This window comes from Lontra canadensis, unplaced genomic scaffold, assembly GCF_010015895.1.
Source record: "Lontra canadensis isolate GAN:19392208 unplaced genomic scaffold, GSC_riverotter_1.0 scaffold78, whole genome shotgun sequence".
Taxonomy (NCBI): domain Eukaryota; kingdom Metazoa; phylum Chordata; class Mammalia; order Carnivora; family Mustelidae; genus Lontra; species Lontra canadensis.
Window position 1 is genome coordinate 171557 of NW_022631072.1, and position 288358 is coordinate 459914.

The following is a 288358-nucleotide window of genomic DNA, read 5'->3' on the forward strand; positions in this document are numbered from 1 at the left end:
TTTAGAGGAGAGCACGGAGTGAAGACAAGGGGGAGATCAGGCTCAAGGGAAGGCTATTGCCTCTAAGGCAGAGAAGGAGAAAATAGGGCACTGTGCAGTGACTGGGGAAGGGCTAGCTGAAGGGACAGCATCAACTGAGGGTTGGAGGAGGCCCGAGGCACAGGCTAGGGGTCGGCCTCGAAGGAGGCTATGGCGGAGAGAAGCAGCTCATTCCACACGGCCTCAGAGTCCTGCATTCATGGACAAGAAAAGTTATTTTCAGTAAAGGGCAGGAAATGAACTGGGTGTGGGTGGCGTGAAGGGGTTCGGTCTCCTCCACGTGGGGACAGGCCCAGGGCATCTCCTCAAGTTGAAGGACAGGCCTGCTAGAAAGACTCCCTTGATCTTCCCCCTCCACGCGCTCGCCGGAGGAGAACACTTCTGGAACAGAGCTTGGTCTGTCCTTTGTCCCAGCCTCTGGTTGTCAGCTCACCTTGTCCCACCAAAGCACCCTGCAGAAAAGGATGGGGGCAGGGACTCTTCTCCCCTCCTTTTCTGGGGACGCTCAAAGGCCTGGCGGGAAGCCGTCTTCTAGCGGGTACGGGGTAGCACCTTGCACACAGCGCCCCTCCGCGACCCAGCTTGCCCTCCTGTCACAGAAGTCCCTTCACCCCGGCGCTGCGGCCGGCCCGGAGCGGGAGATGCCCTCAGCAGCTGGCACATCTCACAAGGCCACGCAGCGAGCCTCCTGCAGGGGAGCTCAGCGCTCTTGGCCACGCTGGACAGTGAGTTATTGCTGCCCGTTATCTCCAGCAGCAGGTGGAGGCGTCCTGGGCTGCTCCTTCCTGCCGAGCCAAGCCACACAATACTTACCGGCTCAGATGAATAAGGTAACCAGCCCTGTCACCGCACAGCCGAGGCATCTCTTGCCCAGGGTTTTGGTGGTGGTGGTTTGTTTTTTTGTTTTCCCCTCCTTTCTTTCTTCATTATGTTTGTAATTTTGTTTTATTATTTCCCATTGGAAAGCCGTGAAATGAAAATGATGCAATCTACTGCTGAGAAATAATGTCGTGCTCCAGTCCTTTTCCAATAAGCCCTGAGGTGTGCGCTGTGACGGCTTCATTAAATTAGTCGGCTCCATGGCAAATGGGAAAGCGCTCGGAGCTTCGGAGGGTGCTAATCCGAGTCGGGCTGCCCGAGACCTCGGACCACCAGGGAGCCTGTGAGGTTTGGCTCTGAGTGTTGGAGAGAAGAGGCTCCCGCCTGCCCCCTGCGAGGCCCCAGAGGCCTCCGCGTCCACGCAGCTGCTAGACTTGTCCTGGAACCCTCAAACCTTCACTGTCTCATCTGGGAGCCTGCCGCTGCCCAGGCTGTGGTCGCCTGCTGAGGGAACGGACAGGTTAGGGCACTGGGTCTCCAGGGGTGTGTGGTGGGCAGTGGCTCAGCGTGTGGAGTGGGGGAAGGAGGGGGCCTTAGATCTGTAGAGGTAAGCCACATGGACCAGAGATCAAGGGCGAGCCTGTCCGTGAAGGCCAGCCAGGACTCACGCTGCCAGCTGCCGGGGAAAATGCCCGAAATTCTTGCAGATGAAAGGCAGGCGCTGCCCGTCTACTCTTCTATCACCATCCCCCAGAGTTTATGAGAACAGTTTCTCTCTTGCTGGGCTCTATGGCAGTATTAAAGATTTCCATTACTGATAGTTCTTTCCAGTTAGCACTTTCAGTATTAAATTCTGTCATTACGAAGTAAAATATGCATGATCCCTAAATCTATGGGTATTATAACAAGATTTCATTGTTATAAATTTGTCTTCTTGGTCCTCCGTTTCTGTCTTTGCTGTCTTTTTAAAGCCCTAATGTCTGATAGCTATAGCCAGGAGGTAATTAGGAAGTGGTACTAAAGAATCAGAGGCTTATTCTCTCACTCATTCACAGAAATTTATTGAGTGTCTGCACTAAGATATGGTGTCCCACAGCCAGCAGGAAAGACAGTGGTGACAGCTAATTACAACACTAAGGAATTTTGGTCTGAGCGGATATAGGCAGCCCCCTCCCACACACATATGTAAATATTGTATAAAATACAATAAAACAATTTGAAATTGCAGCTGCACTTGAAAGGAATGGGAAATCCCAGATTTAAAAAATGAGTGCAAATTCAAAGCCAGGGTGGTGAGTGTGAGCTGAAGGGGAACTGAATCCAGATGGCTGGGGTTCCAACCCCAAGAAGAGGCAAGATGTGAAGGCCACGGACTCCTGGGTGGCTGGGACCAGAAACAAGACCCTACATACAGTTGGTGGCTTATAAGGGTAATAGTCCCCACTCACCAGCTGGGCGAATGGTGATGGGATGACAGCAGGACAATAACTGGGGTAGGGAAAAGATAATTTGCAAAATATCGGAAATCAAGCTGGTGCCAAGTGTAGATGTGGGGTCCAAATTCCCATTACTTTTATAGAGTGGAAGCCACAATCAGAGAAATCAATGTATAAACTAGTTTAAAGTCAATGAGAACCAACAGAGGCAGACTCAAACCTTCCCTGACAAATGCCTCCACAACCCAGCCACCTGGGATGCCCAGAGAAAATGATTCCTGTTGAAGATGAGCTCACACGAAGGAATTGCACGGCACATAAGGAAATAAACTGGCAAGAGAGCAAGGCTCAGATTCGATATGCCCACCAGCTTGATCACCTATGCTGCTTCCAGGATTATCCAAAAGCTCCCATTTCTGCCCGTCCACTCGATATCATCATCCTTCCATCTCTAATCCAGACACTTGAGCATGCCCAGAGCCCCTGCCTCTTTTCTTTCCAGTATATATAAAAAACAAATGTATAAAAATCCCTCCCATTTAATTTGCACAAACACCAGTAAGATAACTTAGCAGCCCCCCCCCTTTTTTTTAAAGATTTTATTTATCTGACAGAGAGTGAGAGTGCAAGCAGGGGGAGCAGCAGGCAGAGGGGGGAGGCGGAAACAGGTTCCCTGTGGATGCTGAGATCATGACCTGAGCTAGAAGCAGACATTTAACTGACTGAGCCACCCAGGTGCCCCCTAGCAGCCCTTATTGTTTGTATCTGAGTCCACTAGCCAGATGTGATCCAAGGTGACGGGGCTTCTGTCATACCTGGTCACCTCCTCACTGGGCAATGTGGTGAGGCTATTCCAGGGTAGTGATCCCAAGCTTGGGGTCTCAATTTTGTGAGCCTTTAGAATATGAAGAGTGTAGGTCCCTTCTGTTTTCATAGTCTGATGTCATTTGACAAACTTTTACTTTCACCTATGACTACTGGTGGCCTACTGAGCAAGCTATTCCAGATTGATGAAATTTGGCACCAAATTCAATGATCAAGTTGACTGAGGGCTCTGTTCAGCATCCACTGAAAGACTTGACCACAGGCAAAGCTTGACCACACTCAGTCAGCTATGCAACTGCAGGCCACGATAGAGCAGGTCACTGTCCCGTGAGGGCCTCGTCAGCATTGTCTTGTGCTGGGGGAGTTTTGGAACTACTGTTATTTCTGCTTTCAAATTGTAAATTACTCTTGCTTTGGCCTCACCACCAACAGCTTAGTGAACAGGTAACTCTACATGGTTGTCAGGATTCCTGTTTGTCTCATCAGAGTTGTCACCCCTACAATCGGCTAGAGGAGCCTTAAGACATATGCCCTATAGCTCACATGGGAACCGTCCACATCTCCATTAGTGGATTGTTGTCCACGTGCTGCATTATTATCCCAAGACCTTTCACTAGTAAGAGGGAGGTCGGAAGGATGGCTGAAGTCAATGGCATTGCTGAGGACTAGCTCGTTGGCCACATCAAAGCAGCCCAGATAAAAAATGTTTGTCTTCCTGGGATGTTTCCCCATTTCCTTGGGTGATCGAGAAGGGACTTAGAGCCTCCTACACTCTGTAACTTTTTAGGGGTAGTAAAATGTGAGTAAAGTTACTTCATTTTGGGCAAGGAAGAGTTTTTCCAATCATCCATTTAAGAAAGCTTTCACTGAGAGCTTAATGTGCCCAGCCCAGTGGTGGGAATAAGGCAAGCAACAGCCTTGCTGCCACCAGGGAACTCAAGGACAGGCAGAGACACAGACGGAGACTAAGAATGGGCGAGGGCATCGGGTCCTTGGGTTCTCTTAGTGCGGTGCCTGTTTCCCCTACTCAAGGGAGGGGTGCTGTTGAACCTATCTGGACTTTCCTTCTCTGCAAGGCCAGATAAACCCTGTGGACATAGCTCAAGGAACCATCCGACCTCTTCTTCAATAGATGTCTTTATCTATCCCATGGCCTCCTCTCCTTTCCATAGCGGGGAATGAAATAACCCCACAAAAGAGCCAAATCATAACTAAAGAAGATCATAAGAAGATAGTATAAACAAATACAACCTGTAGAGAAGATTCTGGGTGTGCACACTCGGCCTGTGACTTCCTACCCTGCAGTAGTCCTCAGTAATGATGAGCTTGAACATGGCCCTCACTGAAGGCTTTCTGGATGGAGAGGAGACAGACACCTGTGTAGGGCCTAGTAGTTACTGTGACAACCAGAATCCAAAATGGCTCCCAATGATTCCACCTCCTGGCATCAGCTCTCTTGTGTAATTCCCTCCCCTTAAGTGTGGACCGAGCCTAGTGGTTTGCTTATATCTCATAGAAGGTGGTAAAAGCAATGGACAGACTATTGTGAGATTAGGTTCTAGAAGACGGTAACTTCCATCTTGCTGGCATCCTCATCTCTTGCACCTGGACTTGCTTGCTCTGGTCAACTGAGTGGGTAGGCTGGAGAGGCCTGCATAGCACGGAGCTGAGGGCGGCTTCTGGTCAGCAGGCCGTGCGAACCAAATGCCGCCAACAAGTACGGAGTGAGCCTGGGATAGAGCCTCTTGGTTGAACCTTGAGATGACGAGGGCCCCTGACAACACCTTGACTGCAGTCTCTTCAGTCGCTCTGAAGCCGGGGATCCCACGAAGCTGTGCCTAGATTCTTGGCCCATTGAAACTGTTTGAGAACAAATATGTGTCGCTTTAAGTTGCTGTTTTGGGGGGTGTCATTTGTCACTCAGCAGCAGATAACTAAGACCATTCCCAAAGAGCTTGTGGCAAATGAACCTCGGCAAAGAATGTAGGGGCTTATTTTGGGAATTTTTCAACTATGTGGATTGGTTCTTTTTTCTTTTTTCTTTAAAGATTTGTATTTATTTATTTGAGAGAGAGAGAATGAGCATGGGCTGGGGGAGGGGCAGAGGGAGAAGCAGGCTCCCGGCTGAGCAGGAAGCCAGATGTGGGGCTCAATCCCAGGACCCTGAGATCATGAACTGAGCTGAAGGCAGAGGCTTAACCCACTGAGCCACCCAGGTACCCCTGGGTTGGTTCTTTTCTTAAACCCTAGCTAATAAGAGTGGACAAACACAGTACCCAATTCCCAGGACACAGTAGGGATTTATTAGAGTAAGAAACACCCTGCTAGTGGCCATAGACTATAAAGCCACGAGGGCCCACGGAGACATTTAGGGCAGTGGTTCCAACCAGAAAGTGGAACGGGGCATCAGAATCGGCTGAAGAGGGGCGCCTGGGTGGCTCAGTGGGTTAAGCCTCTGCCTTCGGCTCCGGTTGTGATCTCGGGGTCCTGGAATCGAGCCCCACATCTGGCTCTCTGCTCAGCGGGGAGCCTGCTTCCCCCACCCCCCGCTCCTGCCTCTCTGCCTACTTGTGATCTCTCTCTCTCTGTCAAATAAATAAATAAAATCTTAAAAAAAAACAACTATTAAAAAAAAAAAAAAAGAATCAGCGGAGGAGTCTGGACCCCGCTGGGATCTCCTGAAGCAGGAACCTGGAGCCCTGAACAGACATGATTTCTCCAGGTAAGAGACTGTAATCCTGGGTAAGAACCACGGATCTGCTCTTGTTCCCCAACGTAACGTACTGGGAGATGAAGGGCCAGAGAAGTTGTGCGTCTTTTTAAGCTCACACGGCCTGTCATGGCAGCCAGCGTCCCCTCTGAATGGAGAACTCAGCTCAGCGCGGTGCTAACAGTAGTGGAAACAAAGAGATGCACAGAGAAAACTTCTAAGGTTCCTTTATTTGTTTTGAAAACAACCTCTATTCTTTCTCTCTCAATTTAGTCCCGGCCTCGTCACAAAAAATGCTTTTCTCCTTGGCCTCCTCTGTAGGAAAGGGAACAACGTAACACTCCCCGTGTGAGCTCTCTCCCCAGATCTCAGGCAGGAGCCGACCAGGCCAGGACTGGAATAGAACAGCATGGAGAACACGGGTATCTGTCTCTGAGCCCCACTTGGCTTGCAATCCCTTCCTCCATCCTCCCTGAGACATCTGCTCCTGCCCGGGGGCTCTGCCTCCACCTCCCAGTTCAGATCATCTACGGAAGCTGTGGGCTGCTTGTAGCCTGATTTCCAGTCTGCTTGGCATCCGGGGAAACGGCACCCACAGCTCCACTGGTTCGGGCTCGGGTCCTCAAGAGCTCAGCAGGTCCCAGTGCTGGCTCAGAAGTGATGACTCGCACGGGTTGACCACGATTTCCCTGCTATTCTCAGAGCCATCACCAAACATGTCCGTGTCTAGGCAGAGATGGGACGCGATGTGTTCAATGCGGGAACCAGTCTTGGTCCATTGCTGAGGAGACGGAGAGGAGAGAGCATGAACCAGGATTCTCTGGCTAAGGGCCCAGGTTCTACCCATGATGTCAGAAGTTCTACAACAATTAGGCATGTTTACAGCCCATGGCTAGGGTCGCCCAGAGACTTGACTTTCATGGTCTCACGGAGGAATAAAATCGCAACTAATTGCTTTTCTAGGCATTGCTGTTGGTTTTTGGTTTGTTTTTTGTTTTTGGATAAAAAAGTAAAAGCAAAATCAGTATGTCTGGTAGGAAAACTCATTAGAAGGTAATAACTTTCCAAGCAACAGGCCAGAGAACAGGAAGCACGTGAGTCATGGGAACAACCAAAGAAACAATGTGCGGTCAGTGTCTGCACATCGGGAAGATGTGGGAGCGAGCGGGGGAGGGGCGCAGGAGGGCAGTGGGGCTTCTGGACAGCACCCGAGGCCAGCAGCCTGGACTCCTCCATAGCCGTTCGGCACACAAAGGACCCAAACAGAGAGAGGGGTCTTGTGCCGCTGCCCCCTGAGACTTTACCTCACGTGACAAAGAAGGAGGGGACAAACATGGTTTGGGGAGCTACCACGGCACAGGGACAAAGGCCCACTTCCGTTAATCTCTCTCAACAGCTGCTCCGTGTGGTGGGCTTCATCACCTCCATTTCAGAGAGGAAGGAAACCAAGTCCAGTCACACGGCCGGTGAGCCAGACAATGGCATCTGAATGTCTGTCTCTCTAATGCCAATGCCCAGTGAGCAGGTGACTGCATGGGGTCAACAGCTTAGGCCCGACAGGGCACAGGGCACACCCAGAGTGGACATCCTGCCAGGGCCCAAGGCCCCCCTTCATCCTGCGGTCCTGAAGGCTTTGCCCCTATGCCTTCCTGCTCAGGGATGCCAGGTTGCTGTCGGCACTGGACAGGCAAGTACAAGGTGCGCATGCCCACTGGGGCCCTGCCAGTCCACAGGCATCCAGGGCCAAGCTGACCGCTGCTGCTGGTGCCCCTGCCCTCATCCCCTAACCAGAAGGGCCTCTTTCTGATCAGCCCCTCCACCTCTAGAGTTTCTCTCTGGTCTTGCACACGAGACCTGGACCTACACGGGACTGCCTGTCACTGAAGGCGACCACGCCCTGTAGGCACCCGCCGATCTCTCACCTGCTTGTCATCTCCGTTCTTGCAGAGGACAAGAACCACCGGGGCGCCTGGGAACACAGTGAGGACGGACAGGCACAGCTCCTCCTGGAGGATCTGCTGCGTGTATGTGAAGGCCCATATCTGGAGGGGAAGAGGCCAGAAGTTTCACATTAGGATCCTTGGAAACCTCGTGAGACACATCTGGGATTATGTGAGAATTAGAGTAAAAAGCACTGGAGGTCCCAGCAGGAAGAGACTGTCAACAAGGTCGCCTTGGAAAATGGGACCACTAGCCAGAAACTCCCAAGTCATGTCCCCATTGAAGTCTCCATCCCCACACCTGGGAAGGGACCAGCCTGGGCACACAGGCCACCTCTGGGGGCTGCTGAACAATTCTGGGCTTGAGGCGGGGAAGCCTGAACAATGCTCCAGCCCAGCCGTGGGGTCTCTAGTTTCTCTGTTTGGATGTGTGTCCATTGCCCACCCTTGACAGTGCAAGCAGCTGCGCGGCAGGCCACCCCCAGCTGTCTTTAGAACGTTCCTTCTTTGAAAAGGAGTCCAATCAGTGGCTTGAGAACAGGAGTGTTATCGTAAGAGGCAGATGTGAGGACGGAGGTAACAGGGAGTGTGCCGAGGGAGGGAGTGGAAGAAGAGCAGAGGGAGAGCAGGTCACGGGACAGAACATGATCCCCACAGATGCGTGCACGCCAGCACTCCAGGAGAATAGAACATTGGGCCCCAGAGCCCCTGCAGGGAGGGAAGCTGAGAAAGTCCATGGACAAGGAGTGTGGGGAGAGGAAAGGGGCATTTCATCTGAGGGTCATTGCAAAGAATGTTTCTCCATTATTCCATGCAATGCCAGAGATCAGAGAGCGACAAGCTGCTAAGGCGCCCAAAGTATTTCGAGTTCTTAGGTCAGAAGGACAAAAATGGAAGCCTCCATAAGGTCTCTTCCAGGCTGTAAGTAGGAGCCTTACCATGGGGCAAAGAAGGTGACCGGTGAATTGGATACCCTGGGGAGAGCTGCAGAGGAACCGTCAAGTGCCGGACACCTTCTCCACTCCACGCCTGCTGGCCAGCTGACCCTCAGCCTCTGGACCAGGCCACTGGTCAGCTACTTCTCCTTGGCCCGAGAATGAAAAAAGGGCCCCTTAGCTGGGGCCCTTACTCTAGGCCCACGTGTTCCTTAAGCGGACTGTTGTCACGTGCTCCTCATTCTGCACATTCTCTAGCTCACGGCAGCCCCCCTCTGGCCCCTGCATCCCTCCTGACTTCCGCCATCTGGTGACATCTTCGATGTTCTTTCTGTGCCCTGGCCTGTCCCCCTCCTTGCCTCCAGGCTTGCATCCTTCTGCTGCCTCACCGGACCACCTGGAAGCAGAACCCTGCCTCTCCTGATCTGGGACCTTCTCTGTCCCTGACGCCTGGATGGTGCCACCAGCCCAGGGGGAGCCACTGTCCTGCATGTGTATTCTCATGTCCCTTTTCAAACTGCCAGTGTTGGAAGAAGACCTAGACCAGAAGGGACTCCCTGGGGGATGAGGGGATGGAAATATGGATGGATAAAACACCGGCTGTGAGCTGAGAATTCCTGAAGCCTAGGGATGGCTACAGGCTACTCTTCCATCTAGTTCTAGATCTATATCTATTTAAATTTTTTAATACTAAATGTAATGAAATGTGCTCCTTGGGACGTATCAAGAAGTTCTCCTCCGGACTTGAACAACACCATGCTATGCATGCCATTTCCTTCCCTCCAGGATTAGCTGAAAGGGAAAGTGTCTGTGTGCACAGAGGTGATGCAGTAATCACAAGCTTGTTACCGATGGCCAGCATTTCCTGAGCACTGACTATGTCTAGGCGCTGTACTGGGGGCTTAGCACAGATGACTTTAGTCTTCATAAGAATCTTGTCCTTCATAAGAATCCCAAATAGGTATTATTATTATCGTTCCCGTTCTGCATGACGAAAGGCTCACAGAAATTACACAATTCTCTCCGACAGACTCTCTCTGGCTCCTTTGCTGTTGCTGCTCCCAGAGTCCCAGCTCCTTCTATCCCAGTTTAATCACAGGTAATGCCTGTCCCTGAGCTCCCTCTTCTGGGTTGTAAACAAGAACACTATAGATCACCTCCACCTCCACAGCAGAGAGCCAGCCAGTTCCCACTGGCAGCCCCACAAGACCGGGAACAAAGGTCACACCTTGTGTGGGGGATGAGGGAAGGGGCAGCCAAGAGAGCAGGCCCCTCCCCAACATGGATGGGCACTGGGGAAGTGTATGAACGGAGGCCCGCATTCTACAGACTCCGCATCAGAGGGGCACACACAGCTGGCTTCCCGGGCCTGCTCCCCTCTTCTCCCCACCCTGGCTCCATGCCCCATCATCAGCTCCCCTATATGCTTACCCACGCTCGCTTGGCCACTCTCCTTTAAAAGCCCCCTTCGGGCCTAAGTGTGTGCTAGGGGCACAGTCTGCCCTCCGGAGATCCATGCAGGGCCTGATATCAGGCTAGGGCCATCTGGATGGGGGATTCTGGGGCTCTGGTCTTTAGGAGTGTGATCTAGAAGGTGGGAGCTGGTCTTGGGTGCGTGTCCAGAGAATTCCGTACAGGAAGGGGCGAGAGAGGCCTGAAGCCCAGGCCCGAGTCCAAGGGCAGGTCTGTCAGGGAGCCCGCTGCTGCCCGGGCCCACCATACAACCGGCCTCAGCTTTAGATTTCTGCCATTGTCGAGAAATGAGCCTAAACAGTCAGAGATGTGGCAAGAAGGTAAGGTCCATCTCTCTGACCCATTACCCCCCACAGCTGCTGTGAGCCATGAATTAGCATTTAAAAAATAAATCCTGTAATTATTTTGATTACTACAATATACTGGCTCTGCATATTTTATGTTAAAAGCATTAATTAAACATAAACACTTGAAATATACCACAATTTCTGAAAATCTCATCTTGGCATTTCTTCTTTTATAAAAACCCAGGGGCTTTAAACACTGGACGTGCTGGGGGTGCTGTGACGGTGGGAGGGGAGTGGTCCTTCTTTTGACATCTGAGACGCGCCACCCACTAATGCCTTTCGGGAAGGAGCGCAGATGGTACCCGGGTGGGGCCGGGCTCGGAAGAAATCACCTTAAGATCCCCAAGGGGAGAAGGCGCACAAGCAGAGAGGGGGGATGGAAGCCTTTACACCAAGTGGACTTTCCATTAGCTGGTGCTTTACTGGCAGTGAACTAATTCAGTCTCACAATTTCTCAGAGGAACACAGCTCTCTAGCCACATCTGCAAGACAGGAGCGAGGGAAGCAGAACACAGAAGCAGGTGGGGCAGGGAGCGATGAGAGGTTCTCCGATTCCCACTCTGCAGCCTGTCAGGCTTCCAGAATGGCCTGTGATGAATGGGTTTATTAAATGAATCCCAGAGTCAGAAATGGATTCAGGAAGGTAACAGGGGCTGCTCAGGGTGGCCCGGCAGAGATCAGTGTACACTGGGCCATGGGCTGACTGCTTCATTAGGGGGGTCTGGCCAACTCACAGCCCTCCCCGGCCCACAAGTGCACAGACACGGCCCTACCCACGGGAGGTAACCCAGAGGCGGCATGGGCAGCCTCACCCTCTCACGGATACGCCAGTAAGGGGCTGAGGAGAAGGTTCACTCCTAGTCCTCTAGCTCCTTTGCTCCTGCCCTGGAAGAGGGGAGCTGATGATGGGGCGGGGTGGTCCAGGCTGGACAGGTTAATGGCCTTCTGTGCTTAGCGGGAGTCTCTGAAGGACAGCCCCTGCGTGTAGAGGAGGGAGCAGCCTGGCAGGTGGGGGCGGGAGACTCCTCTGTGGGCAATGCCCAGCCAGCTGCGTCTTGAGGGCTGGGATGAAGCAGGCCGCAGCACCCATCCTGGCAACAAGCACCCAGCCTGGGGCGGCAGCTCTCGACTGGGCTGATCTTGCTTCTGTTTTCTATCCAACCATCCGTCCATCTGTCTGTCCACCCACTATGTGCCAATGTTTGGAGGCCTTTTTTTGATTTGGAGGCATGATTTTCTGATGGCTATGACTGGAGGGAGGGTTGTGTTACTGGTACCCAGTGGGTGGGGCCAGAGACGCTGGCAAACCCCTACAGTGCCCAGACAGTCCCCACAACACAGAATTATCTGGTATCAATGCCAACAGCGCTGGGGTTGAAACACCATTGCCTCGTGGGAAGGGCCTGGTCCCTGGAAGCGGAAGGCCCGCCATTCCTCCTGTCTGACCCAGGTAGCGCGGGTCCGCCTCTCTCAGCCTCGCTTACCGCATCTGTGAGACGGCGGGGCCAGCAGGACAGGGCTCGGAGGGCCTTGGGATAACTAACCCAGATGAGGCCTGTGGAACCCGCAGCCCAGTGGCTGGCTCCGGCACAGTCTCTGGGGACAGTGCTTTGGTGACACGTGGGAGGAGCTGTGGTTGGGTGAGGGGACAAACATTCACACGTGGGGAGAAGGCAGGGGCTGTGTTTTCATGAACACAGAAGCCTGAGTCAGTTACTGATGGTCGTGAGCAACCCGTCCACACGCTCTTCTATGTGGGGAACTACACTCGATGGGGAAATGACCCCAAATGCCAAGCAACACTGCTGGGTGTGTTGTGGTTAGATGGGCAAACTGGCTCACTTCTGAGGGCCTCCGGTTCTAGATGCTTCACATTCACCCTCACAGTGATCCTGCGAGGCGAGTGTCACTTCATGGAAGGGAACAGAGAGCGGGGGTCAGTCTGGGCAACGCCAGGAGCAGACCACGTGGCTGACTATGAACACGGGCCTCTCGGTGCGATTGGACCTGAGCTGAGAGCATCTGGGGCCACCACTGGCCTTGAAGAACTTAGGTCACACTGACAGGCCTTGAAGAATTTAGGCCACACATGTCCCCGCAGCCCTCTTCAGACACGGTGTCTGCAACAAACGAGAGGGAGCAAGCTACACTTTAGTCCAGCCAGGCTCTTGGTGCGCCCAGTTCCCAAAGGACCATACAAACACACCGACTGCTGTGCTGGGGACAGTGTCAGCTGCACAGACACAGAGTGCTGCCTCTCACCGCTGACCAGCAGCAGCAGGGAGACCCAGCGGGCTCAGAGACATGCTGCCTGCCTTTGACTGGGACCCTTGCTGGACTCACTGCTGGGGTCTTTTATTTCTGGTTCATCCTATCCCTTTGCCCCAAGCTGTCAGGATACACTTTATATGCATATGATTAAAACCCCACACCCAGTAATCTGTCGTTGGGTCCTCTGCCAAGCTGGGGAGTGGCTGCTGGGCCTGGAGAAGGAGGTCCACCTTCTCTCGCCCACCCAGATGTCCAGCTGCCCACATGCATCCTTCCCAAGCCAGGAGCCCAAACTGCCCGGAATGCAGGTAGATGAACACACTGTGAAGTTTTCCTCCCTGTCTTTAAATTGGGGATAGCAGTGAGACTGGTGCACCTGTCTTCCTTCCATCTTTCACACACATAAATTTTCCCAGAGAATCCAATAAAGTTAAGGGGAAACTCGTTAACCTGGAGGCTTCTTGGGCTTAGTGGGTTTGCAAACTGATGATGTATTTCTCTTGTACTCCACCCAAGGCAAGAGCCTGCCCTCGTCTTCCGTACATAGCAAGATTAAACATTTTGTTCCCAAGGTTGACAAGCTGGCCAAGGAAGAGAAGTAAGACTTCTCTTACTCTCAAGGAAGAGGGGTAGGGGTGGATGGGCTGGGGGTGGAGCAGGGGCGTGAACCTGCATCTGAGGCCGAGGTCTGATTGTCTCCTTTCAGCAATGAGGACACCGACGTGAGGTGGGGGGACACACTCCTGAGAGCACGTAGCCAGCGGGAAGCACAACTCTGAGCTGTTGGCTTAGAACCCCGTGATTTTCTTTTACTCCAGATATCTGGGAACCCTGGAATCCTCCACCCAAATGGCCTGAACTGGACTGCAGGATCCGTGTAGATCTTACCCTGCGTCAGTCCTCCCAAAGGCAGACTGAGTCCCTACAACACACAGCTGGGCCCAAAAGGGACTATTTAGAAGAGAGTGACCGAGGTGGATATGCAGGCTGGGAGTGGGGAGACAGGAAGTAGAGGGGAGCAGGCCCAGGTTGGAAGCCGGTGCTGTGTGTGCTCCCCACCCCACCCCCACCCTGCTCTGGTAAGGAGTCCAGAATGTGGGCCTCCACTCATATCTTCCCCAGTTCCCATCAATGCTGGGGAGGGGCTTGCTGTCTGGCCTGCCCCCTCCCCAGGCCTGACATGGGGTGTGACCCTCATTTCCCTTCTCATATGGACAGACGAGACCCCTTCTGGACAGGCCAAGAGGCTGTGCAAGAGGAGAAACGAATGTAGGAGGAGCCAAGAAGGCAGTGCAGGGTCAGAGAGAGAGAGAACTCCTGGAGCCCGACCGCGGTGGCAGAAAGGGCTGGCGAGCACAAAGACGGGACTGTCTTTCTTATGCCGGAAGGAGGGAAGCTACTGAAAGGACGAGAAAGGTAAACAGGTCAGCCCTACAAGGGTGTACGCTCACACGCATGTGTAGACGCACATGCACACACATGTACACTCGGGGATTACTCTAACAGAAATAGTTATGTAGATTCCTATCCGTCTAAAGCGGGTTTACACCTTCAAAAAACATGGATGTGCATCCCAGCCCCGCGGTTGGCCATGGGCCGCTTTAGAAGGGAGCTGAGTCTAATCCAGCCCGGCCCCTCCCTGTTCCCTGACACGCAGCCAGGGGCCAGGAGCACCGTGGGCCCTCGCTATCCTCTGTGCAAGCAGGCGGAACATCGATCTCAGAGTCTTCTTCCATTTTCCCAGAATTTACACTCCTGCTGCGCAAACCCAACTGTTCTCTCCAAAGCGAGAAGGAGTGATGGTTGGCCCTATCGTTTAGAAAGGACTCTTGGCTCACTCAAAGACTGTTACTAGGATCACCCTTAGTTTCCCACAGATGACTGCTTTTCCTCCCCTTTCTCGTGCCATTGGAAGATCAGGTGCAATGGGTACTATTACTCTCCAGTCAAATAAAGGCCTGGCATCTTTTGGAGACTGGAGAGCCCCTCCCTGATGCCCAGAGATCCTATGGCTCCCCTCCTTCCACTTCCTTGTGCAGCCAAAGGCATTAAGTACCAGGAAAGCCAATGCTTCGCTGAAGGCAGGTCGAGCAAGCTTCTGTCTCAGAGATCGGGGGGTGACAACATTCTGGCCATTGGGATCCCCTATGAACAGCGCCCACACATGGCTTCAGAAGATAGGGACATGCCTCAGCTCTTCACGATTTATAAAATGCCACTTGAGTAAACAGTGCCGTTCCCAGCCTGTGGCCATCCCTAAACCAGACCGAGGCCTCTGCTGGCTTCCCCTTTTCCTGTCCAGCTCAGGCAGCCCCTCCCAAGTCCTGCTGGAGCTGAGACGGGTCTGGGAAAAGTCAGTGTGAGTGGGAGGCCGGGGTTGCATGGCCTCGAACGCCAGGGGGTGTGTTTCTGAGGGAGGCCACAGGGCCCCCCCCACCCCGAAGGCTGTATTGAGGTGGAGAACAATGGTCTGATGGTGATGTGTCGGCGGGGGGACGAGGGGCAGGGACTAGAGGCTGGGGTTTGAACCTAACACAGTGGTTGCCAATCCGGGTGGTTTTTTTTTTGTTTTGTTTTGTTTTGTTTTTTAACATTTTATTTATTTATTTGACAGAGAGAGATAGTGAGAGCAGGAACATAAGCAGGGGGAGTGGGACAGGGAGAAGCAGGCTTTCCAATGAGCAGGGAGCTCGATGTGGGGCTCGATCCCAGGATCCTGGGAACATGACTGGAGCCAAAGGCAGACACTTAACGACTGAGCCACCCAGGCACCCCCCCAATCTGGGTGGTTTTATTGGCCCTGGGGTGTCTGGTGTAGCCTGGAGACGGCTCGCTAGTCAGGGCTGGCGTATGTGAGGTGCTCCTGGGGGGCAGAGGCCAGGGATGCTGCTAGGTGGGCCTTAGAGCAGGGACAGCCTCCCACACAAAGAACCATCGGGCCCAAAACATCACCAATACCACTGCTAAGGAAGGCCAACCAGGAGAAAACGGAGCCAGGGCAGACAGTGGGGATTGGAGCCATGGAGCTTGGACGAAGATAGTCACACAGAGAGGAGTGGGACGGGAGGTGGCTGTGGTGCCGGGCCGCTGCTCCTAGCCGTCCATCTACTAGAACCACAGACGATGCTGCGGTGGCCATGGGCTCGCGCCGGCCGCCCAGCCCAGCCCAGGTCTTCGCGCGTGCTCTGCTTCCTGGGCTGCTCCTTCTCCCCCTCCTCACAGGGCCTATTTCTACTCCTTTCTCAGGATGCAGCTCATTATCAAGTCCTCCAGGAGGACGTCCCTGACTCTTGTGCATATGGCGGAGACCGTCTCTCACTGCTTCTAGAGCAGCCTGGACTGAACTCCATCCAGGACAGAGTTTAACAGAACAGCTGCTTACTTGTTTGTTCCTGCGTTCGATCCCCCGAGGGCCCACAGAGACCTGCGACCTAGCCATTCATCTCCGTGTCTTCCCAGTTAGCAGAGAACTGAGATGGTTATGGAGTGAATGGATCAGTTTGTGGAGGGATGAAAACTAGGATTTGTGCATCGATGAAACAAAGAGAGGGTGGGGCCAAAGCTGGAAGCTTGGATAAAATCTCCAAGACACCGTTTCCAGAGAAAAGAATAATGACCTAAGAACCTTCTTGAGCACTCACCACAAACCCATCAAAGTGGGGCAGGGGAGCCAGCAAAGAAAGAGAGAAAAGAGGACTGCAGGAGAATCTCTGTCCTTCAGAGAAACTCGACACCTCTGGAAACCCAGTGGAGTGATGCGGGTCCCAGAGTGAAGAGAAGTCATACTTCTCCTGCTCTGTGGCTAGGTTCTGGGTATAACGGGACACCTGATGTCATATAAAAGCAGGTGGCGGAGGCGGAGTCCCTGCACACGTTCTGGCACCCCTAGCCTGTTACGTACCTGGGATTTTACATCCTTGCCTTTGTTCTTGACACAGGGGCTTAACCTGAGGTTGTAGGTCTCCGTGTTTTTCTGCCTTTGAGACTCTAGGCATTTCTGCCTCTGTCGGATGCTGCCCTTCTGGATGGAGGAATCACTGGGGATTCTGGAGGAAAGCCACAGAGATGTGAGAACCAACTGCCCTTTGGCTGAGTGACACTAGCCACTGGAGAGGTAGAAGCAGGGTTCTGAGGATGTCAGGGGCATTTTGCCCGGGGTGGCGCTGCCTCTGGGCACAAGGCAGCGAGGAGAGACCCAGGAGCCACCATGGCAGATGGAGCCTGGCGCAGAGACAGTGCTAGTGTCAGGTCGCACCTGGGACTCAAATCCCAGCAGCTGCGAAATGCTGCTAACCTCCAGCCCTCCCTCCCTCAGCAAACCTCCAGCCCTTAAGCTACCGATGAACTTAATTCCTCTTTCTGATTTCAGGAGTAAGGGGAGCCAACTGGTCTCCTCAGACCTCCCTATACTTAACACCCCGTAGCCGGCTGGCCACGGATGTCCCTTGTCCAGACCCAGTCAGCTGAGGGCCTCTCCTGACAAGTCAGAAGGCAGGGCGGGTACCTGAGTTCCGGATAGACGTTCTCCAGGTACCACTTGAAGCTCTGGCACTGGAGAGTCTTCCTCAGGTCCAGTCTGCTCTCAATGCTGGCAGGACGCAGGACGGGGCAGACACAGAGAGACGGGTCAGAGGCAGGGACGAGGCTGAGAGACAAATGCACATGCTGTGCCCAGCATGTCTCTCCCGAGGGTGATGGAGAAACTCACCCAGGGAGAGTTCCAGAGCTCCAGGCAGAGCTACGGTAGCTCACAGCAAGAGCTCACAATGGTGTGGTACTGACACTGTTTTTCCATTCAAAAACAGAATTCAGGAATGTTTTATTTGTGTTTCAAAACAAGGCTACAAGAACATGTAGTATGTCTGTCACTGATTCACCACTGGGGCCCTGAGTCTACTTACCCACAAATATCTCTTTGGTTTCTGCAGCCAAAAAATACCACTCCTGCCCACCCCACCCCGAAGAATCAGCTTCTGTGGCTGGTTCTGGGGCCCAGTCACACCTTCACTCATCAGACATTTATTGAGCACCTACTGTGTGCCGGGCATTGTGCTCAACGGTGGGCTTCTGAACAACAGACAACAGTGTTGCGTGAGGCTGAGCTGTATGCACACACGAACGTATGTATGTTCTGGGCTTAAGCAAAGCGTGACGTGGGGACATCTGAACTTTAAGAGCATCTCACAGGGGGCGATTGGGTCTGGAGGGCAAGGCTGGAGACAGGGAGAGCTGTGGGAGGGGGCTGCAGACAGCCAGCTGCTGGTCATGCTCTCAGGCAGGGAAGTGGGGGGCGGAATGGAGAAGGGACAGGTCAAGTCCCTCCATTTATCCCTGCGACCGCCACCACCTTCCTTACCCAATTTGCACCTTGTCCTTCCTGGGTGAGTCCATAGGACCGGCCCTGCTCGGCCAGCCTCACCTCTTCCAGCCCACACTGGGCTTCTTAGCGCTAACAACCTTTCCTCACCAGACTCAAAGCAACATGAGCCAAAGAATGATGTCAGTTTTTTTCTTTAGAGTTGAATGTTCAGTGTTTAGCAAAAACCTTGGCACTGCATGCATGAAGGAGGCCGCAGCACCAGGGCTCGGGGGCTGTTGGACCTGGGCAGGTGGGGGAGGGAAGAGTCAAGGTTGACACCCAGACCTGTGACTTGGGCCAGAGGACACAAGGAAGAGTGTTCCTGGAGATGGGGGAGACAGGCTGGGGAGCATGTTTCAAAGCACCATGGCTGAGTTCCCTTTAGGACTGGAGTTGGAGCAGCCTGGGAGGTGTCTAAGTGGAGATGTCCAGTTTGCAGTGGGATGGAAGGGGCTGCGGCTCAGAATGAGAGGCCAGGTCAGGGACAGAGACCCAAGAGTCAGTAGAAGCGGTGGTGAACGCCAGGGGGTAATGCGCAGTATAGAGACGGCGATGATGGACCCTTGGGGAGGACCACAAACATGGCAGGAAAGAGAAATGTGAGGCTGCAATAATACCAGACAGGCAGAGACTGTAGGCACGGTCATCGTGGTCAGGAAGGGGCTCTCAGGGACAGGGGAGGTTTCCAAGCACACTCCGGAGAGGCAGGGCATGAGCTCCCCAAAGTGCACACTTTCTTTTCTTCCCTCCTATTCCTTTTTAAATCATTTAAGTTTTAAGATGTGAGACCCTGAATCAGTTTAAATGCTGATGGGGACCGCGCATTAGCAAAGACAGATCAGGGATGAGGAAGCAGAGGGCAGGGTCTCCTAGAACACTGGTTCCCATACCGGCTGCACATCAGAGTCCTGAGGAGTGCGGGCAGGGGGCTGCCTTTCAACAATTCTCCAGCTCAGGCTGTAGCCCAGACCCGAGCAGTCCTCTGGGAGTGGTACCCATAGCTTCTGAAACCCCCTGGGTGACTGCAGTGTGCAGGCTAGTTTGGGAAGCACTGGCCTGGCCTGGAGTTCTGCTCAGGCCCTCAGACAGGCCCTCAGACCCGCAGCAGGACGCTACCTGGGAACTTCCTGGAAATGCCACCCTAGGGAATCAACAACCACATTTTAACAAAAGCCGCAGGAGATTTGTGTGTATTAAAGTTTAAGAAGCCCTGAGCCAGGAGGCAGGAGAGGAGGAATCCAAGAAGAGGGAGCTGGGCAAGTGTAGATTTACGAATGCAGATGAAGGGTGGTCCCCATTACAAGTGGAGGGCTGGTCCAACGCGGCAGGGGGCACACCTGTCTCAGGAGATGGAAGAAGAGTGGGGCGGAGAGAGCGAAGTTTCCGGGTCGGTTTGTCTCGGGAAGTCAATGCCATCTCTCTCAGCTATAAAACAGGTGTCATCTGCTGTGAGTGACAGGTGGACTTGGGGGGAGAGGTGGGGAGACAGGAGAGTTTTAAATGGGGACTGGGGACAATGATGGCCAGGAAAGGCAGCATGACTGACAAGTCTACCAAAGGCCTGCCTGAGCCTGATGGCCACCGTGTGTTAGCAGCACCTGCTGATACTTTCCAGAACCTTCAGCAGCCGGTGCACAGGAGAGGGAAAGGCACAAAGTCAGGTGCATCCAGGATTGAGAAAACTTTGCCTGAGGGGCTGACAGATGCACAACAGGGCCAAAGATCTGAGGATGATGTCTTTTAAGCCTTCTCTCTAAGCAAGAGAGCCAAAACCAAGCAGGGGAGGGAGGGATGGAGGGAGGTGAGGAAAGGGAGGTGCACAGCCATGGTCAGTGGGCCGGGAGTTTGATGAGGACTCAGGACAAATGCCTTGTGAGGTTCTGAGCGATTGACCTGGGGGGACAGCACGGGGTTATAATTTCAGAGACGCAAGCCATTTTGGCTGAGTCTGATTTAATCCTCTGGAGCAGGGACGGGCTCCTCCTACACGGTGTAGGCGGCAGAAACCCATCCACTCCCCAGCCTTAGTCTGGTGGAGGGACATCAGCATGACAAAAAGCCACTGGTTGTCCCTCCAAATAATCAGATGCTAACCAAAATTGAAGTTTCCATTTTTCTCTCATCAGTTCTGTGGTGGAGAATGCAACATATGGTTGGGGGATCAGACAGGTGTGGTTAGAGCCTCATGTCCCCAGTTCGGTGATGTGATCAGGGCAAGTAGCTTAACCTGCAGAAAACTCAGTCTCCTGTCCTGTGAAATGGAGGCAATGAAACTCACTTCTCAGAGTCTGGGGAGCACTCCCAGGAGAGCCTTCGTGGCCTCGGCACAGAATTCTTTCCCTGTTCTCGTCTATCTGGACGAAGCCGGAGCATGGCTCTTGGGGACACCTGTAGGATACTGCTCCATGGAGGAAGGAGGGTGCTTTGGCCTTGGGGGATTCAGAACCAGGAAGAGGAGCTCTGAGCTGGAGGGACTAAGGCCATCGTGTCCAGCATCCCACCTTTCTGGAAAAAGAAACATCCCTCCATGGTGCAAGGCAAAGCATACCTCCTGGGGCAGTGGCCCAGGTTGCCACTTGCTCTGTAAGAGCTGCTGAAAACCCTGCATCCCGAGGAGGGCAGGAGCAAGAAGGGACGAGAAAGAGAGTGGCCCCTGCCTGGGCGACCGGATACATTGGCTGTCAGGAGCCAGCGCTCCTCCTGACCCCCTGCGCAAAGCAGCCAGAAGGGACACTTACTTCCCAAAGGGCCTCTCCAGAGCGAATGGCCGGGCAGCGTAGTAGTACTGCTTGTACTCATCCATCCACACCTCAGCCGTCCGCTTGGTGTTCCTGGGGAGACAGGGGGTGTCCCAGAACAGTCAGTATGCACACACAGCAGCATCACCCAGCCGGGGCCCCCCCACGATCCAGTAAGAGCTCTCCTCCGTGGGGGCTGAGCGCGGCCACATCCCACCCAACCTCCCAAGGGGCCTTTACTCCAAGACACAGGACAAACTCTTCCTCAAAAAGTAACACCTGAAAAATTGTGCCAGAAATGGAACTTTTGCGGCTCAAAAAGAACAAGGAGGAGGAGGCTGGGAGAGGAGAGTCCACACACCACATACGCCTGTGTTGCCAGGAACCAAGAGGAGAGAGGCAGGGCGGGCAGTGGCCACCTCACCTCCCTCTGCACACAGGCTCCCACCCCAGGTGTTCCCCCTTTCTGCAGGGCAAGGGCTGGGGTCCCAACTCTGGGCAGGACAGCCGATCACATATAGCGTCCGAGAGCAAGGTACAGGTGTCAAGAATCAAGTAATTAACCCAACTGTCAGCTATCTGGCCAGCTCACTAGGCTTTTCCATCAGGTGTTTGCTCTGGGGCTGACCTCAAAGGTCACGGAAAACGAGAGAGAATGCCATGGAGGATGTGTGTCCCTGCGCAGTGGGCAGGGAGGCAGTGGTACCAGAAGAGCCCCAGGGCAAGAAAGAGGCCATCAGAAAACAGACACCAGGGGCAGTGGAGGAGCAGTCCCCGCTGGGGCCCACATTTGTGACCTTGGGGCCCAAGTCTGTGACCCTGGGGTCTCACTCAACAGGGCATGCCCCTGCAGATTTCCGGTTCTGTCTGGAGCAGAGGTCTTCCGTGGAGGTCTATGGCAAACCTGTCCCAGCCAGTGGACCCGAAATGACAGTCACACATCGGCAGCCTGCTCTTGGTGCAGGGAAGGCAGTTACCAGCGCTTTGCTGGTTCCTTGCCTGTGGCCTAACCATGAGCAAACTGCATGCCGCCTGACCCACTGGCCAGGGCCCAGACTCAAAGACAGAAAATGTTCTGGAGCCCAGGACTGTCCCCATCGCTCTCCTATACCAGGTGTCGCCTGCTCACGTTTTCCTCCTGGAAACCCAAGGCCCAAGGCAGCCCTGTCTTCAGCGCTGGATTTCTCACCGCCCCATCCTCGCCCAGAGGTTTCTGCAAAAGGTGTTAACTTTCCCCCTGGTCAGAGCCATACCAACCCCAGGATGCTCGTGTCAGGATGTAACCCATACCTGCCCATACATGTGAAAACTGAGGACAGAAGAACACAGATGAGGAAAATGATGCCCCAAATGAAGAAATGCTTAGCTCCTCCCTCCCCCAAATGGACAAGACAGAAAAGAAAAAAAAAGGAAAAGAGGGATAAATGGGTAAGTGAAGCCGTCAGATGATGAGCGACAAAGGAGATAAAGGGAAAAGGTGAGAAGCTGGAGGAGAGAGGGACATACGCGAAATGTTCCTAAAACAGAGGCAAAGCCCGAAGGAGAAGGAATCACAGAAGGTGTATGAAGGGACAGAGTAGGAATGAGCAAGTGGACACCACGGGCGTACTGAGACCCCGGGATCTTCATCTCGTCCCCTAGCAGGAGGTGCAGACACCCTAGGGAAGAAGCCCAAGGCCAAGCATGTGAGTAGTAGCTGCTTGTGGTCCCCCGTTCTCAAATCCTTCCAGTGAACTTTCCCTTGGTGACCCAGGCTGAAAGGGGGAGCCGCAGATCTTCTAGAACTTGGATGCAAAAATGGAATCTTCTCCCCAAAACCCAAACAACCCCAAACATCCAAAGCCCGACGGGACAGTGCTGCCCAGTGACTCACAGGCCTCAGCAAGCCACGGGGACGTCCATGGTGGAGAAGAGCTTCAGACCACCTCCTCCTGCTGGGTGGGCCAGTCTGACCTCCCTTGCTTAGGCAGAGTCCCAAGGAGCATGATTGTGGCTCCTGAGCGCCCAGAACACTCAGGCAACCTACCAGACAACTGGGGACAGCCCCAACCCTTCACCAGGCTTTCTGCTGCCCCTACAGAACCCCTGGGACTCGCACTTACTTTATATACGTGTTGGCGTTTCCATCTGGGAAAACATACGGGTGTTTCTTGCGGAAGACATGGCCCACTCGGCTGCAGGGGACGATCTCGAGGCTGCCGCCACACATCCATACTCTGAAGGAGATTTCTGCAAGATAGTCGTGCCCCATCAGCACGGCTCTGTGCTCTCCGGAGGGGTGGGGACACAGGATGGCAGCATTGGGGCACCAGGCCCAAGGAAGGGGTCAGGGCCTCCTGCTGCATCCAGCCTGGGACTGGGGGTCAAGAGCTGGCTCCACAGTCAGACTGTGTGCTCTGCTGGCTGGGTGACCTCAATTTCCCTTTCAGCAACCGGGGCTGATGATAACTCACAGCTGGGAGGGTGATGTGTGTGAATATGGAAACACACAGGGACTGGCCTGGAGGAGCACGTTCATGGGGGGAGGCCGTATTTGGGGACCAGCCTGGTGCAAGGCCCTGCTACAGCCTTTGGGTGACCCAGACTGCTGCTTCTGGACACATGGAAGATGGATTAGACATGCTTGGATGACCCTGGCGGGTAAGAACCAGGACCAAGGAGAAAGAATTTTCCGTTTAAGAATATAGGAGACTTTCCCGACAGTCCAGACCCAGATAAAAGAGACTGTCATGGAGGTGGTGAGGTTCACACTCTGACCGGCCAGCAATACCCATGGGCAGGATTCCCAGCAAGCTCCTGGACGAGGCATCCAGGAGAGCACCTCCCAACTCCCGGACCACAATTCTGCCCCTCCGTAAGGGTGCCTGAATTATAGCCTGGGGGAAGATGTCTTGGCAGTAGCCTAGAAAATGCTGGGAGCTTCTGAGCTGTTGCTGGGGTCGCTCCCCAGGGCGGGGATGTTGCACACATGCCCATTTCTTCCCGGTTGGCTGCTGCAGCTGCAGGACTGGAGAGGAGTCCCCAGAGGTAGCCGGGATTAGGCTGGGGTGTGCCTCTCTCCCCTGGGACCAAGGTCCTCGGCGGCTTGAGGCAGTGCCCCTGCCCTGGAAGGAAGCAGTGTCAGACCAAGGTGGTGGAGGGGAGTATCAGTGACTGCTCGGCAGTGTTGTGAGGGCTTTAACTTCTCTGCAGACAGTGCACCTCCTTACTGACTGCACCCCGTGCATCCCACAGGGTACGCAGCTGGTGGGAAATGTCAGTTTCCCATTTGGGAATTCCTGCCTGGTTTGTGCTTCTGCAGTCAAGCTCAAATAGGAGGGCAGGCTGGCTCAGGAGAAATCCATGCCCTGGGTGACTTCTCCTGCTGGTGGTGGGGAGGGGCACATGGAAGCAGGCTGGGATCCAGAAGTAGGAAAGGAGGATGTGAGTATTCTAGTGCCTTCTTACCATATACATGCACGGCACCCTCCAGCTCCTTGGGCACCACCTCCCTGGGTTCCTTCATCTGGGTCCTCTCTCTCTCTTTCCACTTCCTGCTCTGTGTCTCCTTCCTATCCAGCTCTCCAAGCAGGTGTCTGGACACAATGTCTTCATCGCGATCCTCACGGGCTCTCTCACTTACCTGTCCTCAGCCAGACTTTCCCTATCCCCTACTGCCTCCTGCCCTGTGTACCTGAGCTGCAGGCAAGGCTCTGTGGACACCAACCCTATTGCCGTCACCTTGACACCTGGCTTTCTGCGTGCCCAGGTGCTGTCCCAAATGGGCTACGGCTCATTCCCAGGAAGTTCGGGGATACGGTAGGGACAACGTGTGTGCGCTAGGATAAAGAAAGAACTCTTTCAGGATTGCTTCCAAATGACGGCAAGAACACGGAGGGAGGGAGACAGGAAGAGCTTGGCCTTGGGGTCCATAGCAGCCCCCAGGCCCGTGTCCATGAGGATACCTGCTTCACCTCACCGAGGGTCCATGCTGCAGGATGGCCATCCACGTCAAATGAAACACAATTTTGAGACTACGGGGAACACTTAAGTAGGATGGAAAGATGAGCCACAGCTACGATCAGACGTCCCTGAAGCCAGTCTCTGAAACACAGACCCTGTTAGCACTGGCCTCCTGTGCCTGCTTCCAGCTTTCTTCTTCTGCCACCAACACCACTTGAAATTTGTGGACATAACACTCCAGATTTTGACTTTCTATCAAGCCCCCAATATGTAGCAATGTGGTGTTTGGCTGGGGCACTGTGGAGCTCACATGTCCCAGACTGGTATTCATGGGGGTGGGGGTGGGACATGTAGCATAAGAGAGCTTAGCCGACCGCCACCCCCCACCACACCACCTTGCCGTGAGCACACTGCGGGGCTGGCTGCAGGGGTCAGCCCATGGGACTGTCAGTGCGTGTGTGACTTCAGTCTCAGGACATCTTCCTAAACAGTGTGCTCCAGAAGTCTGCTGTGCTCCAATCCCTTCCTCCCCAGGATCTCAAAATACAGTCTGCTCCAATTCCAAAAAAGGAAAACCATCTCATCTTTCAAAACTAGAGATGGAGATCTGGTTTACTAGATATAACCTACAAATTTGGTGCCAGCCCTCTTCCCAGAATACGCATACGTTTTGGCCATGGTCTCTTCCTTTCCATGTATTCAAATAAGACATATGTCCCTCCTCATTTACAAAGCGAATCCCTCCAAACGATGCTTCAGTTCCCTCCCCCACCCCCTCCTACCCCAGCAACCTGTTTCTCTCTCTGTGCTCCCCTTGCCTGCCATCTCGCTTCCCTCCGCATCCCTGAGTCCTGCCTTTTGCCACTGTAGACACAGGACCCACCTTGGAAAGTAGTCATCTGACCCTGGTCCCTCACCTTCTTTCCAGTCTGCTGGCAGTCTTCCACCCCAAGGCTCTGTCTTTACAGGGTCCCCCTGACCCTGTTTCCTCGGCTGACCTCATGGCTCACTTGATGCTGAGGGCTCCCCTTCATCCCTCCCCAGCCCCAGCTCTGTCCTGGCTCCAGCACTGGCTTCCAGGGGCCGTGTGATGCTCGACTGAGGGGTGCTGGACCCCAGCAGATAACGTGCACCTTCTGCCCCCGGCCGCCCGTCCACAGGCCACTGCTGCCTGCCTCCTCTCCCCCACCTGTCAAACCCGCCCTCCTCCTCCTCATTGTCTTGCGTCTGGTGCTTTAGCTGAAAACTGCCCCGTATCTCAACCCTGCAAACGCTGAGTCATGGGGGGAAATGACCTCTTTATCCACCCCTGGTGAGACGGGGCTGCACTGTTTGGTCTCTCTCCCTCTGGTGGTAGCTTGTTAGTCATCCTAACGACCGTGCTCATGGTTGTGGATGTCCTTATGTTATGATCAGCAGTGGTCCCACCTGACCCCTGCCGTCCAGTGCCTGGGGGCTGAAACACCGCTCCCCACTCCAGAACTCAGCCCTCTGTCAACCATTGCCGCTCTGGGTACAAAGACACTGCCTTCGAGGCTTTCAGAGGCCAACAAGAGAGGCTCCTCTATGACCAGCCACTACCAGCACCTCCATCCAGTCCTGACAAATGTCCGTCTTCGCGCCCCCTCAGTGCAGCCGATGCCTCCCAAATGTGCCTGCACCCCGAGAGGCAGGAACAGCTTCTAGGCTTCAGGGTCCTGCGTGTTAGAAAGGTGGTGACCGGAGACCCAGGGCCTGACTCGAGCAGTCTGGAGTGTGCAGCTGAGCGTGATGGTTCACAGGGATATTTAAAACCCAGAAGTGGAGCTGCCTGCCCTCGTCTACACCACTGACGTCAGGATGACTGTCCCCCCGGGGATGTGCTGACTCGGGAAAGTCTCATAATCCAGAGGCGCCAGGCAGGGGGGGGCTCATGCATCAGAAGGGCTGTGCGGGGAGGTGTGGGGCATTTCCCAGACCCTCTGCTTTCCACGTCTGCGGCTCCTGCCAAGTCATCACTTTCTTAAATGAGGGGGACGGGGCGAAAAGATGATGGAGGGATTCCATAGGGGGATTCTCGCTGAGTCAGCGCCGCCACAACCTCCCCGGTGATGAGCGTCACGCAGGCCCTAATCCACTTTGAATTGCAGACAGGGAGACGGGTAATTATTCTACCCTCATGGGGGGCACCGCTATCTTATTTTCTTTAGATGTCAGACTCCTATGTGAGGATGAATCTCCCCACCCTCCACCCTCACTTCTTTCCTCCTGTGACCTCGTCAACCCACTGGCTGTCTGACCAGGGCCCCGGGGCCCCCCGTCCCCACCCTCCACCAGCCTAGAGTCTATGCGCCAAGCCCATGACTGCTGGACGGGAAAGGGGATGCTTTCTCCCCGGAAGCCAAACTACAGCTATTCGTACACCATAGCTCGGCCAGACCCACCAAGGTTCCAATTCCATTTTCTAGTCTGGTTTCTGGAGGGAGCTTGAGACACAGGCTCCACTGAACGCGATGACTCCAGCTTGCACGGAGCCACACGTCCCGTGTACGAACACACACTTTATCCACAGCAGCAGGGACCCACTGTACCCTGGCCAGCTCAGGACAGGGGACATGGCGCGGGCAGCGGTGGGCGTTGAGGTGGCTACTGTTATCCCTAAGTCCACACATAGAAATGCACCAATAGAGACTCTTCCTTTTAATGATCTTTTAAGTCCTCAGCACTCCTGGGCCTGGAAGCTCTGGTATTATTTCGCAACGAACACATGGGACTTGAGCAGAGATCATCACATTGGTCCATAACACTGTACTTCATGTCATGTGGGACAATCACGTTGCATCCAGGTCTCCTGCCGAACAAGGACGAGCCACAGGCCCACCGTGGTCACCCAGGGCCGTAGACCGCAAAGGCCGAGGGGGTGTCCTTAACTTCCCATACTCCCTACGGAGCAGGACAAGCCGCAGCCGCCGGGAAGAGGGAGGGAAGGGGATTTCAGACTGCACTCTCTGGCCCAGTGGGAGGCTGGCTTTGAGGGCAACAGAACAGTCCTGGGGATGGAGAGAGAAGTGCACGTGAATGACACTGGGGCTCTCAGGATGTGGTGAGCTGGGAGGTGCAGAAGGCCCCCTGCCATCCCCTGGAGAAGAACTCTTTCCCTCAGTATCATCTCTCCTCTGAAGGTGAACCAGTGCTCCCCAGTCCCAGCAAACCCCCGATCGTCACTCCATCCTGACGGGCTCTTCCAAACGCCCACATTCATGCCCTCAGGTGCCTACCTATGCTCCCCGGCAGAGCTGGACTGCCCCACATGATCTACGTACTATCAGAAAAGCACTGCAACTTCTGACATACAAAATGCTAAAAAAAAAAAAAAAAAAAAAAAAAAAAAAAAAAAAAAGAGTCCAAAAATGGCTTTCAAAGCGCTGGGAGCAGGCTATAACATAACGGAATGTTGTGATGGGAGAAAAACAGCGTCTCCTGGGATAACCGTCTGCAATGCTTTTTTGTGGTTTAAAAAATTCTGTGATGGACTGTAAAATGCTTCTTCCACAGTTTCTCAGAAGCCCCTGCCTCCTTCCCCATTCAAATCGGTACTTGGGAGCGTCAGACGACTGGGAGCCAACAGCCGAGGTTGCCCCTAGACAGGCGCAGGTGTGCGTCCACACTGCCATCAACAGAAGGGACTGGCAGGCTGGACCAGAAAAATAACGTCATGAAAAATAACGTGCCGCCTGAATCCCAAAGTGACTGCCACGGGGAGGAAAGGTCACGCTCCCTCTGCAAGGCTGAGGGAGGCTGTGTCAGCCCTGCCAGACACAGGCTAGAGCGAGATGGGCTAGAAGCATTTTCTAACAATTCAACACACAAATTCGCAATGACTCAGTGTGCCGAACTGTGAAGCGGTGAACGCTATTGTCATAAATGGCACTGGAGCAGAAACGAGAGGACTGCTGTCTGTCAGACGGGCTGCAGGAAGAAGTCACTTGACGGCGGGAGGAAAGGCCAGAGCACATCGCTACGGATCACGAGAGGGAAGGACAAGGCCCTATCGGGCCCCAGGTTCTCCTGGGCCTGTGCAGGCAGCGTTGATCTTCAACCTGTAACCGATTTCCCTGTTATGTTCCAGGACTGGGTGCCAGACAGGGGAATCAGTTTGGTTTCAGGGGTTTGGGTTTTTTTTTTTTTTTTTTTTTTTTCCTGCTTGTTTGCTGAGCTTCTAATCTGGACCCCGAATGGTGCTTGTCTGATGGATTTCTCTACACTGCCCAGTTTGGGAGAAGAGATGCTGTGGGTCAGGCTGGCAGCCATAAATTTCTGGGAAATAACTCTTAGTGACTGAGGAAGAAAGCCATAAAGTACTCCTGAGGCAGGGACCGGAGAAAACAATGGCAGAGGACGATGCATGGGATTACTGCTGAACGCCAGACGGGCCCCACGGATCATCCGTTCTTGGGGCCGTGCCACCGCCTGGGGACCCGTGCTAAACAGTGGCCGGTGACACGCCTGCCTCTTGCTGTCCTCCTCAGTGCTTCATTCAACAAGTAGTTACGGAAGCCTCCTTCATGGGGGCACTGTTCGAAGCCCCGGAGACCGCTGGGAACAAAACAGAGCTGAATCCCGGCCCGAGGCAGGCTTGAGCTTGGAGCACTGAACTCGGGGATTTGGGGGTAGGCGCCTGCGGGTGAAGAGGATTGATGGCGACCCCTGTAACATTTGGTAAACATCTGTTGGCCGCCCCGTGCACACAGCACTCAGCAGCGGGTTAATGAAGAGGGTCTGGGGTAGTTGCTACGGAAGCCTGGGAGCGTCTGGCCCTTATCTCAGTGAAAGAGGAAGGTGTGAGAGTGGACGGGGGCACAGGTTCCCAAACCTCAGTGGTATAGAGCTCATCTGCAGCCCCAGGAGAGAGAGAAGTCTGGGACCTCCCCACCGCCGCAAGGAGCTCGTAACACTGAGCTACCTTACAGCCGCCTCGTGTGTTAAGAGTATGACGTGGGTCTGCTTCTTGGGGTTGTTGTGAAAATCTGTGGAGCTAGGTCTGTCAAACTCCCAGCCCCATCCTGGCATGACCAATGTTCGTTCCCTTTCCCTGCTCCCAGCTGGCCTGTTGTCAACTTGCCCCTGATGGTCTTCCTGGGGAGGCTTTCCCCCTGGAGAAATGCCCCGTTACCTCCAGCTTCCCAGCAACCACTCCTCTCATGCCCCACCTGGCCTTGCTCCCAAGGAGTGACCTACTGCCCCCCTCAGGCCCTTATCCCAGGTGCATGTGGGCCCAGGACACAGAGATGCTGCTGGTCCCTGGACGCAGAGACAGTGACTCACCAAAATTCTCTCCACCCCAGATGTCCATGTCCATGTCGTACTTCCCCAGGTAATCGAACCAGGATTTGTCCATTACGAAGAGCCCTCCAGCTATGATGGGAGTCCTGTGCATTCAGAAGGGAAAGAGAAAGTTATGGGAGAGCAGAGAGGGATCACCATCCCAGTCATCTGCCCTATCAGGCAGAACCCCACACGCTTCTCTCTCCACTGCTTTTCCACTTTACGAGGGTCAGTGTGTTACCTAAAACAAGAACAGACTCCAGGGTTTTTCCTTTTGATTTTAAAACTCCTGACCTCACAGACAGGCTCATTTTCTCATCAGCATGTCTTCTGTAGGGGGCCAGAACTTGCTCAGAAGCCCACTGTTCTGAGGGCCCGGGGATCCTCTGCCAGAATCTCCCATAGGCTCTGCCCAGCATGGCTCTTTTTGGGGGCTCCACTGTTGGGAGCCCAGGCAGAGGAGGAAGACTGAGGCAGCACCCATTAATGGCACACCCATGTTTTGAGATTGGGCTCTCTCCCTTTTCTTCCCCCCTTAACTCTTGGTGAGGGGTTATGTCACCCTAAAATAATATATTTGGATCCTAACCCCCAGTACCTCGGAATGTGGCCTTCTTTGGTGAGAAAGTCTCTGTAGAGGTAATCAAGTTAAAATGAGGTTATCAGGGTGGACCCCAACCCCACGTGCCTAGTGTCCTTACACAAAGGAAATGAGGAGCCAAAGAGATAGACGTGCACAGAGAGCACATAATGGGAAGAGACACAGAGAAGATGGCCATCTGAAAGTCAAGGAGGGGGCGGTTGGCTGGCTCAGTGGGTTAAACATCCAACTCTTGGTTTTGGCTCAGGTCATGATCTCAGGGTCCTGGGATCTAGTCCTGCATCAGGCTCACTGCTCATCAGGGAATCCACTTCTCCTCCCTCTCGCCCTTTGCCCTTCCCCCACGCTCCTGTAGTCTTTCTAAAATAAATAAACAATTCTTTAAAAAGAAAAAAAAGAAAAAAGAAAGCAAGCCAAAGAAAGAGGCCAGCATAACCCTCAGAAGGAAACAACCCCACCGACACCTTGATTCTGTGGTTCTAGCCTCTGGACCTGCAGGACGGTATGTTTCTGCCGATAAGCCGCTTCGTGGGTGATATGTTGCTACAGCCCCAACAAACTAGCACACCCTCACCTTCGTCTTCTTCCTTAGGGTCCTGCGCCCACTTCCCCTGCCTCTGGCCACTGAGAGAGAAGCCAGAGAAGCCAGAGTAGCCACTCGGAAAGCAAAGTCCTGCCGAGGAAGGCAGGCGAGCCCAGCAGAGTCTAACCAGATAACCCAGTGAGCACCAGGACTTGTATCTAGAAGGAACAACAGCGGGGAAAGGCAGATGAGCCCGCAGGGACCTTCACCAGAGAGAGAAGGGAGTTTTCTCCCATGTCAGGTAGTTGACGGATAGCAGGTCAAGAAACCCAGTCTCCCAGGGCCACGACCCCTGGGCATTCCCTGGACTGAGCCTGGGAAACACTTGCTCTCTGATGAGAGAGATATTCCCACCAGAACAGAAGCTGCCCTGAGACACCCACACACTGGGCCAGAGAAAGTAAGTTGCGCCAGCACAGCCGCCCTTGTCCTTGACTTGGCCGGCTGCCCCATCGGGGGCTGCCCACAGGGGGTAACTGAGAAGCTGCCCCACGTTGTAAAGAGGTTCAGAAGTAGAAGCCATTAGCCAGCATGCTGTCTGGCTCCAATCTCTCTCTTGGCACCGCTCCAGCTCATGAAGGCTGGGAAGGGGCCGGCAGGTGGGTGAGACATTGGTCCCTGGCAAAGTCCTCCTAGCCATACACATTTGTCGGAAGCGTCAGCATTCGGCTCTTCTTAGCTCCTTGCTTCCCATCTGACTTAAGCTGATTCATGACTTAAATGATCCAACATTTACCACACAGCAGGTCCGAAGATACAGAGATGCCCACAAAGAATCTGGGGCGCCCCTAAGTCACTGGCCAGAGAAAGTGCACCCTAGGGGCCTTTTGCATACTTCTCCAAGCACTTTGGACCCCCTACACCCCACCTGAGGCCCAAAAGGGTCAGTGTGGAGATCCGCGGTTCTGGGGCAGGTGCGCCCATCTTTGGTAGGAACATACAGATCATACGCCCTAGAAGCTGAGAACCCAGGCTCCCCCACGGGGTGGACATCATGCTCCCGTCTACCCTGGTCCTCTGAGAGGCCCCAAACCCATGTGCTGGGAGCCTCCTATGTGAAGGGAGAATGCAGACCAGGAGAAAGCATCCGCGGCTCTGCTGAGGAACCCAGAGTCAATGCGACATCCCGTCTTTGCATAGGGCTGAGCGCAGACGTGGGTGTTACTAAGCAGCACGAGCTGGAGGTAAGTGAACTGACCTTCTTCGGCTGAATCCTGATATCCAAGACCTAGCAGTCCTGCTCTGGCCTGAACAGATCATCTTTCCCTCTGTCAGAGGCTCAAGCAGGACCACCTGGGACCCTCCAGCATTTAATGGGAAGCATAAGTACATGGTAGCACATGTATGGGAGGACCACACTTAGTACAGGTCTTACCAGGCCTCTGTCCCCTTAGAAGTCTCCTTGAAGACAGAAACTCCTAAAGTAAGGGTAAAGGAGGGCTGGCCCGCCAAAGGTTCTTTTGGTCTCTTCTCAATCTTTTGAGCGTCTAATGTGAAATGCCTGCTGTACGATGTGGCAGAGAGAAGGACCCAGTGGTGACGCTACCCACCCCTGACCTGACTTACCTTATGGGCTCAGCAGGGTCCAGACGCCGAGCCTTCTGCTCTGGGGAGAGTTGCTCCCATTGGAAGTGGAGGCTCCAGTCAAACCCTAGAACAACACCGATTCAGCTGATGTGCACAACACATCCCTTTTCAAGAAGCTTGTGAACACATCCAGGGAAGGTGGGCTTGGAGACAGCAGGTCTCACCCAGGCTCATCAGCAAGGAGGCAGTTGGGTGTCCCTCTCACAGTTTCTTTCTACTTCTTATTGCCTCTCTGAGCCTTCCCTGCTGGGCACGGTGAGGGGATAAAAGGCAGATGATAGAGTCAGGTTCAACAGAACCTAAGGGGGACAGGATGGACAGTCATGGGTGTGGCCCTTGGTCAGGAGTCTTGGGAAGGTGCAAGCAGGTTTTTATGGGGCTGAGTCATCTCAAATCAGTCTTGGGGGACCAGCACTGCGTCCTGAGCACAACCATGGTGGGTCTCAGAGAGTGCGTGGTGCCCAAGACTGCGGTGCCGGAACAGGTCAGGAGGATGTCCTCGCCTTCCCTCCTCATCCCAGGGTGAGCCCACGTCGGAGCCAGAGCTCTGGGATCTGGATGAGTCCCATACAGGACCCTGGCCATTGCATTCATAGTCTCAGTGGTAAGGCTACCATTGGGCTACTGACATTACAGGACACAGGGCTGGACATTCCAGACAAACAACTAGAGACCTCTCCCCATTCTTCCCCTAGACAGATCTGAGCGGGGGAGTGGTGATTCCTTGCTGGGGAGAAGCCGTTGGTCCCACTCACCCCCTCTGAGCTCCGTGGCGGACTCGATGTAGTTGAAGTTGTCCAAGCTGATGATGTCAATCACAGGGCACACCACCCGCGTGTAGTCCTGGAAGACAGCAGACTCTGGGCTCAGTCCAGGGTGCCAAGGAGCCAGGCCAGGTGTCAGCGGGCATGGAAGCGCCCTGCCCTCATAATGCCAGGCTGGTTTTGTGGCCTTGACCACCTTCTATCTTTGGATCTCAATTTTCTCATCTATAAAATAGAGCACTGGAGACTGTGACTGCCCTGGTTCTAATGCCTAAAATGCTAAAAACCTTTCTCTGACTTCTGGTGGCTTCCTCAGCCCCAAAAGCCATCAGAGCATGGTAGGGAACCAGCACGGGCCAAAGAGTGAGGACACTGAGGAAGGGGAAGACAGGAAGAAGGGGCTTAGAAGTCCTCCACCACTGGTGGGCTCCAAGGAGGCAGACGCCACAGGCAGCCGGGAAGGTGACCTCAGTCTGTAGTCACATGAAGCAAAGCCACACCCGCACAGGAAGAACACCTTGGAATTTCCAAATATTTTAATCTGATGCATATGTTTCTAGGCAAGGTGAGATACAGCATCTCTGGAGACTCTGTCCTTCAGATGTCATCTGTGGTCCTCACAGATCTGTGCCTCTAGCCCTGACTTACACCCCCTTGCTCTTAGACTCAGAGCGACTAGGCCACTGGCCCCTTCCATGGGGATTTCACATGGACTTTCAGTGACAGCTTCCTTATCTTCTCTCCAAACGTGCTCCTTTCCCTTGGGTTGCCTGTTTCTGCTAACAGAACAATCACGCAGCCCTCTGCTTCCCAGCGCAAAGAAGCTTTGCCTCTGCCCATCACCCGGATTGGTCCTGCCAATTCAAACTCCGGAACTACTCTTCTGAGCGTGGCGTGCTTCTCCTTTTCTCTCACACCTGGTGGACCGTGGTGGACTCCTGACCTTAGCTCACCCTCTTCCCTTTGGTGGCAGGGGAAGTTGTCATTTGGATGGGAAAATCTCACTCTGCAGCTCAGTTGCTAAGACCCTGAATTGCCCAGAAGATAGGGCTCACGCTCCTTAGCCTGGCATGCGGGACCATCCACAAAGAGTCTCTATCTCACTCTCCATCCTCCTCACTTGCTGCATCCCACAGATTATCCTGTCCACAGGCATCAAAGCCACCCAGGAAATGTTTTCAAAATATGCAAGACATATTCACCAGTGCCTGGGGGCTGTCAGGGCATTGCATGGGTTTCTAAAGTCTTCCCCGCTCTGGGTGAACGGCTGGTACCTGGCTCGCAGGAGGATGGATGGGGAGCAGTGGGAAGGCCACTCCACAGCCAACCAGGAACCAGGCAGCCCAAGAGTACCCGCAGGTGTGGGCAAGTCGGGCAGGGCCTCTTTTGCAGTCTTCCGCACCCCCCACCACCCCCTGACCCCCTGCCCCCACTCCCACCCCTGGCACGGGTGCAAGCCTTTGCTTCTCCTTACAGCCATTTCATTTCCTGGTTCAATCTCTCTCCCGAATGAGGCTGTCCTCTTATTTTAAACTCAGACTCACCAGGTGCCTGCTTTTATGTTCACAGACTTCGTCTGGCCCTCGGCTTCCACGTGTGACTCATCCTGACAGTGACAAGGTACCTCGGAAGCCGAGTGGCCCGTGTGGAAAGAAATGCTCATTTTCAATGCATTGCTTCTACCTCAGGGACATGCACAGACTCTTCTTCTGCAGCCAGCATGACACCTGCCCAGCTGCCTCCGCTGTCCGGGCTCTCCTCGGGCAGTGTCACCCTGTGCCTGTGTGTGTACGTGTGTGTGTGTGTGTGTGTGCACGTGCACGTTCAGCGATCCACACCCATTCCCACCCATGGACATGACCCCAAAGACACTCCTGGGACTTGAATTCTGACACGTTCTCACAAGTTCAGAGACCGAACTTCTGTGAGTCGGACATAGTTCTCATTTTGCCTTTGCTTGTTGAGTTTCGGGGTCTCTGTAGCTTTACAAAGTCTTTATGGGGAGGCTCGTATGGTCAAGGATTCACCTTGAATCCTTGGTATGCTTGGCCCTTGCCCAGCTTCTGGGCAGTAACTTCTGAGCCCTCAGAACGTCCTGCCTCTGTTTACCTGTGTGCCTTAGGATATACCAGACAGTCTACACTAACAGTGTGACTTAGGCTAAGGGCCTTGGTCTGCGTGCGACCGGCTCACCCTGACTTCTGGAGGCGCATGGAGACCATGGGGGGCGGTCAGCCATATTTCTATGACTGATCCCCAAAACAAACACAAAGCCCAGACTCCAAGGCTTCGGTGGGCTTCCCTGTTTCTCAGTGACCTGTACGTGTTCTACACCATTGCTGGGAGAAGGAAGTGCTGTCTGTCCAACACCACCAGGGGCAGTCCGCCGGAAGCTCACGTCTGGAACTTTCTCTGTGTGCCTTTCCCCGCTGCGGAGTCTCACCTGCATCCGTTTTGCTATACTAAACAGCAATCATGACTAGAACAGCTTTGCTAAGTTCCAAGTCCTTCTAGTGAATTACTAAACCTGAGGGTGGTCTCAGGTTTAGTAACTGCAGTCCTTGTTTTTTAATTTCTCCTCAATATTTGGAAACTGAAATACGAAATAAAATGCCGGTTGCTTACCTCTGGCCACAACCTTTCCGGGAAGCCGCCCAGGGACTCAGCCTCTGGGGTGCACGGGCTTTGGTACCCTCTCCCTATAGGTTCTGAGGGCTTCTGCCCTTCTCTTATCCCTGCTACAGCTCATGTGTGGTGTCTGCTTGAGTCATGGAGACAAGATAGGTGATGAGGGACCTTTGGGGCTAAGAGCTGTGTGGAGACACGACCTTCAAAAGATGCTGTACGAGGCTGTATGCATGGGCCTTGAAGCCAAGATACAAAGCTCTCTGAGGGACCTAGGGGGTCATTCCTGCTCGGTGCGCCTGTGTAGCCCTCAGCACCAGCCCTCAGCCTGCTGGGCGCGGGTGATCCTCTGGCACTGGCTGAGGAGGGTGAAGAGGACACAGGTCAAAGGCCGGCAGCAGAGAGGGCAGGTCGGTTCCTGCTGAGAAAGACGGCCTCTCCTCCTACAGGTTCTGGGATAGAGGGACTCTCCATAAAGATGCCCAGACCCACCACAGGTCCCTGTTTGTGTGCTCCAGGAAGCTGGTTTCCAAGGCTAGGCCCACAGGTAGGTGTAATCAGGCAGCTGGACGAACCCCTGACAGACCCAGGACTGCACCCCTTCTTCCTCCCTCCCCAACACAAATCAGAGCCCAGGCCCCAACCCTGCCCCATGGACAGGAGCCCAGCAATGACAGAGACTGAAGGCACCACCCAATGGCCATCAGTGCTCCCTGCGGTACACCTCTCCTTCCCCCACCCGTTCAGATAATTAAAACCATATTGGGAGCAGGCCCTGAAAACATTCCGAGAGATGGCCACTTGGCGGGCTCAGCTGGTGAAGCGTCCAACTCTCGATTTTGGCTCAGGTCATAACCTCAGGGTCGTGAGATCGAGCCCCATGTCAGGCTCTGCACTGGGTGTGGAGCCTGCTTAAGATTCTCTCTCTCCCTCTCCCTCTGCCCCTTGCCACCCCTCTAAAAAAATAGTAAAAAAATAATAATAATAATTAAAAACAAAACTTGCTAGAGAGATAGATCATCACTCATTTGATCAACCAGCTTTACAGAGCACTTCTTACAGTTTAGGAATTGTGACAGGTACAAAGATAAATAAGGCCTCACAGTCTAGGGAAATGGGGAGTAGAGGACAGAGGATTACGATGGGGCCTCTAAGGCAGCCGGGAGGGATGGGTGCAGGAGAAGGAGGGGTCCTTGAGGAGGTGACAGGAGACCTGGGTTCTTGTCCTGACTCTGCCATTTAGAATCCATGTCACCTTAAACACACCAGCACACACTACAAAGCAAAGACAAATTATTATTTGAAAAACTATCTTGCCTTCCTCACAGGGCTTTTGGATGAAACAAGGGAGGGAGGCGTGTGAAAGACTTTGAAGCATATGTAAGCCATTATTTATACAAATTTACCAAATGTTACAGGGGCTGAAATTTCTCAAAATCATTTTTTCCAACTAAAGAAATATGGAGATAAGGAGTGGGGGGAAAAGAAGCCTCTGTTAAAAAAAATTAAAACCAACCTGGTGCTTGTTTCAAGTATCATCGAGTAACTGAAGGGAAGAAACAGGACGTCGAGAGGGTTCTGTACGGACAAGACCAGCTGAGGACAGCTTCTGACAGCCCAAACCCAGCACTTTCTTATCTCTTTCTATTTTTGAAAATCCCAAACTCCAATTACAGCTTAAAATTTCCACTTCCACTTACAAGACAAATCACGTTTTACTCTGAGACAAGACACAAAGACACGTGTTAACACGGGCTGACACACGCCCACATCCCTGTCCTGAAGAGGAAGTCTCAGCTGAATGTTCCATCAACAGGAGTCAGCGTCTGGTAAAAACCTCTGCAGCCCACAGAGGCTGCTGTGGCCCCTGCAAGGGGCAGGGTCCGACCACAGCCCCAAGTCTGTCCAACCAGTCCTCTGCTACCAAAGCTTTAGGTCAGACAGTGGTGGGGACTGGGGAGGGTGAGCCCTATTGTGGAGCCAAATTCCTCCCATAGGAGCACCAGACTGCAAGGAGCACTCACACGGAGGAAGGAGAAGATGCAAGCTTCATTAAGGCTGTCCGAGGAAAGAAAGTCCCCCTAACATATCCTGCAGGGCCACATCAGCCTGGGGGGTGGGGGGCAGGCATCCTAAAGGTCAAACCTTGAACTGCCATGTGACCCCACCATACTGCTCATTGGTATGGACCCCAAAGACCTGGGAGCAGGTACTTAAACTTACATACTAATGTTCACAGCAGTGCTATTCATAAGAGTAAAAAGGTGGAAACAACCCAAAATGTCTATTAGCAGAGGAATGCATAAACAAACTGTGGTATTCAGGCAGTAATTTCTGCGACATCGGACAACTTCTTTCTAGATACGTCTCCTGAGGCCAGGGAAACAAAAGCCAAAATAAACTGCTGGAACTACATCAAAATAAAAAACCTTCTGCACAGGGAAGGAAACAATCAACCAAACTAAAATACAAGCCACTGAAAGAGAATACATTTGCAAAAGACCTAATAGTCTCCAAAAACATAAAGAAATTACAAAACTCAACACCAAAAACAAAACAAAAAAACCCCATCAATTAAAAAATGGGCAGAGGACCCAAGCAGACATTTCTCCAAAGAAGGCATCTGAATGGCCAACAGACACGTGAAAAGATGCTCATCGTCACTCATCATCCGGCAAATGCAAATCAAAACCACAATGAGATACAATTCCACAGCTGTGAGAATGGCTACAATCAACAAGGCAAGGAGCAACTGTTGGAGAGGATGTGGAGGAGGAGGAAGACTAGTGCACTGTTGGTGGGAATGCAAGCTGGTACAGCCCCTCTGGGAAACAGTATGGAGGTTCCTCGAAAAGCTAAAAATGGAGCTGCCTTACAATCAGTCATCACACCACCATGTATTTACGCTCCCAAATACGGAAACACTAATTCAAAGGGATACATGCACCCCTATGTTTATTGCAGCATTATCTACAATAGCCAAACTGTGGAAGCAGCCCAAGGGGCCACCAACTGATGAATGGATAAAGAAGATGTTGGAGAGAGGGGGAGGGAGGGAGGGGGAGAGAGAGAGAGAGAGAGAGAGAGAGATCCAATGGAATAATACTCAGCCACAAAAAAAGATGAAACCTTGCCATTTGCAACATCACGGATGGATCCAGAGGCTATAACGCTAAGTGAAATAATCAGTCAGAGAAAGACAAATGCCATGTGATTTCACTCACATGTAGAATTTAAAAACTAAAACAAATGAGCAAAGGGAGGAGAAAGGAGAGAGAGAGAAACCAAGAGACAGAACTTTAGCTGCTGGGAACAAACTGATGGCCACCAGAGGGGAGGTGAGTGGGTGGGGATGGGTGGCACAGGTGAAGGGGATTTGGAGCACACCTGTTGGGATGAGCAGTGAGCAATAGATAAATTGTTGAGTCACCATATGGTACACCTGAAACTAATAGAACACTATGCTAACAATACTCGAATTAAAAAAAATTAACAATGTGGTATACACCATGATGTTGTGATACAAGACGAAATCTCCATGTGGTCTTTGTTTGTGGTTCATCAAGCAAGAGCTTCTGAAACCTTTGGGATTTCGTGAGTGGAGGGGTGACGGGGCATCTGTGTGATCCACGGCAATCCTCTCTCACTAGACCTGAGTTTATGCTAATGAGGCGACTGTTCTGGGGTGGGGGGCATGGACCAACCACGTGACAGAGGGCTGGCACTTTCCGTCCCACCCCCAGCGCCCCTCCCCTCTGGGACACAGAGAGGGGAAGATCTGGAAGGGGCTCCAGGCCCTTCAATTACATGGTCTGTTCCTAATCTATTTCTCAATGCAGACCTCTTCACCTGGATTGTGGCGGAAGGAGGGGAAGAGAGGATTTTCCTAAAGGGCACTAAGTGTCCCTCTCAATCTGAGGGCAGGTGATCCCATGTGATCACATCTGGGCCCCCGTGTGAGAGCTCTGCTCACACACCAAGGTTCTCTCACCAGAATGAACAGAGTCGGGAAGGATTTCCCACTTCTCTGAGTGGTTCACACACAGGGATTCTTTGGTCAATGCTGTCATTTTGAGGGGTGGGGAGGGCAGGGGAAGCAGGGTAGCTGCCGCAGAGAGCCAGGAGGAAATCACTATGCCTCAGGGGAGACGGTGTGGGGGCTCTGGTGTGCGTGGTGCCCGTCAGGAAAAATCAGCCCAAGTTACACCCCTCCCCTCACGCCATGTCCTCATTTGCGAAATGGGTACCTGAAAAATACCCAGCCTCGTACTTCACAGAGCAGCCGCGGGAGTCAGAAACGCAGGGAGGACAGCAACAGCCCAAATGTTAGGCTCCTGCAACACAGCGCCTTCTGTAGATCAGGACAGGGGTGGACAATCTTTGTGGAATATCGAACGAATGGGGAACATTAAGGTTTTTTTCACTTTCAAAAGTAGCGACTGAGAATGGAGAGAGGAAGCATGCAGAATTCCGGAGCGATTTAAGGGCAGGCAGAGGCCAGGAGCTCAGGTTTCTCAGCATCCCGTCCACTTGCCTCAGCCTCCAGGCAAGGGTGATGCATGGGTGGAGGGAAGACAAAAGCCTCAGGAACTGGGGGACAAGAATCAGTTAACTCCGCTGCCTCCTTGTCACAAAAGGCACTCATCAGGGCTCCCTTTCTGGAATATTCTATTGTCTGCACCCAAGAAGCTGCAGGCGTCACGGATCAGCAGCTGCCATTAGCCCCACTCACAGGCCTGCCGCGGGTGACAGCATGAAACGGAAACACGTCCCCAACTTTGCCCCACCACTGCCCACTGTGTGACCGTGGATCTCAGTGTCTTCATCTATATAACAGGGGGCCAGCGATGAGTCTCATGCCCCTCCCAGAGGGCCTGGGGGTGGGGCCATATGTGAAGTATGGGCTTGAGAGAGCCTAGGGAAGGTGGGGACACAGCCCTTGACCCTCAGTCTGCCCCACTCACCTCTTTGACTCTGTGCAGCAGCGGCTGGAGCCAGTCCCTGTTCACCTCACAGTGGCTGTCCAGAAAAGTCAGAGTGGTGCCCTTGGCCACATTAGCTCCCCGGATCCGGGACCGGACCAGACCTATGGTAGGGACAAACAGGCATGTGGATGCCCCATCCTTCTGTCTTCCAGAGAGTTCACGGAGGAGCTACAGGACAGCCCCCGCATGCTGAACACAGCTGGATGCACCCCCCAACCCCCCTCCCACTCATGCCCCTCTGCACAGACCCACCTTGTCGCTCGCTATTGCGTATGCACTTCACCTTGGGCAACTTGATGAGCTGTAAGCAGTCCTCAGCTGTGAAGACAGAAGGTTATGTGGCATGAGCGCCCCGGGACTTGCTGGAGCCATGTGAACCCGAAGATTAGGCAAGGCAGCCCAGCCTGCCGTCCCTGCTCCCAACCACAGAGCCCCGTCCCGACGCCAGCATGGTTGTGGGTTTTGGATGAGGCTGACCCAACACTTCTATCCATATGCAATGTGGCCCACTCTGTGCAAAGTGACCGCAAGGGGCCCTCTTTGGAGCAGGTCAGTCACACAGCAGCACCTGTGTGCTTACTAGGAAGCACTTTCTGATGGGGACACCTGGTATGGTATGGTCACCTGGAGAGCCTTTTCCTTTTCCATAGACCATTAAAAATGAGACCAGAGTCCTGCTCACTCTAGTGGGGTCTAGCAAAAACTGCTGGGAGACCACACAATGGATGAGATGAATGTTTGAGTTTCCTTTTTGATTATGCACTTCCGATACTGGAGACCTTATCTGTTGAGTGATCTGTCTACTGTGCCCCATCACACAGAGCTGGCCTAACTCTCCCCATTCAGGGGAATGTGTCAGGATGGGCAGGAGGAGACCCTATCTTAGGTATCACCCCAGATCTGTCTCTGCCTTGTCTCCTTACCCCATCCCTTGCTGGATTTATCAACCCTGGGATGCCACCATGTTGGTTTCACTTCACTGGTCTACCAGCCTTAGCCTCTCTCCCGTGGAGCCCACCCAGCACTTCATGGGAATGAAAGGAGAGGGTATTTCTGGCTGTGATCAGGCTAGCAGATGATCACAGATACAAGTCAAAAACTCTAGCGATAGAAATTGCTCTGGGTTCTGGGTCCTAGGGTCAATCCTCCAAAGGTGTCCATGTCCAGAAATGTAGGTTGGGTGACAATGACACATATACACACACACACACCAACCCAATCAAGGATCAACTATATCTACTGCATATGTCCTCAAAGACTTGCAACCGGGAATCCAAGACATTGTTTTTAAAATGTAAGGTTCGTCTCCCTCCTGAGCCCCTGATGGACACTCAAAGTCTTCCACACGTGCTGTAAACCCAGGCTTTCCTGCCTCCCCGGAGAACCAGTGGCCTGGCCTCTGCCTGTTAGGTAGGAACAGAAACCTTCATCTACAGAGCAAGGGGGCGAAGATATACTTACGGTCATTGCTGAAGTCATCTACTAATATGATCTCCTGGATCAGATTCATTGGTGTGCGGTTTAACACGCTGCGAGGTGGAAGGAGGGAGAGAATTATGACATCTAGCAGCAAACGCCTGTATTAACCAAGCTTTACCCAGACACCATTGTATTTGAGGAATGAAAACTCAGGGCAGCCCAAAGGGCTTGTGCAGTCACACGGCTCACCCGTGAGCCCCTGGGACACGACCCTGCTTCCTGCTAGTGAGTGCGGCCGCGGATGCCCCATGCCAAGGCAGGAACCCAGGAGTCATCCTCAGTGACTGCCCTCCCCCGCCACCACCCCAAACCCCGTACCGGGTCAGTGACCGAGACCTGCCCGTCTATGAGAGAAGGTCACTCAAACCACTTCCACCTCGTCCACCTTTGCCACGGTCAACTTCTGCCCCATTTTTTGCAGCAGCCTTGACCTGACTGGGCGGTCCTCGCAGAGCCTCTGGAGTGAGCCTTTGAAGGCTCGATCGGATGGCTCATTGTGAGACTTCCCTCACTAACGCAGACAGACCAGCTGACAGAGCCTGCACAGTGGCTCCCCAACACCCCTGCCCAAACCCTCAGCATGCTCGTTCTTCACCGTGTGGCCATGGTCCCCATTGGCATCCTCCTTATGCCCAGAACCCTCGTCTGGTGGCATCCTGCTTGTTCCTAATGGGGACCCCTGTCTCCCTCGATGCCGTGGTCTGCAATGCCCCTCCTGTGCCACAAGGACCCGTTCACTGCACCACTCCCCCACAGCCACCTGCTACTTAGTGAGCACTGACTCTTTCCTCTTCCCGAGGCCTTCATCATACCCGACTCTGAGGGCTGGTTTGCTGGCCCCACAGGACGGTCGTGTCCCTGGGGGCAGGGTCCCTGTCAGGACTCTCTGTGCTGCCAGAAGCCAGCCCAGAGCCGTGGCCCATCATTCCCTCCAGGGATGTGTAGTGCTCACCTCCTACGCGCTCAGCAGTGGGTCCACGAAGAACAAAGGGGATGTCCTCTCTGCCTGCCAGCAGCCCACTGTCTAGGAGCTCCTTCTTACAAGCTGTGTGATGGGGCTAGTTACTGTTCTGTGGAGCAAGAAGCCCCATCTGTAAAACGGGGATAAGAACATCCGTACCTACTTCACCGGGCTGTTGGGAGAATTGGAGAGAGACTGTTTCTAGAGGATTCAGCACCATGTCTGGCTCGAAGTGGCAATTACTGCTATTTTGGGGTGGTAGGAATGAATGATCTTGGGATTGACTTCATGCGCTGGCCTGGGCTGTGGATCTGGACTCCCAGGGCGAGGCTGGGTTTCCATGTTCCTTTGGGATCTCCCAAAGGGGGCTGTAACCCACTTCCAAAGACCCCCAGACTGTACGGTTCCTCAGACAACTTCCGGGGCCACACCACTTACGGTGGGGTGCCCATGGTCCTGCACGGGTCAGAGAGGGGTTCACAGGGCGCTGCTGGCGGAGGCGCTGTGAGTTCCCTCAGGAGGGCAGATCTGAGCCCTGTTTCTGGTGAGCCTCCCTGTCTAAGCAGGGTGCAGAGACTCTCTAGGAGGAGAACTTTGCCTGGAGCTACTTTTATTTATGAAGCCTTAATTCTCACCATGGCAACTAGTATAAGGTGGGAGAGGAACCCTGACTCCAAGCCCTGAGCTCTGCTGTTGGGAGGTGGGGACAGGGAGGGGCAGGCGGTGGTGGGGGGAGACCCTCACCACTTGGGATCAATTGAGAGTCCCAAAGAAAACACACACCGACCCAATAACCAGTCTTGTAATCAGACAGGGAAGGGGGATGGGGAGGGAGCCAGCAAGAGAGGGAAAACCTGCTTGAAGAATAGCCTCTAATGAGGTTTGATTAAGGCTGCAGCTTCTGCGTGCGATTCCCCCCCAAATCCCTGCCGGCTCTTTGAAATTCAAGAGTTCGCTTCTGTGAACATCAAAAGGTAAATCGTGTGCAGCTCCGTGCTGGTTGAACTGAGAGATGATTAGCGAATAAAAAATGTCCAGGGTTTAAAAAAGAAAACAATCCAGAAATCGTCAGCACTAAGTGCTAATTAGACCATTTCCTGGTAACACCTGGCTTGTTTTTGCTCCTCTAATCAGAGCAATTGGAGTGAGAGCGGGGGGCTCCAGGAACATGGGTCTGGACCAGGAGGGCCTGCGAAGGGCAGGTGTTCTGGGCTCCTGGGGTGGCTGGAGGAGGAAGGTCAAGTGTAGCCCAGGGGAGCTGACCTGGCCCCAGATGGTCCTCCCCAGGGCTCTCCTTCTGCACATCCACTGCCCCTCCCACCACCCCGCCCCTGGTTGCTCTGTGCTCCCCCTCCCAATGTTGCTGTCCCCAGTCTGTCCACCAGGACGCTTCACTAGCCCCTCTGCCACGGAGCCAAGACTCCCTTTCCTCCAGCTTTGGATAAGCCTCTCTCTCCCAGGACTGCTCCATGCCCTTTCTCGACAGCCTCAGCTGGGGAGTAAGTGCTCGCCTCACTGGCGTACCCGGGGCCCACTCTGCCTGGGAACTGTTCTAGAACGGGGCCTCCCTTGCCACAGCTCACTTCTCTGCCAAAGGGGGGCTGTGCAGCCAGCACCCACCTTCACCTTCCGCTTGGCTGCCGCCGTGCCCGTGTGGCAGGGCCCACGGGAGTGGGGGGGTGGTGGGCATGGCCGTGTGAGCAGCGTGGGAGGCCGGGCGGTCCGCCATCCCGAACAAGACGCCAGGCTGCTCCTAGCCTTCGTTTTCATCTGTAATTACATTTTCCTTGTAAAGGCAGGCGATATTAATACTTGACCTACTTCACAGGCTTTTGTGCATCTGGAATGAGGAAATGTATTTGAAATTGCTTTGTGAACTCCGAGGTGCTCTACGCGGGCTGGGTTTATCAACCGCTCCATAAATACCAGCAGAATGAAGACCTGGGGCTCGGCTGGCAGTTGAGTTTGGGTGCTCTGCAGCCCCGATGACTTGGGATCAAGTACTCTACCCACGCCGGGCTTGAGAGCATCAGTGCTAAAGTGCTTAGGTATTTAGCTACTGAACCTGCAACACCCAACTTCCTCAGCTTCGTGGAAGGTGCTGAGCACGGAGCTTGGCCCCGCAGCTGCTTTCAGAATCTGGGCATGGATAATAAGGAAGATTCTGGTTCTCAAAGGGTGATCCCAGGGCCAGCAGCCTCTACGTCACCTGGGGACTCAGAAAGGCAAGTGCTTGGGCCCCACTCTGGACTTACTTAGAATCCGGAGGATGGGATGCTCCAGGGCTTTCTGATGTGGGCTCCGGCTGGAGAGCCACACAAGGCGGCTGCCTACCCAGGCTGGAGGGCCATCATGACACCTGCTGTGACTTGCACAGGCTCCCTCTGTGCCACCTGCTGTGTCAAGGACTTTACCCACCTGAACTCGCTCTTCCCCATCACCATGTGAGGCAGTTATCAGTAGCTCTCGTCTTATAATAAAGGAAACTGGGCAGAGAGGTCAAGGAGCTTGTCCAGGGTCACATGGTGGGTAGCAGAGCAGGCAAATCTGGCTCCAGGGTCCCATTTCTTATCCACCTTAATCTAAGACATTGCTCCTTGAAATCCAGGGTAGTTTCACAAACCAGCAACAGTTAAGGAGATTTGGGATATAAAGAGATCAACTGCACAAGCTCTTGAGCCCCCCCGGGGGTGGGTAGGGGTGAAGGATGCCCGGAAAGGAAGGGGACAGCCCTGGGTCTCACATATACACAAGGAACCCCTGCAGTATCAGACAAGATAAACTGTTCCTCAGGGCTTATCTTCTCTCTGCTTAAGGAAAGAAGTACCCTCGTTGATCTGGGTTGTGACTCTTTCCCTCCCCGTCAGCATCCCCATCAGGCTTCTGCTGTCTCTGAGTGCCACCATGTGTGCCCTTCCAGCTCCCAGTCCCACAGCTAACTCAGGAGCTCAACAGGCAAGAGGGCTTGGGCAGGGATGAACAAAGTATGGAGGCTTGGCCAAGTGCTGGGGGAAGGGAGGGGAAGAGAGGGTACATTCAGTCCTACCCTTGAGCATCTTTTTGTGAGAGCCTGGCAGCAAAGCCATCAGAATTCTGGAACATGAATGATGGAGGATACCCTAGAGAAGATCCTTACACTGGGTACAACAGGAGAGGAAGTGATCCTCATTCAGTCCCATCTCAGGGCCACTGATTTATTTGTGCCTTGGGATAGGGAGTGTAAGAACGGTAGAGAATCCCAAGGAAATAATACCTGCCATGGAAATTTCTAGAAGTCATCTTCCTCGCTTCCCCCGCTAAAATTCCTCTTTACCCTGCTTAGGATAGAAAAGCCTGTCTGTTCACACACAGGTCCTCCCCTCATTCTGAGGTTTTCGTGTATCATGCTTGGATCGGAGCCCGGGCGCCTGGTTTATATCAGAAGTTCCTCAGAGGCGGGAAATAGATCCAAGGGCTCTCCTGGCAAAGCACCCAGCTTGGTGTATGGCCTGCGACTTCCTGGGGGCCTTCTGAAAAGTATGGTGTTGATGGGCCTCAAGCCCCCTTTCAGAACACAGTGCACCAGGCCTCAGGGAAGCCCCCATCAGGCCGGCGGACAGAGTCGCTGGGGCTGTGCCCTTAGCTGTCCCTCCCCCCACTCCCCAGGGAGTCCGAAACCCGAGTCTTGGCTCCCGTGCCTCCTAGCCCAGTGGCCTGGGGTCTCCATTCACCTCACGCACCCTGACTTCACAGATTCCAGATGGGACTGCAGTTGAAGTGAGAAGAAATGTGTTCTGGAGACCATAAAGCTCAGCATACATTTAAAATATTAATAACATTATTATAATACCTCATTATTACAATTATAAGGAGATGGAGGAGTAGCAGGAGAAGGGAAAGTATGTCATAGAGCTGGAGAGGATGAGTCTATGGACAGCAGCTGAAGTGACCCTGTATGGGAAATATGGGGGGGCTGGGAGCCCCATGGGGTCTTTGAACACCCTCAAATGTCCCAAGGTAATGTCTTCTTTTGGGAAATGTGATAGAACTGCAAACACTGGAAATGTGAAAGATATTTTTAGCCCTGCCCTTATGGATGGTGTCAGTCATCGACACAAGGTCACATGGCTAGGAGGTGGCAAAGGAAGGACCGAACCCCAGGGACCCACAGTCTCTTTTCTTTTGAAAGCCCAGTCGCTGTGCAGATACGGACATAGCTAATGTCTGCTAGCCACAGTGGTCAGTCCCTTAGCTGACTAAACCCAAAGCAACTCCGTGTGGTAGCTATGGTCATGATTCCCATTTCCCTGACCAGGCAACTGAGTCACAGGGAACTTAGAGATGAATAAGATGTAGTCCTTGCCCTAAAGGAGCTCCCTGAAGATGACATCTGGGAAAAGTGCCTTAAGTGTTAGAGTTGAGATGGGCAGTAAAGAGCCCAGAAGAAGGCCCTAAATGTGTGTGTATATGTGTGTGTGTTTGTGTTGAGGGGGTGGAGCTGTCTGGTGTCAGAGGACTCCTGCAAGGAAGAAGGGAGGCCAGCCCAGAAGGCAAGGAGCCTCTCTCTGATCCTATAGTGTCCTCATGGAAACATCTGGCATACATGCCCAGACATGACCTTGTGGAACAACCACCATGGTGGGAAAGGCAGAGGCTGCCCTAAGTCTGTTCTAGAAACTACCTCATGCCCAGGCAGACCATGACGGCAGTGGGGCTGTGGTCTGGCATTTTGTCAAAGCAATCAGCTCTGACAGTGCACCTGCTCACCCTGCCCAGCCCAGGAACCACGCTCTCCCCACACCAGAAAAGACCCAGGTAAATCGGAGGTCCCCAGACCCCTGCCCCTACACACACCCGCTCAGGCTTACAAATCCGAAAGGTACTTTATTCGTCTACCGCAAGGCTCATGGTGACTCCTGACAGTGACTCAGGACATCTTCTCGTTAAGATCTGAAGGCTTTTTGGGAAATCAGGTGCGGATCTGTGGACTGGTGGGGTGAATGCAGCAGGCAGGACAGACAGGGCAAGCAGCTGGCAGAAGGAATGAGCCAGCCAGCTGCCAGGGACATCTGGGCAGCAGAGAGAGCTGCCCCTGTGGACAGGGGGAAGCTGTGCATTCGGGCAGGTCCATCCCTGCATTTCCATGGGATGCATGGACACTGCATAGAGGACGTTCATTGTAAGTGACAGGTGGTCCCCAAGACTTGGTGCCCGCCATCAGGGTGAGCCTATTACTGACTCCCTCCCACCACCTGGAGCTTCCCTGTCTGCCCCCCACCAGGAACAGGAAAGTGTGGCTTCGTGATGGAAATGACGAGAGATTTTGCCATGCTTGACTGTACTCTCTAGGCCCTCCCTCCCTGTAGGATCAGTGACCCTGTGCTGTGCAGCTACCAGACAGGGATGGGCTCATGCAGGCCGTGTGTCCTAGGGGCATGGACGTATGCATGTGCTCTGTCCCAGGGTCAGCCCCAACACCAGGGCTGCTGAACACCACCCGGAGACCAGCCTGGCCCATGAAGAATGCTGAGAAGAACTGAGGTCAGAGAGCAAGGGTTTGAACCCAGCTTCGCCACCACTGCTGAGCAACAGGAGGCTTTGATTTAGTGTCTCTGAGCCTCAGTTTTCTCAGCTGTAGACTGGGTATAGCAGCAGCCTCACACCTCCCCAGCTGAGAGCATGAGCCCAGGCATGTCTACACACCAGGGGCCTCCCGACTAATGGTCACCATTGCCACCATCTGAGATGCCAATGCAGCCCAAGACCCAAAAGAGGAAGGGGGGACCAGATGGAGGGAGGGGAAGAGGGGTATGGGAGCTCCAGAGTTACAGAAGGACATGGTATGCAGAAGGGGAGCCGAAACAACCAGGGCCAAGCCCCCAGGGCCCCGACTGTGTTCTGAGGAGAGTTCTGCTGGGAGCTGGTGCTGGGACTTTTGCATGTCTCAGACTCATGCAGGCCATGGGCCAAAGGAAGGATGCACCTGTTAGAGCAAGAGTGGGGTCCAGACTCAGAACTGAGGGTGGGTGGAGAGATAGAGTGGGGCGGGGCTGGAACAGAGGGAGATGGCCAGGAAAGCAAAGGTCAGCCACTGCCCTCGGGCTGCTCTGATGTGGACCACGGCTCCTGGCCACGTGTGGTAAGGCGGGTGCTGGGAGAGGCGGTACTTGGCAGACGCAAGTTCTAATCCCAGCCTGATGCTGGGGTTGGGTACGGACTCCGCCTCGCCAGCCTCCACAACCTTGGCAGCTGTGGGTGTTAGAACTCATTCCAGAGGTAGTCTAGTACCACGGTCAAGGGCGAGAGCTCCAGGTTCTCTGTGGCTGCCAGTGACAGGCGAGCTGGGGAGCACCGTGGCCCTCTGTCTCTCCCCTATGAAAAAGGTTACGCTCTGCCCCCACAAGAGTGTGGGGAGTGACGGAATGGATGCATGAGTGTGTCAGACAATGCGGGCATGGAGTCAGAAATGCCCGATGTTTTTCCGGCAGGGCCATTCCCCCTCCTGAGGGAGGGGCCTGGTGGGGCCAAGGAAGAGGGTCGTCTTACCTGCGGATGGTTCTGAGCAAGGTGGAGCGGGCCTCGTTGTGGAAGGTGATGATGATGCTGGTGGGGGGGAGGTCAGCGCAGTAGACCAGCAGGGTGCATCTGGGGGAGGAAAGGCATGAGGACGCATAAGGCCTTGGGGGGCAAAGCAGATCTAAACGGCTGGAACCAAGAGCACTGCGTCCCCAGTACAGACAGAGGCCTGGCGTCTGGGGGGACCACCCCAGCTGCACAGCACGGGTGAAGACCCCAGGGCAGGGAGAGCCCAGAACGACTGAAGCTAAATTGCCCACCTCCACAGGGGAACCTGGGCTTGGATCCAAGTTAAGTTAGCATACAAAACATAAATGCGGGACGAGTTCATGCACAGGGGCTCCTAGTGGCCACACAAAGCCTCCCCCAAGTCTTGGGCTCTGCTCCCCGGTCTGTGTCCATCCAGGTCAACAGAGGCTTCACCGTGTCCTGGGCCAGCAGCTGCAGCCCATCCCCCCTATGCTGACTCCTGACCTCCTGCCACACAGGCGGAAATCTGGCAAGTTTAACCAGGCAGAGCCCTAACACCCTGGCACAGACAATAAAACTCCATCTTGAAAAAGCTTTCATTTCCACGTGTCCAGGATCATTTCGTGTGACAATTACATCTGGGGTAATTTCAATTTAATACCTCGCTGCAAGGGAAAATTGTAGCCCGCAGCCCGAAAATTACTATAATAATGAAAATAAACCCGCCAAGTGATGCTGGTGCCACCAGGGACTCTCCCTGGGTAAGTGCTTCCTCCTGTTTCCAGCTCTTCCAGGGGCTGTCCAATTACACGGAGTGGTATCAAACGAGGAAGTAAATAACAGACATTTGGGGAGTCAAATGTTTCTTCTCTTCATTTTCTAATTTTGTCCTCGGCTCAGGGCTTTGAGTTTGGGGGTCTGGAGATCCAAGGCTGGACTTCCAGGGCCCTGGGAGCCGGCTGATACCGTTGGCAAAGCAGTGTATGCAAATGTGTGGGTTGTTTGTGGTTTGGTTTTGTTTTTCTCTGGGAAGATGATTCATACTTTGTCTCAATCCTAGGCCAACGAGCCTGACGTTCCTTTGGCCTCCCTGAGACTTGAACACGTTCCTCCAAAAGCAAACACTGAACAGGAGAATTTGCGCAGAGAAAGCGGGGCCCTCGTGCTCAGGGCCTAAGCACAGCTGGGCTTGGGTCACCTACCAGGAGCCAAGAATTAGGAAAGGAAGGCCCCAGGGGAAAAGATAGTGGAAAGTTCAGTCATGACCTTCAGGCCTTCCCCGTCCCTGCTCTCCCAACCCGCCAAAGACAACGCCTCACCACATCATGTGAGCTCCGTCTACTAAGAAAACCCTCTAGAATCCTCTCCTGTTCTGTTGTTCCCATGGGCCCGGCTCCCAGAGTCCTCATTCCTCTCAGGGATCCCTGGGGCAACCTACTAACTGGTCTTCCTGCCTCCACCCTCTGCCCCTGCCACTCACTTGCTGTCCACCACACAGCTCTGTGCAGGCCCTCCTCAGGCCAGAAGCCTTCAGTGGCTCCTGATGCAGAAGGTCCAAACTCTCTATCACAGCCCCCTGAAACCTCCCTCAGTGGCAGCATCATTTGCTTCCAGAACTCTCTTTCACTGCTCATCTTAGGACTTCTGCACGGAGCAGCGTCCTTCCTCCTTTCTCCACCTAATGATCTCCTACTCATCCTTCAAGACCCAGAGCAAATGTGCCTCCTGCTGTGAAGGCCTTCCCCATTCCCCCAACATAAGCAACGACCTGTCCTTTGTGCTTCTGTAATTCTGAACAGATCTCTTTTCTAGAACTTTCGGAGATGGGACAGTCTTACGCACCTGACTATGAGTTCTAGGAACTAGTCCCCTATCTCTAGGGAAGGACGCTTGTCTCTCTCCATGTCCCCAAAACAAGAGTTCAGCATACTAGATGCCCATTCACGGGGAAAGGGAGAAAGAGATTTGGGAAATGCATTCCTAGCTCAGCTGCTGACTTAAGAACTAATGGTTTTTGAAGGTGTGGCCACCAGCAACCCCGAAGGTGTCCAACAAATCTCACCTACTGGTCCTCATGCCTTGCTTTGTTCTGTCCCTCATGGAATCGGGGCTAGCTCCCACGACCAACAGAATATGATGGAAGTGACCGTGGGTGACACCTCCAAGGCTAATTCATAGAAAAAGTGCAGGCTCTGCTTTGGCCACCTGGAGGGAAACCAGCTGCTGAGGACATGCAAGCAGACCCGTGGAGAGATGCTCATACGTGGGAGAACAGAGAGAGGCCTCTTGCCCTCCCCCCACCGCCACCAACTTGCCAGCCGCATGAATGAGCCACCCTAGGGGGGCATCCCCCAGCTCTAGCCCAGCCAGCAGATGACAGAAGTCCCAGTGGCCCCACGCTGGACCTCCCAGAACTCCGGACCCACAAATACTATGAAGATAAGCAACGATTCCTGCGGTTTTAAGTTACTAAGTTTGGGCAGTGATTTATATGCATTTGCTAACTATTATAAAATGGGAAGGAAAATGTTTGGACATGGCCCCCAGGGAGAAGAGGTCTTGAACTTGTCTATTTTCTTATAGAGACCTGAGTTTAAATTAGGATCAATGAGGGAGAAGGGTGGGAGGCTAGTTGAGATGGACTTGGTTGGTGGGATGGGGAGGGAGGCCCTCGGCTGCTGTGCTACAGGGTCCGTGAGGGTGTGGAGGGAGTTGGGAGACCCAGGCAGCAGGGGAGGCAGCAGTGAGCATGGTGAGTGCTGAAAGAAAGAAGGTGGATGTCAGGGAGACGAGGGGTGATCATCTCCTCCTCGTCTCTGTCAGAGAGGGGACAAAAAGAAAGACTGACCCGAGTGACTCCCAAGACCACGACTGGCAGGGTTGGGCCAAGGCTCAGGTGCTGGCACTACCTTGGGGATGGCCAAGGGACCCCAAACCCCAGCCTTGGTGATGGAAGTTCTTTAGGGCAAGTTGGTGCGGGAGGGTGGTAGTGGGAGCCGCTCAGAGAGCCTCCGGAGACAGAAGCTATTTCTCCTGCCTTGGCCAATGCAGCTGAGGGAGGCAGGCGTGTAAATGCACAAGGGCCCAGCAGCACGCACACATGGGCACCTGCAGACCAGAGAGGCAGACATGACGCCACCTGGGCTGCTGAAGTCTTCACGGACAAGGAGGTGCTGGATGAAGTAGGGATGGACAGAGAGAAATGGGGTAGTGTCCCAGCCCTGGCATGGTTCTGTACTCCCAGGTTGAGTGCCGCATGAGATGGTTCATAGAATATTTGCAGTGGGTTCATACCCCACCAACTGGCTGTAGGACTATGGGCTGGGCACCTCCTCTCCAGCTTGCTGTCTGCTCATCTGTAGGAAAGGGGTTGGGCTCTCCTGCTTAAGAGAGCACAGGAATCAGAAGCTCTAACTGTAGCTGACCCCAAATAAAGATGGTTGATGTGACAGAACCCCACAAAGACCATCTTGCAGCATGAGCTCGACTGTGTGGCTGGACATTGAATTGACCTTTCCGAGCCCCATTTTTCCTTCTGGAAAGTGGAGACAATTTTTAATTTGCATAGTTTTCCCCCTAGATTATTACTATGTTGTTAGGGAATAGTCCAAGCTTGACAAACCCGTCGGGGCCATTATCTTCAAGAGCGAGTTCAAATGTGCAGAGTACTGCTCCCATTGGGTGGTTCTGTCCTGTCTGACAGAGGGTGAGGGTCCCTGAGAGGCCCCGAGGGGTGCAAGGAGGCAGGGAGAGCAAAGCAGCCAGCATCGGTGTTAGAGAAAGGAAGCTGGACTGTGATGTCAGTCTGAACCCTGACTCTATTGAGAACTGTGCTGTGGGCCCTCGGGTACATCGTTTGCCTTCTCAGAACCTCGGTGTGTCACCTCTAAAATGCAGACAGATACCTCCCTTACAGGCTTGCGGCGAAGACCACAGACTGCAGACAACACGCAGGTGTTTAACAGCAATCGAGTAAATGGCCACAAGAATTCTTATTAGCACGGCTCCGGGCGCTGAACCAGCCTCCATGCCCTGTTCCGCGCTTAGGGACTAGAACCATGAACTCATGATTCCGAAAAGGAAGGGGCCTTGGAGACGACCCAGTTCAACCTCCTAAACTGTGCAGAACTTGGTGGTGTGACAGGCATTGGCGGGAGGCCGGGCAATCGTGCCCTGGGACCTCATTCCCCTCCCGTCCCCTGCAGGATAAAGGACGGGGGCGGTTCTTATCTGGGGGGTGGTGATCCTCCCAAGAGCTCCAGTGTACACAGGCCAAGGGAGAGTGGGCAGCAGGGCACTGCTCTGACCTCGATGGCGTAGGCAGCCTGGCTCCTGGGACTTCGCGGATTCTTCCCTCTGACCCTGGTCATAGAGTTTCCACTTTCTCATCAGACCCTCAAAACAGCTTCTGAGAACCTCCACTCCCCAGAAGAGAGGACCTGGGGGCTCCGAATCTCACTCAGGGTCACACACCTGGAGAGTGACTCAGGCGAGCTGAACCCAGGTCCCGTGACTTCTAACTGCCCCCCTGTCCCCAGCACCACACCGCCCTGCTTGGGGACATTGGCACTGGCAGCAACAAGGCCCAGAGGTGGAGAAAAATCCTTCGGACTGGACTCCGTGAGAAGTCGGCTCAGAGGCTGGGCTCTCTGGGAGAAGGTTCTAAAAGATTAATCAAATGGCAAGATCTATTAGGACTCTGGGGGAATGGCAAAAGCTGCCAATGCTGAGATTTGGCGCCCGCAGATGGACGGGAAAGCATGTTTATAATTTATTAAAGATTCAGGGGTTTTACTGGCGAGAAGAGCGAGTGAGCAGGAAAGATTGTGGTGGGGGCAGAGCCCGGAGGAAAGGCGGACCACACAGTGTGGGGAGACTGACGCCAGCCTGCCCGCGGGGGCTGCTGTCCCCACGACCCCACGACCGCCTGAATAACGTACGCTCCACTGAGCTCACTCCCCATGTGCAGTTTTTTTGTTCTGTGCTTCTCCTTTCTCTTTCTGAAAAATTCAACTGAGGCTCTCAATTTCCCCAAGTTCAGGTGTGTCTTCCTGAACCATCAACTTTTTGAGTGCTTAGTACCACTTACCGGCCGAGACACTTCCATGGAGCTCCTGAGACGCCAGCCCCAGGCACAGGAAGGAACTTCTTCCTCTTCCATCTCTTTCCATATCTCCATCATCAGTCCCTGCTCCCCTACCCATCCCTGCCCCGTCCCTACACTCCAACAGGTGCCAAGGCGGGTATGTCAGAAACATGCTAAGTGAAGGTCGCTGTCAGTTCCCATAGAAATGTAATGTGCACATGCTTTTTTAAAAAATTCATTATTTTATTTATTTATTTGAGAGAGGGGAAAAAGAGAGAGAGCGCGCACACAAGGAGGCAGGGAGGGGCAGAGGGAGAGGGAGAAGCAGACTCCCCACTGTTGAACTCAGAGCCTGACACAGGACCCTGGGATTACAACCTGAGCCGAAGGCAGATGCTTAACCAACTGAGTCACCCAGGTGCCCCATGCACCTGCCTTTTATTTTGTTGCCAAAACTGATGAAATGGACAGCTGCCTCTAAGCACTGTTATAATCTCATCACCATCCCCAATTTATCAGTGGGCAACAGAGGCTCCTGATGGTCCTATGTGGGCCTGCTGGGGCTGGTAACCAGGTCTTCTGACTCCTGGACACACACCTTCCTCCTATAGCATGCTACCCTTATGGAAGAAAAGACATGGCCATAAATTATAAACATCTGGTGTTTGACTCTGCAAAGTCAAAACAGGAGGGAGTGAAGGAGAGGAAGACCCAAGAACTCAGATAATAATAATAATTATTGTCACCAAAATGTTGATGGAAAGGAAGGCCCCTGGACTCCCCCACAATTGACAATGGCACCAAATGCGAGAAGAGAGGCTCCTGGAGGGGGGCTCCGACATCCCAGAGGGAAGACAGAGGGCACTTAGGAAAAGGGCAAAGGTCACACAGATATGCCCCAGAATTTAAAGGAGATCACACAGGCCTACGGTGGGACACCTGGGTGTGTTACCACTCAGGGGCTTGGCAGTGACCTCCCTTCTCTAAGCCTCAGCTCCTGGTCTACAGTGATGAAAATTCCACCTCATCGTGTTTTTAAACCACTACTTCAGGGGTGCCTGGGTAGCTCAGTCGGTAAGCATCCGGCTCTTGGTTTCCACTCAGGTCATGATCTCGGGGTAGGGAGATCAAGCCCTGTGTCGGGCTCTGTGCTGTGCGTGGAGCTGGCCAGGGATTCTGTCTCTCCCTCTCTCCCCTGGCATACAACCCCCACTTGTGGGTGCATGTACTCACTCTCTCTCCCCACACCAAATAAATAAATAAATAAAAAACAACAACAACAACAAAACCCTACTACTTAGTGACGCCTGCTACCGGGCACTGTGCAGGGCTCCTGGTGTATTTAAATGCTCACCACAACCTTATGAGGGGCCACTGCTTGATGGACTCACTCAGGAGGAGACTGAGGCATAGGGAGGTTAAGTAACTTGTAGCCAGTGCAGAGATTTGAACCTAGGCCTGCTAGCTGTCCTCGTCACCATGCCACAACTGTCACCATGCCACTACCTTTCCACGCCAGTACCATTCCAAGCACTAGGATATCCAAAAGCCACCAGCTGCTGCTAAGTCCCATCTGTGTGCCCTATGCCCTGAGGACCCATATGTCCCCACTCAAGTTACCAACCCAAGAAGCAGTTTCTACAGAGCTCTGGAACCTAGCTATTGCAGCCACCTGCTCAAAGGGGAGAGACGGGATGCTGCTCCTGGGCAGTTAGAGGAGGACAGGGAAATGGCTGACTGAGCCGCCACTGGGGGATCCTGACAGGGACTCCCACTTTCTGCCTGGATGCAGCCAGCAGAGGTGTGATTTCAATGAGGCCCTGGGCGGGGGAGGGACAAACCATGCACACCTATTTCTAAATAGCTAGTGACCGTGACTCTTACAGTCCTGCCCACGTGGCAGAGGGCAGACTCAGGCAGAGAGAACAAATGGGCTTTCTTCTCTGTGTGTTCCATTTCCCAAGCTCTATGGACACGAGGGCCAAGAGAAAAACAGGCATAGCGTGGGGGTGGGACCTGTTTCCTGGGATAACACTGTCCCCGAGGGAGTGACAATTTGAGTATTTCCAGGTGCAGGGGCATGAGGGCACATCCTCTGTTCCTCCCACACTTTTGTCTCATCTCTCCATGTCATGGCTCCAGCCTTGATGAGACAAGCATCTCCTCCCCTCAGTCCCCAGGACACGAACACCCACCCCAAAGCTGATGGGTGTGCAGAAGGATGAGGGGAGCAAAGCTCAAGGCCCAGGGACCTTTCCAGAATGTCAGCTGCCGTGGGACAGGGACAGTGAACATGCTATCTGCATTGAGAAACACAGGTTCTGTATTTAGAGCTGAGAGCTAATACATTTAGAGCTAATACATTCCCGAATCAGTTCTCTGTAAGGAAGCCGGCTCCCAGCCAAGTGGAGAAGGAAGATGCCCAAAAGGTACAAAATGCCAAACCTGCACCTGGCCTCTGGGTTCAAACTCAAGTCTTTAGAAGAGAAAAATGCAAGCAGTATAAAAAGTATGACAATGGTAGAATCAGAAATACCTTTTAATCTCATTTCATGGGCAACACGGATACACTGTAAGGCATGAAATTTTTATTTCATGTCAATTTCACTGGGATTTCACATGCAGATTAATTTGTTCATCCACATAAACATAGAATGCTCCTAGGTCTTGCCTCAACAGCTGTCCTCATTTAGGATTACAGAAATCCTGCATCTCATAAATGATACTAAGAATAACAGTGAGATCTGTTACTCCATTGTGCTGCCACATTTTAATTGCTGAATGCATTATTAAATTCCTTTATGCTGGGAAGAGGGTTCATGGGCCAGGGCTGGGGAATGAGCTGCCTTAAAGCCTGGTCGGGTACCGTGGTGAGCAGCAGATGACCTCCAACTCCCAAGTCCTTGTGTCATCCCCTCCCCCCGAGCATGGGCTGACCCCGGTGAGTGGCTTCTCAGGAACAGAACACAGCTAAAATGTTGGGATGCCACGTCTGTGATCAGGTTAGGAAAGACCGGGACGTCCATCCTTGTGGCTTGTACATGCTGGTGAAGCAAGCTGCCACGCTGGGCTGTCCCACATGGCTAGGAACTGAGTGAGCATGGCCTCGGGTCAATAGCTCGTGAGGACTGGAATCCTGCCCAGAACCACACAAGGGAGATGGGATGAGGGTCCAGCCTGGTTTTACCCTCAGATGCCAGCAGCTCCAGCTGACCCCTGGATTCCGGCCTGGGAGAGCCTACAGTCGAGGACACACCTGAGCCATGCCCGAATGCCTGATCCCCAGAAACTGAGATGATAAATGTCCTATTAAGCTACTAAATTATGGGTAATTTGTTATGCAACAAGAGACAATGAATATAGGCCCCCTTAGCTACCTGAAGAAACAAGGTCAGCAGCATTTCTCACTCCCCGGGGGTCAATGATAAATCCTCTTGGGCAGTTGGTAGCTGACCCCACAAGGTCCTTCCAGAGCCCCTACAGGCCTCCATCCCCCAAGATGATGCTAGATATGGATGCCTGAGGGCCCTACACACACAGAAAAGTTCTCCAGTAGTACCTTTTGGGCTTGTCCCAATCTTTATAGATTCAACTCCCTTAATATGAACCATACAATACATAAGAAATTGTCTCTTTGCTCACTTTTCCCATGGATGGGAGTTGACGCTGTCAGTCCAGCTCAGGACCTGCAGTTCATTTCTTCCTCCTCAGGGTATCTCCCTGGATTTCTCAGCCACCAACTCCCTGTGGCATCACATTTCTAAGACAATCTACATGTTTACCATGCGAGGGCACTTCCACCAACAGATTAACGGCAGCCCATAGATCAGAATGGTGTTTCCAGAAAATAGCTCTACAAGCCCATTTTCCTGGCAATGTAAGAAGTCCCCCAGGCATCTCTGCTGACAGACTGGATGCTAACTGGGGAAAGAGGGCACTATGATCTAAAGGCCATGATACTGAACACCTGTTTAGCTCTTCGTTTTGGGTCAGGTCATTCAGGCTCTGCACTCAGCGTGGAGTCTGCTTCGGATTCTCCCTTCCTCTCCCTCCTGCTCCTTCTCTCTCTCTAACTCTCTCAAGAAAAAAAAAAAGAGGCCATGATATCTGGACTCCCCTAAAGGCCCAGTCTCCGCTTCTACTTTGTTTTGCAGCCCTTGGCAGCTGAAAGACCTTTCTCTCCTGGACTCCAGACGAACCCCGGAGTTGCTACAACACTAGAAAGTACCACAGAGAGCATCTGGCTGGGCGCCCCCCTACACTGGCAGCTGGTGGACAGTGTCTCCAAGAGAAGCCTATGCGTGTTCTGTGAACACAATTGGCACAAATCAAGTCAGTTGGGCAAATGAGAAATACTGGAAAACTGCTAGATCACCTTTCTTGTGATCGCCAATACACATGAACGTGTTACAGGTTCTGAGACCTGCTAGCCTACTGTTTACCCAGCTTTGACCTCAAAACCTACCTCTCCCACCCGTGCATTTTTTTCTTTTCTTCTAGCACACAATGCCTTATACATAATGGGAACATGCGCATTTACCGGATATACAGGGAGGACTGTGTGGGACACAGGTTTAGAACACATTGCTTCCGGCTCCCTCTATATTCACCGATGGTGAAACTGAGGCCCTGAACTGACCTGCCCCAGGCCACCCTGTTAGTTAGTGGTTTGGCGAGGGTCTTCTGGGCCTTACCACTGAACCTGCTGTTTCCTTCAAGGAACCAAGCTTGGGACCCCTGTCAGATGACTCAGAGAGGCCCCAGGCTCCAGTCCACATAGTGTTTCCGTTCACGTCTGCCTTCCAGTGCCCTCTCACCCCCCTCCCTACCAAATCCTACTACCAACATCCCTACTGCTCCTCCATGTCGCTAAACTAATGGAAACTTTTCAGTCTTTGCTTTACTTGTTATCTCTGTAAAATGTGACATGGAAGGTCACACATTTTATTAAATACTTGGTTCTTTGCCCTTGGCTTTGGTGAAATCACCTTAGTGTGTCTATCCTCTCCTTAGGCTGTCTTTTCTGGGTTTTCCTCTTCTTTCCCTCATCTGAAATTCTAGTGTCCCCTGCAAATTCTAGTAAACCATCTTCTTCTCAGTCTAACTTCTCTTTGGATTATTCAACTTTTTTCCAAGGCTTCAATTTCCTATCTATTTGATAATGAGACCAACCTTATTCCTAATCCTGAAGAGCACCTTCTCTTGGAGGTCCCCATGAGGTGACCTCTTCACCTATGCTCTGCCTTCAGCACCTTGGCCAAGCCTGCTGTGCCTTTTGCGTTCCCCAACCCACCATCTATGATGTGCCCAAACCCAAGAGATATTCTCAAATCCTGCCTCTCCCCAGCCCCCTAACCTAACTAAAGGCCTAGGCCTGTCAATCCCTCTTACTTATCTCATGACCTGGTTGTTTCTTCACATTCCCATCATGTCTTGTCTGCATTACCGCAGCAACTTCCCAGCCAGCTTTATCCCCTTACAATCTATCCAGCATGCTGCAGCTAAAACAATCTTTCCAAACTGCAAATTTTTAACATGTTTCAACGCTACCTAACTGCTCGCAAAATGAAGGTTTCAGCTTCCTAATCACAGCTTCCTATCCTAGTGACCCAGCCCCACTTCTGACTCCTCCCCTGCACGCTCCAAGTTTCGGCCAGGTTCTGCCAGACCCACTCTTCTCTCTACGGACCTCTGCAGGCATGGCCTCCCTCCCCGTGTCTGAAATGCACTCTCCTCTCTTTCAAGGTCAGGCAATTTTCTATTCTTCTAATCTTGGCTTGGAAGTTACTTTCCCTGGAAAGCATTTCTTGATCTCCCCAGGCTTTTCCAAAGTGCTCTCCTAGGACATCTTCATAATTGATTACCAAACATTGTGAACTTACTTATCTGTCCCCTCTACTATTGGCTGCACCGAAGGCAAGGACTCATTTGTAGTTGGGACCTCAGAACCTAGCACAGAAGACATACAACACAGGTCTGAAGAATGAGTGGATGCATCCGTGAGGGAGGAAGCAGGTGGGCACCCACTGGGGAGAAGTCAGAGGGGACAGTGTCCCTTGACAAGTTATGAGTTACATCAGCTCGAGGGAACTCCTGAGCTCTAAGCTCAGCAAGGTCCCAAGGTCAATCATACAGAGAAGAGAGACCAAACAAGTCACTAAGATTGAAGTTGGAATATGGAGCCCCAGTGGCACAAACAGGGAGCCTTGCATGAAGGTGTCCTGGGAGACACCGGGGACAGTCTGTTGCCTGACAGTCTGATGCCTGTGGAGAGCTCTGACATGTTGGAATTGGAAATATCCATCTGTATTTAAAGGGCCGAGATGTTCTCCTTGTTTACCAAAGTCCCAGGGAAGATGAACACTGTTCATGGAGGTGAACACACTGTTCATCGAGGTGTCCATTGAACACTGTTCAAGGATGATGAACACTTGCTCTCTCAAATGAGGGGAGACAGACTGAATCCTACCTGGACGGGGTTGCCAGACATGGCTCGGGCACCCTCTTCGTCCAGACCCGCAGTGTCCAATGTGGTAGCCACTGGGCATTGGAGTGTGAAATATGTGCAAGATTGCAAAGACTTTGTATGAAAAAGAATGTAAAATAGCTCATCACACCCACTGTATGTCAAAATGGTCATATTTGGGTGTACTGAGTTAAAATGTATTATTAAAATTAATTTCACTTGTTTCTTTTGCTTTTTAAAACATGACTACTAGAAGATTTCACGTTACCTATGTGGCTTAGGTCTATTTCTAATGCACATCGTTGTCCTATATATTCCTCAAGCTTAGCTTGTATACAATCCGATTTCAAATTTCACCCTTAGTGCCAGACAATGGTTTCTAGATGCTGGGTTCTTTCGTATGAGTAAAATAAAACTTTAAAAAATTTATAAAGACTGTTATTAGGTTTGCAACATTTTATTTTGTGGGAGAGAACATATTTTAAAAATCCCATCATCTAATATCATCCTTTCATAAAAGGCTGTTTAAACACTAGAAAAGGCTGCAATTTCAGAACCATTAAAAACCCTTTAAATTGTAGAATTAAGCTTTAAGAACATCTCACTCACGGTATTCCCTCTTGCCCCAACACCAAGGATCAGATTTGTACTAATTCACACGTGAAAGTACAGCTCAGAGGTCTGCCCACTAAATTATGATGTGCCTGGGTTTGACACCCTCTCCCCCCCACCGCCCCATGTGCCATGCACACTGAACACGGAAGACAGGAAGCCTCTACTCTTTGCTCCAGAGCCAACAGCCCCAGGTCTGTTCTTGGGGCTGCCGAGCCTCACAGCTCGCGATGGTTTTTATGATCTCGGGTCCCCACTTATCTCCTCAAGTACTTTTCCTGCCTGTGCAACTGGCTCAGAACTTGCATCCGACTGGGGATACAGATACGTCAGGCTGAACTTAGGCCTCCTGGAAACCGCCACTTCTCCCCTCTAGAGAGGACCCCCTTGTTGCCCCAGACAACTGATTTTGCTCCGTTATGTGGACTAGCTCCTTTGAAACGAGTGGGAGCCCGGAGTTTGGGGGAAGCCACAGGGAGGCGGCAGGACCGTCCCTCCAGGAAGCGTGACGGCTCTCGGGACACAGCCAAGAGGCTTCTCTTGGGACATTGCCAGGATCTGCATTCGCCGGTACCGAGCACCCCCCAGATGGCAGCCGTGTGCGGCTGTGCTCGTGTGCTTAACGTGTGCGTGCACACACGCGCGGGGGGGGGGGGGATGTTCTCAAAAGACAAAGGCAGAGTGTAGCTGGGACCAGGAAGTGTGGAGCTGGGCCAAGCCTATTTTTGCAATGTTTCTGAAAAAGATTTCCTCAGTGTCTGGGACAAGGGTTCCTTCAAATCTTATTTTAGCCCTGCCGGAATCACATTACACAATAGTAGTAACACACAACACCTAGTGACCCCTGGTTCTGCCTCAGGTCTTCTCCCAAGAGCTTGAGATCTGCACAGTGATTCTCTGAAGTCCTCTCTCTCATCGCAGAGGGAACTGTGAGGGCAGGTCAGTGAGCAGCAGAGCCTCGAGATAAAACCAGATGGGCCGGCTCCCGGCTCTGTGCTCTCACACGCTCGTCTTGGGGACCCCTGGATGGTCATCTGACTCAGTGGCTCCTGGCCTTTCTTTCACCTTTCTCCCTGCCTTTGGTCTTGAAGGTCACATGCTAGAAGGTTCTGGAAAGATGGAAAAAATCACAAGTCTGGGCTGTCCCTCACCTGCTAAAGAACAGCGGTTCCCTTTGATGCTCCCTGAGCAATTGCCTGATATTTCTCAGACTCTCCAGCTCAAGGATCAGAGAATAGTCAGTCCTTCTTTTTACCGTTTGCCTTCAATCCTCAGACTGAAGCAGCTGAGATAAAACCTATAGCCCTAGTGAATCCAGGGATGCGGCCACTGAGCTCAGGGACTGTCTGCTTGAGGGCCAAGTGTTCCCCACTTCTTCTCCTGCGGACTCACAACAGTGTGCCCTTCTGGAAGGTCTGAAGGGGAAGGTAAAAAGCAAAGGCTTCTCACACCTCCCTGAGCTCTCCTCCTAGCCAGTTCATCCATCTATCCATCCTGAGTCGGTCCTGCCCCCCATTCTGCCCCTTTTATTCTCACTTCTGCCTGTCCAAGCTGGGTCTGCACCTTTGCAAAGCCCCCTGACTGTTCTTGCCTGCAGAGCCACCCCACCATCTCCTTCGTCCCTGCTCTCCCTAGCCTCACTTGGTTCCTTGAAGCCAAGCCCTGACCGCATCCCAAGGCCCCCCAATCACACTAACCCCCAGCCCTGCCCCATAGTTCCCCTGCTTGAGCCTTCCAGTCCTACTAACCTGGTCCATTCATTTCTCCCTTGAGCACGACCTCCACACGACTCCCCATCCCACACACCCCATCTTCTTGTCCAGGGCTGCCTAAATGCCAGCCTTATGCCACCCACGTCAGCGTCCCCTACCACATTTCTCATGGGAGTTACTCTCTTGTCTGCAAAGCTGTGCTGTCTTCTCCATGGGCAGAGCCCACTTTCCTAATTCTTTACATTTCTTAAGGGCAACTTAGTCAACTGACTGGAGTCGATGTCCTCATCTCTAAACCAGAATCACAGCAAGGTTGCTGGGCTGGGAGAACATATACAAGGTGCCTGCCACATGCCAGGGGGATACTTTGATCAATAAACATTGGCTGATTATGGTCCCGGATTTATGGGCTAACACAGAGAATCCTTTGTTGAGTGAAGGTGGGTTTAAATTTCCCAGGATTTGATTTTCTCCCTCTGTTTCGAGGATTCTTTCCCATACCTGTGCTCCCAAACCCTCATGTTTTCAGGAGACAGGGTGACAGGGAAGCCAGCGAGATACGCTTTGGGTCTACAGTCCCTCAACCTGTACCGATGAGAGGCTGTGTGTCAGGCACACTGCTGGCACACCTTCCCCGGGCCACTCTAGGTCACGGTGGGGGCGGGGAGATGGATGTGTGCCCCTGGGGTAATGAGTGCTCACAGCACAGGAGTGAGGGGGAGCCACTGAACTCAGCGGAAGGGGATGAGATGTCTTCCTGGAAAAGACCCTCTTCACCCCACCCCAGGTTCCTGAAAGATGAAGGAGTGCCCTGCGCAGACAGAGCAGCACAGATGAAAAGCCATGATGCCTTGAGTACCATCAGGGAGCCACAGCCCCTGACTAGCTGGGGTGGACCAGCCTTCCGGAGGAAGCGAGCCAACGACATTTGAAAGATTTTAGATGGGAAGCCAAGTGTCTGCATTTGGAAAGATCTCCATGGAGGAAAAGCGGAGGACAGACTGGTAGGGGGCCAGATGCATGTTGGAGGGCGGTGGGGGCTGCTGCAGGAGTCATCCTGGTGAGATGGGACAGCCGCTGAGGATCAAGTAAGGCCAAGGTCCAAGGGCTATGTAGGAGGCACACTCAACGGAATGAGGGTGGGCCAAGTCAGACTCCAAAGGTGTGGGCTTGGGTCCAAGGTCAACAGTGGGACCTGTCCTGAGATGGAACGGGTGAGAGCAAAGTGGATGCCTGCTGTCTCAAGAGGTGGTACAAGCAGGCTCGGTGAGGCGTGGGGTAAGGAATAAATGATGTGTCCAGGGGTGCTGGGTGGCTCAGTAGGTGAACGCCCAACTCCTGATTTCAGCTCAGGTCATGAGCTTGGGGTTGTGGGATGGAGCCCCATATCAGGCTCCACGCTCAGCTCAGAATCTGCTAGAGATTCTCCCTCTCCCTGTGCCCCTCCCTCTGCTCTAACAAATTAATAAAATCTTAAAAAAAAAAAGATGTGTCCATATGATGCATCAAGGGGAGACGTGGCAGAGCAGGGAAGGAGAGCAGAGGAACGATGCCAGCTCTGGCCGGTGTCAGGGTTATGGTGAGGGTCAGGTGGGGGCAGAAGGTGAGAGCTGTCCAGACACCCCTGCTTCAGTCAAATATCAGGGTTCCCCTGCTGCACCAGGGACACCAAGGACAGCCACAGGGACATTAGCTGACCGTGCCCTTGCTAGCCCAGACAGAACCCTGCTGCTACGTGACTCCACAGGGCCCCCTTCTTCTGTCACATTGTGCCTTACTTCAGCTGCTTTTCCAGCCGCCCCCAGGCCCACCGCTCGCGTCACTCCATCCCACTGTCTGTCACCCTGGCCAGCACCGGCTTTCCACAGCCACCCGCCCCCCAGCTGTCACCTCCTCTGCTCTTTTCATCTGCTGTCAGACACAGTTCTGCTTCCTGGCCCCCGGCCCTGAAATCACTCCCTCTGCTGGCCTTGGCTTCTCTCCCCACTATTTTAAAAGTACACATTTCACCAGACGTGGCATCGCGCTTGCCTCATTGCTTATTTTGCGCTCCGGTTTTTTAAGTTAAGTTTGACATTCAGGCAAGTGAAGTGTTTCGGCGCCAGGAGCCAAGGCTGAGAGGCAGGAAGCAACGTGCAGAACTTCTCTGCCCGAACCCTCCCCGCCCCCGCACCACCCTGTTCCTGGAGCACACCCCAGCTCAGAGGTGGGGGACTGGGCACAGAGCCGGGGCCTCTCCAAACTCATTCACGTAGCTCCTTGTTCCTTCAGGGTCGGCCCCCTCTCTGCCCGGCCTCCCGGGTCTGGGTGCTCCCAGGGATCCTGGGACTCGGGCCCACTGGACACTCAGCACAGCAGCTAACAGACAGAGCTGACCCGGGGCTAAAGACTGTGCTTGGCCTCCGGCATGGATTATTTCCCTCCCCCTGAGGGCAACCCTGGCTTTTACTATTATTTTCATTTCAAGACGAGGCACTGGGGCTCAGGGAGTTTGAGTAACTCGCCCAAGGAGCAGCTGATACATGAGAGGTAGGCCCGATCTCAAAGCCCACAGGGCTAGGACGCCTTGCCCTGCCACTCCTTAACCAGCTGCGGTGCTGGGGCTCTGTTTCCTCCCCTGCCCAATGGTGGTGACCCCTTCACCCCAAGCACTGCTAAGAAAGGGATGTGGGGGGGGCGCACCTGGGTGGCTCAGTCATTAAGTGTCTGCCTTTGGCTCAGGTCATGATCCCAGGGTCCTGAGATGGAACCCCGCATCCGGTGGGAAGCCTGCTTTTCCCCTCTCCTGCTCCCCGACTTGTGTTCCCTCTCTCATTCTCTCTCTCTCTCTCTCTCTCTCGGTCAAACAAACAAATAAATTTTTTTTTTTTTTTTTTTTTTTTTTTAAGGGACGTGAGAAGGCTCTATGCAGTCTCCTGGAGCTATAAGCTGTGGTTACTCTTACTCTGAGCATGGCCAAGGTTCAGGTTTTACTGAGGAATCATACCAGGTGCCCGAGATCCTCAGGAGGACCTGGGACCCGTCCTGCCAGTCCCGTCTCTTTCTGGCATTAGAGGTGCAGAGAAAGGGCACGTCACCCCAGCCAATGGTTCTTCGAAGCACTGGGGGGTAACGGGAACCCAACACGACAGCGTTCTGTGGTATAAAGGGAGAAAGTTCACATATTCCGACTCCTTATTCTATGCTGAAAACCGTGGGCAGGTCCCCAGTTTTCAGTCAAGCCACCATCCGTGTGACGCACTCACTCCAGGAGCAAACAGCTCTGTTGTTGAAAGATGGTATCAAAGCAGCTTATGCTCGCATCTCAAGCCGGGTGGGGGGGTCTGGGGACCTCCACCCAGGGGAAGGCATAAGGGTGCAAAGAAATGAGCAAGCCGGCAATAAAGGACAGCTCTCGTGGTCCTGCAGGCCCTCGAGTCTCCTTAGGAAGAGAAGTGTGTGAGGGGAAGGATTCATCCAGGGCCATGGTGGTGCAGGGAGGGGGGGTGCTGCTGAGCTGGAGGGAGTCGTGCTTCTGGAAATAGCCTCTAATCAGTTTCAGTCCCTCAGTCAGTTTCTGCACATTCTTATCAGCACCAGTATTTCCAACCAGCAGACAGGGCTGGAAGTGACCTTAATAAGCATCTCTGAGCTATGTCTCTCTTCTTACCTGTGAGGAAACAGACACCCTAAGGGTTGAAGTGTTGAGCACTATCTTAGACGGGACCCACAGCTTCTCACGCTCTGTCTAATGGCTTCCCTCCCGTTTATAGTGCACTGCCATGATGTGGGAGAAAATGTCAAAAGCACTCTGTAGAGAAATTATTGAGGACAGACTAAGAGTTAGGCGTTGTGCTTGGTTCTTGGACAAAGGGCCTAGAGAGGTGAAGAGAGCAGGTGTGAAACACTTGACTGGCGACTGGCATGGCCCACGATCTTCTGAAAGGTGCCCCACCTCAGTGATCAGGGAAAGACAAACCCCAACCACAGGAAGATACCATGACTCAGCCTCTCAAAGACTCGAGTGAAAGAGACAACAGCCAGTGACTGACCGCAAAGATGTAGAGCCATGGAACTCTCGGACACGTACACGGCTGGTGGGGTGGACACACGTGTTCACCGAAAGACAAGTACAAGATTAATCAAAGGAACATGGTTCATCAGAGCCCCACACTGGAAAAACCCCAAACGAGGATTAACAGTGGAACAGATACATAAATTGCAACAGACTCACACCAAGGAATACTATACAGCAGTGAAAATAAATACACCACATCTCGGAAAATGTGGCTGGTTTCACACACTTAATTTTGAGGGAAGCCAGACACACAAGAGCACATACTGTGTAAGTCTGTTTATTTAAAGTTCAAAAATAAGCAATGCTAGACTCTGACGTTTGAAGTCAGGACAGTATTACCTACGGTGGGGAGTAGGTGCAGGGACAACAGGGTGCTTCTGGCAAACTAACAGTTACCCTTCCCTTGACGGAGGTGCCTGATGTGGGAATGCGGGAGTGTTCTCTCTGGAAATTTCTTCAAGTGGCATATGTATGAAGTGTCAACCTTTCTGTATGTATGTGGGACTATGATTCTAAGTAAGACGAAGAGAGGTTCTGGATCTTGAGGAATAATTTGGTCTTGCAGACATATTTCAAAAGTCACGGAACTGAAAGGATTCAATATAGCCCACGATCAGAGGCAAGAGCCACAGCCAAACTCTGTAATGCTTTCTCTTCCCCTGAGCACTCCAGCTGTCTAGCACTAAAGAGAACATTTCAGGATGCACAGTGGAAGTCCAGGGTCTCCTCTTCAGCCTTCTGCTTTCTTAAAAATGTATATTCCAAAAACAATGGGGAATAAAAGGATAACTTAGAGGAGACAGCCATGATGGCACCTTCTCCTTGGTGTTATTGGCCCCCAAATCCACGGGTCAGGGCTTGTTTTCAAGGCTAGTGAAGGGAACATTCTTCCCAGGGGAGTGGCCCTCTGGTGAGAAAGGACTGGTGGCCCGCGGAGGGCAGTGAGGAGCTCCCAGTCACCCAACTGGCAGATTTGTCTCCTTGAGGAAGCCCCATGAGAGCAAGTGTTTGGACTGCTTATTGACGGATAAGTCCCAGTGAGAAAATGAGTAAAGGAAACCTCAAGCTGTCTTTGCCTGCAGCTAATGAGAAGCTGCCACCACTTCAAACTCTCTTTCTCCTCCAATGAATGTTTGTTCCGAACGACCCCTCCGACTTCCCTCTTTCTCCCACTGGAGGACGCTCTCCCCTTTGTTCTCCAGACTTGCCTGTGGTTCCCCCATAGACTGTAGATCCCAAACTGCGGTATCTCTGCTCTTCGTGAACAAACTCATTTGCTGCTTGACACCTTTGTTGTCCGATTTTTAAGGTTAACACCTGCTAACCTAAGACTGAATAATTGGCAGGATAAATTCTGCAAGGGAAATATTTCATTCCAGTTTCCCAATTCTGGGCACTGAATACACTTCTCTGTGTCTTTCCACATTCCTTTCCATCATCTCCTTCCTCAGGCAACATGTAATAAAGGAGGCAAACCCAGGGGGGAGGGAGGGAAATGTGCCTCCACAGCTAAAGCCATTTAGGGCCTTTCAAAGGCACACAGGTTCTTCTTGGTCTTGGCGACAGAACACAAGAAACTACTGACTCCGTTAGCTACCTGAAATATGTTATATCCATGCCCCAAGCAAAGCTCAAATAGAAGTATCAAACTATCTCAACTGGGAAACAGAACCCTCACGCATCATCTCTTCTCCTTGCCCTACAAGCAACCAGTAAAACACGCGCGTGCTAAGTGCACTTGGACATAATACAGGCTTCCTAATCAGGACAGAATATATACATATATATATTTATCTACATACAGACCTAGAACCCGAAAACTTGGGTTTTGAGTTTCAGCCAAACACTGACTGCTGTGTGATCCTGGACATGTCCCTTAACCCCTCTGAGCCTAGATCTCTTTACCTAGGTATGTGCTCCATCTGCTAGTCTTGCTTTTCTGCCCAAGTCTTCGTAGCCAGTACTGGTACTTAGTCCCAAACCCAACAGTCAGACTGGACAGACTCCTTTTCCCGGACCTCACCATCTCCTTTTCCCTTCAGACCAGTTCTCGCTTCTCTCCCACCTCACCCTGGAACAAATTCCCCATTGTAGCACCCAGCAGCCCCAACCTGAGGATGCCAATGACTTAGAGCCAAGATCCTACATCACGCTCTACCCCATTAGGATGGTTTTGGGGGTGCGGAGGGCATCACTGCTACCAGGTATTGTTCTGCTCGGACCTACCTTAGTATTCCCCACGGCCTCCCGTCCATCTCGGCAGGAGCTCCACTGACCCAGGACTGGCCAGGGATACGTTGCTTAGGAGATCTCCTAGGGTTACTGAGATGATGAGGCTATGACAGGATGAAAGTCTAAGCATTCCAATGTTGACTGAACTGACTCTAAATTCCTTACCTTGAATTCAAGACTTGGCTACAACCCGACCCCAAGTTTCCCATCCAGAATTATTCTCCCCTCCATCACCCACACTCCAAGGAAATTGGACTGACTCCTGCAAAACAGTGTGGCTCTCCCACCTCCTTGTCTTTGCGTATGCTGTTCCCTCAATCTGGGATGCCTGCCACCAGTTAAAATCCTACCTGTCGCCCCCAATTCCAGCTCAAATGCCATTTCCTTCCAAAAGCCTCTGCCTCCCATCCAAGTGTAAATTCCTTCTCCTGGGTAGACCAGCTTAATGCTGTTTCAGCTTTTTTTTTTTTTTTTACAGGAAAGCTCCCAACTCATATGGTTTGCTCCATGTCCAAGACAGAAATAGTGACACCAAAATCAGGACAGGGCGGGAGATGGGCACTTGGGAATTGAGGACAGGAAGTCCATGCATTAGTTCCAGATTCAATGACAGACCTCAGAGCAACTCACAGCTGAGCACCAGGAATCAGTCCCATATGCATTTTCTCCATAGACCATGAGCTCCCTGGGAGGGGGGACCAATTCCTACATAGAGCTTGGCAAGTGGTTATTGCTCAATAAACCTGTCCAGTGGATGAATGGGTGAAAGAACAGGAAAATGAATGAATGAACACGACACACAATGTCAAAGCTGGTGGGAATGAGCTCAAACAAGGTGTGAGAAGACATTAGTGAAGGAAGCTCGTTTAGATGAATTCTCATCCACAATTTTCTTGACCAGTCCCCCTTTCAAAGGCTGAGATGCTGCCTCTTTGGGAAATCTGCCCGAAACTCACAGAGGAGGAAGTGGCGGAGGGACAGGGGTAGCAAACAAGGACCTAGAGGCCCAGGAGTAGAAGGAATCCTGGCCCAGAGGCACCTCCCATCTCAGCTTCTGTGGTTTCTCTTCCCCTCCCCCCAGGTGAGAACCCGCTCCTACAGCTTGCCCCAGAGACTCAGACAGCCCCCAGGGCAGCAGACGCCATTCTTCCGGAAAGCCACTTCTAGGATGTGCAGAAACTCATTCTGCTGCCCCCCTCCAAGGCTCCCTGGGACTCCAGGATGCTCTAGAGGGAAGCGCGCTCACAGCTACTATCAACAGGCTCACAAACTCCTGTATTGAAAAATGGCGCACAGGAGGGACTAGAACGGAGCAGATGGGGAGAGCATGTTTGCAAAAGCTAAGTGTCTGTGATGGGTTTTCTCTCTCGTCCCCTCCGCCTTGATGCGGCATCACAAACTCTGTGCTAAGCTGGTGGAATAGCCTTGACTCAGAGGGAATATGAACATTTTTTATGCTTAGCCGTTCCAGCCGTAAAGATTTTTATCCTATTACTGCTAAGTGACGAGTACGAGGAGAGAAATGATGATGGTCTTTGGCAGCCATTCCAACCGAGTAAATACGAGGAGGGAGACTGGCGATCCCAGACTGGGCCGCTGCCCCTTCATTTCCCAGGATGAAAAGGAGCAAAGGAAAAATGTCTTCCTGGTGAGACCTATCGAAGTGTGGAATTTTCCCTCCAGGCAAGCGATGGGTATCCCACTGTTTGAACCATTTAGCACCTCGCCCTGGACAGAGGCTGGGAGAGTAGGCTAAGGGGAAAAATCAGCGCCAGCCGGCCAGGAGGACGTGACCCAATGAGGCTTCCCAGCGGCAAGGTCTTCCAGCTCGTGGTTCCTGGGCGCAGTCCACCCTGCCACCTGCTCCCCCACAGTCAAAGCAACCCCATAATAAGTATTGCTAGGCAACAGCAAAAATATACATTTGCTTTATCAAAATACTGCCCTCCCCTCCCCGGGGGGGTGCCTCTATCGAGCGGCTACTTGTCTGCTAGATGTTTTCTGTGCTGCTTGGATGAGGGCAGGGCCAGCTGCTGTCACCCAAACGTGGGGACAGTGGTGGGGGCGGGACATGTTTGTTGGACATGTTGTTTGTTGGACCATCCGTGCTCAATAAACAGGAGAACTCTGCTGGGAAATCATCTCAGACTCACCCTGGCTAGACGCCGTCCCTTTGTTACACTGACAGTTACACCATTGCCATCTCAATATAGACAGACACGTCGTCATCCTTGCAACCCCACTGGACCTTGGCGGGGGCCCCAGGAGTTAGGGCTCTCGTCCACCTTAACAGGATTGCGGGTCTCAGGGGACAAGATGGCAAGAGGTTGTTCCGACACCAGCACAACCAAGAGATTCCCATGGAGGCAGGTGGGAGAGTTGAGCACATGGACGTGGATATTTCCAGAACGAGAAGACCAGCCGCAGAGGATACATGGACTTGCAAGGTGCAGTGACTGTGCCCATAAAGCTTCAAGGCCTTCTAGTCCAATGTAAAGAGAGAGCAAAGCTGGGAGAGGACATGCAGAGGGAAGGCCACTGCTGGGCACCTGGTCCCCATGCCTCCCACTGGCCCTGGATCAGGGATGAGGAAACTGAGCCACAGCCAAGAGGTATTGAAAGGCCGATGACAGCAGCTGTCCATCTCGAGACTGTGAAAATGTCGCATGTTGGGTCAGGGGTGGGTGGGCAAGGGAAGTTCTGGTTGTCAACCCCAAAGGGTGACTATGAAGCGGATCCTTTGGAAACCAGAGATACTCGCTTTCTAAACTAGCCTGGATGTGGACATCCCTCACTGCCCACCCCCCCATAAAGCCTGGGAATGGGGAGTTCCAAGCCCACTTCCTTGCCTCGGTCATTCTGCTTTCTAGGTCACTCCAGACATCCCCACAAAACACCCGGGGTTCCCTGGCATGGAGGACCAAGAGGACAAGGTGACGGTTCTATTCCACATGGGGAAATGAAGCCCCCACCTCTATGGGGCTGCTTTTGCTTGGGGCCGGGCCACGATGTGCTTGGGAGGGCTTCCATAACTGCCAGTGTGCTTGGCTTTTCCATCGGCCCAGCTGCTTATCGGGCAAAAACTTCCGTGGCCTTGTCCCCTCCCCCCACCTGCTGCCTCCTCCGGCCCCGTGGCATTTCTGAATTCCTGGGCGATGCCCCCCAACGCCGGCTTCCCCGCAGCGTGTGCTCTAATGCTCAGCTAATAGCTCCATCTCAGGCGCTCGTCCACACGCATCCTATAAATCAGAATCCAATTATGGTGGTAAGAAAATTGGAAGCAAATTTAATAAGCTCAGGCCACTCCCCCATGCTGTTTCTTTGCTCTTCTCTTCCCAGTAATGAGAATTCCTTTCACGGACTCCATTCTCCTGCCTCCTCATCTGTAGCCCCCAAGGATGGAAGGAGAGGAGGCTGGGGGCTGCTTCTCTGTCCTCTTTCCCTCTTTGCACAGAAGACAGATGGGGCAAAGTAGTCAAGTGTCTTTGCAGATTTCCTCTCCCTCTCCTTTGTTCAACAAGTGTTTCTTGGAATTCTATCACCTGCCAGGCACTGTACTGGAAGCCAGCAAAGATGTCTCCCCCTAGAGGGTGGAAGGCCTCATTCTGTTGCTGGGGTTATTGATGCTTCAGTCTTTGATGTAAGCAGTGGGGCTGGCTCTGCAGCAGGGGTTCAGTCTCCCTGCCACTCTGCCCCTCCGGTGACAGCTGGCCATGTCACATGGTGGGGGGTGCTACTGGCATCTGGTGGGTGGAGCCCAGAGAGGCTGCCCAGCATCCTACAATGCACAGCACAGCCCTCGCAGCAAATGCCAGCCACTGATTGAATCCCTGGGCGATGGGAGACGGGTCACCAGCAGCCACAGCTGGTTAGAGCAGGGACGGGCAGGCCCCAAGAAGGGTCCCAGTGTTCTGGCAGTCCAGGCAGGCCGGCCCCAGGCATTACCTCAGGATGAAGTCAGGATACAGGAAGGCTGGTGTCACAGGATTAAGGGATTTAGCTGGTGGTTTTAACTTCACTGACACCAATTCCCTGGGAATCAAGGGCTGGAAGAATGAGATCCTGTAGACAGAAAGTCAATCCCCGGGGGCAGGGGGTGCCCATCTAAGGGAAGCACCCTAGGCTTTGTTGGCAGTCTCTGGAACTCTCTTTCGCACAAGAGTGGTCTGGGCACAAAGTCAGCCCCGTACCACACTCAGCCTAGAGATGGCTGATGCCATTACACTAGCCTGGGACTTTGTACACAGTCGGCGCTCAACAGCCCCGCCATGGCTGCCTGGTCCCATGTGCCTGCCCTCATTCCCACTCCCCTGTCCTCTCCTCTCTCTGCTTTTTTGGATCAGGATGCCCAGATCTGAAATTCCCCAAGTCACACAATCCCCACTCCCACAGGGCAAGGTGAGTGCCCGGAGGCAGACATATGGCTGACAGACTTTTCCTCTTTGTCTTCCCCAAAGGGGCCCTCGATTCCATCTGAATCCTGTCCGTCCCTCTTGCCACCCTGCCAGCAGAACACACTTACCTGACAGATACAACACACCGGGAGAGAACCCCGAACGGGACCCGGTAAACCGGAATCCTGGCAGACGGTCTCAGTTCCTCCCCCACATCCCGCACCTATGTCCAGTCCTCTTAAACCACTTTCATTTCTGCCTCTCAGATCACAGGTGAGGGTAAACACAGAAATTCGTCCTGCTCAGGGTGTCCCCTGGAACCTGCCTGCTCAGTGAACCCCCCACTCCATGCCTCCCTTCTACAGAGCTCGTGTCCCGATGTACCGGCTCCTTTCCTGGCTGGAAGGCGGCCCTTCGTCCTTCTAGAGCGTCTCATCACCCTGTCCAGGACTCAGGACAAGGGAGGGACCAGCCACCTAAGATAGGGGGACTTTTCAGCCTTCTTCTCCATTCTACCTGTAGTCTCTGCTCAGGGAATAAAATTACTTAATCCTTTTTAAAAGATTTTATTTATTTATTTGAGAGAAAGTGCACAAGCAGGAGGGCAGGGGCAGAGGGAGAGGGAGAAGCAAACTCTCTGCTGAGCAGGGATCCTGACACAGGGCTTGATCCCAGGACCCCAAGATCATGACCTGAGCCGAAGGCAGATACTTAACCAACTGAGCCACCCAGCTGCCCCCAGGTTACCTAAGTTTTAAAGAAAATTCTATCAGATGCCAAGGGCCATGATAAGGGCTGCGGAATTCTGACAGCAATATTCCAAGACTCTGACTTGAAGAAGCTTTCAGGCCAGCAGCCAAGAATGTTCGAGGTAGAGCCAGTGCCCCAGATCTCTGGCTGTGGGGCATTTCCTGCTGCTAAGGAGACTCTCGTGGGTACCTTGAGGCAGTGGGGAGGGGTAGTTCAGTTTGCAGACTCTTGGAGTCTTCTGAAGACTTCTAAAGCCACAGATACCTTATGGCTCAGGGCCCTATGAGGGGATCGGGGCTCTGGCTCCTTTTATGAATGATGGTGATTGACAGGAGCCCCTCCATGAGATGCATATTATGTAAGTCAAGGTCTCTGGGTTGTACAGCCTAGCTAGGGAAACTGAGTCCACCCCCCTTCACAGACTACAACTTAAGCACCACCAGATTGACCGGCATCCTAAGTCATGAAAACTTTTACTGTCCTGCTCATAAACCCCAGTGTCCACAAGAGGGTCCCCACAGACCCAAACAAAGACAGAAAGCTGAGAAGCTGATCCCAGTCCGCCAGCCTCTCAGTTTAACCACTCCTCCAAGCCCCTCCACCCCGAACATGCCTGTCTGCTCTTTGGAGCTGGTGCCAAGTGCATTTCCCATGGGAGATAGAAACACGGCCCTGGGGGCCTTTGGTGCAGCTGGTCCTCCCTGTTGTAGGCAGGGAGGCCAGCACGGAGGGGCTGGGGTAGAGATGGACCAGCTTAGTCGGGCCTCATGAGGAAGCAAAGGACTGTATTGACTCTAGGAGAGACAGGTAATGAGGTAACTGGCCTTCACAAAGGCTCTTTCCCCTGAGAAATGAAGCTTCTGCATTGTGTCAGGCCTGACCTCCTGCGGAGGAGACGGCAGAACAGAGGCTGGGGAACAGGGCGCCCCACAGCAGACAGCAGGGGCATGTGAAGAAGCCCCGCATCTCGCATGATGAAACTGGGCTGTCCGAGGAAATGACCCATCCCAGTGACAGACGGAGCCACCGACCTGACTTCCCAGGGGTCCGCCGGTCTTGCCTTCCCTCCTTTTGAAAGCCGTGCCAGGCCAGGCCATGGGAATCTGGCAAGGAAACCAGGCCCAGGCTATAGGATCTCTAGTGCTCCATGATTTCGGGGTGGACACTGGGCGAGGGGGGCAAAGTGCAGGCGAAGGGGCTTCTTCCATTTCCCCTGGAGGCACCTGGGGGGTGGCTCACAGCAGTGAGGAGCGCAGAGAGCATTAACTACTGTCCGTCCGGCAACAGACGCGTATGCCTGCCCCGATCCTTGGCCTAGGCACCCCCAATCCAGCCTGCAGATGTTACGTGCCTGCCGCAATCCTTGGCCCGGGTCCCCCCAACCCCGAGTCCAGCCTGCAGATTGCGTATGCCTGCCCCGATCTGTGGCACAGCCGGCCCCCATCCCCCGAATCCAGCCTGCCCTTGCTCTGTCATCACCACCGGGTAGGATAGAGAGTAACAAGTGGGAGTAGGGGGAGGTACCTCAGATGGCGGGTGTCAGGCACAGCCCGGCTGCTGGAGATCCGCTCGCTCTCCCGCTGGTTGAAAGCATACAGCTTATAGGGATCATCACCCACACGCCACTTTTTGGCATTCAGATACTGCCGCTCATCAAACTGGTCCCATGGGTCTTCCCAGTCAGAGTCCAAAGTCTGCGGAGCACAAATGCGAAGTCAGTGAGAAGAGCTCCCAGCCCTCCCCCAGCCCTCTCTGCCTGTTGCTGCCCAGCTGCAGAGAACAGGTTTTCCCCAGCACAGTTTAGCCCAAGGATGGGGCCAGAGGTAGGAGGTCAATGAAATCTCAGTAACGATAATAACACACAGCGCGACGCGGTGAAGGCAGCTGCCGTTTGCTGAGCGCTGTGCACGAGGCACTGTGCTAGAACCGTTACTCATTCCCCCTGGCTGTCCCAGGATGTGGTCCCAGGACCAACACAAGAGAACAGCCTCCATGGGCTAAGTACCTTGCTCAGGATCCCACCTGCAGGAAGGTGGCAGGGCTGGGACTTGGGTTCTAGCACCCTGAGCCCGCAGGCCGCCTTGCCAGGGTAATCTGAGAACACTTGGCTGAAAAGCACTGGCACGGGAGCAGGTACAAAAGGGCTAGGACCGTCATCCCCCCTCTGCCATAGGACGCAGGCGATCCATATGTAAGAGAGTGCTTCCCACCGGATGGATGCCTGCGTGCTCCCCTCTTCCTCTGACCCGACCCAGGAATCTGTGATTTTTTTTTTAGATTATTTATTTATTTGAGAGAGAAAGAGCATGCGGAGGGAAGGCCAGAGGGAGAGAGAGAACCCCAAGCAGACTCTGTGCTGAGTGCGGGATCCCATAGGGGGCTCCCTCCCTGAGATCAGGGCCTGAGCCAAAATCAAGAGTTGGACTCTGAACCGACTGAGCCATGCAGGCATCCCTAAAGCTGGGATCATTTTTAAGAAACATCAGTGCAGGAACAGTGCTTTAGAAATAGGTACGAGGTAGCTTGTGTACTCATGATCTTGTTCCGTCCTCCCCAGACGTCTGCTCTGTGCTGAGCTGGAAAGACAAGTTCTCACCAAACTTCCGGGCTTGTCTGCACAGGTGGGGCAAGGGTCGAGCCAAAAGCAGAGCTCAGCCTCCTGGGCCCACCGGTGCCTTCGCACAGCAGAGAAGGCAAGGGGATGCACACAGCGAGGGGGAGGCTCAAGCCCAGAGCTAGGCTGCCTTGGCTGCCCCGACTGCGCCAGCTCTTGGCTTCGGAGCCTCTGCACGCTGGCGGCTTCCTTTAATGGTCCCTGCCAGGGGAGGCTGGCACTCTGGGGAGAACCCACTGACCAGGTTCTGCTCTAGAATGTGAGGGCTGGGGCCCTGGGGCTAGCAATGTCCCCAAGGATGGGATGCTCACTCGTGTGTTACTGGCCTCTGGTTGCGGTGCAAATGTGAGAAGCTGCCTGGACCCCGTCCCTCCTGTCGCTGACCAGGAAGCCCTCCTGGACACATGGAACCTGATGGAAAGGCTCAGGGCAGGCCCCGCAGATGGCCGGCCAGGTGCCCCTCCACCCCAGAAGATGGTTCTGTGGGGTGGTTCACGATGTGCACATTTATCTCACACACCACTCGATCTTATCTGGTAATTGATCTGCCTCTCTCTCTCTCTGCTATCTCCTTTTGAAACAGCAGTCTCCTGCTAATAGCACAAAATGAAGCTTTGGAAAGCAGCGATTTTTACCCAATAATTGATTTTATGAATGTGCTGGGATACTGCTGCTACACAGGGGGTAGATGGAGTGTGAGACCCCCCCCAACACACCCCACCCAGTCTGAGCTGTGCAATGTCACAGCCTGACAGCTGTCACCCTTGAAATCATGGGACCCGGTACCGTTCCCCACTGGCTCGTTTCCAGTTAGATTCACTGCAAGTCTCTCAGTCAGTGGTGAGCTCCTCCAACGCTCTGTGCTATGGAGGGGAGATGCAGAGATGGAAGGTCCCAGCCCTCGAGGGTTTGCAAGGTTTCAGAGAGACATGCATGAAGACTCCTTTACTGCTTCTACCAGAGGAGTGAGGGAGAGGGCTGCCTGGAAGAAGCGTCAAATCAGTTTGTGCTTGAAAGATGAGCAGGCAGTTTGCTTTCCTTAGGAGGATGTGAGAGGGAAAATACATGTGTAGTGAAAACCCAGATAAAGGGCAGGAAGACCTGGGGAAGGGAGAATCTGTGGAGGACACGGCTAGCTCAGGAATGGGGCGGCCAGAATGTGGACGACAAAGAGCGCGTGAGTGAAAGCGAGCTCTGCAACACAGCTGGGTCTGTATGAAGCCGGTTGGGGGAAGGGCCTCTGGCCACAGGTGCTGGACGAAGTGGAGGGAAGAGATTGCCGCAAGGAGCCCAGCTGGGAGGGGAGCTCAGGAATTGAGGCTGGTAGAAAGGGAGGGCTGAACAGTGGCGGTGCTGGGGCACTGACAGAAGGTTCCAGGCATCAGCTGGAGAAGCAGATGGAGGAGCAGGCCCCGGGGACGGGCTGGAGAAAGGGCAGGTAGAGACCTCTTGGCCTCGTCCCCTACTCTTTATTCACACCAGACCCGGCTCAAGGCCAGCAATCACCATCCTACAGGCAGCAAACCATTCCTGGAAGATTCTGCCTCTTTGGCGAGGGGGGCATGGGAACTCAGCTGTGATTCTGGACCCCAGAAAGCCCAGAACCAGAGTAACAGCCTGGCTGGTGAGGAAAACTGAACAATCACTCAAAACTTCCCCGGAGGGGACCGCTCCTTCCAATGGTCATGTGCACAGAGCAGGTTCACACTTCACTGCACTGAGATCCACTGTGGGGGGGGGGGGGACTCCCTGGCCTGGGAGCTTGGTTTTCCTACAACAATATCTGGATGTATTAAATAATAGTGACACTGTGTTTAAAATCCTAACATTACCATCTGAATAATAATTTCTGTTTTACAAGGCAGCCCACACATACTGCCTCAGAATGCACACACAACCCCATCTGTACAGAGAGGGATCAGCAGGGAGAGAGGCTAGCTGGCTGGCTTGCCCAAGCTTCATGGCTAGAAAGTGAAGGGACTGCTGATTGAAGCCTTCCTCAACCTCCCAATGCCTTGGTCTGCTCTACCACGGAAACCAATCGGGGGCATTTCCTCTGCGGAGAGCCAGTGGAGAGGAGCGAGGTGGGGGCCATGCCCACGGGAAGGACCAGCCCCTCTTCCCCTGCTGGTCCGCAGAGGGAAGTGGCTGTGGCCCTCCCAGGATTTCTAAAGGGCCCCAGACTCCCCCAAGTACTTCTAGTACTAATTTGGAGTTGGCTTCCCAGCTCTTCAATTCACAAGGCCCCATATTCAGGCTCTGAGGACCCGGAGGGCGGCACATGGTACCCACGCTTTGGATTCCTTGCTTCCTGGCTCCTGTGACCCCCCCGCCCCGGGGCACTGCTTGGACCCACACATGCACCTTCGCAAACTTTGCTGTTATAGGAAGTGATAATACGGCTCTCTCCCACCAGGAACCCCACCAAGGTCCCGCCCCCGGGCTCTGACCCCTCTTGTGGGGCCCCCACCACCACCCACGACCCACAGGCAAAATCTTCCTTGCCTCTCTGACCAGAATTTACTCAATCTAGAGTATGTGTGTTTCCAGCTGTAAGTATGATGTCACGCATAGAAAACCAAGATGATCTTTTCAGCAGAATGTATCTGATTACGTCCCCCAAAGCCCGGCTTAAATAACTGGGCACCAAAAATGAACATGCAGAAGCACATCTAAGCGGCTTTGTTTCTTTCCTCCCACTGTACTTTCAGGAGACGCCCTGAGTCCCCTTTCCTCCGACCTTCCCTGGCCTGTTGCTCTCATTTCTCGTGCAGGCTGATTATTTGGCTCCAGCGCTATTAGAACTGATTATGGGGCTCTCTATGATTTTAATATGTTTGTCTCCCTCTCTTCTTTCCCCCAGCTACTAGTTCTCTCATTGCCTTAGGTCTTTTCTTCCCCACCCCCTGCCATTAGAATGAGAATGTCTCTATCACTTGAAGAAACTTCTATCCTTCTCTGAACTGTGCTGGTCCTTAATAAAACTTCTCAAACTTACCCTATGATAAAACAACTAACACTCTGGGGGTACCTATCACATGTCATAAACATTTACATCTAATCCTCACAATCACAGATGCTGATTTTACCATTCCCATTTTACAACTGGGGAAACCAAGGCAGAGAGTGATCAGGTGACTTGGCCAATGTCACACAGGTAGTACGCGCTTGAGCCAGAGTTTGAACCCATGGAGCCTGGCTCTACTGCAATGCTCCCGACCACGAGGTGACACTGCCTTCCCAGAGCCTCCCTGCCATTTCCTTTGGCCTTCTTCAAAGACTATCTGTGTGTTTCCCATTATTTTTCTCAGCCAACTTATTTCTCTGATTGGGATCTCCCCCTTCAGAGGATCTCTGTGTCTCCTTCACCATCCCCCCACTAGTCCACCACTCTTCTTCCTGGGTGGAAGACTGGTCTCCCCCAGCCAGGGCAGAAAGGATGCAACTCCACAGGCAGATTCCTGCAGGAAGGTTAAAAGATTTCAGGCTAATACACAGGAGGTCAGAACTGAAAACAGTGATAGAGCTTATTTAAAGATGACAGAATTCATCTATCCATCCAATATTTGACACTCCACCATAACGTTCCACTGTCCAGTGGACATCCCTCCTGGGTCCAGCCAGGGACACAGAGGTCCCAAGGAACCCACTCCAAGCTTCAAAGTCCTGCGACTTCTAGAAGTTTCCTTCTAATATTAAACCAGAACCTGTCTCCTGCCAGAAGCAAATGTAAATCCTATCTGGAGAAAACTATCTCCAATTTACATCCTCAGGAGTTCCACAAAGCTCAGTGAAAGTCGAAATCACAATAAAAATGATCAGGGGCATTTGGCTGGCTCAGTCAGTTGAGCGTCTGACTCTTGATTTTGGCTCAGATCTGATCTCAGGGTCCTGAACTCAGGGTTGTGAGAATGAGCCCGTGTTGGGCTCTTTACCCAGCACTAGTCTACTTGTGTTTCTCTCTCCCTCTCCTCCTCTGCCCCTCCCCACTGCACTCATTCTCTTGCTTTCCAAAATAAGTGAAATAAGACCTTTTTTTCAGTGGAAACTATAAACAACAGATTAGATCTTCCAAAGACTTCAGAATTACAGATACAAAAGAAAGCATAACTGTAGATAAAATGGTTAAAGTATAGAATAAAAAATCAGCAAAGAACCAAAGTTCACTGAAAAAGAACTGAGCATCACTTTTAGAAATGAGAAAATATAATAACAATCAATGGTCAATATCAAAGAGGCCAAACAGAAAAGTTTACTCTTATCTGCAAAGCTTTCTCACTGGAATGCTGCATCTGAATTACCTCTGTGAGGCAGGCAAGCTGGTTGTGTTGTTCCCATTTCACAGGTGAGAAAACTGAGGGTCAAGGGAAAAAAGGAGCCTGCTTAAGACCACGGACATAGTGAGTCTGCTACTGAGACTCTGGCCCAGGACTTCTGGCTTCAAAGCTCACGTTCCTTCGACGTCATCAAGGAGTTTCATTCATCCACGGCCACTTTTTACCCCCTTGCTGGATGGTCATAACCAAACATGTAGAAGTTATCTGCTCACACCAGTGTTATTCTAATGCCCACCCAGCTGGGGATGGGCCTTATTGTTCCAAGGGCCAGTCCAGAGAGTGAAGAGGACAGCACATCTCTATGCAAATCCTGCCCAGAGTGAATGGGCTGGGAAAGGAACGACCCTGGGAATGGACTCCGTCCCACCACGGTGTGTAAGACGAACTCCAGCAAAGAAGGAAGGGCCAGCCAGCCCCTCCCTTGCTCACCTGGGATCATGGCAAAGGAAAGAGCTGGAAAATCCCTTTCCCTCATCTAGGGACAGCACATCAATTATGGATTATTAGATAAGATCTTCATTTTAATATTTCTACCATGTATTATCACCTCTTTCTCTGGTTGGAATTCTGTCTTGGGAGTTATTTAACTGATGTGCAGAAATCTAAATTTAATTTATTATGATCTAACTCACTTTAGAAACCAAATTACCCTGCACTGGAGAAGGATCAAGTCAATATCCCACTTGGCTTTCTATTTATCTTCTGCAGGGTTTTCTCTCCTTCTCTTCAGTATTCATTTTATCTCGGGTGCTGGTAATAAATTTAAATTTTCCTCAGAATTAGGCAATTGCTCCTTTAATGCTGTAGTTTAATGGTTAGTATTAATTATACGAAAGTCACTCCTTAAAGAATGTGAAGGATGGAATGGACATATAATGGAGGGGAAAAGGCTATTTCTTGGACCAAATGAGGTAGCGTGTAATCAGCAGGGATGAGTTTACTCTTCTAGTCCTGCTTCATCCATTTCTTCCCCTACTTTCCTTTCATCTCCCTCCCTGCCCTAGAGCCAGGCGCCTACAAAATGTGTCTGCTGGGAGCTGCTTGTTATGGCTTCTCTGTACCCCTGGAAGGTCTACCAGCCTGGACGCCATGCCTAGAACCCTCTCGAACGCTGGTCTCTTTCTCTGTCTGCCTCCGGTCAGTGTCACTGAGGCTCTGACAGCAAGAGCCACTACTGCCCAGCTCTCTCCTCCCTGCCACTGCCCCAACATACACACACCACCTGTATCCCAACTGCACACCACGCACAAATACGGCTTTGGGGGGAGGCTTCGAGCTTTCTGGAAGAGGAGAAGTTCTGATAATTATTATAATTGCCTAAAAACTCCAACTGTGAAATATAATATGATTAATGGAATGGACAGCAGCCCAGCTTTTGTTTCTGGAGTAGAAAAAAACCAAACTCACACAATTTGGACCTTATATGGAGATTAATTTGCTTACTAATTAGCATGAGAGGGAGGTACCAGGGAGATTTAAGTCTGCGTGACTGGGGAAGAGGGCCTGTCTCCCCTGCAGGTGTCAGGGAGCGTGAGCATGCCGACGTGTTTGCTCCCTTCCCACCCAAAGTCCTATAAATTCCACCACCAAAGAAAGACTCATCCCAGAGCTCCTTTAGGTGGACAGGCATCTCCAATAGCTTACAGCTTGCTTAAAGAATCCCTCCCAGGGGCGCTTGGGTGGCTCAGTGGGTTAAGCGTCTGCCTTCGGCTCAGGTCATGGTCTCGGGATTCTGGGATCGAGCCCCACATCGGGCTCTCTGCTCAGCGGGGAGCCTGATTCCTCCTCTCTCTCTGCCTACCTCTCTGCCTACTTGTGATCTCTCTCTCTTTCTGTCAAATAAATAAATAAAATCTTAAAAAAAAAAAAAAGAATCCCTCCCAATTGCTGGTGGGCATGAGGACTGAGAGAGAGCTGGCCCAGCGACAACATTCATTTCTGTATCCTCTTCTTTGTGTTCAAAGACTAGAGCAGTAAGCCAACCCCCGGAACAGCAGAAGCCTCATCCCTTCCAGGTCTGGAACCCAGAAAGCAAGAGATCAGAAGGGGAGGGAGCCAGGTACCCCCAAAGGGCTCAGGAGAAAGAGGATTTGTCAGTGACACAAGCAGTTGGATTTGCCCCCAACCAGGAGGCTGATGCTGGAGGAGAAAATGCACCAAGAGATGGAATTGTGCCCTGGAGGGACTGAGCAGAGAATCTGGACTTGGGAAGAGCAGAACCGGAAGTGGGCTCGGGAGGGGAAGCCTCCAGCCGGACAGGACAGGACATGCAACACGGTCTCTGGCATGGACAGTGAGTCATCTTAGGTGCACGGTCACCTCATCAGACTGAGGGAGGGCCTGCAAAGGGATGCTGCAGCCCTATTCCAATGTGGCCACAGTGGCCTCCTGCAGGATTGAGATGAGGCCTCAAGGTCAGGGCTTCGCCCCAAGGGAATCAAGTTCTCCAAAGAAAGAATAAAACACCAAAAACAAGATTTGCATTTCTCAGTAACAGAAGAAATCTCTCCTCCAAAGTCAGACTCTTCTCCTCTCCCTTGCCCCAGCAGGGCTGGGAAGTATCACCAGGCATCATCAGAAAGCTCTTTTGCCTCAAGGAACAGCTGTGGACCCAGGCAATTGTCAAGGGACACTACTGAACAAAGGTGATCTAACAGGGGTCACAAAAGAACACGCCTTCAGAGTCACTGAGAACAGAAATGCCTTGAACAGAAATGAATACCTGGTACATACCACACAAAACCTGTCTACTTAAGGCTCTTTCAATCTCCTCTTTGGGCAAAATATGCCCACAGGCTACATTTGGCCTGAAGGCCACCAAACTGTGACCCTGGGGGCAGTAATGGAATAAAAGGAGAAAAGTAAAGAAAGATAAAGGAGGGAAGGATGACGGGAAGGGAACAGTGCTCTTACTACAGAGGACGCTTCTGTGATTTCTGTTCTCCTTCAGGGGGCTCCTTGTATATTTCAATCCAATTTCACCGGACAGAATCGCAGCCACCAGAGGGTTTGTGTGTGGGAAAACAGAGATGGACACAGAAGGGGGAGCGCCGCACTAGGGATGACCCTATAATCCTTCTCCACCGTTTCTTTGATGTTATGAAGAGAATGCAAGTCAGGAAAAGCTGGGTCCGGAGCCTGGCTGTGTTCCGCGAGTCCTTTCAACTGCTTGTGGTCAGTCCTTCCCTCCACCCTGAGGGTACCCCACACAACTTTACAGGCCCAAATTAGATCTCAGAGATGAGATACGGCCTGAAAAACTGCTTGGCAAAACATAATGCGTATGTAACATATTATTATTGTCAACATTGCTACAGTTACTATTATTTTTGGGGGGTACTGAATGCTAATGGAGAGAAAAAGCAATTTATAGTCAGCCAATCTATGTTTAGCTTCTTCCTTCCCTGTGGTAGAAATGGGGTCTCTGACAGCATCCACAAGTGAATGACTATAGGCATCACTTGGCTGTCCACTGGGAGGAAAGCCCTAGGTCATTACCAACGTCATGTGTCCTGGGACCCGGCAGGGTGGGTCTACCCAAGGGCTATGCAAATGATAAGACAGAAAACTATTTTAAGAAGTGTAATAGCTCAGGGTTCCCTTTCGTTTGGAAGGACATAAACAGAACTTTGCAGGACCTCTGAGCTAACCCCCATTTTACAGGTGTGCAGGTGGGAACTGGGACGGCACAGAACAATGTGGGCGATTCTGAGGAGAGAACTAGGGAATCTTGGGGGTGAGGTCAGAAGCTTGAGCCTGCTTAACACCCCAAGTTTCCCAACAAGCTAAGGAACCTGGTTGCCAGGGCCCTCTGCTCCACTTTGGGCCTGTCTCTTCCACCGGACACATCAGTCCCAGAGTGTCTTCTCCAGGCCTCCTGGGACTTGGCTTCTGAGGGTTGGACTGGCTAGTCCTACAGCTATACTCACAAGGAATGTGTTTAGCAAGGTTTGCAGCTTCCCCAAATCTCGCTGTATGTTCTGCCCAGGCAAAGGCGACCTTGGAGAAATCAAGATGGAGATGGCTATGGAAGGCCAGGGAAAGGGCTGACTTGAAAAGGGGATCAATTCTCACACCTGTAACGTTTACTGTGCACCAGGCTCTGTCCTGAAAGGTCACTCATCGCACACTCAGGACAAACCTGAAGCAGGTGCTTTTATGAATCCTATGTTACGGAAGGGGAAACTGAGGTTTGAGAGTCTCAAGGGACTTAGCCAAGTAAGTAGAGATGCTGGGATGAAGCCCAGACATGGGGGCTCTGTTGGGTCCTTAAGAGGGACCTGCGATGGCAGGGGGTCACTGGCGGAGTGGCCACTGCCCAGTACCGCCTAGAGAGGAGGAGGGAAAAGGGAGAAGGGATTCCACCCGATCAGTGCTACACTTTCTGCCAGGTTAGCCTGGAAACACCTTTCCTAATCTGCACGCTAAACTGCATTCTGGCTAGAAAAGGAGTTTCAGGCTCCAGTATCCCCTAAGCCCTGTCATTCATTCCCCAAAGGTGACATTAGCAAGAAGCCTTGAGCTCTCAACTGAGGAGAATTTGTTCCCTTCTCTTCCACACCTCCAACGTGCAGGCTAGATCTCCCCAGATACCACGTGCAGCAGGGGCCCAGAGCTTAGCGCGTTTTCTAGCTGCTCTGTAAATAAGGTGACATCCAGATACCCTCCAGCTTCTTCAAAACTAGGTCAGCTGCTGAATATGTAGGTGTGGGTTGGTGTGCATGACTTTGAAATGACTTTATCTGGCAGCACCCCATGGGGGACCGCTGGTCGGCTTTTATGAAAGGAGATCTTTTTGTCAAAAACAGACCCGAGAACCCAGACAGCTTGCCTGCTGAATCTGGGTAAGGGTGGGAGGCCTGCCTTGGCCAAGGGCAAGCTGAGTGCTGCAGGCGACACAGCCAGTGATCATCACAGCGGGCTGAAAAACAGAGACCCTCCTGAGCCTGTCCTAAATACTGACCATCTTCAGGATGCAGTGGGAACACAGTCCATGCCCCACCACAGGAACTATAAAAAGGGAGTTTAGGATGCACTTGCTTGTAAACAAGACCCCCCCATCTCCCTCACTCAGGAAGCACCAATAACTGCTTTCCCCAGATGACATGCTGGTCACCAACCATTCTTGTCCACTCATCAGGGTGTATGGGGCCTGATCCCTTCTGCAGGTGAGCCCTAAACTGAGAGGGGGTGGAAAGTGCCAGAGCGCTATTTAAAACACCTACATGCTAACCCAACTGCTTCTAATCCATGGTGGCCTCCTCTTCGCTTTGTCAGAATTGGGCATCCTCTCACTTTAATCACATCCGGGACTCTATGGGAATCCAGATTTGCAACTCAGATACATTGGAAGAGATTAATTACTTGCCAGAGCTGTTTTGGTTTATGTTTTACTTTATAAGAGCACTCATTCACTTTATTTTATAAGAGCACTCATATATAACATTCCTCTAAGTAATCCATTTTCTTCATGCATTAAAATTAGATTCTGGTGACAAAGAAAATTCAGTATGTAAAATTTCCCAGAGCACTCTTCTAGGAAACGAAGTTAAAACCATCAAGTCTCTCTTGGCCGGGGCCTCTCTGCCAGCCCACCTATGTCTCCTCCTGGACTCGAGGCAGCAGGGATCCAGAGCCCTCTGGCCCAGAGTCCCAGAGCAGGACACTTTCCTTCTCTGTTGTGTTACACTGTGAATCTGAGCACTACCTGTCTGGTTCTAGCTCGGTGCCCCAAGATGGGGCGGGGAAGGAAGGTCCAAGCCAAGGCATGAAGTGACCTTTCAGATTTTTCAATACCATCTTCCTTCAACTTCCCAAGGGCCGGCTTCTCTCTTAGGGCCCTTCCTGCAGGACCCTGGCCTGCCTGGGTGTGGCTTCCTCTGGTCACCTTCACTAAGTGGCTCAGCGCTGGGCTCCCCCGGCCTGGCTGCCTTTGGCCCCATCACAGAGCTTCTGCTGGCACATTAGACATCAAGGATTTCCCAGCAGCAGAGATGACAGACCGTACCCTCTAGAGCACCTCTGAACGCAGGGCTGGGGAAAGCAGCAGCTGAGTGGGGGTGGCGGGAGGGCGCGGTGTGTAGAGAAAGTAGGTCATTAGTGGTAAAGACTGCAATTTTCAAGGGGTTGTTAATGCTTTGTTTATATGGATTTCTCCAAATGTGACATTTTAATGGCATCATAATTGTGTGATTACAGTGCAGTCGACACTGCTCGGGGAGGAAAGGCGACAGGGACTCCGGCGACCTGCTGGGGGAGGCGGCTCCTTGCACAGGCAGCCAAGGCAACTCGCTCCGTCCTGCTCAGGCCAGGACGCTGACAGGCATGAGGTGTGGCTCCCCAGAGGGCCCTTTGCTCCACAGGGCTGTGGGTTTCCAGCAGACTCGCACCCAGCCTAGCCACTTGGACAGAATCAGTGCCGGGGCTGCAGGAGGGAGGTGAGGGTAGTTACACGTCCTGTGCCCCCCACCCCCACCACCAAGGCCCATTCATAAGACCTGCAATTATTCCTCTGCTCTGAGCCTGTGTGTTCATTCATTCACTCGTTATTTCCCGAGTTCTGTCACCTGAGGGAAACTGCCAACAGCTATTCAGAAAAAAAAGACAGGGGCACCTGGGTGGCTCAGTGGGTTAAAGCCTCTGCCTTCGGCTCAGGTCATGATCTCAGGGTCCTGGGATCGAGCCCTGCATTGAGATCTCTGCTCAGCGGGGAGCCTGCTTCCTCCTCTCTCTGCCTGCCTCTCTGCCTACTTGTAATCTCGGTCAAATAAATAATTAAAAGAAAAGAAAAGAAAAAAGAAAAAAAATTCAGTAAGAAGGAGAGAACGGCAAGGAAAGGGGTCCACAGTGACTGGCTGCCTACCAGCCAAGGTCTCCTGGCTTCCTCCTCCTCCTCCTCATGCTCTGGCCTCTTCTGCATCTCCTTTGCTGGCTTCTTCCCTCCCTGGCTTTGAAATGTTGGAATCCTCATGGATTAAATCCTGCCTCCCTACCTGCTCACCAGAGGTGACTTTCTTCTACTCCTGTGCCTCCAACGCCTCCCGTAGGTGGCCAAGTCCCCATGTAGCTTCCCAGCCTGGACCTCCTTGCTCTGCCTCTGCACTACACAAAGGCCTGCCTCACATGCTCCCTGGGGTGTCTCCCTCCAAGCAAGTTCCAAACAGAATGCTCGATCTTCCCGTCCCAACCGGCACCTCCCCCTGTCCTTCCCACTGGAAGGAATGGTGCCATTATCTGTGAAGTGACTCCAAGAGGAATCTGGCCATCTTTCTTTCTGACGCTTATTCTCTCTCACCTTTGCCCTCAGCCTGATCACCTGAACCACCCCTCCCCCATACCTACCCCAACACCACATCCTAACATGGGTCTCCATCTATCCTCCTTCCCTCCCCCTATCTCTACAGCAACCACCCCCTTGAGTCAAGAAGACCCAACTCTGAACTTCAACTCTTGGCCCCAAGAACCCATTTTCCAGAGACACATTTTTAAAATCACACCTGATCCTCTGTTTCCCATTCTAACTCCAAACCTCTCCAGTGGCTCCCTCAGCACTCGGAATATTGTCCCCACTCTGCTGTGCCCTCACCCCCCCACCCCAAGCCCTGCCAAGTCTCCAGCCCCCTCCCACTCTCCCATCCCCTTTGGTCATTCTCCTCCAGCTCCCTGGCCTCTTCAGCTTCTAAAACAAGACCGGCTCTTTCCCACCTGTTCTGGGCTGAGTTGTCTCTCCCCCTCCCAAGATTCCTCTGTTGAGGTCTCTGGGACCTCAGAATATGACCATATCTGGAGATAGCGCCTTTAAAGAAGTAATGAGGTTAAATGAGGTCATCTGGGGAGGGGGCTAATTTGTGCTACTGGCTGGAGATAGGGCCTTCAAAGAGGGGATTATGTTAAAATAGCTATCAGAGTGGAGCCCTGATCCCCCACGACTGGTGTCCTTAGAGAAAGAGGCAGAGACACCAGGGGTGTCCTCACACAGAGAAGAGGCCATGTGAGGACACAGCAGGAAGGTGGCAAGCCAGGGAGAGAGGCCTCAAGGAAAAATGTCACTGCCAACACTTTGATCTCGGGCTCCAGGCCTCCAGAACCTCCAGAGGAGGAATTTCTGTTGTTTAAACCCCGCAGTGGGTGGTATTTTGCTACGGCGAGCCCACTGAACGGCCTCCATGTCTGTGGGGCTCTCTGCCTGGAACAGTCTTTACCTGACCCACTCCTCCTCATCCATCAGCCTCAGACGAAGATCCGCCTCTTTAAAGAGGCTTTCCCTGGACCTCAGGTTGAATCAGTCTCTCCTTATACTCTCCTAGACCCTTGTACCTCTCCTTGAAGGCATCTGGACACCCTGGCCTACACCAGCTCACTCTAAGAATCTCTTTCCCGTCTGCCTCTCTGACCAGCCACTGACGTCCTGAGAGCTGGAACCATGTCTTCTCCCTCACCATGGGTATCACCTGCACGGTTCCTGGCACATGGCACATTCTCAAATATTTGTTGAATAAATGACTCTGTGGACATGAATTATCTCATTAAGAGCCCCAGGATTTGGATGCCACGATTCCCGTGTCATAGAGAAGCAGAGGCTAGAGGAGGAGAAGGAGACACGCCCGAGGGCAGCCAGCAAGGAAGGAACAGGCCTGGCTGGGGAATCAGGGCCATCTGCCTACAGAGGACTTGCCACGGCCCCATCTGCCCAGAGGAGGGAAGGCAGCAAGGGCTGGGCTTGTCAGATCCCTTTGGGAAGCACGCAGGTCCTGGCTTGGGCCTGCAGAGAAGGGCCAGGCTGACAGGATTCTAACACGGACACGGCCAGTGGGGCCTGGGAAGAGGAGACGCCCGACAGGGCTGGGTTTGCCATCCCTCTCCTCTGGTTTCTACCTCTGTGACCTCGGGCAAGTGGTTTAACCTCTCCCTGGCAACGGAGAGCACCACACGGCCTACGCTCTGAAACTATGATGCAGGCTGATGAACGAATGGAATACCACCAATGAACTACAGAGCCCTGCGCTGTGCATACACCAAGCACTCAATACAGAGCAGCTACATGTTCACGTGTTAGCAAAGCACAGAAACACGTGAGTCCGTAGCACAGGAAGGAAGGAGGCAGTGAGGAGGCTCCTGGAGGGAGCCAGGAGATTGACTTGGAGATCGGCCTCTGCCACCACCATCCCGGAAGTGGATGTCCTTGTGTCCTTGGGCAAATCACGTCTGCTCTCTGGGTCTCTGCTGAGTTCCCCCCGGCCATCAGATGTAGGGGTGAGAGAGACAGAAGGTCTTCTTAACTACTCCGACGACACAGGGCCCCCCCTTTGCAACGTGATGGGAGCCATGGGTCTTCTCCCCAGAGAGACGTCCTTGGATACACAGATGCAAATTTCTGCTCAGAGCATCCCAGATCCAGTGCTACCCTGGAACGCCAGGAGGCCCCTGGCTGTCAGGGCCAGTGTGGAGGAGTGGGTGCCTCCCTGTGAAGATGAACTCACAGGGGCAAACCTGCCTGAAAGGGAAGAAATCGATGATGCCCTCCTTCCCCCTGCCCGGCTAGCCTTTAGGGGGCGGAAGCCAGTTCCCGGCTCTGCCAGCCTCTGCCTGTTTCATGCTGAGCGCAGTAATGAGGATGCTGTGCAGAGGGACCCTGTAATTGGTCCCTGGCCTGGGCTGCGCTGTAACAAGACAACAGTCTTGACATACTGTCCAGATGCACAGCCCCCGCCCCGGCTGCCATCTGGGCAGGCCTGGAAATTGTCTGTAGAGGTCCACGAGGAACAGCCCCGGGAGAGAAAGTGGGGGTCTCAGCATCTGCCCAGAAGCAGAGGGTGTGTGAAATGGGGCGAGGATGAGAAGGGTGGGGATGTCAGCCCATTTTAGGAACTTTTTGACTCCTTGATGCCTCAGCTCTGAGTACAAAATATATTTCCTTGGCCTCTTTGCAGAGGTGACCCAAAGATATGCTCTGGGGAACTGAAGTCTTTAGACCCGCATTTAATTTTTCATGGTGCTGCTGGAGTGACTCTTCTGAAATACAGTCAGGTCCCATCCCTTCGCTAGCGCTGTAAGTCCTTCCCTCGACTTCCGGCCTCATCTGGCTCGGTTCTGGACCCCACACATGGGTGTCCTTACTGGTATCTTTCATCTTAAACTACCACCTGTGCTCAAAGAAAGTTGAGAGGATCTGACCCCAGCAATCTAAAAATGTCCCCCTCGTGTCACAGCACTTACTAGAATTACCTGCTTACCGGGTCTTCCCACCCCAAGCTGCATGTGCCTCAGAAGTAGGAGCATGGGTTTTCCCTGTGGATTCTCACATCTGGCACAGGCGGGGTGGGGTGTCCTCATAAAAACAGCTCACGGCCCCAGACCAACTCAGCCGCTCCACCCTCCCCTGGCCAGCACGCTTAGGCTGCAGGAAGTAGAACACAGAGCTACCCCCAGCCCTCCAACTCTGCCTTGTGGAGGGAAGTGAATGGGCTCAGACATGCTAGGAAAGCGGTCAAGAAATGCCCTGCCCTAAATCAGGGTCAGGAAGTCAAGCAAGACGAAGACCAAGGGCCTGGCCACAATGCAGTCATGTTGCTGCATTGGAGGAGAAAACAAAAACAGAAGGGGAGCATAGCATAACAATAACAATAATAAACTCTACCACACGCATACACACACACACACACACACACACACACAGAAACCCCAGTGTGAAAGAAAACAGGACCTAAGGAACAGAAAGAAATTACCTCAACATGCTTCATGTTCTAGAACAACCTAAGAATATGAATTCACTAAGACAAGAGCTAAAAGGTTAGATGATAAAACAAGGAAGTGACACGCAGGGTTATTTATACAGTTGAGAACCACTACACACTTTTGCAGAGCCCATAAATATGTGTAGAAATTTCAAGAAGCAGGGGCAGACTCTGCAGAGAATCTAATTAAATATACGGGCGAAAGAGTCCCAGTTCTGCTCTGCCACCTGCTAGTGCTGGGTCCAGGGTGAGTCTCGGTGATGGCCCAGGAGAAAGGCTTCTGTTATCAACGCAACTGGAGGGGAGAAAAGCCAGGTAGATACAGCAAAGGTGGCCAACATCAGAAAGCTGGTGAATGTGAAGAAGAGACATGGGGCAAAACACACGCAAGGTATTTGTCTTTTTCTAAATGACACTCCTGAAATGAGTCAAGAACAGAAAGTGCACAAGGAAACAGCTTCCTGCACAGTTCCATGAGACACTGATGTGGACCAGCGGACACAAAGCCATGTCCTGGCTTGGGTTCTGAGCTCGGAAAATCAAGGCAGAGGTCAGCAAGCATCCGGGCAGACCTGAGGAGTCACCTGCGAAAGGGAGAACACCAGCTGACCTCAGACTCGCTTAGAGCAGCATCTGCCGTCAGAGGACAAAGGACAGATGCCAAAGAGGCTCACTTCACATGCGACCCGAAAGCAACTTCCCCTATTAGGATGTGGCTCGGATGTGAAGGCAAGAGGCTGACGTTCTCACCATCAGAGAAAGCAGCGACGACAGCACACGGGAGCCTGTTTTGAAGAATCCGCTAGATGATAACTTCCGGCCAGTGAAGAAACAGTTCGAAATGAAAAGGGAATGAAGGATAAGAGCCAGTAGAGCACTGAGTCTATTTTGTGACGAAAACAAACCCAAACAGCTGTGGGAACGGTCATTAAACTTAACTATTGAAGCAATCTGGAGTAAGCTACTTAACCAACTTGAGCCTCAGTTTCCCTCACCTGCAAAGCAGGAGAATCATGCCCATCTTGCAGGGTTCAAGGATTAAATGAAAATACCGTCTGCGAAAAGCAGGGACTTGCACGTCACAATTCACTGAGAGGTGAAGGTAACCAAAAAAGAGGATAAAAACTAGAATGGAAATGGGCGCGCCAACTCCCCCCCCCCCCCCCACCAGGAAAAAGGCAAGAGGAGGACGGTTTGGGTCTAGAGAGCTCAGGGGGTACTCTGGGCTCTCACAAAGGTCCCTGTCCTGGTGCTGCAAGTCAGAGCAGGGAGAAGCCTTCCCCACAGAGGGGTGTGGGGCCCCCAGTTTCCAACCAGCCAGACAGCGGCTGGTCTAGAAGGTCAAGACTGAATGTGAGGACCTCACCTCCCACCAGGAGCCCGTGACAGGTAGCAGCCAGCTCCTGAGGGCCTGGGGGAATCTCCGTGTGACCAGCCCTGAAGAATGAATGGAGAACGTGAAGGGTCAGGAAGCGGAGTTCGAGACCTGGCACTGGGTCCTCCTGACCCAGTGCTGCTCCTCTTCAGGGATCAGGGTCTATGTCTTCATCAGGGAACTATGCGGATGGGTCTCTCCCAAGTTCTCTGGGTCTACCACATGCCCAGAGAGTGCAGACTTCTGAGCGGGCGGCCTCCCTAGCATGAAGTCTTTGGATCACAAATAATCAACGAGCAGACCAAGGCAGGAGGGAGAACAGCATGGGAAACAGGAGACCAAGCGAGCGTAAATCAGCAGGGGAGGGGGTGAGAAAAGGACTCAGGGAGAAAGGCTCTGCAGGGTGTCAGGGCACTCCCTGCCAGTGAAAGCAGAGAGGTAGCTGCCTCCCCCTGCATGGGGCGCCCCAAATTCCTCTCCCAACGGGAGCACTGCACAAAGAAGTCAACATCGCGTTCTGAAAAGTGTCCATGAAACAGCATAAAAACTACAATCATCTATGTTAAAATAAGTGGGTTAAAATTTGAGAAGAAACAGAGGGCACCTGGGTGGCTCAGTGGGTTAAAGTCTCTGTCTTTGGCTTGGGTAATGGTCCCAGGGTCCTGGGATCGAGCCCCACATCGGGGTCTCCACTCAGCAGGGAGCCTGCTTCCCCTTTTCTCTCTCTGCCTGCCTCTCTACCTACTTGTGATCTCTGTCAAATAAATAAATAAAATCTTAAAAAAATTTTTGAGAAGAAACAGGATTTTTTCAGAATTTCAAAGTACATTCCTTCAAGATCTTCATTAACTACAAAGGGAACATATATTTTTAAATGGAGAAACCTGGCAGGCATCCCCTTAGCCAGATGTGGTGCCCACCACGGTACTCAAACACCGGTATCACATTTCTCCCAAAACGGTGCGCTCGGGGCGGGGGAGGGTCGGCATCACCTCCACAGCCTTCTTGACAAAGGCTCAATCTAAGGAGGAAACATCAGACAAACCCAATTGAGAGACATTGTACAAAATAACCGACCAGTACTCTTCAAAGTGTCAAGGTCAGGGAAGACAAGGAAAGACAGGGAAGCTGTCACACGTGGAAGGAGACTAAGGAGACATAACCGAATACAACATGGGATCTGGAATTGGATTCCAGAAAAGACAAAGTGCGTCAGCGGGAACACCGGTGAGGCTGTCGACTGTCGTTTTGGTAACAGCAGGGCTGTGTCGAGGGTAATAAAGGTGCCATTAGAGGCCAGTCTGACCTCTCAGCCAGAATTCCCCATGCCATGGTCTCAAACCAAGGGCCCTGTTTTATGTCAAAGAGGGGGAAAGGAGTAGGTACAAGACTACAGATCCACTGGTCCTAAAACATACCAGGCCATCCAGAACTGGCCAGCCTGTTGGGAGTGTCGAGACACCAACACAGAGATGATGCCCTAGGGGACAGGACACCATCCCTTGGGGAGCTGCCAGGCACCAGTGGCCAGGATATGGGGCTTTATGGTCAGTAGGTCAGTAGGTGAGGTTCACAGGCCTGAGTACCAAGGAATAGAGGTGGGAGTGGACAGATTCACTGCTCCTGCACTCAGGGAGCTTGTGCCTTTTTCCTTCAGAATTGAGGCTCTCAAGGTCTGAACCTACTGGGGCCCAGAAAGGGGACATGTCTACCTCTTGGTCCCACCCCATGGGACAGAATGCCCTTAGACTTAAAGCTATGGCTGTCACCTCTTTAGTTTTGATTCTTCTTACCAGGAGACCAGCAGGCCCAGAGGATGGCTACCAGAGGAGGACAACTGAGGTGAGGTGAGGAGCTGGGCCACTGTGTGACAGGGACGGGGGGCATATGCTTGGCACTCAGGTAACTCCCTGGGGGCTGAGAGGATGGGTAATAAGCAGGAACTGCAAGTCCCAACTGAACAGAACCCAGGACCTCGGGGATGAGAGTCCAGGTCACCTTGCCAGGCCGGCCATCTAGACCGGCCCTCAGGGCAGGTGGAGTGGGGGCAATCCAGGATGCCTGGTGGGGAAGGTGACATGAGGGATCAGGTCCAGCCCCGGGAACAACCCTAGTTTGTTCCACTAGCCCCTCCCTCACAGGTTTCCCTAGAAATTACCCAACATGAATCCCAAAGACACTTGGATGGTGTGTGGGTTGTACTGGATGGAACAGTGGACGGTGGTGGGTGCACGGGGGCCCCTCCCATCCACTGTGCTTGTATCCCCCATTCTCCAACAACTGAGGGCACTGGCTGCCAACTCCTCAGAGAACTGCCCTTGGCCGAGTGGGACCAGCGTCTCCTGAAGCTGCCGTCCCGGGTCCCAGGGAACAGCCAATGCCAAGGCGAAGCAGACTTCGCTCTGGGCTCCTTATGGGACCAGACCCAAGCTCATTTCCAAGGCCTCAGCTTTGCACAGCAAGGGCAATTATCCTCCCCCTGCCCTGCCGCCTTCCCTCATGCCCCTGCTCCTGGGAGAGCTCTGGCTTATGCCATTTTCACAAGGTTCCGCAGTGTGGATCCTGACCCAAGACCCAAGGTAATACCTGTCCTGTTTAGAACCATCCCTGGCGTGCAGGCATTGCTCAGTGGACGTCAGCCATCAGCCCTCAACGAGCCAGGCTCTGCACTAGGTGAGCTATGCTCATTTTTCCCTGACCCCTCGAGCAGCCCTGCAATGAGAGTAACCCCATGACCGCTTCCCAGATGAGCAAAGGCCTCCCAGCTGACCATGGCAGACTTTTCATTTGTATCCCAGTTTCTCTGGCCCTGTGGTCATCCTGCTAATGGCACTTCTGTCTCATATATCCATTCTGCCCCCAAATTTTCAGAAACTTCCTATGACTCTAAGCCCCTCCATCCCCATGCCCTGAGCCCTGGGGCCTTGAGAGCTGGAACTTCCTGTCCCGTGGCCCACAGGGTCTGCTCAGGAGCCACAGTGGACCCTGAGCACTGCCAATCCCCGCGACCTTCCCTCCCCACCCACCACAAGCATTTCGCGCAGGCCCAGCAATACAAATTCTCCAGACTCCATTACAGCCCTAACGACATGCAAAGTTACTGCAAGTAATAATGCACATAACACACTATCCGTTTTTATAAGTATTTGGATTTCCTGCTAAGAAAACACAAGAGTTTTATTTCTACCTGCGGGGGACCCAGGTTCTTGACCAAACAAAGGTTTCAAGACTGGAAACTTCTGCCTCAGGAACGAGCCAGAGTTGAGCGAGAGGGAAGCAGGACCAGTAACCCATCATAGCCCCTGGACTGGGGACCCGTTCTGCAGAGAGAGGGTCCTGTTGAGGTCCTGCTCCGGTGACCTTGAAGTCACGAAGAGGCCCCCCCTCCAACACTCTCACCTTGGGAAGATGCAGATCTTCTCACCTGGAAACAAGCCCGTGCTGAGACACTGGGCGGGTGACGGAATGGTTGAGAAAGAGGGCACTTGATGAAATTAAAAAGCAACCAATTTAAAAGAGATTAAGCAGGGAAAAGGGGATTTAATGATCAGCTTTTGCCACTGTGAACTAGCTGAACCCACTGGCACGAAGACTAATGGTTTAATATGTTGTTAAACAAGGGTGAGTCGTCTGCGTGAGTAATAAGGGCATCTGTAGTTACAGCAACAAGGGTGAGGTTAGCCTCCCACCACCCTGGGCCTCAGGGGCAGCCCAGCTCTGGGTCTGCATGGGCGGGGGAGAGCAGCCTCGGGAGCAGGGACAGGGCTGGGAGGCCAGGAGCTCTGTCCCCTGCCATCTCCAGTGCCTGAGAACACCGGCTCCGAAGGACTCGGGAAGAATGATGGCCACATACACTTCGCTCTGGATACAGAGTCCGCAGGAATGGGAATCTGGCATGAACGACACCTGCAAGGTAGAGGGCCTCAGGGACAGACAGAGGGGAAGAGAGGCGGAACATGCCATGCCTCCCTACAGTGGAAGCTCTGGGTCAGCACACAACAGCGCTGTCTTAGTTTAGGATGGGGCTCAGGCTGAGACTGTGTCAGCCCCAGAGCCTATTTTGAGTGGGTTTTGCTTTCATCTTCATTGGTGAAGAACCCTTCCTCCAGGACCCGCCATGCCCAGGCTCTGACACCGGACACACCTCACCAGCTCCTGTCCTTGCTGTCATTTGTGAGGGCCGAGGGTCACCTGACATTCACTCGTTTAACGACCACTTACAGGGACTCTCTCTGCGCCCTGTAGGGCCTGGGCTAGGCAGGAGGCTGCGGGGTCCCCCACACAATCACACAGCCCAGTCCCACATCAGAAATCTGCAGTTGTCAGCAACACGTCATGACGGTCATGACCGGGCAGGTCTAGGGGCTTCCTGCTGAGGTTAGGTGGCTGTGGCTCCCAGTCCAGAGGCCCAGGACTGGCCCGCACCCCAGCCCGGAGCCCAGACCGTCCTGACAGTGGCAGCTTGGGGCAGAGGCAAGAGAGCTGGCATCCTAGTCACATTGGCATCTGCTTCCTGGGCGACTCCAAATACTGAGCTTGCCGTCTCCGTTCCCCACTCTGTAAAACGGAAAGCATGATACCGGAGCGGCCTAGGTCACGGGGTCATCATGGGAGTGAAGTAAAAGGATGCGAACAGAAGTGCCTTGACAACCTAGCAGCATTGCACGTGTCCGAGAGACTCGGTACAGAAACAGACTGGAGCTGGGGGGAGAGGTGCTCAGGCAGTGCCCACAGCAGACAGAGTCTCTGCAGAACAGACAAGGGAAGCGGCCAGGGATTCGGGAACACATACACTGGAGGGATGTATTTTGCTACTATAACCCAGCAAAGCAGTGTTGGATCTTTTCCCACGACAGAAAAATACACTCCATCTACAGACCTGTACGTGTGCATTGCACAAAAGGGGACTGAACTCAAAGTAAAAGCTGATTTTTCAATAACTGTTCTATCTAAAACCTAGCTCCCGACATTCATACCTCCACATGGGTCAACAATATAGCAGGGAATAGAGAGGTTTAGGAAGAAGCGGGGGACCCCCAGCAGCCCCTGGTCTCCCTGTCTTGGAGACTATCAGACCACCCCTCTGGACAGGACAAAGCTGAAGGTTGGACAATTTCCACCTGTGCCTGGATTTCCAGGTGGCCTCAGGAGCACATAAAGCTGCTCTCATCTGTGGATGCCAGGCAGGGGCCCCTGTTGAATTCTCTACCCGTCAACAGTCCTGCTGGGTCTGGGACTGGCTCCCCGGAGATGTGCTTCTGCCCCCCTCGGGAGGCGAAACGTGCTGCTGGTGGGATCAGCCTACATTCTCCGTCTTGTCCTACTCGGCCTCTTAGCTCCCAAACATCACACAGCTTATACTGATCATCTGGGACAAGGCAGCCCACCTGCCGATCCGGAACTCATCCGGCTCATCCCCATTCTGGGTGAGCCAGTCTCTGCTGCTCTGAAGAGCGTACAGCGTGTAGGAGAAACAGGTTTTCCAGCAGCCTGAGCGTTTCTGAAAAGGCAATTACATGCTTATTACTCCTCTCCAGGAATGAAACCCACGTCCCACATGGCCATCCCCTTCCCCAGCACATACTCGCTTATCTCCGCCACACGGTCCCTTCTGCCAGCCACTGCTGTCAGAAATGTCTAGCTGGGCTCTTAATCACCTGCAAATGGGCCTGGAGGGAAGGCAGGAGCACGAATTCCCATCCTGGAGCCAAAAGAGATTCATGCAATAGCTGGAAATGCACGCGGGCATGGCACAGATGAGTGGGTTTGTAAGCAAGGGAGGGACCCTCCGGGGTTCATGAGAAGCAGTGATCACAAAAGGGCATCAAGGTGAGGGCGGCTTTGGAGAAGGTCTGAGGGCCTCCCTCTCAGATCTGTGAGCCAGGTCGAGCTGGCCACCTGCTCTGATAAATAAAGTTTTATGGAGACACAGCCACATCCCCTTGTTACCACGCTGTCCAGGGCTCTCTCACTACAACAGCACAGATGAGACCATATGGCCTGCAAAACCTAAAATATTTACTACCAGGCCCTTTAGAGAAAAAGCCTGCCAACCCCTGGTGTCGTCGGAAAGGCACCGGAGTCCGAGCCTAGAAGGGGCAGACTGGAGACACAACGTGTACCCTGCCCTGCCCTTGCTGCGTGCCCCTGGGAGCGGTCTTCCCTTCTCTGTGGATCAGCAGCTGAGTTTCTCGTCTATCCAATGGGGATAGAGTATCTCCTTTACAGGGCTGTTGCCACAATGAGTAAGACCTGGACAAGCTGTGTGTCCAGTGAAGGCTTCAAAGGCAGGTGCATAGACAAGGAAGTTGGTGTTCTTCCTCTGTGGTCCTGAAATAACCCTTGTCTTCGAGGCTGGACTTGCTTCAGAGACCCTGCATGTGCTTTTGCAAATATGCGTATAAATGTTAGGTGTGGGTCAGAAAGGGGAGGAAATGAGTGATGACGGGAGAGCCATTCTTTGTCACCAACTTGATTGGACCAAGAGAAATACTGATAAAGCAGGTGAATCAAAGCCTGCTTTCTTTTTTAATGTGGATGCTGCCAGACCCAAAGTATGGCCACTGAGCCCCCAGGGGCCCCCTCAGTGGGGGAGGACAGGATGCTGGGCCCCAGCCCTGTCGTACCACCTGGCTTGGGTCAGTTTCCCCTTGGGCTGAGAATTATGGATCTTGACCTGTATTCACCTTGCAGTCTGCTCTCAACCCTGGTTCTCAAATGAGGCCCCTTTTTAGCAACACCCCACCTTCCTGAAAGTCAGAATGCATGGGCCTTCAGTTGCCATATAACGCTTGTACCAGACAGTGTCCTCACACTTAACCAATGAGTCCTGAGGGGCCAAGGAAGTACCGAACAGTCCCAAGACTGGTGGGACACAATGACTGTTCAAGGGGCTTCTGGCTTCCTCCATGCAAAAGGGAAGCAAGCAGGGCCATGTAAGAAAGGATCTTTAAGGATCTTTAGGATCTAAGCAGAGAAGAAATTATGGTGCCCCTCCCCACAGATAACTCTAAATTAAAACATGACACATTGACATCCAAGACTTACAGATACCCTGATATGGAGAGAGGTCCTTTATATCTTTTCAGATGCCAGAGTAAGCTCATGGGAGCTGACTTCTTCCGTTTGCCCCTCAGCCACCGGCAGCCCTGGTGTGCAGCTGTCTGCTTAGCGGAGAAGTCAACACTGATGCTCATGCTCTAGACATCCCCAGCAAAGGGCACAGATGGGCAACAGGGACCATGTCTGAAAGGGGACTCGTGGATGTTTCAGCGGGCCTTGAAGAACAGGGACATTTCAACAAATTGAGATGTGGGAGACAGTTTTCCAGTTAAGGGTCTGACCAAAGTATGGAGGGGGAAGAAAAAAGATGTCTTTGAAGGAAGAGTAAAATTCTAAATCTTGCCTGGGAAAGGTTCTGGTGTCTGAAAAATAACACTAGTCAGGTAGAGTATGGGAATATTACTTCGATCTCCTTCCCTCTTGGTCCCTCAGGGAATTTTTTCCTGTAACTGTCCTCTCTGTCTTACATCATCACATTTCCCCTCTCTGCTGGATCATTTGTCTCCATCAGCACACAATCCTGGGACAATATTTACTGTCTTTCAAAAACCCTCCTTTGCCATCTACAAAACAAAAGGCAACCTACTGAATGGGAAAAGATATTTGCAAATGATATATCCAATAAGGGGTTAATATCCAAAGTAGGTAATGAACTTCTACAACTCAACACCAAAGAAACCCCCCAAAACAAAAAAGTCCAGATAATCTGGTTAAAAATGGGCAGGGCCCTGAACAGACATTTTTCCAGACAAGACATACCCATAGCCAACAGACACATGGAAAGACACTCAACATCACTCATCATCAGGGAAATGCAAATCAAAACCCACAAGGAGATACCACCCCACACCTGTCAGAATGGCCAGTATCAAAAAGACAAGAAATAACAGATGTTGGTGAGGATGCTGAGTGAGGGAACCCTCATGCACTGTTGGTGGGAACATAAATTGGTGCAACCATTGTGGAAAACAGTATGGAGGTTTCCTCAAAAAATTAAAAATAGAAATGCCATATGATCTAGCAATTACACTACCAGGTATTTAGCCAAAGAAAATGAAAACACTAATTTGAAAAAGTCTATGCACCCCCATGTTTTTTACAACCCATTTACAACAGTCAAGATATCAAAGCAACCCAAGTGTCCATCAGTAGATGAATGGGTAAAGAAGATGTGGTGGAATGGAATGGGATATTACTCAGCCATTAGGAAAATGAGACCTTGCCGACAACATGGATGGACCCAGAGGGTATAATACTCAGTGAAGTAAGTCAGACAAAGAAAGACAAATATCATATGATTTCACTTACATGCAGAATCTAAAAAGCAAAACAAATGAAAAAAACAGACAGACTCATAAATATAGAGAACAAACTGGTGGTTGCCAGAGGAGAGAAAAGGGGGAAAGATGATGAAATATGTGACGGGGATTAAGAGGTACAAACTCCCGGTTATAAAATAAGTCACAGAGCGTTGAAAAGTACAGCATAGGGAACAGTCAATACTATTATAGTATGTTGTGTCATGGTGAACATTATGTAATGTATAGAACTGTTGAACCGCCATGTTATACACCTGAAACTAATATAACATTGTATGTCAACTATACTTAAATGATAAAATTATTTTTAAAAATTCTCCCTTTACCCCAGATCCCTCTCCAGCAACCACCACCTTTTCTGGCTTGCCTTTATACAAAGAATCCTGCTTTTATTCTCTCTTCCTCTTCTCTGCTGAGCCCCAGCCCATCAGGCTCTCACCCCATGTCTCCACCAAAATGGCCTTTATGGAGGTCACCCATGATTTATGAATGATCCTTATGGAGGCCATCCATGATTTATGAAAGATCCTTATGGAGGTCATCCATGATTTATGAATGATCCTTATAGAGGTCATCCATGACTTCCACATGGTTGAAGATAATCCACAGTTATTAGTTCTCTCATTCTTGACCCAGCAGCTTTACTGCATGGTAGCTTCAGCCCTTCCACTGGGATACTCTCCTCCTTTGCCTCTGGGACACCACTCTCTCCCGGGTTCCTTCCCACCTCTGGCTGCCCCAGCTCAGTCTCCTCCCTGCTAAGCACTGAAGCCCTCTGCCATCTTCTCCTCTGTATCCACACATACTCCTTTCATGATCTCCTCTAGAACCAAGGATTTCAACATAAAGAGGACTCCTAAATTTCTATTTTTACCTCCAACCTCTCTCCCTCTTCACGTCCAACTGCTTACCCAGCACCTTCCACTGGAAGGTCTAAATTATTTCCTGACATAAGTCTCCAACCCAGGTCTTGATTTCTTCTTCAAACCTGCTCCTCTGAGCCTTCTCCACTCAGTAAGAGGTGAATCTGTTTATCCCACTTCTCCAGCCTTCAGTGTACAGGTTATCCCATTCTCTTCCTTGTCTCATTCTTCACATCCTTTCTGTCAAACTTGTAATATAACCCACATGATTCAGTGCCCCCAACACGACTCCTGGCCCACACCAGCCTGTTTCACCTGAGTTCTAACTGGTCTCTCCATTTCTTCTCTTTCTCCTTAGACGTCTTTCTCCACACAGAAACCAACAAGGGTCATCCTTTAAGCACAAAAGGCAGATTACATGGCACTTCTGCCCTAAACTTTCTCCTGGCTGCACACCTCACTCACAGACAAAGTCCTTACAATGGTCCAAAGATTCCTATGTTCTCTCCTCTCTTATTTACTCTACTCGAGTCATCCTGGGCTCCTCACTATTCCTTTCTGCTGCCCACCAAGTTCCCGGGAACCTCAGGACCTTTGCACTTGCTGTTCATTCCATCTGGAATGCCTTCCCCTCAGGTATGTGCCTAGCTCACTCCCTTCTGCTCAGATGTTACCTCACCTCTTTAGAGGACTCATCTGGACCACCTTCCCCTTATTCTGTTTGGTTTTTCTACATATTCATTCATTCAGTTTATGTATCCCTTTGCTTTCTATCTTCTCTCACTAGAATGTGAGCCCCATGAGGGCAGAAGCTTCACTGGGTATCCCTGGCACCCAGCCCAGAGCCTGGTATGTGATCCTTTGCAATAAACACTTGCTGAGTTACTGCTAAGCCTGAAAGTAAGGATTTTATTTGGAGAAGCAGTGGAGAGCCACTGAAAACCTCTGAGGAGAGGCAGGCTCTGGGACCATCTTCCCAGCAGTGATAGCAGGCTTGTGGAGCAGTACAGCAGTTCCGAGACAGGAAGTCAAAATATATAACCTGTGATTCAACTATCACATAGACACTCTATATGCAGCAGGCCATATACTTCATCCATTTGGGGCAACTTTTTTTTTTTTTAATTCTGTGATAATAATGAAACTAGCCACCAGTGACTTAAGCCCTTAGGTTAAATACTTTACATTTAATCTTTCTCATAATTCACTATTATACCTATTTCAGAGGTGAAAAAACTATGGCAGAAAGATTTATTATAATGCCAAGAAGTTGTCAAGCCTAGATCCTCATGCAGGAGGTCTGATTCTAGAGCTCGAGTCCCTCCCCACCTCTTCTATTAGTCTGTGAGAGGGGCTGGCATCAGGATGTGCAAGGGGCCCGCCCATCACTACCATTCTGTAATATGGAGAGGGAGATGGAGATTTAAAGGAATTGGCTCCAGCAAGAGCTGGTGCTGTAATCTTGAGTTGGAAGACTGGAAACTCAGGCAGGGTTTCTGTGCTCCCACCTTGAGGAGAATTCCTTCTTCTTCAGTAAACCTCACTTTTTGCTCTGAAGGCCTTCAACTGATTGGACAAGGCCCACCACACGATGGAGAATAATCTGCTTAACTGAAAATCTGTTGATTTAAATGTTTATCACATGTTTAAAATACCTTCGTAGTAACATCTAGACTGGTGTTGCACAAATAATTGGGGCCCACAGCCTCCCCCCAACTGGACACATAGATTCAACCATTGCCATGAGCTTATCCTTAGATGTCCTATGTCCTATGCAGAGCCAGCCAGAGATCCACGTGGAGTATCAGGCACTTTCAAGAGGACACTTCTCTCCAGTAAGGGGCTGGGCCACTGGCTTTTCCACAGCTTTGCAAAGGTCAGAGTGTCCATCTTGATTTCCCTTCTCCTATTACTTTGCCAGGTCCCTGAGGCCTTGTAGAAGTGTTTTTCTTCCCACTATCATGGCTGTTGTTATTATCCTTCTTAATCTTGGCAGGAGGATGCCTTGGCTGGCTTCCAAGATGGAACGCTACGTTCTGTCTCCCTGACACCCTCTTGTTGCTTTTAATCGGGTGCAGAGTATCTTGTCTTCTTTCCCCAGACAGATGCTGGAGTGTGGCCTGTGATGCCTAAGGGGCCATCCTGCCCTGGCTTAGAGATGAATGGGACCTAGAATGGGGTGACACCAGCTCCAATCCTGGCTGCCTCATGAAGACGTTTGCTTCTAAGGAGATGCCCAAGGCACCTGTGCCTATCACTTATCAGAAGGGGACCTGGCCCAAGAATCACAATGGGCTCCAGTCCTGCCTCTGTCACTAATCTTCCAGGTTACTGTGGACAGGTCTTTCCTGACCTCCAACCTTGATATCCCACAAAGACCTGGGTCATTTCCAAGGTGTTTTCCAGCTCTAGCATCCCACCTATGCCATCATGGCTGGTCATTTCCACCATGCTTATGTACAAAGACAGGGGTCTGGCCCGAGGCAGGGTTTGCAAACACAAGAACTTAAGGCCACAGCTGGGAAGCGAACCCAGGACCCTCAACTCTGAGTCCAGAGCCCTTTCCTCTCCAGTCTTCCCCATGCTGCCCACCTTCTCGAGTGCAACCTAAGGTGAGAAATATATTTCGCACTGTGAGGAGAACATCCACATGGCACATACAGCGACCAGTATGAGAGGGACTAACCTTTTATGAGTGACACTCTCCCTTTCTGCTTGTAATGCCCTCTCACTTTGTCCCACCCCTTAAAATGTATAATTCACTGATGCCCCATAATCCATATTTAAAGAAAAGCACTGTACTCTCCCTGGGGCTAAAGGACAGGCTCTGCTTTCAGTCTTTTCTTACTCTGAGAAGTCACGGGGCTCAGGTAGAGCTCCAATCTTCAACCTCGGGGGTGTTAGCACAGTACACACAGACCCCAGACAAAAGGGGTGATAGGAGAGATCGACCAACCCTTGGCAAATTTAGGAAGAAACCTGGTACTTAGATACCAGTAGCTTAATAGTATTCCCAAGCCTCCCTTTCGGGACAGGGATATAGTATTAGATGCCCATCCTCTGTTTCCGTTTATCGCCAGAATCTCATGGGTCCACCCTATGTAGTTAAATGGGAGTTGAAATGAAATTCACATCCACCATTACGAACCCACGAAGACTACACACCTCTATAAACCATAATCTTTGACTCTGGCTTTAGGCTTTAGGCAACCACGGCTGCCTGGGGGATATGACACACAGAGAGCCTTGGGGGTGTGTGTGTGTGCGTGCGCGTGCACGTGTGCTCACGCATGCGTGCTGGGGGCAAGGTGGCTGCAGCGGTGGCATCTTGCACAGGAGAGCGAGGCTTGCTGAGTCCACTGCTCAGGCACATATGCACTCTGGTGAATTACACATATCAGTGCACTTGGACATGTGAACCCCTTCTTTAACATTAAATCTTCCTGTTAATGATCCTCCCCGTCCTCCTTGTTGCTAGCGTGAACTTTTCCTGATCTTCCTTCAGCTCCTCGGGGCCAGAAGACTGGCCCCTCACACAGGAGGCTGACCAGAGGGACAGGCGTGAGGGTGTTTGGCCTCTCTGAGGGGGACACATTCGACCACCGGTCTAGCCGAGGGAGGCCTCCCTGTGCTCCAGCCACTGCCCTCCTCCACTGGTCCTCTACCCCCACGACAGAATGGGCTGAACCCGCCACCTGCCTCAGGTCTCCCCGCACCTCCTCACCTCGACTCGGAGCCAGACCAGAACCTAGTTCATCCGGGACCAGCTCTGGGCCCAACACGACAGAGTCAGAGTTTTGGAGTCAGAGCCCACAGGCCAGCTCCATCCAGGTTAGAGCCAGCGGCTGCCCGTCCTTCTCCCCAGTGTCTCCCACACATAATAGTCTGTGTCAGAACTACTGCTCCTATATTATAAATATGCAAAACTGGGGAGGCAGCCGGCGACGGGATAAAACACCAGGGATTATTTACGAGTCCCCGACTCACACACTGGGGCTTTATTTGCTTAATGAATGGCCGGGGCCAGCCATCAGCCCGGGGATTTATTTGTCACCAGGAGCAGAAGACACTAGGACGTAGAGATGTAAAAATGACGAATGTCCCGCCTCGGCCAAGGTGGTATTTCATTGCCGGGATCTCTGGCGGGGAAGGGAAGGTGGGGAGAGGGAAGGACAGCTCGCAGGCTAAGCAGCCATGGCTGGGAGGAGCCCGGAGCAGAGAGACTGGCCAGGTTAAAAAACAAAACAGAAACAAAATCAGAAACACTACTTTCCAGAAAGAAGGCGGAGGGACTGTCAGCCGTTCTTCCGTGCTCCTGCTCCCCTCAGCTCTCATGGAGAGCCCCCATTCACCAAACTGCCCCACCCCAGCAAAATGCTAACGTGCCCACCATGAAGACCACAGGCCCCGACAGGCGCGCGGTAGGAGCTCAGCTTCTTGTCAGCGACTCACTAGCAGGGTGACCCGGGCCAGTCACTTCAAGTCTCTGGAAGTGTCTTGTCATTTGTAAAATGAAGAGATAGACAAGCTCTGTGGTTTTTGTAGGGACTGCCATCTCTGTGTCACCTTGGCCACCAACACTGGCCTCCACTCCCAGCACTGGCCTCGGGCCTTCCACCAAGCCAGCCCCACACCGGCAGCAGCAGGTCTTGTGTCCCCTCCCAGGGAAGCCCCCTGGCCTTGACTCTTGCCCCACATTGTCCGTTTGGTACCAAACCCCCTGAGTGGCAGTGAGGCATGGCTGCTTGGCCAACGACTGTTCTCCCTCGTCGGCCCCACAGCCAGAGGGAACCACATCACGAATGGAAGGGGAATGGACATTCTGTGGGCCACATATAGGTCATGACCTTCAAAAAGGATACTGACTATCCCTCACTCCTCGACTGGGACATGGATGGAACGACAAGGGTGACACTCTAAGACACGAAAGGAGGAGCAAGAAGGCAGAGCCCATCTCTCCATGTGACCTCATACCACAGAATCCCCCCAACCCGGCCCACCTTTGGATTATAGAGAGAGGAAAGGAGCTTCTCTCTTGGTGGAACCACAGTCTACATCCTAATCAACACGCTTCCCACAGTCCTTCCAGGGAGAGGCCGCAGCTGTGCAGCCACAGCTCATCGTCCTGAGGACAGCACGCTGTGAGAGCCTCTCGTACAAACGTCCTGGGTTATTACATGTGTGATTTCTGGACGGTGAGCAGCCGAAAAGCAGATAAATGAATGAATAAAATCCCCATCAGACGACTTCAAGGGTCCTCATCGCTGCAGAAGCATATCAGAAATCCCTTACGGATGGACGGGCCTGCCCGCTCTGAGTTTTCAGAAGAGCCCAGGGGGAAGCAGTGGGCCTCCAGAGCCTACCTCCTGTGCTGGGACTGGAGCCAACGAGACTCGTGGGGACTGCGGCTGTTCCTAGAGGCCCATGGAGGAGAGGCTCCCTGACAGGGCAGCGTTTGTCCACCCCGCCTCCTGGAAATCACACAGGCCGGGCACCAGGGTGGGACAGAAGAGAAAAACAAAGGGTCTGAGTCAGAGACCACGCCACGTATTGGAAGCCAAAGCGATCTGACAGAGGCATTTAGAAGCTCAGGAAATTGTTGAAAAGGCTGAGAAAGCAAAAGTTAAGAAGTAATGGTTGATGTTCAGAAAATGTAGGAATTCTAGAAATCACCACCAATGGTCTCTGCTGCCTACAGTGCAGAGTGGGGGAACACTTCTGTCACCGTTAGGAGGACATCCCGAAACGCTGGCAAAACCTCACACCTCAAGCCAGCGAGCTCAAATTACATAATGCTCACACGAGAATGTAATTTCCTCTAACAGAGATCACTCTGTGTTCAGGGAACTTAACATCATAATCTTTAAGGGACTGCAAGCCCTTTCTCAAAACTCCAGACATCCAAGTCTGGTCCTGACACCTGGAGATCCCTTCAGGGGTGAATGCCTGTATGGTCGTAGGAGTCCCATCAGGTGGCCCCAGGGCTGGGGAACAAGTCCCATTACTTCCCGCCTACCACTGCCTCCCACAGGTGACTGAAATGCTCATGAAAGCAAGCACACTCAAATGATAAAGGTGTTTAAATAATAACAAAGTAAAGCACATGACTCGGACACACTTTTTTTCTGAGGTCACCAGAGCATTGTTCCAAACGACTAGATTTAGGTATGATATCATCATCACAACTCGTAATGAGGAAACCCTTTTCAGTCTCACTAAAGTAATGAACACTACTTGGACCCAGTCTACCTCTGCATATGGCGCTGCAGATTCTTCGATTAGCCGCTCATCTACCAATGCCACCACGACTCCCCACCTGGGCTCATTGCTTCCTCCTCCTGTCCAACCCACCATTTGTAAAATGAAGAGTTAGACAATCTCTGTAGTTCTTACAGAGACCGACATCCCTGTGCCACCTCGGCCACCAACAGTGGTTTGTTGGCACACATTTACAACACTGGGTTCCATCCAGACACCATCATGTGGAGAAAAAGGGAAGGCTTGGAATGCCCTGCCTAAGCCTTGAGAAGAGCCAGCACCCTTAGAACCCCATAAGGAAATGTGGCTTTGGGTGAAGGATCTTGGCTATACCTTCCAACTTGTAGGGAAGGACAGAGGCTTTCTCCCTTCTCTCCACAACCACATGGAGGAGTAGAGCATGGGACAGACACAGTATGTTCTCTCTCCGGTAAGCATCTTCCTGTTTGGGGCTCTGTCTCTGACACAGATGAGTTGCCCTGCTCCCTCTCCCTGTACGTTTAGGAGGTCCTTGTAGCTGCCATCTTAACCTGCCAGGGACCTTCCTTCATGTGGAACAAGGCAGCCTTGTCCTTCAGGAAGGTCATATGGAAACCGTGGTGGGATTTTGGAAGGAACACCCAGGGGCCAGATTGATGGATACACAGGAGTCCCCGAGGCCCACTGTGAATAGGCCAGCTCCCCAGGATGGATGACCCAGCAGAGGCTCAGGCCCAAGCTCGCACATGTAGAAGAGTGATTTTTCTCAGAAAGTCTTCTGTGCTCGTGGTCCCCAGGGAACTGGTGGGGATGGCTGGTTGAGGATTCACCTACTCGAGATACCTCCAAGCCATGACATCCCAGAATGACCATCCTCACCCGGGCTCAGGGTTGCAGATGAGAAAGTCAGGATAGGATGCAGGGAGAACAAGAGTGACCACAGGCATAAGGACTGGAGCCCCGGGCTCCAGAAGATCCTGAATAGCAACCAAAGGCCGGGTCATTTTCATTCCAGGCTGCAAGAAACCAATGAAGTTGGCAGTTCTGGGTAGCTGGGATCGACAACTTTTGCTGCTTTTACTTTTCTAGTGCCTTCTGAGGTCAAGCATATTAAGAAGCATCTTGGGGCCAGGAAGAAAGTGAAGCAGCCCAAAGTCTGTGCAAGCAAGTGCACAACTTGATTCTGCAATCATCCTGCTGGGTTAGCTATTGAGAATATTCCCGCTGCTGCCCTGAGATTTTCTCTCTTTCCCGGGCCAGGAGGCCTCTCCTTGGCACAGCTCAGCAGCACTGATGAGTGATCAAAGCCATATCAGTCTCCCACAGATCTTCTGTCAAGAGCAGAAGGTGTGTCCCACACTTGGGAGCCAGGAAGCCCTGCCTTGAGTGGGACTTAGCCCATGCTGGAAAAACAGCTGGGCTCTGTGGGAGAGGGTGCCGGGGGTGGGCCGCCTCCCATCCTCTCAGGGACTCCTGGATCAGTCAACCCCCAAAGCATCCCTGAGCTGGGAGGGGCCCGGAGTCACACCTCACCCCCAAGTTTAGTGCCACACAACCGAGGACTTCCTTGGGTTGGGGAAAGGACTGGGCATAATCTAGCTTGTGCTGCACGTAAAGGGACAGATGGCCATAAAAGAATCAGGTCTCCGAAATGAGGTCTCTGGCTTGGGTGGGCTGCTTCTGCAGGTGCTCGGGCTGAGTCATGGGGAAGAGATGAGCTCCTGAGGCTTTGGGGTATCTCCGATTTGCCAGGCATTTCCTTCCTGCCTCCATGGAGAGGGTTCCCCTCTACCCATCATGTGTAGCACGGCTCCTACTTGTAAAATGCAATGCACCAGAGGCAGGGACTAGATGGGGTCCCCTGTCTTCCCTGGTGGCCTCCGTCAGGACCCTGCACCTCCAACAACAGAACCACAACAAAGTTTCTATTAAAATAAGAAAGCATGAAATTTCAACACAAGACTCTGAAATTGTCCCAATTCTTTCCTCCAAAGCCAGTGGTTTAGAATGAACAGGCTACAGTGTTGCCTACCATTCCTTACGCCAGATTCTCCAGCTAAATTCCGACAATACTGTTTTACCTGCTTGATTTCCTAAGGAAACTCCCGTGTACAGATCACAGACATCGGCTTATCCCAGGATCTGCTAGCCTCTCTCTCACTCCTCAGGGGTAATGACAAGCTGCAACTTGGGGCACCTGGTACTTCATTTCCAGCTCTACCCTAGCCTGCCTCTGCCCCTAACCATCTGGATTTCTCCACTGGCTGAGTTCTTACCCACGCCGCCCCCACCCCTCTCCCCTCCTGAGATAGGCAGGTGATGCCCAAATGTTAGTTCTGGCACTAATTTTTCTGCAGAATTCCCTCCCACGTTTCCAACCATCCGCATAACGTCTCCACTGAGATGTTCTCATTATTGAAAATGCACATCAGAAACTGAACTCATTATATGATAATAGCAAACAGGCCCTCATACTTGTCAAGAGATCGAGCATTCACAAGTGGCTTCTACACCTATTTTATACCCATTATCCCATTTAAATCATACACAAAGCCCTAAAATGTAGGCCAGATAGGCATTGCTATTATTTCATAGATGAAGGGATCAGGGCTCTGAAGACCTGCCTAAGATCAAAAAACTAGTAAATTATGGAGCCAAGACTAAACTCAGTTTTTCTCCTTTCCTACTTCTCAGATCAAAGACCCAAACAGCTATCAAATCCTATGAAGTCAGGATGCCTGGCTGGCTCAGTCAGTAGAGCACACGACTCTTGATCTCCAGGCTGTGAGTTCGAGCCCCACATTGGGTGTAGAGATTACTGAAAAATAAAAATCATAAAAAAAGAAAAAAATACTATGAAGTCTACTTTCCTCCCTAAACCCTTTTATACTGGACCTGTTCTTCCATGTCCTTCTCTGCTCTAGGCTTTTGTCTCTAGCTCCCTGGATTAGCCCAGTAACTGCTTCTCCACCTTGCTGATCTCATTCCTTAGCCGTTATAAAGCACTGAACACCGCCTCCCAGGAATGAAGATTGACACCAAATAATCCTTTTGCACACTTATTTCATGTTGTCACTCTCCCAAGGGAAAATTTCAAGGACTCTGCCCAGCCCATATGTCAAAATACAGTGCTTCAGTCCAGTACCAGGGCCTTGCAAAATGGCCCCACTGTCCTTCGAAGCTCTGCCTGGAGAGTTCCTGGAGAGCTCCTGCCACTCGCCCAACCACTGACTTTTGATCTTTGTGATTGTTTCTCTGATTCATTTCTGCTCTAATCTTTACTAATTTCTCTCCTTCTGTCTGATTTTTTTTCTACTTTCTTAAGGTAGAGGTTTATGTTATTGACTTGAGATATTTCTTCTTTTAAAATATGAGCCCATATAGCCAGAAATTTCTGTCTAAGCAATGGTTTAGTAGCATCTCCTAAGTTTTGGTATGTTGTCTTTTCTCTTCTTTTCTTTTTTTAGGGGGGTTCACACATTTTTAAAAAGCTTTTATTTAAATTCCCAGTTAGTGAACATACAGTGTTCTAATAGTTTCAGGTGTACAATATAGGGATTCAACACTTCCATACAACAACTGGTACTCAGCAGAAGTGCACTCCTTCATCCCCACCACCTTTTTAACCCACTGCCCCAGCCAAGCCCCCTCTGGTAACCAGAAGTTTGTTCTCTATGGTTAAGAGTCGGCTCCTTGGTTTGCCTCTCTTTTTCCCTTTGTTCATCTGTTTTGTTTCTTAAATTTCACATGAGTGAAATCATATGGTGTCTTTCTCTGACTTATTTTGCCTAGCATAATACTCTCTAGATTGATCCATGCCATTGCAAATTGGCAATATTTCATTCATTTTTATGGCTGAGTAATATTCTATTCCCTCTCTCCATATATTTATATCTGTATCTATATCTATCTATCTTTAGAGATAGATAGATACTCTCCTATCTTCTTTATCCTCATCTCTTCTTTACTCATTCATCTGTTGATGGACACGGGCTGTTTCCATAGTTTGGCTATCATAGATTATGCTGCTATAAATATCAGGGTGCGTGCATCCCTTTGAATTCAGATTTTTGTATTCTTTGGATCAATACCTAGTACTGCAAATGCTGGATTGTAGGGTACCTCCATTTTTAACTTCTTGAGGGACCTGTTCTCATACTTTTCTCTAGAGTGGCTGCTCCAAATATGTTGTGTTTTTGTTTTCATGCTTCCCAAAGTATTTTCTACCTTCCCTGGAATGTCTTCTCTAACCCACTGGTTATGGAGGAGTATATTTTCCCAGATGCCTTTCTGTCACTGATTTCCAATTTCACTCCACTGTGGTTGGAGCAACTACTTTGCATGATTTCAATCGTTTTAAATGCACTGAGGTTCTTTCATGGCCTGGCATCTGGTCTACCTGGAGGATGTCTCATGTGCATTTGAGAAGAATGCGTATTCTGCTATTGTTGGGTGAGGCATTCTGCAGATATGTCAGACCTAGCTAGCTTAGAGTGTTCAAACCTTCTATCTCGTTTTTGGTCATGTGCTGACTTTATCCATTATTGAAAGTGGAGTAGTGAAGTGTCCAACTATTATTGTCAAACTGTCTTTTTTCTTTTAATTCCATTAGTTATTGCTTCACATATCTTGGGGGCTCTGCTGTTAGGTGATTACATGCTTACATCTGTTATGTCTTCCTGATAAATTGACTCTTCCATCGTTATAAAATGTTCTTCTTGGTCACTATTTAAAAAAGGCTGTTTTAAAGTCTATTATGCCTGATATTAGTATACATCCTTCTTGTTCTTGATTGCATGTTCTATTTTTAACCATCCTTTTACTTCCGACCTCCTTTGGTCTTTAACTCTAAAGTGTCTTCTTATACATAGCATATAGTTGGATTTTTAAAAAATCCATCTTGCCACTTTATTGGAGTGTTTAGTCCATTTAAATTTAATGTAATTAATGATAAGGTAGGATTTATGACTGCCATTTTGCTATTTGTTTTCTATATGTCTTATATCTTTATTCCTTTATTTTTGCATCTCTGCCTTCTTTCATGTTAAATGGATGTTTTCTAGTGCACCATATTTATTCTCTCTTCCTTTCATTTTTCCAGTTTTTTTTAAAGTTATTTTCCTGGTGGGTTCCCTATAGGTTATAATTAATGTCTTAAGTTATAACAACCTCATTGAGATTAATACTAACTTATTTTAAATAGGATAGAAAATCTGCTCCAATATTGCTCCATCCAACCCCCCCTTTTGCTTCTAGTTTTGCGGTACAAATTACATCTTAATGCATTATAAGCCTTTCAACATGGTTTTATAATTACTTTGTACAGCTGTCTTTTGAAGGAAATAGGAGGTTAAAAGGGTGACAGATAAAAATACATTTACACTGTAGTAGCTTTTACTACTACTCTTTATTTTTTCATGTGGATTTGAATTACATCAAGTGTGCTTTCATTTCAGCCTGAAAGACTCTTTTTAGTATTTCTCATAGGGCAGGTCTTCTAATAACCAACTCCCTCAGTTTTTGTCTATCTGAGAATATCTTAATTTCTCCTTCACCTTTGAATGATAGTTTTTACTGAATGTAAAATGCTTCGGTGACAGTCTTTCTCTTTCAGCATTTTGAATATTTCATACCACTGATTTCTAATCTCCAAGATTTCTTATGAAAGTCAGCTGTTAATCTTAGTAGGATCTCTTCCATGTGACAAGTCTCTTCTCTCTTACTGCCTTCAAGATGCTTGCTTTGTCTCTGTCTTTTGACAGTGTAATTACGATGTGTCTAGGTATAGATTTGAGTTTATTCTACTTGGATTTGTTGAGCTTCTTGGATGTGCAGATTAATATTTTTCATAAATTTGGAATTTCTAGACATCACTTCTTGAAATCTTTCTGCCACATTCTTTTCTCTTCTTCTGGGATTCCTATAATCCTTATATTGGTATGCTTTATGGTGTTCCACAGGTCTCTGATATTTTTGCCTGTTCTTCTTAATTCTTTTTTCAACTTATTCCTCAGCCTGGATAGTCTTGATTGGCTTACTTTTAAGTGTGTTGATTCTTTCTTTCTCTCTTTTTTTAAAAATGTTATTTATTTATTTGATAGAGAGATCACAAGTAGGAAGAGCAGCAGGCAGAGAGAGAGGGGGAAGCAGGCTCCCCGCTGAGCAAAAAGCCAGATGTGGGGCTCGATCCCAGGATCCTGAGATCATGACCTAAGCTGAAGGCAGAGGCCTAACCCACTGAGCCACCCAGGCACCCCTTGTTGATTCTTTCTTCTGCCAGCTCAAATCTATTGTTGAGATTCTCTAGGGAATTTTATTTTTTAGTTCTTACATCTTCCAACTCCAGAATGTCTATTTAGTTCTTAGAAAATTTCTACTTCTTTATGATACTCTCTATTTAATGAACAAATGTTTGCATACTTTCCTTTAATTATTTAGACACAGTTTCCTTTAGTTCTTTAAACATACATATAACTGCTGATTTAAAGTCCTTGTCTGTTAAGTCTAAAATCTGAAGTCCCTCTCCAGCAACTTCTATTGATTCCTTTCATGCCTCTGTGTATGAGCCATGTTTCACTATTTCTTTGAACACCTCACAATTTTTGGTGTTAGTGAATATCGGCTATTTAAATTATATAATGTGGCAACTCTGGAAATCAGATAACTTCCGTTCTTCAGGGTTTGTGGTTGCTGCTGTTGTGGCTATTTGTGTGTTTAGTGACTTCCCTGGACTGGTTCTATAAAATCTGGATTTTTTTTTTTTTATCAGTGCAACCACTAAAGTCCCAGCCTTTCCTGAGAGACTCTGTATGTGTTGGGGCATGCCTTCAGCATTACAACTCTGCCTCATCCTTCACTTTCTGCCTACATAAAGTCTCAAAATCAGCCAAGGGTGAGAAATTAAGGCCTCCTCAGATATTTTTTGGTCATGCACACAGCTCTGCATATGTGTGTGGCTTTCTAGGTTAGCAAGAATATGTCAGCCCCCTGTTGACATCTCACTCCACAGATTTTTCTTTTACGTATTTTGGTTAGCTTCTTATTTTCCTCAACTGGTGTCACTGTTTCATGCCACAGTGATGCTAAATAATTGATGCTTTTTTTTTTTTTTTTTTTTACAAATGCCCTGGTGATAGGGATATTTGCACTAAGTGCTCCCTGAGTCAGGTCAAATAAAGACAAGCTCCAAGAATGGGGCACTTCCAAGGAGCTGCCAGACAGGTCACATAGTGATAACTCTCAGGAGATGGGGCTACGGTGGGGCGAGGGGGAGGTGGGGGGAAGCTCCAACTCCATTCTGCTCCCTCCAGAGCAGCTAGTCCGCTGGTTTGCATAGCTACTGTAATTTCTAGGCTGTTGGTTTTTAAGAATATTGCAGAGCTGAAGCAAATGGGAACAGGGTAAGTTAAAATGTCACAAAATTCATTGTCCTTACTAATATTCAGCAATTTTTCTTGAAAAAAAAAATGTTCCTGAAATTGTTGCAAGCCTTCAGTTAATTTCTAGAACTCTAAAAAAGTTGGTCTTGACAATTTTTGCCAGCATTCTCATTGTTTTTATGGCAGAGCTGATTTTTTTTTGAAATTACTACTCTGCCATTTTGGAAGTGCTCCAATGGCTGGCTTTTTTTTTAAATTGCTATTTTAATCATGATAAAGAGCATATACAGTTTAATCAGCTTAACTATTTTAAGTCTACAGTTCAATAGTGTTAAGAATTTTTATCTTGTTGTGAAACACAGCTCGAACTTTTTCACCTTGCAGAACTGAAATGCTATATCATATACTCATTAAACAACACTCCCCTATCCTCTACTTTCTATTTCTATGAATTTGACTATTTTTAAATACCTCACATAAGTGGAATCATAAGTCATTTTTCCTTTTCATGATGGCTTATTTCCTTTAGCATAATATCTTCAAGGTTCAACCATGCTGTAGCTTGTGATAGGATTTCTTTCCTTTTTAAGGCTGCATAGTCCTCCAATATATATACTCCATTGTATACATTTTACTTTTCTTTTTTTTTTAAGATTTTTTATTTATTTATTTGACAGAGAGAGATCACAAGTAGGCAGAGAGGCAGGCAGAGAGAGAGGAAGGGGGAAGCAGGCTCCCTGCTGAGCAGAGAGCCCGATGCGGGACGCGATCCCAGGACCCTGAGATCGTGACCTGAGCAGAAGGCAGCAGCTTAACCCACTGAGCCACCCAGGCGCCCTACATTTTACTTTTCTACTCATCTGTTGATGGACATTAGGTTACTTCGGTTGCTTCCACCTCTTGACTATCACAAACAGTGCCTGCCATGAGCACGGGTGCACAAGTATCTCTTTGAGACCCTGCTTTAAATTCTTTTGGATATGTATCCAGAAGAAGGATTGCTGAATCACATTACCACATGATCTATTTTTAATTTTTTAGTAACTACCATACTGTTTTCCATAGTGACTGAACCATTTTACAATTCCACCCACAGTACAACTTCTTCTTCCTCAACCATATTTGTTATTTTCTGCTTTTGTGAGCACCTTCCTTTTTTTTTTTTAATGGTAGCCATCCCTCTAGGTGTGAGGTGATATCTCACTCTGTTTTTATTTTAATTTTTTTAATGATTAGGGATTTTGAATATCTTTTCATATGCTTGTTGGCCATTTGCATATCATTTGGAGAGCAGTGTTCATCTGAGCCTTTTGCCTATTTTAAAATCAGGTTATTTGATCTTTTTATTGTTAAGCTGTAAGAGTTCTTTGCATATGATGGATATTAAGTTCTTGTGAGATAAAAGATTGGCAAATATTTTCTCCCATTCTATAGGTTTTCTTTTCACTCTGTTGTGGCCTTGGATGTACAGGTTTTTAAGCTGATGTAGTCGTATTCATCTATTTTTTTGTTATTGCCTGTTTTTTTCATGTCCTTTCCAAGAACTCACTGCCAAGTCCAATGTCATGAAGATTTTCCCTGTTTTCTCCCAAGAGGAAAACAGTTTGGGATCTTATGTTTATGTTTTATAGTTTAGGATCTTATGTTTATGTCTTTAACGCATTTTGAGTTAAATTTTGTCTATGGTATGAGGTAAGAGTCCATATGCATTCTTTTGTGGGCAGGTGTACAGTTTTCCCAGCATCCTTTGTTGAAGAGATTGTCCTTTCTGCATTGAGAGGTCTTGGCACCACTGCTGAAGAATGTATGCCCACATACAAAAGGATTTATTTCTGAACCCACTATTCTATTCCATTGGCCTATATATGTCTTTTATGCCAGTATCACACTGTTTGGATTACTGTGCTTTATCATATGTTTTGAACTCAAGAACCATGAGTCATTCAATTCTGTTTTTCTTGAAAAATTTGAAAAAAAAATTGTTTTGGGGATTAAGAGTCCCCTGAGATTACATACGAATTTTAAGATGGGTTTTTCTGTTTCTGGAGATTTTGATGGAAATCTTGTAGGATCTGACCCAACAGATTCACAGACCACTTTGGGTAGTACTGACATCTTAACAATATTAAGTCTTCCAGTCCATGAACAGCGGATGTCTTTCCATTTACTTGTGCCTTCCTTAATTTCTTGCAGGAATATTTTGTAGTTCTCAGTGTACAAGTCTTTACCCCACTTAGGTCTAATCCTAAATTTTTATTCTTTTTGATGCTATTATAAATAAAATTGTTTTCTTGATTTCCCCTTCAAAGTGCTTATTGTTAATGTACAGAAACACAACTCATTTCTGTGTGTTGCTTTTGTATCCTGCAACTTTGCTGGATTCATTTAAATTCATTTATTCTAACACAGTCACTGATTTTTGAATATATCAAGTTCATTCTGGTTATAAGATTCTGCTCATACAATTTCGTTTCCTGAGATGCCTACCCCTCACTTACAATGGGCAACAACAAGGATAATAAGCAACATCCCCTTAGAATTCTCAGTTTATAAGGAGACTTTTTATTGCAGAAAAGAACAACTAAAATAGATGCTACCCTCCTCATTTTACAGATGAGGAAATGAAATGATCTGACCAAGGTCTCACAGCAAGTAAAGAATTACTCTAAGACTTGAATCAGGGTTTGTGCTTTCTAATACCATAATTATTGCTTTATATACCACAACTTCGTGTTTTCTATCAAGCAGGCCACCAGTTTTCACTATCCTTATTGACAGTATAATATGTTCTTCCTCCCATGTCCCCTAAGTCACTGATGGATCATTAAGCCTATTTCTCAGTTCTATCATGAATGAGGTGGGGAAGGGTCCACCCTGGAGGAACTCTTTTCTCATTTGGCTCCATATTATTCTTTTTTTTTAAGGTTTTATTTATTTGACACACAGAAAGAAAAATCACAAGTAGGCAGAGAGGCAGGCAGAGAGAGAAGGGGAAGCAGGCTCTCTGCTGAGGAGAGAGCCCAATGTGGGGCTCTATCCCAGGACCCTGAGATCATGACCTGAGCTGAAGGCAGAGGCTTAATCCACTAAGCCACCCAGGCGCCCCTCCATATTATTCTTGAAATACAGGAGAGTAACTTAAAATATGATGTTACAGATATGAAAGAGGCAATAAATAAGCATATTAATTCAACAATGATTTGTTTACCACCTGTGAAAATCAGACACCATGCCTGGCATTGGCAATTCAGTGATGAATATAGTCTTAGCCCCTTTGCTCGAAGAGAGGTTAACAGGGGAAGGAAATGGCCAAAACCATCAGCAGACCAAGGAAACATCAGGAGCAAAACCTGCTTGATCACACCAATCATCTTTCTCTGTCACTTAGGTTACAATCTTCAGTAGATGTTTATTTCAATCTTTGTTCTGCTTAGGCTGTGGTGCACTGGTGATGTCAGTAATATCTGGTCATATTTAAAAGTCTGAACAGGACATAAAGGTAGCAAAAGTACAGATCAATGTGTGTGGTCAATGCTCCTATGTGCAGGCCCACAGGCACACTTATGCTTGGGAGTGGTTATCGAGAGCTACAGGCTGCAAGAAACAGAGGCCTGTATGCAATACCTCTGAGTCATGATCCCTTTATAATGTTTCACCACATGAAAAATTTATTTTAGAACCAAGTAATATAAAAAACCTTGCTTCTCTTGAGAAACTAATTTTCTTCCCTTTCCGGTAACAGGTATGAGACCACATTTCCCTTTTCACTTTGACAACCAGGAAGCTTAGAGTCAAATGTGAAGCTTAACTATAATAGTTATTGTTTGAGTTTTTTATTTGAAACTTTGCATTCTTTCCCTGATTTCTTCCCAAACTCTTTCTCTTTCTCTACTGTCACAGATTTATGATGTATACTGAGCCTACATCAATTTATTAAGATAGGAAAATTGTTCTATTAATTTTTTGACCATACTGAAAGAGGCTAAAAGGAACGAGAGGTATTCTCCCTGTCCTCTGGAGGAAGATGAGAATGTACTCTGAAACTGAGATGGGCCTGGTTTGTGGAGGTACGAAGAGTGGGCACTGGGGCTTTTCTTCCTGCAGTGCCCTGGGACTATGCGAGTGGCTCTCGGGAATAAAAGCAAAGCAAAGCAAAACAAACAAACAAACAAACAAAACTGGTGCTTCCAGCCTGGGTCCTTAAGCTCTCTCAATATGGAAGCAGAGGAGACACTGCCCTATAAGCCATGTGGGGTAGGACATGACCAGTATGGATCTCAAACAAGAGGGTCCTTCATGAAGCTCTTCAGAACTAGCGAGAGCCCTAAGGCTTCTTCTGTACAGTCCTCAGGGAGCAGTTGGGGGCAGGGGTCTCTCAAAAGACAGATTAAATTTCCTGCCAGGTCAGCATGTGGAAGCTTGGTACCGATTAAATTTGATTTAGAGAAATAAAGAAATGTGACATTTCTTGCACCCTATCGTTGTGGCCTGGAATTTATACCTGCTATGTGAGATATAAATAAATGAATGAATAAATAAATAAACCAGAGGCCAGAGTGCCTGGGATGAATTCCCAATTTGCTGCGTTTCTACTGTTAGGATCACGCAAACTTGAAACACAAAGGCTAATGGAGAATTAGCCCAATAAATACCATCTGTAGGGACTGCATGGTAAGGGATGAGGGTACAAAAAAAAGCCAAAGATAGTTCCAGACTTCACAAACCTTATGATTTAATGTGGGCCTCCCATATCAACCATAAAACACAGTCAGAACAAAGACAGCCTTAGTGTCATGCTACACGTTATTATTACGTGCTCACTACACATAAGGCACAAAACAGAAAGGTGAGGATTAAGACAGCACCCAGTGGGCAGGAAGGATGCAGGCTGGTGAAGAAGGCATGACAAGTAGAATAACAAAACATTAGAAGAGTGACATGCGTTATAAAAGTGACTTGCTAAGTACTATGAAAGGAGGGGTCATTTCTGTCTGAAGAGTGAGAAGGCATCAAAGAGGATGCCTTCAAAGAGGATGGGGTGTTCAGGCTGGTCTTGGAAAATGGAAAGGACCTGAACAGAATAAGGTGGCCAGAGGGGGCACTGCAGGCCAAGGGTGGTGAAGGTGTGGGCCCCCACCTGCTCCTGCTCAGGGCTGTAGGGGTGTGGGAAGTGCTTATTCATGGATGTCCTTATGGTGCATGAGGATGAATGGGATAAGTGGCAGTGAGAAGACCAGAAAGGTACATGCAGGTTGGTCACAGACAGGGTTTGGACGTCATGCTCAGGGGTTTAGGCTGTAAGCTCCAGGCAAGGTAATGGGAGGTTACAGATGTTTGAACAGAGAAGACTCAGGGTAAGAAGGATGCTTTGAGCAGCTGACTTGAATAGCTGAATGTGGGATGATGCCTTGGAGAACACGGATGAAGCAGTTACAGGGCGAAGTGTTGTGAAGTCCACGAAAATGTCTTGGGCACTTGAACTATAACAGAAGCAGAGGGTCATGGAGAGAATGCAGGAGATGCAAGAGAGTTTGCAGAGGTGGAGAAGGTGAGCTGGGGGCAGGGAGAGAAGGAGGAGAGCGGATGTCAAGAGATGACTCTGGGCTTCAGGCCCACGTGAAACAGGGAGTACAAGAGGAAGATGATTCAGGAGGAACATGAGCTCAGGTGAGAGTGCACTGAGCCCGAGGTCCCAAGAGGCTCTCAGATGAGATGCTTAGCAGGTACCTCATGTGTAGAGACATATTATACAAATGTGTGCTCAGTTTTATACATTTATGCCCTGATCTTTCATAACTGATAAATTAGTGGAGATCCATAGTCATTGAACAAAAGGATTCGTCACCTTACAAAAGCATTAATAATAGGGCACTTTAAATAGTTAGCTCCCCTGGTGAATATAAAATAGGCTTCAATATTTTTTTGGAAAGGTGACTTACACCTCTCTTTTCACAAACTCATCTGCTGTGTTAAGTAAAGCAAATCTATGTATGAATATGGAATGAACTGGGAGACTTCAGCCAGGTAAAATTAGTCCAGGTAGATGTCATGAAGGAGGTGATGGATCTTAACGGGATTACGAAAAGGGTGGTGTTTGAATTGGTGAAGAAGAAAGACTGAGGGCTCAAAAAGCAGGGGTGGACCGTAGTCTCACCAGGACGAACAGCCTCCCATACTCTCCCACTCCTCCTCCACCCTAGGCATGGAACCAGTTGGGGGGTGGGGCTGGGAGGTGGGTAACTCCATCTACTTATCCACTGAGGTGGAAGCTTTGAAGTCTCCTTCACTCCCATCCTCTTTCTTGCACTCTGTATCCAACCCATTGGAAAACCCTGCCGGCTCTCCCTGACAAGCATATCTCGCATCTGCCCAACTCTCCACTTCTCTGGGGCTGCCATCTTGAGCCAAGCCACCACCACTTTGGCCTGAATTCTTCTAACAGCCTCCTAATAGGTCTCACTGCCTCTACCTTCCCCTCCTAAAGCCTATTTTAGTGCAAAAGCCAGGATGGTCCTTCTCAAATATAAGTCAGGTTATCTCATTCCTTTCCTCCAAACCACCACCAGTGATTCCTCATTTCTTCCGGATCTAACCCAAAGTCCTTCTTCTGGCTTACAAGGCCTTACCTGACATGGTTCTGGTGACCTGTCTCATGTCATCCCCACCTGCTCCCCCTACCCTCACCTGGCCCCACCACAGCAATGACGTCAGCCCATTGCTGTTCTTCGAGCTTTCCTGTGCACTCTCATGCGAGAGCCATTGCCTTGGTTCTTTCCTCTGCCTGGAACATACTCCCCCAGATATTGGCAAGACTGAATCCCTCACCTCCTTCCAATCTTTGTTCAAACCTCAAATCTTTGTCACTCTCACTCCCTGAAATGCTAGAGCCTACCACCTGCCCCTCCTCGGTATTTCCAATCCCCCACTTTGCTCTCCTGTTTCCTTTTTACACAGCACTTATTTCCTTCTGACATACCATATACTTGCATTCTCGAACATGCTTATTATTTACTGGCTATCTTCCCTTGCTAAAATAAAAGCTCTGTTAAGAGTTCTTTATCTGTGTGTTTTGTACCTAACTCAATGTAAGCTGTTCAAGAAACAAACGTAGGAATGAGTCAATGAATGGATGAATGAAGATGAAAAACAAAACAAAACAAAACAAAAACCATGCAGACAAACAAGGGGAGAAAAACCACAGCTCAATAACTCCAACCCGAGAAACACTGTCCTTGGAGACGGAAGACAGAGGACCCAATACCTGCAGGACCACGTCTGCCCGTGGGGCTCCAGACAAGGGGCTGAAAACTTGCTGGGGCCCTCCACCTTACCAGGGAGGGACCACGTGATTTTATTCTTGGTGCATTCCCAAAATTATTTCATTCATTCCACAGATACAAATTGAGGACCTGCTACATGGGAGGTCCTGTATATATGAAGATTAGTAAGACATCACACCACACCAGTCCCTTCCCACAGTCCAGAGAGACCAATATGCAGTCAAAGAATGCTAACAGAATATGGTTTCAGATGTCTCTACAAGGTGTCGTGGAATCACAGTCACAACAATGATGAAATAATAGGAGGAAGGGCAAAGGTAAAAAGTGACCAGGGAATGGGCCTTCCAGGCTGTAGGGGGCCTCGCTGCACCTTGGAGAGCAGCACCAGGAAGACCCGGCCTCTGAGAATGCGGTCAAGTTTCCTGCCTGCTAACTTCATACACTGTCCTCTACAACAACAGAGCCAAGGATTAGCAACTGCTTAGAAGACCATTTAATCATTCAAAGATCAATTTTTGCATGGAATCATTTCTTGGGTGTTCCCATTCGTAAACCCTTGAAAGCCACACAGTGTTGTGAAAAGACAGGCCTTTTGTCCCGACACACTGGAGTTCGCAGAAACACTTGCAAGGACTCGGCAATAAATAGCACAGGGCTCATTTCATCCAGCAACGGCGTTGTGCTTGCAAACTCAACACGCCGCCCCCTTAAAATATGCACCCCTGGAAACTTGCATAGAGCTTGCTTTCCCCTGAAAACCCAAGGTTCACATTCAAATCAAGTAACGTTTTCTCTCTCGCATTCCCGATTATTATCATCTACCGACAACACCCCCATTTTCATCAAGACATTGATTTATTAAGTGTCCCTCTGGGCCCAGGATGTAATTCAGAGCAAGACAACAGAGGCATGGTCTCTGTATTCTAGAAGCTTTTACTTCAGTACTCTATATTAGCAGTGCACAAACCAGAAGGAGTCTTCTAGAAATGGCATTCTCACTGCACTCTATCTCAGGTGCATTTGGGTAGTTAGAAGCATGGGGGGTCTGATCCATCAAAGGCACTGGAAACTCAAACCAATAGGATCATAGAAAATCACCATCTAGAAAACCTTCAGAAAGGGCTTCAAGAAGAGAGGTGAGGCAGAGACGTCAGGAGCTATGTGAATGCTGGGAGGAGAAGACTAACGAGGTTGTACAGGCAGAGGCTCAGGTACAGGCGCAGGTGAGGATGGGACCGCTGAAATCTGTGAACATCACCCATAATCTGGGGCAGGTGGGTAGATGAGAAAACTAGCCCAAACTTTGAACTCTAAAGTGGTAAGCCACGAAGGGGCCATTTCTACGTCCCAGCACCCAGGGACCTAAGCACCGCCATCATCCCCAGCCAGGATTAGGAGCTTGTCCAACTGAGTGAGGTTCAATAACACTTGAGATGCCAAGCGGGGCTCAGGTCCACCAACGAGGAGAGGCCTGTTAAGAAACCCCACAGTCCCAGGGTTTCCCAGGCAGCCCATTATTCAAGGATGGAAGTCTTTTCTACTTCTTGAACAAAAAACAAGCCCAGATCCAGAGAGAACTTTTGTGATCCTTCCCCCATGTTGATAAGAAGCTTGCAACTGCCTCTTTCTCCCGTTCTCTGTGGTTATCTGGAAACAAAGTAAAAGGTCACGCCTTGCAGCAGGAACCACTAATGACCTCCGTGGTGACCTCTGTCTGCTCTTAACTTCCTACCCTCTACCTCTATCTCTTATTCTATACTACCATCATGCTGCTCTTACTGTATGCGCCCCTCAACCGTTTTGTACAGCAAAGCAGAGAATAATATTACAAGAGTGATAATAATAATAATAATAGTATGATACTTTTATTGTGCAGGTTAGGTTACAAACTGTCATTAGGTTAAGCTTTTCATGGGCATCCTATTTAATCCTTGCCGATAATGGGTGTTATTATCATCCACATTTGACATGGAAAGATCGAGAGAGAGAGAGAGAGAGAGAAAGCAGAGGAAGTTGAAATAATGTGGCCAAGCACCAGAGATGGGCTTGGATCTCAGGAGGCCAATCCAGGAGTCCACACTCTCACAGCCCCTACACACACACACATGCACAGGCATAAACTACTCGGTAGAGCACTGTTTGGGAAAGGTCACGTGTGTGGTATGGAAATTCATGACGGCCACCTGGCTTTTGAATGGCGCTTTACCGTAGGATTCATTGTTGGCTCACATGCCATATCTGGCCCTTAAATTTGCATAATTTGGAGTCTCCGCTACCAATTTTTTCTAATTGAATTGAATTTTGCTCTCCAGTTTGCTGCTCTCACCATTCTTCATGACTGCCCAGCCCAGTCATGGATGTCCCTCATTTCAAGGTCACAGGCCTTGCTTCAGAATTCTCAAGATCTTCCCCCATCTCTCAGCTTGTTTTAAAATCTTTCTAGAAGGAAGGCAGGGCAAACATCAAAATCGTCTTTTGCAAATGGAGAAGCTCAAGCTCACAGCGGCCGAGCCCCTCAGCGGGGCTCAGATACGAGGAGGAGGTGGTGCGGCCAGAAACAGACTCCATCCGGGTCTTCCACCCTCCGGGTAGAACTCTGACGAACTCGGTGCACAGTGCCTGCCGTCAGCGGGGGGAACGAACACTCCCCCAGGAGAGAACAGGGCTGGGTCTGCCCAGCAGGAGGCTGAGCTGCAGACCTCAGGCTGCCAAGAGAAGCGTGGGGGAGCCCCTCCTTGCTGTCCCACCTCCCCTACACCCCCAATCAGACCCAGAGAGGTAACTGGTCTTACCATAGCATAACTCAAAACAAGGGCCAGGAGCCTGAGGTATTCCACACTCTCCCTTCCATATACAAATTCTCAAGGGCCCAGTCCAGTGACCTTGAAGGGCTCCTTTCTCCAGCAGAGGGGGCACCAGAGCCAGGGGTCCCAAATCCGGCAGCAGGACACAATCACCCAGGAGAGTGCTTCCAAAATGCAGATTCCCGGGCCCCAGTGGATCATAAACTCTGCCAGTGGGCCCTGGAATCCGCATGTCGGCCAGCTCCACAGGGTGAGTCACATGCCATAAGGGGACAAAGTTGTGCCAGAAAGTTCTTACTCACCACGACTGGAAAGAGGACGCATCCAGCCAGAGATGAGCTGTGGGAGCAGAGCTCGCCCACCCACCTCATCTCCAGGCTCGTTTCCAGTTCCAGCGCCCTACCTATTCTAGGAGCACAGGCTGGCAGCCAACATCAGTCCCTCGGGGCTCCGGCTTAGGGTCTATAATAGGGAGATTTAGAACATTCTCATCCAAAGCTGCTGAGCACGCGGGATGCCTCCAAACATCCGAGAACAGGCTCCCGGCCCTCTGGGAGAGACTACCCCGACACGGGAGCCCTCAGACCGCCTGGCCAGGCTCCAGACGGGCATGCTCAGCGGCAGGGATAACCTGATCAACGCCTGAGGAGGACTTCTGGGCATATGTGCTGCCCACCCCAGGCAGGAGGGCTGGGGTCAGGCGACCCATGACGCTCTGCTTTTCCTGCTTTCTATGAAGAATCACTGGCTCTGTAGCTTTTGGCTAGGGGACATAGGAATGCTCCAGTGTGCCTCAAACCACCCACTTCTCCCCTGTGAGGATCCTGGCTAGGGATGACAGGGCTCTACTCTCGTAGCTGATAACCCCTACTGGGACCTGGACTGCAAAACCTGCTCTGGAAGCCCAAGGCTGAGGGAGGACCTCTCCCAGCCCCCATCCAATTCCAACACGGACTACTCACCAGCCTGTGGACACTAAAGCAGCAAATGGCCAGATCCTCAGGAGCCAGAGATGACCAGGCCCTGGAACAGCCTCCCAGGCCAGCTCCTGCCTCGCTTCTCCTCCCACACCAATACCGGCATCCTCCCGTGCAGCTCTGCCATCAATCCTCCACACAGAAATGCCCACTAGGAACCACGGTCTCATCCTCTTCTTACTGAAGGTCCAAGAGCTCTGAGCTGACTCCTTCACTCTGTGCTGCTGCTGTTCCTCTCTCGATCTTGGGCCAGGCAAGGCCCTGCCCCAGACTCCAGAGAAGGCCCTCCTGCCCTCATGATCAAGACTGAACTCAAGTCCTACTGCTCCTCAGAAGTCAAGGCCCTTCCCCTGACCTGCTCAATCTTGCTAGGACCCCTCCACTGGACAAATGCTCCTTCCAGCCCACAGGCCCCCCCTTCTTCCCTACCCTCCTCTCCCTTCCCCCTTCCCCCTGCCCAGCCAGCCCTCCCTCACAAATGAGAAGGGAGGAGCCCAGCCATTACAGACACCCTGCGCTGTCCTTGCAAACCCTGCGTGTTCTCATAAAGTGTATTTTACCCAGCTCGCTCTCCATCGTGGAACACAGATACCCACTTCCTTACTTCCTTGACGATCCTCGTCTGCCCTACTTGGGCATCTGACTGTCCACTTCAGTGTCATCCACCTCAGACCCCCATCTCAGGTTAGGGTCTGTGTCTTCAAGCTCATTCAGGTGTCACACACAAAGCTCATTAAATGCTCAAAGCGGGAACGATCATCGAACCAAGAAAGATGACCCGAGGTTCCTCAGAAATCTCTGAAGTCCAGTCAAATGCTCCTTACTGCTCCAGGCCAGGACTGAGCTGGCTCCAGGCCCTGGCTCTCAAGTGACCAGGGGCTAGTGGGGCCAACACGGCACTGAGTCGAGGCCTAGAACCATGCTGGAGGCTCAGTCTCTGGCCCTTGGTCATGGAGAAGCCCTGAACTGTGATGTGCATGTGGCAGGGGTGAGGAGGGTGAGGGGGTCCAGGGCAGAGGAGGTCTGCAGGCTGAGGGGGACAGAGGAAGCCACAGGACAGAGCAGGGAGGACCGAAGCAGACAGTGCTCCTCTTAGAATGGCGAACCAGGAAGAGAGCAAACTGCAGACCTGTGGGCCTCTGAAATCCATTCCCCCTCATTCGAGATTCTGCTCAGACCTCCTTCACTGATTCCCTTCTGACTTCATATTAAACTTTACTACAATGCACAGCTTGTAAATGGCATCAAAACAATTTACTACAGCCTTTATATGCCTTGGTTTAAATAATAAACATTTTTATCTCACTCTTCTGTGAAATGAAACTCTTGGGGGGCAAAGTGTGAAAAAGGAGGAGCGGGACCAGGAGGTGGGGGGTGCTCGAAGGAGCGGGAAATGAATGTCGCACGTGGCCGTGTGGGGATGTAGGCCTTCCCCGTGGCTAGCCTCCACCAGCAGCCCTGTTTTGCTCTGTCTCTGGGCCAAGTACTGAGTGCCACAGGCCAGGTCCTGTGGGCAAGGGGCTGCGTGGCTGGGCCCAGCTCACCAGGGTTCCAGAAGCACATAGACATGACAGGCTCAGGGTAGGCTCCATAGCCCCATAAGATGTGTCCAAGGGGCTTGGGCCAAAGTCAAGCTGGGGAGGAAGAAGCGAGGGGAGGACTACCTGGGAATGAGGTTTGCAGAGGGACATTCTGGAAACAGAACTGAGCAGGACCCCAGCAAGGTCCCTCATGAGTTTGAGGTTATAGGAGCCTGGCTCCTGGCAAGGGCACTGCCCTGAGAAGCAACGGAAGCCAGTTGCTTCTGGGATGTTCTAGGTCATTACTAAAACCCCTTAAATAGAAATCATTCAGGCTCCCGGACCTCTTACTAAACCTGAAGACTCAGCAACCGGCCAGCTTGTTACTTTCTTTAACTAATGCCTTTCTATTTTCTGCAGACTAAACAACTCGATTCCATTAGATGTTGTAAAATATTTACCAGGTGGCTAGGATGGCTTCCTTCCTCCCAGCGTGCCAGACAGGTCTCTGAATGAATGAACATCAACAGACCGCACCATGAGCTTCTGGTCAGTGACACTCAACCAGGGACTTGCGGGCTGAGGAGCAGAAGAGGGGAGAGCGGGGCCCGGCCAGCGGAGTGAGTGGCACCCAGACCACGCCTGCCCCGGCACTACAGGCAATGTGACATCCTGCACCAAAGCCTAGAACTGAAAAACAAGTGAAAGCCAAATCAGGTCTGGAGTGAGTAGTGACGACCTGTGTTGGGTTCCAAATTGTGACAAATGGTCCACGGGGCGTGAGATGATCACGTTAGGGGGGGCTAGGTGAGGGGTGTGCAGGGACTCTCTGTATTAGCTTTGCAACTTTTCTGTGCATCTAAGAGAATTCTAAACTAAAAAGTTTAATTTTTGAAAAAGTGACTGTGCTGCCCTTCTAGGGATAAAAGGGTCTCCATATCACAGGAGTGGAGTCTGGGGGCAGCCCAAGGAATCAGACAGGAAGACAGTACAGAGAAACCATTTCATCCCAGGAAAAGGCCTCTGGATGGAGGGTAGAATGAACTAGGTAGAAAGCCTTGAGCCACATGGAGTACTCTGGACACCCATCAGGCAGCCCATCAACAGAATCTTTTTGAACCTGCCTCCAGGGATTTCACAGAAACCCTCCCCCAGCTGGGTGTGTTTGGAATTCTCAACCACGGCCCATGAAGAAACAGTAACATCCCTGACCAGGGAGGGGAAGGCTGTCAGTCATTCCCCATTCCCATCCCCCATTTCCCATCCCTCCCTCCGGCCACCCCCTCTGCTGAAATTGGCTTTGGGCTTTCCCAACGTCTCCTATCTTGTACCAGCTTCTGTTGGGCAGGGGTGGTGGACCAGGTGAATATGACCACTGAGGTATGTACCTTCCCCGTCTCTCCAGCTCCTGGTCGGCTCCCACCACACCAAATCTCTGCTCTGAATACAGGTCGTCATACCTTCTCACCCAAGGCAACAACAGAGTCTCTCAATTGCCAGAATGTGGCATAGGGAAGGTATACAGTTAATTTTGTGTTTAAACCAGGGTAGGCTACAGTGCCCAGCTGGCCAAACACCAGCCTAGATGCTGCCGTGAAAGTATGATTTGCATGAGATTCACATTTACCATCAGTAGACTGTGTCAAGCAGATGACCCTCTGTCATGTGGGTGGGCTGTGTCCAAACAGTTGAAGGTCTTAAGAGAACACAGAGAGATCGCTCCCAAGCAAAAAAGACTGTGACATAGTAATAAGAAGAGAAGGGGAAATCAAGATGGACACTCTGACCTTTGCAAATGTCCTATAGAAAAGCCAGTGGCCCAGCCCCTAACCAGAGAGAAATGTTCTCCTGAAAGTGGCCGACATTCCCCCTGCACCTCTGGCTGGCTCTGTACACTCAGCACGTCTGGACAAGTTCATGGTGATGTATCTGTTCTGAGTCAGCTGGGCAAGGCTATGGGGCCCAGTTTTCAGGCCAACACCAACAGTCTCAATGTTGCTGAGAAGGTATGTTAACCATGTGATTAACATTTAAATCAGTAGACTTTCAGTGAAGATTAACATTTAGCTCAACAGACTGAGTCCAGCAGATTGCCCTCGCTCACATGGGCGAGCCTCACCTAATGAATTAAAGAACAAAGACCAAGGTTCTGAGGCTTCCCAGAAATGAAGGAATTCTCCTTAAGATGGCCACCCAGAAACCCTCCCCACATTTCCATCCTGCCTGGCCTGCCCAAGGAATTTCAAACCCAAGACTGCAGCATCAGCTCTCCCCTGAATTTCTAGGCCTCTAGATTTCAGTCTCACCAGTCCCACAATCATGTGAGCCGATGCCTTAAAATTAATCTCTTTCAGAAAGAGAGATGGAGGTAGATGCAGATCTACAGACACACACATAGGCCAACACCGGTTCTCTAGAAAGCCTTGACCGATACAAGGGAAACAGGGAGTCCAGAACATCAGAGGCAGGGGCAGAGGCACCCGTGCGTGGCCTTCACTATCCTGCCAACGTCCCTCTGTGGTTTAGGGGCTGTGACACCCCACCATGGGCGCTCCCACAGCTGCAGCGTTCAGTCACCGAAATAAAGAGTTCGTATTGACTGTCTTAAGAAGATGTTTTTCCCTGAACTCAGAAGTGACAGGAAATGACAAACGTTTCAGAAAATAGCTCAGTGGACATTCCCCCCCACCTTTCATTTTCAGCTCAAAAATAACAACACATCAGTCAACGTCCTACTCCCCCCTCACTCACGTGCGCCCCTGGGCTGGCGGAATCTCTTCAGTGAGAAGAACAAATACTCCGTCTTCCAGAGAGGGGTGCTCAGAGGGGTGCTGAGTTAGCCACCTCCCGGGGGCAGGCTGCGGGTCCTTGTAAGTTGTCCGGCCCGGAGTTCTCACAGGGCTGAGGAAAGGAGTGGCATCTGGGAGGCAGCCCAGGACCTGTGGGCACTAAGCTGACCCAGGAGACCCCAGGCTTGGGCTGCATCCCCAGCCCCCCACACGACCCTGAGCCACTCATCTTCCTGTGCTCTATGAGCCTTAGGCCCCCCTCTCTGGGAAGCAGAGAACCTTCACCCAACAGAAACACTGACCCACACCGTTGGGTGCATGACATCTCAAGGTCACATCCTTCCTATTGCCAGAGGACATACTCAAGGTCAAACAACAGAGTGGAAAGCTGAGCATTTCACTTGGTTCACTTATTCAAGGATGGATAGCAAAGGGCAGCTGACTGCTCTCTGGAGAAGCCCGATCCCCTGGAAGACATAGGACATCCTTCCTCCACTTAGCCGAGACACCCCTTCCCTTGGCATCAGCGCAGGCCACCCAGGCCCCTTCCCCCGGATCTACTACCAACTCAGAGGAACGTGTGCTCGGGAGGCAGAGGAGACACCCCAGCTCCGTCCACCTCGCCCGCAGAGGACAGCTGAGCAGCACACACTGTAGAAATGTGGTCTCCTTTGTGAGCTTCTGCCTTTGGCCTTCGAATTAGGACTGGCGTACTTACCAAATAAAAATACAGCATGCCCAATTAAATTCTAATTTCAGATCAACTACAAATGCATCTCATGCAGGATTTGGGACACGCTTATAGTTTTAAAAAATCGTTGTTTCTCTGAAATTCAGAGCCTCTAACCGGGAATCCTCGATCTTACCTGGCCTCCCTACTTCCAAAAGAGGAGACGCCTGAGAGCTACAACATCAAGCCCGAGGTGGTCGCCAGCCTCTGGGCCTCACCTTCCTCTTCCTCACTCAGCCCAGGCCCAACCCAAAGCTGAGGGACTGAGCCTGATACACACACAAAAGCAGAGCCTCAGAGGTCCCAACCAGCCCCCACACTGGGCTCCAGGCTTGAGCCTTGCATCCCACTTCCTGTGCCTGCAGGCCTGTGCTAGTGCTCTGCCCAGGACCTTTCTGAGAACCTTTGCACATCCTCAGGTCCAGTGCCTAAATCCCAGCATAAATCCCAGCCACTTGACCTTGGGTACCACACCCTACCCGGTGGGCGTGTGACTGAAGACATCAGTGCTGACTGCAGGTGGAAACTCATCCACCAGCACCTACAGCTGGGTAAGCTCTCCACCAGGTGAGTGGGACACTTCTTGGCCCATCTGTCCCCACCAGCCTTGTCAGTCCCTCCTGTCTGCTCATCTCCAACACTGATAGTCATGGGTCAGATCTTAGCCAGGTGTGGTTCTGGAGCAGGACCACCCTTCAAAAGAAGACCCCCCAAAATACATCGAGGGACCATCCCACATGGGATCGTTCACCATTTTCCCCGAGGCACCTGTCCCATGGGTGGCCTGAGTCCAAACACAATTTTATTCTGATTACACTGGCTTCTTAGCTACCTTGCTTGCAGAACAAGAGACACGGAAGGGCATTCCTATTTTACGAAGGACTGATCTTTTTCTTCTTATGCTGGTCTTCAGACCATAGTGTTCGAGTGACTAGCAAGTCCGACTGAGACTAGGAAGACCTCTCGTACTAGTTCCTGCCCACCTTGGAGAGCCTGTCACTGCTGAGTAAGAAGCCCACCATGGGGTCATTAGGCAAAGTCCGAGGAGAGTGCGAATGAACACCATTCATTTCTCCATCCTTCCCTCACCTGCTGAATTTAGCACAGGCCCCCTTCTGAGCCAGGCACTACATTAGGCTCTGTGCATGTGAGCAGAGCAAGTCAGTGTCCTGCCTGATTAAGGGAGAGAAACAAATATACTGGCCAATTCAAGGAAGGGTGACAAATGCTTGGATCCCCTGAGATACACTACTTAACGGATATTCTTGTTTTTTGTTTGTTTTTGTTTTTGTTTTTGTTTGTTTTTTTAGTGGTTAGAGATAAGATGGAAGTCCCAATAACTTATGGGTGGACTTACTCTGGCCATTACATCAATGTGACCAAAGACAGCCTTGGCATGGCCCACTCTTGTCATAGAGGGCCTGTCCTCAGAGAGGCTCTCCCATCTGCCTGATCTGAAATGCCACTCTGCACCCATCACCCCATTTTATCCCCATTACGGCATTTATTGCTGCCTGGCCTCTCCTTCCCTGTTCTCTGTCTCGGCCTAGAGTAGACTCTGGTCTGGCTCACTCAATGTTACCCCTGCCCATGTCCATGCCATGGAAGTGGGCTGCATCAGTGAATGAACAAATGAATGAACAGAGAGAACAACCGCCCAGGGGTTCCCAGCCTCCAGGGGCCCTTGAATGTAGTGACAGGGCACCGCAAGCCATCCGCTTATATTCCAAAGCCTAGCAGACTGCCTCTGCTTGATAAAGCCCCATAGGAGAAATAAGACGTTACATTTCTTTGCCTTTGACTGGAATGATACCAATGCCTTTAGTGTTCCTGGTTCCCATACCAATCAGAAACTCTAATTAGTAAATACATTTTGGTTCCTCAAAGTGGGAAAACAAAAGCATCATAACATCAGAGCCGCTTATTTAGGGGACAACGTCCTTCAAGACAGGAAACCATAGAAATCGGAAGTACTAACAGGTCCTTGGGGTGGAGAGACAGGAATATCTGCCTATTTTCTGGTGAGCAAGTCTGAGGCGTGGGCCCCTGTAGAACCACGGGCAGGAAACTCTGAGCCAGAGTTCTGTCCACCAAACCATCTGAGCAATGGAGGATTCAGCCTGAAAATAGTGCTCATAAAAGAAATCATGCTCTGGAAATGGAGTAATTTAAATGAAAGCTGAAATTATCATTCACAGCACAGATACAATGTGTCTTCAGACTCACTGCTATCAAAGGGACCATCCATGGAACACTGGCAATCTTGAGAAGGGCTAATGAAAATTTGGAAAGTGCACTCCCATTAGCAAGGTGCCAGCATACTTCTTTCCACTTATTCTAGTTTATTTCAAAGAGTGTCAATGACACAGGCAGTTATCCCTTGAAAGCTGACCTTTGGGCAGCACTTGAAATGTCAGGGCTAAAGGTGCTGGAGAAGCCACAACCTTGTCATTTCCCTTGATCCACAGACTGGCTTTTGCAATGCAAAACTTCGGGGTTGGAACAGAAGAGCCCAGGTCAGCTGATACTCTAGCTGCTAGAGGCCAAAGGGGCCACTGTTTCATTATCTGCTCTCAGAGCCCTGGCGCATCCCCTGCCATTTGAGTGTTTCTGTCACTTGCCTGAAGAGCACTGGGTCATGGGGAGAGGGTGCTCCCTGTGTCACAGAAGGACATAGTCAATGGACAGGCTCCCCTCTGGCCAGCCCCTAGCCACCTGAAGAACTGGACATTGGATCTATAACATCTCCTACCTTCCAGCAGGGGAAGAGACCCCCATAGTACAGCAACTAGCTGCTTTATTTCTCTTATGAAGAGTGGCCCAGCCAGAGAAGATGGCAAAGAGCCACAGCCTGTCCTGAGCAGAAGACCTTCAGCAATGCCAGATGGGACCCCGGAGAGGCGTGTATGTACAATGTGAAAAGCCATGAGTCTCCTCATCTGTGTGCTTTTCTTCAGAGTGTAGCCTGGTTTAAAAGTTAGATGTGTTCTTGAAAATTCAATTTATGATTCTGGAATTTGGGTCAAATTAGAAGCCCCAGGGCACCAGCCATCTAAAGCTGTGGTTCTGGGTCTCAAACAGCAATATGCCCACGAATCACCCAAGAAACGTATCAAATGCAGATTACTAGGCCCTGTTTCCCCAATTCTGAATCCTTAGGCCTGGGGTGGGGTCTTGGAAGTCTATATTTTAATAAGCTCCCCTAGTGGTTCTAGGGTAGGCGGGGGATGAAGAGTTCACACTCTGAGGAAGCATTTGTCTCAGAAGCCTGATTCTCTGAAAGGATCAGTGTTGAGGTCAGTGAATCCAGAGACAGAAAGCACCAGAACGACCACAGAGCTTATTTAGGGCTCTTGGCCTTGGGTCTCAGGGAATCACTGGTCAGGTCCTGTGACTGAGACCTTTGAGGTATCACCGACCACAGTCTGGTACCTCCACCGGGAGGAACATGCTTAGGGTCACGACCCTCCAGCCCGGGGCCTTTGGAACCTTCTGTGTGTATGAGAGCCGCGGGAAGCCCTTCTCAAAATAATGCTTATAAATGCATAAAATAAAGTGCACACTGATACAAAGGAAACAAATCATATTCAAATGTGGTTTTCCAAAATGTTTTTTTAAACTTAATAGAGTAGGAGAGGAGTCAAGATGGCGGAGGAGTAGCAGACTGAGATGACATCCAGTCGCAGGAGATCAGCTAGTTATCAAACCATTCCAAACACCTACAAACCCAAAAGAAGATTGAAGAGAAGAAGAGCAGCAATTCTAGAAACAGAAAATCGACCACTTTCTGGAAGGTAGGACGTGGGAGAAGTGAATCTGAAGAGATGGGAAGATAGACCATGGAGGGGGAGGGGCCGGCTCCCGGCAAACTGTAGAGCAATGAGCACAAAATCCAAATGTTTAGAAGTCTGCTCCACTGAGGGACATCGCTCCAGAGGCTAAGCAGGGGTGGAGCCCTCATGGGGACAGCGTGGTCTCAGGTCCCAGGGGTCACGGGAGGAATGGGGGTGTCTGAGTGTGGCAGAGCTCGCAGGTATCGGAGTGGGGAAGCCGGCTATAGAGATGGAGCAGAGGAGTGAGCTCTCAGCTCAGGGTTATCTTAAACCATGATCTAAGGCACAGTCAGGCCACTGCTCTTTGAGCAGAGAACCCACAAGTGGCAGATCTGGAGAGACTCACCTTCCTTCTCTGGAAGCAGGAATCTGCTGGGATTGGAGACTCCAAACAGGGCCGTATGTCGGAGACAGAAACGCTCGATCACAGGCTGGGTGAGCCTGGAGCTTGGCCGGAGACCAGGGAGACGGGAGTGATTGAGCGCTTTTCTCCAAAGGCACACTGAGGAGTGGGGCCCGAGGTCTCGGCTCCTCTGGGCCAGAAACTGGGAGGCCGCCATTTTCATTCCCATCCTCCAGAACTCTATGGAAAGCGTTCAGGGAACAAAAGCTCCCAACTGCGAACCCGAGCAGATTATTTAGTCCAGCCCCTGGCAAGGGCGGTGCAATTCCACCTCCGGCAAAGACATTTGAGAATCATGGCAAGAGGACCCTCCCACAGAAGATCAACAAGAACATCCAGCCAAGACTAAATTCACAGATCAAGGAGAAAAACTGAACTCCAGAGATAGGGGAAAGCAATGCATAGAATTCAAGGCTTTTTCCCCATGATTCTTTAGTCTTGCAAAGTTAATTCATTTATTTTTATTTTTTTTCTTATTCTAATTTTTAAAACTTTTCCTCTTTCCTCTTTTGAAGTTTTTTAACTAGTTTATCTTAACAATACCTTTTTTAAAAAAAACCTTTTTAAAAAACCTTCATTATTATAGTCATATCTTATCCTTCATTGTATATAACTTTATTTTTTGTATACATGTAGGGTTATTTCTTCTAAAAAATTTTGGGATACAATTTCTTCTAATAGATAAAAATATACCCTAAATCTAGCACAGGACTCTATTCTAGTCTCCAGCCTGAGCAAATTCTCTCCACTTTCTTTTTCTTTCTTTTTCCAACCAACTTATCTTATCAATTCCTTTTTCAGAATTTTTTTTTAAATTTTCATCTTTACAGTCATATTCCATCCCTTCATTGTGTTTACTCTTATTTTTGTATATATATATATGTTTTTCCTTCTTTAAAATTTTGGGAGGTAGTTTCTTTTAAGAGACCAAAATACACCCAAAATCAAGTGGGTGGCTCTGTTCTATTCATGAATCTAATATACATGTATATTTTAATTTTTTGAACTTTTTTTAAACTTCTTTATACTCCCTTTCCTCTCCCCCCAATTTGAGGTCTCTTCTGATTTGGTTAGCATACATTTTTCTGGGGTCTTTGCCACCCTTTTAGTATTTTATTCTCTCATTCATATATTTTTATCTGGATAAAATGACAAGGCAGAAAAAAATCACCACAAAAAACAAACAAACCAACAAACAAACAAAAAAACCAAGAGGCAGTACTGAAGCCTCGGGACCTAATCAATACAGACATCGGTAAAATGTCAGATCTAGAGTTCAGAATGATAATTCTCAAGGTGCTAGCTGGGCTCAAAAAAAGCATGGAAGATATTAGAGAAACCCTGTCTGGAGAAAGAAAAGCCCTTTCTGGAGAAATAAAAGAACTAAAATCTAACCAAGCTGAAATAAAAAAAGCTATTAATGAGGTACAATCAAAAATGGAGTCTCTTACTGCTATGACAAATGAGGCAGAAGAGAGAATTAGTGATATAGCAGACCAAATGATGGAGAATAAAGAAGCTGAGCAAAAGAGAGAGGAAACAACTGCTGGGCCACAAGGGGAGAATTCAAGAGATAAGTGATACCATAAGATGAAATAATATTAGAACAATTGGGATTCCAGAAGAAGAAGAAAGAGAGAGTGGGGCAGAAGGTATATTGGAGCGAATTATAGTAGAGAATTTCCCAAATATGGCAAAGGGAACAAGCATCAAAATCCAGCAGGCACAGAGAACCCCCCCTCAAAATCAATAAAAATAGGTCCAGACTCCATCATCTAATAGTAAAACTTACAAATCTTACTGACAAAGAGAAAATCCTGAAAGCAGTCCAGGACAAGTCTGTAACATACAATGGTAAAAATATTAGATTGACAGCAGACTTATCCACAAAGACCTGGCAGGCCAGAAAGAACTGGTGTGATATATTCAGAGCACTAAATGAGAAAAACATGCAGCCAAGAATAGTGTATCTAGCGAGGCTATCATTGAAAATAGAAGGAGAGATAAAAAGCTTCCAAGACAAACAAAAGCTAAAAGAATCTGTAAACACCAAACCATCCCTACAGAAAATATTGAAAGGGGTCCTCTAAGCAAAGAGAGAGCCTAAAAGTAGTAGACCAGAAAGGAACAGAGACAATATACAGTAACAGTCGCCTTATAGGCAATACAATGGCACTAAATTTGTATCTTTCAATAGTTACCCTGAATGTAAATGGGCTAAATGCCCCAATCAAAAGATACAGGGTATCCATATGGATAAAAAAAAAACAAAATTCATCAATATGCTGTCTAAAAGAAACTCATTTTAGACCCAAAGATACCTTCAGATTTAAAGTGAGGGGGTGGAAAACAATTTACCATGCTAATGGACATCAAAAGAAAGCTGGGGTAGCAATCCTTATATCAGATCAATTGGATTTTAAGCCAAAGACTCTAATAAGAGATGAGGAAGGACACTATATCATAATCAAAGGGTCTGTCCAACAAGAAGATCTAACAATTTTAAATATCTATGCCCCTAACATGGGAGCAGCCAACTATATAAACCAATTAATAAAAAAATCAAAGAAACGCATCGACAATAATACAATAATAGTAGGGGACGTTAACACACTGCCCCTCATTGAAATGGACAGACCATCCAAGCAAAAGATCAACAAGGATATCAAGGCCTTAAATGACACACTGGACCAGATGGACATCACAGATCTATTCAGAACATGCCATCCCAAAGCAACAGGATACACATTCTTCTCTAGTGCACATGGGACATTCTCCAGAATACATCACATCCTGGGTCACAAATCAGGTCTCAACTGCTACCAAAAGATTGGGATCATTCCCTGAATATTTTTAGACCACAGTTCTCTGAAGCTAGAACTCAATCACAAGAGGAAAGTTGGAAAAAACCCAAATACATGAAGGCTAAAGAGCATCCTACTAAAGAATGAATGAATGGGTCAACCAGGAAATTAAAGAAGAATTGAAAAAAATTCATGGAAACAAATGATAATGAAAATACAATAGTTCAAAATCTGTGGGACACAGCAAAGGCAGTCCTGAAAGGAAAATATATAGTGATACAAGCCTTTCTCAAGAAACAAGAAAGGTCTCAAGTGCACAACCTAACCCTATACCTAAAGGAGCTGGAGAAAGAAGAGCAAAGAAAATCTAAACCCAGCAGGAGAGAATAAAGATCAGAGCAGAAATCAATGAAATAGAAACCAAAATACAGTAGAACAAATCAACAAAACTAGGAGATGATTCTTTGAAAGAATTGATAAACCCCTGGCCAGAATTATCAAAAAGAAAAGAGAAAGGACCCAAATAAATAAAATTATGAATGAAAGAGGAGAGATCACAACCAGCACTAAAGAAATATAAACAATTATAAGAACATATTATGAGCAACTATATGCCAGCAAATTTGACAATCTGGAAGAAATGGATGCATTCATAGAGATGTATAAACTATCAAAACTGAACCAGGAAAAGAAAACCTGAACAGACCCATAACCGGTAAGGAGATTGAAGCAGTTATAAAAAATCTCCCAACAAACAAGAGCCCAGGGCCAGATGGCTTCCCAGGGGAATTCTACCAAACATTTAAAGAAGAATTAATACCTATTCTCCTGAAACTGTTCCAAAAAATAGAAATGGAAGAAAAACTGCCAAACTCATTTTATGAGGCCAGCATTACCTTGATCCCAAAACCAGACAAAAACCCCATCAAAAAGAAGAATTACAGACCAATACCCTTGATAAACATGGATACAAAAATTCTCACCAAAATACTAGCCAGTAGGATCCAACAGTACATTAAAAGGATTATTCACCACGACCAAGTGAGATTTATCCCTGGGCTGCAAGGTTGGTTCAACATCTGCAAATCAATTGATGTGATACAATACATTAATAAAAGAAAGAACAAGAACCACAGGATACTCTCAATAGATGCTGAAAAAGCATTTGATAAAGTACAGCATCCTTTCTTGATCAAAACTCTTCAAAGTGTAGGGATAGAGGGTACATACTTCAGCATCATCAAAGACATTTATGAAAAACCCACAGCGAATATCATTCTCAATGGGGAAAACTGAGAGCTTTTCCCCCAAGGTCAGGAACACAGCAGGGATGTCCATTATCACCAGGGCTATTCAACATAGTACTAGAAGTCCTAGCCTCAGCAATCAGACAACAAAAAGAAATTAAAGGCATCCAAATCGACAAAGAAGTCGTCAAACTATCACTCTTTGCAGATGATATGATACTTTTGTGGAAAACCCAAAAGACTCCACTCCAAAACTGCTAGAACTTGTACAGGAATTCAGTAAAGTGTCAGGATATAAATTCAATGTACAGAAACCAGTTCCATTTCTCTACACCAACAGCTAGACAGAAGAAAGAAAAATTAAGGAGTCAATCCCATTTACAATTGCACCCAAAACCATAAGATACCTAGGAATAAACTTAACCAAAGAGGCAAAGAATCTGTACTCAGAAAACTATAAACTACTCATGAAAGAAATTGAGGAAGACACAAAGAAATGGAAAAAATGTTCCATGCTCATGGATTGGAAGAACAAATATTGTGAAAATGTCTATGCTACCTAAAGCAATGTACACATTTAATGCAATCCCTATCAAAACCATCCATTTTTTTTCAAAGAAATGGAACAAATAATCTTAAATTTTATACAGAACCAGAAAAGACCTGGAATAGCCAGAGAAATGTTGAAAAAGAACACCAAAGTTGGTGGCATCACAATTCCAGACTTCAAGCTCTATTACAAAGCTGTCATCATCAAGACAGTATGGTACTGGCACAAAAACAGACATATAGATCAATGGAACAGACTAGAGAGCCAAGAAATAGACCCTCAACTCTATGGTCAACTAATCTTTGACAAACCAGGAAAGAATGTCTAATGGAAAAAAGATAGTCTCTTCAACAAATGGTGTTGGGATAATTGGACAGCCACATGCAGAAAAATGAAACTGGACCATTTCCTTACACCACACACAAAAATAGACTCCAAATGTATGAAAGACCTCAGTGTGAGAAAGGAATCTATCAAAATTCTTGAGGAGAACATAGCAGCAACCTCTGCAACCTCAGCTGCAGCAACTTCTTCCTAGAAACATAGCCAAAGGCAAGGGAAACAGGGCAAAAATGAACTATTGGGACTTCATCAAGATCAAAAGCTTTTGCACAGCAAAGGAAACAGCCAACAAAACCAAAAGACAATTGACAGAATGGGAGAAGATATTTGCAGACAACATATCAGATAAAGGGCTAGTATCCAAAATCTATAAAGAACTTATCAAACTCAACATCCAAAGAACAAATAATGCAATCAAGAAATGGGCAGAGGACATGAACAGACATTTCTGCAAAGACGACATCCAGATGGCCAACAGACACATGAAAAAGTGCTCCACATCACTCGGCATCAGGGAAATACAAATCAAAACCACAATAAGATACCACCTCACACCAGTCAAAATGGCTAAAATTGACAAGTCACGAAATGACAGATGCTGGCGAGGATGCGGAGAAAGGGGAACCCTCCTACACTGTTGGTGGGAATGCAAGCTGGTGCAACCACTCTGGAAAGCAGCATGGAGGTTCCTCAAAAAGTTGAAAACAGAGTTACCCTATGATCCAGCAATCGCACTACTGGGTATTTACCCCAAAGATACAAATGTAGTGATCTGAAGGGGCACATGCACCCGAATGTTTATAGCATCAATGTCCATAATAGCCAAACTATGGAAAGAACCTAGATGTCCATCAACAGATGAATGGATAAAGAAGATTGGGTATATATATACAATGGAATACTATGCAGCCATCAAAAGAAATGAAATCTTGCCATTTGCAATGCCGTGGATGGAACTAGAGGGTATTTTGCTGAGCGAACTAAATCAATCAGAGAAATACAATTATCATATGATCTCCCTGATATGAGGAATTTGAGAGGCAACATGAGGGGTTTGGAGGGTAGAGAAAGAAAAAATTTAACAAGATGGGATCGGGAGGGAGACAAACCAAAAAAGACTCTTAATCTCACAAAACAAACTGAGGGTTGCTGGGGAGAGGGAGATAGAGAGGGTGGTTGGGTTATGGACATTGGGGAGGGCATGTGCTATGGTGAGTGCTGTGAAGTGTGTAAGCCTGATGATTCACAGACCTGTACCCCTGGGGCTAATAATACATTAAATGCTAATAAAAGAATAAATTTAAAAAAACTTAATAGAGTAATGCTTGTATTTCTTTATTAATGTTTTCAACAACAAGATCCTACAGTAGTCTAATAACTGCTGTCATTTTGAGGTAGTAACAAAGATGGAAAAAACAATTCCAAACACCTGTAACTGTGTAGTGTGAAGTCGGGGCCCAGAAGAGCCAACTCAGCCCAAAGGGGCACAGGGCCTGGCTTGGACACCATGGGAGAAGAAACAGACCTCTTTTTTTTTTTTTTTAAGATTTTATTTATTTCAGAGAGAGAGAGAGAGCACACACGGGAGGAAGGGCAGAAGGAAAGGGAGAAGCAGACTCCAAGCTGAGCAAGGAACCTGACACAGGGCTTGATCTTAGGACCCTGAGATTATGACCTGAGCCAAGGGTAGATGCTTAACTGCCTAAGCCACCCAGGTGCCCCACTTCTTTTTTTTTTTTAAACTTTTAAATTTCATTCTTTTTTTAAAAGTGAACTCTATCCCCAATGTGGGGCTCGAACTCAAGTCGCACGCTCCACCGAATGAGTCAGCCAGGGCCCCGCAACAGCCCTCTTTATAATGCCAGGAAGATCACCAGGTGCTTCTCTTTTTTGTCATGGAGGCTTAGGACATCACAGGACAACAGCACTCCACTAGGAGTGGGAAATACTGGTCAGCTTAGTGAAATGGAATGGGCCCTGATTTTGACGTCAGAGTCTGGGGTCTATATCCTGGTTATTCTCCATTTGTGACCCCAAATACATTGTCTCTGAAATTTTCCATCCCGCTCTGTGCCCTGCCCAGCCGCTAACCTCTGCCCGCTCCAGGAACGCGGACCCTCCCCTGTCCTGACGTAGTGGGTAACTGCTTCCCGCTCTTGCTGATCCCTGAGACCTGCTCTGCTCTCTGCTGGCTCCCTTGTCCTGCCCACAGATCTTTCAGAAGCCTCTTCCTCAAGAACCCCTCAGCCATAGTCTCCGTGCGTGTCCGCTGTGTCTTGCAAGAGCCCCACTGATAAAACCTGTCCCTAGCTCCATGACTTTGAGCAAGGTGTCCCACCAGTCTGAGCTTGCTGTTCCATGAAAGTGGAATCCCAACACCTGTCTCATCATCGGGGGCCGTGAGGGTTCAGGGGGACAGTGTATAACAGACGTAGCAGGATGCCTGGTCCATGGAAGCCAGGGGAATCACCTCCCATTTTAGAACTAGCGATGAACTCCAAGGACAGGTTAGGTGCAGCTTGTCCTTGGTGAGCAGATCGAGAATATTCCTTGTCCAGAACGGCCAAAACCACTCTGCGCAGGGGTGGGGGGCATCTTTTTGGTGGCACAGAGGCCTCAGGGTCCAAGGATCAGCAGCCAGGGGGACAATCCTTGAGGGACAAGGAAGGGGGTCAGGCTGACCCCAGCAGAGTCATTCAGGGGAGACACCTGGAGACCCCCTCCAGATGTCCTCTTCATTTCCTTCCTCTTTCCCCTTGGCAATAAATGCCCACAGCTGAGAGCACAAAGCTTTCACAGAGGATGTCCCATCTGATCTGTCCATCACCTAGTGGGCGTGAGGACATGACTTCTTTCTTGGATGAGACTGAGTTCAGAGATACTAAGAAACTTGTCCAAAGTCACACGTTCACTAACTACTAGAACTAGACCTAGCTCTCCCAATTTTCTAAGTGTCTTCGTTTCATTCCCAACAAAACGACCTAAGACAGCAGATATAAATGACTCAACAACTCCCCCCTCCCACCCTGCAATCATCCGGAAAGAGGGCCCTTCACGGAAGAACAGAAATGGTCCGGACGTCATCCATCTACTGGTCATTGAGCGTTTCTGGTTTAATTGTGTAATTTAGAGAAAATAATTCCAGGAAACGCAGAAAGACGGAAGAAACATCTTACGTTTAAGTAAAAGTTGAAGGGCTGGAAAGCGTGACCTGTTTATCTGCCAAAAGACACCACTTTTTTTTTAACCTTCGTTTTAAAGGGGAAGTGAGACAGCCTGGTGGTCCAGCATCCATGAGAAAAGCGCTCGTTTCCTCTGAATTAAAAACAGAAACCATGGCCCACTTCTAGCCAGAAACAGCTCAACGCTTTACGTACTTAACCTAGAATGTTACATTTTCTGAATAAATACCCTCAGAAATCCAACTTCATGTCTGATTTACTGGTAAAGTCAAATTATACTTTCCCTCCCCATCACGGGGAATTCCTGACTCTCCTTGAATGCTTAGTGTGGACGCGATCCTGAGCCTTTCCTTGCCCCGACCCTTGAAACGCTTCATGGCCATTAATTCCTACAATACACTTGAGAGGAAGAGAGGTGTTATTAGCTGAACTTCACAGATGAAGAGACTAGAGGCAGGAAGGTTAAATGGCTTTGCCCACGAGTGACAGGGAAGCCAGTATTCCAGCCACCACTGGAATCAAGGAGGTCACGATTTTTTTCTACTGGGGCTGGGAAGCATCTATCAGGACCCCAGAGCTCATCCAGATTGTCTTTCTCTGCCCTCCACACACCAGTCACTCAGGTCCCTGCTCTGCCAGCAGTGTACACGAGACCCCCCGACACATACGCCTAACCCCTAGGGCTCCCTATTTAACTGAAACAGGTCCCACTCCTGCCGGAGAGAAAGCCCTCCAGTGGAGGGAAGAAGCTGATTATACACCCTTGAGCTTTAACAGGGGAAAGCAAATCCATTCCGAATAAACTGAATCTGCCTTCACAGAGCACGAGGAACCTGTTCATAAAACATTTGCTCACCATTAGCTACAGTCCTGCTACTAAATGGTGTTAAGAGCAGCTCCTCGCAACTGTGACCCGCCCCCCAACCGGGGAGCTGCAACTTTAATGGGCCAGTGGCTGTCACCGTGCTCCCCCGGGGGCCCAGCCATGGGCTCAGTGGGGGTGACGTGTTTAAGTTAAACAACCCTCTCCATTAGTCTCGGTGCTCTGGGCCCAGCAGGTCACCTCTCTTCAAGGGTAACCAGTGTGGCCCAGAAGGCAGACAATTCTGTGGAGTCCCCTGGCTCTGCTCCAGCTGGAGTCCTGACTTGACGCCCCTCACTCGGGACCTTTCCTGGGAAGCCGCAGGCCATCCTGCCCTGTTGGGCTGCTCCCAGGGTGGGTCTCTGAGAAACAGGAGGCCCCTCCTCCACCTCTTCCTTCTGACTTTCTTCTCGGCCTCTTCTCCCTTTCCATTTTAAGTGTCGGTGTTTCTCTTCCCATCCTTCAAGTGCTGAGGGCCCATCCACACCCAGTCAGCCTTCATCCCTATGCCAAGGGTCCCAGAGCCCCCCGGACCCCCTCCAGGACACCCCGCTGGGATGCCCCGCCTACCCCGCACACTCTGGCTGCCTCATGACCACCTCCCACTCCCACAGCACTCTTTCTGTGCCTGACTCCAGTCAACGAAACCGCCAAGTTCCTTCCTCTGCCCAGTGTCTCAGGCCAAACATCTCGCCTCTTAATTTGTCTTCTCGGCCCTCACGTGCATTGACAGAAGTATTAAATCTACTCCCAGGGATCTCTGGCATCCATCCCCTTCCCCTGTCTCTCATTTGAGAGGAAAGCTCCCTGTCTCAGTCTGGGCTCCTATCGACACCCCCAAGGACAGCGGAGTCCCCCTTCCTCCTCACTCCAGTATGCTTCCTCTAAAATACCAGAGCCATCTTCCTAAAATAGTGATGGCCACAGATTTCTCCTCCTGGAAACAAACTCTTCGTCCTGTAGCATATATGGCCATTTTCCATTTGGGACCCAAATTCGCTGGCCAGGTTCACCTCCAGGAACTCTCCCAGCAGACCCGATGTTCCAACGACCCCAGAGCACCATGCTACCCTAAGAGAACAGGCCTGGAGGGTTCCCCCTGCCTAGAAGGCTCTTTCCCTTACCCCTTACACTTTGAGCCTGGTTCCCTGGGCCCTTTCAGAGGAAAGCTTTGCAAATTTCTCCATACCTGCCTCTTTTCTGAGCACTGACCGCGACCTCTCCTAACCCCACCCTCTGTCCCAAGGCGCCTCCTGTCGCCAACCACACTGAACAGTCCTGGAACAGGATCACAGCTAAAGTTACTCATACCCTCAACATTTAATGCAGTGCCTGAACCAAACGGTTCCAATAAAATCTCGAGAATGAACTGAATCCCTGCCTCATAGTACTTAAGAGTAATTTTGCCTGGATGGAAAAGATTTGAAAAGACAATTTGACAGGAGGAAACATCCAGGCTGAGGTTTTATTCTCATTTTCTCCAGATCAGGCCAAGTGTGCTCTCTCCCAGATGGCAGCGGGAGGAACAGCAAGGCTCAGGCCAACTCCTCCAGAACTCAAAACAATGTCACATCCACACTGGGGCGGGGGGGCGGGGAGCAGCTCTGTCCCCCTGGAACCCTGCTGCAAACACCCGATGTTAGGGAGAACAGAGACCGCAACTCAGTTGGGTACAAATCTGCTTTTATGTTCCTACTGTGTGTGAGGACACACAACAAAGGCAAGACAGAGTCCCTGCCACCGCAGCTTCCCCTGACTCCTTGGAGAGTGCAGACACAGGCACAAGCCTGAGAGGAGAATAACAGGAGATCGTCAATTTCTAGAACCTCAGAACTGGAAAAACAACCTCTGGAGCTGACTCCTCTGATGCTTCCCTGACCTCCCTCAGAGCCCCAGGTCCCATGGTAGCACAGAGAGGAGTGGGGGTCAGTAACACCTCCCCAAACCCCGCTCCCCCAAAAGCAGAGCCCCCCCAATATACAGTTCACATTTGCAGCCTGGCATAGACTTCCAACCAACTAAAAGGATTCCAGGGAAAAGAGTTGCAAGTTAATGTCTATTCTAATTCTCCAGATCATTCAACCAGCTTACAGAACAGCAGAGGCTGTGTTCGCACATCAAAATGTGTGATACGGAGGATACGGATTCCTGTTGGATTGGTACAATTTAGATAGTTCTCTGGATCTTGCCAGACACCCCCACACCCTGAGACCTGAAGCCAGAAGAACACCTACCCACCAGGGGGTCCTCTGCCCCACCCACCAGGGGGTCTGCTCCTCTACCCACCAGGGGGTCCTCTGTCTCCGGAGGGCAGCTCTCTCCTGCTTCCGGCTCAGAAAGCAAACATCCCTATCTAAAAGAAAGAGAGGAGCGCCTAGTGTCAGATGTCCATGCCATCTGGGCGTCTGGGTCCTACACTAGCCCAGCCACGGACCACGCTGCAGCCATTACAGCTCCCAGTTCAACCTCACTACCTGGTACCGCTGGCCAGAACTGGCTCTGTTCTAAATAAATGCCGTGGGGGACAGGCAAGGAGCCTGGGTAAGAAGGACGAAGGATATTTTTTTTTTCAAACCGCACAGCCAGGCCCTCCCAGGGAACAACTTTGGCTTTGTCTGTATTGATCTCCAGAATAAACAGGGACAAGGAGAGAGAGAGCCGTGAAAAACTGTGAGCACGGTTAAAGAGATTCATCTCCTCCTTCATTGCCGGCAGATTAAGCGCTTACACTTCCAGGCTGTCTGTGCTTCAACTAGAGGAATGAAAAGTGGGGGCGAGGAGGGAGGCTGGGAGCAAGCCCCACACCGACCTCTACCCTCCAGATCAGCCCTGAAGACCGCCCCACTCTGGACTCCCACAAAATTTGCAGTCTGTGTGTCCCTCCTGGTCCTTTATCATCCTCTCTTCTGTTTTATTATTTTAACTGTTTTTATGTGGATGCTCTACGTCCTCGGGGCCCTAAGGGCAGAGAGGATGTCTGATGTTCTACACTCTGTCTTCAAGCTGCAGCCCCACCCCCACCCCGGTCCTCTCCCCTCCCTCCACAAGAGGCTAACGTGATCACGGGAAAAGGACCTCTGTGAATCAGTCCAGATCCCTCCCTTCTATGTAATAGCTGCGTAAACTTAGATGAGTCTTTGACTCTCTCCGAGATCCATTTTCTGCAGAGCAAAAACAGGGAGAATATTTGGCAGTAGAGTAAGAATTAAGGCAAAGCAGATACCGTAGGTAAAACACTCAGCTCAGTGCCTGGCAAATCCCAGGGAACAAGAAACGGGCACCGCCAGCAGAGTGCTGGCTTGGCTTACCCAGAACCCGTCTGGGGCCACGAGGAAGGCCCTGGATGAGTGAATGCTGCTGTACACCTCCCAGCCCCGTCAACTTGGTAATGGCCCCTCCTGGGTCTCAGATTTACAGATCCTGCTCACCACATCGGATTTTTCTAAAATTATGTGAATCGAAGCATCGCGAAATGAATCACCCTCCAAGCGCATTGGGGAGCCTCCTGCTTTGAGTATGACTACAGCAAACCTCCTGCATCTCCTCCCTAGATGCCAATAAATCATGGGTGTCCAACAAACCATTCCTGGGTGCCCAGGGAAAGCAGAACAGCAGGACCAAAGGCCAGAGGCTGAGCTGGATTTGAGTTCCAGAACAGACACATTTGTGCCTTATCACTTACCTAAATGTCCCCACAAACTGCTGAAAACGTAGCCCATGGGAAGGCAGTAAAGCACAACGACCAGAGCACAGGCTTTCAGCGCAAGACTCAAATCCCTGCTCTAGCATCTTCCTAGCTGTGTGACCTAGGGCAAGTGGTTCAACCTCTCTGGGTCTTACTGACTTTATCTTGCTCACACAGTTGATATGTAGGCGAGATGAATTCATAGCTGTCAAGTGCCCAGTCCAGAGCTGGATACCACACAGCATCTGACTGCGTGGGGGGGACTGTACTCCCTCCCCATGACCCTGTTTCCCCTTATCATCAGTCTGTGGAAGTTCCATTCTGTGTGTGCCTACTGTTAGCTGCTTTCCAGCCGCTTCTCAACTAAGCTGTTCTTAGACCCCCCCAGGGGCCAGAGCAGCACGGGCAGAGGGAGACGGAGGAAGAATTCATAGCCCCACCCCCGCTGTAAAGTACCCGGGAGCCTGTCAGAAGCCAGAGGAGTGAGGCTGTGGCTTGGACAGCGGCCATTATTCACCTGCTCTGCCTGAGGACTCCGGGTAGCGGCCAGGGGCCCGGCTGGGGGGGTGGCCAGCCACCTTTAAGGGTCTCAGTTAGCTTGTGAAAGAGAAACAAGGGGCTTATTTATGTCACTTCTGCTGAGCACGCAGGGAGGGGGCCGTGCAGGGAAGCCTTTAATTAGAGCTCTTCACCTCGGAAGTGCTGACACAGGCTGGACAGCAGCTACATCTTGGCCCAAACGTCGTCATCGTAACGATCCTGCCAGAGAGATAAAATCAGCTACAAAAATGGGTCTCCGCACAGAGGCGGAGCACAGAGTGGCCTGCGGGCTCGGCTGCAGGTGGGGGGTTTCCCCTATCTCGGACCTCCTGTGCCAGCTGCCTGGCCTTCCAAAGGCCGGCCTACCCCTATGACACAACATGCCCGCCCTCCCAGTCTGAGCCACTCTCCAGAAACAGCGGAGAAACCAAGTCCAAGCGGGAGGCCGTAGGTCTGTGGAAATCCAGTTCCCAGGTCCAGTCAGGCTGAGAAGGGGGAGGCTGGGAGGAGCACTGGCCGCCCCTTACCTCTCCCATGACCCTGCTGAGGTGCTGGGGCACCAGCCCTAACCCCCTTGGGGCAGGGACATCTAATCCCCTCAGGGCTGGGACACCGACCCCAGCAACAGCAGTGACACAGAGGGACAGCACAGACCCAAGAAGGCCTAGGCTTTCTGTACCACATCCTAAGCACAGACAGTAAAGATTCTCCAGATTCCTCCTTCTAGGGGCTTTTGTGAAGGCAGGTACCACATTGGCTCAGGAAGGCAGGGTGGCCACAGGACACCAGATCTGTTGTGAAACCAGGCATCTTCCCCAGCTCTGTCCTCAGGGGCTCTGAGACTGAGGTTGCTTCCTTGCCTCAGTTTAGCAGCTTCAAAGACAGAGGAGCCTGTCCCTACTGCAGAGGGAGGGCTTAGGAGTCCATGCCTACTCGTGCAATAAAAATGACCTTTCATGTCGATGCCATGCTCTGCTTCCAGTACCATCCGCTCCCTTAATTCTCATTAACATTTTATGAAGTGGGCATGCCTCACCCCATTTTTCAGACAAGGGCTGGGGCTCATATGTGCTCAGTGACCTGCTCAATGTCACCCTGTGGCTGAGCCAAACCCAGGCAGGATGGACGGGTACAGTATTCCTATCTGCATGGGCCACCATCTGGGGGAGATGCAGACAGAAAGGTGAGAGGTGCCCCCTCAAGTCTGTTCTTCCTTTGTGTGGGTGTGGATTCTGCAACAGCATCAAAACCCAGGAGCCTCCACTTCCCGTCCTGCCCCCCACCCCGCCCCTCCTGCCGCCCAGACAGGGACTCCCAAGTCATTCCCCAAACAGGAACCTCTGGTCATCACCAGGGACCCAGCCCTGCACCTATATTATCGTTGCTTCTGAAGGAACAGAAAGGGCTGCACCCCAAGAAAGGTCTGTGACTGATGGCAAACTTGCTCCAAGGAGGAACAGGAAGTGTAGAGTTACCCCTGTTCCCCTCCCAACCCCCGAGGATCCAAACCAGAAGCAAGTCCCAGGCAGCGCAGGACAGCAACGGGGCCCCAGAGCATCAAAGCCAAGGCTAGGTTATTCATAATAAAGTGAAAACAATCCAGACGTTCACCAGCTGATGAATGGGTGAAAGAAACACACATCCGTACAAGGAAATGCTATCTGCCAGCTAAAAAGATTGAAGGACTGAATCCCATGGCAACACAGAGACGGACCTGGAGGACAGGATGTTAAGGGAAAGAAGGCTGTCACTAAGGGCCACATTGGAGGATTCCGTTTGTATGTGCTATCCAGAACAGGCAAATCCACTGAGACAGAAACCAGACCAGTGGTAGCGATGGGTTGGGCGGGGGGCGTGGGGAGTGAATGCTAACGGGGACATGGCTTCCTCTCTGAGGAGGAAGACGCACTAAAATTATATTACGGTGATGGTCGTATAACCCTGTGAACACACCAAAACCACTGAGCTGTGTACATTACAGGGGCGGATCTCACGGTATGTGAATTACATCTCGATAGAGCTCTTTTTAAAAAAAAATAATAAGATGCTAAAATGACTCCCCACTTAATCTGCCCTTTTGGAGACGGGCAGGAGGAAGGTCAGTACGTCAGAAAGAGCGTTAAGGCTTCTCCTTGTTAATCCAGGGTCATGCCCAACCGCAGGAGCAGGGCCCGGACTCCCCGGAGGCCAACCCCAGCAGTAAAAACGGAACTCATGGTACGAAGGTGTCTTTTTCTTCCCAAGAGGCCTCGGGCAACATCGAGATGGATTTCCTTTTAAATGACTGTCCACCGTTGTGTGTGATAGCTCTTTGGTTTTATCTAATCCTCCCCAGTTCATATCACTGCTGTCATTTGTCTCCCCCATCCCAATGGGGTGATGAACTGCCTTGCTCAGTGAGAAGCAGGCGTTGTGACAGGGAGGAGAGAAATCCATCAAGGCTGGCCCAAACCTGGGTGAAGAAAGGAGCTGGCTTAATCAATCAACAGCAGAGCCACGGACGTCCCTCCATCCACCCGCACCTCCCCTCCAGGGTCCGCAGAGCATCCTCCAAGAACCTCCGGGAGGAAAGACATACTGTGAGCTGCAGCCTGAGTGACGTCCAGGCAGGCCCTACCCCCATCCGGCAGGACGCACACTCTGACACACGTTCAAGGTCTTCTTCCCCGGGGTTAACCGGGGACCCCTCCGCACACATGCTTATTCACCAAGCACCTGTCACAAATCCAGTAGGGGCCCAGCACTTGCCCCTGGGATCTCATAACAAACCCAGGAGGTCAGTTTGGGGGGTTAGGTCCCACGTTCTTCTGATGACAAGAGAAACACAGAAATGGCAACACCATGCTGGGCTTGCCCCGGCTGTCTTATCTTTAGGAACAGAGATGCTTATAGCCCCCCCTTCACCAGGAGGCCCTAGTCAAAGGTCATCTTCTTCCACCTGCCCATTTGACAATGACCATAAACAAGCTTGTAGTTAGGCTCTGAAAGCCCCGTGACTCATCTGTTTTCTACCAGCCTGAGGAAAGGCTCAGCAGTGATTTATCAAGCATGCTCTAGGGGAGGCGGCTGCTAGCCATGAGCCAGCACAGCCACACTTTTAATTTTAATTTGAAATCCTACATCCTGATTCTCAATGTTTCTTCTCAGGTGCATCCAAATTCCAGCGTGGAAGCAAATGCGCCAAGCACTGCGTTGGTTGGACAATCCAAAATCCCTTCGTCCAATGGCAAAAATGCAGATTTGCAAGTTGGGGTGAGTGGCTGTTCGAGGGATGGAGAATGGCAAGCTGTCCTCGGGGCTGGACCCTGGGCTTGCAGGAGCAGTGAGGGCTGTCGTTATTGGCAGAAAGATCTCATGACCTCCTTGGACTGAGAAAAAAGCAGACACAGACTCAACCAAGGATGACCATCCTGACTCTGAGTTCTCCCTGCACTTGACCTTCTGCAGCTATTTCTTGAACACAGTCCAGAGGACAGCAGAGCCCAGTGGAGAGCCAAAAGCTCTGAGGGCAGCCATCTCGGAGGTGACACCAAGGGTAGACAGAGCAGCTTGGTTCCGAAACTGGCATCGAGTGACACCGCCTCCCTCATCACAGCCATTCCGGCTTCCTTCTTTGCCCACTCAGCCGAACCCAAAGTGGCACTGTGGCCTTGGGATGGAGGCCCTGTAGGCTCTGACTCCGTGTGCCCCTAGCCGACCCCTCCTGACTTACAAGATCTCCTGGCTCCCCTGGGTCCAGGAATCCCACCCGCCAGCTTCCCAGCTGTTCCCTGGCTGCTCTCCTCACCTGACCAAGTATACCCCGGCCTCCCTTCCTCTTACCTCCAAACTCTCTCTGTTCCTCTCTGTCCCTTCAGGCCCCCCGAGGGGGTGTCTGGGCTCTGAGGGAACAAAACTGGTAAGGCCTACCTCAACATGAAAACGCTAGCTCCTGGTTCAAAATCCACTATGAATATCGAGGTGACAACAGCTCACTGTGCACCCTCCCGTCACATTCTGGGAGGCCAGCTGTGTTCTAGAGGCTGCCCCAACACGCAGATCCAAACTAGAGGCACCCATCAGCAACCCCAGCGGAGACATCACCAGGAGACACCCAGGGCTGCTGTGGGGGAACCACCCTTGTGTGGGAGAAAGGAGAGAGGGAATCGGAAGGGGCCAGGAAGGGAAAGATGGGAAAGACACATCGAAAAACGGGTGAACCTGGGCAGACCCAGCGTCCCGGGACAGAAGCGCTGAGGCCTGGCCTTGAACCTGAGCTGTGTGGAGGGCACGCGATGCTTGGCAGGGGTGAGCTCAGCCTGGCAGGAGCTCACTCCCCTCCCTCCTTCCAGGCTCCTTCCTCCACCGTGTCTCTCTCCATCTCTCTCTCTCTCACACACATACACACAGTTCATACACATTTACTTTCCTTTCCTGCTCCCCTTCTCTGTCTTCTTTGTCCCTTTGTGGCCCTCCTCTCTCTCGCTCATCTTCACCCTCCTCTGGGCTCCTGGCCTATCTCCTCTCTGTCCTCATCCCACCCTGCTTCCTGCTCTCACTCTTCTCCTTCCCATGTCCCCGGCCCCCTGCGCTGGGTTCCCTGAGAGATTCCGCCTTCCTTTGCTTCCCCCTCACTGGACTCACAGACTCACACACTCAGGTTCTCAGAGCTGAAGGAGACCCAGGGGACACCTGCTCCCACTAGGAACCCTCGCCTCAATGCACCAGGATGGCGGGACTTGCCCCTCAGCCCTCTCCGTGGGGCAAGAGGACGAGGGAAGCTCTGCACCCGAGGACCCCACGAGAGATGTGCAGGACAGGGTGACACAAGCCACCAGACTCTAGCCCAGTGCTCCTGCCATGACCACACATTTCCCGCACTGGGCTTGCTAACTGTCTATGTGTCTTATCTGAACCCTATGTTCTCAACACACAATGAGACACTGGCTTTTGCCCTGGAAAGCTAAGTGCTGGGTACACGGAAGACGTAAGAAAAACACCCGCATCCAGAGGAAGCAGCAGGAACCGCGGGGGTCAGACCACCTCTGCTGGGCACGCCCCTCCCCCAGCAGCTTCAGTGCCGGTAGCCCATGGTCCCCCAGGGGTGGCGTCAGAGGGCATCTGATCCGGAGTCAACAGCCCGGCCCCCCAGCTAAGCAGCTGCAGGATCATGGGCAAGCTGTTTAACCACTTTGTGCTCCAGAGTCCTTGTCTGCCAAACGGGGATATTTATAGGACTCACTCCATGGGGATCTGGAGATCTGGATAACATAAATAACTCTGCCCTGTGCCTGGCATATTATATGCACTCCAAACAAGTTCATTATCAAGATGAGACTTGAAAAATACATTTGTGGGGCACCTGAGTGGCTCTGTCACTTCAGCATCTGACTCTTGATTTCAGCTCAGGTCATGATCTCAGGGTCGTGAGATGGAGCCCTGAGCCGGGCTCTGGGCTCAGTGGGGAGTCTGCTGGACTCCCCCCTTCTCCCTCTCCCTCCTGTGCACCCGCTCACTCTCTCTCTCTAATAAATAAATCTTTAAACACATATACATTTGTTGCACACTGGCTGTATGCAGGTGTTGGTTTAGGCACAGGGGATACAATGGTCAAGAAAACCGACAAAGCCTTTGCCCTCTTGGCATCTGCATTCTAGGCAGAAGAGAGACAAATCATAGATAAACTGCTTTTGCCGTGAAAAAAATAAAGCAAATCCGGAGGCTCAAAAGGAAGAGAAGAGCAACATCTGGGATAGAATGTCTTTCTATAGCCACCTGGGCCCCTCTGCCATCCCCCAGACTACCCACCTTCCTGTGTATTATAGGGGCCCTGAGTTCTCTGCACATAATAATAATCAGTCGGGGTTTACACACAGTGAGATCGAATGGAGACAGGTCTAACGGAGATGTTCAGGTCACCGTACGCTGAGCAGAGAACACAGCAGAAACAGATCTGCTGACCTTGGAGAAGTCCCTTGACCTCCTAAGTCTGAGCTTCTTTGCCTGAGAAATGAAGCTAACAAGGGACAGCTGCCGTGAGCACTCGGGACAGTAAAACGGGGGCTTGGCACACAATAGGGGTCCCACGGTCCCCACACATCTGCCACATGCAAATGTGTCTCACGCTTCTCTGAGCCTCTCCCATTCACCCATCCAGAAGATGCGCCATCCAAAAAGGCTGGTGGACTGCTCTGGAAACAATCAGAAACCATCTCCGGGGCCTGGAGACACAGGTCTGAGAAGGGCTTCGTGATGGACACAGAGTGTCACCGCAGGCTCTCACAGTGCTTCTGGGAAACGGAGATGCGTGGCAAGGAGAGGTTTTGCTGGACCCGGCCCAGCCCCAAGAGTGACAGCATGTTTACAAGAGCTATTAGGGGCCGCTGTTCCTCATATGCTTACGGGAGGATTTACTCTGCCGGGACTGGCAAGCTGCTCTTTTTCCTTTCACTGTTGAATTGATTATTGAATCACAAATACCCCATTTGAATAACATGATTTAACTTCCAGGCAGGCAAGAAGTTCAAAGCCTGTGGTAGGAAAACTCCTCCCAGAGGCTGGGCTCTGAGACTGTGGAAAATTCTATGCATTCATGAGTTAGGGAAAGCAACCTTCCTAAAGCACTGAATGAAAAACTCCGGCAGTTATGAGTTCTGTAAGACAAGAGACTGCACCCAGCAATCAGCCAGAGAATTCCCCATACCCAGGACAGTGCCCACAGGCCCCTTCTGTAAATACTTACTGCACGAAGGAACTGACCCGTCCATCTACCTGGCCAGAAGCTGCCTGAACTTGCGCATGCTCAGATCACCCACGGACCTGGAGACTGGTGTGTAACCATCAGCTGGAAGAACAGGAGAAAGGAGTGGAACAGGAACAGGCAGGGATGCAAGGCTGCCCACGTACCCACAGAGATCTGCCCTGCTCAAGGTTCCTGTCCGCTGGGCACCCAGTCCAGAGCCATGCCAAGTCACCTTTCTAACAAGCCTTCAGGATCTCATTTGTGGCCCCCAGTTTCTTTCTGAACAAGCTGAGCCTCCTGTTTCAGTCTGCCCAGGAGCCTGCAGCTCTGAGGTAGGAGGGAAGGAAGCAAACCGGCTTCACGCTTCAGAACCAGCTCTGTTCCTATGAACACCCTCTCTCCAGCTCTCCTCTCAGCCCCCATCTTCTAACGACCCCTCTCTGTGAAAGGCCTATAGAGGGGCAAAAGGGGGTCCTGCAGAGATGACCCCCAAAGGATGAGGTCACCAACACCGCTATGGGACATGCACTGTCGAAACACCAATGCAGATGTGGAAAGAGTGTGTGTGTATGTGTGTGTACACATTCACAGATCCATGTATGTATGTATATAAACACACACACGTATAAAGTGGCCTCAAGAAACTCAAAATCTCTTTGAGAAAATAGGAAACCATGAATAATGCAAAAAACAGTCTTACCGATTTAGACAGTAAGAGCTATACATACAGTAACTCTATGACTTGTCATCCAACTGGAACATTTCAGAATGAAAGGGGGGCACCCGGGTAGCTCACTCAGTTAAGCATCTACCTTCAGCTCAGGTCCTGCTCATGGAAGGGTCTGCTCCTCCCTCCCTCTCTGGCCTCTCCCCTGCTCGTGTCCCTGAACGCTCTCTCACTTGCTCTCTCTTTAAAATAAAGAAATAAAATCTTAAAAAAAAAAAAAAAAAGAATGAGGGGCAACTGGGTGGCTCAGTCATTAAGCGTCTGCCTTAGGCTCAGGTCATGATCCCAGGGTCCTTGGATGGAACCCACATCAGGCTCCCTTCTCAGAGGGAAGCCTGCTTCTCCCTCTCCCACTCCCCCTGCTTGCGTTCCCTCTCTCACTGTGTTGCTCTTTGTCAGATAAATACATTTTTAAAAATCTTAAAAAAATAAAAATTAAAAAATTTTAAAAAAAGAATGAAAGGAGCCATTGCTAACAAGTACACTGGGACAACACATAGAAATGGGACTGGCCAAGTGAGCCAAGACATTAGGTCACCGAGGGTAACTAGACCATCTGAGCTCCAGCAACTCATGTAAACCCAGCTTTCAGGGGTCCTACACAAATGTGAATTCTGCACAATGACACCGTATCCCTTATGACAAAAGCACTAACGATCACTCTGATTTGTACTATTATAGCAACGGCCCTTATAGTAACTGTAGCTTCTCGTGCTTCGATACACCAGGTACTGTGCTGAGCCACTACAAACATCATCTCATTTGATCATTGCAATGATGGGGGCTGGGCATGATGAAACCCATTTTACAGACAGTCAAAGCAGGTGCAGAGTTTAGGTTTAAGTGACATGACAACGGCCACAAACTTGAGTCCTCAAGAACTGTCTGCATTTTATTTAAAGACTGTATTTATTTGACACAAAGAGAGAGAGAGCACAAGCAGGGAGAGCGGAAGAGGAGGAAACAGGCTCCTGCTAAGCAAGGAGCCCGATGTAGGACCCCATCCCAGGACCCCGAGATTGTGACCTGAGCCGAAGGCAGTCACAACCAACTGAGCCACCCAGGTGCCCCAAGAACTGTCTGAATTTAAAGGGCCTTAATTGCAAGCTGTGGGTTCCCTGTTACTTAGTTTCTCCTGTATTCCTCAAGGAGGCTCTGAAATCCAATATCCACACCCATCTCTTACGATCCTTAGCTCAGCTCCTGGCATCTCCAGTGGTTTCTTTCTCTCCATTCTAACATCTGCTTCCCTCTGCAACATCTGTCCCTCTTCTCCCCTCAATGATCTCAGGATAGACTTCTTCCTTCTCTCTAAATATTTCTTTCCCCATTTCCATTCCTGTTACAAACCTCCAAAGACATCAGCTAATCTCATTTGATGTCTAAGAGTTCCTCTATGAAGGCAAATGAAAGCTTAAGTTGTAAAATAAACTTTAAAGTAATAAACAGTTCTGTCATCCAATAATGACATCAAAGGTGCCCAGAAGTCCCCTTCCACAATCCCCAGAAATCCTTATTTACCTTCCGATCTGCCTTTAATTAAACTGGCTTTTCCCTAAGTATTGGCAAAACACACACACACACACACCACACCACACCATACACACGTCTCACTCCATTTCCTCACCTCTGGGTTTCAGTGCATAACGGGCAGGGCAGCTGCACCACAGCCTCCCATCCACACGCAGTCCAAGGACAGGCCAGAGGGAGAGGCTGCAGTGCCCTGGCCAAGGAACTCGACCAGGTTTGGTCACTCCAGGCCCATGGGGGCCCTGGGTCTGGGACAGATTAGCGCACACCCAGAGGCTGGGGTAGGCCTCAAGGAGCTAGGAGTGCTGCTCTGTCCCGGCCAAAGTGACCAGAAGGGAAATGGGAAGAGGCAGGGTAATGAGGAGCCTGGCTACAGGGGAGACTGGGCTGGGTCCGGAATGCGGAGGCTTGACAAAGGCCAGGACCAAGTACATGCTGCAGTCAACAGTGGCAACAGGTGGAACATGCCAGGCGCGGGCTCTGGCAAGCCAAGCTGAGGCTCCGTTCGAGAAAACTCAATCAGTAATGATCCTCCTCGATGACGTCCCAAGGTTCGGCAAGGCTTTGAAAATAGTAATTGGGTTTGATAACATTAATCAATCAGAAGCTCACTGGGTCTGCTGCCTAACTCCAGTCTCAATCAGCCCTTCTCTCATTAAATGAACACAGGTTGGTAAAGAAACCTTATCATTTTAAAGGTTCCCCGAAAACTGTGTCCAGCCTCAACGCCAAATAGATGACTTTAGAATTAAAGGCCTATGTCTGAAGTTCTCATCAAAGCCATCCTGGAAGGATCTGGCAGACCCTCAGATCAGTCCCACATACCCTGCCCTGCCCAGCCCTGCAGAGCTCCCCGACCAGGGAGGTCACAGGCCCCAGCTCCTGGGGGCCACGGTCTACACTCACGGCAGGCTTTTCACCCATGGCCGAGGTCCAGAAGCTGGACAATGTGGAGAGACCATCAAGATAAAGCAGCAGGGAGTGGCTCCAGCACATAATATCAAGGCCAGGAACAGGATCCATACCTGGGAGCACTGGGCTTGGAGAGAGAACAGGGAGCTCACAGACCAGAGGAGCGTGGGTCTACAAATTCAGGCCTTGGAGGGAGAGCAGGGGAGCTACACCAGGGGGCTGGGGGTGGCTTCTGAGCAAGATGGCTGGGCCCAGGCCTCAGGTGCAGAGCATTTTCAACTCAAGGAAAGAGACAAGAAATGGAAATGCATTCCAAGACCTATGGCTGAGGTGACCACACCCCTGGGAAAACAGCTTTTCTGAACCCGGAGCTTCAGGAGGGAAGAAAGACAGACAAGAGGTGCCCCTCTAGTGAGAAAGCTACACATCTCACAATAATCAGCTTCCCGGTGAGGTTTCTATCCACCAGCTGATGGAGTGTGTCAGCACGAGCTTTCCACAGGCTTCTTGGGTCACGGGGGTCTCGATCTCCCATTCTGAGCCCAGTAAGGTTCAGGTCACTCAGCCCCCATCTCACTGAACCTCCCACTGCTCCCAGGGGGGCCCAGGCGGCATGCTCTAGGTACCGCTCCAGCCCCTGGCAGTCCCGCATCGCGCCAGCCCCCTGCAGTCTGAGGCCTCGCAGGCTGCATTGGGCAGGGATGGGCTCTGCAAGCATCAGGATCCCTTCTGGAAGGGCTCCAGTGGTGCATGTTCATGAAAATGTTACAGGGGGCAAAACCAGAGTGGACCAAAGTAAGTGGTTTTGTTTTGTTTTGTTTTTTTAATGAAACAACAAAGAAGAGTAGAGTATATTTTGAAAGTACAACTCAAGATGTCTGGCCACCTAGAAGGTGGATTCTGTACATTACCTGACACCTTACAGACATCACAGGAAACCAAACAAAAGACAATACCCCGAATAACAGGGAGAATGGGATCACAAGATAAAATATAGGGCGCCTCTGTTCAGTTTTTAGTATAAGTATGTCCCATGCCATATTTGGGACATACTTATACTAAAAATATATTCATTGTTTAGCTGAAATTCAACTATAACTGGTGTCTTCTAGTCCTATTTGCTGAATCTGGCATCCCTGCTAAGAAACCATTCCATGCTTAGACTCAATGCACAGCACCATCAAAGTCCAGAAAGGACAGCTATAAAAGAATAAAAGTTAGATGCTGGTATATGGAGAAGAGATTTAAAGAATCATTTCTTTCCAGAAGAGGAAGACTGTGAGGGGAAATCACCCAAGTCCAGGCACAATTTATTACAGAAAACACCCTCTTCCAGGAGAGTCAGAGGACATGGTTTCCCATCCCAGCCCTGTCACCTGTGTAAGTCACTGAACCTTTACATTAAAGAGTTAGTTTGAGGACAGGACTAGGAAATCACTGCGTTCTTTCCAACTCTAAAATAATATGATTCTATTCAATTAGGACTATATGGAAAGGGTAAACACAAATGTTTTTATATTCCAAGTCCTAAAACAAAAACAAAAACAAAGAACAAAAACACTAAACAGCTTGGAAAATACAGGTCCTTTTTTTCTTTTATTAACATAATATACCATCATGTCACATAGTTCCCTTTTTTTTTTTTTCTGGTGAGAACAGTTAAGGTCTACTCTCAGCAAATTCCAAGCCTATATGCTGGCTAACTGAACATAATAAATAATAATAATAATAAATTAATTAAAAATAAAGCATTATTAAGTACAGTCATCACACTGTACACTGGGTGCCCAGAATTCATTCATCCTTACACCTGTAACTTTGTACCCTTGGCCAGTATGTCCCCATTTCCCTTTCCCTGGCCGCCACCATTCTACTCTGCCTCCGTGACTTTGACTATTTTAGATTCCACACACAAGTAAGATCACATAGATTTCTCTTTCTGTGTCTAGCATATTTCACTGACTGTAACGTCCTCCAGGTTCATTCATACTGTCACAAATGACAGAATTTCCTTTTTTATGTCCAAATAACATTCCATTGTATATTTGTATCACATTTTCTTTATCCGTTCAGGTAACAACAGACACTTGACTTTCCAGCAGACAGAGAATGCATACGGCCAAGTTCTAAGAGATGATGCCAGAAGCAGGATCAGAAAATACAGAGACGAACTCACAAACCCAACTACGTCGTCTGGGCCTCTAAAGCCGTATGCATCCCAAACATTCTGATGCTGACAGAAGAGAAGTAGCCCTCCCAGAAGACAGCTTTCTCTAAGACTGTGTCTGACTCCAAATGTGTACCCTAAAAATGATTTGTTACTGTGAAAATACTTTCTTAAAATAAAATCCACTGATCCCCATAAAAAGAATTTGTTTCAGATAGGGTAAAGCTCAATCACAAAAGATACTTGTAAGGCTTCCAGAAGTCCATGCCAATGGCTCGCAGACGTCAAGCACATGGATTCTCAACAATGTTGAAGAAGACTATCAATCGAGTTCATGTGACCACAACTATCTCTTCTCTACACATCCAAGAATGTCTTCCAGAGAAGAAGAATTCATTATAAATTTAAAAATCATTTGGGGGATGCCTTGGGTGGCTCAGTCAGTGCAGCATCCTCCTTCAGCTCAGATCATGATCTCAGGATCCTGGGTTCAAGCCCCACACCAGGCTCTCTGTTCAGCGGGGAGTCCACTTCTCCCCCTGCCCCTTCCTCCCACTTGTGTGTACTCTCTCTCTCTCAAATAAGTAAACAAAAATCTTTGAAAAAATAAAAATAAATAAAAATAAAAATCATCTGGGAACCACGAAAGCTTGCCTTTCTCTTCTAATATGTAAATAAAGCAGAAAGGAAAGTTAAAGACTGATTAACTCCAAAACAGATAAGTGTTTTGGGTTGGATCTGCCCCCCCAAACAGTCTAATTTATCTCAGCAAAGACACATTTTTACATTTACAGCAAAAAAATAGTTAAAACATTCAAAAGTGCACATGCTTATTTTGTTGGGAAAATTATACACATTTGTTTGATTAGCTTTGGTAAATAAAATAACCAAGTCATCACTCAAGACTCAGAAGTGGCTGCAAAATTGATTCTATGAAATGTCAAAATAAATCACAGCTTAAAAATGCATGGTATGTAACTTCTAAAAATGAAAACCACATCTATCTCTGTCAGAGTTGTGAAGACTATGCATTAAAATTATATCAAAAACGAATGCATTTTTGAAGGGAAAATATTGATTTAATCGACTCTTCCTGACTAGTGATTCAAATCATGATCTGAATCAATTCGATTTTAATCGAGCCCACCCTACCCAAAAGTCATTTATACAGGCCTCTGGAGTGCCTGAGGTTATTTTCAGTGGTCTCCTGGCCTAGTGACGCAATGCTGAGGCTGATATGGAAAGAACTTGTTCCCCATGCCATGCCAACAGGACAAGGAGCAGATAATCCCGGAAAGGCCAACCAAGCACCAGCTACAAACAGTCCCTGATTTACAGCGGGTTCACTGGCACCCCTTTGACTTTGCCCTGGTGCGAAGCGATACGCATTCAACATAAAGCATACTTTACATTTTGAACTTTGATCTTTTCTCAGGCTAGCAATACGTAGTACGATACCGTCGTGACGCTGGGCAGCGGCAGTGAGCACAGCTCCCGGTCAGCCACGCGACCACGAGGGTGAACCACCACAGACTTAGAACCCCCCCGCTACCTCGCCCCTGAACAACCACTCTGTTTTTCACTGTCAGGTCAATATTCCATAAATTACATGAGATGTCAATGAGCAGGCGCAGGTGAAAACAGCCAGCAGGATCCAGAATGCAGGTGTCGAGGCCAAGCCTGGGGACTGAAGTTCATGTGTGACACTCAAGGCTCTTACAGAATTCTGGGATGGAGGTCAGGAACAAGGCTGACCTTGGTCACACTGGACTGTAGCACTCACTGGACCTCAGCCAGAGAAGAGGCTGACAGCCACAGACCAGGACAAGGCAGAAGCTAGGAGGAGACCAGTTTTTAGAACAAGAGGATTGGTGGGGGGCCACAGGAACCTGACCAGATAGATGCTCAACACACAAGTTAGGGGTTCACGGAAAAGGTAGTTTAGCCAGATAAATTAGCTGCAACTTCTGTCTCAGCTTCCTAAAAGGGAGTATGGATTGGCCTCCTAAAGCTTTAGAACGTGTGGCACAGGTCAACTTGGTGCATGAGGAGGTGCTCGGTATGTATTATTACTGGCGATGATGGTGATCAAGTGTTCCTGCTAGCGTAACTGACTGTCTAGCCTGCCTAGGACTGACGGGTTCCCAAGACGTGGCGCATTTAGGGCCAAAGCCAGAAAAAGCCAGGCAGACTGGGATGGTGGGACCTTCTCTTCCTGAGAAGGACCCAGATGGATTACGGAGCCTAGAGGTGGGCCAGAAGCTGCAGGGGGGCCCCAAGAGCCTGTAGCTGTGGGGATCAAAGGCCAGTAGAGTTAGGGAGCCAGGCACACATCTGCTCCAGGGCCAAGCAGGGTTTTCTTGTTTGAGGCCCGCATCTAGCTTGTCTCTTCACAGCACCTGGTGAAGGGAACGCAGTGAATCCATGACTGTTAACAAGCTGCCAGTCTGATCATCTCCTCCTGACAGTTCCGGTTAAAGAAAACAGAACAGGAGGCAGGAGGGGACAGTGAGGATGTGGGGACTGGCCGGGTCTGGGATCATGGACTTTCAGCGGGTCTCCCTACCCTTCCCTGAGTCTGTGGAAAGGCCTGGGCGCCTGGCCGGGAACAGGCTCAGGACACAGTGGTTCTGCGGGCAGCCCTGCACCCCCCATGTCAGGCCAAGGCCACAGGCCGAGACCTTCCCCACAACCCTGTCACCAAGCCCCCTGGGTGACCCAAGGGAAGGGCAGTCACCCGGCTGTAGGTGCCTGCTTCCTCTCTTGCTGGTGTGTGACCCTTCAGACGGGGGAGCATGGAAGACCTGGAAAATCCTGGTGACAGGCTGATTCCGGGGAAGCAGCCAGGGACCCCCTTAGCTCCCCGAGGGGCTTGGGGATGGACTGAGGCACACCGTTTCTCCAGGCTGATGGCATGCAGCGCAGAGCAGAGGGGAAAGCGTACTGGGTTCCAAACCTCCAACTCAGCCTCAGCTCACCCTCACCCTCAGTACTCAACACAAAATTCCAAAATTTGCATTACTGTCCTTCCTCCTTTTTTTTTTTTTTTTTTTTTTGTGAGAGAGTCTCAGAAAAGTGGAAGACAAGGCTAACAGAGGAGGGCTGTTTGGGACAAGGAAGCTGTCAGGTGGTTCGGTGCGTTGGCTGAAGCTCAAATAGTCAATTCTGGAGCCCTGAAGGTGTGGCTCTGGATGGGGACGGGGGACTGGAACGTGCACCGAACTAACATGGCTGATGCAAGAAAGCAGAAACCTCGAGGCCAGCCGTCCAGTGTGGCACTGGAAGCCCCGCAGGAGACATGACCAGCTCCTCCACGTTTATGAACGGCTTCGACGTTCTGAGCCAAAGCTCAGCGTGCCTGGGTCACGGACGTCGGGCTGGTGACCTCCTTGGGAACAGAGCTCAGGTGGCGGCAGAGGGGCAGCAGCGTGTGGACGGGGATAATGACTCTGCTGCTTGATAACTTAGTGCCTGAAGCAAGTCACTTAAGCTCGCTTCACCTCAGCCTCTTTTCGCCGAGCCGGCTCAGCCATCACCGGTGGGAGCGGTCAAGACAGCGCGTGTGTCATGCTCTGCCGTGCAGGGGGTACAGTGCAGTCCTCCACACGTGGGGGACGCCACTTCAAGCAGACACCTGCTAACGGGCGAGGGTGCCAGGCCCACAAGACAGACAGAAGAGAGCCCGCGCCCCCGCTGATGTCATTTAACCAGATCAGACTGACTTGTCTGGCGAGGAGCCCGACCCAGAGTCTCCACTCCGCGTTCCCCATCTTCCAGGCATCCGGAGAAGCGGTCCAGGAGCAAGACAGGGACTTCTAGAGAAAGGACGGAGCCAGTGCTTCAGAAAGATACCCCTGGACACATGGGTGGCCAGTGGGTTATGCCTCTGCCTTCGGCTCGGGTCATGATCTCAGGGTCCTGGGATCGAGCCCTGCATGGGGCTCTCTGCTCAGCGGGGAGCCTGCTTCCCCCTCTCTCTGTCTGCCTCTCTGCCTAGTTGTGATCTCTCTATGTCAAATAAATAAATAGAATCTTAAAAAAAAAAAAAAAAGATGCCCCTGGGAATAGCCACAGATGAGTTCAAATTTGAGCCAAAAGACAACAAGGGAGCCTTACCCACGGGACAGCAACAGGGATGGAGCCGGAGGCACAGAGAGCAAGGCCAGAAACTCAGTCTCTTCCACACCCTGGCCTGGGCACCCCTGTGCTCACCAGGGAATCCCAAAGTCCCACACGAGACACTGCCACCTCTGCCAGACCTTCCCGCTGGCCACGCCAACACTCCCCTCTGCCTTGCCTATGCTTGTGAGCAGCCATGCCCTCCCCACTCCATGCATGACCGTGACTCCTCAGCTCTCTCCTGCTTCCAGAGGCTCTTCTCACTGACGCGCTCAGTTCTCGCCCACAGGTGACATTGGCTCTGCCACCACCACAGGCTACCCTGGCTGTCAGGCCTTCAGTGCACTGGGACCACACTCTATTCCAGGCTAACCTTGCTTTTCAGGCACACGGAGTCACTAGCTCTTCGACCTGGACACCTGCTACCGCCCTCCCAGGCCCATCCTTTCAACCACACACACCAGCTCAGGCCCGTGGGCAGGGGACCACCCTGCTCGCCCAGGTACCTTCAGAGTGTCTGCCTCATGGCCTCGCTCTTAATCACCAGGCTCTACAGCTCCCCAGTCCCTTGACCTTTCCTTTTCAACCCCCTCCAGGCCTTTCTACTGCAGAAGAATGTGACCTTGAGCAAGTACCTTCCTCCTTCTGCAGCTGTGGTTATGAGCTATAAAGATAGAAGTTATACAAATTATGTTCACAGGTGAGATAAAATAGCCCTATGAATTTAGGAACACCTTCAAATGAATTTGTACGTTATTCATTACAATGCCATCATTTGAAAAACAATAATCCACCTCTGAGGAAGATTTATTACTTAGTGATCCAACAGCAAAGCAGTGACTGGTATTCTACGTGGGTCCTCGGACCCGGGGTCACATTTCCAGAGCCCTCCGGGGCCCACGGCCTGCGGGCTGGCAGACAGTGAGCTCGACACTCTCCAAGGGCCTTTCAAATTCACTAATTCAACCAATATTTACTGACTGCCTGCTAAGTAAGAAGTGTACATCCTTCAAAGAGAGTCAGAAAACATCAAAAAAAAAAAAAAAAGAATGACCCACGATGCTAACTGGGAGGACACCTACAAAAATGAGGCAGCATGGTGGGGGACTGAAGGGAAAAGGAAGGCTTCTCTGGGGTAATGACAGGTGTCTTCAGGACCCGGATGAGGACCAGACACCAGTCACGAGAGGGAGAGCAGGGATCAGGAGAAGAGGAAAAAGGCATTTCAGGCTTAAAAAACAGTCTTCACGAAGGCTCTGAGGCAGGTGCCATCGTGGTCTGTTTAGCTGAGGCTGAGGACACCGAGTGGCAAATTATAGAGGAAGGAACAATTCCATGTGGAAGTGTTAAGTTTGGGAGTGACTGTGACATCCACATGTCAACATCACAATGATTGAATGGGGAAGGAGGCTTGAAATCAGATTCCTGTATTACAAACATACATTCAGGAGTCACCAACAGAGAGAATGTGTTCAAACTCTGTGAACAGTGATGGGGTTTAGAGAAAGCAGAGAAGAGAAGAGGAGCTCCAGACCAACTTATTAGAAATGTGACCACGGAGCTGGGGGCCGACGAGGATTCAGGAAGAAAGGAGGAAAACCATGAGCTGCTCCAGAGAAAGAGAAAGAGAGAGGGACACACTAGGTGGAGGAAATAAGACAAGGATGGAAACACATACATTGGCCTTGACAGTAGGGACAATGTTGCTGACCTGAACAGGATGGGCCCAGGAGGGGTCACTGTGACAGAACCACTGGAGTGAGAGGAAGAGAAAAAGGGACAGGAGGAATTGAGGACATTGTGCATAGGCAACCCCTTCCTAAAGTTTGGCTATCCAGAGAACCAGAACAAAGGCACTGAAGAAGAAAGAACATGGTCTATTATGTTCAGCAAGCATTCGCTCCCTCTCTCGGTCTCCACGAGAGGAGTGTAATCCCCAGGCCACTGATGCTGGGCTTGGACATCTGACGTGACTTGGCCCATGAGAGATCAGATATGCCCTCAACAAAGGCTTAAGATGTGCTTGCCTGCTTGGGCTTTCTCTCTTGAACTCCTGTCCTCCTCCACAAGAAGCACATACTTTGGGGATCCTCTGGACGAGGGAGGATGAATGACCTGTGGCACAGACTAGAACACAACCCACAGCTTGGGAGCCCAGCCTAGATCTGTGGAGCCCTAGCCAGCCCACGGGCCAAGGAGCAAGGACACACATCCTTCTTGTCCGCCCCCACGATGCTGCGGGTATCTGTTGCCCAGGACTATGGAGGACAGAGCTGACTGACGCAAGGCGGAATGTATAGTTAGATGGGGTTATTTTTAACATAGGTGATGCCAGATATATTTATATACTAACAGGAAAATGATCTATCACAGTGAAAGAGGACTTGGGTGCCCGGGGGAGGTGAGCTGGCTTTGGAAGGACAACATGGATGAGTAGAGCAAGAGGGGATGAGATCCCCAAGACGGGGAGGAGCCAGCCTTAGACCAGCAGGGGCCTGCATCCTCCTTTGTTACAGGAGGGAGAGAGGTGGATGCAGATGCCAGAAGGTTCTAAAGCCCAGGAGAGGAAAGATGAACTCAGATCGAATGGACTCAGTCTTCTCAAGGAATGATGAGGCAAGGTCATGGGTAGGGAATGTGGTTGGCAGGGAGAAGAGGGTATCTTGTTGCACTGTTTTCTCTTCCTTAAATATCCTTTTGATTTTGTACACTGATGTAAATTCTATCAAGTCCCACGTTCTCCTCGAAGGCCTCCGCTAACAACTCTAGCCTACCACGACCCTTCCCTTTTCCTACAGCATCTGGAATCTCCACCTCGCCCCAATCCTTTGTTAGCCTTCCATTGTTTGATGCAGGACTTAACTCGCCCATTTCCTCTGCTGGAAGTAAGTTCAATGAGCCATGGAGGGGAGGGGGTCAGGCCGTCTGCTTCTTCTGAACCCCCAACGATACCAACGGCCACTGATGTTCATGCCAAGGAGGCTTAATTACTTGTTAACTGGCTCACAAAGGAAAAGTATCTGTTACTGTCTGCTTGGACAGCCAGCTTGGACCAAAACATATCAAGCAAGATCAGCTGGTAAGAGTTAGCCACCAGAACTACTGTTTTTGAAGACAGACATGTTTTCTAGGTCAGTTTTTTTTTTTTCCCCCTCCCCTCACTTCTTATGCCAACTTCCCTGAAGCCTGAGCCATTTTCTTTTCTTGACTGCTTCAAAAATTCTTTCATCAGTCCTGCCTTGGACGTACTGACATCTTCCCTGGGAAAGCAGAGGGTTATTTTCCATATGTTCTTTAATGCCACTGCTTAGAGGGCTTTCTGTTTTATTTTTAATGAAACAAAAACTGCCAGATCTGACAGGTGATGCTAGGGAGTCTGTATTTCATGCAAGGGGTCCCAGAAATAACAAGCAGCCAACATGCTCCCTCCATCCCAACTATGCGCATCTTATTTATAACTGAGGGAGAACAGAAGGAGCTCACTCTCGAGGGCCTTCCCAGCCTGAGCCTGGGGGGCTGAGTGCACCCTGAAGCCTCCGTTCCAGGAACCCGTCAGTTTCAGAAGGTCCCGCACCACCCTCTTTAACACCCACCAGTTATACGTGAAGAAAACAAGTTTGATCGAGAGAACTCTTGCTTGATAACGGGGCTGCCACAGGCAAGCTCATGAGGCGGGGAAAGGCGCTTACTTTCCATCCCCCTCAAGACCTCCATTCTAACCCCCGAAGTTGTCATCATTTCCAAACACCAGAATCGCAAGCCTGCCCACCCCATGTCCTCTGTCAGAGCAAAATGGCCCTCAAGAAGTGCTCCAGTCCACAGCCGGGCTAGGGGAGGGTCCCCTTTTCTGAGCTTCCAGGAGCTTCTAACTAAGGGCTGAACTGTCACCAGATATTTCGCCCATGAGGCTCTGAGCTCTCTGCGTCTAGGGCTGTACCTTACCCATCCGTATTTCCTTCTCTGGCGGTGTTCCAGGCACAAGTGGGTGCCCAAGGAATGGTCTGTTATAGGTAGGAAGAGGTAGGAAGAGAACTTGAATCGAGCCTCAGATCTGTCTGAACTGTGGAGCCCAAGATAGTCACTTAAGCTTCAAGGGACTTTCTCCTTATCCGTGAAGGTAAATATGAAAGTATCCACTTCACAGGTGCTCTGAGGACAGAATCAAATAATTCATGTTTGAGAAACTGGCAAGTGTTTTTTACAACAGGAAGTCATTAGAGCTAATTCATACTAAAGTTGTAAAGACTACATTAACTGGCCCTCTGACTCCCCCCTTCTCCTCTTCGGCAGAGGTCCATGTTTTCCTCCTTCAGCAGGGGTATTACTTCAGGCTTGGGTGAAAGCAACTGTCTTTGTTTCGACTGAGGGACCTTACTGACAGAACACAGACGAGAGGTCAGCAAAATGTGGCCCACCACCCAAATCTAACCTACCACCTGTTTCTGTATGACAGATGAGCTAAGAGCAGTCTTTACATTTTTTTTTAAGCAGATGGAAAAAAAAGTCAAAAGAAGAGTATTTTGTGACGCATGAAAGTTACATGAAATTCAAATTAGAGCATCCATGAATCAAGACTGATTGAAATACAGCCACACTCACTTGTTTACATACTGTCTGTGGCTGCCTTCGTGCTACACCAGAAAGCTACTGGAGAGGATGCAACAAAGACCTGGCAAAGCCTGTATATTTGACCTGTAAAGCCAAATTATTTACTAATTGGCCCTTTAATTAATTAGAAAGTTCACCAAACCCTGATACAGAACATTTTTCTACCTGCCCCAAGGCTACTCCTAGAAAAAGATCTAGAATGAGCTGGGATTTGATGCTGGGCTGGGAATTCCACCTTAAGAGAGATTACAGACGAAAAGGATCCTATTCAGGAGGGCAAAAAGGAATATGTTGGGATTCAGACATGGGTGTATCAGAGGAAGAACGGTTAGAGAGTTAATTAAGGGGTGCCTTCAACTGTCCAAGACATGTCACGAAGGAAGAAGATAAGGATCCTCCTCTCTGGCTCCAGGAAGTAAACACGGGGCCGGAGACCCATTCCAGCTCCATATCAAGAAGTGCCTGGGCTGTCTGAGTTGTCTCAAGCCCTGAGTTCCCTAACACTACACATATTCACAGTAGGGAATGCACAATGTCGTAAGTATGAAACTTAGTGACTGGTGACCACCGGAAGAGTACTCCTCTTGCCAAGACCTCCTTAACTACCCCACGAGCATCCACAGGGCAGGACATCCTGGGATGCTGTGTTTGGGCAACGTGCTTCAGCCACAACTCAGGGGACCAGGTCGAAGCCTGAGGGCCTGGTCGGGCTCTGCCAGGACTGGGGACTTCAGATCTTTTCAGCCAACTTAGAGGAGAGGCCAGGCCACCTCTCCAGGCAGTGTCTGAGGGGTTCTGGAACTTCACGTCCCAAGCAGGGAGCAAAGACACGAAATGTGATTTCCACACACCGTGCGCGTGTCTTTCCTCCTCAGGAAGAAGATAACATGAGTCTATCACATCCCACTGCTGCAAAGAATAATGAATAGCACTGTTAGCAAATGACAAGTGTTACATCTCTTATTATTATCTATCATGTATACATCATTTTATTTCCATAGACTCCAGCAGGTGTTGAATGCAAATGGCCTGAGAAACTTCTGCAGGCTTGCCTCTGCTCAGAAAGAAAACCATCCGTGAGCACAGAACAAAGATGCCAGGTTGGTGCATGGACCTGGGCTCAACTTTCCTGAGCAAGACTTGAGAAACCTCTCTCAAGCACATGGATTGGCCAGAAACCCACAGAACGTAGGTAATCCACATCTGTTTTGGTACAATAAGATTCACTCAGCTGCGGGGTATTTGTGTGATCAGGGAGCCACCGGAACTGGACATTTGGTACCAGGTGGCCAGGTGCCCTCAGTCACTGTCTGGCCTTGGGTCTCCCTTGATCCATTTTATTCCCCATGCCAGACGTCACCATCTCCCAGGTGTCTCAGCTTCTTCTCTGCTCTCAGCATTTAGCATATAGAGAACAGAAATTCATGATTAGTTTCCCCCAAAGAACTATGAGGCTGGCTTGGAGACTGGAAGGCATAGGCCGTGTCCGGTCCAGCGGTGATATCCCCACACAGACTGGCTGGAGGAGAATGTGGTTTAGCGGCAAAAAAGGGAGTCTGGGAGGCTGGGCTCTGGCCCCTTTGCTGTCCCGGAGATGCCGGGCCCCAGGCAGGATATTTCTCCTTCCTGGCTTTAGTGGCTTGTCTTTCCAGGGAGCAGACTGGACCGGGAGCAAGGTCAGAGCCACGGGGCAGGACTAGCAAGATCAAAATGAGGAAGAGGCCAAGAGCTGATGCAAAAGAACCACCAGGCAAATGTCAAGTCTGGAGTGGGATCAATGAGCATATCCTAGCTGAGTCGCTAAGGATACAGACCATGTGCTGAGTTAAAGAGGTATAAATAGAAGAGTCCAGACAACACAGAAGTGACTTAATTTTGGTAGAAATGTTGTCATCTTAATAGCTTAATGCCACCAACACAAATACTGCTAGGTAGAATGCCCACCAGGATCCCAGCCAGCATTCGGTGTTTATGAACGGCAACCTTGCTCAGATGTGCTCACAAACGTGCATCAGCCCCAACAAGAGAACAACAGCAAGAGAAGTTTCTGGCACAGCGTGGGCTCTGCATTAAGCTACTCCTTCCTACCTAGTGCTAACTGGGCACAGGGGAAATCATCCTGAAAATGGATGTACACCAAAGTCTCTACTTCCAATTACATGCAAATGGTTTCTGCTCCAACTTCTTATTTTTTACCCTCCCACTAAAATGTTCTCTGGTCTTGGGGGAAAAAAAAAAAAAGGCAAACTGCCTGCTCATCAGGACAAGTAATGATTACACCAGGTCACTGAAAACATAATAGATTTTAAAACTCTTGACCCTCCATGGATGGAATGCTGGCTAGCCAGAAAGAGAGGAAGATTTCTTTCCAAGACCATCTATTTAATATCCTAATCTCTTCCAGGCCATCTCTCAGAGCCATTATTAAATACACTCAACACATCAATTTCTTTCTCTAGAAAAAGTTCCCAAAGTAGCTGAGATTTATGACTTAGAAAAAATCTCTACCTTTCTCTGCTCAGTTCTCTCATTTGTAATCATACCTGTATCCATTTTCTAGGGCTGCTGTAACAAAATACCTCAAGCTTAGTAGCATAAAACAATGCCAATGATTTACCTACAGTTCCCTAGGTTAGAAGTCCCACGAGTCTCAGTGAAGCTGAAATCAAGGTGTCGGCAAGGTGCCTTCCTTCTGCAGGTTCTAGGGGAGAACTGGTTTCCTTCCCTCATCCAGCTTCTAGAAGCTTCTTGCATTCCTTGGTCTCTTTTCTGCCTCTCCACCTTCAAAGCCAGCAACAGAGGGTGGAGATCTCACAGTGAATCACTCTGATCCTTTCATCTGCTTCCTTCTTCCACTTTTTTGTAAGATTTTATTTTTAAGTAATCTCGACACCCAATGTGGGGCTCAAACTTACAACCCCAAGGGGCACCTGGGTGGCTCAGTGGGTTAAAGCCTCTGCCTTCGGCTCAGGTCATGATCTCAGGGTCCTGGGATCGAGCCCCGCATCGGGCTCTCTGCTCAGCAGGGAGTCTGCTTCTCCCTCTCTTTCTGCCTGCCTCTCTGCCTACTTGTGATCTCTGTCTGCCAAATAAATAAATAAAATCTTTAAAAAAAAAAAACTTACAACCCTGAGATTAAGAGTTGTGTGCTCTACCAACCTAGCCAGCCAAGTGCCCCATCCTTCTTCCACTTTACAGACTCTTCGGAGTACCCTGGACTCACTCAGGATTACTCAGGGTAATCCAGGACCCCGTCCTTATTTTAAGGTGAACTGATTAGCAACTCAAGTCCCCTTTGTCATGTAACAGACTTGTACAATTTCTGGAGACTGGGAGAGGACATCTTTTCAGGGGGAGCATGGGGGAGAGGGGGCATTATTTCACTTACCACAGTACTCTCAGGGAGGCTGAGAAACAGTTTCCTCTACTAGCTAAGCCTAGGACCCTGGCCAAACCTCCTGTCATTTTGGTTCCTTCTTCTAAAACTGAGGGCTTTAGTCTAAGAAGATCTTTAAGATCTATTGCTTTGGGGGATAAAATAAGGTCACTGAAAGACTAGCTTCTGTCTCTGCTTTGTCTCATTAAATTCTCACATCAATCCTGGGAAACACACAGGAAAGAGGGCTCTGATGTCCATTTTGTAGGTGTGTAATCTGAGACTAGGAAGTTAAATGATTTGCCCAAGGTCATGCAACTAGCAAATGACAACTGTGTTTTCAAGTTAGAATCTGCTGATTACACCTGCCCTAGGTGAAAACCTATGTGACCACCATGGAAATGCACACACGGGGAAGACGATCACCACCACCACAACCACCATTACAACCATTCAGCCAAAGCACAACCTAACCTAACTGGAGGGGTATGGCGATGGCAGGCACCAGTCTCTATAGGTAAGTCAGGACTCCCACTTTGGATTCCTGTCCTCTGTCTGTGTCCCATTGAAAGTGTCCTCCCCAAACCAGACTCCTCCTTTCATGCTATGAGACAGCACACCATCAAGCATAATCCTGGTTCTAACCCAAGGAGAAATCATCAGGAGCCTCTAGCTGGAGCAGGACTGGGGGAGAGTCTGCCATCCACTCTACGGAGCTGAGAGGTCTCAAGGCCCTACTGCTCCTGTAACATAGGTTCGCTAATCACAGTTACGAGAGCTTCTCCCTGAGCTTCTGTGGAAGGGAAAACATGAAGCGTGAAGACATTTTCTAGGGAACAAGGGAAGAGAAGAGAGCTAAAGGGTGCCCCAGTTTCTGAGGTACAGTGGACTTTTGGTTTTTTGTCCCCTAGCATGAACCGTCACATCGGCGTTTTCTGAGAGCAGTCTCTCTCTGACCCAGACCCTCCTTCACCTTGCACCCCAAGGGCAGGGAATTAACTCCTTCCACAAGCATTCACGTATGGAACACCTAAAATGTGCTCTTGGCATGGGAGACACGAGACTGGATGAGACATAAAAGGCCCCTGCTGTCACGGAGCTACCAAATAAGCAAACCCAAGAAGACCCTTTCAAGAGTGTTACAGGCTATGAGAAAATAAAATAGGGTTTTTGTTCCAGAGAGAAACCAAGGGTGCTAACCGGACTTTGCAGCTTGACTAGCTATTTTCTCCTTTGTAAAAGCCCATTTGGGTCAGGCTTCCTGTTGGTCACACCCCAAGCCTCCTAACATAGTGGCCCTCACCCGCCACCCCAGTACTGCGCTGTCCCCGTGCTAACCCCGCACTGACCCAGCCAAGACCTCTGTGATCATGGGGAATGGGCAGATGGGAAAGAACCCATAACTGGCAGGTTCCAGCTCAGAACCTCAGGTTCAAGCTCTAGCTCACTACTGACGAGCTGAGTACCTTCCACCAGGCCTGGAGCATTTCCTCACCAGTGAACTGGGGGAGTTTCATGAGTCAATCCCTATGATCCATTCACTTCCGTCATGTTATACCTTATGCTCCATTTGTAGGAGCTGCTCAGACATACATCTTAAGAAGGAGCTGAGTAATCTCAAGCCGGTATCAATCACCATCCTACATTTCTATTAAAAAGCTGCAAAACAAGCAACTAACACTCGATTCAGATCCATACCAAATCGTCAAGGGAGTTGCAAACTGCACGCTCAGCACACGCATTCTACAAACAAACACTCCAGTGCCTGTGGAAGTTAGCAATTCGAGATGATGCTGATTTTACCTGCAACGCTCATGGCGAACTCCGAGCTCGGAGCTCCATTTCTATCCTTCGTGGCTTACTAGGGAGGGGAAAGGATTGGAGCAAATCACATTTGGCTGGATTCGAAGCATTTACACCCATTTCTGTAAGTGCAGCCAAGGGGGCATGCGTCATCTTGTGACAAATGTATCAGTGAATATGTCAAAATCCTGTGAGTGTGATAATCTTCTTTTAAAAAAAATGCATTTACACGGTTTATTAAAAAAAAAAAAAGGCGTACAATGAAAAGTTTCCCTTCTACGCTGGCTCATCCCTAGTTCACATCACCACCCCTAAAGGCAAACCATTGTTAGATTGTTGTATATCCTTCCAGAATTTCTTATGCATATAGATGCAAATGTAAATACATTCTATTTCTGCCCCACTCCCACTCCATCATCTTTCATATAAAATTAGTATTGTATACACCTTGTTCTCCATCTAATTTTTCATCCGACAATCTGATAGATGAAGTAATATATTTAGATATAAATTTAAATAGATTTTGATGAAGTAAGGTTGAGCGTATCTCTTAACACATTTAGGACACTTTATATTTCCTTTTCCATGATCTATCTGGTTATATACTCTGCCTATTTTCTTTTTCTATTAGATTGAAAGGCTTTGTCTAATTGACTCTTTGGAGTTCTTTGTTAAGATGATTAGTCCTTTGTCATTTGTCTTTTCAGTTTACTTTATGTCCATTTTTTTGCCAGCCAGATGATTTTGTTGGGTATTTTTCTTTCCATTTTTATATTATCATACATATCAGATTTTTGCTTTTATGGATTCTGAATTGAAATCTTGGTTAAAAAGGCCTCCTCTGTGCTCTCCTCTGGTACTTTTTTTTCCTGGTACTTTCATAGTTTTAACATTTAGATTTTATTTTTGTTTTGAATTTCATCCCGGTGTCTGTATGGTGTGAGGTATGGATCCAGTGTTATTTCTCCCACACAGGGCAACCAGTTATCCTAACAGCACATATTTAAACTTTTCCTCCAGTGATTTGAGATGCCACCTTTATCGAATACTGAATGATCATATGCAATTGGATCTTTTTATAGATTATTCACTCTTTTCCTTTTGAACTGTTTGTGCATGTGCCTCTAACATTCTGTTTCAATACATAAGGCACTATAAGAAGTTCTAGCATCACAGCACCTGGATGGCTCAGTCAGCTAAGTGTCTACCTCCTAATTTCAGCTCAGGTCATGATCTCAAGGTCATGAGAAAAAGCCGTGCATTGGGCTCCACACTCCACAGGGAGTTTGCTTCAGATTCTCTCTCTCCCTCTACTCCTTCCCCTGTGTGTGCTCCCTCTCTCTCTCTCTAAAATAATAAATAAACCTTAGGAAAAAAGAACTGTGTATTTACAAAATAAGTTGTGGCATCTAGAAGGGTCAGTCCTCCCATACTGCTTTCCTTTTTCTGAATTTTTTTGGAGTATTCTCATTTCTGTGTGTGTGAATTTTAAAACTTAGCTGATTAAAGAAAAAAAGGGCATCTGGTACTTTTATTTAGATTGCATTATATTTACAAATGAAAGAGAATGACATCTATTGTTTTTCTATCCATGAACATGATACATCCCTCCATTTGCTCAAGTCTCCTTTCATATCTTTCGGTGGTGCTTTTAAATAAATTTACATGTCTGACATATCTGCCAAGTTCATCACCATTTTATGTTTTTTGAGGTTATTGTAACTGAGCTTTTCTCCTATGTATATTCTATCTGATGTCTGTATATATGGAAAGTATTAATTTCTTTTTACTAATTTTTGCACAGTTACTTTATGGGATTCTTTTATTGTTTGGGATAGTTTTCCAGTGATTTCTCTTCTCTTCTCCAGCCACACAATCATAATACCTGCACATACACTGACCCTCACCTCCTCTGCACATCTCTCTTCGAATTGATTTCTCTTGTCTAGTGCATTGGCAAGCATCACCAGTGCAAAAGGAATCCTCATACTAATAGCGTAGATCCCTGTTCTTTAGTGGAATTCCTTTGTTGTTTCCCCATGAAGCCTGATGCTGGCTTTTAGTCTGAGGTGTGTGTCTTTTTCGCCTGTTAAGAAAGTACCCAGCTGTTCTGTTGTCTTGGGTGTTTTTTTTTTTTAATTAAAACATGATCATTGAAATTTCTCAAAGACCTTTTCAGAATCTATGAAGATAACCATGAATATTTTTTCCGCTAATGTTCACTAGTGTACAACTGTATCTGCATTCTAGGAATAAAACCCAAGAGGGTTTTATTATGACATATGTATTCAAATGTATTGCTGAAGTTGTCTTGCTGAAGTTTTTTTCTTGGAATTCTCAATTAATATTCATAATGGGATTAGTCTTTGATTTTATCTTTGTGCCTTCTTGTCAAACTTATAACTGTTTCTCTTTGTCTATGCTCTGGAACATACGGGAACTGCCTGTTCTTTGGATAAATTTTCCCTGTAAAATCATTTGGACTGGTGATTTCTTCTTTGGGGTAGGCATACCTGTTTGAAAGTTTGGGTTTTGTTTTTTTGTTTTGTTTTGTTTTTTTGCATTTTATTTTTTTGAAGATTTTATTTGACAGAGAGAGAGAAAGCGAGAGAGGGAACACAAGCAGGGGGAGTGGGAAAGGGAGAAGCAGGCTTCCTGCCAAGCAGGGAGCCCAAGGTGGGGCTCTATCCCAGAACCCTGGGATCATGACCTGAGCCAAAGGCAGACGTTAACGACTAAGCCACCCGGCACCCTGACTTTTGCATTTTAATTTCCACTTTGGAAATTCCAGATTCCTTTCTGGGATCAATTGAGTATATTTTATTTTCCTGGAAGAAAATCTAGTTCACTTAGACTTCCAAATGTATTTGCATAGGGCACCTGGGTGGCTTAGTCAGTTAAGCTGCTGCCTTTAGCTCAAGTCATGATCCCAGGATCCTGGAATCAAGCCCCGTACTGGGCTCTCTGGTCAGCTGGAAGCTTGATTCTCCTTTTCCCTCTGCTGCTCCCCCTGCTTGTACACTCTGGCTCTCTAACCCTCTGTCAAATAAATAAATAAACAAATAAAAGGACTCTTTCAAAAAAATATATTTGCATACAGTTGAGTCAGTCTCTTGGAACTCCTTTAATTTCCTATTTACATGATTATTTCCCACATATAATTCCTTATTTTATGTATCTGTACTTGCTTCCACATTCTCTTGATTAGATTAACTAGTAGTTTATCATTTCACTGTTGTTTTTCCCCAAAATCAGCTTTGAAATTTATTTCAACTGTTTCCTTTCTAACTCATTAATTTTACTTTTATCTATGTCTTCCTTCTGCTTTCCCTCTGCCATAATCTGTTTTATTCTGTTGTAATTCCTTGACTCAGATGATTAATTTATATGTTATCATTCTTTTGTGTAAATACTTAAGACCATCATTGTTCCTCTGAATACAGCTTTAGCTATCACACATCTGTTCTGATGGTGTTTTCATTAATCATTGTTTTCTAGAAAATCTGTGATTTCAGTTTTTATATTCCTCTTTAAGCCATGCAGTGTTTTTTTTATTTGATTTGATTTTACATTCAGTGTGATGGTCTTTTGCTTTTCTGATTTCATATTAATTTCTAGCTTAATTGTATCAAAGAATACTGCTTCTATTTTTTTCCCATCTTTTGGGATTTGCTGAAGTTATCTTTGTTCCCTAATAGATGGTCGATATTTGTGAATGTGCCATGGGCCCCTGAAAGATGTGTTCTCTTCATTTAGTCTACGGGGCTTGCTATTTATCCACGGGATCTTCTTTTATTATGTTAACTAGGTCTTCAATATTGATTTTTATTCTTTGTCCAGTTATCTGGAGATTGAAACATGTGAATTAAAGTGATCTGTTACTAATGTGCTTTGGTCTATTTCTCCTCACATCTCCTGAAATCCGACCTTTCAATATTGCTGCTACATTTTTTTTTTCATTGTGAAATGTACACTTTAGCATTATGAAGTTCCTTTATTTCATCAAATGCACTCTAAACTGAATTCTACTTCATTTGAAGCAAGCTCATCATTACTACCATTTATTTCCATATTTCCCTAGCCTTCCTTTACTTATCCTTCCTGTGTTTCCAACCTTCCTGAATCACTTTACTTTAGGGGTGTCTCTATAGATAATATACAATTGGGCTGTGATTTGTGATCTGATCTGAAAACCTTTTAAAAATAAACTCATGTATATTTAGCAACATGACAAATAGGTTTGTTCCTGGTTCTCGTTTTATATCATGTTTTCTGGTTTCTTGGCATTATTTTTAGTCTTCCTATGATCGTTTCCCCTGTTGTGGTTCTTCTGAGAGGGTTCATGGTTTTTTTCTAGCAGTTGCATTCATAACTGCAATGCTAATAATCTTAACCTATGTCTTTAGACATGATTGATGAATCTTATACTACAAGCAAAGATAAAATTGGTCTATTTTCTCTTCTTTCCCCTCAACTCTTTCTGTAGAGGCAAAGCAAAAGCATCATTGGAGTAGGGACAGAGAGACACACGTGCCCCGGGTGGCAGTTATGAAAGACCATGGAGATGTTAACACAGTGTCCGCTGCACATGGGCAGGGAGACAATAAACACATGACGTATCCCCTGGGTACCACTGACTCTGGCTATGCTGCCTCTCTCTTCTACCACCTGATTTTGGGCAATAATATTCTTTCTTAATGTTTACCATTTATTGTTAAATATAATTATGCTTATGTTACTCCTTTTGTCAGCTCTAAATTACATCCTTTGAGTCCCTGTTATTATAGAATGAAGCATTCAGAGAATTTACTCTCCCTCCCCCCAGCCTTCCCAAATGTGATGGTTGTGTCATTTCATCATCATAGGGCACAGAACATTCTCCTCTCTTGCTCTAATGCTTATATTTGTTTTGTCTTAGTTTTAATGTAGATTGTATGGTTGGAAATATTCAGCATTCACCCTCAATCTTCTCTTTGCTGGCTGAAGTTCATTCTCTGCTAGTTTGCTCAAGAAGGGCTCATGGGAACAATATTCCCTGAGTTATCTCAGGCTCAAAACTCTTTATACTTAAAAGATGGCTAAGATGGATATAAATTTTGGCTCACACTTTCTTTCTTTGCTTATCTTTCAGATGCTTCACTATCTTTGGGGCATTGGATGTTGCTGCTAAAGAAACTGGGACCACCTGATATTCCCCCCTCCCCGCCAAGTAATTTGATTTCTTTGCCCAGATTCCCAATGAATTCCTTTTTTTTAATTTACTATTTCTTTTTTATGATCTTTTTGTTAATTTTTGAAGGAATTCCAAACCTTAAAGTTTTTTTGCATGAACAATACAAATGTTTACATTTCCTCCACGCCGAGTCTCTAGATGATAACGTTTAAGTCTATTTTCCTCATTTTTGGATGGAGAAGGATTCTTCTTTTGGCAGGATGTCTATCATCTCTAAATAGTGTTATATATGCCCCCCAAAGACAGGAACCTTTCTCCCATATGACCACCATACAGCCCTCTGAGCCATAACACCAACACTGGTCCAGCATAGAACCACCCACAAACCCACTCAGATTTCTCCAACAGCTGGAACAATGTCTCTTTTTCCTTCTTGGTTCAAGATTCTATCCACCAACACCCATTCCAGTTAGCTGCCATGTCTCATTAGTCTGCTCCCGTCTGGAACACTTCTCTGCTTCAGTCCTTCTCTGCTTCAAAGTCCTTAAAGATCTCAAATGAGTTATGGACCTTTCATTCTGTAGGGCCCAGGCCCATCTTATATTTCCTCATGACCAGATGGAAGCCATGCATTCTTGGTGGAAATACAACAGAAATTATGCTGTATTAGCATATCCCATCCAGGGTACTCCAGGTCAAACCATCCTATGGCCAGTGACGTTGACTTGTAGCAGCGGTGTTTGCCAGGTTTCACCACCGACAATTCACCATCTTTCCATTGTGTTTGACTACAATTTTGTCGGAGGCTATTCCAATACTGTGCCAACAGACTGGTCCTTCTCAGACACCTCCACCATATAACTTAGCATCCACTGACAACACCTGCCTGTTTCAACTACCATTATGATAGTTGTCAAGAGGTGAGTATCTATTTCCACTGTTCCTTCTACATTTACCAGCTACATTTATCAGAATGCATTCCCACTCCATTCTAAGGAAGAGTTTTTCTTCTCTCCTGTGTATTTGTTTGCTAACTTATCTATTTATCTATATATTCATTCATTCATTTATAACAGTATGAACTCATGGACTCCTGCTTTAGTCAATAGATCGTAATCTGACACTCATGCTCTTATTCCTCAATGTGTCCTGTGGAAACTCCAAGCTGGTTTCTGTGTCCTCTTCGTATGTTATAATCTCTTCCTGACTTTCTGCAAAACAGAACATTGCAGGTTCATTTCATCCTTTCTCTGCCCCACCCTGTAAGCCAGCCATCTCTCTGAGGAGCCCCAGTAATTTTTAATGGGGGATGTTATTTAGAAAGACATGAGTACTCAGTGTGCACTGAGGGCTACTGCAGTTCCTCTGCTTCTAGATCATTTCTCCACAATGAATAAGGAAATGTATGTATGTATATCCACACATATGGATGCTTCTAGTTCCAGTCCAGCATCCCCGGTTCTTTCCAATCTTCCCTCTTTACATGTTTATAAATCTCTTCTCAAACAGTGAAAAACATGGGTCCTACTAACCTCTCTATATTTATTTACTTGCTCAACAAATTAACCTATTTGCCCCCATAACAAATCTTCCAGTCATTCTGGCCATCTTCTACGCATGCTACCTCCATGCCCACACTCAACCCTGCTGGGAAAAGAAGGGGAAGGGAGGGAAGGGAAGGACGATGAGAATGAGGAAGGAAGGAAGAAAGGGAAGAAAGAAGGAAGGGAGGAAGGGAGGGAAGGGAGGAGGGAGAAAGAAGGAAAGGAGGGAGGGAGGGAGGAAGGAAAGAAAGAAAGAAGGGAGAAAAGAGGGAGGGAGGGGGAGAGAATTATTTCCTATCTTCAATGTCAAAACTTTGCAAGGGTATATCTTGGTGTTAACTATTTTGGGTCATTTTCCCCAACACCTAAATTTATGTTCCTTAACATTTAGATTTAAGTCTTCTTTTACATCCTGAAAGTTTTCCTAATTTATAGTTTAAATACTTGTTCTACTCAATCATTTTGTGTTTTCCTTCAGGGACTGAAATTACACATATGCTGAATTTCCATTGCTTGTCTTCTATATCTATTACATTCTTTCTAATCTTCATGAATGTTTTCCTTATTTCAATTCCATATGTTCACCTTTCTCATTTCTATTGTCTATGTTCCACACTGTATTTTCCAGTGTCTACTTTCCCTTGAGACCCTTCAGACTTGATCTTCATTTCTGAGATAGATTTGCCTTTTTCCTCCTCGAGTACTGACAGCTCACGTTTCCTTACCTTTTGCCATCCTGTCATCCCTTCCAGAATTCTTTTTACTGCTTTGTAGTTTTTCTTCATAGAAACTATTGCTTCATTGAGGTCTTTAAATTCTTTGTGAAATCCTTGACTGCAATTTTCATCTGCTCCCTAAGAACATTTTCCTAGGAGTGTTCATTATTTTGGAGTTCCTTAACTTTTGTGGCTACTGTTGACATTTTTTCACTGTAATATCTTTGCTTCTATTTTACCAATGTTCTCAATTTCCCTTTTCTTACTTTGCAAGGTAGACATTCTTGGTCTGGTTTTTTGCAGGAAGTTCCCATGGAATAGGAGGAAGGACCAGGGCAGCATTTCATTATTAAAAGAAAATTCTCTTTGTGGGAGGGGTAATGACTGGGAGGAAGCCCAGGGAGACCTCTGGGACGCCAAAAATGCTCTAGATCTTGATCTGGGTGGTGGTTCGACAAGGACACACATGTGTAAATTCTGGCAAGCTAAAGAATATTTGTATACTTTTTTTGTCTGCATGTTATACCTCAAGAAAAATAGTAAGGAGGGTCAGGGGCAGGCGTGGCTCAGTTGTTGAGTGTCTGACTTCAGCTCAGGTCATGATCCCAGGGTCCTGGGTCCAAGCACTGGGCTCCCTGCTCAGTGGGAAGCCTGCTTCTCCCACTCCCTCTCCCCCTGCTGTATTCCCTGTCTCTCTCTCTGTCAAATAAATAAATAAAATTTTTTAAAAACATAAAAAAGAAATTTTAAAAAAAGAAAAAGGAAAACAGTAAGGAAAGAAGGAAAGAAGGGAGGGAAGGATGACTTTTTTCCCTACTGTCACAAACTTTACTTCCTGCAACTAGGCCTTTCCAGAGGATGTTTTGTATCAACCCACCTCCTCTGCTTCTCTGAAGCAAAAGAGACTCAGGAGACACCTTCCTTCAATTCTGCTCATGCCAATCCCTGCCCAGTGTTTGCAAATAAGGGATATGGCTGGGGTTCATCAGGATGTCCTTGCACCTCCAGGTCACACACCCCCCTGGCACTCTCGGCCATCTGCTGCCCCAAGGCCTTCCTGCCACTCTTCTCTACCTCTCCACACACACATTCCCCACCCTTTCCCGACCCGGTGGTCCCTCCTAAACCTAGCAGCTTGGGTCGCCCTTACACCAACTTCAGATTTCGGAGGTTATATCTATTCTCTAATTTCACTGAAAATGACATTTAGGTTTTTTTTTTTTAATTGTTCTTCTTGTTGTTCTTGTAGGATATCCCAGAGAAGAAAGCAAAAGAGGTTGTCTCGTACAAACCGTATCATGTTGTAAGTCCTATTTGCTGGTTCTACTGGCTCACCACAACATGTCAAACCAGTCGTGCCTTAAGCCTCGGTCTGCCATTAGCTGAACTGCCAGAAGAACCAGCTGCCCCTCTCCTTGCTCCTTCTGAAGATGATCAAGGCGGAGAACGGAAGGTGCAAACAAGGCTAGTTTCCCTGCTGCTAGGAAGGCTTTCCTCCAAGGCAAGAAACACGGCGCTTTCCATGGTGCTGATCATTTTACCTCTCATTCTCTTACTCCTTTAGCATCTGCTCTTCCCCAACCCTGAGCCAGGAAACAGCTGGTTCTTTAGGACTAGACGCGTACCCCACGCCTCAGACTCTCACCACCTCCCCACCCACACCCCCACTCATACCCAAAGACACAGCAGCTTCTTCAAAATACCAATTTGCTGGCTGCCCTGTCTCATTTCTCTTGCTGGCTGCAAAAGTAACAGTAGGAATGTGCCACTACTTGGCACCGTCCGCCTGGCTGTGAGCAAACACAGGCTCTCTCAGCCAGGCAGTGTTTCAGGAAATACCAGACCCAGACTCCTGCCTCTGACCTCCTGTGAACCCCAAGGTTTCAGGCTGCAGATGGACAGCACTCAATCACCGAGACCTCAGGGCTCCACCATCCCCGCATCAGTCACAAATATCACCCTTACTAATAGAAGTGGCAGATGGGAACATAAATTCTTCAAAAGCAATTCACTTGCCAAGGACTAAGGAACATATGAATGAAGTGTGAACAGTAAATTTTTCCAAGTTTGGGAGGCTGGACACGTCACCCACTCAACTATACAAACAGACTCTGGAAGACCCAGCCTAGTTTTCCATCTGGCTGAAAACATTTCAGGCTGACTTAAAGGCAAACACAAAGGCTAGCTCTCTCTTCCCTCTGCTACCTCCTCAAAGAAGGCCCAGAACTACAGGAGCGAAACTCAAGAAAGGCAACACTGGTGGGGACACTGGGCATTCAGTTTTTCCAAAAGAGTAAAGATAAGAACTATCCTTTGATAAAATGGTCCTTTGAAATCCCATGTCCTCCTTCAGAAGGCTCTTTGGAAGGGGAAGGGCTTCCCGGGGGAACAAGCACCAGACAAGTGTTAATCATTTGCATGCTTTCTCACAGATATGATGGGTTTCACAGCTGGAGGGTCCAGCAGGCACCCAGCATCCCTGCGGGCAGCTCCCTACTGAGCTTCCCATTTCAAGACACAAAAGCAGGCAGCTTGGAACAGACAGAACGCAAAGAATTTGGAGTAGGGGCCAAGAGGCCAGGTTCCAGGTGAGTTCTGCCATGAGCCAGCTGAGTATTCCTGAGAAAGTCACTTCCTTTCCCCAGGGTCCGCATCCTCAAACCTAGGGAACAGCTTCCCATTTCAAGACACAAAAGCAGGCAGCTTGGAACAGACAGAACGCAAAGAATTTGGAGTAGGGCCAAGAGGCCAGGTTCCAGGTGAGTTCTGCCATGAGCCTGCTGAGTATTCCTAAGAAAGTCACTTTCTTTCCCCAGGGTTTGCGTCCTCAAACCTAGGGAGCAAGCAGGTCTGATAAACTCAAAGGCTCCCTGCCTCAACAAATAAGGACTCTGGTCTGTCCCCTGAGCCTGACTGTGATGTCACCCCCAGAACCCAGACCCCCAACACCATAAGGGAAGGCCTGGAGCTTTTGTAAATCAGCTGCCACTCCACCCAGGCCTGGAATGCAGCTGTCACCATGGTAAAACGCCATCATCACTCCAAGACCAACAGCAACGGCAAATGGCAGAGAAAAATAAAACCCAGCAAACTCGCACTGTACAACCAAGCCAGCAGCAGCACAAGGGAAGGAAGTGACTGCCTAAGTAACACTTCTCGCAATTGCCTACCTTTCGCCTCTCCACGAGAAACAGCAAAAAGAAAGAAGCCACCCAGTGAGTCTGAAAATGCATCGTTCCTCATTCTGAGATGAATTCAGGCAGCTAATAGCACTGATAGCTTTAGAAAACCAAAGACGAGGAATCAGAGTCTTCAAAGGAGCCTGTCAGAATGGGAAACGATGCCCTTTCTCCTTCCTTGAAAGTGTGAACTGCTTTGGCTCGAATTATGTCTAATTAGGACGCACTGAAAATGCAACACTCTGCGCACATAGACTTAGAGATGCACGCACACAGGACCCAGCCCCTCTGTCCTACAGCAGCGCGGACAGATTGTCACGGACATGACGCAGTACATTCATTAAACATCTCTCCAGCTTATTTGCGTGCAGTGTGTCTCAATAATGTGTTATGAGGTGTGTTTGTAATTGGCTACTGCTGATAGTGGTCCTTGAAGGGGAAATGGAGTGTGTCTAAATGCAGACAAAGCTACTTAGCGCGCCAGGACAAGATGAGATGCTCCTTGCGAGGTCCAAATGGGTTACTCAGGGCTTCTTCCACCCATAGCTTGGGAGAGAGAAAGAGGAATAATCTGTCTCAATTTTCTCAGCTCCAGAAACAATATTTATAAAATAGAAGGTGATTTCAGAGCTCATTTATTTTCCTGGTTCACAGTCCCCACTCTCTGCTGACATCATTTCTAACCAATTTTATTTCCAACAATTGCAGGAACAGCCTCAATTCTACTTGAAATCGTTAAAAACAAATCCATTCTTTCCTTGTCTTTGAGTCCCATCTTTCAAAAAAAAAAAAAAAGGTTTAATTTCTGTATTGCCTTTCTCTGCAACAATATTCCAGGTTTCTGAACACCTAGACGAGATCCTTGTTTCTCCCCTTCTTACTTCTTAAATGCTTGTATTCCCTATAAATGAGAGCAGCACACAGATTCTCCCATTTCTAGGCACTCCACTCACTGGCTCGTCAAGCCAAAGGTTGTCCCACTCGTCGTGATTCTGGGGGACAGATCTCTCAAACACGAGGCATCTTGGAGATGGAACAGGCCAGGGATTTTAAAAGTCACAAAAGAACCCTGTTTTTTTCATCCAGAAGGCAATCTTTAATAAGCAAAATCATGGTGTAACAGGAGATGCCAAGCATGTGCTGGCTTCCATGAAAACTGTGGACGAATGCTGGCACGGGACAGTTGGAGATGGCTCCTTGGACTGCCAGGGGAGGGAGCCACAGCCCCTGGGCTAGGTGTTGACCGTCTCTTGCTGTGTCCTTCTCTTGACCTCCCAGTGGACCTCCCACAGGGAAGAAAGCATGCTATGTTCTTGCGGTGGGGGGCAGGCTAGCTCTGGCAATCACCCCATTTTTTCCTAAGTGCTCAGAAAACCATCTGTTCTCAAATTCCGAGGAATTAATGTCAAGCTGATTGGTCTTTTTCTCTGAGTGGGAAAAACTGAATCGGTGAGCCTTGTAGCAACTTCCACCAGTGCTGGATTCAGGCAGAAAAATCTTCTTAGTATGATTTTCAAAAATATGACTCAACTGGACTCAGGGGGATTAAGGAAAAAGTGGGAGCCTGGACCAGAACGCCACATCCTTGACCAACTGAGAGGGGTGTACCCCAGTTGTAAGACAGGTAGCCAAACTACCCCTCACTCTTAGGGTGTATTCACCAGCAGAGCCTGAGCATTTTAAACAGCAAGGACTCCAGAGCCTCAAAGACCACAAACCAAGGCAAGGTAGAGAACACAACGCTGCCTCTCACTTCAGCTCTGAAACTCCAGGGAACCTTTTGGATTGCGGTCGAGGAAAGGCCACGGCTGAGCAGCCCAACATGCAGACCCAGGAAGCCCACATGAGCAAGTTCCGAGGACACCAGGACAACACCTCCCAGGAAGGCTACCCTGCTAGAGGCCACAAGACTCCAGGGCAAAGGGCCTGCTTGTACTTTTATTCCCACAACGCAGGTTCAGCGCTCGTTACACGGCAGATATTCTCTAAACAGGGGTCAAATTCAATTTGTTCACTGAATCCACAGCAGGAAAGCCAAAGGCAGGAGGAAGGGGGGTCAGGGAGGACTGTCTGCTTGTTCCCCAGACGGATGTGTCTGGGACGTCTTTTGTGTGAACCCCATGTGTGGCTTTCATCCAGGACTTCAAACTACAACCCATCAAATAGCAAGTAAACCATAACAAAATACCACAGGCTGCACAAAGCTCAGCCCTGAGCCCGGCCCCCGGAGAATCCCGGCTGTGTCCCTATGAGCATGAGTGCACCCCGAGCACCCTTCACCTTTCCACGTGAAGCAAGAGGATACGGGTCAACAGGGACTCGCTTACAGTCTTGCTCCAAATGGAGGTCCCCACCTGGTTACAGTCACTTTTTCTAGGCAAGCTGAGTTTCCATTTGATCCTTTCCCCCTCCCCCTCCCCTTTACCCCTATCCTCCCCCTCCTCCTTCTCCTCCTCCATCTATTTTGCTTCTTTCTTCTAGCTTATTTCTCTTTCAATGTGTTAAACAGTCCCCCAGAAGCACCATTAGCAACAGGCCAGTGCCACAGATGGTAGCTGCCTCCAGCTGGGGGGCTGGGTGCCTCCTCTCCCTAGAGCTCTGTGTATTTGCTTCTTTCTCCTTCTTTGTATCCCTTCCTGTTCCACAGGGGACCTGAGCTCCCATTTCAGTCTCAAATTCCCTGAGAGACCACCCTTTAGAGAAGGCCAGTGGTCACACTCTGCCCAACCAGCAGAAGTGTTCCCTGAAATGCTCCTGCTGGGAGAACGAGCAGGACAGCAAACACACCACCCTTGCTTTCTTACTCTGAGCACTGCTTGAACAAATCCTGAACCAAAACCTATGCTCTTTTTTTTTTCTCCTTTTAAAGATTGTATTTATTTATTTGTTTGAGTGTGAGAGCTAGCACAAGCCGGGGGAGGGGAGAGGGAGAGGGGGAAGCAGACTCCCCACTGAGCAGGGAGCCCAACACAGGGCTGGATCCCAGGACCCCAAGATCAGGACCTGAGCTGAAGTCAGATGCTTAACTGACTGAGCCACCCAGGCACCGCCAAACCTATGCTTTTCAACAACACTGTCCCATCTGAGTTAGGCCCCCTGATCACTCACAAAGGCATGCCATAGCGTTTACTGACACATGACCTTGAATAAGTCACTCCCTTCTTAGTCATGTAAAGTGTGAAAAGCCTGCCTCACAGAGTGTCAGGTGGAGATCAAATGAGATTGGACAGCCCAGGGAACACTATTCTACAAGAGTTATTTAATACATTTTGAAAAGGGTGAGGATCTCCTGAATTCTTCATGAGCTAATCTTTGGAATATGCCCCAGTCTTCAAAGAAAAATGGCCAACATTCATGACCTATTAATGACCATTCCAGTTCTCTTCACTTGAAGGGACATCTGATAAGAACTTGCCCTCCTGATTTCCCAGCAATCCAGGGTCCATGCGGCACTCTATCCTCTCTAGGGAACAAGATCTAATACTATGCTCATCGGCCCACAACACCATGGAGTTTGTCCCTGATTTTACTTCAAATCTTCTCATTCTTGCCATCCCCAGGTTCTTCACTTTGATGCCCATGTTACACCAAATCCTCCTTTCTCTGGTTACAGAATCTCATCCTCATATCCTTCTGGAACTCTTACTTTGTGATGAATGAAGCCTAGAAGTTCCCAACTGGCCCCATAAGGAAGCCACTTAAGTCCAGATGAGTGAGGCCTATCCAGTAGTGTTACTCTATGCAGCGGCGACAGAATCACAGCAACATTTCCCAGTGAAAACCAAAGCAAAACCCCTCTCCCAGAATGTGGCAGGATACGAAAGTTGATGCAAAGACTCTGCCTCCTACCAGAACTTAATTACGTTCAAAGAAACCTAAATCTTAGAACAGAACTTGCACAGACGTTTCTGAAAATTCACAACTGAAAATTCAGAAATTGAGGAAGCCATTTGGGAAAACAGAGTCTTGAATGTGTGCCTGCTAACATCCGGAGTTGTCATCTCTCTCAATTCCAGTCCAACTGCAGGGTGCTCTCGTGAGCCTGGCAGGCCCAGAGGCCAGCACGCAGGGGTAGTGGGGAGTCTGTGAGAGTCACCTGTGAGTGGGGAGCAAGGGTCCTGCAGAGCTGGATGGAGAAAGCTGAGGCAGGACATTATAGACAGCAAAGACAGCATAGAGAACAAGAGCACAGAGGTGCAGAGCAAGGGCAGAGCCCCCAAATCCTATGGACAGCTCAGCCAAGAGTGAGATGGAGCCCGGGGGAGGAAGGCAGCTCTCCCTGCCATGAGCACTCTGGAGAGGGCCTTCCATCTCCCTGGCCCAGACGTAGGGCTGGAAGCTGAACAGGCCCACCAACTCCTCTCTAGCCTAGAGCAAGAGCGAATCAGCAGGTTCCTTCTGTTGTCTCAGGGAAATGACAGCAACCAAATGGAAGCACCCTAAAGTACAGAAGTCAAGATGACAAGACCATCACCACTCCCTGCTGCTCCTATCTGAAGACAGCCAGACAGCTGGTCCTAAGCCTCATCCAATAGACAAAGGGAGAGAGCGACCCACAGAGGGGACCAGAAGCCAGAAGGGAGAAGGAGCGAAACATTTAGAAAGGGGAAGGTGCTGCTGAAACAGAGCTGCTGGAGGGGCCAAAGAACAAAAATAACAGCACTTCCTGACGTTCATTCACAACACACACATCCAGATAGACTCCCTGGAACCAAAAATATGATCTTCATTCTAAAAAGTTCATCAGATGAGTTGACAAAAGGGATCGTTGCTGTAGAGACCTGAATCAGTGTCCTGGAAGATCAAATGGGAAAAAATATCACAACAAGAGCAGAACCACAAAGACCTTAAAATCAGGAGCAAAAAGACTTCAGGAGAACAGATCCACCCCCAAAGACCTAATCTGTGGATAACAGTAAAAGAAAAATGAACAGAAAAAGAATAGACAAGAATTAAATTAATAAAAGTAGAGATTTTCCCTTGAAGGAAGACCCAAGTCTACAAATGGTACCGAGCTCGTAAGAGTCATGGAAAAGGACATGTCCCAAGGTGTGTTCCTAAGTTCCAAGGAGAAGCAGAAAATCTCCCCAGGCCCCAATCAGAAAGAAGAGGTAACTTACAAAGGAAAAATAATCAGGCTTCAAGTGTACCTGCCATTTGCAAAACCAGAATCAGAAAGACAGTGGAAAACCATCCACAGACTGGCAGGTAGCCAAGCCAGATGTTACTCACCTGTTCAAGCTGCAGAATGTTCATGGGTATGCAAGGCAATCACAGAAAAGATAAGCTACACACGCCATCTGAGGAAAATGCTCAGGTTAAAAAAAAAAATGAATTCAAACAGAAATCTCAAGACAGGCAAGATTAAGAGAACACAGTGGTGAACCTTATGAGTTGTTATGTTTAAAGAGTAATAAAGTGCTTGGAACGTGTAATGTAAGTCACAAATAAGAGTACTTGAAAAAGAGGCATTATGCAAAGAAAACCTGACATTTAGTTCTAGAGGTGTTAAATTATCTCAGCAAAGCCTGGAAATTAGGGTGGTAGACGATGAAGGGAGTAAAAGCCTTCTGAAGTTCCACCTGCTTTCAGCAGAAGCAAGCCTAAGGAAGTAAAAATTGTCACACGAGGCTCAACTCCTCAGGTTGATAATGAGTGGGTGAGGAAAACGTCTTAGCAGGGAAAACCCGCTGATACCTTGTTTTCATAGAAATAGGTATTTCAGTGCCCTGAAAAGGAAGGTAACAGTCAGTGTTGATGGCACAATAAGATGTCCCAATGGAAAAAGGACAGAGGAATTGAAATGGCCAATGACCACTGGCTAAACTAGTGAAAATGTTATAAAGGAGAAAGATAAAAATAAATAGTAAATTTTCAATATATCGATTAGTCCATGAATTATGATATGTAGAATATTCCTATTAAAATACAAACATTACCATATTGGACTGAAAATAAAAATAGGCATGCAAGGGGGGTGCTTGAGTGGCTCAGTTGGTTAAGCATCTGCCTTCCGCTCAGGTCATGATCTCATGGGATCGAGTAGGATCGAGTCCTGCATTGTGGGTTCCCTGTTCAGCAAGGAGTCCACTTCTCCCTCTGCTTTTCCCCCTGCTTGTGTTTCTCTCTCTCTCTTAAATAAATAAATAAAATCTTAAAAAAAAAATAGGTTCGTAAGGTAGTCAAGGGGTACCACTGGAGAAGTCATCAGGGCCAGATCATTAGAGCTGAGTTTCATGTGGCCATTAAAGAACAGATAACATCCAAATTATTTAACTATCCCCACATATTTAAAAAAAATCTTCCTAATTCATTGTATGGAAGCAGTATAGTCTTAAATACACATTCTGATAGAGTACCAAAAAATAAATCAATCTAATTCATGAATGCAAATGTTAAAATTCCAAATAAACACCAACAAATAAAATCCAGCAACATAAAAAATAAAATAAACCATGACTGTATAGAGTTTATTCCAGGAATGCAAAGATGGTTTAAATAAGGAAATCAAAATAATTCACTACATCAAAAAAAAGTTATATAATTCAATCAAAATATGGAAAAATTAAAAAATTATTTCTAATTTTTAAAAAATGAGGTAAAACAGGAAAAGGAAATTACTAAAATACAATAAAGAGTATCTCAGAAAAGTGGATAGTAAATAGTGAAATATTAGAGCCATTTGCATCAAAATCAAGAAAAAGTCCTGTATTAGCAAGATGTGGCATTTTGAATGTTCTCATTAATCCAAAACAAGGTAATGAAATAACCAAGAGATATTCCAAAAGAGAGATACACTTAATCCATTTTGATAATGATATGATTTTATACCTAAGAAACCCAATGGATTATTCAAGTAACCACTGGATTTAATTTAAAAATTCCAGTAAAAGTAGGAAATTGGCATAGTAAGAGATATATAGGTCAACAGAACAGAATGGATTTCCCAGAACTAAAACTCAATATTTATGGGAAATAAATATATGACAAAAGTAGTGTGTCAGTCACTGGAGGAAATAATATTTTCTTTAATTACTGCTATTGACACAAATGAATACCCATTTAGAAGAAAACAGAGTTGAATCCCTACCTCAAACTAGACATAAACATTAATTCCAGATAGACTTAAGATTTAAAAATATTTTAAGTCATGTAGAAGAGGAAATTTAGGATGTTCTATATACAACCTAGACATCAGGAAGATCTTTTTAATGAGACAGAATGGTCATTAGCTATTATTAAAAAGACATATTTAACTATATGAAAACAAGCAAAAAAAAGTATATGGCAATATATACCAGGAACAAAATCAACAATGTAACAAATGATTAGAAAAAAAAAATCTGTAATACATATGACCTACAAAAATCTGTCTACCACATACAAAGAGCTCTTGTAACTAACAAGAAAAGGCTAAACAGCTCAGGGGAAAATGGGCAGAGGATATGAACAGATCCATCACAGAAGTGCAGATCTTTAGGAGAATAAACATCCGAGAGCATATGCAACTTCCCTGGTGGTCAGAGGAATGTAACATTAAAATAGGATCCCATTTCCCACCCTTTCAAATGGCAAAGGGAAAAGAAGAACATTTATGTTAAAGAGGATGCTGGGAAAAGAGAACTCTCACTTTGCTGGTGGAAAAGTGCATGATTACACCACTTCTAAAAGCAATCTTAATATGTGCCCATTAACATAAAAATCAGATTCCCTTTGACTCAGAATTCATCAAAATCCATCACATAGAAACAAAAGCCCCAACATGGAAGAATGTGTGTGCACAGATATTTACTGCAACACTGTGTTTGGTGACAAAGCTAAGAGACAAAATAGATACCCACCAAAGGGAAAAAAGGGAATGAAATAAAGCACATCCATACCACAGAATATTAGGCAGTCATTAAAAACAAGCTGGCTGACCTGAGGATGTCTAGGCTATGTGATTAAATGCTGAGTAAAATGCAAAGAGGTACACAGTAGGATCAATTTCTTCTCTCCTTTGTAATAACGACCATAACAGATCTGTAAAGGCTTATCTGTTTCTGTACCGATGACAGGTGCACAGAGAAAGATACTGAAGTTTACATATCCAGGTTACTACATTGTTATGTAAAAGTGGGGAGATGTGGGAGTGGAGGGAACTATGGAGCACATAAGCCAAAATCAATCAATCCAATAATTAGTTAATTAGCAGCAATGAGAAATACAGCCTAGACAATATCCCATTTAGGTAAATCACCCCTTTTGATGTTCTAAGTTTTTTCTTTTTCCTCCATATACATCTTGTGTTAAACAAAATAAGGTCCTACTATGGACACAATTTTGAATCTTACCTTTTTTTTTTTTTTAACGTGGTACATCATGAACCTATTTGTGTGTCCACTGAATTAGGTTCTTTCCTAATCTACCTTCCCAAGAGGGTGATATGGAGAGAGGCACAGTGGATAAGCCACATATCACAGTTAATGCAAAAATGCCATCAACCTTGGGCTACCTGGTATATACAAGAAGGAGGGAAGCTTTAGATCCTGATTGTGATCCATCCTTCCAGGAACCAGCCAGGATGTCATCATTCCTCCATGCCTCCAACTAATGTGCACCGACTCAAGTATCCAGGACTCAGGACCCCAAGCATACCCTTCAGAGGACATGACTGTTGGCCACAGCCCTGCCAAGCCTTCACTCAAGGGAATGTAGACAGGTGAGATAGATTTTTCCAGGGAGCATTTGTTTAAGAGCAGCCACATGAATTAAAGATGAAAACAGGTGGTCAGGAAAAATCAGAATGGACGTTGGTGAATGGAAAACATACACAGTCACTCTCATTCAGGCCAAAAGTGTAAAAGACCAGAAACATCAAGTTCAAATTTCAAGGAATTGCTACTTTAAAAGCAATGAGGATACTCTGAGCAGTTAAAACTCTCAAACCCAAAATATTTACTGAACCAAGTCCCCAGTGGGTAGGGTATAATATTCCCAACTGGGGATAGCTGTTTACCTTCAGACATAATGTGCATCTTAGAGCAGAAATAAGCAAATGACTTTATTTTCAATCTCTTCCACACCTGGTTTCCACTGACCTCTGGTCACTCTTGTTGGGAGTCCCAGCACCTCAGAAGACCTCCCTTGCCCCTGCCACCCACACAGTCTCCCTCTCTCTAAATTCCTGTAGGAGTTACCTCTTTTTCTACAGGAAGACAGTCTGTCTACTACTGTCCTAGATGCCATGCGTTGTCCCATCAACTGTATCATAATATATCGCAGGTGTGGTGAGATAATGTATTGGGATATTCATTGTATTTCTTCTCCACTTTCTCCCACCCCAGCCCTACCCTAACCCCCCATCTCAGCGCATAACCAGGGCTTGATGCTCCCTTGCTTCTGGGGAGGTGGTGTGTAAAAGCCAATGTCTTGAATGAATAAGTAACCCAGGGTGTAATGGAAAAAGGGAATTCCTCCAACTTGGAAAGACAATTGAGGCAGCCAGTCCTCAGAGTTGAGAGGGGGCGGGTGCTCAGAGGGTCACAAGATCCAAGAAGAATGGCTCGCTGCTGCCCCTAAGGAGGCAGGACCCTGAGTGTGGGGGCCTCTGGCATCACACGGAACCCACCAGTCCGGGAACAGCAAAACAATGAAGGCTTGCTTGGTCAATGATGTTCCTGCTATGACCACAATGCCTGGAAGATTCAAGGCTCCTATCCTGTTTCAAGGCACGGAGGAAACCTCCTGGCTCTTTGTGCAGCTAAAAGTAGCAGAAGAATCCCCAGGAGGCGGGGGAGGATAGGAGTTTAGTCCTGAATGATCCAATCCGGTGGAATTCACAATAAATAGGGAAATAATGGCACCGACTCTAGACCTCAGTTTGTCCCACACAAGCTTTCTGGAAGAGTTAGTTGACCTCTAACCCAGCGTTTCTCAAACTTTAATTGTACAGAAACCACGTGGGGGCTGTGCCTCGATGCAGGTGTAAAATCAGTAGGGGTGGCCTGAGATTTGGATTTCTAACCAACTTTCAGGGGAATCAACGTCCCTTCCCAGAAGTCATACTTGGAGAAACAAAGGTCTGGGGCAGGGATTAGCAAACGTTTCCTCTCAAGGGCCCCTTACAATGTTGGCTTTGTAACCCATCCAGCCTCCCTCACTGCTCAGCTCTGCCACTACAGCACGAAGCCCACCACATAAAGGAGCCAGCATGACTGTGTTCCCATAAAACTTTATTTATGGACACTGGAATTTGAATCTCATATGGCTTTCATGTGTCACAAAATATTATTTTTCTTCCAAGTTTTTTTCCAACCATTAAAAAATATTTTTTAAAAAAGCCATTCTTAGTTCCCAGGCCATCCATAAACAACAGGAAGAAGGGACTGGCTGTGGTCCATGTCTTGGGTGCCCCAAAAGTATAGAAACCCAACAGTCATGCCTGACAAATTCAATCAAACTGGGTTGCTCTGTCACCCTATTTTCTATCCTGAAGTTGGTTTTCCTTTCCTGTCCTCCTGAAACTAGTGTTATGCTTTCCTTTTTTTTTAAGATTTTATTTATTTATTTGACAGAGAGAGAGAGCGAGACAGACAACACAAGCAAGGGGCGTGGGAGAGGGAGAAGCAGGGAGCCTGATGCGGGGCTCAATTCCAGTACCCTGGGATCATGACCCCAGCCAAAAGCAAAGGCTTAACCAAATGAGCCACCTAGATGCTCCTATGCTTTTCAAACAGCAAACACTTTGGGGATGAGTAGATCCAAGCAAATGTATTTCTTCAAAAATCACTGAAATGACTTTCAAAGACCATCCCCTAAATGCTGCTGCTTCTAATAAGAGGCCTTGTAGAATAACAGCTTTTCAGGATGAGACTGACCTTCAACTAGAGTTTTCTAGAAGAGGGACATGATCAAGGGAAGAAAGTCAACCTTGCAAAGACAACTAGTAAATTCAAAGACAATCTTCTCAAACCTTTATTCCGTGAAGTCGAATAAGGTTTCTCTCTCCCCTTGGCCTCACATTCCACTTTGACTCAAAAGAGAGAAAAGACTCCTGTTCATCTTGCAGTCCCTTTCACTGTGAAAAAGCCATCTTAGAGACACAGTTGTATCCTTCCCATAATACACAACACGATATAAAATCCAGGAGGGAGACAGTTCTAGAAAGGCGGCCAGGAGCCAGAAGATAGCCACAGCTCCATACTCCACGACTGCCCCAAATCTGCCCTGGGCAAGGAGGGCAGCACCCAGCTGGGACACCACCTGCAGTGGACTTCACACACACCCCATAGGGGCTTGCAGGATGAACTGACGAGTGTGACCCAGGGACAGGATCATTTGCTCACTCTGTCACTCCACACTGGTGAGGCACTCAAAAGGGGAAACTCCTTCAAGGAGCTCACTTCCCCCCCATGTGAACCATCCTGATGGTGCCCCAGCATGGGCTCCAGAATCACCCAGACCTGTCTCAGCTCTGCCACTTACCAGCTCTACTAATTTTGGCAAGTTATTGGAACTTGAACCTCAAGGTCTTCATCGGTAAAATAAGGCTAATCAGCATCATCCAGAGAACATTTGAACAACCTGTATGGTAAAGACACCGTGTAATCAGAAGGGCGCCAGCCTTCAACACCCAGCGTGACTGTGCCGATGAGCCTGCCCACCTCCTGGGATGGTTTTAAGAATGAATGACTTAACTCAGATAAGCACCTAGCATTTCTCCCAACAGGCAGTCATGCACCCCTCCCCCACAGAAAACTCTCCTTCCTGCAAAGACTCCTGGCACATAATGGTGGTCTTGAACCAAATCCATCTCTACAATTTCACGCAAGACAATCGAGAGTCACTTGCACCACTTACCGAGGTCACGGCCAGAGCTGCCCCTTGGCTCTTGCCAGAGTGGGCCTCTCTCTCCAGGTAACCCAGGAAGCTTCCGAGGGCCCTTTCCAATGGTTCTACCCTTGAAACTCATAGCCACCCAAGATGGGAAGACAGCTGGAGTCTCACACTGCTGGGCACACACCATCAACCTACTTGTAGAAAGATGGCCAACTCAGTGGGGGGCGGGGGTTGCTGGCAACTGAAACACCCAAGTGTCTGTCCCATCCACCTCGAGCCCAGGACAAAAAGGACCAAATCTTAAAATGCCACCAAAAAAGCAACTGGGTCATTTCTTTGGCAATGAACTCCAGCACTGATCTCACAGGGAAAACTCTACAATTCCTTACCCTTTACAATAATGCTGTGCCTGGTGGGAAAGACCTGGATGCTTTTTCTCTGGAAGGATCTAACACATTTCAGGGCCTGATGTGTGGCACTGACTACACATACCAGCTTTCTCGATCCCGCTCCTTGAGACTGGAAGAAAACAAGAAGATGACCAGATTATAGCTCAATGAACAAATATGCTTAGTATGGCTGGGGAAAACTGGAAGTCTTGGCCCCAAAAGAGAAGAAAGGCAATTGCACATTATAAAAAGGAATATGCACTTGCAGTAGAAAATATCGTAAATGTGGCTTATTTATGGTATTAATAGCAGATGTTTGTTTTTGGTGCTAATAATCTAATTAGCAGTCAATCCAGTGCATCTTTTATCATCAGCTGATCCGTAATTACTGCTCCGTGCTGAGTATTTTCCCCGGCACATGATAGCTTTCAACTCCTTAGCACAAACAACGGAATAATTGGTGCTATTATGCGGGATGAGGGACTCCTCCTCTCCGAGAGATGATGGGAGCGGCTAGCCATCTATGGCGGCCCGTGCGTTTTCCCATCTGTGGATCGATTCTCACTGCCCCCTCTCCGATCAGTCCTGAAGCACGCCTCTGTGCTCACAAGAACGTGATACTTGCAGACTTCCTTTTTTCAAGTTCAACCCTGGGACCAGAAACATTCCCAGTCATCCACAGGAGCGAGGTGCTCATAAACGCTGTCAAACAGTGCTGAAAGCGCAATATATTTCTCTTTGAAAATGTTGTAAAGTTTCCTCCTTGAATATTGTTATAAAATGACTTGTCCTAGAAGAGCTGGCTTCCGACATAAAACCACTGCATCCAATAGCTTCTGGTCGAAACAAGATGTGTCTCATTCCCAGAAGCACTATAGATTCAGTATGGGACAGTGACACCAGCCAACGTCCTACTCACAGTTCCCACTGTCCTGAAAGCCTTCCAGCCACACCAACCCTCCTGGACTCCTCCCCATCTTCCTATGATCCAGTGATGAAGGGATTAACACTCAGCACATACTTTGGTTTTTCTTCTTTAAGGAATATAAAACTATATTATTGACCCCTGTGGACCAGTATTTACAATAGAGTAAACAATACAGAGTTGGATGACATTCTGACTACAAAGTTATTGTTCTTCCTGGTTCCTGCTGAACCAGTAATTCAAATTACTGAGGAAATGGAACCTACATGTTGGGAATGAGTTGGTGTCAAGAAAAACTTTGGTTGGCTGGACCACACTAGCTGTTAAACATCTCCCTGATTATAAAAGGGAATGAGATTTGGGAAACCAGAAAGACATACCAAGACCTTTCTCCAGAGACGGTCCCATCTGGGAAATAGGAACCAAGAGCTACCAAAAGAATAAAAACCACTATGCTCTGACCCCAGAGAAGGTGCTAAAATCTGAGTCAGAAACCACACATGCAGTCCAGATTTTTTTTTTTTAACTTTTCCCTGAAGCGGAATCCACACAGAAAAGGGCACATGTTGGATGGATTTTCACAAAGTAAACACACCTGAGTAACCAGTACCCAGATCAAGAAACTGAATAGAACCAGTTCTCCCCAAATGTCCCCTGCCTTTTTTTTTAAAGATCTTATTTATTTATTTACTTATTTGAGAGAGAAAAAGAGAGAGAGAGAACATGAGTGGGGTGGAAGGAGGCAGAGTGAGGAAAGAGACTCCCCCCGCACCAGCAGGGAGCCCAACTCGGGGCTCAATCATGACCTTGAGATCATGACCTGAGCTGAAGGCAGATGCTTCATTGACTGCCCCACCCAGGTGTCCCTCCCCTGCCTCCTTCCTGTCACCGACTCCAACCAAAGGTCCCTGTGAAACTGACTTCTAACATCACAGATGAGTTTTGCCTGTTTCCATACTGAATATAAACAGAATCCCAGTGTCAAGTCTGGCCTGCCCCAACCTGTTTTAGCACATCCTGCAAACTAAGAAAGTAGTTTACATGTACAAATATTTGAAAATACATAATCCTAAAAGGAGAATACTTCATGAGATGCGAAAGAGTTATGGGATTCAAATTTCAGTGTCCATAAATAAAGTTTTGGGGGACACAGCCACACCCATTTGTTTACATACTGTTGCTCTACAAGAGCACTGTTGAGTAGATACAGCAGAAGCTGTATAACCTAAAAAACCAAAAATACTATCTGGCCCTTTCCAGAAAAAGCCCGCCAACTCCTACTCAGGTGCGTGACATTCACTGAAATACGAATGTGCTTCTCTTGGGCTCACAGCTAGGAGTGACACTCAAGGGTAGAGGTGTGTACATATGCTAGGCTTTCGCAGACGCTACCAAGAAGCTTTCCAAAAATATTCCTCGGTTTTAAGGGAAAAGCTAAAACCTGCAGCAGAAACCGTAATGTCAGTTTTAAAAGAGGCAGGGAGAATTACAGCAAGTCATCTTATCCAGAATTGAGCAAATATGCTTAGAAAATCATGGGGACCTACAAGTGGAGAGGGAAAATATCAGGCACGAGGTTTCCATTTATCTCCTTCTTACTCCATGCATGCGCTTTAAAAATACAGTTCCCTTTAACGTTGCCGCGCTCAGCGGAAATTGACAGGAGTGGAAAAGTTGTGTTTCTGCTTGGGATCTTGGAGCAGACACTGACTTTGTCATTCAGGCCACATAAGAAAAGCACCACCAGGAGCCCTCCGATAGTTCATCAGAATTACAGACAAAATATCCAGGAAGACATTAGCAGCTCCTGATTTTATGCCTTCGGCCCCTGAACCACGCACACAGGGCAGCAACTGTAACTCACACCGGTCCTCTCAAGCAGCCACAAAGCAGCTGAGCCCCGTGCTGGGTCGAGCCAGCAACCCAATTACAGGGCAGAAGTAAGCAGTCATCAAGGGTCCTCACAGCCCAAGAGCACAACACAGGCAGAGCGCCCTCTGTCGTCCACAAAGAGGCTCAGGTGACTCGTCCCGTCTCCTGAAGACCCTTCCCTAGAGTCATCCCCCACACGCCTGCCTTGCATCTCCAACAGGACCTATGAGTTTCTGTCAAATGACATTTTTCCTCTTAGAGGGGAATTGCTTCTGATTGCTTAAGGACTACATTCATCACGAAAGGGATTCAGAGCACCGGTGTCTGTCTTAATTGCACAGTCCTGTTGACTTGTGACTGACGGCAGAGCCTCATTTCCTGCTGTCAACCGCCCCCCACCCCCGCCAACCCAGAAGGGACCCTGCTGGCGAGCGTGGGCTCACCCGCACAAGGACAGAGCTACTCAGGCCCAGCATCTTCCCACATCCTGTGGAACAGTTCTGTAGAGCCTATGGGCAAGTTACACTTGGCCCATCCTGGAAGAAAACCCAAAGTCCTCTTGGCCCTCCAGTGGCCCTCCTGAGATGCGCTCCTTGGTGCGCCTAAAATCCACTTCTCTGTTCCCTCCTGCATGCAGAAAAGCAATGATGGTGTTTGAGAGGTCGGGAGTCATTTCTTAGCAAGAGCATTAACTTCTCGTCCACAAGAAAACATACATACAATATACACATATATAAAATAGGTTTCATTTCCCCCGGAGCAGGGAGCTAACCAGAAGTTGAGCATGGCCATAATAGAGAGAGCGAGCGCAAGCTTTCGTATCCAAAGAGTGAGTTCAAGGCCGCTTACTAGTTGGGGGGTGCTTGCCAGAGCCTCCTGCCCACTTCCGAAAGGGAGAGTAATAATAACTCCACCCCATGGGGCGGCAGGAAACATCAAATGAGGCATCTGTGAATGTGAACACTGTGTAAACCACAAAACATCACAGGACGTGGTATGGGAAAGAAGCTCCCACTCAGCTAACGTCCTGTTCCTGATTCACCGTTAATTAATCAAAGCTTTGAGCCCGTTCCTCTGCCAATGAAGACCCCAGCCCCACCGTAAGAATGCCAGTCACTCAGCCCCCAGCTGGCAGCCATCAATTGGCTATCTATTAGCAGCCAATTATCTAGGCAGCTTAATTGATCTGTGCACCATGTGCCCTGATCTCCCCGAGATCCCGGAAAACAATGAGCCTGATCTACAGGCACCAGCTAATTCTTCCGGGGCCATCAAGGAATACGGCGTCCTCGATGCCTGCATGTCGCAGCTGCGAGCGATGGGCGCATAAATATTGATTGGACCAGTCTCTCTGTGGCTCGGGGTGGCGGGGGGGAGGTTAGGGAAGTAATGAATGACTACCTTGTTCTCCGAGGAACAAGAGAAGCTACATAAATCTCCAGTCCTGACCACAGGGAAGAAAATCCTAATTTCTAAACCTTAGTGAGACAAGGGAAAGAGACGGCGAGCCTCCTTCGGAGAGATGCTCTCGAGACAGGGTGGTCCTACCCGGTCTGTAGATGCTTCCCTCTCTCTCCTGGGCCAGAATGAGATGCAAATTGGCTTTGAACAGCCGGGATCATTAGGAAGGAGGCAGCTGGGTGGCTGTTCTCTTCATCTGGGAATTCAAACTCAATGGCAGGAACATGTGAGTGTGCCACTCTCCCCTGCATTTTCTTGAAAGATCTCTGTAGTGCTTACAGTTAAGAAGACAAGTGACATGAGGAGAATTTAATTATTTTTTTAAGTGCCTAATCTTGTCTCTGGGAGTGGTATGGGGAAGAGACGTGCTACTCGGAAGCTGCAGTGTCCAGGAGGCAGCGGGGTCAGTGGGCTCCCCGGTTCCCTCGGGGAAGGGCTGGTGCCCCTCTCAGGGCATCCAAGCGGAATGGTCCAGGGTGGCCCAGGGCAAGGCAGCCACTTCCCTCCTTCATGAAGAACCGCTATTTCAACCAGAGCGGCAGGGACGCAGGCTGCTCCTGACCTTGGCTAGAGCCTTGCAAGGGAAGTCCCAGGCTCCTGTCCCTCTAGACTTCTTCCTGGGGCTCCCAGCCAAGTGTCCCGGGGCTCTGTGCTCTGGACCCCACCAGCTCTTCAGGAGATGTAAATAAAAGGAGGGAGAACATGGTGCAGGGAAGACAGCAGGAGGACGGAGGACCCCCTGCTCACACCACAGAGACCTCTTCCTCTCTCCCCCTCTCTCGGCTTCCTCGCGTTCATTAGGTCCTATGATGGCAGCTGCTGCTACCAAACGCAAAGGCTGCGCCCTAGAAGGTCATGTCAGGCCATTTATTCTGAAATACCAAAATACCAGAGCCAGCAGATTTCCAGAGCTTCTGCAGAATTCCCCAGGGCACCCGAGTACGCGCGTGTGTTCTCGCATATCCCAAAGGGGTTCTTTCTTAATCAGCTCAACATCTGAGGACTCGGAGACTGATTTATTTTTTTGGTTAATCTAGCGTTTCTGGTAAAATAATTAAAAGATAAGTAATAGACACGGAGTATCTGTGGCATAATTATTTATAGCCATGAGGTCTCACTTTGGAGTTATTCACAAGTCACCCAAATCGACAGAGACTGCTGGTGGAGCAAGTGGCAGACGGGCCCCGGGCCATAGCACGCCACCCCCATTTCACAGCTGGGGAGACTGGGCCCGGGAGAAAGGACCTGAGTTACCCCTGGCGCCTACTGACAGGCTGCCACACATAAAAGAAAAGCCAGAAGGTGAAACCGCACATGATTACAGGACGGGAGCTCCCAGGAGAGGATGGGGACTCTGTCTCCCGACTCCAGCGAGCCATGCGTGTCTCTGAGGCTGCTGGGGAGCAGGGAGACCAATCACCCTCTCAGGGTGCTACAGCCCATGGCAAGAGTCAGCAGCCAGCCGGCGCGGGCAGCGTGCACGGCCACGCTCACTTCCCCAGCAGATGGTGGGTCTAGAGTGTTGGTCTCTGGGGCGGAATGTGCAAAGCCATGGCAGGGTTCACAGACTGCCCCAAAGAGAGGAACGGGGAGGGGACAGATCCCCACTCTCTAATTCAGATGCTTTTCCAGAAATGCAGCGGGGACTTGGAGATGCTCTGGAAGAGTGACAGAACCGTACACATCAGACCCTCAACAAGGGCATGGCAACACATTCCTTCCCACATGCCTGGAAATGGCTAAGATTGTTTAGGAAATTTGGGATGGAAAGCTGTGGGAGAGGATGCAGGCAAGGGAGGTAGATGAGACAGCTGTGAAGCAGGCTGTGCAGAAACCCTGGGCCTCGGGCACCAGCACCAGTAGCCTCATTCTGTCCCTGTTTAGTTTACAAATGACCTCTGATGAGTGGAAATTAACACTTTAAAATGATACGAACACATGAGCAACCTGGAAAAAGGGTCGTCTCTAGACAGGCTGGGGAGGCTTGTGACAGGGACATTAATGTCTCTTTTTGGTTTTGCCCCCTTGTCTTCTCTGATTTGAGCTGGCATCATTCTACGCCAAAAGGAACATTTGAGACAGGGATTCCTGGTCTTTGTTTCCAAAGGCATGAGGCCACTCAGGGGAACAGGGTTTAGGGAGACAGCTCCCCAGACTGACTCAAAGAGGGTCCCTCAGAACAGATCCATCCGTCCCTAGGACAGGGTCTCTTGCAGGGTCCTGGGGAGGTTTGGGGGGTGGGGCTGATGGCTGGGAAAGCAAGCTGGGACACAGGTACAACCTGGGCAGGCCAAAAACAGCCCAGGGTGAAGAGATTCTCACCAGCCTAATGGCCTGGATTTGGGGGACTGGGGGAGAGGGCAGGGTTTTAAAAAAAAAAAAGCAGCTTGTTCATATCTACAAAGCAAAGATATGCCATTTTTGGACACCTGACAGTCCAACCTGCTACTTTATTTCCCATCCTCTTATAGCGACCCCTGCTGGACCCCGAAGCAACACTACCCTCCACCTGCTCTAGGAACCTCCACGATGGGGGAAAACAGTCCAGTGCAGGACACAGGCATCCACACACAGGAATGAATGAAAGGATGAACATTCATCTGACAGTGGGCTACTTCTGGTCGTGCCAGAGTCAAAATTCCCTGGACAGAGTCCAACATGCATGCACTGAGTATCCGCAGATTAATAGGGTCGCTCTTTCTAAAATTCATAATTTTTTTTTAAATGGGAGAAATGATCTACTAAATGGGGAATAAAATAACAGTGTCACATACTCCAGGCATTTGTGGTATGCAAATATTACGGAGAGACAAGCCTAATAGTGTTTGCTCTATTTCTAGTAGAGCACAAATACATCTATATGGGCCTGAGGCACTTTATTCAAAGCCTTCACATTTCCAGTACCTTCCTCAAAAAGTACCCTCAGGCCTCAAATTCTTTTGCTTTTACTAAGCCCTAAGCCCCTGGACTAAATTTAGTTTCTTGGAAGTCAGAGACAAATTTGCTGCCTTTTTTTTTTTTAATTCTGTGAGTTATTGTATAATTCTCCAAATGGCAAACAAATGATAGGGAAGAGAAGAAATAAAAACATGTTTCACATATTTTTAGTGGTACAGTATTTATCACTGAAATACAGTTTGAATTAAGACATCCAACTTGTTCTATGATTTTCAATTAGGAATTAGAGCTCTGCAGAATTTGGGGGTGCAGTAAAAGAATCAAATCAACATTAAAAAGTCAAACTTCAAGAAATCTTTACTTGAGCTATTAATAGAACCAGCCCTTCTTGGAACTAAAAAAAAAAAAAAAAAAGAAAGAAAGAAAGAAATCCAATTAATTTCCTTAAACTAGGAGTGCAGCATGCCTTCTCTACATCAGCTGGATTGTGACAAGGCATGGGTTTTATTTTATTATCAGGCCCACTTTAGAGATCCCATCACTAGGTGAATAAGGATGCTTCCCAAAGCTGGGAGGGAAGGCAAGGAAGGGTCTGGGAATAAGAGACTGTCCCAGACCCCAGGGAAGGCAGCTTGCTACCCGGAAGCTACACAGAGGGGACCCGGGCCCAGAAGCCCCGGCCACAGTCTCTGGTCCCTCCACCAATCCCCTGACCTCTCTAAATTGTTTAAAGGAAGGGGGCCCACTGCTCGTGCTTTGGAAAATAAGCTGACACCCTCTCCCACAGTGGGAAGGTGCCCAGGCAAGATGAAAATTTCCTGAAGGTTCCACACACCCAAGGCAAGAGCTCCCCCAGGACTATTTCTTAGGAAAAGCCAGGGTTACTGCACTAGCTCAAAACTGAGTTTTTTCCCTACAATAGACAAATGTCCCATCGGAATCTCTGCTGTTGAGGAAACAATGTCTATCTTGGCAATGATTCCTAAACCAGGGGTGCTCCAACCGTCGGATGCAGCCTCCCAGGGGACCCTCCCCACCACATTGTGTCCAGTCAGAGGATCCTCCTCTGCCCCAGCAGGTCTCCTCCAAGGGCAGAGCCAGACTTCCCTCCAAGGTGGTTCCCCTACAAAGTACACCAACACCCTCTGCCTTCCCCAGAGCTTTCCAAAGGCAAGCATCTAGGGCTGAGCCATGGAAATGCTGGACAGTAGGTTGGGAAGCACATGCTATAAAAACCCCAGCCTCCCCCCAACACCCACAAGTGTAGACCCAGGCAGTCCACACAGCATAGTGAGCACCATGGACTGAGACTTTGAGTGGGCAGTTCCCTAAGGGATCTGGGTTCCATTCTTAGCTCTGATGTGGCCACTTAATAATAACCTTGTTAGCTTGGGCCGATTGTAAAATTTCATCGTCCAGTCTTAACTGCATAAAAGTACTATCCACCCCATGCAGTTGTTGTGGAGAATAAATGAGCTAATATGCATGAACTAGAGTTTGTGAACGTGTGAAGCCCTACACAAATTCTAGCTACTGTTATTTTACATGGGCACGCACGCTCATGCCAGCGTGGTCCTTGAGGAGCTCCAGAAGAAGGAACTCACTCGGCCATATTTACATGGGGCCAGCTAAACTGCAAAAAAAAAAAAAAAAATCTATCAATATACTTCCTATTCTTCTTCTAGCTCCAAATGTTATCCATTAATAGGCGGCTTCCGACTTACATGGAACACTTGTAAAGACAGTGATTCTGGGACCTTCTCCTAGACCCACAGAATCCTAAGCACGGCAATAACCGCCAAAGCTCGTGTGTTCAACGAGCTCTCCAGGGGATTCTGACACGCACTCGGGTCTGGGAACCAACCACACTCCTCTGGGCAAGATGTGCAAATTTCAGAAATAGATCCGTCACGGCAATAAAATCGTTCTGGCGCCAAGGACTCTTTGTCTCTCCATCTCTTTCTCCAGATAAGTGCGCCAGACACAAATACACACAACAAATATATGTGAACATGTGAAGTCAGACAAACAGGTGAAAAACAGGAAGGAGAAATATACTAATAAGGGTGCCTAATAATAAAAAGAATCATCATTTTAGAAGTCTATAGAATTTGTGTTTCTAAAGAACACAGAAAATGGGGGAAAAACAGAAATAAGCAATAAAGACAAAAAGCAAGGGGTCAAAACCAGAAGACCCCCCTCTTCCATTCCTGCACAGCACTGTGCCCAGAATTCCAATATCAGACTACTCCCTCCACCCCACCCACTACTCATTTGTTTGTAATTCTGCCTCAACCAGGAATTTGTGAAGCTTCCCACCTCCCTGGAAGGGGGCAGGGACCCAGTGTCCTTATCCCAGCAACCTTCAAACCTAGCACAGAGCCGGGCACACAGCTGCATTCGATAATTGTGTGTTCAGCGCACACTAGAAGGACAGGCGGGTAAGGATGAAAGACAGAGTGCACAAAGAGGGATAGAGATTTCTTGTCCCAGCTCCCTGGTGTAAACTAAGAATAAGTAAGCTTAAGGTAATGAGGTTCAACGCAAAACAGGAGAGAGTTCATGTCCCTGCAGGCTTCATTAACCGCATCACAAGGAGCAGACCCACCCTGGGGGAAAAAGAAGAAAAGCTCTCCAGATCTACAGGCAGGTCTGAGGTGAGAAAATTGATCCAGTGCTCCAAAGGCTGTTTGAAATCACCAGTCTGATCTCGTCACTCCCCTGCTTGCTACCCCTCCAAGGGCCCCTAGCACCCACAAGGTCCTACTCAATCCGACCCTTATCCACCTGCCCTCAGTCTCATTCATGCCATCAGCCACGTGGTCTATGCTCAAATTATGTCAAACTCACACAACCTGCTGTGTCATTCCTCTGAGCCTGTTGGGTACAGTTAACCTCTACCTGGAATGCCCTCCCTACCTCCTGGCAAACCTACTGTTCAACCTTCTCAACTCAGTTCTGTTACATCCTCCTCCTCCAGGAAGGCCCCAGGCTCCCATGAGGCCCAGAGACATGACCCTGCTGGCCCTCTGCAAACTGGAGGGTCCTGGGCCCTTTCTGAGCAAATTTCCTATGCCCAGAGAGCAAGTTCTGCATCTCTGTACCCATAGCCCCTAACACACTATTTAGCACACAGCACACTACCAATAAACTAGGCATTAGCGAGATCCCAAAACCTACATGCCAGAACACTTATCTAAAAGGGGATCTGAAAGATACAGCTTAATATAGTGGAAAGATTCTGAATATCTGAGGTCTGAGTTCGAATCAGAGTGACTAAGGCAAGGTACAAAGACTGAACTTGCTTCTTAATCTATGAAATTAGGATACCACCCAACTTACACAGTGACTTACGAAGAAGCACCCACAGTGTACCAGACACAGAGTGGGTCCTCTGTACCGAACTTACTGGGGAGACTCCCCTCTCGCTCCCTCCCCCCTTTTATTAGCTTCCTGCTTCAGACCATAACCTCCTCCAAGGGCTTTTTCCCAGTCCCTGGAGGGCTGCTCTGGACCCCGTTTATAAATGATGCCTGCCTGGCCCGGAACCCCCAGGCCTCCTTCTGTGTCCCGTGGCGAGGTCTGTGAAAGAGGAGCAGGAGAAATGGGGGCTCCGAATGACAGGTAAGAGTGAGCCCGAAGGGAGAACCTTCTGCCTGCGCTGGGAGGAACCGGCTAGGCAGGAGTTGGAAAAGCCACTTCGATCCTCATTTCCTCAACTCCCCACCAACACCAAAGCGTCTGCTTTTACAGGCTCCTCAGTGGCGTTCAGGGCACATTCAACTTCCCACGCAGCTGGAGAGCTCGGGGACAATTAGAAAGCCGGGTGGCGACAGGCCGGTGGGCCCCGGCAGCAAGCTTGCGGGAGGCTGCACGCGCTCGCCCGCGATGCACACGCGCGCACCGCGCACCCCGGGCCTCCGGCCTCCCCTGGTCGGGCCTGGCAGCTTCGGGAAGGAAGGAGGTCAGCGCCGCGGCCAGACTTCTCGCGGGCGCCAGCACCCGCCTGCCCTGCCCCCGACCCGACCGCCCGCGACTCGCCGCGGCGTCCACGGACCGCCACCCCTGGGCGGCTGGTCTGCAGCGCCCCCTCCGCCCCGGGACCCCCGCGCGCTGCCCAAGTTCGGCGCCCCTCTCTGTCCGCGAGCGCGCGCCCGCGACCCACACCCACTCCCACGCTCCGCGGGTCCCGCGGTGCCTAGAGCTTCTCAAAATCCAGAAATACCGCCCTGTGGCCGCATTCGGCGCCCCGTTACCTGCTCGCGGCACCCAGACCCTCTCCCCGGCTGCCCGGGAGCCCGCGAGCCCCGCGCGCGGGCTGCGCGCACTCCTGCAAACCAGTGCCCCGCGCCCACCACGCCGCCCAAGCCCGTACCTTGGGGGTCGGCACTTCAGGTCCCGGCGGCACCTCCAACTTCTTCTTGGTTACCCAGAAGAACAGCAGCACGGTGATCCAGAGCACCCCGAAGATCGGCAGCGCCAGGCGGCGAGTCAGACGCCGCATGGTCCGGTTTGCCTCGCCTTCTCCGCGGCGCTACGCCCCTGGGGCACCCCCTGGCGGTCAGGGTCGGAGGGGCAGGAGTCCTCGAGAGCCGCGGCCCCGGGATCCCGGTGCAGGGCCGGCGGGAAGCGGCTAGGCAGGGGCCTCGCCCGCTTCGGAGAAAAGGGAGCAGGGGCAGGGGTCTCGCGGCGCAGAGCGGCAGGGAAGGACCGAAGGGCAGCCAAGCTGGACACCCGCTCCCGCCGGAGAAGCGCAGTGACAGCCGAGATGCTCCCCGAGCCGCCGCCGCAGCCTCGCCCGCTGCCGCCGCCGCGAGGGAAACGGACTGGAGAGGCGGGGAGGGAGGAATCCGAAGCTGTGCCCGGCACCCCGGGAGGAACACAAGGGAGGAGGGAGGAGAGGGAGCGAAGGGAGAGCGTGGGCCCGACAGAGCGACTCCGAGGAAGCCCGGGCGGGAGCGAGCGGGGCTCTGCAAGGGGGCGCTACCGCCGCCCGCCGACCGAGGCGCACCGTGCTGCTCTGGGGCCGCCAGAGCCGAGCCCCGCACGCAGCTCCCGGGCCGGCCTGGGCTGGGGCGGGGCCGGGCAGGAACTGCGCCCCCGCAGCCCCGCCACCCCAGAGGCCAGCTGGGACCTCGGGGCCGACCCGCGCCTGGCAGAGCGGAGCCTGGGAGGACTTTTCCGCTCGCCGCAGGGGCTGCACGTGGCGCTCACTCCCGGGGCCCGCCCCCAATGCACCTCCTTTCCGGGAGCCGGCGTGGGACCGTGGGACCGTGGGACCGTGGGGCGCGAGCGCTGGCGGTGCTGCTCCCCCAACCATGGTTCGGTGTCCTGGGCCGCTCAGGCCCGAGGCCGAGTTCGGCCAGCTCTCCAGGGTGTTTCTACGCCTGCCTGCAGGTGCCTGGCAACTTTTTCCGCTTAATGGAACGATGGAACGCTGAGCAGGTCTAAAATTAACTTTAAAGAAATCTGTTTTAAAATTAAGGCGCAATTATCTCCCTTAAGAGTTTTCTCTCCCTGTAAGCATCAGGGCTCTGTGCCTGTAAGGAAGCAGGGGTCCAAAGTTGTGCCAACTCATGGTGTACCTGGAAAATGACCCTGGGAAAGCCGCCTTCTCCCAAACGCCCTTGGAAAGTGCGTTCTCCTCCTTTTTGCAGATGCAAACTATTTGGGTCTAGCTGCAGAGCAAATTAGGGATTGGATTCCCGTGAAGGCCTCCACTAGGCTGGAATCACGGTGCTATCACTGGACGAGGCGTTCCTGGACTGGGTCAGATTTACCAGCCGTGTGAATATTGGGCAAGTCCTTTGCCTTTCCCCAGCCTTGGATTCTTCACCTATACAGTGGTGGGGATGGTAATACTTCTGACAATGAGGGAATAGTTGTGAAAGCTGAATTCGAGGTGCTGGTGTTATTCTGATCATCTGATCCCTCAAAGAGGGGTATGAAAAACTCGGTCCTGCCTGGGGGACAGCGGCTGCCAGAAAATGCCAGTGCCATTTTCATGTCCCCAGCCAGAGCTGGAGGGGAGCTGACTGATGGGGAGGCGCGGATGATGTAACTAGCACTGTCTAGCACGCCCCCCAGCCCCCACCACCTGCCTCTCCCTGCAGAGTTTGGCAGAGGGGGAGCCCCATACCCTGTCTGGAGGTGGGGCAGGTGTGGAGCAGGACTCTGGAAATCATTCTCCAGTAAAATAGAGCCCCCAAGAAGGGGAGTCAGATATGGGGGAATCTGCCAAAAGCACCCTGTGCTTGGTACCTACTCAGCCAGCCACAGGGCAGTCCTGCCCCACAGCCCCAACGAGTCCTTGGCCAGGCTGTGGATAAAAAGTTTGGGGTTGGGAACAGAGATGGAAATCAAAGAGCACACAAAAGCTGAACACTCTTGGCAGCCTGTCCTAAGGTTCAGCTGAACTCTCAGACCATCACCTAGAACCTGGGGGCGGGGTGGGGCATGGGTCAGGGGGAAGGATGGGGGCAGGGAGGGGGGTTCCAGGACTCAACTTTATTAGAACTCTGCACACTGAAGTGTTGGGGTAGGCTCCCCAGCCGCCGCTCTGGCTGGGCGAGAATCCAGGTAGATCACTGTAATGGGAGGGGTGAGGGGAGCAGAAGGAGAACCCATCCCTGCAGCATCTCGAGCCCTCTGCGTCTCTTCCAGGGGCCTCACCTCGGCCTGCAGGCTCAGGCTGGCACGGTGTGCTCCTCAGGCTCTGCAGGACACCCCCAGGCAAGCCACGGAGATGCTCTTGGCTCCAGGCCGGAGCTGCCGCACTGGCCTGTAGTCCATTGCTCAGCGCTTTGTGACGCTGCTCCTGGGTAACAGATGGTCGACAGTTATACAACTGCCAAGCTTTAGAGATGGTGCCTGCTTCGAGGGGCTGAGGTGCATCTGGGGAAACTGAGGCCCTGGGTTTCCCACAGCAGCTCCACACAGGGACTGCAATGTCTGGGAGAGCAGGGAGTGCCTTCCGAGGTACCTGCTTCTTGAATCCTTATTTTGTCCTCTACTCAAGTGGAGATGATTCCCTGGGCCTGTGGAAGCTGTCAAGGGAATCCAGTTTTGCCAAGTGTCATTACCCGATCCAGCCAAAAGCCATATTAGTCTGGGTTGTCAGACCAAGAACTGTCATCCGGATTGAAATCCACTTCAGATGGGACTTGAAACATCTGGAAGCCAGGTGAGTCCCCACACAGGACCCAGCCCCATAGGTCTCTTCCAGGACCTAGCACCGGGTCCCCCGCGCTCTGGCGGATATTTAAAACTTTAATAACCAGCCTAAGTAATGCAGAGCACAGTTGATCGCAGTGGGGGATTAGCTATCGTTGGTGATTAATCCAAGTTACTTTTTTTCTCATCACAGCTTATATGGGGAGGAAAAGCTCCTGGCAAAAGATTTAACATAGCAGGAAATAAGATGAATTAAACAAGTATACTCATTAGGAATAAGGAATTAGGAAGATTCCCATGCCCTAGAACAGATCTGCCTCCCTGGTCTTGATGTTCCTGAGCCAGTTCCTCATTTCTCTGGGTCTCAGTTTCCCCATCCATAACGTCATGCCCTCTCAAAGGCCCTTCCAGCTCATGCATGCACAGAGGGTCCTAACCTTCCTCACCCCCGGATCAGGACTTCTCTGCGGCTCCTGTCGTTGGCAAGTTCTGTGTAAGCTGTTCTCTCCTCACAGCCGAAGACATTAGAGAGGAAATTGGGTATTGGAGCAGATGTGAGTCATTCATGTTCGCATAAAAACTATGGAATAAAACCCATTATGGCCCCGGAAAGCTGTGTAAAGCAGCATATGGAGCAAATGTAAGCTGGAAACAGGAAGAAGCTGGGAAGTCCAAGGCACATGCTCTCCAGTGGCTTTGGCTTTGGGCTTTCGCACTTTTCCTTCTGGTTTCCTTGAGCCGTCCTCCCGTCATTCTCGCCCAGCTCGCTGCAGAGCCTGCAGCCTTTTGTTCCTTTCAGATCCGGTTTCCTGCATCCTTCCTCTCTGCCCACTGTGTCACTTAAGGGAGAGAGTGTGCGTGCACGCGGGTCTTCCATCTGCATGCTTCTTAGACCTGTCACCACCAGCGAGATGCCCTCTGTGCCAACCTAATGAGATTTTTACCCACAGAGGCCCCGGGCAGCTTTCTGTCGAGGTCTTTCCCCCTTTCGGGCCATGGAGAGAGGTAAATGGGAAGGGCAGACTGTGGCGCAGTGGAGAGAGGGGGCGTGTGCCTACTGGCCCAGCCCTGGCAGGGGGCCCTGGCAGCAGAAGGAGCACACCAAGAAGTCAGAGATGTCTTGTCTTTATTCCACAGTCGTACAGACATAGGTCTTCGGGCCCACCCCCGCAGCCTGTTCTGTTCGAGTTCTCCAACTGTAAATAATACATCAGCCCCTTTTCCTCTGTGTTCCTCTCCCTTTTCCCTGCCACTGCAAATTCTGTCACAACCACATGCCCCAAGTCTCCTGCAAGGCCTTTTGATAAAGTGAGTGAGGGAAGAGTTTCAGCTGCACGGGAAGTGAGCACAGCCATTGCCAACCTTCCTCCCTCCTCTCTCTGCCAGGTTGGCGCATCTTTGTCAGAAGAATAAAGCCACTGGCTTTTCCTCTCATCTTTGATGAGTAGATGGGTGGCTTTATCTAAGACATCTGAGAATCACCTTTCTGGATCTTTCTCTATCCATTAAACAACTCTTCACCATCCCACTACCTTCCGCCCCTCCTCCCTTTTGTTCCCTAGGTGTAATTTGCTTCCTAGAAAGGAATTTATATCTTTGCATTTCAAAAGCCTGCTTCTTCTTTCATTATTTGAAATGCCCCCAAACTTTCTTTGTTTCTTCCCCAAATACCAAGCGGAGAACTTACCATTGTCACAGTGATAGGTCTTCACCGGTTGTAGAAAGTGATTCGGTCTCCAGTGGTAGAGTCCTGCGTTGACCTGAGCCATGAACCACCCCCACACTGCTACCCTGAAGAAAGTACAAAGGTCTAGTTGCATGAAGGGGTGACCCAATTAGCTGAAAGAAAAGTAGAGGAAAATTCTTTAACCTGAATTACCTAGAAAAGTCTCTGAAAGAGGGGAGCACAAGCAGAAGAAATGGACAAAGACAGCTGTCATTTACTCCCCAGGTCCCCAGAATTTCAGATGGCCAGCTCTGACAGTCATCGGCATCATCTCTGACTGTCAAAGACAGTCCTTCGGAGGCTTATGCTTAGAGGCACCTGTGAAAGGTAGAAGGGCTGGAGGCCCAGAAGGAACAGAACTGTGTGGGTTCTTTCCAATCTGGCAGGATCATCAGCAGCGAGAGGAACCCAGCATGTGTTCCAATGGGACAAACCTCCTTCCCACGACAACTTCCAGGGGTCAATGGCAGATTCTGTAACCAGGTCATTAGTGGATGTTAGATATCAAGCAGGGTGACCGCATGTCCCAGGTTGCATGAGAAAATCCTGGTTTCTTCCTACTTTCCCGGCATGACTATTAACAGTGCCCCCTTTGACTGATAAGAAATTGCTATTTTAGACAATACATTAGATGACCATGCTAACGGACAGGAGGGCTTCTGATGATGTTGCCAAACACGAGATTGATTTTCTTAGGTGACTGAACATGGGGGTCTTTGCTGTTAAAAGTTCTTTTGTGTGGGTGCTGAGCTCAAGGTAATCTAAATGTTCATGTGGGGCACTTCTAGGAGTAAATGATATTCAAGACGTTTCTCCAATGTGGACAGACTGAGCGAGCTTTAAACAGGAAACAGTTCTATGGCCCACGTCAGGGTCCGATCCCGTTTATCTCCTGAAGGCATTTTACGCACCTAGCCGCTCACACATCCCAGAAAGCAGCCAGGTGTCCCTTCACAGGGCAGGGCTTCCTGACATCAGACCCTAATTATCCCTCCAACCACCTCTTCCTGTCACCCCTGTACCTCCACAGGCCACGAAAGAAACATGAACGAGTACAATAAGATAGGGTCAGGGACACAACAGCGTAAGTAAAGTGGGAACAATGGGGCACTTGGGTGGCTCAGTGGGTTAAGGCTCTGCCTTCGGCTCAGGTCATGATCTCAGGGTCCTGGGATCGAGCCCCGCATCGGGCTCTCTGCTGAGCAGAGAGCCTGCTTCCCCCTCTCTCTCTGCCTGCCTCTCTGTCTACTTGTGATCTCTCTGTCAAATAAATAAATAAAAATCTTAAAAAAATAAAAGAATTAAGTGGGAGCAATGGAACTGACATTCAACCTTCGTGCTGAGGACACAGTTTTGGGGGGAGAGTGCAAGCCACACATGGAGGCAGTTCCAACTGATCATTGGCAGTAGAGATGATTGCAAGAGTTTTCCAACTTCTCAACAGAAATAGAAGTCCAGATAACTATGAGACATCTCCTGGATTTTAACTATTGGTAACTAATTCAATTCCTACCCTTGGGGAGGGGGGAAGACAATCAGGTGGGCTAAGTTAAACAGATGTCCAGTCCGGAGCCAGCCCGCTGCTGGCCGGTTTACAACCCATCCTTCAGCCGTCAATGTTTTAATAAGCCCTGATATTTCCCAGGCACCGCCATTCTATTGACTTAGAACAGATACACGCCATTCAGGCCAAGGGGAAATAATGGATCGCACTATGTTAGGGTCAGAAGGGGCCTTCCAGAACATCTAGTTCAATGCTCCTTGCTTTGTAATTAAGAAAAGTGGATCTTGAGAAGCTACATGATCTAGCTACAGCAAGAAAACAAGTTTGTTACTAAAGCTTGGGTTATCATGTATCTAGCCAGATCCACCCCAACCCCCAACCCCCCAAATTCCCCAAGCCATGTCCTTCGAGTGAAACAGGGAGCTAAGGCACTTTGCAGGGGGGCACTGCTAAGCCCAGAGATTTCCAGGTAATCAGTAGAGCAATCAACAAATCCATCGGGAGTGCAGATTCTGGACAGTTTCCTACAAGGAATAGAAATACAAGGACTGTGTCCAGCTCTCGAGAAAGTGGAAGCTGTCATTAGGGAGCAGGCTTGAGGGTTCAAAGACCTCGTTTCTCCTCTCTGTTGAGTTTCCAGTGAGTGATAACTCACTGGAGGAGTCTCAGGGACAGGCTCTTAGGCCCACCAGAGAAATAGCTACATTGCAACAGGAAAAATTATTTTTGTAGCCATACTCTGCAACTGTCTTCAGTTTCTCTCTCTAAGTGCTGTACAAATATTAATTAAACATAGACTATTTGAAAAGTGCTTTTAGCATTTGAACTCGACTGGGTTGCATCGGAGGATGGTATTAATATCATCCCCCTGTTGACAAAATGCTATTTTTTAAAAAGAAAAACTCCTTCCCTTTTGCAGTTTTCCTCCACACAGACAATTTATTTTGCCCATCCTCTGGCTATTTCACCTTTTGTGTCATCATTTTCATGAGACAAGTGAAAATAATATTTCTCTTGTGCTCCGAAGAGCCAAATCCCTTTTTCTAGCTTGATCCGAAGAAGGCGGGATTGCACGGTAATGGAAAGAAGCCTGATGTACAGTCCAAGCACAAATCCCCAGGGAGAAATAATGCATTTCTTTGAAAAAAAAATAGCTTATACTTATGAGGTAGGAGATTTTCAATTTATAAAGGTTTCCTATTTCCTTCAATTGCCAGGATAACTGCATTCCAGAAAGGTTAGGCTTCGCGTCCATAAGGCAGACCCACCTCTTGGATCCTGAATGTAAATTCTAAAGCGATGAGGGCTGATAAGATTTCCTCTGAATCCCTGCACCACTGCCCCAGGGATTCTGAGGCCACGAGGATCCAAGGGTTAAAATCCATTACCCCAAGAGATGGCCAAGTTCCTCTCACTGATTTCTTCCCCCATCACAGCTCTCTAGGCCTGACTTCCAAATTGATTTCCTTAATAACTATTAAAGATCTTTTTAATTAAACCAGGCATCCTCTTCCTTGGCAAACTTTTCTTGATGACATCTCTGGTTAATTAAAGGTTTAAGCTGCAAAGACGTATTACGTAAGAACAAGGGAAGCTGCCTTGTGCCGCAGGAATCAGGGCTCCACTAAAGGGCTGCTCCCACCTTCCTTCATGGCAGAAGGAGCCCCAGAAAGTATTCACCGTAAAGGTGGTTGGGGGAGGAGGGAGAGTGGTTAATTTTTCTGTCTCCTGACATTCAATTTCTCCTCTCAGGCTTGCGGGGGAACTTTTTATCAGGTGTTTTTCATTAAAAGCCCCATTCATTTTGATTACAATTCACTGATGCTGACAAAACTTTTTCACCTTTCCATCCGAAATTCCTGAAGTAGTTGATACGTAGAGTAATCCAGGAATGACAAATAAAGGCCTCTTTTCACCCAACAATAAAATACAGCCCCCTCTACAACAGAATGTAGCAGGTCCTCAGAAGAAGAAGGGAAATTGTATATGTATTTGCAAAAGTAAATTGCTCTGATCATTTATCTTCTTTATCCTGGTTTATTTTTGTTTTAAATTTCTTTCCCCAAAACCTTCCTTTAAAAATGGTAGAACAGGAGAACCTGGGGGCCTCAGTCATTAAGCGTCTGCCTTTGGCTCAGGTCATGATCCCAGGGCCCTAGGATAAAGCCACACATCAGGCTCTCTTCTAAGTGGGAAGTCTGCTTCCCCCTCTCCCACTCGCCCTGCTTGTGCTCCTCTCTCATTGTCGCTCTCTCTCTGTCAAATAAATAAAATCTTTAAAAACTAAAAATAAATAATAAAATTGGTAGAATAAGGTAAGGTGTGCAAGATGTCGTTGGGGGAATGGAACTTTTCTTCACGCAAAGTTCAGTACCTCTTAAGTTGGAAATCAAACCTGTGACCTTGGCTTTGTCGTCGTTATTATCAAAAATATGGGTCTCAAACCTAGATGCACATTATTAGAATTACCTCTGATGGCTGTCAAATCAGATAGCTATGTCTCACCCTAAGCCTGCTGAAATTCCCCTGGTGATGTTTCTAGGCTCCCAAGTTTGGGAACTACTGGCCTTAGTCCCTAGGGTCCAATTGAGTTCGTTACACTTCTAGGCCTGCCTGGAAATGAGAAAGATGGCCTATTAGATCAATATTTTGGCTCTGCCGATGACTCAGACAGACAAAACAAAAAAAAGGAAATAGAACCTTGCCAGTATTGCTGGGGAAAAGTGGATCCAATTCTAATGAGACACCAAGGAGGGAATTAAAAAGACTTTTCCACTCATGTACTGTCATTGGTAAGTGCAGCTCCATAATGGTTCTCAAACCAGCAGAGCGAATCAGAATCACCTGGAGAAAGTTTTACTAGTCATTTTACTATAGAAGTTCTCAAACACACAGATAGATTATATCCACTCAACGGCCACACCTGTAACATACCCACCACCTAGATTCAGAAGTGGTTTACATTTGGCCATATACACGTGGGCCTGCACAGGCATGCACACACAGTTCCTGAACCCTTAAAAAATACATTACAGACATCATGATACACAACACTAAAACAATAACCCTGAATAACTCCCAAATACTTCAGCACACAGTTGAAAATTAGTGACATTCTGGGCATAACCACAACACCATTATCACGCCTAACTGAATTAAAAATAGTTTCCTAAGATAATTGGACACTTTGTCCGTAAGCAAATTTCTAGGGGACTTAAAAAGACAGACCAAAACAAAACAACGAAGTTTCCTGTCCAAATTCCCAAAAATGTTTATCCAGGGAGGTGACAGCTGTGCTCTGAGAGACACTATTGTAAGGTGACTAATTAAGAACTCTTGTCTTTCTAATAGCTGAGCTACGGTTCACTGTTTATACTGGGAAGTTGCTGGGCGATTTGTATGGCACTCAACAGTCCTTATTTCATGTGATCTCTTTGCAAAGCTACTCTAAGGTGGATAGAAGTGATGAAGCAGGCGGGGACAAGAATCATTGCGGGTAGATCCCAGTGGCCGCGTGGATTCCTACTCTGGTGTAATGAACAGAGAGCACCGAGCGGAGGGTCTGACACTGGGAATCCTAGTTCTCAACTCTGCCTGTGGGACGCAGGGCATCGGACACCCCCCTTCTCAGGAGTCTTCAGCTATAAACGGAAGAACTAAACCGATGGTCTCTAAGACTCTTTCTGCTTCTACCTTCCTTCAATTCAATGTATCTCTGAGTCCTCTTTCAAAACCCTTGATTCATATCCTCTCAGTTCCATAGCAAATGTATACATGGGTTTATTGAGTCATCAGGAAACACCCACTAATAGAATGTTGTGGAGAAAGAGGTGGAGTTGACAAAAATTCTCCCACTTGAGATGGCCAAGTATAGCCGGGTCCCTTAAGCTCAAGGAGGGTGTGAGCCAATACTGAGAAACATTTCAGTAAGTTAGGTGGGACAGGGTGAGCCTGTGGAAGATTCTCTCTCATCTGCCCAGGCTAGGAAGGCAGCCTCCCGGAGCAGAAGGCAGCAGGCCGGGACACTGGGCATTTCCTTGTGGGTCTGGCTGGCCTGAGGCCACAAGTGTAAGAGGAAAGGGCACATCTCTGTGGAGTCTGAGCCTCCTTTTCCTTGTTCTAAAGCAAACTCAAAAAAATCTAAGAACATGTTCCTGGCAGAGTCAATAGCTTCTAAGCAGAAAGGAGCTAGTCAGCTGGAGACCCCCCTTCTGTTTTACAAGGGACCCCAGTGTCCTCACCCTTGCCTGTCTAACAAGGGCTCCATGTTTCCTTAACCCCCTGCCAGGCTCCCCAGCGTTCCCCAGAGCTGGTCCACAGCAGACTGCTGTCTGACAGGTGAGGACAGGAACTACTTAAAATTCTTCACTTGAGAGAGACTTTGATTTTATATGTATTGTGTGAATTTTTTACAAGTAGAACATATTCATGCATTGCTTGTGTGATTAAAAATAAATAATTAAAATCTTTGGTGGCTGATGGGTTTTTCTTTTCAGACTTTTCAAAGACAAAGCAATCTCCAGGGTACAGCCTTGGCTCTGAGGTTTTTACTGGTAGGATGTGTGGTTGGGGGTGGGGATCAGGGGTGTGTGTGTGTGTGTGTGTGTGTGTATGGTGGGGGGTGGGGGTGTGATGGGGGTGTCTGTGGTGGGTGTGTGTGTGTAGTGTGTGTATGTGCCATGGTGGGTATGTTGTATGTGGTGTGGTGAGGGGTAGGTATGTGGTTTTGGGGGGTACAGTGGGTGTGGTATGATGTGTATGGTGTGGTTAGTAGTATGTGTGTGGTGTGTGTGCATGTGGTGGGGCGGTCCGAGGATGTGATGTGTGTGGCAAGGGGATATGATGTGTGTGGTATGGTGTGGTGGGTGACGTGTGTGTGGTGTGGGCGGGTGTACTTGGGGGTGTAGTGTGGGGGGGATGTGGGGGTGTGCAGGGATGTATGGAGGGATGTAGGGCAGTATGGTGTGGATGGTGTGGTGTGTGTGGTGTGGGAGTGTGTGTAGGAGGTGTGGGGTGGTGTGTGTGTGCACCTGTGTGTGTACGGAGCGGTGTGGGCTCTGGCTTACAGGAACGGATAGTGCTAACAGGACAACAGAAATGCTTGAGTGTGTATATGCAGACCACGCTGGTGCAGTGAGGAGCAGCAGGAGAACTGAGGCTGGGTAACTATGGCGGACCCTGGACAAGCCGTGCAAGATGGGAGAAAAGACATGGGCTAAAGGACCAAGTCCGCCTGATTCTCTGGGTCTCTGTCTCTGTCTCTCAACCTCTCATGACCTCTAGCAGACTATCTGCTCTTCTTACCCTCAGCACAGCCAGGCCTGTCCAGCTGGGAGCCAGGCCCTCACAACGTCACTCTTGACACCCCCACCAGAGGCGCTGAGCATGTATCTTCTTCACAGTCCTATTCCCTCATTACAAACTTTATCACCACTAGCAGCCTGTCCTCAGCCTTTAGGGATGGAACTCGCCAGTGATCAGGGTGACTGGCCTGAGATTGGAAAGCCCACAGTCTCACAGATGAGAGTTAAAATCTAGAGCTTTCTGTCCTAGAGAAGCCACACACTCCAGGAATGAACCCTCTTCACAGAGAGAGTCAGACAGGGAAGTAGGGAAGTGACCTTCAAGGTCAGCTGGCCGGTGCCCTGATTCTTTCTAGTTGCCTTCGGAGGAGCATTGGGTGGTCTGGTTTAGTGACACCCCCCCATCCTAGAATCAGCGGAGGTGGTCACCATCTCTCAAAAAGATGGAACTGGAAAGGACAAGTTCTATAACCTCAAGACTGAATAAAAGGCATCCAGACCAACGAAGGCAAAAGAGGCAGACCATTGACCTATGGTGTCAATCTCACTTAGTGGTTTAGCTTGCGGGTGCTGGAGTCAGAGACCTGTGTTCAAATCCCAGCTCAGCCAGCAGCTCTGGCTACTGATCTCTCTGTCCCCCAGGGTCCCCAGGTTGGAGTTGGTCAGACAGAACCTCTGGTTCTCATCTGGGACTTGCTGCTTCTTATCTGTGTGATGTGGGCATGTTATGTAGCCTCTCTGAATGTCAGTGTCACCATCTGAAAAACAAAACGGCATTCAGAATATCTCCTGGGGGGTTGTTGTCAGGGTTTAGAGACAGTGGATACAACGTCCCTGGTACAGAAGGTAACCACATCCATCACTGCTGCTCAGGACCACGTGAGGCCGGCTAGAGGGGCTGGCACCCTGAGGACAAGGACCACGTCTTCTGCACCTTTGCACCCCTCACCACGTAGTGACACAATGAAAACACTCAGCACCATGTTTGTTCAATACATTTTTTTGAATATTTTGTTTATTAATTTGACAGAAAAAGAGAGAGCGCAAGCAGGTGGAGGGATAGAGGGAGAGGGAGAAACAGATTCACTGCTGAGCAGGGAGCCCGATGCAGGGCTTGATCCCAGGACCCCGGGTTCATGAACTGAGCCGAAAGCAGACGTTTAACCGACTGAGCCACCCAGGCACTCCTGTTCAATACATTTTTTTTTTAAGTGAGCATCTCCTTCTACTCCATCGACAGCCCTACAGGAGGGAATGGGAAGTGGTAGGTTCTGGAAATGGAGCACGCACTCCACCCCTCTGGGGATAAGCCATATTGACAACTCCGGTGGGCATGTGACTTGTGTCTGGCTGCTTACATCTGAACCACTTTCTATTTTAGAGGAATTCCCCCACCTCCATGAGGGACTGAACCGGTCTGTCTTGGGAGTTGAAAAGACCAGCCAATGCCCTTTCTAGCCTCCCTTGCAATGAGAGCCCAGATTTACAATCTCAAAACCAGAAACCAGTTTGCCAAAGTTTTACATGGGAGCTGATAAGACAAGAGAGCAGTGGGAGACATGAGAGCAGGAAGGTTGAATTTCAGGGGGCAAAAGAAGCATGGTTGTGGCAGCGGTGGCGGGAGCAGTGGTGGCCGCATACCTGCCGGACGTGGCAGCCGGGCGCACACTGGCACGCAGTTCTGTAAGGGTAACGGTAGCTTTGCTCAGTGTACCAGTTCTGCAGTGCGATGCTCGGTGTAGCCCTGGAAGCTTCACCCCAATTCCTCTCGATATTCTGTTTCTGCTCTACCAGTCATGGTAATCTCCTGTAGCTTCCAACCCCAAACTTGACAGATCTAGCAAGGGACGGAATCTCTGAAGTTCAGTTTCCTCATCTTTAGAAGGAGGTTCAAGCCTTAGGGACAGGAGGAGGAAATCTATGCCAAGCGTCTGGCACCAGAGGACTCAATAAATATTATTTTCCTATAGTGTAACTCCGGTGGCAGCCACAAAATTGCCTTGTGTTCCTTTTTTGACTTTGGAGTGTTGGTGTACCCTGGGGGTCCACACAGTTCTAGAGAGATCCCATCTTGTCAGTTGGTTCTCTAGCTAGAGTGAGGTCATGAGGCCAAGAATAAATCGTACCATGTACACACTTGTACGTCAAATAAACCGTATGCATTTCTATGTCGCATCACTCAGAGCCATCAACAACGATCTGTATGAGATGCACCCGGGTTGAGGACCAACAGTGGCCCTCATAAAAAACAAAACAACAACAAAAAAAACACACGCAGTTTTTTTTAAATTTCCCCGAAATCCCCCAGATGAAATGGGATGATCCTAGTACAAATATTCTTTTAATGCTTTTAAGACTCTAATTCCTTGCATTTTCAAGATTTGCTGAACTGGCATTAAAAAAAAAATGGTTGCAGAGTTATTACCTCTTGACACCTCTTTTACTCACAGACTGGTTGGTTTTTGCCCCTTGGTTATGGCCCCTGCCCTTTACGGCCATCATCAGTGGTGATAAAGACCCCGTGCTCCGACCAGGGAGCCTTAACAGAAATTCTAGAGAGCTTATCACTGTTGTAGACTCACCTTGTGGATTTGTAGATGACTTTGAAATTTGTTAAGTGCAAGAAAGGAAAACCACTCATACTGGCTTAAGCATAAAGGAGGAATTCATTGGATATATAGCTGAGTAGCTAACAGAAGGACAGTAAGGACGATAAGGACAGCCAAATCTCAGAAGAATTTCTCTGTTTCTCTAGCACCACATGAACCCTTGCTACGAATCCTCTCAGCGGCTGTTTTCATTATATCCCCCTGGATAGCCACGTGGATGGGTCTCTTGTTCTACCTCTCCTTCTACCTTGTCAAAAATAGTAGCCTCACGACCATCAATATCAATCTCTATGGCCTTTGGGCTTTCTTTTCCTTCACAGCACTTACGATGGCCTGAGCATACAGGCTATGTTTATTTATTCTAGATCTCTTCCTTGCCGCACTAGAATGCAGACCCCTATGAGGAAAGGGACATTGGTTTAGGCAACATTGCATCATCTGTGCCCTAAAGAGAGTATGATGCATAGAAGGTGCTCGTCGAATAGTTTTAAATGAATAAAGAATGAATGAGGGAGGGAATCCTCCTTCTCTCCCCAGTCTTGTTCTCTGCTTCTGGGTGCTCATGGAACAAAATGGCTGCCTAGCACTAGCCTCTGTGACCTCCCCTGAGTCCCCTCCCCAATTCAAGATCCTGATTATTGACTAATTTAGTTTCTTAGTGAAATCCCTGAAGAGAGAAAGAATCCGATTGGCTTGGTTTAAACTACAAGTGAGTTCCTTTGGAGTCCACTCTATGTCCCAAGACCCCCTTAGCTGCAGAATGGCACTGAAGCAAAAAAAGGCAGCCAGCACTGTGGGAAGAAGGAATTTGCATCTTTAGTAAAAAACCATCATGTGCACAGTCTTTGTTTTATTTAATTTTGTGTTCCCATGTGGAAGTTGGACAATCACTAATCGGTTTTTGTTATACACACGCACACACACACACACACACACACACACACACAGACACATGGTATTTTTAAAAATGCACAAAACACACATGTACGTGTCTTTCTTTGTGAATTCCCAGTTATTTCCCTGAGAGCCCTTTTTAGTGGATATTCTTGGGAACACTGATCAGAAGGCTAGACTTGACATGGAACCAGAACCCTAACTCAGCAAGTTGAGTTTCTGTCCTGATAGATGCTTCAGTAACAGTTTCCTCTAACCTTCAGCTCTTTTTCCGTGGGTCATCCAGCTGGTTATGAGCTGAACTATTTTCATCCACACCTCTGCCCTGCCCCCGCTCCTGCCAGTTCTTTCAGTGTCTTTCCTCAGCTGACTTTAAAATGAGACAAACCCCCTACTATGCTATAAAACTCCATATTTCTCTTTCATCCATCCCTCACTAAGAAGAAAACCATCCCAACCAGCTTCCTCTCCTCTTTAGCTAGAGTTGGGTGCAATCACTGTGATATTAATTAATTAAGAGACTCCTGGTCTGGTTGCCCTGGCAATGCTCACCAAAGCATCAGAACCTTCCAACAAAATATCACATCCAGTAGTCAATTAACTGTTTTCTTCACACATAGACACCAAGGGCACGGAACACCTGGTGCAGAGATGGGAACCCAGGGGATGCCCAGTAAACACTTGCTGACTAGCTGACAACACCAAGGCCAAAGAAGAGGGTGCTTAATCTGCTGCCTTGAACATCTGAAGCATTTAGAGCTAATGGCTGAGACACCGTCCAAAGGGAATAGCAACCAGTGTGATTTTACAAGAGCATCAGCATGGTGGTAAGACCTTAGAAATAATCCAGAAGATCAGGGAAGGGACTACAAGCTCTTTGGTAGGCCAAGTGGTGATTAGAGGGGAAGAGGGAAAAGCTAAAGCAATTCTTTCTGCCTGTCATTCCCACTACTATCTCCCAAGGCAACAAAGACTCTTCACGTTGGACCTCAGGTTCAGGGGTTCCTCCATAACGACACTTTAGACCAACTCGTGCTGGATCCAATGTCCAGGCAGGAAAATCTCCTCACTCAAGTTCATCAGAGAATGCCAGCTATATGCATACACACAAGAACTAGCTTTCAGCTTAGCTGCAAGCATGGATTTTCCAGCTTATGTCTTCTGAGGCTATGTTTGTGGCTCTACTCTTCAGGATAGTTGAGTCCTCCCAGGTACATCTCAAATTCAAGTGGAAACTCTTTACTCCAGCACGTGCTCAATCACTGATTGCGTCTCACATTTCTTTTGAAAATAAAGAATAGAGAGACCTCTTTAAGCTAGCCCACATAAAGGAGAGTTTATTGAAAAGATACAGAACTTGTGGTCACCTGACCCAGCTGGGCCTCTTAGAAAGAGAATCTAAGTAATTGAAAGGCACAGAACCCTCTCTGGTTCTCTCTGACACAAGCAGTCTTTCATCTCAGCCTCTCTCCAGTTTGTTCTATCCTCTCCTCTCTGCTTTGTCACTCTCGGCTACTGCACTTGTAATCTCAGCTTCAGCCCTGCATTGGGCTGACTCTGACCCCAGCTCTATCTACACATTGGGCCCAAGTTATGACAAAGAACTCTCTTAGTCCCTTCACTATTCCACTTCCAGATTTTGAGAGCAGAATCTAATTGATTCAGCTCTGCTCAGGGAACTGCTCTAGACCAAACAATTATATGAGAATTAAGGGGCAAGTGCAGGTCGCACGCTACAGTCATGACTGCCTTGGACAACCTCCTCCATCTGGGCTGGAAGCCACTGGCCAAGGAGGAAGCCTTGGCAGGGGCGGAAAGCCAAGCTATGTCGACTGCAGCTTCTGGGATGGGGAATCTCCTGAGCCCCTTTATTTCCTGAAGTTTCTATGTATTGCTGCCTGTCATTCAATACTTCCCTTTGTTTTTCCATGTTTTCTTTACACCTTTTGAATGTCTTTTTCTGGCCATGACTTTTATACTCCCTACCCTCAACTATAGTTACTCTTTGAAAGAAAAAACTTATTATTTGAGAGAGAGAGAGAGAGATACAGCATGAGCAGGAGGAGTGGCCGAGGGAGAGGGAGATAAGCAGACTCCCCTTTGAGTGTGAAGCCCAACACAGGGTTCAATCCCAGGACGCTGGGATCATGACCTGAGCTCAAATCAAGAGTCAGATGCTTAACCCAACTGAGCCACACAGGTGGCCTTCAACCACAGTTACTCTCGCATGATAGTCCGAGATTCCTTTGTGGAGGAGGATACCATATACAATATGGTATATGATGGCACAGGATCTCCATCCAGACATTCCACATGGCCGCCTCCATGATCACCTGCCCGCACCCCACTTATCTGAGCATACAGCTGCTTCCCTGCTTGTTGGAAAACATTTGTCTCCCTAACTCATGTTGACGCAGTACCCTATAGCCATCTGTCTATGCAAGTCTGTTCTGTAAGTCATTTAGTCAGCAAAATCTACTTCCTTTAAGAATTAGAGGACTCATCCTTAATGAAGATAGTCATAACACATCAATCAGCATGGTTGCCTGAGTCCAAGTTAACCCGTAAACCAGTTTTCACAAATGTTTTAATTCTGACTTCTTTTCTAGAGACCAATGGCTTAATCCCGATTCCTAGAACTTAAGAAAACCAGGTGCTTTTGGAGTGAGTTCAAAAGAGTAACCCCCACTCAAAGGAAAAGCTGCACATTATTCCCTTATTCACCAACTCTTCACCTGGTGTGTGTTACATCTGACCTTCTAGGCAGAGGAGACCCAGGAGAACAAAAGCAGACAGGTCCCTGGTTTCCTGGAGACATACATTAACCAAGTATCTGTACTATTGACATGATTACAAAGGAAGACGAGGACAATGAGGGAACAGTTAGAGGAACCAAGGGATTTTATCTAGACTGGGGAGGGGGCTGAACTGGAGGCTTTCCCGAGGATGTGAGGTTTGCATTCAGTGCTGAAAACAAAATTCCCTAGGCCAGGGGGCAAGGGTGAGAAGAGCACGCCAGGAGGGGAAGGCTGGCATGTGCGAAGGCATGTAGCCAAAGGCAGTGTGTTGCATTTAAGGAAGAAGAGGCTGTCCCGAGTGAAGGGATGATAATGCCCAGTGAGACTAGAGAGGCAAAGGGCAACTCAACTCCACAAAACTTTAAAGGTCATGTTCAGATCTGTGGGCTTTATCCCAATAGCACAGGGAAGAAGGGCCTCCAGAGGATTTTAAGTGGCAGGTGGGTGAGGAAGGGTTAACAGACAGCTGAGAGTATCAGACTCCTGTATTCCAAGACTCCCTTTGACTGCAAAGAGAAAAAAAATTTGGAAGGAGAAAGAATGATGTGGACAGATCAGAGAAGCAATGTCGTGGATATGAGCAAGACTGGGGCTGGGACGGGGCCCGTGATGCCCAGGTGGGGAAGGGCATGGAATTGAGAGATATTCGAGGGAGAAACCAGCAAGGGCTGTGCAGTGTGCCGAGAGAGCTACTGGACATGCACACCCTGTAGGAATTAACCTGTTTTATTTTGTTTACGTATTTTTATTTTTTTTGAGTTAACCTATTTTAAAATGGGACAGAGAGAAACTGGCTGAAGTGGAGAGGGTTGTGTTAGCTCTAACCGGGAAAGGCACCATGGAGAAAGGACATAGCTCTGAGCTGAGGCTTACTGAACATAATGGTTAGATGTGGACACGCAGGAATGGGGGAGACTGGGGACCCCAGATGTTCCCTGCGAACCTGTTCCACAGTTCAGGCGATGGGTTGTTGTCCTAGTGTACTTTATACATAGCTTTCTAATTGCCCAGTGAGGAGTAAAAGTTGAAAAAATAAATCAGGTTATCTTGAAAGAGCACAGAGGCACTCATCTAACACTGGCCGGTGTGTGTCGGATGTCTCCTCCGTGACAAGCATTGTCATGATAGGCAAGTTGACATCACATTGGCACTACCCTTCGGATGCTATGGCCCAAGCTTACCATCTTCACAGCCCAGGGAGCAGTCCCTGAGGCAATCTGAAGCCCACCAGCATCCGTGTCACTGGGGAAGCTAGACTCCCAGGCTTCTCCCCAGACCAACCAAATCTGACTCTCTGGGCTGGGAACCTTCCTTCAAAGCCACCTCACTGGAGGGTCTGGACACCCCTCAAACCCTTCGAGTGTGAAAGTGGGGTGAGGGAGCAGAGGAGGAAACAAGCATTCTCCAGGTGACTGTACTTTGTATATGACAAGCATTTCACATATTAATTAATTAAACCCTCCCCATGAATTCAACCCTCCACCATGTTTCTATTATCATGACCTCCATCACACAGACAAGGAAACACAGGATAAGGAATTGACCCATTGACACGACTCACATTATAAAATGAAGGTTTCCAAAGGGGAGATCTCTTGTTTCACAAGCGACATTTTTTAAAGCTCAATGTGACAGTCAAAACTTGAGACAGACCACCGCCTTTTAGCTCGGCACCAGAATGGCATGGGTCCATTGGAAGAAAATGCCCCATGAAGATCTATGATCTTCCCAACGGGAGCAAACAGGCAGAGTTCCTAGGGGCATCTCTCACACAGAAAGAGCAGTCAAGGAGAGAGGGAACACAGGGAAAGGAAAGGCTCAGGGAAGAGCAAAACTGACTCACGGGTTGGTAAACCGAGTCAGGCAGGCCTGAAAATCACCGGGACGGCCACTTGGGGAGTGACATGCTGCTATCGCTTGACAAAGTCATTTGCTTGCAGATAAAATGGCCTCTGGAGCACCGAAACTCCCTGCAGAGCCATTTCTACAGGGAGAAACAGCAAGCAAAAACATCAACACCCTCTCCTCCCCCTCTACTGGCATTTAAGTATAACCACCTGGGTCAGGTACTCCCTGGCCCCTACTGGATTGCAGATCATACCCAGCAAAGCAGACACAAACCCAGAGGACCAAACCTGCAATTAAGCCACCGGGAGTCAGGAGGGGAGAATTGGCAGGTAGAACAAACAGGCACGGAGGCTGACGACAAGGGTGAAGGTTTAATTCTGTCGAGCAGGGAAGACTGGCAAGCATTTCCCAACTGAAGCAGATTATTGCAGTGGAGGTGAAATATTTCATAGGATATTTTCAGAGGGAGATGCATGCAGAGGAAACTGTTCCAATTTTTTTTTTTTTAAGTATCTTTGCAGTAACAAGCTAGGTAGGAGCATGTGGGTAATTGATGCATATGCATGAGAGCATAATTAAGAACTATAAGACCTGGAAGATTTTCAAGCTCTATGGCAATTATAAACTATGAAAAAATACCCTTCCTTGGGGTGGAGGGCTATTATTCAAGCATCTCTCCTCATTATGGTAGCTGGAACTTACATAGGCACCACACAGAAATGTAATAAACAAGGGTGAGCCGTCATAAACTAATAATGATTCCTGGCTTTGTGTTTTTCCAAGAGTCTTCCCACACATTATCTTATTTGATCCCTACGTGTATTAGTTTCCTATTGCTGCTATAACAAATTACTACAAATTGAGAGGCTTAAAATAACACAATTTTTTTTTTCTCTTATAGTCCTGGAAGTCTGAAGTCCAAAATGAGCCTTCCAGAGCTAAATCAGTGAATCAGCAGGGTGGCTCTTTCTGAAGGCTCCAAAGGAGGATCTGTTTCTGGTCCTTTCTAACTTGCAGTCCTTGGCCTGTGGCCCCTTCCTGCATCTTCAGGGCCAACCACATAACACCTTCAATCTCCCTCTGCTTCTATTACCACATCCCCGTCCATCCCGCTGATGTCCTGCCTGCCTCTTGCAAAGACTCCTGTGATCACATCACACCCATATGGATAATCCAGGATAATCTCCCCACCCCAAAATCCTTAATTTGATCATATTTGCAAAACCCCTTTTGCCATTTAAGGTAACAAATTCACAGCTTCCAGAAATGCGGATGTGAAAATCTCTGGGAGTCGTTACTCAGCCAACCACACTGTACAAACCCTAGAAAGTGGGTCCATAAATCCCATTTTGCAGATGAAGAAACTGGCTTGCCTTTGCTGGGTAAGGTCACGCATATGTCCCACCAATATTTACAGAGAGTCCTCTCTGTGGCAGACACCCTTGCATACGCAGCAGAGGTAAGTGTACTTTGAGGAGCTTACGTGCTAGCAAGGAAAAGAGATGATTATTTAAAGATTCACATAGAGGGCACCTGGGCAGCTCAGTCGGTTAAGCATCTGCCTTCCACTCAGGTCATGATCCCAGGGTCTTGGGACTGAGCCCCACATCAGGCTCCTTGCTCAGTGGGGAGGCTGCTTCTCCCTCTGCCCTTCCCCTCTGCTCATATTCTCTATAAATAAATAAGAAAGTAAATAAGTAAGTAAATAAATAAATAAAATCTTGAGAAAAAATAAAGATTCACAGAGATACAGATACATTCATGATACAGAAGAAAGGAATAGAGCAGTCGGAAAGAAAAACAACACAGGAATCACCATGTCGGTTTGGGAGGTTTACCCAGGGGAAGACTCTGTGAGAGAGTGGAGTTTGTGCAGAGACTGAAGACGTACGCGGGAGGAGACAGTCACATGGGAGGGAACAGCATGTGAGGCTGAGGGAACAGCAAATGAAGGTGCCCTGGAGCGGCGAGGAGCTTGTAACTGCAAGAAGACCAGCATGGCCGAGCATGCTGGGCAGAGGTTGCTTCTGCCTGGAAGTGTTTCCCGATCCTGGATTGTGAGCCCCCTTTGGTCTTGCATAACGCCTGACACTGAGCTCTCCTCGGAGCTCCACGGTGATCTTAATAAACCTGAATATTTGGCTCCCCTTAACTAGGATGTGAATCACAGAGAACCAGACTGGGTCTGTCCATCTCTTATTCGCACAGTTCTGGACATGGAGTGGTTGAACAAACACTCATGGAATAAAGGTATGGATGAGTAACGTACCAATCGCTTCCTCTATAAAAGTCCCTGTGCCCATGGGATCGACGGAGCCACACAGTTACTGACATTGTACCTACTGCACAGAAAACTGCTTTATTTTTCCATAACTGATCTGACTTTTTCACCCCTTCTCTTCTCACTTGCCCTCCACCTGCCAGATAGTGAGGGGGAAATCCTGTATTTGGTTTATCTGGCTGGAGTTTTAGTTGTATGTGTCAGCAGCCCCTTTACAGAACTCACACTCTTTAGCATACTGAATCTTTGATATTTCTGATCTGTTCCCACCAAGAGCGCCTCCAGGGAGACTAAGAGGGCTTTTCTGCACATGGTCCTGTCCCTCTTCTATGCCTTTGCTCAGTAGACACTGAATGCTTCCCTGTTGGAATGGAAGCTGTTTGAAGACAAGGACTATACCAGACACTCTGGGCGGTATTGAAAGTGTAGAGTGAAATTTCCTATGACATGAGTACCATTATTAATTATAATTAAGGGAGGGGGACACATCATAGCACAAGAGAGTCAGCACTCTGTGGCTAGCTAGGAAAACAAGCCCATATAGCTAGTGATGCACTTTTTCTTGGTCTCATTTTCATGATCGGTGAAATACTGAAAATTAAAAAAAAATATATGGATAACATTCCTTGGGTTCAATTTACAAGACCAAGGTGAAAAAGATATCTGGGGAGGGAAGTCAAGAGATCCAGAAAAGAAAGCAAGATCATTGTCCCCACTCCTCTGCCCACCCCTGTCCCCTGATTGGTCCTCCCAACATTGTTTTTCATTTCATCGAATGTCACGATCCCAGAGAGCTATGTTTTAGGATCTCTCCCTGGGATTCTAGAACGTCCACTGTCCTCTGATCCTGCCTTCTTTTCCAACCTTGCCTTTTCCTGGTTTTATAACCTCAGGCAAACTGTTCTAATATCCCCCTGCTTGATTCCCGATCTGGAGCTATCCCTCCCTGCCTCACCACTGTTGGAGGCTAACCAGGGGAATATGATGTGGCTCCAGCCAGAGAGCAGAGGCTCAGTTCACGTCCGTTCCTTCCAGGTTGGGAGCACCCCCCAGCCCCCAGACAACCCATGTTACGTTAGCTCCTTCCTCCAGTCTCTACTCGGGGCATGGAATGCCTTCCCACCTGAGGCCTCTCCAGGAACCCTTCCCAGCTTCTAAAGCCCAGGGCGAGTTCCCCTCCAGGAAGCCAGGTCAGGATGTCTTCCTTGTTGAATACTTACTACATCGATCCTAGGTAGAATCCTTTATCTCAAGCCTTCATTCTCATGTATTTGTTCCACATAGCTTCTTTTTTTTTTTTCAACTAGCTATAAAACCCCTGAGGACCGTGTCCTAGACATCTAAGCACAGAGAAGCCAAAAGGGGGGGGGCCTCATCTCCACTCATTGGCTGAACGTATCCGGCTTCTCCTTGGCCCCAGGACCTGCAAACTCAGACCACAGGCTCACAGAGACGGAGCCCGGCAGCCCGGCCAGACCCACAGGCTCTGGCAGCAGTCAGAGGCTCCTCTCAAAGGGAGAAGGTGGTAAGAAAGCCAATTTACCCATAAGTAAATAACTGTTGTAATTACGGAACATTATTCTCAGCAGACCAGCGGTTGGAAACCAATTTGCATAACAGACGTGGTTATTCATGGAAATGTTTGTGATTTATCTACCAAAGTAGATGAAGACCCTAAAATTAATGTGTGTGCCAGCCCCAGTAAGCCAAACACTCATTTCCTCACCTTCTCCTTGAGCTGCCAATGGGTCAGGTTCAGCGTCTGCAGGTCCCCTTGGCACTGGGCAGCTCTGGACCAAGCACAGGTCTAAGCAAGCGGCACAGGAACGAGGGTGAGGAAATGCACAAACCAGCATTTTCCATTATGCCGGGAGGTGCTCATGGCCAGTGCCCATCTGGCAGGGGTCTGGCAGGAGTCTGCTGTGTTCTGAACACCCCTGACCAGAGCCCCTCTTGAAGGAGGACAGAACATGTGAAGCTAACAGAGAGAAGTGGGTAGGTTCTGAAACACAGCTCTCTGCAGACATCAGAAGCATTTTAGTGATTTTTCATGAATATAGGAGCATTCATGAAAAAGCTGAATTTTCACATCTTGGCCCAGAATTTCAGATGTAATTGGTGAATGAAAGCGCCCCCCTGCACGCCCAGGGAAGCAGTAACCCCAGATGCAACCAACACAGAGTCATCTATAAACTTGACGAACGTGACATACCATGAAAGTGCCATGTCTGGGGGGTGCCTGGGGGCCTCAGATGGTTAAATGTCTGTTTTGGGCTCAGGTCATGATCCCGGTTCAGGTCCTGGGATTGAGCCCCGTATCAGGCTCCTTGCTCAGCAGAGAATCTGCTTCTCCCTTCACCTGCTGCTCTCTCTGCTTGTGCTCTCTCACTCGCTCGCTCTCTCTTTGACAAATAAATAAATAAAAATCTGGGACGCCTGGGTGGCTCAGTGGGTTAAGCCTCTGCCTTCAGCTCAGGTCATGATCTCAGAGTCCTGGGATCGAACCTTTCGTCGAGCTCTCTGCTCAGCAGGGAGCCTGCTTCCCTTCTTCTCTCTCTCTGCCTGCCGCTGTGCCTACTTGGAGCTCTGTCTGTCAAATAAATAAATAAAATCTTAAATAAATAAATCAGTAAATAAATAAATAAATAAATAAAAATCTTCAAAGAAAAGAAAGTGCCATGTGCTATGATGAAGAACCCTGGAAGCTGTGTTTCAAACCTCCCCACGAGGTTCTGATTTAAGTAAGGCCCCACCAGTCGGCACTCTGGGGGGTGTCCAGGCAACCCACACCATGTAAAGCCCCCACACTCCTGGAGTTCATGGTTTAAAACCAAGGTAGCCAGGGAGAGCCTCAGTTTTGAAGCAAACAGAGTGCTTTCCAGACCCCTTTCCTTATGGGGCCGTACTAGCAACAGCTTGTACAATCAGGGAGGAGACCGAGCCGTAGGGAACACATGGGCAGTCCCCAAAAGGAACCTCAGAAGTCTGGTGCCCCAAGGAGGGATTCACACTTGAAGATACAGACCTGGGGTTTAAGTGACTTGTTTCTCCTAGAGATTAGCTTTGAAATGCCTATTAACAAAATTTGTTTGTTTACCTTTTTTTTTTTTTAAATTCTTTGTAAGGGAGAAAAAGCTTTGAGTTTCAAAATCCCAAACTTAAAGTCAAAGGTTGGCTCTGCTTAAGTCCCGTGCACACTTGCTATTAATTTTGGCATAAATGGTATTTATCTAAGCTCCCGTGGGATCCTAGGGCCAGTAGGCTTCAAGGGCACAGTTATTAGTGAAATAAACTCACCCATGCCAGGCTTTCCATGCAGCTCAAGGGCAGGTCACAGTCTCTTTGCTCAGATCCAAGGGGAACCCGCACTCCTGAGAGGGGTGTGTGGCCTACAGGGAGCTGGGCTGCAGGCATGACAGGGGGGGCACCCACGGGTGCCAGAGGGCCCACCCTGCACATTCGGCAACACAAATCAAAATAGAATCACCTGGAAAGTTGGGCAGCGTGGATGGCCACGAGCTCTGTGCGCTCACAGGAGGACGGCGGTGTCACACATGCGCAAGCAGACGGGTGACAGTAACTGACAGCGGATGGCGCGTGGCGGGGAAGCAGAGCTCACCGCCGTGGCAGAGGGCTGTCCGGGGGGACAGGAGTGCACAGCTGGCAGCACAAATATTTAATCACTGGAAAGGCCTCCGCTGCAGCGGCTCTGGCTCATCTCACTGTTTAGCCATGTAATGATTTGTTTGCCTTTCCAGGTGCCCAGAGGTGGCCCTTCTTGGAGGGCAGGCATCCCCAGCTGGTCACTCCAAAGGAACAGCCTCTGTTGACAGTGGACGGATTGAATTCCCAGGACACTTGACTTCACATACGTGAGCGTGATGGGTGGAGACCCGGGTTCCCAGAGACGGATCACTTCTGTGTGCCCTGACCTGGGGGTTTCCAACTAGCTGAACGTTGAACTGGGAAGGTCCCACAGGTCATCGGAGACCCAGCTAGAAAGTAGCCTGCTTCTCCTCCTCAGCCTCCCACTGCCTCTCATCAAGGGGACTTCTAGCATGCTTTCTCTATCTAAAAAAGCATCGGATTGTTTTTAGTGTAGAATGTAGACCATTGAAAGGCATACCCAAGAAATGACGAGAAATCCTGGGAACTGGCCAAATGGAGACTCTCTTCAGCTGGGTAGAATAAGGAACCAGCCGTGGGGCAAAGGGAAGACATCCCAGCTATGGAATGGGAGGGCTGCAAGTGTCTGAGAACCCTGTCCAAAGGCAGGGCTTCTCCCGTCTCTTAGGACAGTCAAGACTTGGGAATAACTGACCACCTTCAGCACAGCTCTGCGCTCTCCCTCCTGGGGTTGAGCAGACTGCACGAGTCCTACCCCTGATGCAGTGCTCTCCGCACCCTCCCCACCCTGTATGCACACATGGCCGGCACTGCACGGCTGAGAGCACTTGCTATTAGCAAACCCACCTGGTTACCAGACCTGATGCTATGTCCCCCAGCCTGGCCTCTACCAGTAATGAAAATGACAGTTAGACTCGAGTTTTCTTTTATCTCTCAACTTATTGAGAATTTGAACAAAGAAGAGGGATGCTATATATTGGGGTCTCTCAATAGCTTTGGGGGAAAGGGCATAGGGATTGAGGCCAGGAGCCCAAAGTCTGAATCCTGACCCTACTTTCTGTTTGTATATGCGCAAGTCATGGAACCCCACAGAACTCCAAGGGTGGTTTGAGGATCCTTCCAGGGCCCAGAGGGGTCAAACTGTTTGAGTAATAGTGCTAAGCTGTTCTTGTCCTTGTGCATTGTGGCAGCATGTTCACCAATGGTGCAGAAGCAGTGTGGGTAAACAGCAGGCATCCTGCACCCAGTCCGTCCAGTTGTCACCAAACCCCACACTCTCACCCCAGTCCACACTCCCAGTGAGAAGGGGGGAAAATATGCCAATTTCACTTAAGAATATCTTTGATGAAGCAGTAAAAATGACTAATTTGATTAAATCTCAACCCTTGAACTCATGCCTTTTCATATTTTGTGTGAGGAAAGTACACTTAAAGAGAGATGAACAGCGGAGTACCCCTGGGGAGACACTTCCTGGTGAATAACTTTCCCTGGCACACGAGAATGCAGATTTCCAGCAAGTTCCAGGGTTCACATTTCCATAGGTTCTGCCATATGGCACCATAGGGACTTCTCTGCCATATGAGCCACAGATGAGCCCTCTTCATCAAAGTCTGGGCTGGCTCTGTGAGGGGGAAGGAGGTTGGCTCTTGGCTACCCTGTCTCAGCCCTGGGCGGGGGGGCACATGACTTTATTCCTGCCGATGTTGTATTGTTTAACTCTCTCATTAAGCTTTCTCACCCAATCTCTCCTTACTCCAATCCCCTTACAGTTACAAAGTCTTCATAGAAAAGCTTTCCTGTTCACCATCCTGTGCATTTCTCTCTCCTGATTGGGCCCAGATGGCTTCTCTGACAATAAGATGGTTTCCTCCAAAAGACCATCCCCAGGAAAGAAAGTCTTGTGTTCAACAGCCCCCCAGTGTTCAGTAAGATTCCGTGGTAGCAAAAGGCAAGTTTTATAGCTCCTGTCCAGAAAGTCTGGTCTTATTGGCATGAGTCTAGGTAGAAAAATGCCTTGTCTTGTTCACTGCACACGTCGTTTGCTTCTTGGAGTGTCTATTACATATCTCATAGGATGGTTGGAACAGAGGGGTGCCTGGGTGGCTCAGTGAGTTGAACATCAGACTCTTGGTTTCAGCTCAGGTCATGATCTCAAGATTGTGAGATCGAGTCCTGAGTCGGGCTCCACACTCAGCAGGGCATCTGCTTAAGATTCTTTCTCTCCATTTCCCTATGCCCTTACCCCTTATGCTTATACTCTCTCTCTCTGTCTCTCAAATAAATAAAATAAATCTAAAAAAAAAAAGTGAATTGGACAGAAATACCTTTCTGGCTAATTGGAGAAAACCAAAGCTGAGACACATCTATGAAGTCATGTGTTAGCCTCTTCTTCCTCCCCTTTCTTCCCTAGCTACCTCAAGACTCCTCTGATGGAGTATGGCCTGGGCAGGACAGCAGGGTTTGGGGACACCTCCTGTATACCCTTTCCCAGAGCTGCCCTGTCCTCTCGCACTTTCAACCTAGCCATTGTCTAGGTCTCTGAGACATGAGGTGGGATGGGGCAGCCACCTTGCCCCATCTCTCTTAAGAATAACTCATTCCTCAGCCATGAGAGTGAGGACAGCAGTAGATCTGACTGGAAGGGCACCTATGAGGACTTCCGGGGTTCTAAGAACCGGGGGAGAGGGCACAGAAAGAGATAAGTCATGAGAACCTCCTACTTCCTGTAGACCTTGGGTCACCACTTATGTTCTCTAAACTGCTTCCCATTTCTACCTCTGCCAACCTGTCCCCTGCTAAGCACTAGAACAGTCTCTCCAGAACATGTACCCCGCTACAGCCGCTTGTCTTGACAGCCAGTGTCCCTCTCCTGAGGAGTCTGCTTTCTCAAACTTGGTCCTGTCCCATGCTATTCCTCTTATCCAGGTCATCCTTCTGTCCCCGGGATCGTCTCTGAGGCTTCATGCTGAGTACATGTCCTCCAGGAATGCTTCCAAGACTCCCAGGTAAGTCCGAGTTCCCCCATGCATTCTCTATACCCTGCGCTGGGCTGACTTTCTTGCATTTTCCTCCAACCACACTGCAACATCCTTAAGAACAGGAGCTGAATTTTCATCTCTGTGTCTTAGGATCTAGCCTAGCCTATTTTTTTTAAACAAAAACTATGTAAATAATAGAATCAAGTACATATGGGGAAAAAATAAAATAAAGGACTAGCTGCCTTATCTGTGCTTTAGTTGTTGAATAAACATTAGCTGTCACTAGAGCCTGGGCTTATTAACAAATAAACCAAGACGTAGAGTTTGACTCACTTAACTTCCACAGCTTGTACGTAGCAGAGGCTAGACTCTGACCCCATTTTCTTTGTGCTCTTTGCTTAGGGCAGGGGGAGGGGGCGGTGGGGGTTACTGGGAAATCGTCCAGGCCGTATGGTCTTTGGCATTGCTCGGTGTTCATGGCAGCTGGTCTGGGTGTGGCAGACTTGTGGGGAGCGGGCACAGAAGGGTCCCTTCTACCCACAACCTTGAATCGTGTCTTCACCACATCAGCCCTTCCTGCTGACAGTGGGGTCGCAAGCACCAGACTTGAGGTTTGAGCAAGAGCCTACAAGCCAGAAGGGGCTGGTGCCCAACGACACAGCTACTCCATCAGCGAGACCCAGGGACAGTGTTGGCCGGCCACAGTGACCGCTAGCCAGGTCATCAGCTGGGAGCGCGGACTCCCAAACTGCATTTCCCGGGCTTACAGTGGAGCCATATGGGGGACACTGATGGGCAAACGATGCAGGACGGAGGGCCTCGGGGGCCTCTCATGTGTTTGCTGTATCCTGAGTGTCTGGTGCTCCCCGTGGCTCACATACATTCAGGTATATTTTGTGTCTACTCCGCTCCTCCCCCCATCTGTTTACATACCAGCAGCCCTCTATCTCCGTCTAACGTGCCTCTCCAGCCGTCTGCTTCCCCACTTAGTAAGATCTAGTCTCACCCGTTGGCCTCCCTTATTTTCTAGAGCCGAGTCAAATATTCTCAAAACATCCAGCCAACGCACATGATGCCAGGTCTGTTCCTAGAGCATTAAGCCTCGGCTGTGTGCAAAAATGCCACTGTACAGTGTGCAAAGCTCTCTCACACACCAAATCGTATTTAATCTTTGCCACCACCATCCTATGAGGCGGGAGTTCCCACCAACTCCGGGAAAGTTTAACAATATTCCTGAGGCCACACAGTCGCACAGCCTGTCGTAGCAGAGGAGAGGTCAGAACAAGCCAACTGGCTTCTAGTCAAGTGCGTCTCCCATGTCGCCAGCACCTCCTCCCAGGATCCTTTCCACCCCCTGGGAGACCCCACCTTTCGCAGCATAACACTGAATTCAGACCTCTCCTCCCAGCTCCCATGCCTCCCAGCCCGGCCCTGCCTGACCTGCAGCCGCCATCACTCCTGCACGCCTGGGTGTGGGACACACCCATCCACGCTCACGGGCAAGGATCTGGAGCAATGAGCGGGCCTGAGCAACCATCTCACAGCACCGCTTCCCCGCAACGTCTGCCAACCCAGAAGCTTATCACAGACTCCTAGAGTCCGCAGGAAGCCTGCCTGCACCCCGCTCCTTTGAGAAGTTCCTCCACTCATGTGGAGACGGTGGCAGTTTGAGGAGCCCAGTGTCTGCACCCCAAGAACACCACGGTCCTCTTCGCATTAAACCCCAGGCCAAGGGCACTCTAACAATCTCTGGTTTCTCCCTTCCCAAGGTTGCCAAAGACCAGGAAAAGAAGGTTCTTGGTGAGTTACCCAACTGAGCTGCCCCCAGGCCACCCCCAACCGCACTCTGGGGAGTGAGGCTTAGCACACGGGCCAGCTTTGCCAAGGAGCCTGAAGCAGGCCCACTTCCCCTAGTGTGTGCGGGACCAAGGGTAAAAGGTCGGAGGAGGCAACCTAGGGGCCTGGCCCTCCAACTGGGTCTGAGCTGCTGCCCGCTGGGTGGCCACAGGGCTGCATCTCACCGTCCCTGTTGATGAACAAATTGGTCTGAGTGCTGTGTGAGGGCAATTTCAAGCATGTTGAGGCTTTCTCTTGGGGGAGACTTGATGTGAAGCCAGTGGGAGGGAAGTCAGAGCAAAGACAACACTCATGTCAAATCCCTCGTTCAGCCAGAATGAAAAGGAATTTGGGAACCAGATCTTTTGTATGAAAGCTTTCCAAAAGATGTTTTCTAAGCAGAATGGAAGCTTGGGTATCAAGCATCAGAGACTTGTGGCCTCTGCTTTGCTCCGGTTCAGAAACCATCTAGCTTTTTCCCTAATAGAGAGGGCATGGCAGAGGCCCGGCTCTGAGCTGTTGAAGTGTGTGACCCGATGCAATCCACAGGGCACCCTCCGGACAGCAGACGGGAACACTTGGGACCCGTGAAGGGAACTTACACCAGGAAATGGGAGAGCTGGCCTCAAGCAGGCATCTTTTTTTAAAGCCAGGCTGTGCTCTTGCAAATTTGTTCTGTCCAGAGGCAGATTTAGAAGTTATACAATCCAATTTCCCCCAACTGCACACATAACTTCCTAAAATAGTTGAGCTAGGAAGTTAGGGAACTCATCTTCGGCCCCATGGACAGCTGGTCAGGGAAACAAAAAACAACGAGACTCCCTGAAAGGTGAGGCCTGCACCTTCCACTACCCCCACCAGGCCTGCATTGGGCTACACCACGTCTGGCCTTTTCTGCTTCTGCAAGCAGGAGAGGCTGAGTGAGCTCAGGGTGGAGAGGAGGACTTACCAACCTGGCCTCACCTCAGCCTGGATCTGGCCCAGGACCAGCTACCTCCCACGGCTCACATAGCTTCCGCGGAAAGTAAAAGGCTCCGGAACCTGTCCCAGATGGTTAATGCTTTTGGGGGGAGGAATTCTGAATATGTAAGAGAAAATGATGTCCAAGTCCCCAGAATGTCAAAATAAGAATGTCTTCAGGGAGAGTCTAATGAGCTTTTGGATGGTGGCTTGAACTGGCCCTGGGACCTGGGTATGGCCCAGGGCTGCATAGTGAACTATCTTGGGCCACATCAGAGGGACCCTTTTAGAGGACATTGTATTTCTGTAAGCAACCCTTATATGCTAACATCTTCGGTTAGCATCTCGAATACACACTGACTCTTTTGTGACAGGATTCACCTGAATTACTTCAAAAATTGTTCATTCATTCGGTGAACCCCAAACATGAGCTCGGCATGTTTAGCCACGGGCTAAGCTAGGTGCTGGGGCTCATGGGTGAGTGGACTGGGCATGGTTGTATCTCTCAAGGAGATGCCTTTACAATAAAGGCTTGAAAACATAGTTTTGCCTTTTTCAGAAACAAAAAAGCTATGCATTACTTGTAGGACAGGATTTGTAAAAGCACAGGGCATCCATTCAAAACTAAGCAGAAGCAAAGAAGCAAGAAAAGGAAAGTGGCCTGCATGGGGCTGACGCTGGCCTTTTGAGCTGAGTCAGGCTGTGAGGGCACTAAAGGGACCAGATGCCCAGACTAGTGGCTGAAGCTGTCCCCTGCCTGCCCCGGCCGGGAAGGAGCCGATGTGTGGGGACAGAGCGCCATCTAGTGGTGGAACAGCCTCAGCGCATGCCACAGAGGCGGGAATAAAGGCGCCCACCACTGGTTTGTTATCTTAAGGTCCTCACCTTCAGAGGTGAGTGCCGTTCTCGCTATTTTGTCAATGATGCTGTGGAGATTCAGAAAGGTGAACCAGGAAAGGGGCTTGAGCTCAGTTCCTCTGTCTTGCCCCCAGGTCACTGTCTGTACCCTACTGACTTCCTGGCTTTGCTGGTGGGAAAGAAGGGCCCAGAGGTCTCAGGCCCGGGCTTGAAGTTCCTGGGTGATGCCTCAGCCCTGCAGGAGAGGACCCGGATGCTGTGACGTAACCGAGCTTAGAGGGCCCTGGTCACCACCTGCCTGGGCCACCTGGGACATGCCGCTCCCTCAAGCAGAGCTAAGCTCTGGGTCCACTGACCCGCTGGCTGCTATCCAAATGTATGATTCCATCCCTCACCCAGGTCTTTCACACACACGCACACGCACACACACACCCGTGCAGTACCCTCCATGGGGAACTTTGTTGTTCTCCCCTCAGTTTCTAGTTTCTAACCTCTTTACTAAGCATCATCTCCCAAGAAGACTTGCCCCACCCATCACAGAGCCAGGCCACCTGCCAGTCATCTGCCACCCTGCAAGATTGTCACTCTGGTACCCAGGGCCCAGTACAGGGCCTGGCCCACTGTAGAAGGTGGTCAAGTGCCTTCCCACAGAGGGCTGAGTGCCTGGCTGCAGGACCAGAGCCAGGGGCGGCCCTCTGAACCATGGCCATGCCACACCTCCTCACTCTAAGGTCAGCTCTAGATCGTGACTGAGCTGCCCAGCAGAGTTCCTGGAGTAAGCTCTGGCCAGCCTGCCATCTCGTAGAAGACTCTCCCAGAAGTTGCCTGGTCTGTGGCCTGGGAAACCACCAGCTAGCAACCTGGACTCTGTCTGCCTGACGGGAGGGGAGTGTTCATAGCCAGACGACCACTTTCTCAGAGGTCCCCGGAGCTGAGTCCCTGACACCGGTGACCAGGGCAGTCCTCCTGAGGCCGCACTCCAAAGACATGGGGTGAAGTGTTCAGAGAGGTGATGTGGAGGAAGAAGAGGAAAGTGGAAATGAGACTATGAAATGCTGGGTGTGTATGAAGAACTGTCAGTAGGAGGGACAATGTTCTTAGACACAAAAATAAAAATAAATTATAATAGTTGTAAAAAAGTACTTGTACTGCTTCAGGAAAAAAAAGAGACAGTTTATTAATTGAGTGCCCCCAGTATGCTGGCATTATTTATCATCATAATGACCCGGTGAGGTAGACATTTGGGGGTCCATTTTACAAAAGAGTAAACTGAGGCCCAACGTCATCCAGCTAGAATGTTCCTTCCTAATGTCTCCTCACTTTCATTGCTGTTGGATTTTGTATACCTGGGTACAAAAAAAAAGGGCACTGGAAAAGAGCTGGTACTCAGGATCTGGGGCTAGTGACCCCAGACGGCCGTCTTTCCAAAGCTCCCAGATTGCTGGACGCAGAGCCTGCTCCAAAACTCAGCCCAGCGCAGCTGGCCCACTTTGACCTACCCATGACCCATGAAACTCATTTCCTCCTTTTCCCCATTATAAATATAAATGCAGATATTTCACTGGGGAAACATCAGATTGAGAATCCCAGAGGCTAAAACCATTTCTCTAACCCAGCATGACAGTGGCAGGGAAACAGTGCTATTTACAGTCAACTGCTGACTGCTCTGCCTCAGGCTCCAACTGGAATCTAGAAGGTTCTCTTTGGTGGCTGAGTTTTTGTACAAAACATGAGAGAAGGAAGAGAGAAAAAACAGGGGTAAAGAAAGGGCAGGTATTTTAGTCCTGGTCTTGGAACTGTCCTCTTCTTTTCACAAGTTAGGGTCTTTTTCCCTTTTTTTTCCCTGAGATTTTAAGAGCTTGCACCAGTGCTCAGCCTGGTATGCTCTGCCTGCTTATGGTGGACGGGTGGACACCCCAACTTTCCAGACCCCCTGACCTCACCTGTCTTGGCACCTGAGGACCGATTCCTTGCTAATCCTTCGCTGGGTTTGCACACTTCCTGCTTGTCTCAGTCAGGATCAGACTTCTGGCTTTTGACTTCTGGGAAATGCAGATGCCCACCTCTCAGACCTTTGGTCTGACCTCACTCTGACTCTTGTGCGGCCCATCCTGTCCCAGACATTTACTTGCCTCACATGCCCCAGAGTGACAGAGGATGACAAGGGATATTTGGGTGGGAAAAGGGTTCTGCCCCTGGTCTCCGGCACTCAGCTTTGGGGGGCACTGGAAGGAATGGGGGAGGAGGTCAGCATGGCGTGGGTCATCTGAGTTACCATAGTGATAGACCCAGGCGAGAGAGGGGAACACATGAGTGACGTAGGAAGGCAGTTCAGACCATTGAGAAGCTAGAAGGGAGGTTCTGTCAGACTTAATTAACTTCATTATAAACACCTTCAGCACCAAGCACAACTATTACACTGTAACCCAGGGGTCATGAGCGGGATGGAGATAACACCTTCTTTCCTCCAAAAATCTCCCAGATTGCCTTCATGGGACCAAAGCAAGAGCTATTTAATTAAAACAAATATTTACAATGGCAGAATCTAAGGACAGAGATACTGACAAATAAATAAACATAAAAATCCTGGCTATGATACATGATCATCATTTATACAATCAGTAATATCTCATGTACCTGGAACTTCATGGAAAACCATTTTACATTTCATCATTTGGAATCAACAAAGTTTACGCTAAGTGAAATACTCTTCGATTTCCGTAAGCCATGCTTAGAAAGTGTTTGCTCCTTCTTCAGTGCCCACTTATCGGACTGTCAAGTTTCCTTTTGTTCTGCCAACAGACACCCTTTTATCCCATCATTCAGCTTCCTCCTTGAGTCTTTTACGGGCTTGGAAACCAGACAGTCATGTCTATTAGAACAGTTTGGAAATCAAGAATAAATAGAATTTTAACAAATGGCTCTGAGTCTCTAAGCTGTGAGTAAAATATATGGACTTTGGAAGATGGACTTTATTCTGGTTTTCCTCCAGGCTCTGGGGTTGGGAGGGATGCTGTGAAGATGCGGCAGCATGGTAGTCCAAAAAATCAGAGACACCAACCATCCACTGCTCAGCTTTATACTATAGCACGGACAGGTTGCTCTTCTTAAAGTAGGCACACGGAGGTTTTGGGGACTGATCTGAAGTGGATCTGATAGTCCACAGGTCAAGTAAACAGACAGGCATCTCTTATATGCAGGAAGCCCTTGGAGAACTCAGGTGTTTCAAATCCAATGGTTCCCGCCCCAATATCAACCACCTGGAGATCCTGTAGCAGAAGACCGTCCAGTGCCCTCAAATGTCAGAGCCAGCCCAACCCACCTGGACTCTGCCAGTCCTCTCATTTTCTGTGTTCTTGAAAGCTCACTAGAGCCTCACCCCACTTCCACACAGCTGAAATTTAGCCTAGGCCTCCATTGATTTCTAGCAGCTGGTGCAGTTTTTAACGGGGTATTAGTCTCTCTTCAGATCTTGAAACCTAGACTACTGCCCCAAATGGGATAACATTCGACTAAGGTCACTGAAGCTGGACGGTCATGAAGGCAGGATTGTTAAAGGTCGAGACACCAACTCTGGAATCAGTTTGCTTAGGTCACATCAGGTAATCTCTGCTTGTGAAAAGGTTGTGGCCTGAGAATGGCCGTTGGTCTTTACAAGTCCAAGGCAATCTCTGCTAACTCCTTTCCCTTTTTGCACACTGCCTATCCAAAGGAGAGGTCTGTAGAGAAGAAATCTTCCCTTCTGAGAAGATGATGACTGGAGACATGGTTCTGAAGAACAGTAAATGGGTTGTGTGTGGACTGGTGTCCGCCGAAGGCCCCCTCTGAGCCGTATGCAGAGTCCTCGGTGAAGACAGACAGGGCCCCAGCCTTCTCAGGAGTACAGAGTCATCATCAGCCACTGGACATAATGGGGAAGCAAATTATGGTCAGTTCAGGCAGATCTCTGACATTCGGCTAAGGGTGCTTCATTTTTCGGTTACCAGACCCTGGAGCCTGACACGGGATTGGGACTTCCTCCCCCCTTGTTCCTGAGAAGCCATGGAGACAGGACAGTAATGGATGGTTTAGCCAGAGGGACCACACCATCTGGTAGTAAGTATAAATCAACCTGAAATATAATCAACCTTGACTTCTCAGGGTGTGAGTGAATGATGATACCCAAGATGCAGGCTGATTCTGTATTCAATTCTCAATGCAGTTTTCTGCCATGAATTCAATTTGGCATGCTTGGGACAGCAGTGTGCAGGTGTGTGGACCAACTGGGTAGCAGAAATCCATTAGAGCTAGTCTACATGTTTCCATTTATGGGCCCATTTGTCTGACAGCTTTATGTGGGTGTGATGCACAGTCCCTCTGTCTCACATAGAGAGGACCTCTGGAGAAACCACTTCCCAGGCCAGTTACATCAGAACGATGCTGCTAATGATGTTGGTGAAGATGACAAGGTTGGAGTTACCAATGGCATCAGAGAAAACCAGTGTGAAATTCCAACCAGTTGGCTGCCACTCCCTGTAGACATCCCTGGATAGCCCTAAGGATCTCCTTCTCGAGCAACCAAAGGTGCTCAGAGCTGAAGAGGATCTTAGAGACAACCTAACCCAGGTCACTCATTTCACATGTGGGGAAACTGAGGCCCAGGCATACTGAAGTTGATTCGACAAGGATCCCACAGCTAGTTACACGCAATGCTGTGGGTTCACCTCGGGTCTCTGTCCAGTTCTCTTCCCATGATGGCACATTGCACTGCTGGATCCAGCTAGGGCTGTGGGCTGCCCATTTCAATGGCACATTCATGTTTTCCTGCTCTCCCAGCTCTCAGCCTGCGCTGAGGGACTCAGCGGGACTGCCTGAGATCAGGACATGAGCTTGGGGATTTGAGATGGAGATGGGCTCAGAAAATTCTAACCACTGACCCTCCAGCTGAATCCTAGCTTCACAGTCAGATAGGACTGTGACTGAGGCAAGACACATGCTGAGTATCCCGATATCTTGGAAAGATACTACATAGAATGGACATTTGAGGTCAAGGAAGAAACCTCTGCTTTTACTAGACCCTTTTTAAGCAGCCTAAATGGAGGATGTGTTTTTACAAAGGAAAAACATAATTTAATTCCAGATTCCAATGTCTTTGCAGGGAACACTACCTAGACCCACGTCGGACATAGAGTAGGTGCTCAGTAAATCCGTGCAGTTTGATTCATCAGGGAAGACCATCAGTGTCAGGCACAGATTTGTTTTGTTGGCATATCATCTCATTCACTCAACAAACATTTGTCAAGCCTCCTATTACACGCAAACCACTGTATGAGGTTTGAGAAGAGGCTACCCAGACAAGATCAGAATCCCTGCCCCTAGGGGGAAGGCTAGGCCAGCTCTTGAGAAAGATCTGACCTTGATCTTTTTTCAGATTCATCTTGATCCAGTTTTGTCATTCTCTCCACTCTCGCCAGGACCACACACACTGTTCCCTCTAGCCTGAGTCTTTCCTACTCTCCACTCAGCCTCCCTGGCTCCTTCTGATCTCCAAGGTTTTAACTTTGATGTTACCTCCTTCAGAAAGCCCTCTGTGAAATGCCCTGTTCAGACCAGTTGCCCTATTTCTGTCTGTGCTGGAGTTCATAGCTGGCCTGGGTCCTCGCTCACTCTGTGTCCATGCCCTCTGCAAGAGGCTCAGAGGTGCTTCTCATGACAGAGAAGGCTATTCCCCATGTGTTGGAAGTGGACTTGGCCACGTGACTTGCTTTGGACAACAGAAGGTATTGCACAACACGATGTGCCTGCCCTTCGAGACCTTGCGTGTGTAAGCTCGCTCCCCTGTACTTCTGCTATTGTCCGGAGACAATGAGACCAGCCCGGCCAAAGCTTCCTCAATGAGGGTACCGGCAAAGTCCCCAGTTCACCCACCCATAATGAGCCAGCCAACCGAGACCCATTGACTCCCAGACGTGTAACTGGGGAACTCAGTGAGTGTTGCTGTCACAGCTGAAGTTGGGTGGATTTGTCCCATGGCATTACTGCGGTCACAGTCATTGGGTCCACTGAGCCAGGGTGTAGGTCCCTGCCTATGCACCCAGCACAGACTGAGTGCTCAGTAAGGAGTGGACCAACGAATGGAGAAGTACCGTGAGTGAGGGGCTACCTCCCCAACTCAGCAGAACGAAGGCCCCAGAACCCCACTCCTTCATGAGAGCCTGGACCCGCTGTGGCCCCCTCTGCCTAAGACGGTGTGAGTCCACCCCATGGACAAAGGCTTACCTCTGGCTTCTGGAGGTATATCCCTTTGCCATCTTGGGTTAAGTTCTGGAAGGCACCTGTGAAAATGCAGCAGCAAGGAACACAGCTAACGTGTGATGGAAACATTAGCCACTAGCTCTTCCTACCTGTCCCCTCTGCTGGGAGCCTGGTTTCAGCCCCATGTGGCCACACTTTACTAGGGCAAGTGAGCTGCCTCAGACCTTTGGCCCAGGGACAGGTGGGATGTACATGAGTCTGAGGCCATGCAGGTGGGGTTCTTGGGCACAGAGCCAGTGTGTCCCTATAGCTTCTGGCCCGTTGTTTCTGCCCCAGCAGCTGTCCTCCCTCCTGCTTGAACCGGGGACAGGGGGCAATCCACCAAGGAGTGCCCGCCCTGCCTCCTTCCCACCAGCTCACCCTCCATGCTCTCCGCACGCAGCATCAGGTGGACGAAGCTGACAAAGTCCATCTGGAGGCGGGGGCCACCGTAGCGGACAAGCATCAGCTGGCAGACGTCGTCACTGAGCACGATCCCTGCGTCAGACACAGATTCCCCCCATGGGTGCTGGGGACCTCATGCCCCCGCCCCTCCACCTGAAGCCCCTGCAGCTGTCCCTCCCCTTCTGGGACCCGAATCCTGATAACGTGGGGGGTCTTCTTTCATGGGGTTCAGTATGGACTGCTCAATTAGTTAGTCCCTTAACATTATCTCCATCTCGACTCCCCATTCCCACACCCTTAGGCCACCAGCACGAGGATCTTTTTATAGAGTGGGATGCTGGCCTTCAAGGCAGGAGGCAGTCTGTCCAAGACTGGTCCAGAACATCCCCTTTGGGGCCCGATAGTCCTGGATTCAAGCTCCAGACAAATTTACGAACTTTTCTGACCGGTAACTGCTTCTTTGTTAAGTGGGGATTAGCCCTCGGCGTGGGTGATTAAACCAGAGTGTGGATGCCCCAACCTTCAGCACTGTCAGCTGTGACCAGTGATAACACACGTTTCCGTGATTTGCAGATCTACAGCCTCAGGCCTCTGGACCCGGGGAGCAGCTCTGTGCCTTGGGATTACTTGAGAAGTGATGCCCCCACCCCGACCCAGAGCAGTGCACCCCACAGGACCTGCTCAGCCTGGGCTTACCTGCGTCCCTCATGGCCGCCCTCAGCTGAGTCCTGTTCAGGTGTCCCAACCGGTGACTGTCGTGCTTGTGGAAAACCTCCTGCGCAGAACCCACACCAAAGGCTCGGGAATCACACGTTTGCAAGCATCACCTGCAAGCCCCCCACCCCTCCATGCTGCAGTGGCCAGCATGGGACCCCGCAGCAGGCCTACAGGAGTAGGCAGAGGGTCTGGGCTTCTGAGAAAAGGAGTGGGGTTTTTTGTCACGCGGATCGACAGTCTGAGCATAGCTAAATGTGCTTGACTTAGGCACATTCTCCAAACCTTGAAGGCCTGCTGGCTTTCGGACCCAGGAGACAAGAGGGATGGTGGTGAGTAAAAACTGGGCAAGGAGGAAGAAGCCAGCTGATGCAGGACTTTAATTTTCCTGCTAAGGAGCTCAGACCTTATCCAAAGACCACAGGGAGTCTTCAAAAAGCTTTCATCAAGGAAGCAACATGATCAGACGTGCCCTTTAGAAATCCAGGAGACTATTGCAATAGGCTGAGTTTAGGAGAGAGGGGAGGCGGGCGCACTGAAGGGAGGGGAGAGCCGCGGGGTGAACAGTGGGGTACACAGGGCTGAAAGGGGAGTGGTGCTTACACAGCTTCGCAGAACTGCCATCTCTGCCCGCACCCCCGCCCCTGTAAGGAGGTCTGGGGAAGACTTGTTCTTACCTGACAGAGCATCAGCTGCTTCCACAGGTCTCTGAACTCCTGGATGCTCACAGTGCCGGATGCATTAAGCTGATAGAGGGTTAAGGTCAAAGCTGCCTGGGGAGTTGCTGTCACACCTCTGGGAGCAGCAGCGGGCCCTCCACACAACAGGGTGCCATTTGTGGACAGCCCTGCTCCTTGTCTCATAGCCCTGCCTGGCTTCTGCTGGCTGGTCCGTCCAGCCCAGAGTGGCCCCACCCTTGCTAGGAAGGGACAGAAGGAGCCAGAAACACACCCGCACAGGGAGAAGTCTGAGGACAGGAGGCATGACGGTGATGACCACAGCTAGCACTTAGGGAGACAGGATATTCCAACACAGACTATTTGATGGGATTTAAATTAAAAAAAAAAAACAAAAACGGTCACTGTTTTCCCCATTATTGTTAAAACCAGCTTCTGGAGGGAGTCCATCACAGGGCAGCTCTTACATTTAGTCATTTTATAAAACGTTAAAAACTTAATGACTGGGCCTTGTAGATCATGTCCAAATAGCTCTGCATCAGAGAGACCGGGTCAAAATACCACCACACGCAGGTCTTCTTGGATCCCGAGTTACAGGCTTGACCTACGTTACTTCATTCTCACTTCATTGGGGGGTAGGTATTCACTACCCCCCAAACGGATGATAAAATGGGGGCTCAGAGAGTACGATCCTGTTGAGGTTCATGCAGCCGGCGATAAGGCTGGGCCCTCCCCCGACGCTAGCACACCTGCCTGCTGCCACACGCCCTCCTCTGCAACATTTCTGCAAAGACTCCCTTTGTTACTTGCAACCTTCACTTCCGCCCACCCCCCCCATACATACTATCCATTCCACGTGCCTCTCTGTACCATGGATAATGAAACTGCGATTCAATTGTCCACTTAGAAAAGCAGAGGGTTTGCTAGAAACATCACAGTGCTGAGAGCCAGGGAAAGAGAGTGGGTGGCGTACCACAGGGCTTACTCTGGTTTCCTGCTCTGCAAAGAGGAACAGCCACGGCCTGGTCACCAGCTGGAAAACTCGGGAGCCTGAGGCTCCTGTGGCAGCTTCTTGTTACCCAGAGGATTGCTCCTAACCAGCACCTGCGGCCGCCTCATCCCCACTATCGGCAAATAAGATTCTTGCTATTCACAGGTAATTCTCAGGACTCCTTGGATGACAGCACCAAGCACCAGGCCTGGGTTACCCCACTTTCTCCCGCTGATTCTACAGAGCAGCTTTTAACAGCATCCCTTGCTGCACTCGAGGACCTGAACCCACAACGAGGCTACGTGAACTGTCGGAGATCACATGGCTAGGAAGCGCTTGGGTTGGGATTCAAACCCAGGCAGCTTGGCCCAGTGCGAAATTCTCCGCCAGCAGCGGCCGGCCTCCTGCCACGAACCTGAAAAGATACGTCCAGCAGGGCCAGGATCCCCTGGCAGGCGTCCAGGCTGAAGAGAGGCCGGGCGCTCCCCAGACCTGCAGAGGGACAGAAAGAGTGTGCATGGAGGTGGCCCTAGGGTGGCACAGCCCTTTTCTGAACAGGAAGAGGCTGAGCTATCTAGGCCACCTGTAGGTTCTAATGACTGTCATTTATAGGCGGTAGCAGGGAGTAAGAACAAGAGGGCAGCGGAGAGAAAGGGCTCTGCTCTGGTTCACCCAAGGAGCACCATAAAGCCCCGCAGAGACGACCCGGTCCCAGCGCAGTTTTGCCTCCATGTAGGCTGGTGACCGTGGCCCCAGGTACCTAGGACTTAGGTACCTCACAGAGTCACGGATCCCCAAATCTGCAAGAGAGCTGAGAGATCAATTTGTTCAAGCCCCACCTAAACTGGGGGATCCTTTCTCCAGATATTTGGTGGACGGTCTCTCAGTCACGGGCGTTCACTTTTTCATACGGATGGAGAGCTCCAGTCAGGAGGAATTTAGGTTACTTCCAAAGGAAGCTCCTCCAAAATTTAGTCCCTAGTCCAAGTTCTGCCTCCAGAAAGGCATAAACAGGCCTATGTCTCTTCAACATCTCCCCTCCACTCTAAACGTGGCTTCTAAGCTCTCTTTGCCTTCCTCTAGACCCTATGCTTTACCATCTTCTCTCTACATGTGGTACCAAGACCAGAATGCACGCCTTCGGTTGTGGTTTCATGAAGCAGACAGAGTACAACGGGGCTATGACTTCCCAAATCTTCAAGCTGTATTCCCCAAATTACATTCCAATGATGATGTTCTGCAGAGAAAGGGTTTTGAGTTCAACTGTATTTGAAATATTTTGCATTTATGGACCCTTTTTTCCATTCACCGTGCATCGTAGCCTATAATAGGTACTGAGAAGCCAACATTAAAATTTTGTTTTTGTTTAATGCAGAATTTCCTGAGCACAATTGACCACAGAGTCTAACCCCTTCTATTTCATGGAACACTTCCTAAAACTTCATAGTGTCTAATACTCCTTGGAACGCAACTTCAAAAATACAAATCTAAAGGTTTCCATTAAATATAGCCTGAATTTAGATTAGCTTACTTAGCAGCAACTTGAAACTCTGAGCTCGTGTTAAGTTCCAGGTCAACTAAATTAACCAGATATCTTTCACATAAGCTGCCATGAAAATGAGATCTCGTCTGCCAGGAACTCATGCGATCAATTTTTTAAAAAAATAATGAAATGTCAGTTTTTAATTATCATCCTGACTCTGTTTCATCTTTTGGGCTTGGGCACAGCTTGTTAAGAGCATTCTGAATTTCAATTCTGCTATCTATTATAGCAGAATTCCTTCCAGCTTTGCGCCATCTGCAATCTGATAAGCCCACCTCCTGCATCCTCTTCTGAGTCATGGATAAAAGCTGAGGAAGTGAAGGGGACCAAGGGTAGAAACCTGGGACTCTCATCTATACTTGCCGACTCTCATCTATGACACAGAATTACCCCCTCTGGTTTTGTATTTATGTAACTCTTGGGAATGGTCATCAGACTTGTGACTACATCTCTATTGCTACTTTCCAACCCACATGTCATCATTCTCCATCAGATACTTTACCAAGGATTTCGCCCAAAACCACAGTAGTTCTCTGAGCTGTCAATCCAAAAATTCTCTCATAGGACTAAATGAAAGTGATCCATCCACACATTCTTTGGGAAACCATTTTGCATACTTGTGTTCAAAACATTTAAAAAATTGTAAGTGTGCTCAAGCCATCTCTTCTAGATAATTTCCCTAGAATTTACTTTCTGGGGTGTGTGTGGGGGGGTATTCTTATATAATTTCTAGAATCTCTCCTTCTGGCTCTTTTATGATACTTGAATTTGGCAATGAGGAACCATCTGGAAATTATTTCAAGCTCTGAGTTATACAACACCCTGGACTATAATTTGTTTGGGTCTGAAGTCTTGGCTTCATATAAAGTAGAAGCGATCACATATGTTAGGTGGCAAATACTCTTTAATTGTTTGGTTTACTTTTTTCATTTTGAACTTCATTCTCCTCTCTGGAGAAATCATGTGCTTCCCACTTGAAATATATATACAAAAAGGTTTCCACGGGCTTTAAGCTTGCTTAATAATTCACCTCAAGTTTCATATGAAGGCATCCACACTGGCCATTTGGAGCCCTCTGAGGGGATGTGCACCCCTCCTTCAAATTTAGTAGGTTGCTCAACTTAAATATGAGTTTATTAGAAGGCTCCCGGTGGGGGGGCTGGTCAGTACTTATATTGTATATAAATACAATATTTATAGGCCAGGCTGGGTACAGTCCTTCCACATGGAATCTATATGCCAAGAAAGAAGTACTCAGATATTCTCAAACTAGCAAAACATCAGAAATCTTTATTTTCACAGCCATACATCTCTACACACTCAAACTAAGCAAAGCAAAAACAAAACCAAACCCCCCAAACAAGAAAGGAAATAACTATTTTCCAAGCTGTATAAATTTCTCTACCGCTACATGACCCACTCTGGGGTAAGACACAGCTGCCTAGGGGACCCTCGTGCAGCAACTCACATGTCCCACAGGGGAAAGAGAGCAGACCCTGAGTTCAGAACAGCCATGCCCCCTGAGTCCTACAGGATGACTCTGAAATACTCACTTGGCCAGGTCATGTGGTTCAGGATCTTCTGCAGCTGCACTGCATTTATTTCTGGATACTGAAGTGGGAGCAGAGTGGCAGGAGAAAATTATCATTACCGGAGGCTCATTAGATGCAGAGGGGCTGCGGGAGAAGGGGGCTGGGAAGTCACTACCGCACCTGCTCAGCACGGTATATACGTCCCTTCCAGGCAGAGTAAGTAAGCCCGGGGGGTCAAGTCCAGGAAACCCCAGCAGGACAGGACTTGTAGGAAGCATTGTAATAATGGTGTTTCTCCAACTGGTTTTTATCAAGATGCTTCAGGAGTTCAGCAAACAATTTGGTTTGAATTTTATTCTTAATAAGATATCTTCAGCCAAGGCTCCAAGTTCTGAAGTTCATCAGAAGCAACTTTTATACTGACATGTTACTTTAAAAAGGGCTCCTGGGTGGCTCAGTCAATTAAGGATCTGCCTTCCGCTCAGGTCATGATCTAGAGTCCTGGGATTGAGCCCCGCATCAGGCTCCCTGCTCAATAGGGAGCCTGCTTCTCCCCCTCAGCTGTTCCCCCTGCTTGTGCTCTCTTGCATTCTCTTTCACTCTCAAATAAATAAATAAATAAAATCTTAAAAAAATTTTTAACTTTAAAATATACATATGAAATGTATAATCAATGTGAGCTTATAAAATAGATACACATTCATAATATATTTTTATCTGTTTTATATATATATATATATTGGGGTTCTCAATGAGATTCCATTTGATAAAAGGACTGCAACAGAAATAAATTCTTAAAAAAAATAAAAAGGACTGCAACAGAAAATGTTTGGAAATCCCTGGTATAGAGGAAAACATTTATGAACGACACATGTAAGATTCTGTCTATCCTCTCTGGCTGCATTAGGCAAAATGCCAGGGGAGAATATGAGAGAAGATGAGGGGCAGGCATATTGTGAATTAAATCCAGAGTAACACAAGGAGCTCATGCTCTTCTAGTTTTAATGACATCATTACACACTCCGACGCCAGATTTCTAGTGCACTTCGTATCTTGTTCTTCAGCGGATCTAGCGTCTTGCAGGTTAGGGACAGAGTGGCCTCTAGAGCCCTACCTTACACCGCTGGCCTTTGTGATCCGGGTCAGTGCAAGGAAAGGCCTCAAGGGGACCAGGTATGCAGCCCCAGGCCCTCCTTTTCCCTAATGCCCTCTTCCCAGCCCTATCACTTCTCTAGGTGACACCCAAAGGGCTCTTCCTCCTTGGGCTGCCCTCCCCGCCAGGCCCCTAGAGTTTGTCATCATGCTCTGCACCACTGCCAACAATGATTCTTAACTCTCAATTCCATTTTCTCAGGAATTAAAGATTAAAGCTATTTCTCCTACAACTAACTAATCAATGTCACTTTCAAGAACAGATTGGTATTTTACAGGAGTCTTCTGGAGACAATCCTCTTCTGCTTACTTGTCTAAAGACGTGAGGACTTGAATAGAAAGTGGCAGTTTGGGGAAGAGTAGCCTTATGTCACACTTCGTACCCAAGGTCAGGTGGCTGCAAACACACCCTCCATGGAATTCTAGGCTCCATTCTGTCCCCTGGTTTGCCCTCGGCTTGCCACCACCTCTGGCCAAGTTACCTTCTCAAAGAGTTTAGTGAAGAATTCATCCTGCCCTTCATTTTGGTCCACTATTTCCTAGAGGAATAGACACACGGAAAGACCTCGTCATTCATCTGGATGAATGGACGCTCATGCACACACTCGTGTCTCATGACCTCCCAGGCTCCAGAAATCCTAAGTTGGACCTTGAGCACCGTCTTAAGTTTCCTACTACAGCATTTATACCTCCTTTGGTTCTCCAATTCTCGCTGCCTTTGGGGAAGTAGCAAACAGCAAAATGGATAAAAGAAATACCAGGTAGAAAGAAGCAGAAGCAAGTCAATGTATAACTCGTGTACCTGGGGCTCTGGACCCTCCATGACAAGGACCCGACCAGAAGGACAGTTCTCCTGGTGCAAAAATAGCACAACCTAGGGACTCTTAGGGCACAGTAAGTAACACAGTACGAGTGCCATAGAGTAGGGACCTTAGGAACTGCAGACTTCTTCCCGACACATGAACTGTGAGGGGAGAAGCCCACCATTCTTTGGAAATGGTCCCAGCATGGGGAATCCCACCTGCCTACGCACCTTAGAGAAAACAGCACTGGCGTCGCAGCCAATTTCACTGTGGGGAAAACAAAGGGCAGAATTAATTCTTGGAGGGCATCTTGGGAGCCTTTTGGCCAATATTCTCCCTCCCCAGGGAATACCTCCTCCAAGTCTGTTAGCTAATCTGCCAAAGTGGGCTCACCTTGCTCTCACACCCCCCCCACTTCTTCTTGGAGTCAACAGTCCAGCCACGTGGCCCCACACACTGCTGGTCCCCCTCCACGTGCCTGGGGCTGCTGCTCATCTCCACGCCCGGCACGCCTTCCACTGTCCCCACCCATACCGAGCGACTCCTACTCATATATACAACTCGGCACTGCTAGGCAGTGAGGTTCAAGGTCAAGTCAGACTACGTATGAAATAAAAAAGATAGAGAACTGGATTCTAAGCCCTGAAGGGCTGTCATGTCGAAACAGTCATGAGCAGAAGACGCTGGGCTGGAAAGTGTGTCTACTGATTCACTCGCATACACTTACGGATCCAAGCTGATTCACTGACGACAGCCTTGCCTTGTGTGCACAACCCCCATGCATCTCCTAGAAATTAACACCTCCCTGATGCTGTCCCCGCTGCCCCCAGGACCATGGGAGATTGCCTCAGATCCCCCTCCTTGATGTTCTGCTAACACCCTGTGCAGATAAATGCTTGCATGGGACACAATGTACCATAAATCACTGCTCAAACATCCCTGTCCTTTCCAGGCCTTGAGCTTCTGGAGGTCAAGGGCCAAGTCTGTTCTAGCTTTTTCTCTCACATGTCTAGCAGACTGTTCATTTCTTAGGAGAGCGGGGAGGAAGAGGAGAAGGGAGCTCTCCATACAGGGAGCTCTCTGCTCTCCCTACCCTCTCCTGTGTTGGTCACACAGACTCCATCCTCTGCCATTTCTGCCTCCTCCTCCTCCATACCCCCCTGTCCAGAGGGGGCCCCAACCGCCAGGGGAGTCCTGGGTCCTTACTGAAAGATGTGCTTCCTGGAGAAGACTCTCAGGAGAAACTCCGACTCCTGGCTGGCCTCAGACGTGCAGGGCACAATGACGTACGTCCCTGGCACCAGCTGTAGTTCCTGACTCACTTCTCTCTCTGTGAGAAATGCTTTGGGCCAGCTGAGGGGGCCATTTTCCCAGAAGAACTCAGGAGGAAGTCTCCTCGGGTCACCATAGTACTGCGGGTAGAGGATGGAAGAGCCCCAGTTAAGATGATACTCAGGGCTTGTGGCCGGCCCTGGGGCTCTTGGCCAGGAGATAGGATGCAGGTGTTCTCTGATTAGCCAAACCCAACCTGCTCCAGTGGAGGGATAAGGGGGTGAGGAGAGAAAAGGAAAAACCACAACGTGTCAGGAATGGGCACCATTGCTCCTTTGTGGGGCTGAGGAAACACATGTCAGTTCATTTAACATTACATTTAATAAATTCTAAAATATATTGGTTCTGCACCAGGCTCAGAGACGACTCTATAGAGGCAAAAGGATTTCTCACGGTCCCTGAGTGAAAAGAATGTCAAGTGCTCGTCCCTTCGGCACTGTTGCCGGACGTCCTCACAGCACGTGCCGTGAGGTTCCCACAGTCAGGCTGAACCTGTCACGTGACATCACTCCAAACCGGGGCCAGCTGGTCAAGTGTGGCACTCACCTTGCTCAACTGAAAAACAGAGAAAAGAGAGGCCTCATTAGGCCGGGAAAGCAGCTCTTCCTCAAGCACAAACTAACGGAGGCTGATATGTAAGAAGGCTCCCCCAGGGGCCCCCCGTTTCTCCCATAAGACTTGCTCTTCTCATCAGTGACATTTTAATCCATCCTCAGGAATTCTGGGAAAGGGTGAGGGAAGGCAACCTTGACTTTTGGGGAGAGGAAAAGAACAGTGGTATTGACTTTATGGACTGTGTGCCGGGCACCACGAGGCACCCTGGCGCACAGTGTCCCTCTGGTCTACTCTTTACACAAATATCAGCATCCCCACTCTACAGATGAAGAAGTGGGTGCTCAAGGGCCCGCAGGTGATGTGTTCTAGATCACATATTCCCAAAGGACAGAGTCAAGGTCGGCACCCTGGTCTGTGTGTAGACATACAGATGGTGAAGAGGACAGGAAACAAGGAGGAAGGATGCCCAGCGGTGGGAGACGCCCCGTGAGGCTGCATGCCCAGGTGACCCACTCACCCTAAAGAGGTAGAAGCCGATGGCGAGGTGAGGCTTCCGGTTCCGGTGCCGGTGCCTTGGCTTCTGGAGCAGGGACACCAGCACACTGCAGGGCATCAGGAATCTCCTATCCTCCTGAGGGCTCCAGACGGACAGCAGAAACTGCGGGTTCTTCCAGAATGTGTCTGGACCAGGACACAGTGAGGTGAGGCAGGCCCTGGCTCCCTGATTATCACATTCCCACAGACCCAGAGCACCTGTCCTAAGATTCCCACCCTGAGGTCCATCTGGATAGAGTGGAGCTCTCAGCCTCCCCTCTACCCCCCACCTACCTCTCCCACCCTGTGTTCTACAGACACACAGACCAAGAGCTCTTCTCATCACCATAGCCCCTTTGCACAGCACGGTTCCTGGCACAGACTTTGTGCCCCATAGGCACTGACTGCCTGAGTAAGGGACTGTATTAACTAACTGAGAACAGGTCCATGATTTCGGGGAGATTTGCATTTTAACAGGGACAAAGCCTTAGCTGAAGGGCAACTTCAGCCTTTGGGAGGACCACTGTGGTGAGAGGGGGAAGCCAGAGCCAAGGGCACCTGGCCCCCTGAGATCACACCCTACAGGTCTTTCCTTCCACAGGGATGGCTCAGCACCTCCAGCATGGAGAAAGGGACACGGTGACCAAATCTCTCCAGTTTGAGATTTCAGACACCTTTGTCTCCTGTAACCGGTGAGCTGAGAATCCTTAATTTTGTTTCACCACCAATCCCCAGGCAAGGAGGGCCTGATGCATAGGATAAAATTACTATTTCAAGTCTGCCTTTAGGGGAGGTTATTTCAGCATAGAAATGGCTTTGTCCTAAAACCAAAGATTGAACCCCCCTCCTTCTACCGTGCATGTGTGCCTGTCCCTTCCTGGGACCGAGGACACAGCCCAGAGGCAGAGCACGTGGCTCGACCATCAGAATTCCTCACAATCAGCCGGATGCCCCCGAGATGCCCGCCTTCCCACTAGAGTGACCAAGCTGCCACTCCAGCCCCCAGAACCCCAGGTCCTGTGCACCTGCTTACCTCGGGGCGACTTCATCCGGCCACCGGCCGTGCTCCCCTTCTCCCACTTCCCCTCCCGCAGGGTGCAGGCCCACTTCTGGCCCACCTCCTGACTCAGCAGGCCTGGGGTCAGTTTACAGATGACCAGAAGCATGAAATGTGCTTTAAAGTCCTTCAGAGTCATCCTGTGGAGAGGACGGGGGCACAGCACAATGTCCGTTCTTCAGGACTAAAGCAGGGGCGGAACCAAGCAGTCCCACCGGCCCCACCCGGTGACCTCCCCCTTCTGTCCAGCTGAGCCCGCCTGGGACACAGGAGAGCAGCGCTGGCTCGATCAGTGTGAGGGTGCATCAGAGGACCTGGGCCATTGGGAAAACTCCCCCACCCCCAGCCCGTTGTTGGAAGCAGCCTTCTGCAAAGCGTGCCGGGGGAAACATTCTTTCTGTGCCGATTGCGATGATAAAGCTGAACTGGGGCGTTCCTGGCTGGTCGATTGAGATATAAATGCCCAATAATAATTGTACAAGTCAGTTCTCAACTGTTCATTGATAAAAGCCTTAGCCCCTACTCACTAACTTTGAGACCCAAGGCAAGCTATCTGCACTGGCTGATGCTCCGTTTACCTATCCGTAAAGTGGAAATTAATAGTACTTTCAGGGCTGTTGAGTTCAGCGACCACTTTCAAAGAGAGAGGAGTCACAGCAGTCTAGAAAGAGTGCAGAATGGGGGAAGAGGGGTCCATGGGAACAAGGGTGGAAGTTAATAGTAAGGGCCAGAAGAGAAGGGAAAGGGGAGCAGGTGGGGCTCCCATCAGACACCCAGAAACAGCATCCGCTCAAGGCGTCTTGGTGGCTTCTCATAAACGGGGTTGAGTGGCTTTGGGGTGGGTGGGAATCTGGCCATGGTGCTCCGAGGTGGCTTAGAGTTTATAATGCCTTCTTTCCTCATCTCTCTTTCAGGCCAGGAAAGACAAAACCTTGGGTTTGAGTGTTTTGAGAGATACAAGAGACAGGGTAGAAAGCAGGGAGAAGGAGGTGGCCGCCCCCTTGCTCAGTACTGAGTGCCCTCCGGGTGCCATGCCAGAAGTCACAGCTCTCATCATAGGGACTGTGACTGCTTGTGGGAGCTGCGGGTCCCTAACAGGTCTTTGTGATCTCTGCACATGAGGCTGCTGGACACATGTGTGGCACCCAGTAAATACTGGCAGGCTGGGTGTCCAAATGGAAGCCAGAGCATTTGCCCCAAGTCTCCAGGTCAGATACCAGAATTCGCCATCATCACTCTTCCTCAGCAGTAGAATCTTCTCCTTGGGGCTCAGTAGCTCCCACGTACTTGACCTGAAAAGAGAAAAGGGTGTTTCTGTGGGGATGAAGGATTGGGGGGATGTGGGGGAGATGCTCAGAAGTGTCATTATTTCTCTCCTCCTCATGCTGCTTTGCAAACAACTGAATCTCACATCCCGTCTTCTAAAAACAACATGTAACAGTAATTCATCCCTCACAGGGCACCAAGCTCTGGGCCAGGCCCCTCACAGACTTTATCTCACCTAAGGCTAACAACAAGTTTGCAAGGTAGGGATTTTTATTGCCATTTTCCATATTGGGAAACAGGGGCTAAAACAGATTAAATCACTTTCCCGAAATCACAAAATTACGAAATGTCCGAGCACATTTGAAACGACCTTGGTACTACGTATTTTCAAAGCCCATCGTTTTGAACTTTTGTGCCTGATCACAAGGGAGTAAGGCTTTCCTGTATTATTTCCCCACATAAACAACTAAATATGCGACAAAATATAGAAAACAACTGTCTTCAAACATTAGACATCAGGCAGCACCAGGTTATGACCCAGAGGAAGGGCACACAATGAGGTGAATCCCAACGTCACCCAGACTCCTGTCTGAAACGAAATCCCTGGAGGGTGACACAGAGACTCCCATTCTGGTCTGAGCAGAGCTCCTGGAGGTCACGACACAGAACCAGAAGGTCCAGGCCAATCCGGATCTGTCTGTCTCTGACCCAGTGGGCCCAAGAGCACACTGAATCGTGCCGGGGAAAGAACATGGATTCAACTCCAAAGACCTTAAGGGATTCATTCACTAATCATCAGTTTCTTCATCTGTAAAATGGGGATAAAACTCCCTACCTATATGAGCACTGTTCAGAGGATCAGAGATAATAAATACTCAAAGTGCTTGAAGGAAATAGGCCAGCTTGCACATAAGAGAGGTCTCTACATGCTCAAAGTCAAGGTAATTTTTACTTTTAAATAAATAAGGGCAGGAAAAAAACTCAAAGGGCTTAGCACAGTGCTGGCAAGCTCTCAGTAAACATTAGCTCGGTTATTATAATGAATGAGAAAACCGTCTATATGTCATTAAGCATCTTATAAATGTGAGTGATTGACCTTCACCGTCGGAATGCTCTCCCGATCCAGCTAGAGACCGAAGAACAATGTTGAATTGGCATGCAGAGGGCAGCCTCCTTCACAGGCTTGCCCTGCCCCTCCTCCACCCTGCCAGCCCGTCCCGGGTGTTCACCTGTCACTCCAGTCTCCTTTCCATTCCACTTTGCCCCAGGGGTTCCGCAGCCTGACTAGATATTCTGGTCCATGTTTGCAGGTCACCTGCGCAAAATGAGAAGCAATTTCGGTGGCTGGGCTGAGTGCCAAGCGCAAATGCTGCAGAGATCTGGGCGAGATCCGTGCCTGCCAGATGAGACCTTGAAGTGGAAGATGGAAGTCCCTGAGCGTGGGGAGAAGAGAAAGTGGTTCTGCCTCTTAGAGCTGCCAAGACCTAGCACAAGTTACTTACCCTCTCTGGGTCTATTTCCTCATGTGTAAAGTAAAGCTAATAGCCACGTCTGCTGTAATGGGTTGAATGGTGCTCCTCCTCCCCCACCAAAGATAGATCTACCCAATATCTGTCAGTGTGATCTTATTTAGTTATTTATTTTTAAATATTTATTTATTTATTTCAGTGAGAGAGAGAGAGAGAGATAGTGCACACAGGCAGGGGGGCAGAGGGAGAGAGACTCAAGCAGACTCCACACGGAGCACAGAGCCCGACACAGGGCTCGATCCCACAACCCTGAGATCACGACCTGAGCCGAAACCGAGTTGGACGTTTAACCGCCTGTGCCACCCAGTTGCCCTAGTGTGATCCTATTTATTAAAAGAGTCTTTGCAGACATAATAGAATTAAGGAACTGGAGATGAAATCACCCTGGAGGGGTGCCTGGGTGGTTCAGTCAGGTTAGCGTCTGCCTTCGGCTCAAGTCCTGGGATCAAGCCCCATGGTCCAGCTCCCTGCTCAGTGGGGAACCCCCCACTTCTCCCTCTCCCTCTGCTGCATCCCGTCCCCTGCTTGTGCTCTCTGGCTCACTCTCTCCTCTCAAATAAATAAATAAAATCTTAAAAAAAAAAAACAAGAAAAAGAAAAGAAAAGAAAAATCACCATGGATTAGGGAAGTCCTAAACCCAGTGACAAGAGAAGGGAAAGGAAGGGTGGGGGAGACACAGAGGAGAAGGCCATGTGGAGACTGAGGGAGAGACGGGAGCTCTCCAGCGGAAGCTAAGGAGTGCTAGGAGCCACCATAAGCCAGAAGAGGTGAGGAAGGACCCCCTACCACAACCCCCATACCACCCACCCCTCCTGCACAGGCTGCCATGACAGCTTGGTTTCAGACTTCTGGCCTCCGGAACCGTGAAAGAACAAATTTCCGTTGCTTGAAGCCCCCCAGTTTGCGGTGATTTGTTACTGCAGGCCCAGGACGCTAACACACCCCCTCACAGGGTTGTTGTGAGAATTGTTAACATTTGTGAAGCAGCCGGAACATGACTTAGTGCACAGGAAGTGCTACATTTTGGTAAAAACGTTAAATCAAAAAAATTAAAAAATGAATATATTAAATAAATATAAAACAAAATATGGACATAAACATATAACTAAATATTAACAAAGTCTAAGTTTTGTTAAAGAAGTATGAGAATACATGAAAAACTCTTGGCGTGCGTGCACACACACACACACACACACACACACACATGACTGATGCAGGTCTGGGAGGCGGAGGAAGACAGGTGGGAGCTGAGTTGAAGAGATCTGGATGCATAAAAGGGAACTGGAGGACCTGGGGACGTCAGGCTGTTCTAGACATCAGGGGCCCTCGATGATGGAACTGCATGTTTCTCACCTGCATGCCCCATCCACCCAGAGTACCCCTCTCCCTCAGACAAATCTACTGACCTTTCTGGGGCCAGCTCAATGCCACCTCCTCTATGAAGCCTTTCTTGACGTTTCCCAACTCAACCAGGCAAATGTCTCCTCAACGACCTCTGAGCCCCTAAAGCCTTTTATCTATTCTTCCCTCCACTTTCTACTTTGCTTCCTTCCCATTTTTACATACAGTTTGTCTCCATCCCTGTGTGTGAGCTCTGTGTAGAAAGGGTCCCTGTCTGATGCCTCTTTCCCTCCATGCTTAGCACAGCTCAAAAGATGAATAACCATGGGAAGGACCCAGGAGGCTGATGGAAAGGAGTGTGTGAGAAAGAAGCGGGAATTTGGGTGGGAAGCCCCAGACGGGAAGGTCATCAGTGGTAGCCCAGAGCAAAGAGGGCCTCGAGGAAGGGTGGTGAGGCCCAGCAGGGCTGGGTGGCTGACTGGCAGGGCTTCCTCAGGGCAGAGGGGCTGGGATGGTGCCCTGCAGGTGGCCCAGGCTGGACCCACCACGTCACTCCAGAACATGGGTGCACAGGTGCAGGGAGCCCAGCCCCTGCTTTAGCAGGTAAAGAATTAGCCCCTGAGACTGGACACAGCTAATAATGCTCACCAAAGCCTTGGTGAGAAGCCCCAAGAGAGAAGGGGGAGCCCGAAGGGAAACAGAGGGGCTGGTTCCACCCACCTTCCTGATTCCTGTGAGGGTATAGGCATGGCCTCCCACCAGCCCATTCTCCAGCACCCTCTCCATCTGTGAAGACAAGAGAGCTCCTGTCAGCCTGTGGCTGTGTACAGGTTATCTGGGGGGCATGGGGACCTGTGTGGCTGGAGCAAGGGCTTACAGGGAGGGCTGAGGGAGACCCACACAGTGGCCTCACAGTTGTCAAAGCTCTTCAGTACCCACTTGTTGGAGCCTCTAAGTCAGGATGCCATTCTGCATGATTCCCATCCCTTTGGACAGAGGACAAGCTCAGATTTGGAGCTGCTAAACCATCATGGGGTGGGCGGGTGGTCACTCATGGGGGCGGGGCCAAACCCAGGGCTCCCTATGCTGGTTCCACGTTCTTGGTTTTTGCTAAATTAGTCAGTAAAGACCAGCTGTGCTAATACAGCCCCTTGCACCTGGTTGACACTTAGTCACCGTTAGCTTGCTTGTCTACATCATCTGCATTTCACTTTGGCCCCTGAGGGCTCTGCTTGGCTGCTCAGGTTTGAACACCAGGACTCTAGGAGCGAGAGCTGGTTGGGGGTCTTGGGGACAACGCTAGGTGAGAACAGAAGCTGGTGGATGAAGGGGATGGCAGCAGGAGAGGACACTGTGCTGGTACACAGCCCAGTCTCACCCCCGAGTGGGTCTGGCAGCCAATGAGGGTTCTGTTGTAGGTGGCTCGGGTTAGGATGTCCCAGAGGTTGCCAGGGGCTTCTGCTGGATTGAAGGTCATTGTCACCCCTCCAGTGAAGTCCACGAGTGCTTCAGACACCTGCCCACGCTGCAAGTCTTCATAGGAGCCAGAGAGCCTGCCCAGGGAAGGAGTACAAATGGGAGTAGAAGGGAAAGGGCATTCATACTGTAGCCTGGGATGGTCCAAATGAGTCTAGTGAAGCCCCTGCTTGGTTCTTTTCTGGGCATATGCCTGCTACTCCTTCCTTCCATCCGAGGCAAAGGAGAAAATATATACTGAATTCCTATCCTTGTTAAACAACTCCATCCATTAGGGAAAGCTGAAGGGAAAGGAAGGGAAGGGAAGGGAAGGGAAGGGAAGGGGGAATTGGGAAGGAAAAGGAAAAGGGAAAGGGAAAGGGAAGGGAAAAGATTTCTGGTGGTTGTCTTACTTGGCATAAGCCTTTTCCAGAAGAGCTCCCCAGAACAAGTTTTTGTAGGTAGAAGAGACAAACACCAGCTGGCCAGCTGCATTCACAGGGAGTCGGTCATCTATCACCACAGGCACCCACTTCCCAAAGTGCCAGAACTGGAAGGAGAAAGTGCCCACCAGTGTGTGAAGACTGCTGTGGAAAATGGTCAGCCCAGGGGGCAAAGACACGACTCTCCCGAGACCCCTCTTTCCTAAGGCTTCCTCCAGGCTGGGGCACCAGCAAGTTACTCACCCAGAACTGGAAGATGCCAGCATACTTCTCAGTGAAATTCTGATTCAGGGGAACAACACGGCTCAAGATGTCCTGGTGCAAAGTCAGAGCTTGCAAAGCAGCCAAGAACCAGCAGTCTCCTAAGCCAGAGCGCACACGGCATCTGCACGGTGTACTTCCTACATTCTACAGGTGTTTGCATCTATCTACTCAAGACATTACATGCAAGAAATGCCTAGTCCCAGCTGCTTTTCTCCCTGGGCTTGTAGCCCAGTTTAGCAGAAGGGAAAGACATACCGAGGAGGAAAACAGTTGAGTGAGCAGAAGGTGGGGAAGAGCACTGGCAGGAATCTCAACTTGACACCAAGAACTGAACCACATTCCTGGACCAGCTTCCTGAAGGCCACATCCTCAGGAACTTGGACCCAAACACAACCAAACTTTTCTAAAGTCCTGCTTCTGTAACTGATTTATGCTCTTCTGGAAAGATCTCAACCCTTCCACACTCCATTATCCCCATCTGTGAAACAGGTATCGCTACATTTGTGCCTTCCTTTGTGGACACGGGTTTTTCCTAGTCCCCCCAAAAAGAAAGTCAGGATGAGGATAGGCTTGCTTGGACTCTAGATGGGGCATCTAGTGACTGGTGTGCCAAAAAGGACTCATTATGGGGACTAGAACAGAGGGAAGCACATTCTCCCAAGACAAAACCCAGACCTGTAAACTAGTAATGAGGATTGTCCTAGGGGAAAGTTTTGGCATTCCCATGTACCCTCACAGGACCAGTTATTATCATTTTCCTGGTGAAGGACACGGACTTCAAGGTGGAGGTCAGGGTGGCCATTTCCCCCATTGGGACCTCTCAGATCCACTCTTTCCCACTCCACTCTGCCTTGGCTGGGTCAGGCTCATGGCTGCCAGGTCTGCGTGTCCAGGGGTTGTACACACTTACCTACCACTCCCTGGCACAGGTCCAGCCTTTTGGTATTGGCAGAATAGAACTGGGGATTGCTGTGTAACTCCTGCAGGGGACAGACAGAATTATCCTTTTGACCAAGAAGCTCCTTGAGCTACAGTGACCATAGTTTCCCATACCCCAAGATTGGACTTATGGGGACACAGATATGGAATATATATGAAATCGGGGCTGTCCCAGGCAAGCTGGCATATGGATTCAGCCCATCACATTTCTCATTCCTTCTTGCAGCCCATGGAAGCCAGAGTCCAGGAGAACTCTGTGTGGATCCTGAGAAATAACACTGGTACCCAAAATGCCTTTGCCTGGAGTTTCTGTTAAAATGGAAGTATGTCTTTTAGAGGGTGTTCATATTTTTTCTTAGAGATCTGCCCATTGTCCTTATTCTCCTCCTCCTCCTCCTCCTTCCTACCCTACCGCCCAACAGAATGGCCTTTTTGCCTTTCTGTGCTGAGATGCAGGTGGGGTGGCAGTGGGAGTGGGGCAGGTGGTCTCTGCTCCACAGTGAGGACTAAAGCCCTCATGTTCAGCATTGGCACAGCTCACCCAAGGTCAGGTGTGACAGACGCTAAATCAGCAGTTCCTGAATTTTCAGGGAAAAGTAGAATCTTGGCTGCTATCTAGTTTGGGAGGCCCACTTGGGAATTTTGCACACAGAAGGGATTTAATCTGGGGCCATACGCTTTGATGGGAAGGCTGAACAGTGCCCAGAAGGGTGGTGAATCTGTGGCAAGCCTGACTCCACTTTGTTCCCCAGCCATGTTGAGGAAAATTATTGTATAATTCAAGTTTGGTGGGGGCTGGATTGCCTTTGAACACAATAAGTTGCCTTTTAAAAGAATTGTCAAAGCACTTTAGAAAGTGAAGAACATTGTTGTAAAGTGATTAATAGCTTCTTAATTTATGTCTTCCATGGGCCTGATTTAAGGGTTAAGAGTGAAAGTATGTGAGAATGTGTCTCCTTGGTCGATGACATTGGTGGTGGCTCAGGATGCCCCACCATCTTGGAGGAGACCCAACAGTACTTTGGCTGTGGCTGCCCAGCGTATTTCTGGGTAAGGGCTGAGGGAGATCACATCTCAGATCCCTTTCAGCACCACCCCTGGTTTTCTCCATCTGGAGAATGGGAATGTGGGCGCTCACCCACTGCCTTCACCTGGGGATCAATGGCAGTGAGTAAGACATGGCATCCGGAACACTCCCCACGGAAGGTCTGGGCTGACGTGTGTGTGTGTGTGTGTGTGTGTGTGTGTGTGTGTTTGTGTGTGTTTGTGTGTACATGTGTGTGTACTGTGGGGAAGCACCCTCCTCCCTTACCGGAGGCCTCTTCCATTGTAGGCCAGGCGGCAGCTTCCGCAGCAGGGGCCCGCTGCCCACCGAGCGCAGACTGGCTGGAAAGCTGTCATCTTCAAAGAGGTGGCCTTCCATCAGGCACCTTTCCCTCAGGGCCTCATAGTCTTGCTTGGAGAGCTGTGAGGAGCCCCGCAATGAGTTCTTCCGCCCCAACTTCCATCTGCCTCGGAAAGGTAGCCACAGAGACATGGTCGAGCCGGTCTTCTGGATGGTCTCTGTTGCTCCTGGAATGGAGAGCCCATGTTCAGTTTACTCCCTGCCTGTTGATGCTGTGCCATTCCCCCAGCGAGGAGGAGGATGGAGAGGTGAGACAGACTGCAGCATCTTGTCTGATTCTCATCCCAGACAGTGGGGTTCTTAAGCACTTGTTCCAGTGCTGGGGTTCTGATGGGGGTTCTGGGCTCCCACAGCCAAGGCCTGAGGGAAAGGAGGGGTCTCTTCAGCCTCAGGGCTGGGTCCTGGGCCCCTGACCATGCCAATGACACAAGGACACTTCTGCTTAGCGGGGCAAGGGAAGGAGGAGAGTAGCAGGAAGCTAAAGTTCGTTCATTGGACTTGAGGGTCCCTGTGCCAGACAAGGAAGGAGCAGTGGCTACCCCTTCTGTCCTCCCTGACAGAGCCTTCCTGCTGTCACCCCCAAGCTCACACACGTCCTTCCACTTGCTCTAATGTCCTCCTCTGTCTTCCCTGCAAAACCATGTCTCTAGCTTTCCTCCTTCTACATATTCTTCAAATCAACTCCTTCTTTAAAGATATTTTTGGCAATGTAAAAAAAATGACATATGTATTATGGTGAATACTGAAAGGTCTGTACCTACCTGTTCTCTTCTTCACCTTATTAATAGGATCCCAGTTTTGATCACTCAATAAAACCTGATTTCCCAGAGCTTCCTGCTGGACGGGTTGGCCATTGAGATGAAGGTGGCAGTCTACCAGGTGAGGCTTTTGGAAAAGTTACGACTTTCCCAATTTTTCCAGTTGGCCCTACTTTCAAATTCCCCCCCTTCCCAATCCTGGGAAAGCAGATGTAGCAGCTAGAGAGGGACCACTAGGTAAAAAACCACATGCTAGAAGGAGTCTGGATCTTGATGACTGCCTTGAACAAATGGTCCAGACTTGGTGGCTTGCCTCCAGGCTTATTACATGAAAAGGACAAACTATTTGCTTACTTAAGCCATGAGAATGGCCAGACTTGGCAGTGCTCTCTATGTTAGCCAGTGTTACGCATCTGTTACATACAACCATAGCACTCTCAAGTGATACTCAATGGCCTAGAAAATTTTACATACACTTTTGGGAGATCAATGGATCCTTCTTCTGAAGCTCATCAACAACCTTCACACTGAGAGCTCTGCCAGCTGATTGGACCCCACCAACCTCAATATTCTAGCATATCTTTATATCGCCTATGTCTATTTTTGTGCAGTAGTTGATTCATTAAGCCAGTGATTTCATGGCCTCTATGATTTGTATTCCTATCTACTTAGAATCTGAAAATGTCAGAGCTAGAATATGGCTTAGTAATCATCAAATCCAGTATTTCCCCAAAATTATTTTAGCAGTGGAGTTCCTTCTTCAAATGAAATCCTACAGAAACTCAAGGGTAAAGGCTTGAGTTTACAGATTGGACCTCAGTGCAGCTTTGCAAGATTTCTCATTTTATGGTTTGAAAACCACCAATCTTATCTTGCTCCTCTCATTTTTCAAGTGTTAAAACCAAAACCCATTCATCCATTGGCTCACCAAAAATTTTATTGGGAATTTGTCATCTGTCAGGCTTGAGCTAAGCATCATTCATGAGAGACAGTCCCTGCCCTCCTGGGTTTTCCAGCCTAGTGGGGATCAAGTAAACTTCTCAGGGCTACCCAGGGAAAAGTCATCAGAACCCTATCCAGAACTCAGGGCCCTGACTCCCACAACAATGCTCAGCCCTCCATGTCAACAGCTCCCATTTGTGCCAGTACAGTGCTTGGGACAGAATGTATATGCACTAAAAGCAGCCTTCAAACAAGCCTACTCCAAGTATGAGTACTCCCTCCCAGCTGTATGAGTGATCTTCATTCATCAAGATACTGCCTATCCTCAAAACTCCAACTGTATTCCCTCCACCAGGAAACCTTCCTTGTGTGTCTAGTCTTCACTGAGTTCCCCTCATCTTGACTGTCTACTGTTCTACCATCTACCCCCGAGGACACCCTATCACCTTCTAGTTGGTTCTTCTCAAATTATCACTAGTGAAGTACCTGTATTCTTTTCAGCTTGCCACAGAAATTAATGAAAATAAATATTAAATTTATTTTATAAATTAATTTTATAAATTTATATATACATATTTTTTTAAAAATTTATATTTATATAGTATATATTTTATATTTATATATATTTATAAGTTTATTTTATAAATTACTAGATTTATTTTAAAATAAATTAATAAATTATTTTAAAATGAAATTCAAAAAGGATACGTAAAATACAAGCCCTCCTTTAAAATTTTTTTTCAGATTCAACAGAAATAAAATTATTTGATCAATTACTATAAAATAAGGTTCTAAACACTTACCTTTAGTTTTGTATTCAGCTTAACATGCACCGCTAGCAATCAGTTCCTGAAATGGTCTTGTTCTTGGATCCCATTGTGGGCTCTGCTCCGAGTGATTCACACACGGAAACCTCCTCTGCCTAACACCCTTTTCTTCCCCCACAGGATTAACACCAGTGGAATGCTGTTTGTCTCACACCCTTACCTCTCTCTGAGGTTAGGGCAGTCTGATTCCCGGCTGTTCTTATTTGTCACAAGTGTATTCACACTTCCTGGGGGACGACCCTGTACTCTCCTACCTTGGGTTACAGGGATCCAAACGTTATTACTGGGCCCTTGGATTTTCCCCTGAGATTCTTCCTGATATAGACCATCAGATTATGCTTCCTCTGCCCTAACTCCTTCTTCCAACCACATTTACATCTGTCAACAAACACAAGGCCACACAGAGGCTATCTTACTTTTTTTTTCAAGCCTGAACAGCAATCCTTCAAAGTTTGAGGTGTGACCAATAATAGTGGGTCCCTTGGCTTCAGAACCAGACCCAGGCTCAGGCCCTCCCTCCCGAGGGCTGGATCACACTCAGATTCCTCTCCATGCCTGAAAACATTGCTTCTTATGACAAGTCATGGTGCCTTGTCGGGCTCAGAGGCCTAAATGCCCATCACAAGACGCTTTCACCCTCCAAATTGCAGAATGAGGCCAAACACATACACATCTTATCTTTAAATAAATACTCCTAAGGCACCTTAAGGAGAGTCTAGACCCAGATGTGGGTAGCTGGCAGGTCTTAAATGTCTACTATATGTTACAACCTGTGGCCAAAATGGGCTCTTTCTCAGATTGCCATAGTGCTCTGCAAAGGGCCAGGTATATCTTGGTTGTATTTGGAAACTCATTTTAACTACTGTAAGTAAACAGTGTTGGAGCAGGCCCATAACAGAAGACTATGCAAATGAATAGGGAAAAGCTGATTGAGGCACATGATATTCGAGTGTGCAGCCTAAAGGCACAGAGCCTGTGCCTGAGCATCCTTTCCTTGCCACCCGAGAAGGTGTTGGACTTCTCTATCATGTTCTTCATGTCAGGATTCATTTGTACTCCGCAAAGAAGTAGTCAGAGCCTCCATTTCACTTTTCTACATTGGCTCCACTCGCCTTCTCTATAGACTTTAGGGCAAGATGGGGAGCTCTATAATGGTGAGGGGTGTCGCTGGTGCTCTTAATCCAGATGAAGCCTTTTGGTGCTAACTGGCTGGTGAACACTGAGGGACATTACCAGGTGAGACACCTGAATACTCCATGCCTTGAGTCCCTGCCCTGATATGCGTTTAATTCACATGTGCATTGAACACCTACTATGCTCCAGACACTGTACTCATGCTAAACACACACACATAAGTATAGAGTTGGGTCTCTGGAAAGGCAACAAAAGAAATAAGAACTACATTCTCATTCACAGGTGCTATGGACCTGTAGCATCCTCCTAAGGGATGATTGATTTCCAGAGAACTCTGGCATCCTGCCACAACCCACCAAGCTGTCAGAAGTAAAATTGGAAAAGAAACCTAGGCTGCTTGCACAGTGGTCTGTCTGAATGATAAAAAGCATTGGATTGGAAACATAATCAATTCCAGGCTCTGGACAGCTGGAACAAAAGAACAAGACTAACTGTTGGCCCTGCCTGATTTATCTTGGGCAGGGATTATACTTCTTTTGTGACATAGGAGCACTAGATTTGGAATTAGAAAACCCAGGAAGTGGCTGGGTTTGTCGCCTCCTACCTCTGTGACTATGGGCAAGATCCTTACCCTCTCTGAGCTGGTCCCCTTACCTGTAAAATGGAGATGACACATACCATGTAAACTCTCAGGACTTAAAGAGCTAATGATAAAGTTTGAAAAAACTTTAGTCTAAAGAAGGAGTTGGCAAACCATGGCCCATGGGCCAAATCTGGCCCATTGCTGGTTTTTGTAAATAAATTCATTGAAACACAGGTATGCTACCTGTTTATGTACTGTCTATGGCTATTTCTGCAACATACGTTACAACAGCAGAATTGGGTAGTTGCAAAATACATCATACAGCCAACAGGCCTGAAATATTTATTGGCTGGCCCTTTACAGACAAATTGGCTTAAATCACAGTCTAACCCCCATAAATGTTATGGCACGATGCTAGACCCAGTGGTAGGCTCCAAACAGGAATTCAGAGAATAAAATGTGATTAAGTGGGTCCATCGTTAAGAATTTATGTTAATGCAACAGAATTTTATCTCTAATTGATTCATTAATTTTTTATAGACTCAACATTTACGGTTACATTTATATCTCAAAAAGACTTGAAGATGTGGCCTGCCATTCCTCTCTGCTAAAGTCTTGTCTCTAATTCATTTTTCAGATGTGATGACATCAGACATTCCTGGGAAGTTTCAGGTGGTTTTGCGGTTACTGATTATGAATAGGAAAACCCACATCTCTATGTACAGTTCATGACCTGTTTATAAAAGAGGAAGTTATTTGGCAAAGTAGGGGAGCAAAATTTTCCTCCCTGAAGTGTGTCTTTGTGGCATGTGGATTATTTTAGGCTGTTTATTTTTTTTTAACATTTTATTTATTTATTTGACAGAGAGATCACAAGTAGGCAGAGAGGCAGGAGGGGTGGGGGGAGAGTGGGGGAGGTGGGAGGGAAGCGGGATCCCCACCGAGCAGAGAGCCTGATTCGGGGCTCAATCCCAGGACCCTGGGATCATGACCTGAGCTGAAGGCAGAGGCTTTAACCCACTGAGCCTCCCAGGTGCCCCTATGCTGTTTATTTTTAAGAAGCAGAAGACTCAAGAAGTTTTTCTTTTTTGCTAGCCTCCTAATTGCCTAAGAAAGTTTAGATAGAGGACTTATTTCAGGAAAAGAACTATTACCATAGATAACTATAGTACAATATGAGCTAGGTGTGGTAGAGAGGATGGGACCTAGAAAAGTCTGTTGGTTAAAATTCTTCTCTATCTTCCATGGTTGCTATGGGCCCAGCAAACATTTGTTTACTCTTTTACTCCTTTTCATCTTTGGGTGGATCGTGTTCCTTTCCTCTCAAGACCTAGACCCCTGCCTCCTTTCTTAGTTCTGAATGGTATATAAACTTCAATTGCCTGACAGCCTGGGGGCCTCCTATTCTTACGGAAGCTCTCTTGCTTACATAATTAAATTTGATTTTCCCCTGTCAATCTGTTTCGTGTCAATTTAATTCTTAGATCAGCCAGAAGAAGCTGGGAGCCAGAAGAAGCTGGGAGAAAAGAAATTTTCCTCCCAAAAGCAAAATGAATGGTTTGAAAGGACCATGAAAGTTTTTACTATTTAGATAGGTCTAATTTAGATATAGTTTGTAACAGAAGACGCCAAGCCCTCCTATCTTAGGGCAGACATCTGTCTTTGAGAAAACAAGAATGCGGCCCAACCATGAGCTACAGAAGATAAGAATGGTATATATTTTTTTCTAGATCCACAGAGCCAGGCGATACATCATGAATAAACAGATACCTGACAAATGCTTGCTGACAGGCTGACTAAATGAACAAATAGTTGGTTATTCATTTGTAAAACATAAAGAATGATAAAGCCTGCCCTCTCCACCCCTCCTGATTTAAGCTGAAATGAGATACAGGCTATGAAATATTTTTGGGGAGCTGACAATCATTTGGCTGCTCTTCTGTGGTTCTGATCACATTCCCCAGAATTGTTTTCGGTTGAGATTCGCTTTCAGGAGCCTCATTAACAGCCTTCCCTTCTAATCCATGCTGGCTTGGAGGTAACTTTCCTGGGGGAATTACGCAGTTTCCAGGGCAAAGCACCCTGGGGAACAAAGTAAAATCAAGACCATCCTTCAAGGAGAAAAGAGTCTCCAAGGGGAATATACACCTTGGGAGTAGCCTGGGTGGGGAGGAGGGGCAGGAAATGCCCTGCCTTAGCTGGTAATGCTAAGGGTTCCTATGGGCTGATTGCGTACATATTTGGAGAGATTAAAATTTTGTGGAGCTCTCTACTCACTCCCAACAGCCCCATCTGTCATCTGACTCCATGGGACACTGAAGAGCCACAAATCTGTGGCTTTGTAGAACTACAGGCACCCTCATAGAGATAACTTTCCTTGGGCTTAGGAATATTCCCTGAGCCTGTGTGGAAGATGTCACTCACTGTGTATGAACCAAATATCAGGACAAAAGGAATTTGGTGGTCACCCCACTCAGCACTCCTGTGTACAGATAAGACTTCTGAGGAGGTCCAATGGGCTCTCAGCCTGCTCAGCTTCATGAGGGTGAGCCCCCCATCCAGAATCCCAGTGGGGTCACTCTGTTCCCTCAAGCCTGCTTCCGGTCTTGTAGCTCCCACCCAGGAGATCACCAAACCCTAGCCTCAGGTCAGTCCCTTCTCTTATTTCTCCACCGCCTCCCACACTTCAATGGACTAAGCCTTTCACTATTTCCCTCTTCTGGACATTTCAAAACACATTTGAATAGGAACCAGTTTTTAAAACAGATCTAGAGGAGGTACTTTTATTTTTTTTTTTTTAGGGGTATTTGCATCTCAAAGGAGTCACAGACCTAGTGCTGCATTGCCTGGTCAGACAGAGGTAGCTTTTCTTCCAACTGGTCCTGCATTTACTTCTGAGTGGCCAATTTCACAGCACTCCCCTCAGATCCACACAGCCCATGGTCTCAAACCCAACAATCGGGCTCTTTGTGTTTGGGTCCCTTTCTGTGTAAACAACCTACATCACACATCTCTTCTCTATCCCAACTTATCTTTTTATGGGTACACAAATACAAGGTGTTTCTTGCTCTCTCTGCTTCAAATAAAACCATCCTTCAAAGTTCAGCTCCGGTTTCCCTTCCTCCCCAGAGTCCTCTCTGCCCCTCTAGCACATTTGATCTTCTCCTCACAGCTGAGTCACCTCATGATGTTTTCACCTTAGAAAAGGTATTCTAAGGGTCTCCGATCTTTGGTGACAGGCAGAGATCACTTTAAAAGGAGCTGCCCAGAAAGAACAATCCTGAATCTGACCTAGCACTCCGTTGCCCATTGTTCAAGTGTGTAAACCGGGTAGGAGGATGCTGGGTAAGATCACCCCCTGCCCCCTGGAACACTCAGTCCTGGACTTGAGGAGTGATAGCTTTGCATATTAGGTTATGATTTACACTATTCTAGAATACCAAGCTGTGTAGTTCGAAACTAAGGCAAAACTTTGGGGACAGTACGTTAATCAAAAACATCTTTTAGGAAGACAACGTGGCCATGAATATTAAAGCTAAACATATATACAGACTATGACACAATAATCCTTGGGCATCACCCAACAGAAATGCTTAAATTTATGCCCCAAAAGACCTATTACAACGGTATTCATAACAGCGTTATTCAAACGAGGCCTGGACTGAGAAACGACCCGCATGCCCATGAACACGGATAAATGGTATTGGGCTACATTCACACGACAGAATACCATACAGCACTGAGACCGAACAAACAGGAACTACGTGCTACAATGGGGATGAAATTTGCAAACACCAGTACAGAGTGAAAAAAATCCAGGCACAGAGACCCTATGACAACATTTATGTAACTTCCAAAAAAAAAAAAAAAAAGGCAAAACCAATCTATGTGTTAGAAATCAGTTTACTGGTTACCCTTGGAGTGGACACATTTATCACAAAGCCAATTATACCACTAATATATGAGTCTATTCTACTCCTTCCTATTGATTGTTCTGATGGTCAGGAGAGAGATTTACAGGGAGACTGAAAAGTGGTAGATTCAACTCATGGAAACAAGGTTTATTGAGTGCCTCCCCATGGGCCTGGCATCACCCTTAATGATAGGAGTATAGGATGAATTAGTTTCTGGCCACAAGGAAATCACAGACCAGTGGCCAGGCTCCCACTCTAGAGAGGGCCTTCTTCGCTTCACGGCAAGGTGCTCACTCCACATAATGATGGGTACCCACCAGTCTAAGAATCCTCATTCTAAAAGTCAAAGGCACCCCCAATCGAAAAACTTAGGTCTACTTCACCAGCTCAAGGTTCGGATCACTGTTCCAGCCCTAAACTCTTGTAGACTATACCTGGCATTTCTGGAACAACAATGTTTAACCCATATCCACGCTACCCTCCCACCCAAACCACAAAAAGGATTATGAGCTGAGCGGAGAGCAGCCTGCCTTCTTCCAGAATCATCCAGAGCCCCAGTAAGGGACTTCTCATGTCCAGAGACCAGCAAATGGCTCCAAACATGGTGAATTCCAGAGTTTTAGTCTAAATGAGCCCTAGTACCATAATGATGCCATAATGATAACCACTATGTGAGAGATGAAGGGAGGAAAAAGACCCTTTTAGGGTCCTGGTTGGGTCCGAAAATTAAACTGACGAAGACAGATTAAAAGGAGAAAAGTACACAAATTTTATTGAATTTTTACATGGGAGCCTTTATAAGGGGAGGAAGACACAAAGTGGCCAGAGCTGGAGGCTTTCATACCTTTTAGACAAAGAAACAATAATCTGTGAGTAATTGACATGACAAAGTAATTTGGGCCAGGCTCAACTAGAACTAAGCATTCCTCATTTTCAGTAACTAAGAAAAGAGTTTCCTTAACTAGGACAAGAACAAGGAAGGTAAGGGTTATTTTCACTAGGTTTGTTTGCAGATTCCTTTAGTGCCTTCTCTGAGCCTATTAAGAGTATGTCTCCAATAAAAGGAGAATTTATTTCCTGCCTTAGGCAGAAAAGAGGGAACTTTTTCTGTGTGTACCACTTCTCAAGTCCCTTCAGCTCAAAATAATTTTTATGTCAAGGAGGCATATTTTGGGGTGATGTATTCTGGTTTCCTTCAGGAACGATTTGCCTCTAACAGAATGTGAGCATCATCACTGGTGTTTTCTCATCTGATTTCACAGAAGCCAAAACAGCCTCACCGTCTATCAGCACCCAGAGAACAGCCTACCTCCCAGAACATCAGGATCCCACAAAAGGCTCCAGACAAGAACCAGCTACCTCCAGACCCCTTCTAAAATCAAGAAGGCTCAGAAAAACCCTGGAATGGCCTGAGCACTGGGAAATGACAGCACCTAGGGACATCAGTCACTCCACAAAATAACCACTGATAACAATCAAAGCTGGAGGAAACTCAGAGCTCCCCTAGGCCCAAAGAACCCCTGATTTTAATGATGAGACTGAGGCCAAAGGGCCAGAAATCTGTTCCTTAAAATCACTCCAATTAGGGACTGCAGAGTTGAGAACAAAATTCCGGTCTCCAGACTCCAGGGCTCTTTCCATATACACTCTGACCTGCAATGTTCAAACCAGGAGAGGCAACTATCTCTTTCTCATCATCTGAACCCAAACACTCCAGCGGCCCACAGGGGCTCTGGGGTAAACCGATCCCACCCTTGAAGCTAAAGAAATTTACCTGCACTGAAGATCTTGTTTCTTTAAGCAAATGGACAGGCTCTAGTCCCCGTGCAACCAGAAGCCAGCTGCCAGAGACCACCTTTTATATGAGCTTTTCTCAGCACAGGTGCTTGGCTGGGAGTCTGGGTTCCTGGCTCCTACAGCCTCGGCTCCTCCCCACTGTGTGTTGCCTGGAAGGGAGGGGAGCACCCAGGGCTTTGTGATGCTATTGCATAAATCCAATTATTCTCTTAGAAAACCAGCATTGTTTCAGTAATGCCTTGACAGAGAGAGTTAGTCATCTTCCCACTTCCAGATAAGGGAGGTATCTGGAGATATGACTTAGAACATTATTTCATTACAGGAAATAATGCAGTGTTTATATTCTTCTGTGGTCTTTGCCACCCTGAAGGATGTTCTCCGCTAAGAAGGAACCCAGCGATTCCTCTGTGTTGTCGGGAGATCTCCCTTTCCTTTCCCAACCCTACTTCCTGAATCCCCCATTTTGGTCCATTTTGTCTTCTTGTCTTTGGCCACGCAGGGCTAGAAACGACCTCTGTTGGTGGTTTCCTTGCATTCCACCCTGGCACTCACGTGCTGGCTCTTTGGTAGGTGTTCTTGGCTCTCCCAGGACCTTTCAGGCTCCCCGCACGGCTTGTGCAGAGCTCTCATTCTCCTGACTCCACGCTCATAATCCTTGGGTCTCCAGGACATGGAACGAGGCCTGGCTTCCAGTAGGTTCTTAACACCACCAGTGCAATGAACAAGTCCCTTACTTCCGGAACTTTGTCTTCCTCTTCCTTCCTACTGGCTTCTCTGTAGTGGCCTTTGCTCTGACTCTAACCTCTCACACCTTGATCTTTTTGTGCAATTATCTATCACCCCACTCATTTTATAAGTATGGATAAGGAAAATAATGATGATAGTAAAAGCTGTGATGACTGAATGTATGCGTCTCCCCAGAAACTGACATGTTGAAGCCCCAACCCCTTGGCGTAGCTGTATTTGTATTAAATGAGGAAACAAGTGAGGTCTTACTGACCTGTATCCTATGGGATCAGTGTGCTCCTAAGAAGAGGCAGCAGAGATACTGGTCTCTGTGTGTGTGTGTGCATGTGTGTGTGCATGTGTGTGTGCGCACATGCACAGAGAAAAGGCCATGTGCAGTTACAGTGAGAGGGCAACTGTCCACATGCCAGGAGGAGAGCTCTCACCAGAAACTGAGCATGCCAGACCTTGAACTGGGACCAGGAGAAAATAAACTTCTGTTGCTGGAGTCCCCTAGTCTATGTTTTGTTCTTATGGCATTCTGAGCAGAGTAAGACAGTAGCCAACATTCCAACGTACACTGCGCCCTGTGCCATGCCCGGTACAACGCTGGTACACTTCACGCAGCATCTCAGTGAATCTCCACAACTCTGTGAGGAGGTACTATTATCCCCATTTCACAAAAATGAAAGTGAGGCAGAGAGTGGTAACCCCACCAAGATACCCATAGCTGGTAAGCGGCAGAGTGGAACTCCGTCCCGGATGCATCATATTCCACAAACTTTTCATCATATCCATCAAGAAACCATGTCTCTCTGCCGAATCCAAAGTCAAGTCCAAAGCTTTCCTCCTGAGTTCAAAGCTCTTTGAATCCTTGGCCCACCTGGTGTTTAAATGGCCAACATCCTCACACTCTTTGGTCTGAGGGTGTTGTGAGGAGAGCGGGAGTAGTGGATTTAGAAATCAAAAGACGAGAGAGGACCCTGTTTGGTTAAGAAAACATCAATGTTCTCTTCTGAAAAATCAGCACAATAATTCATCCTTCTTAATAATACATCAAGGGTGCCTGGGTGGCTCAGTCATTAAGCATCTGCCTTTGGCTTGGATCATGATTCCAGGGTCCTGGGATCGAGCCCCTCATTGGGCTCCCTGCTCAGTGGGAAGCCTGCTTCTCCCTGTCCCGCTCCCCCTACTCGTGTTCCCTTTCTCTGTGTGTCTCTGTCAAATAAGTAAATAAAAAATCTTTTAAAAAAATACTAATACATCAGGTCGGAAATACGAAAATGTTTTGTAAAAACTGCAGGTATCTAAGTGTATACAAAGGACTGCTGTTATGACTGATCTATAAGTTACGTGTCACGTGTAACTTTTTCACTATTATTCCCCCACCCCGGCACTGATCTTTTCTCTCTCATATTGGCCATTGTTTCAGGAACTTCTGGCCAGGGCTGCTTCTCAACCTTGGGTCTCCCGCTCCACGCCTGGTACAGAGCTGGGACTGACTCTACGTCAGAGCTATTTTTGTCAGGTCATCACTGGGCTTGTCACAAACTGTGTGGAAGAGGGCGAGGTCCAATGGCCATTTCCTCCTTGGACCCTCCTGTGAGTTATTGTTCGGGGTGAAGGAAACAAGGCCAGGGAGGCTCACAGGCCTCTCACACGAGCGCTATGACTTACAGTCATTCAGAAGTCAGATGACCCTTCCTCACCTGGGGGTGAGTGCTTCTATCTTTGCACAGCGTGGGCAGTCCTTGACCCAGGAGTAGGTTGTAAACCAAAAGCGGGTTAACACTTTGTGATTTAGGACTGAGAGTTCATTTTCCAGTGGAAACAAGGCTTGAGGAGTGCCAAACTCTCCCAGGAGAGCTCTGGTGGCTTCTGCAAGGTCTGGAGCAGCAGGACCTGAGCCCTTGCCAAGTTCTGGGTCCTACCGGAAAATCCAAGGGGGAAAGGAGTGCCTCCTTAACTTTGGAAGGCAGCAGAATATTGGAGAAGGAGCGCTGACACGAGAGTTAAGAAATGTGGGTTCAGATCCAAGTTCTGCTGCTGACTCTGAAGCTGGGCAAGTCACCTCCTCTCTCTGCAACTGAGTTACATAAAATGAGGAAGTGGTACTCCGCCACCTCTCAGCCTTTTGTTAGAGCATTCTATGACTCTACTTGGGACCTGCCTAGAGCAAACATTCAAAGGAAAACAAGTTTTTCTCTGGCACCTTCTTACCCCACTCCACGGACTCTCCAAGTGCCCTGCACAAACTTAAGTTCTCTCTCCAAAGTGGCTCCTTCCCTTTCCTCCAAGAAAAACTCTCATTCCTCCACCAGGAAACAATCAGATGGAACCAGTTTTCATAAATGTGTGAAGAGCTCACACCTCCTTAACCTTGCTGTAAGGATTTTCATTTAAAAAAAAAAAAAATAGGGAGCTCCTTATCCAGACAAATTCCTGACTGTCAGAATTTCAGGCAGTGAAATAAGCAGTGAAAAAGTCTGGTTGAGAATGAAGTTAAGGCACCAAGTACAGTAAATGTAACAGCTCACAAATGTTTGTTCATGCTCACACAGGTCACTTCTGTTGTTTAATTCAACTCACATTTAAAAAACAAGTAAAACTATTATGTTTTTACACAACTATAAATGAGGAAAACTACTAAAATACATACGGACAAGCTCTAACCATTTCTTGCATCGATTCCCCTCCGTGCAGATATAAGAGTAAGACAAGAAAATCATGAGACATCATGGTTCAGGCGAAGTTATTGCTGGCAGCCCTCTAGATGAGAATTCAAAGTCTGGGTAGTTACGACAGCTCCAAAGCTTCACGAAATCAATTGACAGGCTGTACTATTCTCTGACGTTTTTCTTGCTCGATTTTTGTTCAGTTGGTTACATGTTTTCAAAACTAGGATCAAATAAGGTAAAGAGAAGGGATTTGATTTGTGAGTAGGAGAAAGGACCCCATCAAGTTCAGAAGAATGGAAGGAAAAATTAATGCTTCCATATATAACTTTTAAGCATTAGAAATTTCTCCAAAAACCAAGTTATAAAAAGAGAATTTGTGGGCTAATTCCTCTCCAAGACTCCAGTAAATTCTCAGGCTTAAGTTACTAATTTCTCTATATTCAAAATATTTTCAGAATGTCATAGGAAAATATCCTTTAAGAAATTCACTATAGGGGCACCTGGGTGATTCAGTCATTAGGCATCTGCCTTCAGCTCAGGTCATAATCCCAGCGTCCTGGGATCAAGCCCCGCATCAAGTTCCCTGCTTTGTGGGAAGCCTGCTTCTCCCTCTCCCGCTTCCCCTGCTTGTATTCACTCTCTCACTGTCTCTCTCTCTCTCTGTTAAATAAATAAATAAAGTCTTAAAAAAAAAAAAAGAAATTAATTCACTACAAAGTTTGGAAATAAAAACAAACTTGTTTTCAATAAGAGAGTGTTTTCCTAAATTATCAGAGAACTCAGCAGAATTTCAAGGACACTTATTTCTAGCTCATAACCCGAGTGAACTTGAATGACAAGATTTGTTGTACTTGGGAAGGGCTTGGGGGTGCCCCAGAAACCAAGCAGATCAGGGATCCAGGGAAGAAAGGTCTGGGAGGGTAAAGAATTGTAGAAACACACTAGGTTAAGCACCAGGAAGTCAGGCAGCATCAGAGATGGTCTAAAACAGCCATGATTACCTGGCTACAGAGCACAGATGGATTCCTAGAAAGGTGGCAGAAGCACCTGGTAACTGTCTAATTGGAAAGCAGGTCCAGCGCAGGGAGCACCTTCATGGTATTAGGATGCAAGGAGACTGATCCTAGAAAGGTGAATAAGCAAAGTTGTTGAAACAGACTTCAAGAACCCACAAACAACAACAACAACAACAACAAAACACTTAATTGGGACCTAGCTATTTCGCGAGTCTTGGGGCAGAATTGGTCACTAAATCTTGGGTGGAAAGCAGTTCCATGGAAGCAGAAGCAAGAACCCTCTTCTATCAGCCTCCCTTCTGGTTATGGCTTCACAGCCTCCCTTCTGGTTATGGCTTCACAGCCCCTCTTCTCTAATCTAGTAGGGGTCCAGGCGAGCAGGTTTCTATAGCTCTTGGAGTCATACTGGGGCAATACTTGGGACACATCCATGGCAGGCACTCAGTAGGTAGTATATGTTGGCATTTCTTTTTTTTTTTTTAAGTTTTTTTTGTTGTTGTTGTTTTTTAAAGATATTTGTCCATCTACTTGACAGATCACAAGTAGGCAGAGAGGCAGGCAGAGAGAGAGGAGGAAGCAGGCCCCCCACCGAGCGGAGAGCCGGACGCGGGGCTCGATCCCAGGACCCCGGGACCACGACCCGAGCGGAAGGCAGAGGCCCTAACTCACTGAGCCACCCAGGTGCCCCTATGTTGGCATTTCTATAGTAAGTTTGTGAAACATGCATTCATCCAGCACTCCTGTCTCTTTCTTTTTCACGTTTTCTTCTAAGACCATTGGAAAGAATCTGATAAACGAATTCATGAAAAGATGGCTAATAATAGTTGATTTGTCAAGTGCCCATGATTCGATTACAAAATACAGACTTTGATTGGGGCGTTTAGCTGGCACAGTCAGTTAAGCACCTGACTCTCGGTTTTGGCTCAGGAGGTGATCTCAGGGTTGTAAGATCAAGCCTCATGTCAGGCTCTGAGCTCAGAGTAGAGTCTGCTTAAGACTCTCTCTTTCCTCATTCCTCTGCCCCTCCCTTCCTCATACTCGATTGCTCTCTCAATCTCTCTCCAATAAATAAATCTTTAAAAAAATAAACACACAGTATAGACCTTGAAGCATAGACCTTCATCTATTAACAAGAAGCTACTGAGGGAGATCCCTTTCACATGATGGGCCTTCCTAGCCCACCTGGAAATCACACAATTATGAAACTACTGACTACTCCTCCAAAGAAAGACTGTCCAAAGGCAGGAAATTTTATTTATTTATTTATTTATTTATTTATTTGTTTATGAGAGAGAGCACAAGCAGGGGTGGGGGGAGGCAGGCCAAGGGAGAGGGAGAAGCAGGTCCCCTACAGAGCAGTGGACCCTACATGAGGCTCAATCCCAGGATCATGACCGGAGCTGAAGGCAGACACTTAAATGACTGAGCCACCCAGGCGCCCCAAAGACAGAAAATTTTAAAAAGGTCTACAGCATGATTTGTTTTCATTTCTTTTTTTTAGCTTTCAGTCTGGTTCCCTAACAAATAAAAATGTTGTCTATACTTTTTCTTTCAATGTCTCATTATGTATACCTTGTTTTCTGCCTCAATACTTAATGGTGTTCTTGGCATTATTAAACTCGACCACATCAATACACAACTATGGAATGTATTTCAAACCCTTCTTCTTCCTGACCCTGACTTTGTTCTCGATATCCTTTTCCCCTGAGCATCTTATGATTTTACCTCTACTTATATATTTGTTTTGGTTTTTTTTTTTTTTTCCTTTTGACTTATGACCTAGTCTATCCTTCTTGGCAGAAAGTTTGTTTGCCATTTTGATGCTCATGACAGAGAAAAGTAACTGCTAGGGCAAACAGCACAGTTTCTGTGTTTCCTCCCAAGAGGTGGTGGCAAAGTTTCTGTTAGGGAGAAAGTCCCCATGGTCAATGAACCATGACTAATCCCAGGGGCCCAAAAAATGAGTAAGACCAGTGCCTAATGCCCAAGAAAGAAGATCCAAGAAAGGAGGGGAAGAGCATCCCGAAGTCAGCAGCATCCCAGCCGGGCTGCCAATATGGCCGCTCCCATTCCCGAGAGTCTGGTCCTCGGGAACCATCCAAAGCGGGGTCTTTAGCATGCAGACTGCAGACTCTGCAATTCCTAACCTTAGCAAGTATGTCTGTTTGCCATCCTCAACCTTGTATCCTCAAAATAAGGGTTTTCTCTACACCCAGAAAACAATGGCTTTTAGGGAGTTGTGTGGGCCAAAGTCTTCAACGGGAACATGGCAGGGATTTGTGTTGAAACAGGTTGTCCTCCTACGGTTCCATGGAAGCGTTGGTGTGTGCCTTTCAAAACATGAACAAAATGAACATCTCTTTCACTGAAAAGCATCATTCTGATAGGCTTCTGGAATGAGGCAGCATCTGTGAAAACATCAGTCATCTAGAGGGTCCTCATGTCTGGGCCTCCTCAGGGTGTGTTGCCTTCCACCTTGATCTGCCCACACTGGAACGGTGACATTTGTGTCCTAGAAAGAGCTTACTTACCTTCGGAGCCAGATGAACCTGGAAGCTTGAACCTGACTCCATTTACAGTTTGTGTAACCAAACCCAAGTTCATCTGTTGGACACACGGCGGAAACAATCACTGGGACCTAGAGCAGCAGAAAGGAAAGAGATTGTTAGAGAGGCAGCCAAATGCAGAGACAGAAGGGCAATGCCTCAAATCTGCCCCAGTCAGCCAGTCTTAAAGGCAAATGAGAAAGTCCTGGGTAAAAAGTTACAGCTGGACTTATTAGTCCCATAACCCCTTCGGATACCGGTTTCAGGTGGATAGCTTGAGAACTAACTCACCTCTGAGGGTCTCACTCTAATCCTCTACAACATAGTAATCACACATACTGGGAAGATTAGTGGGAGAATTTGACCAATATTGTGTTCAATGAATACACCATATTTCGTTCAGGGGCCAGGACATAATCAGCACGCAAAACATTTTGTTAAAGTAATGATTATGATTAGTCCGTATGATTGGATTCGGTGCTCACAGAAAGGTCTTTGAGGTCCCCCTTAACCTCCGGGACTGAGCGTCTGCCCTCTACAGGACATCCAGGGAATGCCTGGGCTGGAGTGATGAATGGTCACAATTATCCGCATGCAGACAGATAGTAATTGAAATCTGCAAGCGGGTCATACATATCACAGTAGTAGACTGATTGTTTTTGGATCACCCTAGATCCATAGTGTTTTCCCTCCCATGTGATAGCCCTTCAAGGATAGCTTTAAAATGTTTAGTTCCTTAAATGTTTCACGATACAATGTAAGGACTCCCTCCCTCACTGTTAGATGTGGCACATAAGGCCACATCTGGGGTATACTATTTCAGCTTGAGACCCTACACTTTGTAAAAACTCTAGCACATCCCCTGCTCTGCTGCGTGTTAGGGACTAAGTTTCAGTTTCTCTCTTGATTCTTTGAACTGTCGTCGTGAAAACGACATGAGTAATCTGTGCGAAAACACCTAGCCTCGAGCCTGCAATGTGTCAGGTTCTTGGCGAACACCGACCGTCATCATTTCCTATGTTTGTCTTCAGGCAGTTAGAACCTTATAGTTATTTTTGGCAGCTCCATCTAAGCGTTGACTCACATTGGGTTTTCCATAAATTAGATCTCGTGTCTCTTTAACATCTGAATTCTCTCCCATCCTGGGAGAGGATATCCCATCCTTTGGGAAGATACTGAGAAGTGCTTCAGTATTCTGGTAGCTGTCACTAGATAATTCCCCAAGGTCCTCCTGCGGTCTCATTCCTACTAATGCACCACAAGCTACCCAGGCTTCTAAACGAGAACACTTGGATTACATAAAATGGACATGTAAATAGGTATGTAGGATTCTCTATACACACAAATATATGTATATTCTATTTGAGAGGATGCTATACTCTAGATGGTCTGTTTTAGTAGAATATGTTTTATCTGACAAAAAAGAAAAAAGTGTTGATAAAGGTCACAACTCTCAAGCCAAGGGAGCATAGAAAGGGAGCACAGAAAGAAGAATCTAGATAGGTATCTAGGAATTGGTAGCAAAACAAAAATACTCTTTCTTTAAATTTTCAACATTGTCCTGAAAATCCAAAATATGAAATATAATTGTAAACTAAAATAGCATTAATGAAGAGGGAAAACACTAGTTGTATGATCCTCATATAACTAGAAAACCTAAGAATAAACTAAAATTATTTTATTAATATTAAGTAAAACAACTATACTTAAGACTAATTTTTTAAAGTAATGGCATTCCTATATGTAACAATAAGCAGTCAGAAGTTATCATGATAGAAATAGCTCATCCAGAGTAACAATAAAAATATAAATTAACAGAATAATCTTTAAGGAAACATTTTGACCTGTTTTATGGGAACTACAAACA

The 288358-nt window shown here is 49.2% G+C and overlaps 2 protein-coding genes across 3 annotated transcripts; both read right to left on the reverse strand.

Moving 5' to 3' along the window:
• Positions 1-5944: 5944 nt before the first annotated feature.
• GALNT14 (polypeptide N-acetylgalactosaminyltransferase 14) lies at positions 5945-211752 on the reverse strand. Of its 2 annotated transcripts, XM_032881832.1 has the most exons (15): positions 211340-211752; positions 77082-77251; positions 50249-50347; positions 42745-42812; positions 41536-41601; positions 41263-41384; positions 33665-33752; positions 32889-32973; positions 30139-30242; positions 22995-23121; positions 20893-20985; positions 17300-17383; positions 16697-16841; positions 7752-7871; positions 5945-6610 (listed from the first exon to the last, which is right to left on the reverse strand). In XM_032881832.1, the coding sequence occupies exons 1-15, from the start codon at positions 211466-211468 to the stop codon at positions 6452-6454; spliced, it is 1659 nt and encodes a 552-aa protein (XP_032737723.1). In that variant the 5' UTR covers positions 211469-211752; the 3' UTR covers positions 5945-6451. The 2 variants fall into 2 exon arrangements, with proteins under 2 accessions (XP_032737723.1, XP_032737724.1); XM_032881833.1 differs by lacking the exons at positions 16697-16841; positions 17300-17383 and having other exon boundaries at positions 6451-6610.
• Positions 211753-247202: 35450 nt separating this feature from the next.
• CAPN14 (calpain 14) lies at positions 247203-283949 on the reverse strand. The gene is made up of 22 exons (XM_032882029.1): positions 283931-283949; positions 269478-269737; positions 268137-268206; positions 267206-267324; positions 266933-267069; positions 266443-266617; positions 265785-265850; positions 263423-263508; positions 262145-262219; positions 260904-261067; positions 259854-260017; positions 259328-259336; positions 258656-258861; positions 257680-257716; positions 257129-257185; positions 255516-255573; positions 252847-252911; positions 251429-251497; positions 250734-250812; positions 250014-250130; positions 249618-249673; positions 247203-247260 (listed from the first exon to the last, which is right to left on the reverse strand). The coding sequence occupies exons 2-22, from the start codon at positions 269700-269702 to the stop codon at positions 247234-247236; spliced, it is 2061 nt and encodes a 686-aa protein (XP_032737920.1). The 5' UTR covers positions 269703-269737; positions 283931-283949; the 3' UTR covers positions 247203-247233.
• Positions 283950-288358: the final 4409 nt, after the last annotated feature.

Excerpts from the sequence above, each read along its gene's own strand:
- GALNT14 (XM_032881832.1), bottom strand. The coding sequence starts at position 211,468 with ATGCGGCGTCTGACTCGCCGCCTGGCGCTGCCGATCTTCGGGGTGCTC. Across the intron at positions 42,813-50,248 it reads TTGCTCAGAACCATCCGCAG|CGTGTTAAACCGCACACCAA; the intron begins GTAAGACGACCC and ends TCCACCTCGCAG. Across the intron at positions 16,842-17,299 it reads AACGTCTATCCGGAACTCAG|AATCCCCAGTGATTCCTCCA; the intron begins GTACCCGCCCTG and ends GCTTTCCTCCAG.
- CAPN14 (XM_032882029.1), bottom strand. The coding sequence starts at position 269,702 with ATGTCTCTGTGGCTACCTTTCCGAGGCAGATGGAAGTTGGGGCGGAAG. Across the intron at positions 268,207-269,477 it reads TACAATGGAAGAGGCCTCCG|GAGTTACACAGCAATCCCCA; the intron begins GTAAGGGAGGAG and ends TGTCCCCTGCAG. Across the intron at positions 267,070-267,205 it reads CTGGCATCTTCCAGTTCTGG|TTCTGGCACTTTGGGAAGTG; the intron begins GTGAGTAACTTG and ends TTCTCCTTCCAG.